The sequence below is a fragment of the Drosophila tropicalis genome, unplaced genomic scaffold (assembly GCF_018151085.1).
Source record: "Drosophila tropicalis isolate 14030-0801.00 unplaced genomic scaffold, ASM1815108v1 contig_878, whole genome shotgun sequence".
Classification (NCBI taxonomy): domain Eukaryota; kingdom Metazoa; phylum Arthropoda; class Insecta; order Diptera; family Drosophilidae; genus Drosophila; species Drosophila tropicalis.
In genome coordinates this window covers 12,796,700-13,029,761 of record NW_027173374.1, presented here as the reverse complement: position 1 = coordinate 13,029,761, position 233,062 = coordinate 12,796,700, and the positions used below count along the sequence as shown (strand labels likewise).

The window sequence follows — 233,062 nt, the reverse complement described above, 5'->3', positions numbered from 1 at the left end:
TCGATGGTCCTGATCCTGGAGGCTCCAAAAAAGCGTGTCCTGGTGGTATCGAACAATGTCCTGCCGAGATATGGCCTAGAGAAAATTATCCCTTTTCGGTTTTTTAGCTTTAGAATCCACAAATCCTGGCGCAGGACGAAAGGTCATGGTTTCCTAGAAAGTCCTTGATGATCTTTATCGATTGGCATCATCATCATCCTTTCGTTTATCCCACAGTGGTGTAAAATCAAAGCTCAATTGGTAAATCATAGTTAGCTTAAAATAGTTGACAGATATTGACAAATACAGATATTATCAAGAGACCCTGCTATACATAACAGTTTCCAATCGACAATCGGTAAAGACCCAATGCAATACATCTTTGGCCCAGATTGTTCCAATTTTCTCCTTACCACAAGGATATAATTTGAAATTTGAAATCAACTGCAATTGTAATTAAATCTGGCTCTTGATTCATTTGAATTAGGTATTCTATGCACATAGAAGATATAAGAAATCCCCAATTGATACTTGCATCCGGCAGTAGGTTCAGTTGCCTTCCCTCGTCATGGATCTATACAAGTTGTCATTTATATTGGTTATTCTTGGGGTTGGATTGGTACAGTTAATATTGCATTTCACAGCCGCAAAAAATCTGTTAAATGGAGGACAGTAATCAGAAGTAAAAGCTTATTACAACACGCAGGTAGTTAAAAGTGCTTTCTTCTCTTACCAAAGACCAGGTCATCAGAATCTGTGACGCATATCCGTTGGGCATGAAACTGTTATCAACAATTAATTAAATAAGATGCAGATCATTAGGACACGATTTGTGGGGCGTTTCCGGTTCCGCATTTGGGTTTAACCGAAACGCCACCACACATTAAGTGTGATATGCTACTGAACTGAAAACCAAAGCAGACATGAACGACTCGTGGACATCCTATTCCGGGTACCATACATACATATGTACATACATATATGGGAGGCAATCAGCAGACACACTCACGCACACACACATCCATAGACAGACTCATACAAAGATACTTATTGCCGTTGGGCCGTTCTGTTTGTATTGTTGTTGGCCACTGGCTGTGATTTGTTGGCATCGTTACTGTTGTCGCTCTCAGCAAACTGTGCATAAATCGTTGCTCACCTACATTATGTTTGGCATTGCGCTGCGATAAATCTGTAATGACCAGAAGAGACCCAACGCCGACAACGACACCAACACCAGTAGCAACATCAACTCTGACCTCGACCGACAGACAGTGTGCCACAAGGTGTGTGTGTGAGACCCACATGCACGAACACTTTGGTTCAAGTTAATTTGCCTGTGTTTAAATGTGCGTAATTATTGTTTATCTACAATATGACGATATACATGAGTGCACTGCACATTATCTAGCGCAGACAAGTATTTGTTGGCCATTTATTTGTTGGTTTTTCTAAATTTTGCACTTTGAAAATGAAAAATTCGAATGCGAAATGTTTTTCACACTGTAATTGCAATTGCTTAACCAAAAAATTATAAGTATGTATGTGACTGAAGTCTGAAATCGTTTTCGTTGGGGACATAAACATACTTCAAAAATTAAGATGTAAAGCTCAATTTAAAGACAATTTACAACAATACAAACCCTTTCAATTAACTATGATTTGCAGATTTGTGCGTTTTAGGATTGCCTCAAACACTGATAAGAATTAAACGGGTTATCATGAATAGAATGAAGCCCGATACACTTGGAATGCATTTACTGAATTTTTTGTATTTTCAATTATCTCAACCATTGATAACAAATAATGAATAGGAGTTCAGCACCGCAAACTAAAACACCATCTTCATTCGTTGAATTCAAAATATGAACTGATTTTATTCACAAAAGTATGGAGTTTATATAGGGAATCTTAGGCTCTAGAAGATAACAATTGTTCTTAAAATATCTTATTCTAATGAGACTCAAATCCCACGTTATCGGGGGTTGAAAATTATTATTATCTTGGGCACGGCTTCGGCCACATGACCTCCTGCCGTTGTGATTTTTGGGTTAGTTTAGAACTACAAGTGTTTTTCCACAATGTGTGTGGCTGATTGTAATTCTAGTCATATGCTAGATTACTTGTTTGTGACAAAGTACAGTTTTATTATAATTTCTTTAGTGCATCTGATTTGGTGAAGCCGCTTCAGATGAACACGATGTTTATTCTTAAACAAATAAACTGGTTTTGTTCAACAAGAAGAAGTTCATTAGGCATCAGTTTTTGTTGATTTTCAGACAAGTTAGAGAACTATTTAAATTTGTTTGTTAAATTGCGTTTAAAACTATTGTTTTAACAGAACATTTTACCTTTTAGCTACTTTTATGTTGAGTTTTCCACGATAATGAAATCATCTTCATAATTTTGATTAAACTGAACAATTTTTCAATTTTCACAAGTTAATATAGTTATACCTAATCATTTAAGGAAGTTGACCCTCTTCCCGTATTATTTTTACGCTCAACAATCATCATCAACATTAAATAACTTTATTGCAATAGTTGGGAAGGAATATTAAAAAGAAAAAAATAACATTAAAAATTGTTAACTTTAATAAACTGTTTTCTTTTTTAAGTAAAGCAAATTATATTTACGACTGCCCACAAAAATTGTGCAGACTTTGGAAAAAGGAGAAATTGACAGCTGCCGCGGTTGCCGCTTGCCATCATCGTTCAGAGTGAATGTGCAGCACAGATACCAGTTGAAGTCATCTCTTGAGTGTGTGTGTGAGTCTGTGTGTGTGTGGCATCATTAAGTACGCCATTTTGGATACTTAAAACTTTGCGACATTTTGCGAATGGCTGAGAGCCCAAACCGAGCCCAGCGAAACTGAGCAGCGTGGCAACGTAATTTTTAATAGTTTTGCAATTAAATCGTAAAATTTAACAACTTTTGCGCACTTCTTAACGAAATTGCAAGAAAACGATGACGTAGACAACGACGACAACTACGGACATAACTGACACTGATGCATTTCCGTTTAACGTAACAACAAGAAGGCGTGGCGTCTCGCTATGGTCGTAGCTAATAGCAATTGGTCGAAAACTAAGTTTTCAAAAACTCGATTTACTGAATCATTTCATCTCATCTGAAAAAGAGTAGAAATTTTAGTTTTTTTTGTTCATTATTACTTAAAGGGGACTTGGACTCGACTACGTCCATGACAATTGCACAGTAACTGAAACTGTCTGACTCTTAATGAGAAAATTTCAACTTCTTCATTTTGAAAAAAGTTTACCGATTTTCTGTTGCTGTCTGTTTTTTGGTGTTGCTGGCAACTTTCTCTTTAGCTGTCTTTTCCTATCTTTATGTATTGCAGTTTTTTTTTTTATGAGTCGACAGCAGATTATTTTTATTATGCATTTGCTCAATGAAAAGTGTGAAGAGAAATCCTAAAAAAAAAAGAATACACAACACAAGAAACAATTTACAACGAAATGACTTTATTTTGAATCGGACTTGCAGTTCAGATTGGCCAAGTTTTGTTGCAACTTAAGTTAAATAGATAGATATAAAGAAAACAGCAAATAAATATTTTCTCTGCAAGTGGAATTAAATACTTACATTTCTAGAATTTGCAGTCCAAGAGGATATTAAACCCAAGCGGTTTGTTAAGGCTTATTGTAAAATGAAAATAAATAGTAATAATTTGAAAAAAAAAAACACATTTCCTTCTGTTTGTTTAGAAAAAGAAAGAAAAATTACGAGGAAACGGGCACTTAAGAGTAGTTAATCTTTGTTATAATTACCTGAGTAAGTACTAGTCTAAGAATCATTGCAAAATGCCACTAAAATGGGCAATGGTTGGCATCTATATTGTTCCTACAGATACAGATTGAGCAAGATTCTAAAAGTTTAGAATAATTTTGTTTGGATTGCCGCCTCACTTAGCAGTAAATTCTCATTAATGTCATGACATTTAACGCCTTGAAGAAGGGCAAAAAAGGAGCATGCAAAAAAAAATTTGATAGTAAAAATCAGATTTAAGCAGCTAATGTGAAATGGTTTTTCCCGTAATAGCTGCTAGCTTACATATGTGTGGATTTGAGTGTCTAACTAAATGTGGTGCTAATGATGATAGTCCGCCAAGAAAAAAACCCAAAAACAAAATAAAACAAAACAGAAAAAGGGCAAAAAGGGAAAAATTGTATTTGAAATTCAAATAAGCGTGACAAGTCAACAGGAGGGGTGGCCCAGACTTGTGTGTGTGTATGAGGTTTGTGGCTCTGTTGGGTTAATTTGAAAACGTGAGATAAGAAAATTCAATTTTTATCCACCTCCATTTCTCCCATCTCTCTCTTCTTCACCTCATTGTTTTGGGGAAGCCAGAGTATTGTAGTTCAAGCAGAACTCTAGGGGAGAGAGAGAGAGAGAGAAAGAAGTCAAATGTTTTTTGAGTTTTTACTTTGTTTTGTCGCTTTTTTCTTTAGATTTGGCTTCCTTTTGGCAATCAGCATCAGGCAAAACACAAATTCCCTTATGGCCTGAGCTGGTGTCGTCGACATGGGCTTCAAATGATGTTGCTTTTGTAATTTTGCATTTGGCTGTTCTTTTTTTCCTTTTTTGTCCGCCGTTTTCCCTGAGAGCGTTAGAAGAAAAAAAGGTCTCCAAACAGAAGTCACTGTGGATTGTGGTGCGGGGGTCGAGCAGCTGCCACAGCAGCGCATTAAATGCTTAAGCACACATTATTATTCAATCAGATATGAAGTTTTATTTATTTTCTTTTTATTTTTTTTTTGCAAGTCTGTTTATGCTTCCTGTTGTATGTACCGAATGTGTACCGTATGTGGATTCTTGTGCGTTGTTTTTTCGTGTGGCTCCTAATGACATTCAAATTGTTTCCATTTCCGCCCAATTTCAATTTGAGCACGTTAAATAAATTAATGGAACTGTGAGTATCTTTCTTGGTTAAAGAAATTCCCCTGTTAGTTGGTTTCCAACATTAGACGGATAATGTCCATGGTTTAAAATTGAAAACATATTTTTTTAAACGAATACATAACAAAACAGTTTAATACGATAAACAAGGCACACTCCCGGCGGATTATATAATCATATATATCTGGTAAGAAACAATTCCCACGACATTGAGTTTATTATTAAAATATTTCCAAAATGAAACTAAGCAAATTAATAGTTCTTACCACCATTTTGGTGGTCGTGACCCTTCAAGGTGTCCTCTTGATTGTTTATGTAACAACAAAACCAACTCCTGTAACTCCTCTATATATAACTTTTTTCATAAAACTCCTCCACAAGGTCAGTAGAAACGCTCCTACAAACTCTTCATCTACTAAACCGAATATAAAAACCAACACGGTAATTAGAAACTTTAGAGATATACAAACATTAGATACACAAGGACTTTTTTTTAAAGAAGGGGACCTCAATGACAAAAGATGTAAATCAGGTAGCTCGTAATATAACTGATTGGTGTTAAGCTTAAAGCTTATCTAATTAATATGTTCCTTTTGCAAGGGTATAAAAAGAATGTAGTTGTAGATGTACTTTCATAGGTTGCCATAGAGAATTGTGCTCTGAGCCCGCCAAAAACGAATAAGGTTCTAGAAAAAGTACGGAGATTAAAATATCCCGCTTGATTATAGTCTCTGTGGCAAGTTAATACAAATTAGTAACCCAATTGCAAAATCACACGACAATTATTTCGTAGTTTTGCACCATAGATTTCCATTAGATATAATTCCCGGTGTGGCAAATGCAATGCAATTGTAATTTGGCTTGGTTTGCTGTTTCATAACTTTACCCCCAGAAAACAAATGTTGTCTGTGGCAATTGGCAACACTTGCAACAAATTATTCGACAGTAGTAGGGGAGAGAGCTAGAAAGAGACCATAAAATAGGGTCAAAAAAAAACGAGGGAAATACAATCATTGGAAATTTGGAAAATGGGAAGTCTTCTGGTTCACTTTATGGCTTAGCCCGCTTGCATTTTAATAATTAATAACAATTTAGCATGCACTTAATTTTAATTATTACTCAATTAGGTCAGCGCCATTACAATTTAAGCACCCAGCGAGCGTTGAGATAATTAAACAATTTTCCAGCACTGTTCTTTTACTTCTCACCCATACTACGACGGGCGCTTTTCCGTTTCGGGAACGGCGGCCGCGACGATGGCGGCAAAGACATCATTAGGGACGCTTTGTGTGGAAATTTGATTTCATAACATTTTGTCAGTGTTTCGCCTCGATTTGCGCGTGTTTACGATGTACATAAATTTTACGACCAAGTTGAAGTTATAAATAGTTGACGAAGTGTCGCAAAGGCCCCTCGACCTTCTTCTGGCCACCTCGTTCACCAGCTTCTCCCCCACTGAAGTACTGGATGAAGTGATGATGGCATCACCACCATCAGTATTCGCATCCGCAAAAGTGTGGAATCTCAAATGAATAATGAGTTTGCTTTTCGTTTCGGCGGTTTTTTTTGAAAATGTATTCGAAATAATAAAGATGTTGAATTTGTAAAGATAGTCAGCTACGAGTTTCCTTTAAGCTTTTAAAGTAGACAAAAACTAGACCAATTTTAAATGAATTTGTATATTTCCTAACATTAGGCGTACTTTCTTTAACATATTTGAGTTTCCTGATCGGTTAGGTTAGGTTATGATCAGATAAAGACTTTACACATTTGGTTAAGAATGAATTTGCCTCATGCCCCCTTTAATTTTAATTGGCCATTGCTTAGACTTGGAAAATAAAAAAGATATCTTGCCGTTTTAAAGAATGAAATTGTAGACACGTTTTTGTATAAATTATTGTCAATGGGAGTGCATCAAATGTCGCATAAAGTGTGCCAGATGGAGGCAAAACAAAAAACAGAAAGCGAGGAAGAAACAAAGAAATTCAAATGGAGAGAAAAAGACTCAAAACACGTTATTTATCGTTAAAGCAACAGAACAAGGGATAAAGCAGGGACACTGACCGGAATGACGACTATAGACGTGACTGGGTGGAGATGTATGTCCATACATACAAATGTACGGGGCGTATGCGCAATGCGATATGCAACAAATTGCTAAACAAATCAAATTTATTGCAAAGATTTGCAAGCAGCAATAGCAACAGCAACAGCAACAGCAACAACAACTACAACTGCAGTAACAAAAGTCAGTACGCATGTAAAACGTCACTGAGATAGCAAAAATTAATATGAGTCGCCATTTTTGTTTGTTTGCTGTTGCTATAGCTGGCAGCTCGGGGCTAACATCGCGTTTCGCTATCAGCATTTGTATAACTTCATTTTGTTTGTTTGTTTGCCTCTTGTTGGGCCTCTGTACTAGCCGAATGTCGGTCCTCTTTACTTTTTGTTATACTATGTATATTTTTACGCAGACCCCCTCCCCTTCCCTCATCCACACACACCCACATTCACCCACTGAAAGAGAGAGAAAGAGAGGGAGAGAGAAAGGCACAGGCTGCATAACAACATGGCGGTTTGGTCAGAACGGAAATCCGAGTCCGAGCTGTGTGTTGCGTTCCGTTAAATTTATGCCAGTCTGCTGACTCGGTAGCATTGCGATGCTTTCTCTTTTCTGTGCCTCAATCGTTGACGCTTCTCCCTCTCAGTGCTGACAATGGACAGTAGGAAATCGGGCTTAAAAGGATCAAAAAATATACTAAACTTGTTCAACGGTTAACTTCCTACAGATCTCTATGAAATATACTCAATTTTTTTTGGTCAAAGTAAAAATCTCTACAAACTTCTTTCATGATCTTTAACTCATTTTGGCCAATAGGAAACGTGTTTATTTAGAATTTTTATAATGTTTTGTTTACTGGTCAAGAATTTTGCTGATGATATTCCACTGTTGGGCATTCTTTGCCATTGGTTGTTGTTGTTATGTTATCGTTTGTGTTGTGGCAGTTGTTGATTTTTATTTTTGCAATTAGGAAGTTGTTTTTATTATTATTTTTCATTTTTCTCTTCTTTTGGTTCTTTGCAGTTAAACAAACTAAATTTACTCACACACACTCACACAAAGGGGCTTACGCCCAAAAAATAAAAGAAACATAGAAACGCCACGCCCCATTTCCAACCAAGCAGACACTTATTCATCAGCCGGAAGTTTACTGTAGTTGTTGTTGAGCAGACTTGTTAGTTGTTCGTGGGTGTTTGCCGCTCATGCAAATTGCATAAGTAACTGCAAATAAAAAATGCCAAGAAGAAAAACGAAAATGAAAAAAATAAAGGGTAGAAGAAAAAAGTACAGGGAAAAGAGTTTTTCCTTTTTTGCCTGAATTTATATTTAACTGTATTATAAGGCAAACAGCAAGCCAAGAAGCCAACGGAATCGGAAGTTATAGTTATGCCGCTTTTGAAATAATTTTATACCAAACATAAAATAAAATAAAATTTTTGCAACCTAAAAAAGAAGCCGACATAACTATATCCTTTTCTCCATCAAAGTATATTCCAACTTATATGCATATCTGTTAAATTCTTAGTACCTTAAACTAGCTTATTAAAAACTCTACTCGATTGCCTTCAGGTGAAATAGAATTTGTTTTCCTTTTTATTCTAGTTGAGGGTCATATACGTAATCTTTATTTCAATAATTGCAGGGTATAAATATGAAGAGAAACAGTGAAATAACAACAAAAGTTTATTTAAAACTTTTTGCGGTTAAGCTGAGTTACTTGGCAGCTACTTTTTGTTGCTACTGCTAACTCGTTTAGTTCTTGTTGGAGGTCATAAAAAATTATACAAGCTTTGACTTTGGCTATGCCATTAATGCCAAGAACTTCTTCTTAGTGGTGGTGCTGTTGATAGGAAGGTACGAGGCCGAGCATTGCATCTTCTTAATCAGGCTAGAGAGAAGATTAACTAACTTTTTATACAGCTGCTTAAATTTTTGAACAATCTGGCAAAGGTCGAAGTCTTCCCGCCCCTGCTCGTCGTTACCTTATCGATGCCCACGTAGCCAAAGTTCTTGGCATCATAAAAATTTTCAATTTCAAAAGGCAACCAAGAGATGCAGCAGGTCATATCGATGGCAAGCCGGCCAGGCAGACCACCATGAACCAGAACCATTGGAGCCATACACAGAGGAAGGAACCATGGGAACTACCTTTCAACGGCAGCCAATAAAAGTGTCAGAGGATGCCAGTGACAAAGCTTTTGCCTGCTTTGTATTTATGATGAGCCAACGCCAACGCCAACGCCACTCTTAGACCTAGGGCCAGTGCCAATCTCCTGCGGGTCAAATAGGGTGTGTGAACGTCTCTCTCTCTCTTTGTGTGTGTGTGTGTGTGTGTGTGTATCCTGCAGGTCTGCTAACACAGTTTGATGCCAGCAATTCGAAATTGGAACCAGAGCATGGTTTTCAAATTGATGGAATTCCAATAAATTCTCCTGGTTTTTTGCTAGCACTTTGTTCAACCTTTTGCGCTGCCTCTTGCCCTTTTTTTTCTCTTTTCACCATAAACTTATTCCTATGCCCTTGTGGTGGTATCATGTGGAAAGGGTATTTAATTTTTTTCTGTGATTTGAAGCTGCGCCTGGCCTGGCCATTCCGTTGATTTCAAATGGCATATAAATTATGGCTTAATTTAATTTGAGGTTCTTTTGCAGCTTGGCATCGAATAGTGGCATACAAAAGTCTCTCCTTTTATTTTCAGTTCGTTCTCTAATGTATGTATGGTTAAGCAGACTTACATATAAATACACATATGTATATTTACCATTTTGATTATGGATATGAATTATACATATATATATATATTCATTTGTTTCAAATTGCAACAGTTAGATAATGCTTGATTCATTATGCCATGTCATTTCATTCAGTTTTCTTTTACTTCCATACTTTCATTAAGCCTCAAATTAAATTGAAAATGAAAATTAACTATTGAACTATAAATTTTATTAAATTTTAAATCAAAATTTTACGAATCTATAAATTTTAAAATGATAATTTTTCATCGAGTACTTGCAGTCCAATACATTTTAGAAATTTACATAATGTGAATAGAATTTAGCTTCTATGCCAAAACTTTGTTCAACAACCAAGAAAAAAGAATGATAAGTCCGAATGTTAATTCATTGAGATTTCCTCCACGACTGTAAAAAAGTGAACATTAATATAATACAAGGAAAATGAAAATAGTCAATGAAATTCGGTTTTCCAATAGACTATCTTATAGACCCAAGGAGAGAGATAGACTTAAGCTACTTAGTCTGATTGATAAATCTTGTACAGGTTGAAAGAGCTTACCATGAACTAAAACAAAGAAAAGGCATTGCAATTAGTCGCATTTTAACGTAATCATACCGATTTGAGCTTACTTAAGTGGTCTTGGAACATTTTCTATAAACTGTCCTTTAACATTGCCTGGTGGTAGATACCGTGCCACAACATAAGTGACTTTTTTGTTTGGACTAAAGTCGAAGACGCAAATAATTGAATTTTTGTAGATGCAAATGCAGTTTCTAACTTACTTCCATTTGTAGCCCACGCCCACACGCGTCGTTGCCTTCCAAATAACAGCCGTAAAGTGTCCAGTTTTCTTTGAAAATTTCCCTTTTGCAAAATCGTAAAACTCGATTTCATCATACCACTTCTGCACACAAAGTTCGGGGTCATTTCTGTAACACAAATTTTCACCGAATTCCCCTTTCATAGCTTCAGCGGAGTGTTCAAATTTTTCAGTTGTGGCCAATTCCTGCAAACCAAATGTTAATACACATGTTTTACTGATATATCGCAACGATTTCTACCTCAGCATAAGCCTGACAACCTTTGGATAGCTCAACGTCCTCATTTAAATCCGGGACACCGTGCAACTGCCGCAAACGATTGTGTTCGCTCACCAACTGCTCATTGAGGTCAGCATTGATTTTGGTAATCTTTTGCGAAGAAAGTAACACACGGCTAAGCAAAAGATGTGATAATACCTTAAACTATACTTACCGCTGATATTAATATAAAACTTGTGAATATCAAGAAATACATTTTTATTTTTTCTTTAGTCTTGGTTGGAGAACTGAATCTGTAAAAAGTTAATTTAGAACTAAACCTTAAAAGTAAAAATGTGATAACTGAATTGTCAAGGGGGAACAAAATTTCTTAGCCAACTGGGCTTAGAAATTTAAATTTCAATGGCAATTTGCAAAACTCATCAAGTACTTGCAGTCCAAAACATTTTAGAAATTTATATAATGTGACTAGAATTTACCTTCTGCGGCTATGCCTAAAATTTGTTCAACAACCAAGAAAATAGAATGATAAGTCCGAATGTTAATTCATTGAGATTTCCGCCACGACTGTAAAAAAGTGAAAATAAATAGAATATAACAGAAATAGTCAATGAAATTCGATTTTCTAATAGACTATCTTATCGACCCATAGTATAACTACTTAGTCTGGTTGATAAATCTTGTACAGGTTGAAAGAGCTTACCATGAACTAAAACAAAGAGAAGGCATTGCAATTAGTCGCATTTTAACGTAATCATACCGATTTGAGCTTACTTAAGTGGTCTTGGAACATTTTCTATAAACTGTCCTTTAACATTGCCTGGTGGTAGATAGCGTGCCACAATATATGTCGTTTTACTGGTTTGACTAAAGTTGAAAGAATGTGAACACGCAAATAATTGTATTTTTGTAGATGCAAGTGCATTTTCTAACTCACTTCGTTTTGTAGCCCACGCCCACACGCGTAGTTGCCTTCCAAACAAGAGCCGTAAAGTGTCCAGTATCCTTTGAAAATTTCCCTTCTGCAAAATCGTACAACTTGATTTCATCATACCAAAGCTGCACACAATTTTTGGGGTCATTACGCATGGCACACAAATTTTCACCGAATTCTCCTTTCATAGCTCCAGCGGAGTGTCCAAATTTTTCAGTTGTGGCCAATTCCTGAAAACCAAATGTTAATACACATGTTTTGCCGATATATCGCAACGATTTCTACCTCAGCATAAGCCTGACAACCCTTGGATAGCTCATCGTCCGGTTTTAAATCCGGTACACCGTGCAACTTCCGCAAACGATTGTGTTCGCTCACCAAATGCTCATTGAGGTCAGCATTGATTTTGGTAATCTTTTGCGAAGAAAGTAACACACGGCTAAGCAAAAGATGTGATAATACCTTAAATTAATCTTACCGCTGATATTAATATAAAACTTGTGATAATCAAGAAATACATTATTTTTTCTTTAGTCTTGGTTGGAGAACTGAATCTGTAAAAAGTTAATTTAGAACTAAATCCTAAAAGTAAATGTGATAATTGAATGAATTGTCAATGGGAGAAGAAAATTTATTAGCCAACTGGACTTAGAAATTTAAATTTCAATGGCAACTTGGCAAAACTCGGAAACTCTGAAATTGATAAAAAATTTAAAACACTTTTTTAACTTGTTTCATTTAATGCAATTGCCCAACTCCAACAACAATAATGGTTTATAGAAATAAATTCGAGCGTTCCATTTTTTAGTCTTGATTGTAATAATTTTCTTCAACAGCTGCCATGTACATAAATGGAGTCTTTAATGCATACATATATGACATTAGGGTCCTTAAATACTCATCGCGTTGACAGATTACCATAGCAAAAAAGAGGGATGGGATATGGGTAGAAAAAAGGCAAGTTTGCCTCATGACACCGTCAAAATGTGTGCAATTATTTTGTGCGAGTGCCCGCAGGAAAAACAAAGGATAATGCGATGCATTCGCTCAGATCGTTGGCAACAGCAGGATAACTCTATTAGAGACGCACCCACTCACCACAGTGGGTGGCCTTCCGTCGCTGTCAGATATTAAATTTTTTTTGCCCCACTGCTGCCAATAAAAGTTGAGCGGGAATGACATCCCCCACCACATATCCCCTCGACGATGGTCTACTGTTGTGACATCTACCATCTGTGTGTTCAAGTGTGTGTGTGTGTGTATGTGTGTGTGTGTGTCGAACGATGAGTTGTTGCCACAACGCATGTGGCTGATGCTTTGGGCCATCATTGTTGACAACAATATCAGGGACATGGAGACACTGGAACAGCCATAGCCACATCCACAGCGGCAACTGCAGCACAAGTAACTTTGTCCCCTACATCTGGCTTTGGTTTTTGGTTGTAAAATGTCAATTTGGGCTTGTGACGAAGATTTATTGTGCGACTGTGTGTCAGTCAGCTTTGATAGGCCCGTTTAAATCTACCCAATATTCCCAACTATATATGTATAAACATACACATATGTATGTATGTATGTATGTACATGTGTTGCCCGACTATCAATTTTCGGCAATATCATCAACGGATATTATTCTATGCATGTCTATATTAGCTTAGCTTAGATGCAGTTAACATAAGCGAAATGGAAGAAAGACTTAGTTAAGCACAAAATCCTTTCACATATAACTTTGAAACTAGTTGAAATCTTAACATAGTTCCTGCACTTAAGATACCAAGACCAAGATTTTTATTGGGACTAACGAATATACATATAGCGTCTAGAAAGAGGTACAAGTTGTGATCGACAGACGAGCCCTATTTCTGTTCCCTATAATTTGGATCCAATTGTTCTTTTTTGAAGTTGACTCAATTAATTTTAATGAAATTTTCAACTGTGAAATTTTAGCAGAATTTTTTTTTATTCTGAATTTTGTTTGTTTGTCCGTCTTTGATTTAGTCCTTTTTGTTCTTGGACAATGGAGCAATGGGCAGAAAGCCTCTTGCCTACCTGGGTGCAATTGGTGGGCCGTAAAGCCGAGGCTTAGTTAACCAGCCAGTTCAGCGGTGGTTTGAGGGAACGCCGCCAGATGGCAACCCTGACCGACATTCGATGAATTGACCAAAACGCAGTTTGTTAGTTTTGTGTGCAGCAGAGCATTTCATTTGCCCAGTCGGCCGTTTCCCTACATACTCTCAGCCGCTCTTTTGCTTCTCCTCTATACTCCTTTGTGTTTTTACCAGATTCCTGGGATGACCAATGTCTATTTTTCACCTGGTTTGAAGTTTGCGTTCGCATTTGTTTGCGTATTATTGCCTCACGGTACAAGAGGGAGTGGGCACGGAGTGTTGTTTTACAAAATGTGTGTGTGTGTGTGTGTGTGTGTGTGTGGGTTGGCGCCCAGGTGTGCTGGAACATTGTGCTGACAATTGTGATTTTAACATTGAACTGGGTGTGAGAAGGTCGAATGGAAAAGGTTTTAATTAGATTTTACTTCATTTTCTCATGTCATTCAATGTTCAATGCGATGGCTCTTTTCTCTTTCCTATGTTGAAAACACCGCCAAACCAAACTAAACCAAACCAACACATTCATTTGCTATGTGGTTTAGCTTTCAAAACGAAATTGCATGAATGGGATTTAACTATGTATGTGTATAAGGCTTATCTGTAAATGCATTACCTGTTTGACGTGTCGAATGAGTGATATTAGTGGACTTCTTCTTATAGCCAGTTGCTCGATGTAGTTTTAAGTTTATAAAAACACAAAACAGACAATATAAACTATTCATTTAATTCATGATTTACATGATTCATAATAAACTTTTTTTTAGACATCCTAAAGTTATAGCTTAATTAGAAAAAAGTAATCATTAAGAGTTTTATTTCAGTTTTTGCCTTCTTTTTAAATCAGAGTCTTAGTTGCTTTAGATTGCCTTTTTTCTTTTTTCATTAATTAACATTAAGCTGCAACAGTGTTTGCCATTTCCTGCTCTTCTTTTTGCCATCAGTTAAGTATTTTAAAATTCGCATTAAGTTTTTCTACTTGTTTGTCTTTGGCATTAAGTTCTATTATGAAGATGAATGGTTGTTATTGTTGTTGTTGGAACTGCAACTGGGTCTGGGACTTTGGTTTTAGCCTTGTTCTGTCTCTATCTCCAGTGTGTTTGCATTGCATGCCTTTTTCCCTACGTGTGTGGGTATGGCTTTGTGTGTGTGTGTGTGTTGTTTATGTTGGTTAGTTACTTCTGGGTTAAGTGCTGCTTAAGCGCTTTTGTAAATGTCACCCATGGTAAATCGCATACATTGGCCCCTCAGGAAACCTTAAGTAACGAAAAATATACCTTAGTAAATGCCGTTATTAATAATCAAAAATGAAAAGTTTTAAATACTAAACCAAGTTGATACTAAACACATTAATTTACGTATTTCCTTGAATTTTATTTCAAAACTCATTTCATTTCTTAGTTGAATTTATATTTTGAGCGTTAATACTTGAATAAGACATGAATAAGCCAATTGTTCCAATTGATACAAATTTAAGTAACTATTTGCTAACATACAAATCTCTGCCAACATTGAAATGGGCTTCTGGGGAATCTAAATCTGAATTTTATAATCTTCCGCAATGTAGGGCTAAAGGCTTACCCATTTGTAAGCCAGAAACCGAAGAGAAAGCAGATGCGAAAGTGATATCCACATATTTTGAGTTGCCTCGTGTAAAGAAGGCAAAACTGTTCCAATGTCCTCACTCAGATTCCAGAGAATTAATTGAAGAAATAAGCGAAGAGTCAAAAACTCCTGACACTATCGATGAAGATCTACAAATTGATGATATTCAAAATGAAGTGAATAGCATGAAGTTAAAAGTCTCAGAATTAAATCATTTGTTGGGTCTAAGCATACCCGAATGCCCCAATATAGACCCCTGTTTAGATGTGGATACCGAATTGAACAAGCATTTAATCAGTCCCGAGATCCTTAATTTGCAGCGCAATAATCGAAAACTCCAACAGCAAATAAGTCAACTACAGCTTTGCCGCAGGGCATCCGATCTTAGCATGAATAATCTAACAGAAAGGATCACTGCTGATCGGGCAGCAGCTGACAATTTGAAGAAGCGACTTGGTGAATTGGATTCGTTTAAGCGTACTTTGGAGCACGAACAAGCCTTGTGTGGCCAACGCTATCGCTACATGGAAAAGGACAAGTATGATGGCTCTGCCCTTCATCCACTTTTTGAGAGTGCCAAAGTTAACATCAAGCGTGTGATTTCAAAGCTAGTACCCACCAGAGAATATGAGAAGCAAAAAGTTCAGGAAATTAAAAGGATTCAATATTTGAATGATCAATGTAGAAAATTGTTTGACTACATGTTGGAATCCTTTGAAAAATTGGATGCGAAAATCGGTTTAGGTTCGCGTATGCAGTCACCTGAACTAACCACATACTTGTATCGCAATGAAAAGAATTTTGCTGTACCACGAAATACGAAACAAAGTTAGAAAGAGAGGAGGACATTGATAGAAAAGTAACAACAAAAAAATCTGTACAAAAATTATTCAATTTGTCATGGCGACCTTTCGATTTAAAGTTCATTTGCATGTATTTCGGAATCGCCTTGATTATGCCGTACGTTCCTGTAGCGACGTCCTCTGGCCAAGCTGCTATTCACATCCACGTGGCAGCAGCTGCTCCAAATGAGGTCAATTTCGGTTGTCCCGCAAAAAGACGAAAGAGCATACAACAGAAAAACAAAGTTGAACACATTTTTTCATCTGGTTGGCCATTTAAAACAAGGCGAATAAAAAAAAATGAAATTCATCCTTAATTTTTTTATAAAAATGTAAGGTAATGTAAAATGTAAGTTCCCTAAAGGAACTTGGCCTCATAGAATGTTGTCTACTTTCATTTTTGGGCATTAGTTACCTAAGTAGAGTATTTCGAACTTCTTTAGTATGAAGAAAATATCCATTTCCTCTCTCTTAGGTGTTTCCATGTGCTTGGCTATTTGTTTGTTCGGTGTTTTTTGTGTGCGATTCTTTGGTCCTACAACGAAATGTATTTAGCATAAAAATTTACGATAATGACAACAACAACAGCAGTAGCATCAGACAGACAGATATAAACAGGCGGACGATTGGGCGGACGGTCAAGAGCATCAAATTTCGCATAAGCAAATAGACGAACAAACATTAGACGCCCCGACCGCCAATAACAGGAAAATTGGGAGGAGTTTCTGTGTCTAGTTGTTGTTGTGGACAGACGGCGGCTAAAATGACTTTATTGTAGGTTCTAGTAGCCCACCTTATGCTCCTTCTCCTGTTGGTAGGTCCTTTTTTGGCATACTCGTGTACTTCTATGTATTTGATAGTCCAATGTCATTGCCCGACTAACGCAAAAAGTTAAATTAATATTTTTCGCATTGACAAAAGTTTTGTGTGTGGATTTGCCTTAATATTTCGTATATTTCTCTCTCTCTCTCTCTCTCTCTCTCTCTTTTTTTTGTTGATGGCATTTGAAATTGACGAATTTTGCGGTTTAACCGCCAACGTCAAAGTCAACTGTTGTCACTTTTCATATTTCATGTTGGGGATTTTTAAGGCAGATTAGCAAAGTTTTATGCAGTCATTTATTTAAACTTTTTTTTCCCCGACTGAAAAAAAAGGAAGCGAGTGGGTGGTGGGGTTTGCAGCTAAGAAATTGTGCGATATAAAATGGAAATGTATTTAAAATTAAGAGTTCATTGGCTGGGGATAAACCCTCAGACAATGAACTTTACTTAACTGTGTGTGAGTTTCGATTATGTGAATGTGAACGAAATATTGAAATACATAAGTGAGTAAAATATGTAAGTATATTTGCCTTCTTTGTGGCCACTTTGAGGTAAACCTCTTGTATGGCATCTGCAGTGCAGCACTTCGCTTTGGCAATTCCATATTGGGTAGAGTTCAGGCTCTGATATATTCTGCAGTTGGCTTACGCGACAAGCCCTTACCCAGCAAATGCGTCTATAAATTATTCATTTCGTTTGAGATGTTTGATGTGCATCCAAGTAGGATGATGTCCTTACACACACACACACTCACTCACTAGCACACATTGCCAATCGGTTTGTTGCAGCTCCTTTCTTTTTTTTTTTTTTTTTGTAACTTTTTTCTCGTTTTTCTTGTTTGTTTCATTCTGTCTGCGGGCATTTTTACCCGCATTTCATAGAATTCATTCATTTTTTAGCATTACTGCCTGTTGTTGGTAAGGTGGTGGCGGTGGTGTTTGCCACAGCTTTGCATAAATAAGATAAACACAAGGATACAAGCATGTGGCTGGCAAGGATGTATGCTGCTAACCCTGTTCTAAAAGGCTGCCACCTCTTCACTTTACCTGGGTTCGTTTTTTCCTCCTCCTGGTTACTGTGATTTATTTTGCACTCCAATGTTTGCCAAAGTAAAATTGATTGAAGCGTTTGCCGGCGTTTCAATTGATTTTCACTACAGTCAGTTTCCTTCACATCCCATAGAACTACCGCTTCTACTTCCACTTTCTGCTCTAGAGTTTTTACAACCATCTTGGTTGGTCTTCCACTTTCTTTCTCTCATGCCCAGCGATGCATTTGAAGTGCTTGTCTTGTTTACAGTGGTTAAATTAACTTTGGTCAATTTGGTTTTTGCCGAGGGCTAGCTTCCGGACAAACTGGCACTACATTGCGATAAGTTTCGCTTTTCAGACTCCAATGTAAACTAAGGGACATTTCAAATTGACAATGGATCTGCTCTTTGTGGCCATTGAATTTGCTTAGACTGGGCCAGACTTGTCCATTGTCTGCAAATAATTGCATAACATGAAGCAATTGTTAACAAGAATTGCATCTCCTTCGAGTGTCTATTGAAGGCGACAGACAAGAAAACCAAAGTAGAAGTTCTACTTAGGTTCTATCAGTAATTTTTAGTTTTGTCTCAACTGTGATTTTCTATACTTACTTCTCTTGTGATGGCTAAAAGGTCCTACCTTAAATCCTTTTGCGCCTTCAGAGATCCAGTCTCCTCGAAACTTCTGCTCTTTCTTCTTTTGAGGGAAAATAATCTAGACCCGATGATTTCAAGTTTTATTTGAAAACTGAAGGAATCAAATTTCATTTGCCAAATAGATAAATCAAGATGCCAGCCTAATTTCACGTTTGAAAACTATAAGCTATGAACTGCATCTATATATATATATGTACATCACTTTTTAATTGCCTCTCAATTTCTAGTTAATTGCTCAACATCAGATTGCTAAACGATTTTCTCGCTTAAAAGCATTTGCTGTCAGTGGCAAAAATAGCAACAATTCATCACTTGTCGTTTTTCATAGTATTGCTTTATAGCATAAGTGTACATAGTTGAGTACAAATGTATAGGTGGGTGTCTGTGTGTGTGTGTGTGTCAGTGATTTTATTAACTGACGCTGATGGTGATTGAGGCACACACATCAGGGCCATCAACACCTGCAACCCAACCGCCAGCAAACTGCAGCCAAATAAATCTTAAGCTGTCATGTGCAGAGACTACGGAATACAGAATACGTAAGGGCAATACAAACAGAAAGCAGAGGAGCAGGGAATAAGATGGAAAGCAAACAAATTGCTGAAAGAAAAACAAAAACAACAAAAAAATAATAATAATTATGCAGAATCTACTGTGACGGATAAAAATAAAAACACGCAACGCAGGACAGTAAAATATATGCCATTTATTTTTATGAATGGGCATTTATCATAATTAAAAATTCAGTTCAAAAAGACCGGCAAAAGGGCAAGCGAGAGAGTGAGAAAAAGTGTGATGATGAGGATACCGACGGACCGACGACAACAACAACAGCAACGACTACGACGTCGACGACGACGACGACGAGGGAGACAGCAACTTGCCGACGACGTTGTGTTTCTGACCTAAGACACACGTCAGGCTAAGGATAGTAAGTAGTACAAAGCATACAAATGGCCAAAACGAGTGCGTCATTTTGAAGTGGCCCATACAAACAGCTGTTGAGTCAGTTGGGACAACTTTGGGACAAGTGCAAAGTAAGGCATTGGAATACTCTCTCTCTCTCTTTATCTCTCTCTCTTTAATATCCATTTCTGTGTATTGGTGAAGCTGGCGCAAGGCGCATGTCTCATCAATTAAACCCGAAACCAACACCCAAAAAGCCTTTACTCTCTTTCGTTGCCCTCAAATGTATGCTATAAAATGTGTTCTCTCGTTTTAGCAAACGTGCTGCGAACCTTCGGCTCACGACTTCTCCACTTCTTGTAAGGTCTCGTACTCAAACACTTCGCATGCCGTTGTCGTTGGCTTCAGTTGTGTGCCACGGTAAGCTGCTCTATAATTTTGTATCTGTTCCATTACCGTAAACTCCGGCTTTTTGCTTTCCGCCGTGTTTTTGTCCGTGTTGTGTCGTGCCGTCGTTCGCCGTGTGTCACTTCAGCTCGATTAAATCGGTGATTAAGTTGCTGCCGCTAATCGCATCAGTCAAGTGAAATTTGAAAGCGAAAAAAGGCAAAAATAAATATTGAAAATCTTAATCATAAGTGTCACCAAAAATTATGTATAATTGAATTTACGTTAACAGCAACAGCAAGAACAACAACAACAACTTCTGCGTTGTCTGTTAAAAGGCGCATCCTTGTTTCTGTGTCCTTTCTGTGTCTCTTTGTGTATGTGTGAGTGCGTGTGTTTGTATACGTATGCGTGTAAGCGTATGTAATCCAAGCAAATCTGTCACGTGTTGTGGATATCTTTGTTTGGCCTACCCAAAACTCTCCGACGATGGGAATTTATTGAAAAGGACGACGGCTATAAAAGAAAAAAAAAAACAGAACAGGACAAGGTGAGTCCCCCTGTCCTTGCTACGGCTTGACATATGCGACAAAGATAAAAGGCAGTGGAAAAGTTTCACGATCACGTGGAAAATTAAAATGGTTAAGCAGATTATATGAACGATGGAAACGTGTCAATACGAATTTGAATTCACAAAAATTCTTAATTGAATAAAGTAGATTTCATGGAAGCTTCAGGTATTTTCTCTAAAATGGATTAGCTAGTAATGGAAGTGAGTTTTGATAGAACTGAGGATAGCATGAGATTCGGTGAAGAATTGTTTCTCTTGTTGTACTAAGTATACAAGTCTTGCTAACGAAATTTGGTAACAAAGGATTCTGTCTATATATTTATTTTGTTGGTTCGAAAGTTCAAAGGTGTTGCCAAGTGTTATCTTTAGTTGTAAGAATTTTTGAATATGAATCAAAACTTGTTTGCTTCGTGATTCAGTTAACGTTCTATATAAAGAGTTTAGTCTTCCCGTTGTAATATAATTGTTATTTTGAAAATATAATAAGAATAAAGTTAAACGTAGCAATGATTTTTTAATCTCTTTCTTTTTAATTGATATTCAATTTGTTTAACTTCAATGCGGAAACACAATTAAAATCGTTAAAAATCAATTAAATATAATTTCGGAATGTTGTCATGTATTAAAATATATGTTAAATAATTTTTATAATTATAGCCAACCTAATTTATAAACAATTAACTCTTTTCGTTTGCCTATATAAGTCTTTCAGTTTAATAAAGTTTTAACAACTTGTTGAATAAATGTAAATCAAATGCGTTTTGCTCTTGTGTCCCGACATCATGTTGTCAATTCAATTTATATTTGGCCTCTTCGTAGTTTTATTGGTTACCGATATGGCCCCACAAAGTGTAAAGTATTTGGAAAATATTGAGGAAAATAAATATAAATTTTAACATTTTTTGTTCAGGAATCGGTCATATTTAAACTAACAAATGCTGTATGTGAAAGCTACAACAAGTCAAGAGTTGTGATACACACTTGTCGCCTGAAGGCAATTAAACGGAACAAGGTAATATTCAATTTCAATGGAACGATTTTATATCCTGTGAACGATATACGAATTCATTTGCAAGTGTTCAAAAGAGCCAATGGATACAAGCCATGGCTCTTCAATATTGAGGTGGATGCCTGTCGTTTCTATAGACAAGCTTACAATCCAGTTGCCATATTATTTTTCAATTTGACCCGAGAGTTTTCCAATTTTAATCATACATGTCCCTATGTGGTGAGTTTTAGTGGTAATATTTCTGTGATAATACTTTACCTCGATTTGTGTTTCTTTGTGAACAGGGTCCGATTTATATAAAGGGCTTTTATCCCAGAGCTGAAGTTTTACGTCTACCATATCCAACTGGTGATTATTTGTTAGCCTCTCGTTGGTATTACGATAGAAAATTGCAACTTGACGCAAATGTTAGCTATACATTTGTTGAGAATCTTTTGGATCAATAGGGGATGATGAGTTCCAATATAATCTATATAATAAATGGGAAGTTAAATTAGGATGGGAATTGGTTGAAAATTCCATCAAAAAGATTTTGCAAAAGTCTCTATTCATTAATGTAAAATTTATAATACTGCTTGTCACATTTCTATTCAAATCGGTAAATCGAGTTTATAGTTTTATTCCTACTAATAATTTCCAACCACATGCCTTAGCAGTGATTGAAGGAGTTGGCCTCAATGTAATTTTAAGAATTTTCGGTTATGTGCCTTTCTTTGCATTTCTGTGCAATTCATGACTGGTATAAACTGGTGTAAATTGCCATGACACCATTTATGGTAGAATATTGTCTGGGGCACAGTTGATTGAATCAAAGCCAAGAAACATTCCACATTTTGTGGTCAGATAGTTAAATATTACAATAGAGCGACTCACACATACACAGACACTGACACGTCCCATTATCGATTGAAATTTTATACAACTGCCAACCAAGCGAATCATATACAATACAATGCAATACAATACAGTCGATTCACTGTATTCCCATGATGTTGATGGTCACCGGCTAACAGCGAAGAGCGTCAACCGCAAAGGACAACGCGACGCCAGCAGAAAGGAGCACAAAATCCACAACCAGCGAAAAAAAGACAAAAAAAAAAGAAACGAAAACCGAAAGAAAATCGAGAATATTTTTCCAGCGTGTCAACTCGATTTTGCATTGGCCAACTCGTCGCGACACAGAAACGACAACTAAATTATTAATGCACAATGAACTTGAAGCGCCGCTCTGCCGTGGTTCTCTACGGCTTTGTCCGGTTTACTACGGACTGCTTCGTCCGGTTCGGTTCGGTTTGGTTTGGCCAGAACCAAGAACCAACCAGAAAACATGAACATGAACAATTTAAATGCAATGACAAATTACATTAACTTGTATAAAGCAAGAACAAATAAAATATAATATGAGGGCAAATTGCGTATGATACTTGCTACGTTTGTCCTTATGGAAGATAATATAGCTCTTTTAGATATCCTCTATTTTTTGCCCTTTTTCCTTGAGGTTTTTGTTTATGTTCGTAAATGTCAATTCTATAAAGTATCAAATGCTAGATGAAAGTATAAGCTCATAGGGCGATCATTTATATAGGATCGAAGAGAGGGTCCATGTAAGTCGGTGTTGCCGTCTGTCTCTCTCTTTGGTATCTGTTTCTTGTTATTTTTGTCATTTCATTTTGCATTTTAAATCACCATTTTAGTGTACTTTCTTCTTGTTTGTGGAGTGTATAATTTTGATATGCATTAAAAACTTTTCAACTTTTTTTTGTTTTGTTCTTCCTTCGTTTCATTCGCTTTGTTTCGTTTCGTTACGGTTTTTGCTTCATGGGAATTTTACCTTTTGAAGTTGTGTGATAAAAATGCGTAATGATTTTTTCATTGCTGTTAAATAAACAATTCGGTTAAAAGTTTTGCCATGCCTCGTTTGCAGAGAGAAAGAGAGTCACCTGTTTCGGTTTAAATTTTAGCGGCCAGTCAGGCTTTACTTAACGGCAAAACGTTTTATTTTTTACTCCCCCCGGGGGCAAAATTGGAATGGAAAAAAATGAAATTCTTTCAGTTTTTCTGGCCTGATGCCTCTTTGCAAGAATATAATGAAATTCTGCTCTGCATATGTTAAATATTTAAATTAAGGTTAATTTGTTTGTCTACAAATAGATTGTTAAGAAAATTGATTATTTCATTTGATTCGTTTCCATCGATTGGATTCAAAGGAAAATTGTCTGCATTTACCTTTGAATGATAGATTGAAGGATGGATGGATGAACACAAAGATATCCAACCAAGAACACTGACCAGTTTGAATTCAGTGGTAATAATTTGGCTATCATGAACATCAACATTCAAAGCAAATGCCTTTTGGGTGTAATATTTCGATTAATTTAGAATACAACAGATTCTTGCTCTTGATGTAATGGCGTAGAAAAATATAGAATAACTAGGTGATACAATCATTTACATTTTCTGAAAATTATGTCAAGGAATTGCATTTTCTTCTCTTAAATCACAAATTTCGTCTCTTGGCTAACAAATTCCATGAAATATGATATCAAATCATATTATTCATCATTTGCCCGGTGCAGACTTGTCTTGTACTTCATCTTGTCAGACAGTTGTCCTCTATTTATCTTCCCCTTCGTTCCCCGCTGCACCTCTTGCTCTTTTCTGTCACTTCCGTCGTTCAGTTGCCCGGCCAGAGTGCAGACACAGAGAAGACAAAAAAAAAAAAAAAAACTAAGAACTAAGAGGGAAAATGGGAAAAGTAAACTGCAAGCTGAAAATTCAGAATAATGAGGAAACTAACGAGCCAAGACTTTTCTCCATTGTTTACTGGTGCAAAAATTGCGCGATTATTAATTTTCTATGCCATTTTGTAGAGCTTGCTGGCTGGGTCTCCTTTTTTTGTTTCGTTTTTTGTTTGTTGCTCCTTTTCGTTGTTCGTTTTGGTTTTCCTTTTTTTTGTATTCCCCCGTTTCTCTTTTTTGTCGAGGCGCCTGGCGGCAACATTTTTTAATATTTTTGCAATATTTGCCACGTTTTCTTCATGGCCCAGAACTGAGCGTGCAAGTAATGGCAATGAGTACACAGATGAGCAGAGCAAGAGGTGGGGAAGAACAAGTTGGAGGCACAACACCAGGCAGCAGGCAAAAGAGTTGCCGCAGCCAGTTGCCAGTTGTGAAGTTTTTTCTGCGTTGGCTTGGCTCTTGGTTGGAGTTCATTGCTTGCCATTCCTTGCTTTTGCTTCTACCCTTCACTTTACTTCAGTTTGCCATTTCTTTTCTTTACTTTGCCCCTCCACATGGGTGTGTGTGTGGTATATGCCCTTCTCTCATCACTTTAACTGACACATTTTCGTGTTGTATTCGCAGCTTTGGTTCTTTTTTCCAGCCAGAGTTTTGCTTGTTTTATTCATTGGCCAATAAATGCTCGCGCCTTGAATGCTAATGAAAAGAAAATTCACGGGTATTACCAATTTTACTTTTCTTTTTCGCTTCTTTACTTTTTCTCGTTGCTTGTTTTATCAGTATTTGTTTCGTTTACTTTATTAAAATGAGAAGTTTGTCCTAAGTAGACAGAACTAAGTGGAGATTATGCTGAGCATTATATTAAACATTTTTAAATTATATACAACTAAAAAAAAACGAAGAGATGAGTTCAGTAACTCATTCAAAACTTACTCGAAAGCAGAAATGAACTTTGAATATTAAGTCTTCTAAAACTAATAATAATAACTATAAAAAGGAATATCTTAAATAATTATATTTATAATAAAAATACAATAATTATATTTATAATAAAAATACAATTTAATTTAGTTTTGTTCATTTTGAATATTTTCTGTACATCTTTACAGGTAAGCCAAATTGATGTGGATGTCCTTGAACAAACGGTTAAACCCTTTGCCTCTGACTCTTTTGATTTCTACCCTTTCTCTCTCACTCTCCCTTATTCAGTTAGTCATTCAACTGACACATGAGCAAATACATTTTTAATTTAAAATAAACATTGTATATTAAATTACAAAAACACCAAAAAAAATCAAAAATAACAAAAGAAAACACACACACACATAATAAACATGTAGTGAGTGAGAGATTGAAGGAGCAAAAAAAAAAAAAAAAGTGAAATATGGAAAATGTAGAAAGGGTTTTTGCCACTCGACAGGCAATATCCGTTGTGAAGGACACAAAATGCAAAAATGGCAACAAATCCAATTAGTTAATATGAATATTTGATGAAATCACTTCCGTTTCAAATGCGCAACAAAAAAGTTGAGCCTCAATTTCAGTCCCCCCTCTCGCTCAGCCATCCACAGCAGGAGTCCCTCAAACTGCATGATGATGATGATGATGACGATGATGATTTGTAGTTCTTGTGCCGAGCCATTGGACTGTGTGGAAAGTTTTTTTTTTGTGTACCAACTGGGGAAAAAATTAAAAGTTTAATGCATACAAATTTTTTTTTTTTGTATTTTTTGATTGCTGCAAGTCATCGGCCTGTATAATGAAGAAGGGTGCCAAGGAGGGGGAGGCAGCAGACAAGGGACAAGCTTAAATTTTATTTAAATTTTGTATTTTTTTTTGCTCTCTTTTTGCACAATAACCACAATTTGCCACAACTTTTTTGTGTGAGTGTCTCTGTCTGTGTGTGTGTGTGTGTGTGTGTGTCTGTTTGTGTGGGTGCGGCACTTTGTCAGTGTGAAATGTCAGAATGTTTGAGAAATATTTAAATATTTTATTTGTCAGCAACAATTTCAGCAACAGCGAACACAAGCACACACACACACACACATACAAACTAGCTAACTAACTAGCCCTTGGCATATACCATGCGGCGTATACGTAATTTATATATATATAAATTTCATTTTTTTGCTGCAAACACCTTTAAGTGTTGCTTTTTTTTTACACCATTTTATTTTTTAGGTTTTTCCTTTGGTTTTTCACGTTGTGTTCTTGAATTTTTAATTCTTTCTGCTTGTTTTTGTTTGTGTGTATGTGTGTGTGTGTGTGTGTGTGTGGATGTGTGGATGTGTGTTTTGTTGTGTTGTTTAACTTTTTTGCAAAATGGCTTCTTGTTATTTGCGTTCACTTTTAGCCAACTCGCATGCCAGGCCAATGGTATACAATTTTAACGAGTTGCGGTTTTTGTTTGCCATTTTCTTGTTGGCCTTTGCTTTTGCTTATTGCCTTGCTCTGCATTGTGTTTTCCTTTGTTTTTTTTTTTTGCTTTTTTTGGTTGTGGCAAAAATGTCACGCATTGTTTAATATTAATTTCATTTTCAATATGCTCTGACACCGCCAGCACCACACAAATGAAAACGATATGTGAAAGACGAAATAAAATGTGCAAACAAATGGTCTTTAAAACTTTTACCTCTCTCTGTAGGAGTCAAGTTTGTCTGCGTTTTAACATGTCCATTAGATTTTTAACTAATATGAATAAAAAATAAAAATATATCTGATGCAGAATTCAATTTGTTCAATTCCAAATCGAATACAAATAGGATCTCAAAAAAATTAATAAACGAATTGAAAGTAATCTATGTACATATAGTCTAACGAAATATAAATTAACATGACAAATTTGTTTTATGTTTTATATTAAATGTTAATGTCTGTTGAACAATATGATTTCAGTTTTTCCATGTGTTTCTGTTTAAGCCAAATGTCGTTAGAATGGACCGCTAAATTCGTTGAATTCATAATTCAATTTTCCACATTAATGAAACTAATTGAGGCTGAAGGTTTGCCACTGCTCGAAACTCATAAAATTTATTGCCTGCCACCTGCCACATAAAGTCTGCCTGCTGCCCTTCTCCTCTTAACACTGCCTCGGCAAAGGGCGTAAAAAGTTGCGTAACTGTTAACATATTCAGCCGTCGAACAAACTGAAATTAGTTAAGCTCATTAAAAATTAAACTGAAAAGGAAAGAAAAACTATTTTAATTAAATAGCTAACAACAAATGATGACAGCAAAAAATACAACAAAAAAAAAAGAACTTTTAAAAATATTATGAAAACTTTGACATAAAAACAAAACTTTAAACCAAATGAAATGAGAAAATCGAATGAGGGGGAAAAAAACCCGAAAACCCAGAAAGTTGTTGCCAAACAAAGAGAGGGCGAAAAGGAACAAGCAAAGAAAAGTGGCTCACACACAGACACACCCAGATAAATGTGACCCATAAAGAATTCTGCACATTTATTCCACAAAAATTTGCAAATTTTTATCATTTGTTAGATAAGAAGAAGCAGAAGAGTCGCGGCAGACCTCTTTGTAGCTTTCTCTCGGTAGCCAAACAATAAATCACCATTAAACAAATTATGTACTCAACTCAACAATTTTAAATGTCTTTTGCTGGCCATTGTATCGAGTATACATATATATACATATATATATGTGTGTGGAAACAAGTAGATCTGTGCAGTTACTCAACTCAAAAGAATACGAGCGGCAACAATGTAAAAGTACGAAGAAAAAGTGAAAAAGACTATGAGATGACTGACTGACTGACTGGTCCAAACAGAAAGGGGGAAAATGCAGAATGGAGAAAATGGAGAATGCGAAAAATACTGTGTGAACAGGAAAACTAATGGATGAGTATATATAAAGTCGAGAAGAAAATGGAAAAATCTGTCCAATTTTAAATCAATAAAAACAGAAAATTTATCAAAGTAAACATCTTATAACTACACAAATGTAACTCAGGGTCTTACTGAAAGTAAACTTTGTAAGCAAAGAACAAATGTTTTTCAGTCTTGGCTCCACAATTTGATACACAGTGAGTGTTTGCTCCACTGTGAATGAGAAAGAGAGAGAGAGACGTAATGCTACGTCAGCCATTATCATTATTACTTGCAACGGCGGTTATCAGCAACGTTTCTCATTGACACGTTTCTCGGGCACTCTTTCGCATCATTCTAGACACTCTGCCCGCACTTGTCGTCGGCTGCCTTAGTCTCAGTAATGGGGGAAAGTGGGCCTAAAAGTAGGTACCTATACCTTGACAAGGTGTAAACATTTATGAGGGGTTTCTGTGTTGTTCTGTGTCTTGTTTTATTTCCTTTCTGAGAGTTGTTGTTGTTGGGCTTGTTTTTTTCTTTCTTGTTTTTTGCCGACGTTGCAAGCGACACAAATTTATTTCTAAACATTTACGGCTCAGCTTGTGTTATGTTTTGTTTGTTGTGTGTGTCACGGCGCCACACGCCACATGCCACATTTAGTGCCCACAAATTTGAGCATCTCCCTGGGCAACGGGGAGTCGAGAGTTTCAAATATTTCTTCTACATTCTGCTGCTGGCTGCTGGCATTTGGATAGTTTTCGGGTAGTGGGGAGAATACAGAGGGGAGTAACCGCATTCTTTAGCAACCACAAATTTTCATGTAGTTATTTTTCTTTCGTCTGTGTTTTTTTTTTTACTTCCTCACTCTCTCCCTCTTCTCGTCTGTCATACTCCCTATATACATATCTGTCGTTTTACGTGCGTTGTTTTATTTTTACAACTTCCTTGAAACAAGTGAAAAAGTGCCAAAAAGCAACAACAGCAAAAGCAAAAGCGGAGACGGAGACTGTTAAAGTGTTCCAATTTTTCTTGTCCACATCTGCATATGTAGTATTCGTTTTTTTTCTTCTGGTGTGTATATCTTTTCCCTCTATTAAATATCTTCTTTCTCTCAGTGTTTGTTTGTCTCCTATGTTCGGGCTCTGCTACTGACTCGCTTCGTTGGAATACATTTGCCTTCTATTTTTTTGTCCTTTTTTTTCTTTTTTGGAGTGCGTTGTCTTCTTCCTTTTCCGCTTTTGCCTTTGGCGCAAATTACAACGCATAATTTTCACATTACGTCAGCGCATTTAGTTGTATATGTGAGCCTGAGTGTGTTGGTGTCTATATATATATGTGAATCCTGCGTATCCTGGCATTTGCCTTGTGACTTTGGTTAATGTTTCGAGTGCGATATGGAAATCAATATTCCTAATGGCTGTCATGCTCTCTTTACATATATGTACATATATTTATTTGTAGCTTTGTACTTATGTAGAAGTACAAGCCACGCCCTCATTGCCTTTTGGCCCTCAGTGTTTATCTGTGAAAAGAAAATTCGCACATTTGAATTGCATAAATATGTCAACTTGGTTAATATTTAATCAACATGAAATATTCATGCGCATCGGAAATTAATTGAATCGATCGACGACTCATTGAGCATGGCAAATGTAAAACCAATTTAATAAGATAAATGTCATAAGATAGCTGGGGAATTCATTAAGAGGCTTGGCATTTCATTTGATGATAATATTGGTTAATAACAATTTTCATTGCATACTTTTGTGAGTTTTATAAATAATAATTGTTTGCCTAAGAGCAAAGACAAGTAGACATACATACATACGCGACCGGAAATGAACATCGACTTTCTTTTTACTTAACTATTAACTAAAACTTTTTATATAAAATAAATCATAAACTGCATCAACGAATATATCAAATATTCACTTTGGTTGAGTGTGTATTCAATGCACATTTGAAATGATTTGTTGTCCAATGAGATCAGAATAGGTGAAACCTAGTAAAATTTTCTTAAATATTTAAATGGCTATATCTTCCCCTGTTAAGTTAACGTAAATTTGTTCATTTCCAAGCTCAAAGGTTAGTCCCCCTATTAAACCAACTCAAATAGCAATAACTGGGTCATACATATCTAAATCGACTTTTGTGGGTTAGTTTATCTCGAGTAGTAAAATGCTTATATTCACATCACAAACAAAAGTCCTTGAAACGCTTTTGTGTTCACTCATATGCCCAGCATGTTTGTTAATAAAGCGAAATCCATTTCCAAAATGAAGTCAATTCCCTTTTAAGAATGACTAAACGACGGAACAGCAACAAGGCAAGAAGTCAAAACAGCAGCGGAAAAGGGAGCCGAAAAGTAAACTGCATAAAAAAAACAAGGAAAAAACCCAAAGAGAGCGAAAGCATCGCGGTAATTTGAACCTTTTTCCATTTGAGTGATTTTTTTCCTACGTCTGGCCCATATTGACAGAGAAATGGAGTAAGGGATAAGTAGATGGGGGCAGAGTAAATGGGGGCGGGGTCAGCTCAAAACAGAAATCAAATATCAAAGTGAAAACTTTCTATACATATACATGTGTGTGTGTGTGTGTGCTTGGTGGCCCTGGCAAAGCATTGAACGCACGACTAATCCTGCCTAGCAACAGGTTGCCAAGTTGCCTTCCTCATTGCTTTTCCTCTCTTATTTTGACAACTGAATGAAACCCAACGAAATGTTGGACAAATTAGGAAGCCGGATACTTTGGGTAAGTCCGAAATCAAACTGAATGGGCGGTGAAATGTCATGGCCAAAATCCGGCTAAAGTTTTCCAGCCAAAAAACGTCAAATTGTTAAAATAAAAAGATTTAAACAAAAATTTAAACATTGCAACTTAACAATGTCGATTGAAATAAGCTACTTTTTATCCAACTTCTTGTCTCTCTGTTGATTTGGGAATTGACTTTTAGTTAAAGTTGTCCGCCACCCCCATCAGCCCCTCCAGAGAATGTAATCTTTCATCTTAACAGAGATTTCTTCTTTTCTCTATTGTTCTTGGCAACGTTCTTTTCCTGCTTTTTCGTTGCTTTCCACCTGCTTTTCCTTTTTTGTTTTGTTTTCATTCTTCTTCCAGCGCTCGTCGGCAATTACAGAACAAAAAGTCAAGTCCAAACGAATCCCATCGAATCGTTTTCCCGGCCAACATGAAGAGCGGAACACGCAAACCAACAACAAGACACATCAGAACAAAAATTTATCGCTTCTGGATTTATTTTTCAAGAGATTTTCGACATTTCATCTGCTGTGCTCTCGGGACGCGTTGCGACGTGAACGTAAGGCGAGATAAGTTCAAACTTATTGCTTCTCATTCCGGAAACGACGATTTAAAATGCTTACTTGGTGCTGTGGGGGTGAAGGGGAATGCCAATAGAGAAATTGATAAGAAAGGTGTGGGATTTGAATCAATATTGAGACTTAAATTACTATATTAGAGAAGACTTAATTAAGGTTAGCCTATTTGTATTTACAACTAGGCGCTAAGGCTCTAAGGGGGCTCTTCAATATTTCTTTAAAAGTGTTTAAAACTTATGTATCAGATTTAGATTTGTTACTCATGGTTATAAAGTTCGGCTTTGTTTTACACAAGTTATTGATTTAGAATGTTAATCGAATCAAAAATTGTTCCTGTTTTTTACAGTTATGAATGTGTTTGAAATATGAAATTCATTACCTAAGGACAATTTTAATTCATTTTATGCGCATATATAGCTATATATTTTTTTGTTTTGGGTGTTTATTCATTTTATTATATGACCCACTTCAATTGAGTGTTTTGCAAATATTCGCCACGTTTATTATTAACTTTACCAGCATACGCAATTTCTGAAAGCCAAAAATAGACGAAGAGAAACTTAACATACAGGGGCGAAAAAAATAAAAAACCAGGAGCAATGAAATTAAATACGAGTACAGGGCAAACCCTGCTGAATAAATGCCAAATAAAAGCGTGAAAAATGAAACCCTCTAACACTCACACTCCACTCACATACAACCTATAGAAATAAAAGCCCTAAATGGGCCTTCAACACCGCAGCGGAGGGGGAACCGGATGGAGCCCAGATAAACCGAGTCTGAATTGAGAAGGAGCGAGAGGATGAGGAAAGGCCAAGGGTAGCTGGCGGGAGTCGTTTATTTGCATTTGCAGACCGACAACCAACCAAACAAACAACATGAAGAAGAAAATGAAATCGGCGCTCCGGCAAATTCATAAAATAAAGGATTTCCTAATTGCCAATTTGCATGCAGCCGCGTCTAATTTTTGCCCATTCGCTGGATACATAAACTTCATTTCTGGAGAACTCCGTTTATTTTTTCACTCCGGGCTATTTGAGTTTTCTAGTTAACTTCATGAAGATTATGGATAAAACATATTTTTTTAACTAGAAGACTTTGCCACGAATTATGCTTATTCGGAATATAAAATTAAACAAATTTATTGGAAAGACAAAGAACTGATATTTTTAGAAATTGTCGTTTCCGAAGTTATCTCTGTCAAAATGAGAATTGATTTTGTTGAAAATCATTGTGCATACATGTCAGAAAACTAATTAGGGTATGTAATCCTTCTATCTCTGTGGAAGGATAATATGATTTTCCTTTTGTTTATTTATGAATTTGTTTATTCAGTAAGCTGGTTTTGCTTCGCTTTCCCCTTAGTCATTGCCATCGCGATTGCCATCTAAGCCCAAACCCTGCAGCAGCGTTCCACGCAAATCTTATTTACTCATTCCTGACCCGATATCCGCCATGTTGGCTCGTCAACGGACATTCCATGGTTTTGTTTTGCAACGTTTCTTTCTTCTTTTTTTTTTTTTAATTTGCCCAATTCTGGTCATGATATGGGTGGGAGTATTTGTCGGTGAGAGAGGGCGTGTAGCTCTGTCAGCGATATGTATGTATGGCATATTTGCCTCTCTTCGTATGTTATTTATGCAAATGTCAAATATTTTGATATGCCGCTGCCATGTGAATAAAAGCAAACGGAAGTACATTATAAAGTTGCCCCACTAGCCACTCCCGCTCCATTCAGTGGTAGCCACTCAAACCAGCCCACTACGCAAACACCCCCCAAAACAACACACACCAATCCATCGTCCATACCTCCCCATGCATCCATCTATTCCCGCTGCCACTTACAAAACCAGCAACCAGCAACTAGAGTAATTATGGCATTTTTGGCATTCCACCTCGTCCTGTTTCGATGAGGTCCTGTCCCGGGTTCATGGCGGCCTGGAGCAGGAGTTTCACTAGCATTTTGTTACCAGTAACATGAGGCTGCCAACATCAGCCGTCTCCTCTCCTCCAGCGTTGTTTCTTTAGGTTTGTTTTGTGGGTGAGGCGGACACGCAAAGTAAATTTTTGAAATTATTGGCACGTTAGCCAAATTACTTCGCGGAAAGAATTTTTTAATTTCATCAACCACAGAGAGAGCGAAACAACGAGGAAAGCAACTCAAACTGTAGGACTGTGGACTTGTTGAATTTCTGTGGAAATTAGAAATACGCAAGTGAAATTTACAAATAATTGAAGTCACAAGAGGCGTGAGTTAGTGGAAACTTATTTTTTTCCAATTAAATTGCTAATTGGGTCGCTCAACTGGAAAGTCAATTAGCCAACTCGACAAAAATGAAGCCAAAGATCAATGAGAGGAAAATTCAAACAAATCATAAAATAATCAATTCTAATTAATGAATAAAGTTCATTATTAAATTATGCTTAAAACTTCAACTATTTGAGCAAAATAATTATCAGAATTCAATTAACAAAAGACGAAATTCAAATTTTCAAAGAAATCTAAATTAATTGATTGATTTATTTTTTTTAGTTACTAAAAAGGATTACTCCATATATTGCCTATGGGAAAGACAATAAGTTTACGCATTTTTCGAAATGTAATTGTCTCGTAATGATATCCTCTGAAAACTTTCACCATATTTTCATCAGTGATAAAGGCCGTCTTAATGGGATCTAAATCGGCATCGTAGCAATTGATAAGAAATATCTGAACAGTTGCTATGCGAGCCACAATCTCGTAGGCACTAGCTAAGTTTTCATTCCATATGCAAACCGATGAAAATTTCACAGACTCTTTCAAGTACACCTCGGTGGCCTCTTTGGGTGTGCGAAAGGTGTGTAGGGTTATGACACCAGTGGGTCCTGCTCCCAAAAAGTTATGAGAAAAGTCACACACCAGAATGGGGGTCACCAAGTTGGGTGTGTCTTTCATTGCATTGCCTACAATTTTTGTGGCTTTTAATGCTTTTATTTTCTCCATACTACGCAAAAAGATGGGATGATTGGCAATTGGAGCTGGCATCTCCTGAAAGCGATCGGACAAGCGGTCTATAAACTCATTCAGCACGCATTCCTGTATCAGGAGAGTGGCCACTGCATTCTCAGCAAATGGATCATGCAAAGATTGTACTATATAGTGAACAGCACAATTGATATCGCCGCCATCGAAAAGAATCATCAATCTTGGTGAGTTCCACAAATATATAATATCTTCTTCATCGGCAACATCTCCAATGTTAGCAGCAGATTTAGTTGATTTCCCAGCTTTTGCCAAGCCCATGCCTTTTGGCTTATGCTTATGCTTTAGCAAGGGCAAACTAACCCGTTCGTTGCGTGTACATTTTAACTTGTGAACCATTTCATATTTGATCAAGGGCAGTGCCAGTTGAGGATATCTGGGTATTGCCATGGCCATCTCCAACTCGGCGGGCGAGAGATTATCAGCTGAAAGGCTCATGGTGCTTAACGAAAATCTCTCAGAAAATTTTCAAAGAATTATGAACAACTAAACATATATATTCACTTATCAAAAAATGTAACTACTATGATTACTTTTCAATCTACTTTGAAAAGATCAAAGAGAAGTTATTCTTGGAACATTTGTATGTACGTAAAGAAAGCTAATATTATCTTGGATAACTTATCTTTCCATTTCGGAAGCATTTGGTTTTTTTCGAGCCACACATCAATACACACTTGATTGGCCCAGTTGACCTTGTCTTCCATTTCTAACCTTACCATAAGTGAGATTTACAGTTGATTTAACCATTTAAGCATGTCTAATGCACAATAAACGTTTTGTGGCAAACTTTTCCAGCTAATACACTCAGGCCGAGTGGGTTTCGTGCTTCGTTTTTCGTTCTCCTTTTTTTGGTTCTTTTTGCTTTTCAACCCAACCTTTTGTTCTGAGCAATCTGGGCAGAAAGCTGTGGGCATTCGTTGCTAACTATTTAAGATAGAAATCATGTGCAGTCATTAGATTGTTTTTCGATTGACGTGACATGATAATGAATGATTTTCTCATTCCTATTCCGTTGCCCTTGTCAAGCCTTCCTCCTCTTACTTTGTTTTGCTTTCTGGGTGGCTTTTTCCCTGCTTTTCGCTTTTCCGTTTCTCGAACTTTTCGTGTTGCCTACTTCTTGGCATAAAGTGGAGGAGGAAAGAAGGCGGAGAAAGACCTCTTGAGCTGTGTAACATGTAATTTGTGTTGGTTGTGTAAAGTGTTGACTATTTTTATTGATGGCGGTAGTGTCGTGGTTGGGTGGGTGGGGCTGTGGTCGCCAATAACGCAAAGGGGGTGGAGTGTTTCGAGAAGGTGTTTGTTGATTTGTTTATGGCCAACTGTAATGACCAATGAAGTGCCTTTTACCTGCCAAACCGAAATTAACACACAAATTGCAATTAAAATGCGCACGATATTTAGAAATCAACATGAACCATTTCGACTTTTATTTCTGCTGCTTGTTTCAATTACGGCTTTGGCATACTTTTCAAATAGCTGGCTAATCCGGAATGGGTAATTACAGTTGGCCCGACCAGAAAGGACTCTCGTTCGCCCTTTTATGACTATGCAAATATTGTAAGCTCTTCCTTTCTCTCTCTCTGTTTCGTTCTTACATTTTATTTGATGTTGAATGACGTCTGCTCTTGATGTGTGTGTGTGTGTGTGTGTATGCGTGGGAGTATGTATGTGTTTGTGACAAGCTGTCAATGACTGGAAAAGGTGTCGCAAGCAATGTCAGAACTTTCAAATGTGTCATATGAAGTGCTATTTATAGCCATAAATACTTATGTTCGTTAGGTGTTTATTTAAGAGATTAAATATAAATTGTATTTAAGATTAAAGCATTTTATTCATGATGTCAAAACACACTTAACTCTTGCCTAAAATAAAATCAATTTACAAATGGCAAGCATATACTTTATTAATCGATAAAAACTCATTAAAATGTCAGTGGTCTATAAGTTGAAATTATGCAAACGAAATACGGCTAAACTTCAACCGCTCGAGTTAAGCATTCAACAATCAATCTTCATATTCATGGGTCAATTATATTGTTATTCCTAAAAATTTGTATATCTAAAAAACAATTTTCATCCTCTGGCCGCATGAAAAATTGAATTAATTGCAGCGATTTCGATAAAAGGCTGAAATTTTCCATTTCATTGCATAACTAAGTGAGTGGAATATTTTCAAAATTTGAGCTTTCAATATCCTTTATTTAAACGAAATAAACTGACTATAAAATTATGTAAATGAATATAATTTATATATAGAAATCTGACAAACAATTAACGCAGGTTCTGAAATATCAAAATCGTGTTAGATTAAATCACCATTTGAGAAATTTCCCCAGATACTCACTAGCTATTGGTTCAATAAATCCTCAACAAATATGAAACTTACATTAATATCAGCGACTACTTTCTTATTATAGAACCATCTGGTGGTTAATATATAATCGCCAGTTGGAAACGGAAGACGTAGTACCTCTGGTCTGGGATAGAATCCACGAATGAACATTGGGCCCTAAGAAACACCCAAAAATTTACATAAACTAAAGCAAAATATGCTCTTAGCAAACTTACTACATACGGACATGAATGATTGAGGTTAGTAAATTCCTGAATCAGATCAAAAAATAGTTTAGCCATCGGATTGTAAGAGTGACGCATATATTGACAGAAATCCAATTCGGTTTTCAAAAGCCATGGCTTGTATCCATTGGCCTTTTTCAGCACTTGCATATGCAGTCTAATATCGTTAACTGGATGAAGTACTATCGTAGACACATTCAATATGGCTCGATTGCGTTTGATCGCCTTTAGTCGGCATGTGGGTATAATAACAGCGGATTTGTTATAACTTTCGCACACAGCATTTGTTAGTTTAAACACAATCGCTTCCTAAAACAAATGATTACATATATAGTGAGATATAAGGTAAATAAATGTAGAGCTTTTTACATTAGGCAGAATTAGAATTATAAATGTGGCGCAAAGGGCTGTGATCCCCAAGACGAAAACTTCACTTGACCGCATGATGATTGACTGTTCCACTACTGAAATTTATTAACAACGTAGCTTGACATGAAGAATTTATTAGTATATGCAATTTCTTGTCAAATATCAAAATGCAATCTACCGGAAAATGAGAACCCACTCATTATACATCGAAAATTAATATAAAATTGAGTTTGTAATGATTGGGCGTTGGACTGAAACCAACTGATGATCCCCTCTTTATACCATGTACTCATGTTCGAAGATTACGGACGAGATAGATCTACCAAAATTGGTGGCTATATAAACTTAAATGGTGGGCAAACAGATCATGTTCTAATCTTTTATCTATCGGTACAAAAAGTATCAAAAAATTGTCGAGTTATAAGAGAAACTTGTTTATATTGTCGGTTAAAATTTTATAATTTGTTTACAGATTTCTTACAAACAGACTTTGAAATTTCAAAAATCTTTTCAGATACTCGTAAGCTATTGGTTTAATAAATCTTCAACAAATACGAAACTTACATTAATATCAGCAACTATTTTTTTATAGTAATACCATCTGGTGGTTAATATATAATCGCCAGTTGGAAATGGAAGACGAAGTAACTCTGGTCTGGGATAGAATCCCCGAATGAACACTGGGCCCTAAGAAGTCAAACATTGTCATTAACTAAAATTAATGTTTCTATTCAGAATACTTACCACATAGGGACATGAATGATTTAAATTAGTAAATTCCTGAATCATATCAAAGAATATTTTAGCCATCGGGTTGTTAGAGTGGCGCATATATTGACAGAGATCCAGTTCAGTTTTTAAAAGCCATGGCTTGTATCCATTGGCTTTTTTCAGCACTTGCAAGTGCAGTTTAATATCGCTTACAGGATGGAGTATATTTGTAGACACATTTAAGATAGCTCGATTGCGTTTGATCGCCTTTAATCGGCATATGGGTATAACAATCGCTGATTCGTTATAACTTTCGCACACAGCATTTGTTAGTTTAAACACAATAGCTTCCTAAAAAATGATTGCAAAGAAACTGAAATCTTTTGCATTTATTTGTAGTTTATTCACCTTACATTAAGTGGAATAAGAATTAAAAATTTTGCGAAAAGGATTGTGAGTCCAACGATGAAAACCTTTCTCGACCGCATGATGATTGACTGTTTCAGTACTGAAATTCACTAACATGTTTGACTTGGTTTAACCAATTTTCGTGGCATTTTTGTCCAACACCAAAGTGCAACCTACCGGAAAATGAGAACCGACTCATGATAGATTGAAAATTGAGTTAAAAATGATTGTTGAACGAAATCAAATTTTTTTTATGTTCATTTAATAGCATATACTATTTTGACTTAACTTTTAAATAATTACAGTACAAGTTATTATCAAAAACGTTTTGCCACAGAGAAGACAGAACGTGGAAAAGTTTATATGATTCCTAAATCTTTTCCCTACTCGATGGTTTAAATTTCGTTCAACTTGTGGAATACTAACATATCGCACAACTGGTGAGACCTTTTTCTATCTGTGTTTCGGTAATTAAAACATATATAAAATTAGCAAAGGAAAAAAACTCATTCCATGTTACACAAAAAAGAAATTAAATGTATCACGTCTAACATATTATAAGGACATTTCCATTTCCCACAGACAAAGACAGACACACACACACACACACACACACACACACACACACACGTGCTTGACAGAAAACTAAAGTGGAAATTGGCAGAAAACATGTTTCAGTCTCGTCTCACTTGCTACGACTTCCAAGAAGACTTCCCTCCCAAGTTTTTCGTACCCTTCATCTCCTTTTGTTTTCAGGCGTTTTCCCTGCGTCCTCGACGACTTTACGTCTCAAACAGCGGCGCTTTGTTTTGCCTTAATTAATACGCGTTTACATGTTGCCGACTTACGCACGCTTTTCATGTGCCACACATACACAGACATTCACTCACACACATACAAAGACAACCTTCCGATTAACATAGCCCTCCACGTTTCAGGCCCTTGTCTTTGTACCAGGCCAAGAAGCGGTTGACACGCAAATGCAATTTGTGTGCTAAGGTAATTTTTTGTATCCTATGAGAAAGGCAACTCATGGGTGTCTACCCTAATTCTCTCTTCATACACGCCCACGCCCCCGATTCAGGTTGCTGCTCACAAACAAATGACTGAAATTAATATTTAAATAGCCGCCAGTTTATACCCTTCATAGAGTCTAAACGGGTATATTGAGTACCCCAAAAGGCTTTTGTCCTACTTTTTGTTGTTGAATATTTATGAAATCGGTTCAAATCGATCAAGAACAGAACATACAATAGGATAAATCAAGATATTTTGTTTGTCTCTTATTTTTAATTAGCCCTAAAAACACAGACGCATCGTCTTCTAGATCCGTCCCTGGATTTTTGAACCCTATTACTATAGAGTAACTCTAAAGTCGTTGTGCAAATGGTTTCTCTTTCGTTTATGAAACTATAATTAATGTGAGTCACACACAGGGCACATAAATACACTCGCTACACTGGAGTTCGTAATAAATGAAAATAACAAATTTTAATCATCACTTAAACCGAAAGATCAACGTTAATTAGGTATACAAAGTGAATGTTTGGAAGCACAAATAAAAAAAACACATTAAAAGACAATTTTTATGAAATATTTATTATCAACTAGGTCATTCTCAGTATTGATTGAGAATTGTCAATTTTAAACGTTGAGCCAAAATAATTATGATTCCTATGCGTATCTGGCATATGCCAGATGCCGTTGGCGACATTTGATAAAATCAACATTTAAAATTTAATTAAACACGAATTGATTTTGTCGCTATTTTAGCTCCCGGGCGGTTGCACATGTAATCAATTAATATTTTATTCACTGAACACACAGAACGAAATGGCAAAGAAACAAATACTCGCAATCAGATGCTAAATATTGGAGAACTCTATGAAAATGATACAAAGTGTATTCATATCAAGGAAATGGGCTTCAAAAACGGAAATGTACCACATTAATCTCGTTTATTTATTTATTGGCCTGATTTTACAGTCGTAATATAAAGATCCATTTAGAGCTGGGCAAGTGGAATGCTCTGCAATAGATGAGAATTAATTAATTTAAGGGTCATTCTCCTCTGCTTACTTCCATTATGGCAAGAGTGAGAATGAGAGAATTAAAATCATTCTTATGTTTATATATTACCTACATATTATTTTTATTAATTTTATTATTATTTTTATGCACATAGTGCCCTGCAGTGTTATTTCTTGTAATTATGTAACAACAAATTGAGTTGCAAGCATAAGCAAATGAAAATCATAAAAAAAAGCCCCCACCCAAAAGCCAAGGCTATAATAACGCGAACAGCAGCCGCATTCAACCGGGACAATAACGACAACAATAAATTAAATTATTGTACAAGCAAAATATAATGAGGTCGTAATTTTCAGTTTTTGTTTTTGCTTCGTTTTATCGAAATGCAAAATAAATCCATATGTCAATTGGTTGTGCGCGTAAATTCATATTAAATTAAAAGAATGAAAACCCAACAAATTCATTGCAATCAGAAATTGCATCAACAAATTGGCACAATCGGGATAGTAGGAGGATATATGTTTGTAAATATATATAAAAGAATCTAGAAATGAATTCTCTGCAACGAAAATTAATTCTTTGGTATCCATTAAACTTAAATGATATTAATTATGGCCCGAGACTATTTTATTTCATGGAAACAGAATTTCTTAATAAATTTTTGCAGATTTAAACTTATAAGCACAGCATTCTTGCATACTGAGTTATTATATTGTATAATATAAACACACAGGTCGGTCCTCCACATCAAAGGAGAGAAATTTGCCTTTTCATTAATGCCATTTATAGACAAAATCGGTTCGATGATTCCTAATAAGCTTATTGCATAGACAAAAGAAAAAAAGGGGGAAAGAAAACTCAAAAAACGACACAAACAATAAATAAATGAGGGAAATTCTAAGAAAATTGTCTGACATCTTATGGTTAAATATTAAAGGTATAAAATATTCATTGAATGCAAATGAATAGCCATCCCCCAGGCTCTAAAAGAAAAGGTAATGCAAATATTTTTGCATGGATTTATGCAAATTGCTTACTAAGATGTAAACATGTTAGAGGATTTTGTAAATTTAATCATATGCGCAAGCAAATTGAAATGCCAACGAATTTGGATATTTTAATCAAGCTCTTTTGGCGTTTATTTTCATTTCATTTTTCCTTCTTTCTTTTTTTGTGTGTGTGTTATCTTTGCAGGTAATTCCTGGAAATACAGATTCATGTGGCATGCGGGCATGAGACTTTTTTTTGCGATAGGGCTTCAATATTGCGTGATTTTCAGTTAAGAGAAGATTAAGTACGGAATGTGCGTGTCGACATGCCATAGCCACGGATACGAGTAGTTGTGGAAATGCATCATTAACGTGACTAATTAGTTAAGGGTAAAAAGTTAAAACAAATGAACTGGAAAGCGAAATCAATGCCATGCACAGGTGCCAGGCAAGTCAGACTTAATAATGGGCCAACCAAGCAACCAACCAACCAACCAACCAAGCGGAGGCAATCCGAGGAGGAGTGCATTAAGCAGTGAAGCATTTGAAAATTAGCGTGTGCCAACAGCACTCGAGTGCATCGTTAAGCCACACTCTCCCTTTCTCACTGGCTTCTCTCTCACTCTATTTATCTTTCACTACTCTCCATTATGGCTATCCTTTTACTCTCTTCTCATTCTCATTCACTTCATTCCGCCAAAGCTTGTTTTGGTCCTTTTGCTCGAGTTGGCTTGGAGCTACAGCAAAAGCCAAAAGGGGCACTTAATGTATTTATGCGGCTCGTGCTGCCCGTTAAGTGCAGCTCACGATTTCTCGTAAAAAGGACATAGCTGCTGTTGCTGCTATGTATGAACTTTTTCCCAGTGGCATACGTGGCGTATGCGCAATAAAATGCATTTCAATAGATTATTATAACGCGTCCGCATTCCTCATAACTTTAAAACATCACCCATCGATTTGGCTTATAAAATTTATGATGTGGGAATTGCAGTCTTTACAAATCTGGAATTTAAAATAAAACTCTGACCATAAGCATCATTAGATCTTTCCTCAATATTTACGCAGATATTCATAGAAAATGCTATATCTTCAAGTTGCTCAATCAAGGGATTGAAACTTTTGATATCTAGTGCACATAATAATCTTAAGCTTTAAGAAAAATACACTTTTGATTCCAATTTCGATCTATTGTCAACCACTGTGCATGAAACATCTTGGCACGAGGCGCATTCGCTGCTGTTCTTGTTGTGGTTCTTGTTGTTGTTATCGTTGTTGTTACAGCAGCACTCAGCGGTTACCCTGTGCGTTTATTATGCCATTCACAGTTTAATAATGATAATAACGTCAGGATATTAAAGTTTTCCTGACAGCCAGCTAGCAGTCAGCCTCCCATTGCCAACTTGGCCATCCTCTAAGGGATCCGCTCATGTCTCTGTCCTGCCCCTTTCTCGTTTCCGGCTGCATTCCAGACGACGAGGCATTAAAACTATAATCAGTTTGTGTAATAAAGTAAATTGTGTACGTAATGCGTGCCGATGATTATGGTGGTATGTCTTTTATTTATTTATTTTCTTATGCGCTACTTTTTATTATTACGGCTTAAAGTTGCTTAGCAGCCAGTTAACGCCCCGGGCCCACAGGCGTCAGACAGACGTAGGATGTCGAATGGTGAAAATGGGAGGTGGGCGTGCGCCAGCACAATAAAGCTCGTTGCCAATATTAATAAAAGTTTGGCCAAAACTTAATTAAATTTGCTTTTTAATGTGCAGCCATGCATGGGCAAAAGGCGCGAAATGTAATAAATTGACCATACCACGGCAAGTCGGCTACATATAATGTTCATATACGAGTATATATATATACAGCTGTGTAAAATCTTCTTGCTTTTCTGCTATGGCAAAGAAAATCGTAGAGCGAAGGAAGAGATAGAGAGCTAAAGAAGTCATAAAATGGTATTTTTTGGCACTTTAATTTTTCAATTTTAAGGTTTGATTTAGGTTATTTTTTAGAGGATTTCTCTAATGAAAATGTTTTTTTTCGCATTTATCGTAATTGCAATTAGAAGTTTTAATCTATTCAATAAGTTTTTGTATTCTCAAGTAATTTGGCAATTTTAATGCTTCACCTGTCAGACAACATTTTGCTTTTGATGTTATTCACTTTACAAAGACTTTCCTCATCATCATCATCGTCAGCATTATCATTATGATACTGGCTTTCGGCTTTCGTCCTTAATAAAGCACATAAAATAGCATTAGAGTGCCAACAAAGTCGCCATTATGAGTTCTTTTGTGGCATTTAGTTGGCCCCGAGTCGTTCTTCCCCCCAACACATACACTGTGCCATGGTCTTTGTGAGGCGTGTCAATATTTAATGGAGCCCTAAGCTCAGTTCTCGCGATTGTTCACCGCCGTGTCCTGGGGCAAGGACCACTTCTTCTATTTAGTGGAAAATGTTGGCCGCATACACCGATATACACACACACAGAGGGTGTGCCCAATTAAAGTTCCACCAAGTTCAATTTAGAATTTAGAAACACTTAGTCCTGAGTCCACACTCTTCCCTTGGGCAAACAATCGAAGCAATCAAGTGAAATCATAGCCTTTGAAACGCATGCTACGGACTTTGTGGGTATTAAAGACTTAGCGATTGGTTTTCGGGCCGAAATGGAAAATGAAAACATGGTAAGAGTTAGGGCTCTATAAACTGTATTGGAAGCAAGATGTGGAAACTTAAATTGAAAACTAAGAAACCAAAACACCAACTGTAAATGTTGTCATTTTAGCCATTTTTGTTGTGTGTTGCCTCACATGAATTACAAGTTGAAATGGCCAACAACAATGTCAATAACACAAAACAGTTTGACAGGCAGTCGCACACAAAAAGGAGGACAAAGCCAGCCAAGCGACAAAATTATGTAAAAAGTCAACAATCAAGGGTGTGAGTCGGGCCTGGCAGTGGCTGGGGAAATGACTGTAAGGTCCGACCAGGCGAGTACGAAAAATTGTCTGAAAATGGAGGCAAAATGAAAGCGAAGCAAGCGAAAAGCACATCATGACCTCTCGAGGCCACTGGCAAAGTTGAAGGCGAAAACAAAAGGAAAACAAAGAGACACACAGGGTAACACTGAACAAATGAACATGCTAAGCAGACAACAAACAAACAATGGGAAAGGGAAAGTGAAAAATAGTTACAGAAAGTGAAAGTGGAATTGGCATAGTCGTAACTGAAAAAATTTAGTTGAAAACTAACTAAAACTAGCTTCATTTTTCAAATTCATGCATTCCAATCAACGAAACGGCACTATATAGAGTATTATATGTCATATAATCCATTTTCAATTATGTATAGTAAATGGCAACTTAAACTTTTAAATAAATGGTTTCTAAAGCTGTGAAAAAAACCTCAATCGAAGTCAAATTCATTAGAGCGCAATTTATTATTAAAGTGCTGTAACAACGGCACGACACCAAGGACTGGCTTTGAGCTGGGGAAATTGAGGTAAATTATGTGAAATGACTTCAAGTGTCGCGTCATGAGTAAGTTAGGCATTAAATTATGAATACATTAGAAGCAGCCGGCAAATGCCGAACATCTGTGATAACAAGGTAAAGTAGATGGTTGAGGTGAAGGTGGACCAGATGCTGGTGGTGAGGAGAGAGAGAGAAAGAGATAGGATGATGAGCCAATATCTGCCAGTCATCTGCAAAGACAACGGCAAATGAAACTCAGACAAGAAGGAAAAACAGGGACAGAATTATATGCCTGGGAGCCTACTGTCTTCTGTCTCCTGTTTAGATCCCTGAAATTGTTAACAAGCGAAACGAATGACTAAACAGCAGCAGGCCCTCAACCTCAACCTCAACCCCTCAACCCAAAGCAACACACGTACCCAGTGCCTCCCGTTATCCTGCCCAGATAAGTAGGCTAGAGAACATAACAAAGCCAAGGGCTGAAGGCAGAGACATGTATGCATGAGTCCCAGCTGACTTGGATGGCTGGTATGGCATGTGGATGTGAATGTTGATGTAGATGAGTCTCAGTTTCAGCTGTGTGGGTTAAGCTCCTATCGGAGTGAACTTAAATTTTTTTGCTAGCTTTAATTCATTATGTATGCTTAATGTTAACAATTTAGCAGCTATTGGTTTATCTTAATGAAGCTGTCTGGCCCCCCCAAAAATCCCAGAAGCAGAGCCAGCAACCTAAATACACAGCCCATAGCCATACACACTCACACATACTGACACAGTTGAGCGACCTTTCCGGCCTTGTCTTTAACTTTTATTACGCCTACAACCTAATCCGCTTGGCGTCGCTTTGCTACATCTTTCCCAACGCTTTGCTACCATCATCTCCTCTTCAGCTCGTCATCCACATCTAAACATAGTTACACTTAACCGCTCAGCGCGGTTAAGCTTTTGTCTCTGTGTGTTTGCCCTTTTGTCTTTTGCATTTTTCAACTTGCCTTAAATATTAAAGTGCTTTTGGAACCCCATCGCCACCCCATACTAACCCCACTCAGCGGCGTTGTGTTCCCCCTTTGTGGTTATGATAGTCCCTGGACCGCCAAAAGTGTTGACACTCGTGGGAAAATGTTTTAATAATTTGTGTAAAGAGTTGACAGCTTGGCTTCCCCCGCCTTCCACACAAAAAAAGAGCAAAAATGAAAAAAAGGAGATAGGAAAAAACAAAAATTGGCACACGTGTGAAAAGCTGGAACTTTTATTTTCTATATAAGAAAACGTGTGATTCAAAGGCGTAGCCAAAAGGTGATAAAAATTTATTAAATTACTGATATTTAAAACTCTATAGACTACACAGAAAGTCACATTGGCTTACTTAACCCTTAGCTGTCCTTTACATCAAGTGACCCTTTTGTTTGCGTTTGATGATTTGGCCGTACCTCCCCATTGGATAATATTCTGACTACGCCCTTATACAGTTGAGTATGGGAATGCATATGATGATGACATTGGCTTGACAAGGGCTAAACAGCAAACGACATCGAGTAGAGTTGTTGGCTTCTATCATGAAATATTCAAAAATATATATGACTACGCAACACAAAACCAACCAACGCACTGGCAAAATCGAAAATGTGAAAAGGGACCAGAGCTGAAAACCAAAATTGACATTGAATGTCATTTGGGATTTGTTTTGGCCTTTTCGGTCAATTGATTTGTCTCTATGCCTATTTGCATTTTCTGTATGACTGTAGAAGGTCAAAGCTATGGTAAATATTTCATTAAAAGTAACAAAACAATTTCATTTCGAGACCAAATGGCCCCAAAGCCAACTAAAAATAAATAATTGATCTATCAGTTAAGATATTGATTAATTTCAATAGCTTTACTATTTTCCTCTATTCGTTGTCGTTCACAAATGTTGTTTAAAGACTTCCCAAGCAAATGGTCTGAAAAATGTAAGTACTTAATACTATCTACTGTTTGGAAATTTTGCAACGTGTTCTGTGTGTGTATGTACACTGGTTGGTTAATGGTCGCCCACTTGGCAGGTGACACGTGTCGTTTTGGGTAACAAGTGGTCAAAGACAAGCAACACAGTCACTCGAATGAACCCCAAAAGCAAATCTCTGCCAATTGACTTGCCCTGACTTCAACGCTGACGTAAACAGAAATCTCTCTCCACAAAAAGAGACGAAACCAGACTGAAGTGCATATTGCCTTTCTCTTCTGCCTCCCCCCTCTAGCCAAAAACTTGCCAATCAGTTTAAACCTGGTACTCTTTCATGTGATTCGATTTAGTCACTACTCTTTTCTTGCTTTCGTCATATATCCCCTGATTCAGGTATATTGCGGAATCGATGTCATCTTAACATGCAAAAGGTTGGATTATTGTACTTTTAATCTTTTAACCTACTCAGTTGATGTTAAAATATTATACCAAAGCAAAAATTAATATTTTCACTTAACTACAGGGCATTAATCTGTTGGTTTTCTCTTGCTTTAGTTGCTCAAGTAAAATGTTATAAATCACATCTACCCACATCTACAGTCTCCTGCCATAAACTTTGATCTGTTAATAAATTGCCTACACTTAATCATGTCAGAATGCGAATAAAAACTTTGCCAAGCCAATATATGCACCTTTTCGAGTAGGAGAAATATCTTTAATATTTAGATATGAGCCAGGTCGAGAAGGCAAATAAGTTATCACTTAAGCAAACAAAACGGGTGAAAAGAATTTGGTGCATGGACTTCCAGATAGCTATGTGGAATGAGATCAAATTAACCAATCGAGAAGCTGGTAGAGCAATTTCCATTTGCCTATCTCTTGGGGCATGAGGAAAAACAGGGACAGCAAAATCCCTAATGCAATTAAAACGTAGGAAAGCCACTTTATGTGTCTCTCACTCGCAATCTGTGTTTATGTGACTGTGTGTGCGTGTGTGTGTGCTATGGTAAAATTGCTATAGAACTAGTGAAAATTTTCGCTCTAATGTAGTGCAGGGTGTTAGCAAGGGGTTGGACGGAAGCGTATTAGTTAAATGCATACTAATTGAGAATGACTCTGTGCGTGTGTGTGTGTGTGTGTGTAGCTATAAGTAAACTAATCAATGCAAAGTGCATTTATTTTTGGTCAACATTTTTCGTGTATTACTTTACACATCGTCCAGTGTGTGCTTATACAGCTTGGATATGTGTGAATTTGTGTGTGTGCGTGTGCGTTTGCTTTAGCACAGATGCAACTTAAGCTCTATTTACCAGGCAAATAGCAAACATGAGATGGAGGAGGAGGGGCAAGCTCTGTGTGTGCTGATGCTGCAAATTTTCGCATTAATAAATCTTTTGTTTGCTAATAAATTGTGAAACAGCTAACGATTCTATTCTATAATTTCAAACATCTATGTATTTATGCATGCTGTTTATATAAGCTTTTGCCAAAATACGGTCTCCGGTCTATATAGTTCATTTCTCTTCCTGTTTCCGTTCCATTATGCAAGCTATAGATAATTTAAATTTAAGTATTAAAACACACAACACTGTGGCCAAAAGAACATGTTTTCCGTTGAATCACATGCCAACAAAAGCAGCTTTCACAAGAAGTCCATAAAAGCAAATGTTGTTCTGTCTTGACTCCCTGCTGACGGCATCTGTAGGCAGAAATACAGGGACGGATTTTCATATTGTGACTTTTTAACTTTTAAAGTTGAAAGCAAAGTTGCTTTTATCGTTGATGAAATTGCTTGAAGAATACTTTGAGGATTACACATAGTCGTAGTTAATCCGCTCCTGGAAAAAGTACACTAACAAATAAGAAAGAATAAAGTCGACTATAAAAATCACAGGTTTATATTTGGTGTGTTTTTTCTTAGTTATTTTTCTTTTGGAATTTCTTGTGCCCAGTTGCTGTAAATGGTTGTACTGGGCCATAGCTTCCTGCTGCTGTGCTGTTCATCAGCGTTCAAAGTTGTTTGGCCCTTTTTAAGGAGCAATTGACTGACCGTTGCCTACACAAAGCTGAGGCCTGGTCAGGACAGAAAAACAAGAAGCAGCAGCAGCAGAACCAGCAACTTGGCAATATTTCGGACCAAAAAGGAAGAAAAAATGGTAAACGAAGACTTCCTTCCGATAACTTGAAATGAAGTTTGGCAGTTTGTGTCCGTTGCATAAGGCAAGATATGGGAAGCACTAAGCCAAAGTTCGTTCAAGTTGCCCTCATTTGGGTGTTGTGCATCGATGTAAGTCCTGCGTTTAATAGCCGAATTTTTGTATCAAAATTAAAGTCCCCGAAAGCAATTGAAGTTTATTTGATGAAATATCTCACACACAACAACCAAAATACATTTAATACACAATCTCAAGAACCTTTTCTAGGTGAAAGTGAAAGAGTATTTGCTGAAAGCTCAAGCTTTTAAAAGCAACAGTAAAACTATTCAACCTGATGACAGAACAGGCACAACAAAAGGCGAGATGGAGACAACTATTTTTGTGACTAGACAGCCAGCAAGCTTGGTAACGGAAAGAATCACGTATAAAGAGCATGGTCACCCCATCCATATAGAATATGTATGTGTGGAATATGTGGTAGATGTTTTTATGGATGTTAAGATAAACATCTCAGACCCTGGGGTTGAGGCTCCAGAAGAAGCTAGGAGGCATTAAAACATCTCCTCCCAAAATGGGGAATAGAGTTTGCTCCCTCATAAAAATTTGTTGTTCCAAATCTGCTTAGTAGCAACAACAACAACAACAACAAGGAGTGAAGTTAGAAAAGGATGTAAGGGGTATATGGAATGCTTTTAATAGCAAACTCTGCCTCTTTCTCTCTCTCTCCCTTTCGCTCTGTAATCTGTTGTGTAATGTCTTTAGTTGTGTCAACTTCGTTGTGTGTTGGGTAGGGTGTCAGGTCGGAGCCAATGTTCCGCTCTAGCATAAAAACTGATTCTGAGTGAGTGCGAAAAAAGGAAAAAAACGCCAACAACAAAGCCCAACTAAACTTGTCTATGAAGCTAGAGTCCCATATATACACACACACACCCACACACAAAAGCCACCCACAGACAAGTTAAAGTTTTGAAACAACATTTAGATAAATTTCCCCAGAGAGTTAAGCAGCAGGGTAGAAGAAAAGTGAGAGCTATAACAGGCCTTAGGAAATGATGTAGTTTGCTAGAGAAATAACAGCAACTTGGCCAATTCAAGTAGAACAATTCAGTTGTTATATAGCAGTTAGTACTTTAAATTGTCGAAATAAAACGAATGAAAACTCTTAAATTGGCAATTTAATTAGTATTTACATAATAAGGCCGAAATAAAATGAAGATAATCAGCAAAAAAAAAAAAAACATTGCCTACTTATTGGGGCGATGTCTTTAATGTGTATGAGGGTCGATTGAAATTTCACTGACACAATTTGAATAGAAACTCAGATGAGTTTAGTATAATTGACCTACCTATCTTTCGGTTTGGGATGGTTTTAATTATGGTTTATTGCTATTTTATTTTCTCTTAGAACAGTTTTAGGTAATTTTCGGCTTTAATTTTCATAGTTTTTGTTAAAGAACTTGATTCGATTTTCCCCTTTTTTCATTGGGCCAAAAACTATTGCCTTCATATTTTTGTTAGTTAGATTTACGAGGTAATTTCTCATAGACATTTTGTATGTCGCCAGCAGCTGGCGCCGCCAAGTGGCACACAACTGACGCGCTCTTTGAGAAGGACGAGGACACATGAGAGAAAAAAAAAAGACAAACAGAAATTTATCTTCATAATTTTCCACACGTTACTTGCAACTCATCTGCATAAGCACACTCACACACACACACAGGCTCACACACTCTTGCAACGCGCTGGAAAATGTCAACGAAAGTGAAAAGCGGAGGCAGTAATGCTAAGAGCCGCACTCCCTCATCCAAATGTAGGCCACTGTAGGCAGAATGTTGACTTTAATGTTGCCTGTCGCTTAAAATTTATGCAGCTGACGTTCAGGCTACTGGGAGTCAGCCATAGAGTCTGAGGGTCCGCTGTATTTCCCGCAGCTGCCAGAAAATTTTAAGAGCACAAAATGCAAAAATGCCTGAAATGAAAATGGCTGAATGCCTGCTTGCCTGCATCCTGTTGCCTGATGAAGGGTCGAGGATTTTGTTACTTTTTCTTTTCGACTAACAGTTTTTTGCCATAGCTTCTTGTCTATGGCATATGTAAGCTCCTCCCAGTTCAAAAGATTTATGCGGGTCACCTACTCGGTTCCCTATACACACATATACAGACTTAGAATGTTCATGTGTTGTATTCACTATATATAATGCTCACACAAGCGAATCGTAATTAAAAAGTTTGTCTAAACAATTTCTCTAATTAAATATTTTCACATTGAATTGTTTTTGGGAAAACGAAAACAGTTTTTGCTATTTCATGTGAATATTAATGTCCTGACAGTCTCTTGCTTACTCTCCTCGCACACTTCCTTTTTCTATTTCGTTTTTTGGTTTTTGGGTAAACTTTGCCACAAATGTTACTCAATTCGGTTCGGTATTTGTTTCCTTTTCTCGCACGTGTTTGGTTTTGGGGTTACGCCATTAAAACAAAACCCCTTCAAGCGCCCTTTAACCAACTCCCAACAACCCCTTACCCTAATGGCTTAATGACGAAACCACGAAGTACATAGTTGAACGACCAAATTGAGCAGCACTTACTTATTCCAAGCGAATGAAGTCGAACACATTTTAGGTTCGGCTTCCGGCAGAAGTTTTTAAATATGGCTAAATCGAAAGCAAAACACGTTGATAAGGAGGAAGTGTTATGAACAATGGAAAGCATTTAAATTCGACATATTTAAGAAAGTTTCTATCATTTCCTTTTTACTCCTTTGTTTATGCCATTTGAAGTAAATTTCTTAATTAATTTAAGACCGAAATTTGAGAAAGTTTGCTTACATTTCAAATTAATATTTTATTGATGACTAAATTGCTCAAATTGTTGCAGACAAATCAATTTAAAATAAACGCTCGAGCAAAGCTTGATAGTTAAGTCCCTAAACAACAACATGTAAGCAATTACAACTTAAAGTGTTATCGATTGTAAATAATTGTAATACATTGATCTTTAGCCATATATCAATTTACTTTAATCAAAAACCATTGGAGTCAACTAAGGCAAAACTCTTAATCGAAAGCGATTGTAACCCTTTTTGCGCATAAATTAATTAAATTCCCATGGCATTTCCCAATGATTAGTTTTGGCCCTATTGAATACAAATTGTATTGTAACAAGGATTGTTGTTGTTTTACTATTGGCATATGGCCCCCAGCCAATGGAAAAGCAATACCAATACCACCAAATCTTCGAGACCAAAGTAAGCCCACAAAATGGCTTAACTTGAGATAATTAATTGAGAGCAAAACTAAACACGGAATTGAACACAGAGCCAAAAGCAATTATCTAACATACGAATAGCAAAGCACATGTGTCCATTGCAAGAGTAAATCTTTTGGCATTTAGCAGTATGAAAATAAATCGATTCCCTATTAACAGTGAACATTAAAAATCCTGATTGCCGTTTTTGTTTCATTTCAGATAAATAAACGAGAGCAGAAAGCAAAGACAAATCGTTTGGGAGAGGCAACCAATTCGAATACGGCGAATGGCCAGAGTCAAAGCCAGAGACGGACCATGGAAAATGTTATAAATAACATCTAGCACAACGAAAGAGTAAACCAATTCACATTAAATGCCACAGACAAGCTAAATAAACAAATGCATTTGTCAAACCAAATGGCAATAGAACTCAACTCAACTCGACAAAACGAAAATATGCAAAAACAACAGAAACTCGACATAAAACCAAAACTGAATATATGAAAACTTTGTGCAATAAAATTGGCCATAAAAAATATATCTCATATACGAATCGACTTCCCGCATTCTTCTTGGCCACTCCCCATTTTTGTTTAAGCCAAACTGTCAGTGTGAAAGTGAAAATTGTTTACACCGCATAAAGTAAAAACGTACAAGAGATACAAGAGAAAAACATTTAACCATATCTTTTGCCATCTCAGCAGGAATACGGAGAAAACAAAAAACAAAACTTTGCTTCCATGTATTAAATGCTTCTGAATGTTATATCTATATCTCAGCTGGCGGATTGCACCCGCATTTCAGCATCGGTTTCATTGAGTAAAAGTGCCGATTTGCACATTATTTCTACGTAAGTGAACACTTTTACGAAACGAGGGATAAAGCAATGCGCCTGTGAGAGAAACGCTTGAAAATGCGAATATTCAAATTGGGCCTAAGGCCCGCACAAAATTGCCCACAAATGACACAATTGCTTATTGGAGGCATTGTCTACATGATATTTGGTAAGTGAATTGCAAAATGTAGCCAAGAAATTGTAGTTTGGAGTGCATATGTGTTTGTCCGTTCAGATTGAAATTAAGACAAGTAAAAAAGATTTCTTTATTAAATAAAATGTCATAAAGATTTATTCCTCTTGCTCAAAACCAAATAACTTTTGAACGAAATTTTCATAAATCAACAGCTTGAATACTAAAGTTGTTGTCTTTTTCTTAAATTACTATTGCTTTCTGTCAACGATCATTCAATAATATAAAAATCAAGTGAAAGAATTTAAAGTCTAGCTATTTCCATGTTATGTCCCTCTCGCAGATTATTTGCCTTGGCCAAAGTGTCAATTGAACCATTATCAATATTGTCGTTAAATTTGAATAACGATGGATAGTTAGTTGCTTTTGCTTGTTCAATACAATTATTCTGACTGCAGAGGGCAACCATCGATTTGACAGTAGTTGTTAATGCAATTGGCGCCTCATTTTGGTCTCGTTGGACCACTTGGCAAATGTCGTTGTCAATGCTAGACGAAGCAGAGCGATGATAAATTGAATTTTAACCATGAAAAATGTTTGGCCTAGAGTGTGAACTGTTTTGACATTGAGTGCAGGTTGAATACACAAGTGGTTATATGGGGTGAGGATATGCGAAACAAATTGTATGTACATATGTGCGTGTGGGTGTGTATGTGTGTTAACAAAACCACTTTATGGAGATGTTTTATTACATGGTTTTTTCTCTCGTTTTATTTTGAAGAGCAATTAACTTAATAATTGTTGTTGTTGAACTGACGCAACGCTAACAATCAGGAATTGTGTAAATTGTGCATCTGGGCTGACATGGCGTATGAGTAGAATTCAGGGAGAGAATGCCAGAGAGAGAGAGAGAAAGGAAAACATCTGTTTCAGACCAGGCTCTCATTCATATATTTTTCATGCATCCGTTGCCAGACGATTGCAATTGAGCCAAAGGCTGAAGTGCAAATGTCTCGCGCACTTTAACCATGCACCGTGAACCACTTGATCAACTCACATTCAATGCCATAATAAATTGACATTGGTATGCAAGGTGAAAAGATTTCAATTACGGAGATTTGTAAGTTCTCAGAATATGCTTAGCTTAGTTTTAATTGGCAAACAATAATCCAGCTTTAAAACTGAAAGCATCTCGGTTTGAAAAAAGTCTCAACTAATTGCTTCATAGTGCACTTCAACTAAGCTTATTAGGAAATAAACCGCTTCAGCAACCTCAATGAAAAACCTCAAAAGTAAATCCTCTAGAGAAACCAACAAGTGCATCAAAGGGACAAAAGGGCAAAAAAAAAAAGAAGAAATTGAGCAACAGCAATGGCAACTTGAAATGCCAATTGGTAAAATTCAAAATGCATTTTGTGCTAGCTCACAAAATCAATTCAATGGCTCAACAAGATTTAAGTTGATAGCCAACGTGAAAAGGACAAACGGACTGACATCGAGGGAAACCGAACGTAGAGCGAGTGGACGAGGTATTGAAGAGCCGGAGGGAATGGAGTTGCATTTTATGTATAATTTATTGATACACTCTGCTTTGCCATAAAAATTGATGGCAAAAACACATTTACACACAGAGCGACTCGCTGTCGGCACGGGAATTCGGTTGGTTGGTTGGGTAGGTAAGTGGGTTTTGGAACCGGATTGGATGAGAAGGAGGCGGAGGAGGTGGCAGCCATAATTTTTCATTTCATTGTTTTGTTTCGTGGAAAAGAGCGTAAGCGAACGCCAAGGATAAACCAAATACAGTAACAGAAACAGCGACAGCAGCAACAACAACTATAACAATTTGTTCTTTTCTAGTGAAAATTCGTAAAAATGGTTGACGGAACTGGAAGCTGGCAAAAAATTTTCTTTTTCTCTGGTATTTTTATTTTATTCTTTTTGCTGCTTTGTCTGATATTTATTTTCAGTGGGAAAATGTGAAACCAACAGCATGGCAGAGAAAAAGCACAGTAAGAACTGCAATAAAACCAAACAGACGGAAATGAAAGCAGAAAAATAATGTCCCCAGCCAAACAGTGAACGAGAAAGCAAAAGAAATATAAAACGATTAAGCTAAGCATCGAGTTTCGTATACCCTGTAACTATCTAAATAACTGTAGCTTTCATTTCGATCAATTTTTAGGGCTTATGCTTAAATGATTGATCAGTTTGACAACATAATTAAGTCGATTGTCTGCGATTTTCTTACTTTCTTGAACTAAGTCTTATGACTAAAAAGGGAAAAGAATACATCCAGGCTAGATATTTGCCTTAAATTAACACCTCTTTAGTACCTAGATATAGGGTAAGCCCTGAATTCAAAATATTTCTAAAGAAACGAAGGAGATCTGGTAGAAACCAAAGAAGAACATAACTAAAAACAAAGGCTCAGTAGCGCTATGTTGATTTTATTTTTATTACCATAATTTATATGCTGCGAGATGTTAGTCGACTGCCAAAATACGTATACGTAATTTTTCGTTTAGCAGCTGTACGAGCAAAATTTCTTCACAAAATGCACACTTTATAGTACTTAAGTGGCAGTTGCCAGCATTTCTTCGATGATAACCGACCATCGTCTCTTTACTCATCGCTCCCTCTCATGCATATAATTTTCATTCATTGGATTTATTGCAAATCAAAAGAGAAAACACGAAAACAGACAGACTATGAGGCAAAAATTATACCATTGCAGCAAATCATTTTTAAATGCTTACAAATTTCCAACAATTTATTTTTCGCTTCACAAATAAATTACGGCTAAAAAGGAAAAGTTATGAAAAATGAGAGAAAGAGCAAAAATGAAAGCAAAAACTGAGAAAATAAATCAATCTTACACTCTCACAAACAGAGGCGGCAAAAAAAAAAAACAAGACTTAAGAAAAGTCGGCCATAAGGAAAAATCAATAGAATTTAAGAAATATTATGCCATACATACATACATATGTATGTATTTGTATGTATGTATGTATGTATGTATATGGTAGGGTATGGCCTCGCCACCATAAAAACTCTGTAGAATTCTTAATGGCCAACCAACTAGCATCCAAACATAAATAATACTTCTATTTGTTGTTGTTTTTTGTTTTTTTTGTTTTCTGTGTCTTGCTTACTTCTTAACTTTCTCTTTTCTTTAGCCATTTGCTTGGTCTTAAAGTGTTTTTTTTTTTCTAGCGGATTTTGCTTTTCCTTTCGCTTGCCATAACTTTGTTCGTTTTGCTTTTCCATTGCCTGATCATTTACAATTCAACATTTTGCCAGAGCTCATGAATTATGTTTTCATGTTTGCTTTTTTCACTTTTTCTCAATTTTTTGTTGTGTTATGTTTGGCTTCTCGAGCTTTTTTTAGTGGCTGCGACAGGCCAAAAGAGGAAAAGGGAAGCCCAAAAAATACGCTAATAGCTTCTTATAACTGCAATGAGGCAAAAATTCTATGGAAAATATTATGGTACATTCCTCGAAAGAGAACAAAGCCATTTAGCAACTGAAGAGTATTTCAGACCCACTTGAATAATGCACAGGGAGTAAGTCATCATTATTTGTACATAGAAATTATATTAATATTAGCAGCAACATTCAATTGTAAAATCTTTAAACAATTTTGGTTTTGATCCAGCTATAAAAGATTAACACCTTAATAGCTTTTTTGTGTATAAGAATCTGGGTTTGAACTCAATTTTGACTAGCTGACTAACTTCATTTTGTTAAGTGTGAGACTCAATTTTTGACCCTTCTCTGAATACAAACAAAAAAAGGGAAGGAAGAGAAACATTAATCTTTTATTTACAATAAGCTTGGCCTTAAATCATTTCTTTCCCAGCTTCCCAGCGGAAACAAAGAAAGAAAATATATCTATATTGTGGAAAGCAAAGAAAAAATCAATACCTTCTATATCAATATTAATGGAGCTGCAATTTTATATCCATCACACACACACACAAAACACACATACAGATAAACACACCTAGAACGAGAGAGTCGAGTGTATGAAAAAGTGTTGACAGCTGCTTTTATTCACCTGTCAGGCACACAAGCCGCTAAACTGTTGATAAGCAGCCCTAGCACATGTGAGTTTATCTATCTTCACCCCCTACCAATCATCTCCTCTCGTCTCGTTAGCCATCCTGTTATCCTAGCTGACAGGCTTGGCCATAAAAATCCATCAGAATCATTTATCAATAAGTTTTCTCTGGACATAGCAGTAACCTGAACAAGTTAAAAAACAAAAGATAAGGCAATGTAAAACAGAACATGAGCAAAATGTATGGAAATATCAAATAATAAAGTGTAGAAGAGAGGGCTGTAGAGAAAAAAAATATGTCAAATGTCCTTGTCCTCGTACTCTACGATTATAAGAAGAGAGAGGAACATGAAACGAGAGTTTGTCAAGTCTCTTGGTGGCCATGAAGATTGCCATCTCGCCTCCTGTCAGACACCATAAATGTCACAAAGTTCGTGCGATGATAAATGACATCAAGCATCGCCACCGTTGCCATTGCCACTGCCACTGCCACTCGGCAATGGATTAATTTTCGGCAATTGAGTAAGAGCATCAACTGAACAGAACAATAGCCCAGGCATTCGAATAAAAGTTGGCCAAAATGAAGGCCAAGTCATATCACACATAAAATGGTCACTGTGGAAATAAATATCAGTGAAATATTGGAAACTGGCGTCTTGATCTTTAATGAATTCAATTATATCCAAACACAACTTTTCAGTTAGGACAGAAAGAAATTCCAAAAGTAAAAAGGAAATATTTGAAGATAAAGTATTAACTTTAAAATGGCGTTCAATATTTTTAATTAATTTTTATCTATCATCGCGTTCGCGTTCGTCACCTGCAGGTATCGCATTTTTTTTTTTTTAACTTATAGTATAGATAAAGTGAAAATGTAATTCAATTTGAATATTCCACCTCTATAGGAACTTCCTGGTTGTCATGGTCAAGGGTCAAGGGGTTGAGGTGAATCGGATTGGGGCGTGTGTCGACTGCAACTGACAGTTCAATTCCATTTCTCTTTCTCTCTCACTCTCTCTTCAACTTATTTGCTGTCGCTTCCTACACTTTTGTTTACATCGCTTGGGTCCTGGGACCGTTTTCGGATTCGATCGCCTTTTTGCAAGTCAAATGAGTGCCAAATGGCCACGCCCACAACCAAGGCACAACTCAGCACAATCAGACAGATAGACACTCACACCCAGACACCAAGTGTCTGGACTTTGGGCACACAGCAGCTCGGTGCAGAAGCAAGCACGACGCATCCAAGCTATGCTTCAACTGCGGTAGCAAGGATCACGCTTCAAAGCAGTGTGACCAGAAGGCAGCGTGCATACTTTGCACACGACATAAGCGGAGCAATACGGCGCACAACACGCTCAGCAGAGCTTGCCCGTTGTTTGTAGAGGCTGGCAGTAATAGGAAGGATTAAGTTTCTACAGCTTAATCTAAACCACTGCAGGTCGGCACAGGACCTCTTAAAACAAACTGTGCGGGACCTGAAAGTAGATTTCTCAATCTTGTGCGAGCCATATTCCCATATACAGGACCACAGCTGGACGCAAAACCACCGTTATGGCGCGGCAATTTGGAGCAACAGCAGGACATATCTGGAGAATCAGCACAGCGCGGACGGATATGTAAGGGCGAGGTACAATGGAGTATATGTCTACAGCTGCTACATAGCACCGAGCAAACACATCGACGAATTCTGCAGCATACTGGATGGATTAGTGGAGGACGCCAGAACCCACACGCCAACCATCATAGCCGGCGACTTCAATGCATGGGCAACGGAATGGGGTAGCCAGAGGACCACTAGAAGGGGCAGGGCCCTGCTGGACGCTTTTGCCACACTCAACATCAGTCTGCTCAACGTAGGCAACACTCACACCTACAATAAGGCTGGCAGAGGCTCCGTGATCGACCTCACGTTTGCTAGCCCCTGCCTAGCCCGCAGCGCGCAGTGGGCAGTTTCGGATATCTACACGCACAGCGACCACTTCGCCATTGTGTGCTCTATCAAGAGTTGTCCACCTGCACACACACCAACGACGTTCTACAGCTGGGCCCCAAGCACGCTGAGCGAAGAAGCGTTATTCACCATGATGACCCAAGTGACAAGGAGCAGCAGCGCGGACGCGGACACCCAGGCCAACCACATGGGCGACATTCTTCGTAGAGCATGTGATGCAGCCATGATACGCAAACGGCATGGACTCAACAAATGTAAGCCAGTACATTGGTGGAATGCCAGGATTGCGGATGCCAGGAGGCAATGTCATCAGGCCAGACGACGACAGCAACGTGCCCGCAGAATGCCCACGTTTCCGGAGCTGCTTGCAGACTACAAACGGAAAAGAGCCAACCTGAATATGGAGATCAAGAGAAGTAAAGCGGACTGCTGGAAGAAGCTGTGCGCAGATGCAGATGCGCAGCCACATGGGACTGCCTATAAACTAGTTATGGGCAAACTCGCCAGGCGCATAATGCCAACGGATCCAACCAAGTTGGGTCACATTGTAGCAACGCTATTCCCTTCAAGGCCGACGAGGAACTTAGCAGCGAGCGGAACACCATGTGCACCGATATTCACAGATGTTGGTGAAGTCGTGGAAGCAGGGAAGAGGATAAACGTACATAAGGCCCCGGGCCCGGACGGGGTCCCGGCTCTTGTAATCAAACTGCTAGTTTGCAAACACGCGTCGACGTTTGTGGAACTTTTCAACACATGCATGCTGCAACGGGAGTTCCCTACGAGGTGGAAGCTACAAAGGTTGGTCCTACTTCCCAAAGGTGATAAAACAGATGACCCATCTGCATACAGACCCCTGTGTATGCTTGATGTGATTGGGAAACTTTTTGAGCGCATCATTTGCAACAGACTGGAGAAGGAACTGGAGCAACGTCATGGACTGTCGGACTGGCAGTTCGGATTCAGGAGGAAACGCAGCACTATCAACGCCATCAGTTCGGTGGTAGAGATAGCCGCTAAAGCCATCGAAGGGCAACGCTGGAAAGGCGGCAACAAAAAATACTGCCTTATATCAACGTTGGATGTACGGAATGCTTTTAATTCGGCCAGCTGGGACTCCATTATCGCGTCCCTAGAGCGATTAAACATATCTGAGTACATAATTAACCTGATATGCAGCTATTTCCGGGATCGGGTGCTACTCTACGACACAGCAGCTGGTCCACGGAAACACACCATCACAGGTGGAGTACCCCAAGGATCAGTGATCGGGCCAACATTGTGGAATGTTATGTACGACACTGTCCTGCGATTGGACATGCCAACTGACACTCGCATAGTGGGATTCGCGGACGACATCGCCATCGTCACTGTGGCCAAGGATATACAGCAAGCGGAAGAAAACACCAATGCAGCAGTGTTCAGGATTCTGGAATGGATGGAGGCAAACTCACTATCCATAGCCGCACACAAAACCGAGGCCGTGCTCATAAGCAGCAGGAAAAAAGTGGAAACAGCCAGGATCGAAGTCGCCGGATGCTCAATAACATCAAAGCCTGCCATTAAATATCTTGGAGTCATGATGGACCATAGGCTAACATTCAAAGCCCACCTGCAGTATACCGCAGATAAAGCTGCGAAGGCCACGTCAGCTATAACTCGCCTCATGGCTAACGTCGGCGGCCCCAAGCAACGGAGCAGATGGCTCATCTCGACAGTGGTAAGGTCCATCATCCTATATGCCGCCGCCATATGGGCACCAGCGATGTCATCCCCCACCTACAGCCGGGACTGCAGATCGTCGTACCGAACATGCGCGCTCAGGACCATATGCGCGTTTAGGACAGTCTCCGAAGATGCCGCCTTGGTGCTGTCTGATATGGCCCCACTAGACCTCTTGGCTAACGAGGCTAGAAATAGAGATCCGCCGCCAGTTAGAAGAGAGACGACTCTGACTAACTGGCAACGCAGATGGCGTGACTCAAACCATGGGAGCTGGACAAGGCGCCTTCTCCCCGACATTCGGCCATGGCTTAATCGCAAACATGGTCAGACTGACTTCTATCTGACACAGTTACTGACGGGACATGGATGCTTTAAATCCTACTTGCATAGGTTTAAACATGAGACGGATCCCTTTTGCACACACTGTGCGGGGAATATAGAAGACGCAGAACACGTCCTGTTTGTCTGTCCTAGATATTCTGCTGAACGGGAAGAGCTAAGCCTAGGCATTGGGAGGCCATTTATAGTCAACGACTTTATGGATATCCTACTTAGCTCGCAAAACAATTGGCTAGCTGTTAGCCACATGGCAGCAGTCATCATGCAATCCTTGCGTCGCGCTGAACGCCAGCGTAACCAAAACTTCAGTTCTAGGTAAACTCTAGACGAGGCATACGTGCCATCTCCCCCTCGTGAAGTAGTACTTCAGCGTTGGTTCCGCGAGAGGGATACGGAGCATAGGGTAGGTTTTAGTGCGGTGCGGTGACCACTAACCAAGGTCGATACCAAGTCCCACACCTCGGCTTTCAATGCTTTCCCCCCTATTTATAAAAAAAAAAAAAAAAAAAAAAAAACACTCACACCCACATGCACACACAAACACACACAAACACACAATGACACACAGCCAAGTGCAAGCTCTCAAACAATATCTGATAAGCTGCATCTCATACATTTGCATACTTCCGGCAATTTATTTTTGTGCGAACCAAACGAATCGAGACAAATGCAATAAGCGTAAAACACAAGAGGAACAGGAAAACGAAAAACGAAACAAAACGAATGACATAAAAAAAGTTGTTAAAAATTGTTAAACAAAGTATACAAAAGAGAAGTTCGCACTTACTAATACCCTAAAGTTTTCATCATTAGGTAACAAAAAAGTAATACTTCAAAACAACTTATTCTTAACTCTGCTTTTAAGAGACAATTTCTAGAATTCCTTAAGAAAAGTTCAACAAAAATCTTGATTTTGTTCAAATCATTAACAGATTCATTCTAATATCAATAAGTTTTAAATAGAGTATTGACAAAAACAAAGAGCATGGGAAATAGAGATAAAAACCGTAAGAGTTCACTTAGCTATGCAGCTGCTCAATTCAGGATACTACGCCGGATTTCGAATCATCGTCGCAGAGAGTAAAGGCTAGTGGTGGCTTTGTGCATACAAATTACACTGCCGCATTGTTCCCGCTTACAACTTTGGCATCATCCTGAATCCACTCTGGCCCCCTCTTGGCATCTGGCAGCTCCCCCACAGATGCCCCGAGTTGTGCGCGTTGTTTATTTAGGTGCCTCGTTGCTAGTTGCCAGTTGTTTGCCATTTGCTCTATGCGTCTTTTGCATTGGCTTTACATGCGCATTTCAAAAATATTGTTAGCCATAAATTTGGCAACAAATAGAACACAGGACACACAGTGAAAAGAAAAAACCATGGCAAAACAGAAAACAAAAAAAATGAATGGCTAACAAGTAGTGGTATTTGTACTCACAAATTTCAGGCATTTGTATTTTGAACTCGTGAGTGCATTAGGGGGGCGGGGAAGGAGAATGTGACAGAACTTTGTTCATATAGCGCAGCGGGTTAAAAGTTGTTTCCTTATGGCCAAAGTCAAAATGCTTGTTCTTGAGCCATTATAGTGAAAGGGTTATAGGAGATGGAGGATATGACTTGGCTTACCAAGCAGGTAATTTTAGTTCCAAAATTATGGTCAAAAATTTGTATAGGAATTACAAAGTTGGATGGATTAGATAGTGTTGGATCAGGGAAAAACCCAGTAAATCCAAGTTTTTAAGTAGATACAATCACCCACTTAACTATAGTCGATTAGGAACTGAGAGTTGAACTATTTTGATGTCAACTCACAAATATCAATACTAATGTTGTAAATTAAAGAAACAAACACGAACCTACATACACATAATTATACACTTAATTAAATATATAAAAAAAAAAAAATTGCACGCCAGCAAATTAAAAGAATCATCGAAGATGCCCGACATACGATTGGCCATTGAAGGTGCGTTTGGTCTATGAGAGTCAAATGAAACTAAAATTAGTGCCCTATATCCCATTAGATTTCTCAAATGTGCGAACCACACAGATTGGTTGTGTCTTGGGTGTCTTGACCGAAGCCATAACCCGTGTTAAAATTTCTCTTATATTACCCCGACTCTTGGAAGATCGAGACAAATTGGCAAATGTTCTTACTGGTACCAAATATGAGAGAGCTATTACTTTGGTCGAAGATTTCTTTCGACGTTGGGAGTATATAGTGAGGGAGGAACGGCCTCCCTTGATGGATCATGGTTGCATACAAATTATCGATTACTTTCAAAGGAATTCGGAAATGTATCAGCTCTTTCCACGATTCATGAACAATTTGAAACCCGATGAGAAGAAGCTACTGGCTGCCTTTGAAATGCTTTACGAGCTGGCCAAGGAGCGTTTGCATCGCACCTCAAAGGAAGCCATAGCTCAGGAGCGCAAACTTCATGTCATGTATTTGGAGAACGAGGTCGTTAAGCATAGCATTGCCGATCTTAAGAAGAAGATATATGTGCAAAAGATTCAGTTACGTTGGAAAATGGCAGCCAAAGAAGTATATCTGCAGAAATGTGAATCCGATTTGGCCAACAAACGGCGACAAAACAGTGAGCAAATGCAAAGTGAAATGTGAGATATAGAATAAAATGCCACATTTGCTGGTAGATCAGTTTACTAACTTCCCTATGTCTTTTCCCAAGTGAGAAATGTACTCGGGCCCTGCGTGTCAATCAAAAGGCCAGTTTGGAGAAGCAAGCCGAACTTGAAGAACAACTGAACAGACTGAAACTCCAAGATCAGAGTATTAATAAGCAGAATATGATCCAGGAGAAAGAAGCACGTGCTGAGAAGTAAGTCGGCAGGCATAACTATTTCTAAGAAGAATTATGACTATTTTATTTAATTAGAAACAAACTTTTGCTGCAACTACAAGATATCATTAAGAAATATGACCATGGCATTCGTGATAAAATGGTCGAGAATATGGAATTGAATGAACAATTCAGTGAGGCCAAAAAGGCTTTGGATGACTTCATGGTTGGCTTTCGCAAAGTGGAGCAAGTCTACAAGGATATTGTGGTTAAGCGTGAGGATGCCGAACGTCGTGCTCATCAACAGCGGGTTATTAAGTTCATGATGAATCGGGCAGCTCATAAGATTCAAAAATACTGGAAGAAATGGCGTCGTGATCAACGAAAGAAAAACAAACGATTACGCAAACAAAAATAGTGAAATGAAAGCTTTATGGTTTAATTCCGATCAATAAATCAAAATTATCAAAGTAAATAATTAAAATTCTAATCATTCCCGAAGGAATTCAAACCTAGCTTATTTAAACCGATCGAACTTAACTTTTATTTAGTACTTGGTATTAAGTCCCTAACGTAGTTTTCCATCTTTGAGTTACATAAAAATATGAGCTGAATATTCCTGAAGGCCATGATGAATCTTTATTTGTATAAACCACTCACACTAATGAAAATTTTTGCGATTTTATTTGTGTCGATTTGGATTTAAGGTTAAATGATGTCCTACAAAAAATAAAAAAAAAGATGGCAACCAAAAAAAACAAACGTATCTGTCCTTGTCCCAACCTGGTAACAATGTCAATTGACTGATGCAAATCCTAGAATTGTTTTTAATTTTTTTTTTGTCCTTTTTTATTCCCCGGTTGCAATCAAACCGAGATCCGAGACTAGAGAGACCCGAGAACCAGAGTCGGGTCACCATGAATAGAAATAGAAATAGGAAAACCAATACAAAATGAAAATCTGCCATGAAATAAAAACGAGGGAAACACACACACACACACACCCCGGCTTCACAATAAAATGAAAACGTAGATCCCGCGATAAAGCAAAATGTCCGCTCACTGGTTGGGTAAGTGTAAAAGCCGTGCACAAGCCGAACTGAGGAGTCCCCGAAAGAAGTCAAACTGAACGCCCACATATACGACTATACGTTCTGATAAAATTAGCAATTCGAAACCATTTGGTGTGCTGTTGTGTGTGTGTGTGCGTGTGTTGTGTGGGTGGATGGTTCATATTAGCAGCAGATATATTCATGTCGAATGTTTCAGCCTCTCCACCTCTTCTCGTTCCATCTTCACCCATTCACCATGCCATCACCATTTTTGCTGTCATCCTGCAAATGCTCTGCGGTCGTGGTGCGCGGCCTGAGCGCGTGTCGAAGCATCTCAGTTGGAAAATGGGTGACAATTCATGACAGAGAGCATTGCGCGTAATTTGCATAGATGGTTGGTTGGTTGGTTGGCTGGTTGGTTGGACGTTAGGTTACAGCGACTCACACCGACACCCTCAATATCATTTTCTACACTTATACTGCTATGCCCTTCTTTTTTTTCGCCACACGAAATTCCCACTGGTGAATTTTGCTGCCAGTTTTTGGCTTTGACTTGGCACTGCACTTAACCTCCTCCCACCCACACACCAACACACCCACACACCAACACACACATACCCATCCCACACACAAAGTGTCACACATTTTCATTCGAACAGAAATTCCGTTTTCTATGCATTTTCAGTCATTTGCATTTTAAATGCAAATGATGTCCCCAGAAGGAAAAGTGGGCACGGCAGGGAAGTGGGAGGCTGAAGCGGATAGCTCAGTAGTTACCCAAATTCCGGTTTAGGTTTCCGCTGCTAGATTAAAAGTGAAATTAGTTTTTCTTCTAATAAGCCAATCAGCCTTGTTGCATCAGCTGCGCCGCAGCACACGAAAACCAACTGAAATTTAACAACAGAATGAAAAGAACCAAGTGACTAGAAAAAATGGCTGGTTTGGTTTGGACCTCTTGAAGGGAACTGTCGCAGGAGAGGATTGTAATTTCTAGAGACTTTGGCTTAGTTATGCTAGAGCTTGCTTAGAAATTTAAATGTAAAAATGTTCAAGTCCGGTCCTGACGTTAAGGAATGTTTTGAAAAATGCCAAGGTACCACGAGCCAAACTCCAACATTGTGTCCTTGCTATCCATGTCATGCCCGTCGCATACCAGAGTGCGGCGTATGCTTAAGCACTCACTTGGCATACCCACTGACAAAGAAACAAACAAACAAATACAGCGCAGTCCAACCAGCCAACAAACAGGCAAACCAAACAAGCCAACATATCTTGGGCTTCGGTATTTTCCATCTCATTTTCCTCGCCAACAATGGCAAATACTTGCGGCTGCTGGCTTCACATTTACGGCAAGGCAAAGTGAGACAAAAGGAGAAAAGGCTAGAAAAATATGCTATGAATGGTTGAATCGCCGGATATGGCTGCCATAGCTAGCTGTTAGCTGTTAGGTAAATGTGATGGCAACCCGCGGAGCGTAATACAAACCTCTGGCCAAAAAAAAAAAAAAAAAAAAAAACACACACACAAACAAAAAGAAGAAGAGAACCCTCCCAGTCAGACGGCGTTCCCATTTTCTATGGCTTGTGGCGGAAGAAAACTCAAACAACACCATTCGATTCGTGAGTGCAGGAAATGCTTTATGAGAGTCTGGCTTCCATGTTTCCTCAGTTTTCAGTTTTCTCTGGTGCTCTCTATGCACCAGGCAAATTGAAATCTCACAAAGGCGGCAGCCTAAATATGGAAAGTTTTTCTTTTTTCCTCAACTGAATGCAGCAGCAGCCCATTTCCCCCCTGACTATATCTCTCTATCTCTCGCGCTTTCTATGCCTGTCTCCGTCTCGGTAGCCCTTTTTCTTACCCTCTAACTACTCATAATTTATGCTAACGGCAATTTAAACTTCAGCTGTTATTTATTAAAGCCAAAAGCAAAGTTCCAGCCAAAAGAAAGAGGCGGAGTTCTAGGTTGGTCACTGTAAGCCGCGTTTTAAATTCAATGTGTCGCATAGTGGGAGAAAATTGTCAATTTCTACCTTTAGAACGTAAGAATTTGATTGAATTTTTATTTATGGAGATTGAACCAACATTTATAATGTCTCATCATCAAATAGATTTATATCTATTTCACTATATAAATATTTGAGTATTCAATCCAACACAAGAGGAAAAGAATAGAAAGAGTTTTAAATGAGAGTATTGAGAAAACAAACACCTAGTTTAAATTTATAAATTATAAGCTCATAAATTTTGAATATGTTAAATTAAGAATCTTCTGGAGAGGCTTAATAATGATTTTTATTTATTTTTCTTTTTCCCTTTTAACTTTGCATTTAAAAAATATTTGAGTATAAAAGCAACACTTAAAATTTTATGAGAAGGCATAAATGTAATTTTTTAACCCAAATTTCTTAACTTCCGGCCACTGTTTTGAGGTTGGAGCCCCGCTCACTAGGACACAGACACAGACTGTTGCCAAAAAGTGACCCAAATTTACAACCAGCAGCCAAGTAGAGGCTGGAACAGCACGGGGAAGAGTCGCTCCTTTTTGTGGTGTGTGCTTTATTCTTGTTTGTTTGCTGAGTGTCAGAAGGGAGTGGAGAAAAGTAGAGTATTGGGCTGGCAGGGCGAGAGGATTGCACAGTGCCATCAAATTGTTGCCAGGGGCGGGTTACGATGATGGCGACAACAGCAGACTCAAACCTAGGTGGAGTGTTTTTTTTTTCTTTCTGGTTGCCGGGTTGCTGGAAGGGATCTCTTCTGGCACGTTTCGGGGTTTGATGTCGCCCTGCAGTCGAGTTAAGTGTTTTATATTTTCGTTTAGCAGCTGGAAAGTTGCATCCTTTGCATCTTTTCGGTCCTGGCCTGCCCTGGCCTGGACGAAACGATGTTGCTGCAGCCCATCCCACACTCATCTACATCAACAAACTGCTGTTGCTGCCAGCCGGCGGCATTGGCGTTGTTTTTATGCAAAAGTTAAAAGGCAGTTTTGTTGCACCAACCCAAACCCTGCCATACCAATCCAAATACAAATAGAAAGAGACTGTCAGAGAGCGAGAGAGAGAGAGAGAGAGAGAGAGACAGAGAACGATAGAATGTCTGCCGCTTCTCTTCTCAAAGCGTGTTTAAAGCACTTTCAGCTGAGATTCAGGGGTTTCATTGGTAAATTGGACAGATTGAGGTAAAGTGATATTAATGTCAACTCCTGTACCTGTCCCTGTCCCAGTCCCAGTCCTTTTCCTCCACGAAAACACAAACATGACACATCAACGAAAAACTCCGTGTGCTGGTTGTGTGACCAACTTTTACCTTTTTTGCCGAAAAATTAAACTTTTATTTAAACATTTCATTTGCGTCATATTCAATTAAACAAAATAAAAGCTCACACGACAATTTAAAAGTTGTATTCTCGCAATCAGAAAAATTTAGAACTATTTTAAAAACGACTTTTGAATAAAGCAAAGCCTGTCATTTGGTATTTGACTTTCCTTGACCTTTTGGTTAATACTCCAAAACTCTAGTTCAGCAGAATTCAGCTAGGAAACGAAGCATTCGAATCAGAAACGAGTTGTGGAAAAAGACAAAGGGCGCAAAGATTACGATCTACAGACTGGAAATCTAGTTAAAATGTCTTAAATAAAACTAAATTCACTGAGTTATTTTAAAAATATTGATTTGATATCATTTTAAGCGAACTAATTGTAAAATATCTATTATGTTGATGATGTGAGATCCTGACTGTCCTTTGAAATTGTTGGTATTCACTTTTGTCACCTAAAATTCAATTTATATTGCAAAAGCATTTTTCTGATTATATTAAAAGTTTTTGCAACAACTTTTTATCAGCTTTTGTTGCTGCCGCAATTAGAAATTTAAATGAAGACGTCGAAGCTGACCGCTGAAATGAATATTTCTCTCACTTTAATTATGGATACAAAGGATTGCATAGTTGTTTATACACACTATATATGATAATGGGTCGTCTAATGTACTTTAGCAGTTGTTGCCTTGTTTGCTGAAAGAAAATTAAAAAACAAAAAAATGCATATATGTATGTATCTGCATTTATGTCACTTGCATAATTTGCGACAGAGAAAAACAATTACGTTTATTATTCAGGCGAAACGTGTTTAGGATGCGCAACATTTTTGCACATGCATTTGGCCATTTATTATAACATACTTTTTCTGGTTGTTCGTGGAACTTTTTACTGCTCCTGTGAAGATGCTGGGCTGAGAGGGTAAAAGGGTATGGAGGACATCATTAGATGTTGGTGTTATAAAAAATATAAACTGCGCGCAAATGAAATTTCACCTGCTATCAACAAATTGCGCTACTTTGCAGGTTAACTGCAGCGGAACAGACAGGGCGAGACGACAACAACAACAACACCAACAAAAACAGCAACAACAACTCCAACAACTTCAGTTGATGTGCATGACTGGCAACAAAGCGATAGTCCCCAACACTCCTTTTCTTCCCCTCAATGTTCCTGTGACCCTTCTATCCTTCATCTCTCTTCTGTCCCCTGTAGTTGATTGCTGACTGCTGCTGCTGTCGGTAGGGAAGGCCGTTAAAAGCACTGAGGTTACGACGTGTTGGAATTTTTATGCGTTTTAAAGTATTTTCGAGCTGTGTCTGAGTTTGGATTCTTCTCTTGGCCCGTAAAACTGTATTAAGCGTAGATGAAACTAAGTTATGCAACATGGCATAGAGTTACGAAGCTTAGGCAACAACTATGGTTCACTACACACACACGCCACAGCTACATCAACACCCACACACACACACAACTCAGACATCCGCACTACACTATAAAAACACTAAGCAAACACTGCGGCACGTAGTGTCAGGCCAAGAGTACGTGTGTCCATGAAAGAAGTCTCATAATGATGTGGTTGAGTCATGTGTGTGTGTGTGTGTGTGTGTTGGTGGGCGAAAAGGACACCACCGTCATTTTATGTTCGTGGAGCTAAGCTCAAAAATATGCCAACTTGTTTGCTTAAAAGGCATAAAACATAAAAAATACCTTGCCTGGTCTTTTATTTTCTTTTTACATTTTATACTCTGACATTATCACCTCATAAAATCCTTTTTCTTTGTATACAACTAATGATGGGTTATCATATGATATGGATTGCAGAAATATGTCTGTTTTTAGTAAGCCAAAAATGTGAGTGGCACAATTAATTTTGGCTGAAAAAAATTCCCCAAAAGACGGTTGAGTAATTTACTTTAATGATTTAGTTTGGATGACCCTAAAAGGACTCTCCAGGCAGCTTCTCATACCATTTGAAAATATTAACATAAACAGACGATTAATTCACACAAATTATATAAATAATTTAGGTGCCTTTGGGTCATAGCTTCTTAATAGAATTTAATCAGTTATTGGTTAAAAGGTTTTTGGCAAAATGAATTAATTTTCATGTACTCATCCCTAAAATATTGCAATTTATTTTCAACCTCGAAATGTCAAACCAAATAAGTGCAACTGAAATGACCGCAAAAAGCATTTTCTTTGCCAACTTTTTGCATTTCGTTTACAATTTGTGGTTTAAAGGCTGACAGTTTTAGTTTTTACACGTAATTCGCTTTGCATAATTGATATAGAAAATTACAATAACAACTAATTTGAAATACAAATTTTAGAATGAAATTGTTAATACCCTCACAAACTTTGTGCCAAAAGTTGCTAATACATTTCCATTTTATCTAACATTAAGATAAGGGACTCCTATGATTATATACTGATCTGAGTCCTCTTCACAATCAAGTTCAGTTGTAACTGGCCAAACAGTTGATCAGAATGCATATACCCTTCTATATTTTGAATGGAATGTGTGGATCGTGAAACGAGTGCGCTTGATAGACACGTTGACGAGCGACCACAGACTATTAGGGTTTATTAAACGCGTTCTAATGTCAGTGTGGTCGAATGTTGTTGCTGTTGATGTTTCTGCTAGCTCCCTTCGCCCCTGTCCTGACCTCCATAGTCATCAGTTTTTTTCTTTCCTTTTTATTTTTCCGTAAATATTTATTTATTTATGCATTTAAATAAGTGCATCCTCGCAGCCTCCCTGTCCTTTTTCCATCATGTTCTAGAGTCTAAATTGGAAAATGTTTATGGTATTGATAAAAATGGGACAACAAAAAAATTGAAAGAGAAATGCAAATGCAAACTTTGGTCGCTTTTGTTTATTTACGACCATAATTAAAAGCTGAAATTGGTCATAAAATGATATTTTGTATCAAATATTTATTGACAACTTCAATTTCAATAAATTGCACAGAGGATTTGTGTATCTTTTAGTTTCTTTCCTATCAGTATTACGCACAACTGATTTTTCGAAATTATTGTGTCAGTTTTGAAAACAAATTTAGATATCTAATTAAATCAATATAGAGTAGCTCATACTCTAAAGTTTTAATGAAATTGTTGAAGTTCTTCTAAGGCATAAGGCAAGGAAGTTTATATTCCCTTCGATAAAAATTTGAAATTTAAGGTGAGCCAATTAAGAAGTAGATTATTGTAAGAAACTTTGCTATACTCAACGAAAGTTTAAGGATGTTGCTGCTGCTCCTGGCAGAATGTTAATGAAACATTTTGTGTATATGATGTCTTTTTAGCTCTGGCAAAGTTGGTCATTTAAAAAAAGTTATATGAATTATCAAAACATGAAGAAGAAGAAGAAGACGACAAGACGTTGGCTTTGTGTGTTTGTGTGTGTGTATGTGTGTCTAACGAAGAATTAATTAAAATATCAGTTTCAGCTGCAGCAAACAACTTGACAAGAACTACATAAATGATAATTACAAGTAAAAACCTCAGAGTTTCACTTTTACAGAAATAACCGGAAGTTATTTACATTCTTGACGGCGGCTGCTAAAACAACTTTCCAGTATACTTTAATTAAACATGTTACAAGGCATAAAGTTAAAATAAACTCATGTTATATGCTGCAATGACATTTAGCCAAAATAAATAACTTTGACATGCAAAAGCAGCAGGAACAACATCAGAGATACCAGCACTTTCCCCTCAAAGAAAACTGTTTGAAAAAAGAAAGCTTGAGGCTTAAAATTTTTGCCTTTGCATGGCTATGTCTTGCCTCGCTTAGAACTAGGGCAATGTGAACTTAATTAGGGTTAATTAATGCTAAAAAAAAAACACATACTACGAAGCAGAATAGGGAGATGGAGCTAAAGCTGTCTTTCTCTCTCTCTCTCCATCTCTCTCTTTGTCTCCTCACAGGAAATGAGTTTCCAAAAGGCCGGAAGGCAGCAATTATGTGAGTTGCTTTGTGTTCTTCTACCTTCCAACCAAATGTGTAGGTTATCTTAATTGCTTTGGGAATCGAAATTTTCACATTTTTACGATAAATACCAAAAGCAGGCAAACACATTCAAAAAAAAAAAAAAAAAAAAAACAAGTGGCAACTTTATGAGCCTGTAAATTGAACCTAAATGAATTTTTACAGCCTTCAAACTTCAATTTGCATAAAAAAAAGAAACAAACATGAAAAAACCTTCTCTGACAAATCCAATTTTATCCAAAGGGCGTCACGCCCCTTTTTCTGATGCGTGTCAATGTGTGGGTGTGTGTTTGTAGTTCAACACTCAATTTCAATCTAAGGGCAACAGCAACAAAGAGCAAATTCTTTTACGTACTGCATACTTTGAGGCGCATCCCAAAGAAATTGGCTTTAGGTGAAAGAGATATGTAAATATTGAAGTTGTAACTCAGTTTAGTTTGAGGTTCAGATGAAGTGCAACAAATCGATACTTTCTTGAAAGAAATTTTCTGCTAAGAGATTTAGTTTTGTATTCAATGGCAAGTTGTTTGTACATTTGTTTCTTGTGTTCTTTTAAAACGCCAAAGGATTTCATCTTTTAAAAACTGTAGAAGTTTGCATTGAATGTTTTTTATACTTTTTCAACCGGGAACATTAATCGGATCGTCAGTTTTTCTTTTCTTGTAGGGTTTTTTTTTTTCGATTTTCTCCAACGGGCTATAACGAATTTATGATGAAGTTCGTGCATCCTCCCCTTACACACACTGACTTGCTGTTCCATCAGGATCAAGATCATCACTTGCATTTCGATCCGCATGGGGGTCCACAGGGGCTGCAGCATGGGGAACAACATGGGGCGCAGCATGGTGCACAACATGGGGTACAGCAAGGACTGCAGCAAGGGCCGCAAGGATTGCAGCAAGGAGCACAGCATGGAGAACAGCATGGTGAGCAGCATGGGCTGCAACACTTACCCGCCGGCGGACAGCATGATTGTGGGCAGCACGATGGTGGGCAGCAGGGTGAGCAACATTTTCCACATGGCGAGCAGCCGGGTCCGCAGCAGGGATTGTAACATGGCGAACAGCAGGGCGCACAACATGGCCCACAGCAAGGACCACAACACGGTGAGCAACAAGATCCACAGCAGTCGCCACACGGTGGACAGCAAGGGCCGCAGCATGGTCCACAAGGGGAACAGCATGGCCCACAAGGGGAACAACAGGGCGAGCAGCAGGGCGAACAGCAAGATGAACAGCAGGGGCTGCACATTTTCGATTCGTAAACTGAAAGACAAATAGAAAGCAAAGTGATGAGTATCCTGAAGAATACCTAGTATCCTGCATACCAACTTACTTGGAGCCCGTCAGAGAAATCTTTTTGAGTGTTATGAAAAGATTTTGTTAAAGTGTTGTGTGTTTGTGTAGAAGGTTGCCAACGAAATATGTTTCATTTTTGATTAGAAAATATTTTGATGTAAACACAAAAGGCAATCGGAGCCAATGCCTTAGAATTAGAAAACATAGAGAGGATCTAAAGCGTCTTTGCCAACTTCTTCATAAAAGACTATATCTAATATAAAACATTAATTCAAATAAAGTCGACGCTTGCAAAAATTGTAATCTTTTGTTTAAGCAGAATTGATATAAAGCTATTATTTATCTTTGGGTAAAACATTCCCTTCGCTTTCATTGATTTGGTTTTATTCAATTTAGCTAGATAACGAAAATTAAACAACTTTCTTTTGCTCTGATTTTCGACGTCTCTCTACATCTTTTCACATGAACTATGGTGTTTTTTTTTCTCTCTTCTATATGTAAACGTTAATCAACCGCTTCGTGTGCAAACGCAAACTAAGCAAATTTCTGTAGCAATCTGCTTCATTTCTATCAGCAAGAATAGAAAACTCTCCGCCAAACAAACGCAGAATATACCAACGAACGAAAAAAAAGAGGAAAAGAATGTAGCAAAAAAGGGGGAAATTTGCCTCGTAGCCTTGAGGCTATATAAGTATCTACTGTATGTATGTATGAGGAGTAGACCAAATCATGGCTTGCTTTGACAAATCACGCACTGCTTGCCGCCCAACTCTCTGCCCTCGAACTGTCGTCATCGTCGTGACTGACAATTGAACGGCTTTGATCTTTTCAGCACTCTACGACACAAAAATTTTGCGTGTCGATTGCCAACGGCCTTTGTATTGGGAGGTGTCAAGCGGTGTAGGCCGAGATAGAAGTGAAGGCGGTACGGGCGGATGGAGTGCCATAGCCAGCCACTCGTGCGTGTATTTGTCAGTGGAGGCGGACATTGGCAGCAGGAAAGTCTGCCTGGCACTGGCATTGAATGCATGAAACCTTTTGTCAATTACGTTGACGCCGCCGTCGTTTCCACTTCCAATTTTCCCCACCTCCCCCGGTTTTTCCTTTTTTTTATTGCTGGTGCTGCTGTTGCTGCTGCCGCCTGACTCTGTCAGTAACAGAAGAGAACTCGAAAAAAAAAAAATAGGCATAGATGAAATGATTGCTGATTCCAGGCTATGCATGTCACCAACGTTCCATACGGATTCCACCGTCTCCATTGAGTTCTGTTGCAAAACGAAAAGCTTGTACCAATTAAATTGACGTACAACTTGTCAAACTCGAAATCATTTTACGCTACAATCGTCGTTTTAATTGGAACACACACACACACACATTCAACAGACGTACGCTAACAAAAACACACAACCCCATCTCACAGACAATTTCAGCAGGATTCCATTGTCCATTGTTGATTGTAACTTTTTCTCCCTTTACCTATGCATAAATTGTTAGAAATTGTCATTGTTTGCCACATTTTCGAATGTACTTTTCAGTGTCGAATTATTAATTTTTTTTTGTTCACCAAACTTGTCATGAAAAAATCGAACAAAATGTTTGAAAATATCTATCTGTTTTCTAAGTTGCGTTTCCAACCCAATAGATATTTGGGTCAGGGTAAAAACCACAGATCACATGTATAACTAAAATATCTAAGCGACTTTCTTCCCTCTTATCAAATCTATCAAAATTGAAACTGTCAGAAACAGCAACAATTATATGGGGAAAAAAAAAAAAAAAAACGCTAAGAAAAGAAACGAAAATGCAACCAATTTATACCCATTCCAATTCCTCCGCCAATTCACATTCTTGTCATTTTCATTTCTTCTACTCACGCATTACTGAAATTAATTTATACGGTTAAAGTGGTTTTTGCCTTGGCACAAGCCAAAAATGAAGATAGTCGGCAGAAAAATCAATTCAATGCGCACAGTGGCCTTGAAATGTTAGTTTTAGTTTTCCCTCTATATAGTTTATCTATTTAGCGAGGAAAAGTCCAAATAAACTTGAGGGTTGGGGCTTATTTAAGGCAGGTTTTCTTAATTCTTAAAATAAACTTAAAATAAGTTGAATTGTTTTCTGAATCAGATTTCAGTTTGAAATATTGTAAGTGCTTCTGTGAGACCAAGGTACGGTGATTCGTTTGTACGTTTTAGTGGAAATTGCCAGTTAATTGGCAATTCAGCAAATACCGAATGCGTTCTGGGCGGACCTTCTGCCCCTGATAATGATTATGATAACGATAATGATGATGGTTAGAAGGTTGATGAGGGCGATGTGAATGATGAGTGTTTGTATTGCCAACTCATCGACATCGACATCGACATTGGGGGGGCAAGCAACAATCAATTTTAATGAACGCCATTCATTAAAAAAAAAAAACTTTCTTGTCAGTACAAAAATCAGAAGCCACTTAAATGGTGTTTGATTAATTTGAAACCGAAAAACTGACAAATAATCATTTTATGGAGGGTGTTATTTTCTTTTAAATAAAAATCTTGAACAATGACATTTCAGTTGCCAGACCTTATTTGACTTATGGCCAGATGATGCTGAGCATTGAACTTGAGTTGATGATTTCCCAGGGGTTGGATTATTTCTTCTAAACTGTTAAATTTTTGTGTCTGTGAATCTGAATTTGAATCTAGCTTTAATGGCCTAAATCAACATACATACATATATGCACTCACTCCTAAGCCACGTACGTGACGTGTGATGGGCGGAGTTGAATATCGTACAGTAGCCCAAAAAAAGAAACGAAAAATTGTCATTTCGATTAACAACAAAACCACTTTTCTCTCTTTCCCCACTTTCTGCTTGCGGCCCAATTCAATTTCAGCATCGCATTCAGCAGCGTCAGGAGCAACATCAGCCAGTTTCGATGAGAGCGGCGACACATCATCATTATCATCTCTGTCATCATCGTCATCGTTAGAATCGTCGTCCACCGCATTTGCTGCCATTGCCAGCTCCAGTCTGACTCAAGTGTCTTCATTGCTGCCCGAGGTGGCCGCCCTGTCGGCAACAGCAACTATGGTGGAGCCATATCTGGATGGCTATGCCACATCCAATGTGACTACACAAATTGGAACACATGCGTATCTGCCCTGTCGGGTGAGTAGCAACAATATACAATATATATATGTACATATATATAGCAAAATATCCATTGCGTGTTTAGCTTGGGTTTGCGTGTGTTTTATTTCTAATTATTATTTCCCGTTCCTCCTTTTGGGTTCTTCTTTTCTTTTTATTTCGTTTTGTTGGTCTTCCTTAATAGAAAACACATTAAATTTTATTGCGTAAATATTTGTTGGTATCGGTCAAGTTGCTCAAAGGTGTGTGTGTGTGTGTGTGTGTGTGCGGTTATGGCTGGTTGTGTGTGCCTTTCTTCTTTTAACCACCACTCCCTCGGTCTATTTGTACAGGTGTTTAGTGGCTGGCACTTGCCTCTCTCTCCTTTTTTTGATCACATGCTGAAAATTTGCTTACTAACAAGTTGTAAATATTTCATAAATTTTGTATTTAACGAAAATCCGAAAATTCAATTTCAACAAATTAATTTTATGTCGAACCCTACGTGGCTCTCAACTAATAACATAAACATAACGATAATGACAAACGGAAATGATTAAATGCAAGTCCATTTGCAAAACGTTTTTAATAATTTTATTAAATATTCAAATAAAAATCGGCTTTGTTTTTATCCAAATAGAATTGTTTTGAATCATTTGATTAGTTTTAGTCGCAGCAGCTTAAAAATTCGCATTGAATAAGCAATAATTATTGTGCAAATTTTAGAAAAAACTAAGCTGTTCTTTAAATATTATTTTAAATTCGAAAATCTAGTAAATTATCTATCTATTTTTAAGCATTCGAGAATGGCAGCTAATTATAACATCCTTGCGAAATGGCTAAACGAATTCCTTTTCATATTGAAACATTAATTTTAAATAACATTCTTCTTTGCCCAAACCCAAACCCAAAGTCAAACTCAAAGTTAAAAATGTAATTCAAATTCCTGTCAAGGAAGATGTAAAAAAAGACAAAACCGACATTAAGAGAAAAAGAACAAAGAATAAATAAAACCAAACTGGCTATTAATCCTGGGTCCAAAAAGTCAACTCGAAAGGAAGGCAGCTGGGAAATATTTAATGCATGCTTGTTGTAATTTTCCAGCAGAACAATGTTAATTTCTCGTTGTCATGGTCAATTAAGTGCTTTTCACACAAAAACTTCAACGCATATCCTAGACAGGGGCAGGGGCAGGGGCTGCAAAGGCGGAAAGGACAAAAGTATAAAAAGCTCTCTCGCATCTCAATTTTCGTCAATTACTCGTTCGCTTTACACTTTATGTCTGCTCGGTGTCTCTCCCTCTGTTTATCTCTATCTGTATGACCACGCCCACCATCATCATCCTTGTGCCTGGTTTGCTCTTTGTTCAAATGCTGCATTAAGTGCCACAGTTGAGTGACTTTTCTGTTGGACGACTCCCTTTTACTTTTCAAATTGGCCTGACTTGTCCGAGGCCATGTTCAGCTCCATCTACCGTCTGACGACGACAACAACAGGTGAAGATGGACGGACTGTTAGGGATTCTCGAATCTGGCCTATTTGAAATATACGAAGGAGCAGCACCAGCAGCAGCAGTAGCTTATTTGTAATTGTTGAAGTTGTTACTTTTGTCCTGCACTCCGTCCGAACAATGCCAAAGAAATCTAAAGTGGAGCCTTCTGTGTAAATGCTCCAATAAATTCTACCAACTAAATTGAATTGTTTTTTTTTTTTTTTTTGCTTTGCTTGTCTTCAAAGAACATTGTTTAAATTTAAACAATTTTGGGTAGAGACCAGCCACTTTTGACAACTAACTAGAGTAGAATAAGCTATGTTGTTTTATGTCTTCGTTCTACAGAGGAACATATTTGGAATATGAATCTTTAAAGTGAAAAGGAATTTCAATGCTGACAGTTGGCATCCTTTCATTTGCAGCCTCGTTCATGTGATTCCATATGGCATAATGATTATTTGGCAGTTTCATTCACTGACATCGCTTTTGAGCTGTGCATGTTGTTGTTTCACTCTAAATGGCATTAGCATTAGTTCAAGGCAGAGTTGTCGGCGTCGTTGTAGTCGTCTCTACGCTCCATTAACAAACATCGACAATCCTCAAGTGATTTAGCTCAACAAGTGAAAGGAGAGTGTGTGCCTTGCTCTCTCTGCCTCTTGCATTCCGATTCGGCAACCCAAGTTCTGCCCGCAAATGAGCCAAAAGTAAATTAGTGCACTCCCAAATGCAGTGCCTCCTTTCAATTCGCTTCCCGCTTCATCAAATGGCCACAGAAACTACATTGAAATGTAATTAAATACCAAAATGAACATGCAACTCAGTAGAGTAGAGTATAGTAAAGAGAACAGAAGGCAGTGGGCGGAAATGGGAGGTTGCAGATAAAGTCAGACATCCGCATGTTTCAGATATTATCGAAATGTGTCGTAGTTAGTAAATCTAAAATGCATTTACACACACACACACATAGAAAGAGAGAACAGGCGATAGTTGGGCGTGGGTGCATTTCAAGTGGGGTTAGTAGCAAATGCCCTGACTCAATTTACATTGAAATTATTTTGTCTATTCAACACTTTGGTTTTGATTTTACCATAGACATAGGACATACCATGGAACAGATGCTAGATCCATTTTAATGCTGTAGACATGTCAACGATACGGGCCGGACTCCCAGGCCTCCCCGCATCGATGCCCTTAATTTGGTTGTAATGCTTGTATCTAATGAGGGCCAAACCAAATGCATATGTCGGATTTAATTGGGTTTAGGTATACATACCTACACATAGTATATAAATGTTAAAAGGCATATTTAGCATTTAACTCGTCCAATGGTACAGCTTAAAAATCACTCCCGATGACGTTTAATTTTATGAGTGTTACGAACGGAATTAAATTCAAAGTAATTTAAATTTATGATGACTTTGTGCACGCATTTGCTTATAGAAACTGTCTGACACTATAATATGGCCAGTCCTACCAGAGTGAGCTGAAAGAAATAGACGATCTGGCAGTCCGACCAGACTGACGAACCACGAAAAAAGGGTAGCAACGATTACATTTTTTTAAAGCCACACTCTTTGGAATTTGAAGCCCAAAGCCTACATTTGTAGAAGTTGGGCACACTAACTTAAAATGAGTGTCAACATTTACATTTCTACCGACATATTTGTCAAAGTAGGCTATTGGATTGAATGCCAGCTCTGCATGTGTTTCCAGGGAAAAGGATTGGCCAATAAAAACTTAAAAAGGCAAGTTTCATTCAGGTAGTTGTTTAATTGAAGTTACATGTAGTTTCTGAGGTCATAAATGTCTCCTTCTTTGAGTTACAAATATCAGACCTTTTTTTAAAACCGTATTCAAAAATTCATAAACATGTTTGCTTTATTTCCTTTTAACTACATTAAGATCAAATTTCTTTTAATTAAATTAATTAATCAAAAGAGGACAAATTGATACTGTTGTGTTGGATTTTAAAAATATTGTGAAAATTGTAAAAATTGTTATTACACATATGTAAATTTATTTCTTTTGCACTCACAGGTAAAGCAACTTGGCAACAAATCTGTATCCTGGATACGTCTACGTGATGGCCATATATTAACTGTCGACAGGTAAGCTACTGAAAACCAACGAGGTTTAATTTGAAATTCAATTTCAAAGGAAATATTTACATGTATCACAAATCAAGTGTTTACTTTGAGGCAATTTACTATTTAACATTAACCATCATTGTTGTATTATTAGAATGAATACTGTCTCTCTGTATTCATTGAATTCATTTGTGTGGCTGCGGGGCAAAATGTGTTTGGCAACTTGAATGGCAAATGCCAATGAATGCCAAAATATGCTCTATTGTGAAGCAGTTGATTATTTGCCGTAATTGTCACTAGAAGTGTTATGACTGTCCAGTCATTTAATATTAATTAGTTACACATATGTGTAAGAAGTAAAATAGATATTGATTGTATCAAATTTCAATTGAGTGAAGTAGAAGCAAATACGATTTGTGACAAAGTGAATTAAGTGCACAAACTTTCCATATATCCTTTGAATTATTTTTCTTCTTTTTTCAATTTCACTCTTTGAGTTCTGTAGCCCTCAATGAATCCACTTTTTCTTGAGTAGCTGTGGATGTCCTTTTTATACTGCCCAGAAGTACATATGTATATGGATATGTGGATGTATAAAAGTTTGTTTGTGTATGTGTGACAGGCGAAGCGGAAACACAAGTGTGTGCAATTTCATTGCACAAAAATCCAGAGCAAAAGCTTCACTTCACTTCAAACTGTCTGCTTGTCCGTGTATCTGACTGTCTATCTGTCGCTCTCTCTGTCCGAGTGTCTGTAGTTTTTCCTGCAGCAAACATTTCCAGCTTATTACATTGATAGAAAAGTAAAACCAATGAACCTTTCACATTAGATAAGGACACGCTTCAGTGTGTGCGTTTGGATGAATGGCCAGGCAGGAATGAATGAATGAATGACTGGCAGGGCAAACAGAGTGAGAGAACATTTTCCGACCATCAGAGACAGAAGGAAAACCATTGAAATTTAGTTGAGATAGTGTCCTTACTGATTGCTTCCTGCAGTGCAACTTCAAGAGTCCTGACTCATTCAAGGCAGACTTCCGCTGGACCGCAAGTCCACCCCAAGGCTTGCACCTTGCATCATTCCTGCCCATTTATCTAAAAAGTTTTCCTTTAGCCTCTAAGAAAACCTCCAACTGTTTGTCCAGCCTCCCTTCCTTGACATATCAGGCATAATGGCAATAGATTTTGCAACAAGACCAACAAGAACAAGAAAATAAAAAGGAGAAAAAACTTTTAGCCACTCACTGCGAGTCACAGTTTAAGACACTGGGGCAAGAAATTGTGTATTGTCGGTATAATAGCGCAAATGATGTGTTTACACTATCATATAAATGTCACGTGCAAGGCGATCTTTTGTTTGTCCTCAGGAAACACTCGCACACACACATACACTCGTGTAAACACATATGGCAGCTTTTGAAATTTATAGCCCCAACACAATAGATTATTTCTGTTTACTCTGGGTGGCTGGTTGGCTGGCTGGCTGGATGTCTGGCTACTGAAGAGTACAAGGATACAATAATACTCCTGAATGTCCAGGGACAGGGTAATTACATCTGCCCAAGAGCAGCTCCTGTTATCTCTTATCTTTCGCACCTTGCAATTTATTTCCTCTCAACAAACAGAAATTTACCATGCAACACACACACACAAACGAGTTGCATTTAATGGATTTTCAAAATGAGAATCACCAAACAGGAGGAAAAACGAAAGAATCCTGCAGTAACTCCTGAGTGCAATCCAATTGAATTAAGTTCTTCTGTTTAAAAACTAAGGCAGAAAATACATCAAAATGAATAAAAGAAATCTATATTATCCCATAAAGAAATTCATTATGTCGATATTCCTTTTTCCCACGCTATATTTTGTATCTTTATCAAAGCGCCGTTGGATAAATAGCTTTTTATATCAATCGATGACCAGGTCATGACTTTCATAAAAGGTCATAGTAATTTATTATAAATTTTTAATCAGACATAAGCTTTAGGTTCCTGTTAACAAGTTTCATTAAATTGTACTCTATGAAAGTAGTTACCATATAACCAAGTGAATACATTGTGAATTCCCTTTACTGGCATAAAATTCGAAAAATTATAAACCGTTTCCACTTGCACACATTTATTGGATGATATTTATCCCTTTATTAACACGTTTTTGTATCTGTCTGTTTGCTATGTATGTATGTGTAGCGTATAGAAACGAATAATCTGCCAAACTTTTTTATTAGGCCCGTATAGAATTTCTGGTTTGGTGTTTCTGTTGTTACTCCCGTAGAGAAACCAATAAATTGCAGACCAAAAAGTTATGCGGCATCGGGGGTCACTTCCGAGGCACTTGAGTCGAGTGAAAGAAAACCACACAAAAGAGAATCCATTTCGAGAAAGAAAAAAAGAGTGGGAGAACAAGTGGGTAAGGGAAATCTAGAGAAAGGAGCCGAATAGAGTAGAGTAAAAATATGGCAAATAATGTTTAGAGCAAGAGGAAAGGGAAAGGAAAGTCACCGCTACTTGGGAAAACTTTAAAACGAAATGAAAATTATAAAGTAACTACAAAATCTTGATAAGAAATACAGCGACAAGAAATCGTCCTGGGTGGGTGAGGAGAGTTGTAGATTGGACCAACAAAAAAAGCAAAAGCAAAAGATGGAAAAGCACTGGTTGGAGGGGTTGTGTGGCGGGATGTAATGGAGGAGGCGAGGCCAAAAGGAAATGGCAAAAGTCATAAAATGTCGAGTTTTACGAGTGCAAAACGCAAGGGTCTAATCTGGGTTTAGTATCAAAACTTGTTAGTGCAGGGCAGAAACCGAATAGGGTGATCCAAGAAATGAGAAAAAGAGTGTGCAGTAGGGGTATGTCCCATAATAAGCAGTGTCAACGCATGTGTGTGGGGGTGTGGCTTGTTGGCTCGTTGCACATTTTCAACGGGAAAAGACGGAAACATTTTTGCACTTTAGGCAAAGTGCAGGGAACAATTTCAGTTTCGTATACAACGCAAGAAAGGGATGAGAGAGAGAGAGACTCCCAAAGGAGGGGACTAAAAAATATTGCAACAATGACATTAAATGCAACTTATTTTAGTGCCTCACCCCCCATGCACCTCTGCCCCAACATTTGCATACGTCTTCCTCTCCTACATACACACACAAACACATCGAGTAGTTGCCACAATGTTGCCCTTTCGACTTCTCTGGGAAAGTCAGAGAGAGAGTGAGAGAGAGAGAGAGAGAGGGAGAGAGAAGCTGTTTAAATGCCGCAACTAAATAACTTTGAGTGTCTTTTGAGTGGCCATTAGCAGTAGAAACTTGGCGACTAAGTGAGGCCTGTTTAGCTGTCGCATTGCCAGTTGCCCTTCCACACTAACTTCTTACGGCCCGGGGAAAACTTTAATTTCAATTTCAAGTTTTAACTACATTTCAGTTTGACCATTTGCACTTCATTGAAGTGAAATAAACTAATGGTAAATAATCAAATTTATGAGAAAATAAGTTTAGGCACTTTGATAAAAAGCAGCAAAAAAGTATGGAGAAGAGTTTTTCATTAAAAGAAGGAAATTTATTGAAAAGATTTGGATTTTAATTGAAACTTCGTCTTCTTATCTATTTCAGAGCTGTCTTCATAGCCGATCAACGTTTTTTGGCCATCAAGCAACCAGATAAATATTGGACACTGCAAATAAAATATGTGCAGGCTCGAGATGCCGGCGCCTATGAGTGTCAAGTGTCGACAGAGCCAAAAGTTAGCGCTCGAGTACAGCTTCATGTTGTGGGTAAGTGTCAGGGCCATAACCATGAACCATGAACATGAAAATGGAAATGAATATTCCAAATCCTAGCCACATGCAATTAGATGGCCAAAATTTTGGGAAAGGTCAAGTGATTTCTCCATGGACATATGCAAAAACTTTGCCCCACTTTGCTGGCCTTCCAAAGCCCAACCAGACTGAGCAAATGACACAGTTCAGTAGAAGAAGAAAAAGGAGGCAGGAGGCATGATAAGGGCTAGAGAGGAAATTGAGTTTTTGTGGGGTTGAGATCTTTGCTGCATTTGAAATTACTCAGTAAATTGCATTCAAATTGCGGCTAGTTGCATTTGCCCAATGCCGAAAAATTTCACCACAAAGAAATTTCTTTGCTCGGTCAAGTTTTTTAACGAGAAAACTTTTCTCTCTGCACACACACACACACACACTCACACACTTGTCGACTCGGGGGTGTTGAAAAAAGTTAATTAAATTTTATGTTTGCACATACACAAAGACGGAAGAACAGAGACAGAATTATTTTAAAGAGAGAGCAGCTGACCAATGAGAAAGGCAAGTTCCAACGTAATTGATGTAAAATACTTTAAATTTAACAGGATGCATGTGTAAGGGTGTGTGCGTGTGTGTTTATTAAATAACAACTAACCCAAACTTACTACACCCTCCTCCCACAGGAAACTATAGATAGCTATAATTTGCCACAGAACTCTATAGATTTTCATGGAGAACATTTGAAATCAATGCAAACATTTTTGATTCTAAGGAATTTTGTTTATTTGCCGAGATTTCTATTTTTACACTTGACACATTTTTCATGGAGAATGAAAAATCCTTTTGACTCTGCAAGTTATTTATGTTTGTTTTATAAAGCAATTTAGCAAATTACAACAAAACATCTGTATACCATGTAGGAGTGAAATTTAAGTAACATTTGTAGTTAAATAAAAGGCTTCAGGAAAGAGTACATATTTAAAAGTTAAGATATAGAAGCGAATCCTGTAAAGTCACCAATTTAGATGTAGTGAGCTTAAACATTTTATTTACTATAAATAAAATCTTGATAAATAAGGTGCTAACTTACAGTACTAAAGTAAATTAGGGTTCAATACTTTGCGAAATTTGCGATCTTTTAGACAATCTTCAATCAAGGGCTATAAAAACGTAGTACATCTCTTAACTAACTTAAAATGCTGACTTCTCCATGGAGGCACATTTTAAGGTCATCTCATTGTCACCCAAAATAACAAGAACCGAGAGAAAAGAGTAAAAGTAAATTTACATTTGGAGCAACAAATTGAATTTTCTGTTTTATGCAACAAACACTTTGGTTTTATGGAGAGAACGAGAAAATGGAAAATGTGTAGATACCACATGCTGGCTTAAATCTATAAAAGGCTAAATGCCAAAAACCAAAAGAGAAAGAAAAGCCAAACCAATGGAAGAAGATGGAACCCAAAAAAAAAAAAAATCAAAAAAAGGATGGGGTAAATGAATGTGGCAAGAAAAAGAGGCCAAATGGATGGACCAAAAAGAAGAGGGCCAAGAGGGCAATAGACTGGATAATGGCGTTTGCCAAAAGTGATTTTCGCATTTCCGGTTGAGCTAATTTGTATGCTAAACACTAGTCCAAGCGTATGTGTGAGTGTGTGAGAAAGACAAAATGAAAGGAATCAGGCCACTCCATGGGTGGTACCCAACAGGTATCTGAAAATTTTGTATGCTTCGCCACATTTGCGTTAATCTAACGACATGTTTAAGCATAAAAGATTTCTATTCATGCCTTCCTCTCTATGTCTATGGATGGAAGATATGAGCATTCGAAACGAAGACGTAGTGAAAGAAAAAATAGATAGATTTTCCACAATGCTTTTCAGCCAGCTAGCCATCTAGCCAGCAGGCAGTCAGTCAGACAGTCAGCGGTTCAGGAGATTTCCCATTATTTGCAGTCATTTGGCAATGTTCGACCGTTCTGTTCAAGTCTTCAAACCATTCACTCCATTCTTCGACGTAGAATTTTTGGTTTGGTATGGATTTTGGTTTTGCTTGGTTTTTTTTTGTTCTTTTCTGTGCGTTTTTGACTCCCCCTTCATATAACCATTATCGGCAGCACCTAGAGACAGAGCCGCCTCGTCTTATATCCTTACTATTTAGGATGTTTCTTTCTTTCTCTCTCTGTCTTACGTTATTTATCTTTCTTTCTCTGTCGAATCTGGTTGGTTGGCCATGTAATTTGTATTTATTGCATCGTTTTGTCTGTGCCAACGAGTAGAACTCCCTTTGCATGTTCCGATTCATTCAATGAAAGGACCGACCAATGGGTTTTATGTTGAGGCAGAGGCTAAGGAATAGGCCGAAGCTTTAGCCTGAAATGTATTTGATTTCTGAGCCGTTGGCCATTTTGCTTATTTTTTTGCTGCTTTTCGTTGTAATAGGCTCGTAGTTTTCGGTCAATTTGTTTAGCATTATGGGCATGTGGGTGTGGATGCCGGGACGAGCACTATTTGTTGCCTTTTAGTTTGGGCACAAATCAGTCAGTTGACTGCAAGTTTACACAGTAGTAAACAGAGAGATAAGGGTATTTTTGTGTATTTGGTTTGGTTTAAAATTAATATTTCTCGATTACAACGAAAGATATGTAAATTTAGGTTTAGATTTTACATTTCATTGAATTTTAACCCCGAAAAATTCAATCTGTACCCATCGTACGGCTCTCACACACATGGCCCCGCAAATGACATGAATATATATATTTTTTTTCTGCCTCATTGAATGACAAACTAGATTTGGTTTTATGAGATTTGCTTTCTGTTCATCTCGTTTGCTTTCAGTTTTTTTTCTTCTTCATTTTCCTCCTTTTTCCTTTTTTTGTGTCTGCTTATTTAATTTGCTGCTAATCTTGTAGGGCCAAAGCCAATTTTTTCTTTTGGCTTTGCTCTCTCGGCTTCTCTGTTACTCTTTATCTGGCCATCAAAAGTGACAATTTCCCTGTGATGTTGGCACTTTCTCCTTCCCTCCCTCTCTCTTGCCCTTGCCATTCTTCACGGCACCTTTGCCAGCCAGCTTTTGCTTCATTTTGTTAAACTTAACTAATTTCCCTAAAAGCATTTCGCCATAAACTCAATTAATTTAAGTTGCTGCAATTCGCTTGTCACTACTATCCCCAGTTTTCGTTTCAATTTTCTTTTCTCGCTTTTATCGAAATATATGAGATTTTAGCATTTTACTTTCTTTTCTTTTCTTTTTTTTTTTTTTTTGGGTAGAAATTAGCTAAAAGTGTGGTTAACTTGGTTCAAAGTTTGTTGGTTTATATCTTTCTCTTTTTCTGTGGTTGGGTTTTCCTTTTGTGGATTTTGGTTTTGGTTTTCCCATGTTAACGATAGCTCAAGCTTAAGTTAATTGACCATTGAGTGTGTATTTTATTTCAATTAATTAGTATGAAAAGTTTTTATCAATTCTTTAATCTTTTTTTTCATATTTTTCATGAAAAACCAAACCTTGGATCAATTTTTCATCACAACACAAGTTTTCGAGATTTTATCTATGAAACTTGTAATCTTTGTGAAAAAAAAGGACTAAACGTCATTGCCATCAAATCTTCTCTGTAGCATATAAAATTAGTTTTGGTCAATAATTACTATGAATCAGAAAAACGTTTTATGATTTTTAAGTCTTCTACCTTCTTCTGCTTTATCCATACTTTGTTTGCTTGTTTTCTTTTATATTTGTCTTGAATATTTAATTTTGCTATTATGCTTAAGTTTTTGCAAGTTGGCAAAACACTTTTCAACATTTTTCCGTTAGTTAAGAAGAAGCCCCCAAAGCTATGCTATATGTATGGACTCCCACGTATAGCGAGCTGCTGTCGGGAATTGCTAGATAAAACTATGTGCAACAATTTTCATTTCATGTAGTTCACTAAAATAAAATTACTCACTGCTGCTGCCAATACTCGCTGGAATAGTTAGTTTGTCTGCGGGGTGGGCGAAGAACGTTTGCTGCTAATAACATTGCATTTGCCTTTTTTTAGCTCCCGTTTCTGCTCCACCTTTTGGTCCTTCAGTCAAGCAGCTAGGAAACTAACATGCACAACATGACGATTTTGACAAGCTGACACAGTTTGGGTGTCAAATCTAAAAAGTGAGGCGCGTGTTTGGAAAAGCATGTGCCACACACACACACACACACACATACGCACAGTCACACAGATACATACTAACGTTTCGTAGTAGATATTCTGGGAGCACTCATTTCACACACATATTTTTGTGTAACAGCAGTGAAAACTCGGGCGTATACGTGATTTTGTCAAATTTCAAAGCTCACGTCCCTAACGTCCAAAAACCAAATGAAGACGCCTCGCCGCCTCAATGGGTGGTGTTTAAATGGGTGGTGCTGTAGTGGAATGGGTTTCTATGTATTTTTTATTTTTTCGGCCGAAACCTCCCGCCCTGTCGCTCCATCGCACCATCGCTTCATCGCTGGCTGGCTCTCTTCTTTTTAGTTTTGTTATGCATGTGCGTGCGCCGTAGATGCAAAAGGCAGAGAGAGATGAAGGAGATGTAGTGGAGCGGAGCGTTGGGTGGTGGTCGGCAAAACTTCAGTAAGTGAAAAATTGAAAAGCGGATTTACAGAGAGCACGCCAAAAAAAGGTGCCCAGATTTACGTGTGCTACGTGACTGTCAAGCTGTTAATTCAATAGATTAGCCTTGAATGACACAATTTTCCCTTCATCAACATTCGTCCTCCTCGGTGTTTGGCAAGATTCTCACTGTTTTTTTGCCACTTCTCTTTTTATTTCATCTTGCAGTTCCCCGCACTGAGATTTTGGGCGAACCAGATCGTTACGTGAAGGCTGGCAGCAATGTGGTGCTACGTTGTATTGTTCGTGGTGCTCTCGAACCACCCACATTCATAATGTGGTATCATGGGGCCGAGCAATTGGCCGCCGACTCACGACGCCATCGCACGCAATTGGATCCGAATTTGCCAGAGGCCAATGGCGAGGGTCAGAGCACGGTGAGTGGTTCTCTCTCTCTTTCTCTCTTTTCAGTTTTCGTTTTTTTTTGCTTTCGTTTTCCCCTGATGATTTTAATTTAATTATAGTCAATTTGAAAATGACTCTCTAGCTTGTCACGTGAAATTATCATGCATATTTTGTTGCCATAAAAGTTTTATCCTCTCTGTTTCATCTAATTGGCCAGGCGGTGGCAATAACTTTCGTGACACGAAATTAGTTCGCCTGGCTCTGGCTCATGGCAAATATTTGCAAGACGTGTTCAACGAGCAGAAACCGAAACAGAAGATGAAAAAAAAAAAAAAAATATAATTCAAAAGTTGGTGTCGTGTTCGCTCTCTCTGGCCAGTTGTATTTATCTTTGCGGAAAAGTTTCTTCTCTGTTTTTTTGTTGGTTTTGTTTTCCTTCTTTTTTGGCTTGCTGCATACTTACGTGTGACTTTTTCTTCATTTTACTCTCGCTCATTCCCCCGTGACAACTGCAGATTGGCTCATTAATCATTGAGTCGGCCAAGAAGCGGGACACTGGCAATTACACATGTAGCCCGTCAAATAGTCCCAGTGCAACAGTAACGCTCAACATAATAAATGGTAAGTCTGACATAACCATCCAAAAAATATACATATAAATATTGGATAGCCAAACTACTTACTCATTGGGTACTCACATTAATATATAAAAAACATTATGTATACAGAGAAAATTCTTAACCTTTCGTCTTGATAACATTGTCACTCATATTTTGTATAAATATATTTGACTATCTCTTTCCCTCTATCAAGGTGAATCATCGGCATCGGCGGTCACTTCGTCGGCACCCACAACCCGGGCATACACTCTCTGCATCATGGCTCTATTACTCAGTGTCATTATTATCGGCGGTGGACATCGAACATGACATGTTCCAGCCAAATCAGGCTAAAAATTAGGAATTATTTAAAAAGAAAGCAAATGCATTCAAAACCAAAGAGATTGAAAGTTAAAGTGAAACTCTGCCAACATAAAATGATTAAAATTACAAAGAAAGAATTAACAAAATAATCGTATGCATGTTGTAAGCAAAATGATTTTACCTTATAAACAAAAGCAGAGAGATAAAAAATACAACAAAACCAAACAAAACTTTAAGAATTTTCAAAAGTAAAAAAGACATAAAATCGAAGTAAATGTAAGTTCTATAAGCTCTAAGCGACTTTAGTTGTAAAAGTTTTAGGCGATAAGCGGATCAAAAATGAATTCTAATCTGATTTTAGTTGGTTTGCTCTCTTTCTGTCTCACTCACTCATTCAATTTTATGTACATGTATTTGGTATCTGTCTATCTCAATATTTTTTTGGTATTTGTTCTTTTTTCTTCTGCATAAATGCATAAACGTTAATATTTATGTAGCATAAAATGCAAATTGCAACCGATATTCTGTGAACTTGCACTTCAATCTCAAACTTCCGCCCCAGCCTCTCCCCACTGACCCCCTGGCAGCAAACAGCACTGAAAAATAAAACAAATGGAATGTTGGACAAACTCACAATACAATCGAATGCAAAAATATTTGTTTGTCCTTTTGTTGTTAAGGCTATAGAGCAGGCACCACTTCAATGGGCAGTGGGGGGAGGGTGTGACATTTTGATGATTTTTTCAATTAGAAATATGCATATTTGTCTTCGAATAGAACACAATGAAAAGCTTCTTGTTTTTCAATATGTTCAGAGTGCTTCAAAAGGTGAAAAAACTTAAATGCAAAAAGCAAATGAAATTCCAATGCAGTCCTTTGAGAAATTTTGAATTATAAAATGAAATTTTAAAGGTATTTCTGGCACAACAACAAAGGCAATTCAATATTTCATTAGGAACTGCATTTGTACTTCAAAATATATCAGAAAGAGACGTCTTAGCGCTTTGTGAAAAAAAATACTATGGTTTCGATTTAAATTACGATTGTATTCTCTGGGTTTCTATATACACAAATGCATATGATGGACCGTCCCAATTGTAGTTTACGTTTTCCTTTCTTTTTTTTTTTTGTTTTTCCTGCTCTTTCAAACTAGATGTCAAGGCAAATCAACTATGAACTTTAGAACAAAAACTCACATCATACAGCAGCAAAATAAAAACATAGAAAAATGTTTACGAAAAACCAATTTGTGAAATTCTATTTTATGTGCTCTGTGCCGGTGCCATTTACATAACCACAAGGAAAAAAAGAATATATATATAAATAAAAAGAGAGGAAATAACGAAAAAAAATCCAATTTCAATACATACATACAATTTAATTGATAGCCGATAGTGAAATTTATTATATTAAGTGGACTCGGACTCGAACTCGCATATTGTATATATAGATGGTGTAACTCTATTGCGAGAACTGTTCAGTACACAGCAAACATGTAAATTAATTCAACATAATAGTATAATACAACATACATGCACACATATATTTATAAATATATGTCTGGTCTGTATGGAAACAATAGCAAAAAACATAACCCCCAATACATACATACATATATACATGAATATAGTAATAAAGAAAATGTAACGCCGATGAGTATTCCAAATACTAATGAATTGCATTTAAATGATACCGCAAAAAGAAATCAAATAAATATTATGCCTCTACTCACATCAATACATATATACTTATACATATACATACATGCATACATATATATATATATATATTCTTTATGTAGGAGATGGAGAAGATAAAAATAAAAAAATAAACCCACACCCACAAAACTCATCGCCAAAATACATAAAAAAAAAGAAAACACTGCATATTTATTTAATTAATTAATGTCCAATTTAAATTACACACACATCACATAAACCTGTAACTGAAACAATATAAACTACTTTTAGTTTAATGTTAAAACAAAAAAGAAAAAAACATAATAAATCCATTTATATCGAAATATATATAATTACATATATATATAGCAAGCAAATTCTATAAGATTTTTCGCGAGAATTAATTGAAATAACAAGCGAATGTGAGCGGATCTATTTCGAAAATGGGGCAAACGACAACAAAATCCTTAATTGCAATTAAAACTGACCTCGAAGTAATCAAAAAAGTGTTAATTATCGACAGGGGTAGGCGTCGGGAGGAAGAGATAACTACTTTCACAGTCATTTCATGCACTAATTGTCATTTTCAGGAGGAGAGTCTTTACAATTTCAGAAGTTATAGATCAACAGATCTGACACTTAACCCCTTTAGTTAATTGATCAGTTAAATTTCCTTTTTATTGGCTGTGACCCCTCTAAAGACGCCTCTGACGACAGACCTAAAAGCCATGTGGACAGTTGTATTAATTTTTTTTCGGGGGTCGCTTCCAACCGCAACCGACTCTGTGCGAGCAAACACTTTAGCCAATTGATGAGGGAAGGATGTGGAAAGTTGTGGTCATCATGAGGGAATTTTATGTATTGAGAGGCGTGGAAATTAACACTTCGTCTGTCCACATTCACATTTGAAATGCTTTGTGGTTATTGCTGGCGATGTTGCGGTTAACCGCCTTTGAGAGGTCTCCACCATCCACTCAGTCAAACAGCTTAACTTTTTGCCCTTTTTCCCGCCCCTCTCCCCACAATCTCCATTCATTAATTAAACCACTTTTCATCCTTCTACCGTTGCACATTCAAAACCCCTAAAACCAACCAAAGAAAACAAAAGAACAAAAAAATGGCAAATGATTTAGCTATAAGAAAACTATAAATCGAAATCAAAATACAATTTTAAGAACTTAAGTGTTTTTCATCGAAAGTTTAGTAAAGAAAATGGTTGCAAAATACGATACGAATCAGCCAAAACTAATTGTAAATAAGAAACCCAATACTTATTAACGTTTTAAACAGGCAAAACAAAGAATAAGATAAAGGTAAATTACACAAAAATGAGCAAAAGAAATATAGCGAAATTATTGTTAAGTACCAACTAATTAAATATAAAAAGTACTTACATACATATGTAAACGAAACTAAAAACAACACAAAACAGAAAACTATGAGAAACTTTAACTGAGAAAATTTATTGCATTAAATAAATAAATAATAAATTGAATAAACTCTACAAGATGTCTAATTAAATGATGAAATGAAAAAGAAAGTTTCAAAGGATATGCCAAAGGCTTGACAATTTATTTTATGCCTTTGCCTCTCTTTGAAAGAAACTTAACTCAAACGACACGCCGAATGACCGAACAAGCCAAGAATCCATGAAAAGATATTCTTGTCGGCCATAAAATCGCTTTTGGCCAACGGAATATATGCAGCCAGAAATCCCTTTCACAACTGCAGCGACAAAAAACCCAAGTTTCGCCTCCACAAATTGTAAGGATCTTTTGCCTACTATTCTTAGCATTAGCCCTCCCTTTCCTCCATCAGATGCTTGAGGCACAATTCCTTGCTTTCACCTTGTGTGTGCCACACACACAAACACTCTCTCACCTGCACATGAAACCTCTTGCAAAGCATCTCCTCACTTTCATTCCTAAGGCTGGGGGACATTGCACTCGGAAGTTGAGATTCAGTTCTCATTTTTTGCTTCTTTTGATTCCTTTTTCATAAAATGGCAATAATGAAATCAAAATGTGAATGCACTTTGCATTTCCTTCTTTAGTTTGACCCACAAAATTCCCCACAGAATGCCAGGGAGTCAGAGCCCAGGACTTCCTCTTCCTTTTTGAATATGCGCACTCATTAGTTTCTCATTTGGTGAATTATGCGGCTGCTGTGTGGCAGATTTGCATTTCGCAATTTCAAAGACCACAATGCTACCACTTTGTCCTTTGATTCTAAAAGTGAGCCTCATAGAGAAGGAATTTTAAATGGGTTTTTGAGGCAATTCCAAGCATTGTTTCATGATTAAAAAAACGTCGACTTTTGCTCTTGAATTGGGGCATTAAAATGTTTTTCATCAACTGATTAGTATAGTAATAATACTGAATAGCTGTCCTACTTAGTTTAGGTGACTAAGATTCTTCAGAATACGATCAAAGTGCTAAACAGATTCGAGGAGCTTTAATTTCGATTATATAAAAGGAAGACACTAGGATAAAGGTCTCAAAGATATCAGTACATGTTACGCTTAGAAATGTAAGGACCAACACGTTCAATAAAATCTTTGTAAGCCTTTTGAAATAAACCGAAATCCAATTTAATTGAAAACAACTTTTGCACGTGGCTGGCCAGATGGATGGTCGGCGGGTTCTGCTGTCATCGACCACAAAACACTGCGGAAAAACGAAAGCAATGTCCTTATAAAGGCTCACCAGTTGAAGTGCATTTTGTCCTTCTTCTCTCTTTCTCCGTCACTTGAAATGAACTCATTTTGCTTGCAAGAAATTACAAAATACTGTCACGTCGTATGTGCTTGCTTTTTAGAATATTACGCAAAAAGCCAAAGGAAAACTCCATGAACAACAAAGACACAACAAAACGATGTTACGAGAAGAGGAAAATAAAACTATTTCCAAAGCGAAATGCATATCAAGTTCCTAAGCATAAATTTAGGTCAAAAAGTTTAATTTAAACGAGTGTTGCTGCTCTTGGCTTTTTGTCTACAAAATACAAATAAATTAGTTGCACTTACATACAAATATGTATATCTAAAAAGAAAGGAAATGGTGTAAAGTGAATTGAGGGGGTGGATAGAAAGCGAGGTGGTGTAAACTGAAGATAGGAAATTTACTAATTTCAAACTTTTGCACGCATTAACCTCGAAAATCTGCGCACGAGCAAATGCTGATTTGTTGTATAAGGCATCTCTGGCGAAGTGGCTGAGGGGTTAAGAGGAAAGACACTTGGAGACACTTGGAATTGCAATCCGCATTCCCCAGGAATGCTGATGACGATGAAGAGGAAGAATAAAAGACACTCCCACACACCCAGTCACACACAGAGACACACATTGACTCGTCTTATATATATAGTTGTGCATATAATTTAGGTCACGAACTGGGACAGCAACGGGCTAAGGATAAGGCTAAGCCCTGGCATATATTCGGCGACTAGAAAGACCTTTCTATGCCCCTCCACGCACCCCACATGAGAGTCATGTTAAACTATTGTCAAGTTGTAACCTCGATATGCAGCGATGTAAGATTAGACCCCCCTCATTTTGCTTGGGAGACGGGGCCACTTGGTATACAGTTGCCGCTGGGCAAAACAAAAATAAGTAGCAAATGCCATCTGAGCCATTCCGAAGGAGTGGAATTCTGCAGGGGCGTCCTTTAGAGACCGTGGGAAAGTAGAAGTAGGTGAAATCATGCAGCTAGCGTTGACAGTGATGAGCCTGGACTCCAGACTCGGGAGTGCATAAGCAACAATTCAAATTGCTACGAAAGACGAAACAAAGTGTGGACAAGCCATGACAAATTATAACCGCAAGTATTTACCCATTTAACCATTTCTTTATACAGAATAGATGTTAACATTCCTGTTAACCTATAGTAAAGAAAAGTCCATTTCAATTGAAACCATTTTTTTCTATAGTAAGAATTTTCTTCTAGGAACTTGCAGTTCTCGACCATTGTATGCGGATAACGAGGTTGGGGTTGCTAAAATATGAATAACGGAAAGTCGGCCACTTCGCGGGAATCCCTCTTGTAAGTAAGCCTTTTGTGTGGGACACGCCCACCTACCAAGAGAAGCATTTGCATGCCATCGTACATGGTGTGTTATATATTTGTCATGTCAGGTCCGCATGCCAGTTGTTGGTCGGCATGTCGTGTACAAGTTCAAAATCATGTCTGCTTGGTTAACTTTTGGGGCCAGCCATTTAGTCATTCATTCGCTTCTTCATTCATTCATTCATTCTTACCCTCTTTCGTTCTCAAAATGAATCAAATGTTTCCTTAAAATTGTATGCAAGTCGATGCAGTAAGATAATTCACATTTAAATCCAAGTTCTAAAAATGTTTTCCATTTCTCTCTCACTTAATTTAAAATCGAGTTTAACAATTTTTCTCTAACTCGCAGTACATGCAACAAATAGCCCTAAATAAACTACTGACCTGTAACAGAACCAAAAAAAGGAAGACAAAAAACAAGCAAATAAATAAACCAACTCAACTTTTCTCTGGGCAAATAAAAAGTTAAAAATAAACTACGCCCCAAACTACCTATAACACTCAACTTGTAATGAAGTTTCCAATATACAAATCAATAAGGACCAAACAAGTTGATGCAGGCGGCATAGGATGTGCAAGGCAAGGCAGGATGTAGTCCTTGCAAACTGCAGACTACTTGCATGGCCCACCATGGCAGAAAAGAAACTTTTTTAGACACTTTACTCTGACTAAGCAGACTCCGACCTAGACCACGGCCAAGACCCAGAGTCAGAGCCAGACAAAATGACACGGAGAACTGAAGGTAGCAACAAGGGCATTATAGTTGCATCGAAGCCGATTCCCACCATCAGCCAAGAAAAAGTTAATGATGTCACTTCCATTTCACGAAGGGATGCTCCAACACATATAAACATCACACCTACATACACATGAACAAGGCCACATAGAGATAGGACTTTGATTGGGCGCCAAAGTTTTTCAACTAAAACCGCAGCCACTTGATATAGAAACGTGTAAGAAATATGTGGGTAAGGCCATTAAATTATTATAAGGACTTGCATTGGAAATGAGGAGCTAGTTTATGGAGTTGTTTATTACCAATTAGCAATTAAAACTGGAAGGTGAACTAATTCTTAAATACTGTTAGCATTTAACTAAATTATTTTTAAAAATCATATCTTTGAGACTTTGAAGAGAATGTTTTTTGCCAGAAAATTCCAACATTCCAACCAGTGTATAAATACAAGCCATGAAATATAAACCATTTTTATAAATTTAAACAGAGTTTGCAGGTCTGTCATCTGTGCAAATTCTAGGATAGTGCAAACTCCTGAATGGGTGGTTAGTTTGATATCAAATTGCTTTGTTGATACGGCCAATTTTAACATTTAATTTGGGTCTCGGAAAGCAAATCAAACCATACGCAGGACATGTCCAAGGGACATAGGGTATGAAGGATGCAGAGCGGAGAGTGAAGAGAGTGGCTATGGCTATGCCGATGCCACAAGTGCAGTTAACGATTCGAAAGCTAGTCCGGCTAGAAAACCATTGGATAAGCCATTAACTACAGCCTCTGGTTATGTTTTATGACAGACCGAACACATTGGACCCGAAAAGTAAAAAAAAAAAACGTTAAAAAGTTTTTCTTGTTGTCCTCTCTCTTTTTTTGGTTTCTCTTTTTGTTGGTGTTGTATTTTTTATGTTGAGACCTTGCATGATATTTGACTGTTAAAATTGTTGTAATGTTTAATGGCCTTTAATTAAATTTTATTGAATTATTTTTTACTCGAAATTGCTTTGCGTGCCTGCAATTAGGAGGAGTCCTTGCTGCGTTGTGCTTGGGCTGCCTGGCCACTTGCCAAGTTATCAGAAAAACATTAATGCGACAATTACGACATTTTTAATTGTTTTCTTTGTCGTATTTGCTATACATTGCTTGTGCCATTGTCCTGTCATCTGCCCTATCCCTGGCAATGTCCTTGCTGATGGCGAATGGGTAATTAAAAACATGTTTTATGAAGAAGTCCTTAGCACTGGGGGAATAAAAACTAAACGAAACTTATAAATTGCTAAAACAAATTGTCATTGCCAAGCAATGAGAAACCTTAACTGAAATGTTAAATTTTAACACTTAACGGGATATCTATCTATATAACGCATTCAATATGTATATATGGCTTTTCCCATGGTTGCCTGGGTCAATTATTAGTTCTTGCTTATGCGAAACGTGGGGAAAAAATCTAATTGCCTTCAAGGCAAAATATGAAAAAGGAGAATGAAAAACGTGTGGAAATGCTGTAGAAGTTGGTGGAAATTTCATTAAATTTTCATTTCTAATTTTCCAAATGGATTAACGCTAAAAGATGCAGAAATCTTTCATCATAATTAGCGCGCCACGCGGTGCTGGCCATGTACCGGGATACGGAGTGGTGGGAAGGGATGGGGGGATTGGGGATGCTCTACAGAGCTATAGTTGTCCACTCCCCACACATATATACACACATACACACACACTTACAAAAGCTCACATAGGGAAGGGTATCCCGTTTCGCATCGTGTCCTCTTTTTGCGCGCCTCATTTTCATTTGGGACTCTTTTTTTCTGTTCTGCTTTTCCTGCTCACGCTTTCGTTTCTTTTTTTTTACTTTTCTACTTTGAGTCTCTTCTAGCCCCCCTCGACCTTCGCCTCTTCCATCGTATGGCCTTGGGCTTGTTTGACTAACTCATTTTTCAACCATTTGCACTTCGTCCTCGATTCCTCGGTCCTGTGATGATGGCCTTTCCTTTTAATTATGTCAATAGATGAAATGCTCTTTAATAAGCATAACTTAAAAGAAATATTTAAATTATCTCAATAATAAGATATCTAAAATCAATCATTGTAGTTAAACAAGATCATTGTATATAGAAGAAAACAACTATTAAACTAATAAATGAGGCTGCAATGATATTGACAACAAAACAAACAATGGTAAAAGTTGTAATATTGAACTATAGAATATTGATGATGGAATCTATGTATATGTAAATATGTTTAAGTTTAAGATTATTTTTCTTATAATTCAGTCAAAGATTTTTGTTGAAAGAGTCTTTTTAATAACATTTCAGGCCAAAAGATATTAAAGTAAATCTTTTTCATTTCTTGACAAACGTCAAATCGAAATTATTTTCATTATTTATTACAAAAAGACTTTTAAACTGTATTAGCAATGATGAATGGCAACATGTTGACATATCAAAGTTTATGGAATATAAAAATGCATTAAATGTTCAACAAAAAAATATGCAAAATTTAATGAAATAATGTAAATTTTTGTTTCATAAGACAGGACCGGAAATATGCAACAGCTCCCACAACAATCAGAGCCCAAATATTCGACCCGAAAATTTATGAAATTTCCTTTGAATTGCGTACAAGTTCAGGGCACAAGAAAGTTCTGCATCAATGGCCGAAAAGGGATTAAAGTTTGCCACCGAAAAAGGGTGCCAACCGGAAGCAGGACAAAATGGTGACACCGGACATGAAATAATTTCAATTTTTGCCCATTTCCTACTTGAACGGAGGAGTCCAAAACGACTGCCATGAAGATGGCAACGGCAACGACCTGGGAGTCCAAGAAAAGGGCAAAACTGAATTTTAAAATTCATTTTTTTTGTTTTTTTTGTTTTTTTGTTTAACAAACTTTTTTTGCCAACTTTACTGCAGCAGTGAAAAGCCGCAAAATGCTTGAAAGCCAAAGTCTCAGAGTATGCTTGCCACGGGGAACATGGTTAAAATAAAAAAGTGAGCGAGTGGGGAATTGAAAGAATGAGGCGTCATTGCTTTACACTTTTCGTTCATTCATTTAATTTAACCCCCGTTACCATTTTCATACCCTTTCTGCAAGGGGTATATTCCTTTTTTATAGAGTGAACTCAAATCTATGACATTTTAAAGGGATTCGAAATTCAAGGGAAACCTTCATTCGAGCCGCATTTTCTTATCTTGAGTGGCTAAAGTGTGGTAGTTGGGTTGGACCCATCCCTTAGCAGATGGCACTTGGGCATTTAACGTTGCGCTAATGCCTCCAGCCACCAACGCCCAGATGCGGTGTAAATGGGGCGTGGCTGTGCAACCAAGGCGACAGTTGGCGGCCGTTTCCTAATTACAAATCAGTGGCCAGCAAAAAGAAAAGAACTGAAACAGAGAGAAAAAAGAAAAAGAAAACGAGAAAACAAGTTGAAAACGTAAAAGAAGAAGCTGTGAGAAGAAATATCATCCTAGCTGTAAAATTACATTCTTTGGCTATATATATATTTTGTCTGCTATTTTGTTGTTGCCCCTCTTTTCTGGCCTGGTTCTGGGTCAACAATTATGCAAAATACTGTTATTTTAGAGCCCGGCCGCGTCGCATTTAGCTGTCCTTTTTTCGGTTCTGTTTTCCTTTTTTTTTTGAGCGCATCCGTTTTATAATTAGTTCGCTAAAAAGAGGCAAAGAAAAACTGTGAAGAAAGTACAAGAAGAACGCGAAGAAGAGCAGAGAAAATTGTGGGTAAAACAGCTTTTAAATGCGATTTAAAGATTTAATTGCTTGAAATTTTGTTAAGTGCGTTGCCCGATTATTGCTGTTCTCCCAGCACCCAGCGATTCCCTCAACGCGACTTCACATCCCCTCGCCCTGTGTCGCCCATTATTGCCATTCATTGTTAGTAACCCAAAACCCCAGAGGCTTGCCACTTGAGTTTGAGTAATGTAATTGTTTTTAGCTTAGGATTAGCGGACGCTTGCGAAATTAGCCCAATGTGGGGGAAACAACATATTGGCCACATCTCCGATTGCAGATGAAGATGGAAAGAGGCAGGAGAAAGGTCGTTGGGGTTGGGCTGATCGAACGGAAATAACATGACAGAGAACGGGTTATTGGAGCAGTTAATTCATCACAGAAAGTGATTGGCGAACCAAAATCGTATTATTGTAAGCTATCCTTAGGCTATTTGTATCATCTATGCCAAGGGGAATTTCTACTTTAAATTCATCAATCCAAAATATTTACTTTATTAACTGTTGCCACCCTTTCATCTGCCAGTTACATACATTTTGACTTTTCTAATAGACCCATCAACGTATTGCTTACTTTTTGATTAATGACTATCTTTATGGTCCAACCACACAATTCTATGAAACTCGCATTGGTTGAGCTCTATCGGAGTTGAACAGACCGAAATGAACAATTATTCTCCACCAAATACCAACACAATTATACTATATTTACCATCCTATACAATCTTTAACCATAATAAACATATTTCAATCTTAATGAAAATAGTTTCACTTTGGCTTTTCCTTCAATAAACAACATTTCCCTGGCTGTTTCAGATGATGGGTAGGGGATGAGTGCAGTTAATGTAATTACCGCTACATTATTCTTCTACGAAGGACACTCACACATTATATATATACACACACACACACACACACTCATACAAACTGACTCCCAAAGGAGTCGGGCATTACTGACAGACACCTCCCAGGCTCCCAGGCTCCCAGACTCTTACCAATTGGCCAGATGGACTTATCAGACCAAAATGCGTTGAGCGGGTGAATGATGAGAGAGAGAGAGAAAGAGAGAGAGTGGGGAGCACATCATTTCCTCTTGGTTATAAATGTGCGTCCATGTCCTTGGGCAGAACTCTTACGTATTCTCATTAAAATTGACCAGCCATTATTACAGGAACGTGCCATCTTCGACTGTGGGTGCGTAATATATTCGTCCTGGTTTATTCCCCTAACTAGTTCCATTCCCACCTTTTCTTCCACGCCATTCAACTCCTTTGTTGATCCTTTATGCTTTAACTATTTATATTGTTCCTTCTCGTCGTCACTTTATTTATTTAGCATTTTCAACAGTTTTATGAACTGCAAGCGAATTTCTCTTCAACTTATCTTTCATTCGTTTGTGCCATTAATTTTTATGACCAACAATAGACAGAGAGACCGAGAGAAAAGAACAAAGAAGGCGAGACATAGAAGACAGGGAAAACAATAATATTTGTAGTTGCTAAATGAAATTGCAGCTGTTTGGAGAAAAGAAAAACTAAAAGAAAATGGAAAATTAAGTTTCGTAATTGCGATAGGAAATGAGAAATGCGTTTGCAATTAGTTCGTGTTTTGCTTGTATATAAAAAAATAAAATGAATAGCTCAAAAGTTCTCGGGAAAAAGACCAACAAATTTAATTCATATATGTGAAGCGGTTGTTTTTTATAAACTTTAAACTTAAAATGGGTTGCTGTTGATGTTATAACTAACTCGGCTTTAACAAGCAGGAAGCTAGAATCGATTGTTCCGACCGCAAAGTTAGAATTCTACGATACTCTATGATAATTTTAGCTTATTTGTAGTTGGTTAAACGTAAATTTTTCTTTTTGCCTTTTCGTTTGGAATGTGAAATTTGCGCTTAATGTGCAGACGATACGTTTCCTTCCTTCCGGCCTGCAACATCTGCACACTTTATGTATTGTTTTAACAAAATATATATTTTGCCTCAATCGTCGTTGTCCGTGTAGTTGTAGTCATACTGCTCCCGTCTGCCCCCATCTAGCAGAGGACACATAGTGGTAGTATTTATCCATCACTGACAATGTCAAATATATTACCCATGATGAATGACTCTGCGGATTTGATGAATGTGTTTTGTGGCTTTTTCGCCACCAAGAGTTCGTTCAGTCGTTGGTTCGTTTCCGCATTCAGGCTAAACGGGAACGCAAAAAAACGAAAGGAAGACCCACAACAAAAATGCTATTGAAACTGCAAATGATTTATAAAAATTCGAACGGCAGACACGTCAGTTTTGATGTAGGCCCCCCTCAATTGGAGTACTTTTTACCAAATCAAATCATATGCCATCTATGCCGGGGGGGCATGGAAGTGAAGTTATTTGAGTTGCTTTTTCTGTATAGATATATATGTATATACACATGTACATATATAAATATTGGTATTTGTTAAAATATTGTACACATAAGTGAATAAATTTACAGATATGTGAAGCAGGGACAGGCCAATGGCAATGAATCTGTCAAAAAGTTCAACTCTGTATTCTTGTTCAAATAAAGCAACATAATACCCAGCTATAAATTATGATATAGGTATAAGAATTTACATCAAAAAAACATACCGATTGTATAAAATTCTTTAATATTTATTATACAACTTTTCACTTCATTGTCTACTTTTAGCATAAAGGCGTTTATAAGTCTAATGATTTGTTTCTAGTCCTTACGTTAGCTAAAGTTTATCTGATAGAATTCTCTCTAAAATTTGCAGGTAGGTATATGAAGGAAAAAGAAAAACATCATCTATATAAATACGGGCCAAAAATCAAGTCTTAAATTAAAAAGAAGGCTTTAAATGATGTCGATACTAGCTACTTGACTTGTCGTCTTTGGGTTTAGTGGTGAAACCATTTTTAAGTCGTATTAATATTGGTATTAGGCTTTTAATATGATTAACAAACACACAATCTGTGTGTATAGCTTGTCTTTGTGTAGGTATATAAAGAAGCATTTGTTTATTTGTCTATCAAAGTGCTTTTATGGATTGCAAATTTATAGTTTTGTTTGTTTTGATTACGTTTTGGGGCGATTTTTACGAGTTTTTTGGTTCTTACCCATTTATACATCCAATCATTTTAGTAGGATCGTTCGCTTGTTTTGCTCTATTTTTCGGAATCAATGGAAATTTTATCAACTTTCACTTGCAATTGACAGCAAAATATTGTGTTTGTCGTTTTACTTTTTGCTCCAATTGTTTTTTATACAAATTTCAACATATTTTTACTGTTACCTTGGTCACATACAAAAAAAAAATTATACAAAAAAAAGAAACAAACCTGTGCATGGGAATGAATTTAAATTAGTTTGCTGTCGTCAATTTAAATGCATATCAAAATAAAAATTTAAGATATCTATTCCAGTAGTTAGAGAACTTTTAACATACTTTCCGGTGGAAATATTTTACACATATGGAAATATTTTATACATATACGAAAAAAACTAGATTCCAAATTAGTTTTTTTTTATTAGATAACTACTAAGCTGAATTCAAACTTATCTTGAATAAATCTTCTTAGTTTTAAGGCTTTAAAGCTATCTTTTGCCACTGTGTAAGCTTGATCGCCAAGGACGATGCCCTAAAGTAGACTTGCGATTGCTTATTTATTACCAAACTTGAATGCTCTGCTTTCAAATAGAGTATATAGAATCTATTTTTTACATTTTGAATAGACAAATATTTGGGTGGTTCTGCACACACATTCAGTTTAAATATGTAAATGTCTATATAAATATTTACATTTATTTAGTTTATGGCAGGGCTATAGAATTTTCCACCGATCCCATCACCATACTTTTGGCCATGCCCATGGCTCTGCATCAGTGCACCGTACCGAAATTTTTATGTTAGCCATAAGCCGAACTAAAGTGAATGGTTCTTTATGCGTTGGTGGCCTAAATTACATTTTTTTGTTGTCAATATTTACCAGTAAATGGTGGGCAAACAATCATTTTGGTTTTTGTTTTGTTGGCTCACTTCTTTACAGTGAATAATTGGCCAAGCAAATTGATACTAATCGAATGCGATTAAAGTATTGACACTAATTGAAAATATGACACAAAGCAAGCACACAAATAAACAACAATATATTCCCGCCATTGCAGCAGCAACTGATAAGGAATGAAATATGATTGAAATTAAAATCAACGAAATTTTAAAGCCACGAGACTTGAATTTATATGCCACAGCGACGTTGAAAGCGAAAACGGCAAGGAGGCAAGAAAGAAACCAAGAAAACGGGGGAAAAAACGAGGCAGAAACAGAAAAAAACTGGGCAGTGAGAAAATCTAGCGAGATTTATAAGAAGTGAAATTAATGTGGCAGCGAGCGAAGAAATGGAAATGGAAAGGAAGAATAGAAAATGCCACTGATTGTTGTGGAGAGTGGAAGTGGAGTGGAGGGAATGGGTGGGGGCTGGGTGTTTTTGGATATTAAGGGAACTGGCAAGTCTAGGGACTCAGGCCTGAGGCCTGTCGGCGGAGGCTTACCCTCCCAAATGCGAATCGAATTTATTTTATTTAGAGCTGCGCTTCGTCCTTGTCTGCCTTGTTCTCGTCCACATGCTGGCACTGCCGCTCGTGGTCCTCGATGTCGCTGGAAAAAGGGAAACTTTTCGCGCTTAGTTGCCTTCTAAAAGCGCAAAAACACTTTGCCCACTTTCAGGATTTCTTTATATCCCACGCTTTCTTGCGCTTTCTTTTTTTTTTTCTCCAAAGCATTTGAAGTTATTTCAAAAGTTTCTTTTCCTGTGTCGCCAAAAATGTAGAGAGCAAAATAAAAACAAAAATGATATGGCAACTTATCGCATTGTGTGCAAAAAAATTACGGAAATTGAAATGAATTACAGCACGTGGCTGAAGACAGAGTATATTGGTCACTAGGCAACTCGTCATAGATAACAATTGGGTCAACATAATAATACAAAACTATTACTGCAAAACCTAAGATATCTTTCATCAAAATTGATAGGAAAGAGATGAGATTTGTTTAAGTGTTGACTAAACTCGTCGTAGACGATCATAGCAAAATGCTCATCAATTCTATTTGTCTGTTAGTTTCTAAGGAAGACAAGAACTCAACAAGTCCCATTGATAAATATTGACAAATCAATTGAGATACTTAAATAATTTAGCCTAAGACTCAACTGAAGGCTTTGTATAGGTAAACAAGCTACTTATTATTTTGACGCTTTTTGATAAACTTATTCAAATTTATATCGCTTTTATAAATATAATTGCTTGTCTAGGATTAAGTTAAGCTAAATTTGTCTTTAACTGATTATTTGATGTGGCAAGCTAAGCTTAATAATAATTTTCTTGGAATATATAAATACACAAAATTGAATGGTGACACGCAATTAGCATGTAATCCAATAATTGTGTCTCAATAGCTAATATTTTATTAAGGCACGTACACTGCTTATATTTTTGCTCCAGTCTCTGTGCCTTCGCAAGTCAGAATATGTTGTTCTTTGTCATTCTATCTCTCGCTAATTGCAGTTACATATGTCTCTTAATCGGACCCAAATCAAACTCAACCCTCGATTCGAAAACCCTCAATAAATTACTAAACTACCTCAACTATTAGGCTAAAATGTGTGCTTGTGGTTTTGGTGACCGTAATTATAAGTTAAGCTGCTATTAATTATGGCGCCTAATAGAGAGGCGAGGCTGGTTCTGCTCCATCTCTATATATATGTATATGTAGGTATATACGCCCAATCGCCCTTTTCCCATTTTCCATACTCTTAACATATGCCAAAAACCTCACAGTCACAATGAGTTCCCATTCTCATACTCTCTTCTTGCTCTTGTTTCTCTCATCGACAAAATTTGTACGCTTCAGCAACAAAATCTAACATCAGCAACAGCAGCAGCAACAACAACAGACTAATCTGTCTGACGGGTGAAACTCGACCTTAACGAACCCCTAATTAATTTGCCAATGGCGGAAGTTTTGAATCACATTTGCATGTCAGTGTGTGTGCGTGTTTTATAAACATGTGAGTGCGTTTGTTTGTATGTGTGTCTTCATGTGTGATTAGAGGTCGAGAACTTTTCTACTAATTAGCAAATAAATAGTATATTCGAATGCTTTGTTGATTGAGCAGCGAAGATTTTATTAAATTATTTTTGGTGCTTCTTAATTCATCATGATTGTTGGCTACACTTGCAGATTATAACTAACTTTAATAAAAGACACAACAATATCAGAAAGACAGAAGGACAACCTTTTCTTTGAGTATTCTATGCGATTTACTTAGGTTTAGTTGGGTTGGAGTTACTTTAGTGACCTTTATCCTTATAGCTAAGATTAGCTCATGAAATGACATTAGCAAGTAATCAAACATATATAAACTTCCCTTCCTACGGACGAAAATCCAGGAAAATAGAGAAGCGATGCATTGGGTAGGGAGTACGGTACAGAATGAAACAGAAAGCCGTGCATAAATCAATTTGAAATGAAACGAACACTTCGTGTACTTTGTCTGCTTGTCGCTGATGCTTATTTCGCTACTTTGGCATCCTTCTGCATCGCCACCCTAGCCATCCGTCCGCCGACCAACTGTGCCGCCCCATCTCGTTGACTTTGGAACAACCAATGTTACAATGGAGATAGTGTGTATTCCCCCCAGTAGCATAGCTCTACATAAATTTTTCGTGGAAATCTGCATAAAATCAGCGCTAACAAGCAGTCGTTTCACTGTAAAACAGCCAACATCTTTTGCCTCTGCCGACTACATAAGAATTTTCCTTTCGTCCGCTTGACTGACTTTCCGACTTGAGAGACTAGATGATTGCGGGGAGAGGAGGCTAAATAAGGGCGAAGGCCAAAATTGCTACATGGGGAGGCAACGAATACAACGTCTCAATATTGCAATCCTGTCAGAAAGTGGCAGCCATGAAACAAAAATGAAATTGACTGAAAGTTCAAGAAAACTGTCATATGCAGCATATATGTATGTACGTATGTATGTAGTGGTGTGTACATTCATTTCACTGATTTTCTGATATGCAAAGTGGCAAAAGATTAAAATAAAAGTTTTTCAAACTGCAATCAACATAAAATGGCAAACTTATGAATGACTTGAGTGTAATTGAAAGATTGAGAAACTGAAATATTTTTCATGCTGCATATGAAATGCCATTTGATAATAAGTTATCGTAACTAAAGGTTAGCAGAGAGGACTAAGCCACGCAAGAAATTTAACTTCATTTATTTTATTGGATTGTATTTTGTCATCCGTTAAGTGACTACAAAGCGACGACTGACATTTCTAGGAGAAGACTTACTTCTCTCTTAATGGGTCTTAGCTATTTCGCGAGAGTAGCTATGTTTAATGGGAATAATTATGCTGCCCAGCGGCAGATGGATCGATCGATGGGAAAGAGAAAGTCGACTTTCTTCTGCCGCCAGAATGTCTACAAAGTTGGCTATAAACACTTTAGCAATATTCTTCAATCAAACGAAATAAATGAAATACATGGCTGACATGGCGTATACGTAATGATATCAAGCCCTAAACAATGTGAAAGATAATTTCCAAAGTATTTTGTTATCTCTATCGATAAGTCAATATTTTGGCATATGCTTCGTACTTCCGCTTGCCTTTCCTGCATCAATTTAACAACCATGACTAATAAACAATCAACTTAATCGTAGCGTTTTATATGATAACCCCAAGAAAAACAAAAATGTCTTTCAAATAAACTGACGTGGTAAGTGAGAAACGGTCGGAAGTGGCATACAAAGTGTTTCGCATTATTTGCATTTAAGTAATTGCTTTGCGGCTGAAAAGTTATAAACATTTTTACGAATGTTTTGTGGGGCATATCAAAAAGAGGAAAAAGTACACGAAAAAGGGTGCAGACAGGTGGTGTTAGCCCACCCACGAGTAACGCCGTTCTGCATAATGGTGGCTTTGTGGAATGATTTATGCCTGGTGGAACATACGCGGCGTATACTTATTTTATGATTTTGTGGAGAGAATGAAGTCAGGACTTCACCGAGCTATGTGTTTGTGTCTGCGTCTGTCGGCTCACATATTTCTTAATCAGAGTCAGAAGGAAGAGAATTTGGTGTGTAGACAATGCTGTGGGATATATATGTGAGTTTTATGGGGTTTGTTAACAGCAGCGGCGGCGGCAGCCATGTCTATGGCTTTTATAAACATAAATTCTTGTTGCTCTTTTCGTTTTTATCTCGTCAAGCCGCTAGCTTTGACGTATTAGCAATTTGTCATGCGAAATTAAACAGAAAGAGAAGCCATAGTGGCAGCAGCTGGCAAAGCATAAAAATCAATGCCCAAGGAACTAATTACTCCCCAAACAAACTCGAGTCACAGATGCTGATTACTTGATGCTTACCACAGATGAGACCCTTCCTGACTGCACTTGCTGAATGGACATATATATAAAAAGAGATGCGAGCACCCACCCACACATACACATGTATGTATGTACATATATACTGATGAGGTCCCTGGTGTGGAGCAGCATCTGTGCCAGTGCAGCAGTTTTTCTTCTTTCCACACTTTCAACTCACTTTGATCATTTTTCATTTGCTTCCATCGTGACACATGAGCTCTACCATAGCTGACATTGTTGGACTATGTGTGTGCGATATTTTTATTAAGAAATATATCAAATGCACAAACACAAACTGAAAAATGGTAGTCGGGTGGGAGATGACCAACGGGCACTTTATTATTTCTATTGTTTAAGTTATTTATGTACGTTTGTTGTTAATAAAGCATATATGTATACAAATATATATCACATAGAAGCAAAAAGGGTGGCAGATACAAAAAGAGTGGGGTGCAGAGGCATTCGACTTTTGTTAGAAGTTTGTTAAAAGACATAATAGAACACATTTAAAGAATTTCCAATAGACATTGGGAAATTCTTTTGAGTTTAACTATTACTTACCACCTCAATGACTGCTTTAAGATATATTTTCAGTAAAATTGAGAACATGTTTATTTAAAGTTCATAATTTCACATACGAGATGCTAAGAATAATCTTGGCTATACAATTTGTCAGTACCTTTAGCTTTGGCAGTTAAATATATATTTGCCATTCATTTGACTCGACAAAATCTCTTGCTAATTTATTCATCTAAAGGGCTAGCTACGTTTCATAGGCCAAACCTTAAGCCGAAAGTCAAGTTAACTGGCCTTTTTTACCATGAGCCAAGAAAGAATTGTTCACTCATTCACTGAAAATTTGTTACAAAAAACAAGAAACAAAAAAAAAAATTTACATAATCGCGTGAAGCTTATTTGTGAAAATAAAAGAAAGCGGCAAAACAAAATGTCAGAAATTACACATGACGATGACGGCAAGGATGTCCTGGGCAAAAAGGTCAACGAAGGATCCCCGTGTAAGTGTGTGTGCTAAGCCATGAGCCTTAACAGGTTAAAAGCATTTTGAATAATTTGCATTTAACATGCGCGACATGAAAACCAAATAAACAAACGCCTTTTGGGGTCCCCCCTGATTTCTGGTCCTCTGGCCCTGCCGCCCATAACAAGTGAGTGGCAATTTGTCAACCTGCCTAACTGGGCCCTGCAAAACACTCCACTTGAATTGTCCGTTGATTTGTTGCAGTCGTTTTTCGTCCAGCGATTTGTTGATATGTCTGATGTGCGAGTGGAAGGCATAAAAACGCACATTTCCTGTGCCCCAAACTGTGTTTCAAAGGACGAACTCAAAATGAATGGTAGCTGGCTGCTGGCTGATGGTGCGTATACGTAATCTCTAGTTGAGACAAACTCTAATAACTTTCCCTTTTGCATTAGTTATGTATGAGTTATGGATTTTGGTTTATTGAACTAACTGAATACACCAGACGAGTCACATAAAATCTAAATTAACATAATATAGCTGCAAACAGGACTAGTGACTTTTTTGTTTTTTCTTTGGGCAAAGGCAAACAAAAACAAATTGTAAAACTTTATCCCAAGTAGAACTAGCTAAGAAAATGTATTGTTAGGCCACAGCTGAAAGTCAATAAAGTGAGTGAAAGTTTTTGGCATCATATAAAGAATTATAGTCAGTAAAGATAAATAGGAAAGGGAGCCCACATGTGAAATCCAAATCACACCATGAATTTTGCATACACTTTGAAAATCTTAATCATATTAAAATCGTGAACTACCAACACACTTATATACAGATTTCAATACTCTTTTAAATTAGAAAAACTGAAAAATATCACATATGTAAGACTGTAATGTTCTCTTGCACATTGGCCAGGCAATATACCCAAAGGGAAAGTATAAAATTGATGAATATTAATGTCATATCCTACAAGCATACATAAACAAGGGCATGTAATACGTACGGGCCATACATGCATACAATATCAATAAACCTAAAGGTTTCTGGCTCAGTTTTATTTTATGATTTATTGTGTTTGGTCAGCGAACGTGGCCGTAGCTGAAAATAATGTAATGTATATACATACATACGTATGTATGTATATATATACTTCTATACAAATATATCGATATATAAACGAGACTTCCACCTATGACTTCATCATCATCTTTGGCAGCATCGTCATCATCATCATAATGGTGCACACAACTCCATGGTCCATTAAATCTTTTGGCGACACATTCAATGAGCCCCATAACGTGCGCCCTAATACCTTTTGCCCTTTGCCCGAGTATCCCGTTTCTGTCCACGCTAATATCCTTTTGTTTATAAATGTTCTAATGGAGGGCAAATTATTAGTTTTTTTTTCGGTGCTATGTCTGCTTGCTGCTCAAGTGATAAATTGATTGGAAGAACCCACACAGACACACACTTACACTCTCCCACACATATCGGTTGCTGGCCCCCGAACCAACTCTACTCGGGCTGTCAACCCTTGGCATGTTGCGTGGCTATTTAGCCAATTTATGGTTAAGGTTAAGCAGCATCACGACAAGCGGTCAAAGGATAATAGTCATACTGTTCCGGCTCTGCACATCTCAACTCCCCAATGGAGGTGGACAAGGGTATACATACATTGTGTCTATGTCTGTGGCTTCTGGCTTGCGGCTGCCTGGCTATTCTGGCACTCATGTATGTATATACATACATACATATACATATCCATGGTACATACTCCTCCTGATACTCCTGATACTAACTTCAAGCAACGCCTTTGCCTTTGACCCAGCAGTACCATGCCCAGTCGAAAATTGTTTGTACGAGATCAAATTGCTTGGATGCGGGCCATTCTCCCATGTTTACTAGCATATTATGTTCTATTTTATGTACCTCCCATCCCTTAACACAAACACACACAAGTACAGTGCACTGCAAGAAATTTTCAGGACATTAGACAACCCTAATATATTACGAATACACATATTATATATTCTCGTCTCTCTCTCTCTCCCTCGTTCACTGTTTATCTCCCACTTTGAATTATAATAAATGTCATTGTACGGTTTTTACTTTTGCCTCAACATTGAAAATTAATTTATGATGTGAAACTTTTCCAGAGACTTTGTGTAGGGATATATTCTTTTCATAAATTATGAGCAACTAGACTGCGGTGGCAACAGGGAAATCTATCATAAAATGTAAGTATATAAAACAAAAACTCATAACATACATAAAATAAATCCAGTTATGCTGTTAATTAATATTTTGCCACAGTTTGCATATGATGCAGTGATTTAAGACTAAAAAGCATATAAAAGATGCAGTCACAGTACTATTATAAAATCCAAATCAGGCAACATAAATATCCTAGCAATCCCTTAAATAAAATTTATGGAATGCTCTTATTAAAACTTTGAGAATTTACGCTTCTTAAGATACAAAACTTTCATTTTTGATTTGACTTCTTAGTCTTTCCACAAGTTTTATTAATCTTTGAGACTAATCGGTTATTAGTTCTTAGATAGAATCTGAAATTTCTAAAATATGATAAATAGAACTGCAATACATTTTCCGTTTATAAAACATTCAAATAAATATAGTATATAAAGCTTTTGAAAAACACCCGCATCAAATAACATGAAACAAAAATACCAAAAAAATATAAAAAATACATAAAGAAAGAACAAAAAATATATTTACCATGTCAAGGATAACTTTCACTTTCATATTTTGAAATGTATATAAGTAAATATTTCAATGGAGCCTGTCACAATTTTTAATTTCCCTGTCAAAAACAGGCAACTACAAATACTAACAAGCATTCTCCTCTGGTTGCATTGCTGCTGTGGCCCCGCTCCTGTTCCTGCTCCTGCCCCTGCTGATTACAGCTTTCATATTTCTGGGCTCTGCTGATTATAGTTATAATATGCCTCATTAAAAATAATAATAAACTGTCAGGGGCGAAATATGAAGGCGAAATATTTGTAAAATTTTCAACTTTAATTGTGCAATAAGCGAAAAAGGAGGAGAAGAGGCAGGAGGATTTCAGGGGGATGAGCAGCATGCAGCAGGCATGGCAAAGTAAACTTTCATCTCACGTTTCATTTTTGTTTGTGTTTTTGTGTGTGTTGTTTGTTGTTTTCAAACTAAACATTTTGGCAAGAGGAAAGGCTATAAAGGTGCGGAGAATGGATTGTGGCTTACTGGTGGGTGGGCCGAGTATGTAAAAAGCGAGTCTATTCGCTTTGTAATTGTATCCTTGAAATGCATATCTGCCCATTTTTCATAAAAAGCATTGCAGCATTTTCTCTATTTTATAAATATAATATATGCATATATATATTTAAACATTATGCAGTGTGTCTATGTGTATGTGTGTGTGTGTGTGTGTGTGTGTGTTGAAACCAAATGCGGTTTTCAAATTTCTTCTTTTTCCATCTTTTTATGGCATTTTGCATGCAAACCGTTTCGTAGGAGAGCAGAAGACAAAGGGGAGAACCGCAGATGTAGTAGGTGTTGGTGTTTATGGCAGCAGAAAAGGCCATAAAATGAACAAAAACATATTCTCGTGTTTGTGTTTCACCAATGTCACCTCACGCCCACTCCCCGCTCTCACTCCTTCACTGACTGTGTCCCACTCTAAGTGCATGAATGCGAGTGAATGAAATGGTTGCAAGCTAAACGGACATTTTTAAAGCGAAGAAAACAGATAAAATGCCTCAGAACGATTTAGAGATGGCCATGCATCGTGATCAAGTCATTGGAAAATAAATAAAATTACCAAACTAAATCTGATAATCACTTCAATCTCTGTTTAATCGTTTCTTTTCATTGGCCAAACGAAACAGATTCCTGTGGATTGGCACTCGGGTTATTGGAAATGAAAATATTTTTGTTTAATTTAAATATTAAAAACCAACTCACAAAAGTTGTAAACGTATTCATTTAACACGATAGCTGATTCCTTTGGTCTTGATTCGATTGAATTCACAAAATGTTGATTCTATTTGTGAAAATTGCTTTTTGATTCTGAAGATTGCCAGGATTTAGCAGGATCTGAATGCAATAATTCATTTATTACATCTCTGGCATGAACTTTTACTATGTGCCAGGATACCTCGACTACCTCATGCCCGGGCTAAAGCATTCTGGCCTTGTTTTTGGTTTTTACATTTTCGAAAGCATTGAAATTGAAGCTGGTAAATGTTTTGGACCCAAAGCCTCGTACACACACTTGTCTTGGTCTTGTCGCAAGCATACACGCACACACACACGGACCAAGGGAGGGGGCCAAGTAGAGGGGGAAACAAAGCATTTTGGACGAATGCGGTCCACTTGGTTAGAGAGCTAAGAGAGAGAGAGAGGGTGTGAGAGAGAGAGAGAGCGAGGGGACATGGTACACAACAAGGTGACGTTGCTTGGCTTGGCAGATGTGGCTTGGCTGCCGCTGATGTGGCTGCTGTACATTTGTTTGCAGCTGAAATTAAAATGTTTACACAATCCGAATGCCAACGACAACGACATCTCTGCATTCATGTGAGTTGTCCTTCAGTTAAAAGGATAACAGGAGATTTCTGTGTGGACTGCTACAGCCGCTCCCACTGTTGGTGACAGGTTACAAAGGTGTCGACTGACTCTCTCATGGTAAGAAAAAAATTGCTTATACTTTACTTTGAGTGTATGGCATAATTAGTGGCAGAATCCAACATAGTTGTTAAAAATATTGCTCAAGAAAACCTCTTTATCTATGCAATCGATCATAAAATCTTCTTATTCAAGTAATTTTTCATAAAAGAATATGTAGAAAACATTTCATAAGTTAATCTTCTTTCCATTTGCCTTTCCATTTGCCTCCAGCAACCGCTTATTTATGCGCTTTGCGTAATCTGTAAGCACTTGCCGCTGAAGCCGGTTCGAGCCGCAAGTGAAATCTCCGGCAGGCCGCAACTTAACACCGTTTTAATCTGCCATTTGGCACCGCTTGGATTTGCCCCCACAACATCATCTCAGCACTTCCTCTGACTCGAGATGGCACTACTACTTCAACTTCCACTTCGATTCCCTCTCGCTCCACCTCCGCCCATCCACTTGAGTCAAGGTGCGGCTGGGAAAATAACATTATTGCAGGCAACTTCTTAGCGGCAGTTTGTTGGCTAAAGTGCAGCTGAATATTTTATGAACTTGGCAAGTACTTCGTCTTTACTTCAAACTGCTGCTAGCTGTTCCCTGGACATACACCGTCTCCCGCTGGAGGGGATAACAGACCAGAAAAAGGTAACTGAAGGCCGAGAAGGGGAGACACAGAGATCCAGATGAGAAAAGATTGAAAACCAAACAGGAAAGAACCTACCACCAACTAGTAACGACAGTTCAGATTTCACTTCAGATTTGTCGCACAGAATACCTTATTTCCCCTAAATAAATAACTCCTACTGATGGCTAGCCAGTACATCCAAATGGTAATAATTGCCTCGAAGACGAAAAAAAGAGACCAATAAATATGGCACAATAGAGAGCAAAAAATGCTAATACCCACCTCTATATATTTATGTGTTTTTTTTCCCATTGTACATTTAAATTCCACAAATAGAAACTACTTGCAATTCCAAATTGAACATACAATGCCCCAAGGGAGGAGGATAGAGTCAACATAATGCTGCGATTTAAATATGACCAACTGAATATTTGAATAAAAGAAATATGCAAGGACATTCTGCAACTGCATTTACATTGTGACACAAGTTGTTGCTCAACTGTTTTGCATTTAGATAAGTCGAAGAAAATCATAAGAAAAGCAGTTTACATTTTGTTACTTACCTCACAACAATAACAACAGCAAAAAAAGGTAAACAAAATACCAGAAAATAAAACTAAAAATCTGACAAAGGTATTTGAAAATATCTACACGCTTTTTGCCTTCAAATCATCTCCGTGTACATTTTATTCAAGTCGACTTCTATTTTTAGGAAGGATGGAAAGGAAATTTTGTTGATACTACCAATTAAATGCAATATTTTTCGCTTTCATATTGAAAAATCTATAAATACTTTCGCTAAGCTTTATTTATTTATATTTTTTTTGCTGAAATTCAATAAATATTTTCTTTACTAGTTTCATCATCAGGTGAATAACCTGCCCACATCTAGCCACATGAACACCCACACCCACACACACACTCTCACACTCTCACACATATTTTATTTGATTTCGGCCAGTTATTTTCTGACTGGTTTTTTGCTCGTTTTGTTTCTTCTCATTTTTGGTGATTTATCTGAAGGAATTTTACTTTTGGGACCTCCAACCCGAGGCTGATGTTGGCTTATTTGTCTTTCTGTTGCTCTTTGCTGCTTTTTCCTTCTTCGTTGTGGTCTTATTGAATTTGCTTTTATTGCTGGTTATTGTTCAGTAGAAATAAGTTGTGTGACTAGTAAGTATTTTTCTTCTTCTTAACCATTGGGTCGTTGGTTGGTTGGTTGGATGGTTTGTATGTATGTATGTCTGTCTGTCTGGGTGTTCGATGGCCCCTTAGTACATTATCTCCTAAATAATTTATGTTTTGTATACATTTTAATTTAATTTATTTGCACAAGTCGGAATATGTGCGTTGTACGGGTCAGCAAACAAATACAAAGAAGGCATATAATGTAATATATTATATGTATGTGTGTGCGTTTGTGTGAGAGCAAAAGCCAATATTGATTGAGTAGCCGCACTGTTGACTCGCTTTAGCAAATACAAATACTTACATACATACCTAAAGATCTCATCATATAAATTCTTCTCATGCTGCGTTTTCTTTTATGAAAATTACCGATTTGCACGTGGCCCCACATTGAAATTCCTATTGATTCAGCTTTTCCTTCTTTAATCCCTCTTTCAGAATATAATCAATGTCTTTGTTGTGTCTGTTGTGTCTTTTGATGTATGTAGATTGGAAACGAATGCAAATTGAAGAACAACTTGAAGTTTCTGCACATGCGAAAAGGCTTAATGAGATGAGTTTTGTCAAGTGGCGTGTGTAATTTGACAGCGCAATCGGAGAAGGGATGTTGCTGCTGCTCTTGCTGCTTGACTGGCGTCTAATGTCTGAAGGAAAGGAACAATAAAAGGGGCCCATTATCAACGAGGACCTAGCAATGCGACAAGGAAAATGACAATGACAACGACAACAGCTAGGATAGCTACTGACACAAAAGCGCAACTGGATTAGCATCTGTTACGACCATGGATACAGCAAAAGAGAGGGCTGTGTGTCTAAAGTATATTTATAGAAGACGCATACGATAGCAGAACCAATTACAGAGTTACTTCTGATGAATAAGAAAGGATTATGTGAAACGATTTAATTACAATGTAACTATATTTATTTCTCAATGTAATCAATCTCAAATACATGTGTAATTTATGCCCATAATCCAAATCAAAGTTGAAAAATGGAATAACCCTATATATATAATAATCAAATTTCGGTCCAAATGTAAAAAAGTTGTCTTGTATCAATAATTTTTTAAAGGACTTCAAAGATTTAATATATTAAAGAACCTGACAAATGTCATATTTGTACCACTTGAAGAATATGTGGATTTATACAAGACTGTGGTGCAATTGTATAATGGCTTCCCACACACACACACACACACACACACACATGGATATGTTCCCTTACAACTATATTTCTTTATAGCAACTCATGGCTTTTCTTTCTTTCCAATGTAGTGACACACACATTGTTCTAGCAAGTCCGGTGTGGGCAAAAGGATATGTTGTTCAAGATGGTGTAGATTATATATGTACATACATACATACATATATGTACAAAGGCACATAACGTTACTACCCTATACATATATACATAAATCTCTTCCGTTTCATGTTTTTCAGCAAATGGAATTTTGATGTATGTTTTGTTTTACTATTTATTTACTACAGAAACAAAAACACACACACATATCTAAATATATATGTGTATATGTCCTCCCGGTGCTTTCAACATTGTTCACGCCACCGGGTGAACAGCAGTGAGCGGCGAAGAGCAGTGAGCGGTGAGGAGTGAGGAGGGTTTTTTGATCCTCGGCGTCTACGGTCACACCAGGAGGAGTGACTTGATTTTTTCCAATGGGCACCGCCATCACTAAGAATCGAGCCTTTCACCCGAACACCCGTTCTCTTGCATTTTTTTACGATTTGTTAATCACTTTCAACCCGAACCATTTCCGTGTGTGCCGGTTTACCTGTGAATATTATATAAATAATAAAACCTACATTTAGTTAACCGAAGTTTCTCGTGCGTTTTAATTCACCACTCGCTCACCACAAACTGAAGAAATTGGCACCCGCCAACTCCTTGTATTTCATTTGGATCCTTCCGCCCCCCACGAACATTGGTCCTTCGAGCCGGATATCCTTCCGCTCCTCCAGCTTGCATCGGCGGAATTCCTGATAAGTACAAAATTTCATTATTCATTTCATTTACATACTACTAAAAGTGTGAGGTTTTCCCGCTTCTCCATAGCGACCTACACACTTTTACATATTGTATGTACATACCTGACCTGTTCCAAGGTTTCATGGTAGTTCCTAATCCTTAGCGTGATTGTCCAACGTTCTCATTTTACATTCCACGATTATCCATTTTCATTTATGTTTTTTTTTCCTCGCACTTGTCCAAATCCACCTTTTTTACATATGCATTCACATGTACATGTAATTTCCACAGCTGTTTGCCAAATCCGCGTAAAAGTTTAAAAACAAAAAAAAAAAAATTATTAAAGTGTTATAAAAAATAGGGAAAAATAAAAATCAAAGTGTTCACCGCGTTTTCTTATGTGTTGGAATAATAATCTTTAATGCCAAACTTATTTCCACACGCGCGTATCTACGTACATACATACATCGTCACCTGTTGATGTACGCGCATATGTACATACATATCCATATACATACAATCCCTTCGCACATTTACCACGACACAAAAGGCAAAAAAAATATTCTTTTTTTAAATAGCACTTCACGTATGCACCGCGATTTCTTGCGCGTTCGAATTAGGTGCGAAATTAATTTCCTCACGCGCGTCTTTGGATACCGGTGCACTTGCTTACATACGTACATACATACATATGTATATGCTTACATAGTCATACATTGCACATACATATGTACATATCCACAACGCATAATACATTTCGGTGTCGCGCATTGATTTAACACAACCCCACATCCAATTAAATTACAATTACTTACGTTTTTTTTGTTGTTGTGAACAACGCGTGTGCATACATATCTATACTCACCTGTGTACTTATGCATGTACGTACACACATAGATCAAAGCATCTGTCCATATGCATTGATCGGTTGTTTTATTTGCGCACAACACTCGCTTGTTTTTCCGCACAACACTTGTTCTTGGTTTTTCCGCACAACCACAAAAAAAAAAATATTCACATACATAATTAAACAACAAAATCAAAAACCAAATATATAAACAGCGGCCGACAGCTGTTTTCGGAGTAGTGGTGACACGTGAGTCGAGTCGTGATATCGATAGGCGGCTCAAGCGCGCCAAATTTAAATCACATTATTTCCGATTCTCTTTTTTCGCCTAATTATATATCCGCCCATATTTATAAAACAATACATATATATTTTTCCAGCATTATCGTGCCCACATTTATATATCCGTCCATATTTATAAATCATTTATATAATTTTTCCGGCCAACTTTTTGCGCTCACATATATATATCCGTCCATATTTATAAATTATATATATAATTTTTTCGGCCAGTATTTTGCGCTCATATATATATCCGCCCATATTTATAAATAAATACATATATATTTTTTCCAGCACTATCGGGCCCATATTTATATATCCGTCCATATTTATAAATTATATATATAATTTTTTCGGCCAGTATTTTGCGCTCATATATATATCCGCCCATATTTATAAATAAACACATATAAATTTTTTCCAGCACTATCGGGCCCATATTTATATATCCGTTCATATTTAAAAACTATATATATATTTTTTCCGGCCAGTATTTTGCGCTCAATATATATCCGCCCATATTTATAAATAAACACATATAAATTTTTTCCAGCACTATCGGGCCCATATTTATATATCCGTTCAGCTTTAAAAACTATATATATATTTTTTCCGGCCAGCCTTTTGCGCTCATATATATATCCGCCCATATTTCTAAATAAATACATATATATATATTTTTTCCAGCACTATCGGGCCCATATTTATATCTCCGTCCATATTTATAAATTATATATACAATTTTTTCCGGCCATTATTCTGCGCACACATATATATCCAGATCCAGATTTATATAAAAACGTATTTTCCTTTTATCCTATACATCTTTGTTTATATATTTCATCCGTGTTTTGTTTTATACGTACTCCCATCGGTAATTTTCAATCCGCATTCGTGCGTTCGTATATTATTCCGCATCTATCCCCATTAAAGAGGCTTCGTTTCCGAGCCACACGCGAGAAAATTCTCCCGCAATCCTGCGGTGCACAGTGAGGAAGTTCTTGCGTCCCCATACAGTCCACTTCTCACTTCCAAAACAAAAAAAAGGGACGCGCACAAACGCGGTGTTCGTCGGTAAGCTCGTCCCCTGAGTATGTCCACGGAGCCGTCCAAGACTGCGCCGAAGTCCAACAGTCTTTCGTCTCCCTCTGCAACTCCGGAGAAGGTTCGGCCTCCGACAACTCCGGTGACCGTGAAGCGTACGGATATTTCGCGCAAGTTCTCGTCAGTTCGCAGCCGCAGCGAATCCCCAAGGTCCCGTCCGTCTTCGTCCAGCTTACCTGAGGGTCGCAGATTCTCGGTTAAAGACTCGAGGGAACACCAAGGTCGTTCCAAGCTTTCAACTCAGACCCAGATTCCGCACGTTGTTGTGACGCACTGTTCTGACGCTCCCGTCACCCGATCCGTATCACAACAGCGTAGAGAACACTCCAGAATGTCCCTTTCCGATTTCGTTATAGCGTGCGACGCATTGACTCTGTTTGAAGCTCGCGAGAGTGAAGCTCTAACTTCTGAAGTGCCCTTGTTTTCCATTAAAATGCACTTAGAGCAGCTCAAATCCCTTTGGTCAACTGTCGAGATGGAATACTCCCGTTGTCACAAGGCCTTGACAATCCAAGCCGACGAGGAAAGCTTGGCAAACATAAGCCACATCAAGGCGAAGCACGAATCCGCTTACGCGGCATATGTGCGATGCGGGACGTTGTTCGGAGAACGCATCGAACAGCTCTCGGTACAGATGACGACTCTTAGGCGTCAGCCAACCGCTCCGTCGGGGCCACCGGGGCATAGAGTTCCTCCGTGTGAGGTAGAGACATTTGATGGCGACAGCCTAGCATGGCCCACATTCCGCGATTTGTTCGCCGCCATTTATATCGCCAATCCGTATTTGTCACAAGTGGAGAAGCTCTATCACTTGAACGCCAAGACGCGAGGGGAAGCGAGAACCATCGTGGCTAAGTCCCCCCTGACGAATGAGGGTTTCCAGGCCGCGTGGGAGAACCTCACCGCACGGTACGAAAACAGCCGTCTGCTGGTCATGACTCAAGCCAGACAACTCCTTCAGATTCCCGCGGTGGCACAAGAGTCGGGCAAATCCTTGCGAGAGCTGCAGACCGCGTTTCAAGGGTGTCTTACCGCACTTGAGCGTTCGGGTGTTAGTACTGAGAATTGGGATGTCCTACTTATCGCCATCTGCACTAGTAAATTGCCGAAGGCCACAATCCTCCTGTGGGAGCAATCAGTGCCCAATAAGACTGTCGTCTCAACGTGGTCCGATTTGAACCAATTTCTTACCGATCGGTATCGGGTCCTGGATGCCACCGACGAACATAAGTCGGCCCCAAGTGTCCAAGCCATCCCCATTGGCCCCCGCAAATCCTCTGCAACGATGAAAGTCCAAGCGTTTCCAGCGAAAGCTCAGCTCAAATCGGCGTCTTGCAAGCTGTGCCATCGGGAAAATCACCCAATACGGCTCTGCCCTAGTTTCCTTGATATGCCTGTTCAGAGGCGGCTGGAAACCATTAGACAGCAGGGACTTTGTCTGAACTGTTTTGCCCGCGGTCATCAAGTGAAGGGCTGCTCCAGTGCGCATAATTGCCATACCTGCAAGGAACGTCATCATACGCTGTTGCATCCTAGTGATGTGTCCGTGCCCTCGCCATCCGCTGCGCAAGTCCCACCATCCAGCGTCACAGAGCGCCCGTCCGCGAGCGACCAGCTCACAAATGCTCAAAGTTATTTTGCATCTACCCCAGGCAGAGGCCTTTTAGGCACTGCGATTGTCACTCTGCACCATCGTGGTGTGGATCATCATATTCGGGCGTTGATCGACTCGGGAGCCGATTCAACTTTTCTCTCCGAACGCGTCTTCAGCATGGTCCAGCCCCCCTTCTACCCAGTAGACGCCGCGGTTACTGGCATGGGCCAGAGTGATGGAGGCTGCGCCGACAAGGTGTGTCTGCTAATGCTGTCTCCCCCGTGTGACAGATTGAACAAGATTGAGGTCTCCGCCCTGGTCGTATCCAAATTGTCAGGGGCCATTCCAACAGCTCCATTCCTTAATACGGTTCCGACGCAGTGCCTCGATCGCCCCCTGGCTGACCCGTACTACAACAAGCCCGCGCCTATTGACATGATCATCGGTGTAGACCTGTTTCCCCACATCCTCGGAGAACGGATCAAAAAGGATATTGGTGATTTTGTCGGGCTAGAAACCATCTTTGGATGGGTTCTGTGTGGGGCTATCACTCCTGACCCCCCGGTGTCTAGATCCGTTTTCGCGGCACAGACGCGAGTTAGTCCCGAAGCAAAGCTTGATGTACTCCTCACCAAGTTTTGGGAGGTGGAAGACCTTCCCGCAAAGCCGGAAAAGGAGGATGACGCATTCTGCGAGCGGAACTTCCAGGAGACCACCCAAAGGGGAAAGGACGGCCGATATGTTGTGTCCCTACCGTTCAAAGGTCCGAATAGCGTTGACTTGGGCCACTCAAGACCGATCGCGCTGGCTCAATTCCTGCGGAATGAGGCACGCCTTCTCAAGGATCCGGTTCTAAAAACGCAGTACGATGCCATTATTCAAGAATATGAGGAATTGGGTCATATGATTCGGGTGACGCCGCCTCAAGATGGGAAAAACTTCTATCTCCCCCATCATGCGGTGTTTAAGCCCGATAGCACCACCACTAAGGTACGCGTGGTATTTAACGCGTCGAGCCCCTCCACACAAGGCGTCAGCCTCAACGATGTCTTGCACACCGGTCCTACTCTTCAGGCCGACCTCACGCTTCAGGTACTGAAATGGCGGTTCTTTCAATTCGTTTTCAATGCCGACATAACGCAGATGTATCGACAAATCCGAGTCGATCCCAGGCATACCCCCTTTCAGCGGATCCTCTACCGAGACCGCTGCGGCAATATTCAGGATTACGAGTTACAAACTGTCACGTTTGGGGTTAACTGCGCGCCATTCTTGGCGATCCGAGTCCTTTTACAACTGGCACAAGACGTGCAAACGATGTATCCTCAGGCGAGCGAAATCCTTCGGAACTACATGTATGTTGATGATGTCCTTGCCGGCGCTCACACTGAAGCCGACGCTCGTCTCGCCATACGAGAGCTTCAAGCGGTCCTCCAATCTGCGGGATTCCCGCTTCGGAAGTGGACTTCCAATAAGAAGGAAGTACTTCAAGCCATTCCGAGAGAGCACCTGCTGCGAGAGGACTTTCTCGAGCTGGAAGACGCGAGCACCGCAAAAACCTTGGGTATTCGATGGCAAGCTGCTGAGGACGTCTTCTTCTTCACCACAGCGGACCCCCCTTGAAGGAGTCGATCTCCAAGAGGCAGGTTCTGTCTCATATCGCTAAGCTCTTCGACCCCGCTGGGTGGCTAGCCCCATTTGTCATCCGAGCGAAGATATTCATGCAGCAAATCTGGCTTACCGAACTGGGCTGGGATGATGCTCTGCCGCCTCTCCTGCTGCAGCAATGGCATGAATTCCTGCAGGATTACCCAGGCCTCAGTCGACTCCGCATTCCCCGTTGGCTAAACACCAGCGATAAGCTCTCGTGGGAGCTTCATGGCTTCTGTGACGCGTCACAGAAAGCGTATGGAGCGGCCCTATATGTGCGGGTTCGGTACGGCAATCAAGTAGACGTCCATTTATTAACGGCTAAGACCCGTGTAGCTCCAGTCAAAACAGTCTCGCTGCCTCGGCTAGAGTTGTGCGGAGCGGTTCTGCTAGCCGATCTCTGGGCGTCGATCGTTCCTGAACTTCCAATCCGACCTGCAACCTCCCAGTTTTGGACCGACTCTACCATCGTGTTGGCTTGGCTCAATAAACCTCCGTGCAGTTGGTCCACCTTCGTGGCCAATCGCGTATCCAGGATCTCCGAAAGCACTAGTGGCCAAAGCTGGTCACATGTGCGCTCCGAGGACAACCCCGCGGATCTGGCGAGCCGTGGAGTCTCCGCGGCCGAGCTATCGGCCAGCAGCCTCTGGTGGCATGGGCCGGACTGGCTCCAGAGAGCCCCCGAGTATTGGCCAACTCCCCATAACGAACTCCCAGACACCCAGCTGGAGCAACGGGTCCAGTGCCACACCACCGCGACCACGCTACTCGAGGACGTCAGCGAACGGTTCTCGAATTATGGTAGGGCTCTACGAGTCATCGCGTACATCCTACGCTTCGCCACCAAGAGGATTTCGACGCCTTCCACGGTTCGCCTCACCAATGACGAACTTCTTTCCGCCGAGCGCGCCTTGATTCGGACCTCTCAGCGGCGGGAATACCTCGCGGAGATACGGGCCCTGGGCGAAGGGCGACCCCTGCCATCATCCAGCACTCTACTCAATCTGAACCCATTTCTCGACCAGCATGGGTTACTCCGCTCCTGCGGACGACTCCGGGCCGCTGAGTCCCTCCGATATGATGAACGTCACCCTATTCTCCTCCCATATAGTACTCATTTCACTCGCCTGCTTGTCGCATTCGCCCACCGCATCACGTTGCATGGCGGCAATCAACTGATGGTGCGGTATTTGCGCACCAAATTCTGGATCCCACGGATAAAGAACATGGTAAAGTCCCACATCAAGGGGTGCAAGGTCTGCATCGTTCATCGTCGACGACTACAGACCCAGATGATGGGTGATCTCCCTCGAGAACGCATCACGTATTCCAGGCCCTTCACCCACACGGGCATTGATTTCGCAGGGCCGTTCGAGATCAAAAATTACACCGGGCGTGCGTGTCTCATAACTAAGGGTTATGTCTGCGTCTTTGTGTGTTTCAGCACGAAGGCAATCCATCTCGAGGCTACCTCCGACCTCACCACTGAAAGATTTCTGGCAGCCTTCTCTCGGTTTGTCGCACGGAGACAATGTCCACAGCGCATTTACTCCGACAACGGCAAAACCTTCGTAGGGGGCCTCAAAGGCGCTCGAAAAAGATTTCCTGAACGCCACCAAGCTTGAAATAATGAAGGCATTCCCCCAGCACATCCTATCCTGGCAGTTCATTCCGCCAAGCGCGCCCCACATGGGAGGACTGTGGGAAGCAGGGGTCAAAAGTTTTAAGACCCTGTTTTACAAGTCCTCGTCCACTGTCAAATACACCTTCGAGGAACTTTCCACTCTCCTGTGTAGGATCGAAGCGTGCCTAAACTCCAGGCCAATCTCTCCCATGAGTGAGGACCCAGAGGATCTACTGGCCCTAAGCCCGGGACATTTCCTGATTGGAGGACCACTCTTAGCCATTGCGGAACCGGAAATTCTGGTCGAGCCTATGTCGCTGATCAACCGATGGCAGCGACTAAAGGCAATCCAGCAGGCTTTCTGCCGCCGCTGGAAGAGTGAGTACCTCAAGGAGCTTCACAAACGGAACAAGTGGAAATCACCGACTCGCAGCATCCAGACCGGCGACCTCGTGATCGTGTCCGAAGATCATCTCCCCTCCAACGAGTGGCGCTTAGGGCGAATTGAGCGCACTCTGCCCGGGGCTGACGGCCTCGTCCGAGTGGCTGATGTCACCACCGCGCGTGGGTCTATCCGAAGACCCGTAGCGAAGCTCATTCTGTTGCAAGACAGCAGGAGTCCTGAGTCTAAAACCTTATCGTGACTCCTAATCCCTCTATGTTTCCTCCGAATGTCCTCGTCTCCGTGCATGTTTCTCGTTCCCGTGCATAGACTAATCCACTCCCCCATACGTAATTTCTTTCGTTACAGTTCATTCAGCTCGCCCTTTCATAGCGACATGGCCCCCACGCGTCTGCCGCACCACCGCAGCAAACGAGCTCCACAGGGCACGAACGTGTACCGATGCCGGGTCTGTCGGGGGGTTCATGCACTCCGGCAGTGTCAGCGCTTCCTAAACCTCCGAGGGGAAAAGCGGCTTCGGGCGGTGCTCATCAATAAATATTGTCCCAATTGCTTGGCCCACGAGCATTCATCCGACGCGTGTCGGACTCGCCATGGTTGCCGACGATGCGGGCAAAGGCACCATACCCTGCTCCACATGGCCGACCAACCGCCGAGACGACGTGCCTCCGCCCGGCGTCGCAGCCGATCACCCCCCTCCAGTCGTGCTGCACCCCCGCTACAACCCCGTTCCCGATCATCGTCCGACCGCTCCGCTTCCCCAGAAGGCGCACCCGAGATTTCGTTATCCTCCCTGCTCCACGCCAGGACGACGACTGTCCTGCCCACCGCAGTCCTACGGTTGGGCAATGGCTCGAAATCCTTCGAGACCCGCGTCCTTCTTGATGCGTGTGCGGCTGAGAGCCGCATCAATCTCTCCTTTGCCCGGTCCCTGGGGTTAGCTGTGACCACGGTCGGGGTCGACCAAGCCTGTACGGCCGTCCTCGAGTCGAGGTCCGACAAGACGTTCCGACGGAACGTTATATTCCGGGTCGAAGAGGACTTGCTCATCCGCACTCCCATCCGGGAAGTGGCGGCGCCGGTCCGAGAGAAGTTCGCAACCCTGATCCTGGCCGACCCCTACTTCTATCGGCCGGCGTCGGTATCCGTGGTGCTCGGGGCAGACCTCTATCCTGAGGTCATCCAACCAGGCTGTGTGCCCGGTCATAGCGGTACTCCCGCAGCCCAGAGCACCGTGTTCGGATGGGTCGTCTCCGGCTCCTGTGGGATCTAGGCGCTCCAGGACGTTGCCGTCCCCCATCCTTTATATGTCCAGGGTGACAATTGCAACATGTTGCAAGGGGGGCGGTATGTTCACGCCACCGGGTGAACAGCAGTGAGCGGCGAAGAGCAGTGAGCGGTGAGGAGTGAGGAGGGTTTTTTGATCCTCGGCGTCTACGGTCACACCAGGAGGAGTGACTTGATTTTTTCCAATGGGCACCGCCATCACTAAGAATCGAGCCTTTCACCCGAACACCCGTTCTCTTGCATTTTTTTACGATTTGTTAATCACTTTCAACCCGAACCATTTCCGTGTGTGCCGGTTTACCTGTGAATATTATATAAATAATAAAACCTACATTTAGTTAACCGAAGTTTCTCGTGCGTTTTAATTCACCACTCGCTCACCACAAACTGAAGAAATTGGCACCCGCCAACTCCTTGTATTTCATTTGGATCCTTCCGCCCCCCCACGAACAAAAGTTAATAGTCGAAAGAGAGGCATTTGAGAGTAAGATTGGGAGAAAGTTGATGGAAACGTAAGGGGGCAGCAGTGTAAGATTGAATAGGAGTGGCAGTACGAGTTGGGATCATATTTTGCACTCCGGAATTGTAATTTCCATATGTACATGCACATAAAGTCGCTCGTTATATAGGAACCAAGGAGATGACAGGAACACATATGCTAGAGCAAAATTCTGTATTTGCTCATCCAAAACAAAACTACCAAACGTCACTGACAACTGTCCCATCTCCACCCCCTTGCATTCCCTTTTCTATGACCATCTCTCTTTCTTACTCACTCTCTCTGTTACTGACACTGCGTCGTCTAGTTTATGACTCTGCAAATTCTCATAAACTTGTGGATTGTGTATGTATATGGCTCTATATATGAAGATGTGTGTGTGTGTGTGTGTGTGTGTGTGTGTGGTGGGTGTGTAGAGCAAGCGAAGTTTCTGTTACATTCCGTCCGGCTAGCTCCATTGTAACCTTAAGTCAGTTTCCATGTAAACAATCCACAGTGCGGGTAGTGCTAAGTGCCTTCAGATTGCCCAACTACTGAATGGCAAATGGTGAATATATTCAATGGTTTGTAAACAGATTGAATACCCTCGTGCCCTCTCTATTTATCCCTTACCACCATCTTCCCTATGGCAATTAGTGATTGGTGTCACTTGCAAGTTCGCAAAACAAATAATCTACATACGACACACCCAAACATCAAACAATTCTCCATTCTATATAACCGTTATGCAAATTGCTTTCCATCTGAGTATCGGTTACCAGTTGAAGGCCCTGTACACTAATTGGCCAGGAGCTTGGAGTTAGCACTCCTAGCCACAGCGTTTATTATACTAATTACTCTAACTAACTTAGTTTTAAAATGTAATTTTCTTGTCAAAATTATTGATTAAAAATGACGAGCTTCAATTACAACTTGTCAATGCAACTCCTCGGTGGTAATGCACTTCCTCTTTTAGCTCAATTCCCTTAATTAAAGCACAAACATATTTTTAAGTTTGTAATGGAAAAACTCCCAAATGAATTCTAATGGATTTTCTTACAACTAATCGCATTTCATGTGGCATCTTCTTTATGGGTTTGACTCGGTTTTACTACAGCTATAAATTGAAATTCTACATGAATTTATATGCATTGTAGCTCCCTATACACATTACTTTATTGGCCCCATTTCAATTCAATTTTGATTGGCAAATAAACAGAAAATGTTATGAGATCACAAATTGATTTCTCATGCTCGGATAATAATGATGATGATGATGACAATAATGATAGGATGATGCATCTGGCAATCGGCGACAATGAGCAGAGACAAAGAAAACACAAACACGCACACACTCATACACATACACGATGTAGTAAAAATTGAAAATCGTGGCAATCTGGCAAGTTGGTACTTTTATTTTTGGCTAAGATGCAATAAATTTTGTTATTTCGAAAATGAAATTGATTGGCAGATAGCCAGTGGCCAGTGGCGAGTGGCCAATGACCAACCAGTGGCTAACATGCTTAAATAAACTGAACTGAATGAATGTGCGTAAAGTAACAGAAAGCAATTGAAATGGTCTCCCTTTGGTGTAATTTTACCGAGTTACACCTGAAAATTAAATTTGTTTCCCCGTATACACATACAGTGCATACATAGATACATATATATCCGGGAGGCGTTTTGTGTGTCATGCATTTTTACACCTTAATTTGCGGCTAATTTGCATATTGTATATTTTCGCTTGTTGCGCAATTTCAGTTGCAACCACTTCCTTCCTCTTACAGCCTTGCACCATCTCGTTCCCTGTCGTTGATTGCACCCATTGCAGGCATCCTTTCAAAGTACCCAACCACTCGCCTGCCAGACTGGCTGACGGCCTGCCTCTTCTATTTGCGGTTTCGTTCACTCCAACGCTCTGCTGGCTCTTTGACCAGGCTCTCTGAAACAAACGAGTGTGAAATTTAAAATGTTGCAAAAAAAATATGGGACTTGTGAAATGTAGTAACTCTTTCCTCACTTGTTAGAAAATTGTTAAATTACCCTTCGAGGCTTTCCTTTAAAAGGAATTCTAAGAATTTAGATTGTTACATTTTGAGTTGATAATAAAATTTAAAATCAGTCGAGTCAAATTGGATTCTTTATAAAGGTAAATACAAATTGTTAATAACCAACTGGAATTATATAAGAAAAATAGAAAGGTTTACTATTCCATCTCAGAACAACTTTTTTATCCCACTTCATTTATATATTCTACGAATGCAAATCTGCCACATTTTCATCAAGAAACCCACAAATATAAGCGAACAATTCATACGTTAAAAAAACTTTCAGTTAATTAGTTTGTGCACCTTTTCACAACAGTTAGTTAGGAATTTCAATATAACTCAAAAATCGTACATTTCTTGGTTGGGGAAAAAACAAAAAAAGCCACTAACAAACAGTCAAGCGAAGTAAGCAAAACGAAAGTTTTCTCCGGCGAATCTATAATGCGACTAACAATATTCTGGATAATTTTGTACTGTCTATTTTTGACTTTTGAACTTGGATCGGCACGTGGCCGTTGTTGGCTGTGTATCATGGGTCGATGTTTCTGTTACATCTCAGTTATGAAGGGAAACCTAGATTGTAAGCATTAAGTAAAAAGTGATAACTATTAAACACTAACAAAAATTCATGTGGTTATAAATATAAAAATGAAATCTTGTAAACTTAACATTTGAAATATCATTTACATGATCAAACCAAACAAACTTGTCTTATTGCATTCCGAAAGACATCCGATGTTTAAATTGTCTTGGTAATTTCAATTGTTCCTGTTACCTAATAACAATATATAAACAATTATTTGATTTTTATATTTTTCAAATATATGTATGCATAATTTTTGACGATTTTCTGAATGAAATTTTAACAAGAATTACTATCTTAATTTATAGTTTACAGAATTATCAATTAATTAATAATTTAAATGCTACAGTTGAATTGAAATATCGTATATACAAAGAAAATTTCATCAAGTTCTGGAATTGAAATTGAGTATTGTTTGATTTTAGAAATAACAATTTTTTGTTTCAACTAGTTTGGTTTGCTTTTGCGGTGGTGGGATTCTAGGATGATTTATGCTTTTGTACTTATCCTCTCTACGATTTTTCTCTTGGACGGCTCGAATGAATGAAAAAGTTTTAAAACATGTGGATTTGACATTCCTTACCATTGCGACTTTCAATACGAATATGTATAAATTTTCAGGGATAAACTTATGACATGTGATCAGGTATATGCAATATAGTTCTTTGGACGGCAGCTAATAATTCTCCCTACCACACGCTCGTGTTCTTTGAAAAGGTGAAACTTTCTAAAGGCAGCCATTGCCCCAACAACCGCACCAGGGAATCTTGCCACCGGTATGCGAGCTTATTGATATTTTTCTACGATTCGAGCGCATACTGAAACTGGTTGAGGACTCGCGAGAGGAGGCAAAACTATTTGAATTGCGATCGGATAACGAGGTAACTGTCTCATGATTACTATCCTGATGGGAATGATGGCTATGATGTGGATTCTGACTAATGAGTAAACTGCTGCCATGGCCATGATGGCTGTGGCTGTGATGATGATGATGATGTCCTCCACTCCCATTACCACCACCACCACCACCACTGCTGGCATTACTAATGCGATGCACATTGTGGACGGTCCCTTCGGAGTGGCGCCGGGAACATTTTGTGCGGCTAACAGTGGCCGTCATGGGTACTGGATCGCTGCTCTCCTTCCGATGATGATGATGCTGCTGCTGATGATGTGTGGTACTAGGCGGAGCTGAGGCTGAAGCTGTCAATTCCGGATGCGGATTCCCAACAGATGTTGCCGCTCCTGCCCCTAGTGTATTTGGTGGAGTGGCATTGCTGTTGGTGCGCCGACGCGAGGAATGTGGTGAATTTGGTGTACTATGGCTAATTTGTTTAAAGGCCTTGATGTTCGGATGTGTGAGAAGAGCAGAGCTGAGATCCACACAACTGGCTGTGACAGTGGGTGCAGTGGTCACGGGTGGTGCCACGGATTGGTCCTCGCCGCAGACAATGGAAACCCGTCGATTTTTACGCTTGGCTGCCTCGGTCGCCTAAATGGAGCATAAGGTTAAGTAATCTCGCCTTATTTTCTTTTCTAACCTAAGAACTTACTTCGGCATCGAGCTCTCCAGCATCCGCCTCCTTTGCTGTAAGGTCCACATCGAGGGATCGCGTCTGCGTCTGTGATGGTGATGAGCGGAAAATGGCTCTCTTTGCCGCCGCCGAGGCCAGAGATTTGTACAAGTGACTTTTATTGGGCGACAGACCCACTGTGGCATTGGCTGCTGCTGATGTAGGTGGTGGCGGCGGCGGTTCAGTTGGCATGGCTGGTCGACGGGCAGGTGGCAATGGTGGCGGAGGCTTTGCTGGTACATTTGGTTTAATAGCAATGGGTGGGCGTTGACTTGGCGACATAAGCTGCTGCTGGCTACCTGCCGCTTGATTGAGCTGATCGAATCCCAGGTAAGTGCACTTATCCGGAAACGGTGCCATGGGATCCGGTATATGTGGCGCCGGACTGTCTGTGTGCTCCCGCTCTAGCGATCGTGTGCGCCGCATAAGTTTGGTGGTTTCAGCTGTTGATGTTGCCGAAGCCGTGGTGGTGGTGGTGCTGCTGCTGCTGTTAGTTGTGGTCGGTGAAATGGTGGGATTTGTGCCGTCTCCATATTGCAAATACAAGTTCATTTCGGACCGATAGGGTTTCTTCATCTTATCCGTGTCTTTATTAGGATCGGGAGATATGAGATTATCGCGCGATTTGCTTTTCTCCAATTGAATGGCCAGTATATCCTCCGATATGGTTTCAATATCGTTTAGTATAGATTCAAGGTTAATAGACTCCGTCTACACAAAATGTCACATAAAATTAGTTGAAATAATCTTTTGATAATTTCAATAATAAAGCAGAGGCGTAAGCTAAGCCAGGTTCTAATTTGGATCTAGCTTCCAATAAAGCAATAGACAAATGTAACAAATATCGACCACCTAAACATTGAAACATTCATTTCTACATCTAGTTTTCTATATCTTTACAACATATGAAGTTTTATAAGATTTTTTAAAAACCAAAAAGTAGAAGTACATATATGCAACTATGAAAATTTTCATTTAGAAATGAATATATAAGCCAGTAAAAGAATAATATCAAACGAAACCAGAAATCGGCACCAGAAATCTGCCAGAAATAATATGTAATCCGCCCAATTTACGGTCACTATTCATATTTGAGTCATTGCTTGGCAAAATGAATCAATCATTAGGCACCAAGAACGACTCATAATATAAGCAATGTCCTAGTTTGGGACACATCAAATACTGAAAATTTTCTAAAATTAAGTATGAGTCGAATCGGTGGATGGATCTACCACATTGACTAACGATAATGAGGGGATGATCTGTTCGAAAATTCCCTCTCACCTGAGACCCATTGTCCAAGTCGCTAGCCTTGGATGTTTGCCTGCATCCACGAGCACCAGCCCCCCCTTTGGGACTCGCGATTCTTGCCGTTGGCTTGCTGGTCATTCGCAGGGGGTGACGTGGTGGTCTTTGTTGTATTGGTGGTAGCTGTCATCAATGGCTTGGTCAAGGCCGTGGATGAGGTGCAGGTGCTATGGCAACGTTTTTGTGCGGTTGCATAGATGGGCTCCAAATGAGAGCGGGGCGGAGGCAAAGGTGTTGCTGGCGCTGACGCGGAAGCGGACGATGGCGAATAGCCAGCGGCAGCAAGGGCAGCTGTATAGATGTCAACAACGCTGCCGGGATAGGCTCTAGCCTCAGCAGCACCGCCAACGAGACCCAGGCCGACGGCAGCGGCCGCCACATTGATCACCGCCCGATGGAGGGCGCATTGCGAGGGAGGATTGGAATGGTTTTGGTTCGGTTCTTGCCGTTGGCATAGACGCTGGCGGTGCTGATGGGCATGCGAAGAGTGCGCGAGTTGGCAATGCGAAGAACGGTGACGCGGACTTACTTGGTTTTGTCTCTGATAGGGCGAGGCCAGGGCATTGTTCACAAATATGTCCGGCGGGTTAGCACGCAATGGCGGAGGCGGAGAGCCCGGCGGCAGGGCATCGTTTGACTCTTGTCCCTGGTGACCCTCTTGCCCCTGATTGGCCAATTTGGTGTTCAGCTTGAGGCGAGGCTTGATGGGGGCAAAAAGTGCTTCGGACTGTTGAGCGCTTGTTGCGTTGCATTTGTTGTAATGGCCACAGTTTCGATATCCCCGCCAGGCCCCGAACTGGGCAGTGGAAGAGCATTTAAAGCTATTTTGGGCATGGCCTGGTGTGTTGAGGTTGGCACAAATGTGGTCATTGGACCCGCAACCGAACCCGGCGGTGGAGGTGGCGGTGAACGAGATGGCGATGACGTATTTGAGTATTTGCGTTGTGTGAATGGCGACTGAAGGTTATAGTCCCAGCCATTAGTGTGGCGCATCGTTTTGCCCGTTGTGGTGCTGGAGTTGGTCCCCAGTTCGGGAGTCGGTGTTAAAACCGCTGCAGAAGACGTAATAATGATTAGAAATGGTATGGTCATTTTGTGTCCTTGCTTCATATTCACCTGAACACGGCCCACTGCTCATATGCTGATGCAGGATATTCTCAAAGTATGACAAAGGCGGCACCATGGCCTGCAGATCGTTCAATTGATTTGCCACCAACTCAATGGGAGTGAGCGGTGTCAAGGGACCCATTAAACTGGGCAGTGTGCTTTGTGAGCCATTTAGATCAGGTGTGCAGATCATTAGATGCTGATCCTGTTGTTGGGCCAGTTGAAATTCTGGATTACTCAGGGTCTCCTCGGACACCACCGACAGATGATCGTAATGTTTGACTGGGGCCTGAGTTTCATCTGCTTTCAGAATGCTTGGCACCTCTGGAGGCAGTGGTGGCTTTATTGGCATACAGGAGCCACCTTCCTGACAGCATTCATCGCTGCAATTGCCATCGTCGGCTCCGCGACACGTATCACATGAGTCAGAGTCCTGTAAGGACAAACGGAGAAATATAAAACTTTAGAACAAAAATTTGATTATGTTTGCACTCACATCACTGTTAACATCACAACCTCCGCTGCCCCGACCACCGCCACTGCAACGTCGGGCATGACAGCTGCCACTACCCCCACTTCCTCTGCATCCACCGCCACCAAAGTCATGCTCATTTAGCTTGGCTTTGAATCGCTTGTTGAGACGATCGCACTCATCGCGCAGGGTCCAGATCTCTCGACGTAGTTGCTCATTTTCGCGACGCAGACGTTTAATATCCGATTGGCCTAGAAAATAGAAAGCAATTGTCGATGAAACAGTTTATTGGAAATAAGTATATAAAACTTTAGCCAGAAACTGCCAGAGCCTCTCTTATTGTTAGACATTGCTTCAGATTTCTTTTAAAAAGACAAGCAAATTATATTTATTAAATGTTCAAGGTCCCCTAATAAAAATGTCTGGCTAAAATATTATTATTATTTTATTTTGACTTGAATTCTGATTCATAATCTTAAGAGCTTATGAATGAATCTAAGAATCGTCAGCGCTGTCAGACCTTTGGTCACCTCAAATCTCATTGTTTACATTCGCTTATCTTGTGTTTTGGCAATGAAAACGTTTCTTCTTTCAAACATATAGAATTATATACATATACACACATATAAGTTCTTGTTCTATACATATACATATCTATTTGTGTATATCTAAGAGTGAATTTTATATTTTTTATCTCTTGCCACCTTCTAATGTATTTTTAATTGGTTCCTTTTGGTTGTTTCTACCACAAACATTTATTTAACGATTATGGCTTCTAATAATGTTTAAACAAATGATTTTCCTTATGGGTTTTTCGGGTAAGTTAATTACGAAATGTGTATTTACCTCTTTCGACTTCGGCATTTATGTTAATGGTACGCAACCTGAGCTCTTCATTTTCGTATATCATGCCACGTGATGACTTTCTGTCCAATCTGTAAGGCCAATTAAAAGTATTAAAGAAATGTCCAAATTCAAATTTGTCATCAAAATGTTTGTTTGCCTTTCACATGTCAGTGGTTGCCAGGGTGAACGGCGACCCATTAACATTTTTTCAATAAATCAATTAGCTATCAAATAGATCCTTTCACTGGAACAGAAAACTCTTCTAAACTTTGTGGATCATTCCTCAGTGAATGCTGTAAGTCAACTGAATCCAACATTGGAACATTTTCTTTATGATATTTTGACCAATTGTTGTTAGCACCACAGGCCGTAGCAGACTTTTCAACACTCGCTGAATATAAATAATAATAAAAAAAAAAAAAAACAGAAAAAAACCAAAAAAAAGGCGACGTAGAAAAAATAAATATAAATATTTCACTGATTTTTATGCTTTTGGAAAGATTCCGATTGAGAGGAAAAAATAATCATGAAGGTACAAAACACAAATTCGACGAAGGCAAAGCAATAAATTACAAAAGATATTGCTCAGGCCGTTCCACTCGTTTCATATCAATCAAAAATGTAAGCGGAATGAACTTAAGTTCTTTACCACATCCATTCAGAATTCGATAAAAAAATTCTAAGCATTACCATTTCTGTGATCTTCATTGTAAACATGTAATGGAAAATATATAAATTTACTTACTACATACAATTTCCTATCAAATGTATTCTGTTAAGAGTATTCCCTTTTCATCTATAGGAGTGAAAATGTTTGCACGAATTTAAATCGCTTCATTATTTTTTGTCTAATCAAATTGGGCCAATTAAAAGATATACTCAAATCCCAAATGATCCATAAAATAGCAAACGCTTGACATGCGAAATTTTTCCACAACTTACTTGGGATCTATTCAATATTTGTTCTGTTGACACTGCCTTAGCTGCCGCTGCTGCTGCTATCCAGTCTGAGAATTTTTGACAAACTGCCACACGATCTGTTTTGTCTTAAACTCTTAAAATTTGTTGTCTCGACTCTAAGAATGCATATACATAGATACATAGATTTTTTATAAATATTTTCGATTCGTCTGGCATATTTTTTGGCCCGGTGTCTCTTGCTGCTTTCGGTTTTTGTATGGAATGCCTAAATCTGCAAAGCATTGCCCCAACATTTGTATACATTTTTGACACCAGAGTGTCGCTGAATGGGGGGGCGTCCGACCACGCTTAACACAACAAGTCAACCTGTCATTATTCCAATTTTATGGCACATTCACAGAAAGTTCAAGTATTTGAACAAAATCAAGAGAACTGGAGCTTTTTTCACTCTTTTTCCGGTCTCTTAAAAGTTGTAAGTTTTCAGATGTCTAATTTGTAGCATACTTTTTGACGCAAGAGTAAAAATTTTCAAGGATTACTCATTTAAATATTTAAATATCATTAAAATATATTAAATCCGATCTTCATGTCAGTTCATATTTCGAATATATTTACATTTAAATTCATATCTAATTTCTATTTGTTTTTCTTTCTTTAATCTCCTTAAACAGACATCTTCCATTTATATAATTTGCTAACTTAAGGTTAATAAACAAAATAAATATCGATATCCGCATTACAGTGAAGTTGTGACCTCAAATCTTCAAACAGAACGTTTCAGATCAGTCAAAAAGGTAATAGGTGGAATTTAAACCACCATAAAACTAATTAGATTGCTGGATACCTAAACAGATTGATATTTGGGAGCTAAGACTATTGGAACTATAAAGTTGTTAGCCAATTGGTAAGAGTTACAGTTATAATTAGGAGGTCATTGAACTTTAAAAGACTTCCTCTTAATTTTGGTGACTTAAACAAACGATGAAATGTTACCGCTCTGATGCAGCCCTAGTTTTTAGTATTCTATTTTCGATGTTCTCAATATACACAAAAATCAGCGTCAGCACGTTTTCTGCTGTCGGACATAAACACAAACACATGTGTGTCTATATGTATGTAGCTCAAAGAAAAAAACCGAATCGATAATTATATGATCGATAGGAGAAACAAAGAAAATGGAGGAAAATGCTAGGTTTTGGCAGTTTTATTTTAATGATGTCGAGAGATTCGCACGGTTCAACTCAGAGTGGGAGGGGAAACTTGTGCGTTCAGAGTTTCGATTTGGTTGAAAAGTCGTGTAAACATTTGCCAATAAAAATAAAATTACAATGTAAAAATCAACGTCAAATCGACTACAATGAATGTACACAACTCGCTGTATGATAAACAATAATAATTAAACTATTTTTAGAATCACTTTTTGAGTTGCGTTGTTTATTTAACGATCACTAAAGTGTATGGATATTTGAAATTTTAATGACTTTTCATATTTATCGATAGCAAGACCCCAATGAGAAGCAAATGTCCGTGGCCAAAAATACATAAGTGACTGAGGGAATTGGTCGAAACTTTGGGAAAAACCTAACAAACAATTACAATCAGAGACAAAAACAACAATTTATTATTTCGCTTACTTGGCGGACTTTTCGGAACGTTTGTTGCTCTTGCGACTTCTTTCATATTGAGTTCGTGTTTGTTTTGCACCTTTCATTTAGTTCGTTTTTCAATTATGTATTTTCAAAACACTTTGATTTTTTTTATTTATATATCCAAAAGCATCATTTTAATGACATTTTTGTATATATATAAATTTCACAATATGATTTTTTCTTTTGTTTTAATTTTCTATATGGTTTATCTCTTTTTTTTTTATGACGAACAATGCGACAATTTTGAAAAATTAGCTAACATATGAATATTTCACCGCAACAACGTCTACCGCACGATTCGACTATAAGGCGAAAACTGACAGTTGGGCGAGATCAGTTTTGGCTAAAAAAAAAAAATCAAACGACTAGAACAACAACAGTTCAAAACGAACGCCAACGACTGGCATTGAATGCCATCGCCAAGAGCAACAAGCTTTGTCTATGACGATGACGATGGCCCGCCACTGGCCACTGGCCACTGCCCCACTGGCTCACTGGGTTCAGTTCAATTTTTATTAAAAGAAAGAAAGAAACAAAAAAGAAAATGTTTCATAAAGCAAAACGCGGCAGCAGCCAAAATTTTTGAAGGGGCCACTACAGACACACAAAATAACAACAAATCATCTACTCGTCCCGTTCTCAATGAAATCTACGCCACGCTGTGTTAAGAATTTCGTTTATAGGATTAACAACAGCAGCGACGACCGCTCAGCAAACAAATCGTATAAAAGAGAGTTGGCCAACTTGATTTCATTTAAATACCAAAATACTCTGCTATTTCAATAGAAAGAGACAGTGAACATCTAGAGGAAAAGTGTCTTCCTTTCATTGCTTTTGTAATTAAACATTAAATCAAATGAAATCACTGTTCATTATCCTTTTAATATATACTCCAAATCATGATCAATTTCCTGAATTTGTTAAAAAGTAAGAAAATAACTTGTTTATGCCATTAAATTTAAATGAAGTCAAGTAAAAGAATAAAACTTTGATACTCTATGTTTGTATAGACTCTTTCGCGAGTATAGGGCATATTATAAAAGAGATTTAGCATTGGAAAAAAACATTCTTTTTTTGACGTAGTCAGCGTATCACAAACAAAACAAAAAAAAAAGCTTTGCCTTTTTGCTAGCACGATTGTTAAGGAGTGGGTTGGGGTATACCATGTGAATAAGATTAAATAAAAACTCAAAACGAAAATGACTATTCGAATGCGAAAAGGAAATTCTTTGGTTGTTTTTTTAATAAACCAATTAACTTTTTTGACAGATATTTATATTATAAATTAATTCAAAGTGCTTACACTATTAATTATACAGTTAATTATGCAAAATTTTTATTTTTTGTTGATGTATTGACTTTATTTACTTGCTTAAATATTTATTTGTTTAATGCACTTTCTTTTTTTATTTTGGTTTGTCGGCTTACATAGAAAATTAATTAAACTTAATCAAGGTTTTAATCGCATTCAATGATTGGTCTAGTTGATATTCGTTACCAAACAACCAAAGGGCAAAAACAAAAAAAGCAAAGGCAACATTGCTACAGCAAAATTTAATTTGTTTTAACAATAAACATCGGAAGATATTGTTAACCGCAGTTTCAATTAAATTAACATTCAAGCTACTCTGATAACAAATTCAATCAGATTATTTGCTGTAAATTCAAATTCTTAAAAAAAAAAACTCCAAAAATCATTTTCCAACATTTTTGGCCACGACTTTGGTTTACCTATTAGATAAGTTAGCAGACCCAGAATGCAGAGAGAATGTACTATCTTGCTAATAAGTATCTATATATAGTATCTTGTTTCAAACTTAATCAACTTGAGGGGCCCAAAGAATGAAGTTTTTCCAATTGGGTTTTGGGGCTTAATTGAATTGAGGTTCAAGGTTGTATTGTTAATCTCAATGGCACTTTCCTCGCACCAGAAGTTTTAACAAACTATTTCAAAAAGTGAATACGCTCTCTTAACTGCTGGGTATGGCGTGAAAATATATATATTATATGTATTTGAAATGTGTCATGGCACTGGCAATGGCCGTCTACATATTTATATATATAAAATATATATTAAATAGAAGCTTTTTAGCACCTTCATTTTGGACACACATATGTATATGTATATGCAAAATAGAATTATATTCTTCTTGGCCAGCCTATTGTGTGTTGCTATAAATATTACAACTTGTTAGCTTGGTTGTTTTGCCTTTGAAATGTAAAGTTCATGGGTTGGCTATTCGCTATAATAAATAATAAAGCAATTCTTAATATGAATAATGTGTGAATGTGTTTTGTTGGAATTTCATATTATTTAGCAGCCAATTAAAAATTAGCCAAAGGTTATGCCAACCAATTAATATTAAGCAGAGCGTTAAAATATGTCTGTGGAAGAGAAGATAGTGTGATTTTTTTTCTTTCCTGTCTTCTGGTGCCAACTCGTGCCAATTTCTCTCTGTTGTTGGCTATCAAAGCTAATCGCCGCTGTCATTCTATGGAACAGCATCTATTGTTTATTTTGACATAAATTTGACGTGGACAGTTTAATCTTTGGCGATGATATTTTGAATTTTTTCAACGAAAAGGATTTCTCATATGTTATTTCAACTGAGCACTAGAAAATTTGCAGGCAATTTCTCTGGATAACGATTGCCAAAATGCCAGACGATAAAGAGCAAAACGAGTTCATCAAAATATTACATTGGGATCAGATCATTCCAGAAAACCATTTATATCATGAATCTTGCAATATAAACAGCGCCATCTGTTGGTGATTATAAAGGCAACCTTTTCGAAAAGAAAATATTGAAAATACTTGAGTTCTTAAAGCTCTCAACACAAACAATGAATCCAAAAGTGAAAGCTTTTTCAGATCAAAACAGCAAAGATCAGTTCCTTATATTTGATATAAGAGAAAACGAAAGTTTCTCCGCTTAATTTATAGCTTAAAATTATATTAAATGTACACATAACTATAATCATATAAATATATCTTAAATTGGTTTACGATTCTATAAAGTTACCTGCTATTTAGCTTATAGTGTGCATGACGTCTTCGTTCTCGTAGCATAGTCGTGCATTAGTTTTCCGCATGTGAAAGAAAAACCAACAAAACAAAAAACAAAAGACACAATAAAAACACAAAAAAAAATCATACACACACACACACATATGAACCAATACAAATGTAAATAAAATAAGAAAAACGGAAAACCAAAAAAGTTGTAAAAAACAAAACAAATCAGAGAAAACAACAAAAAGGAAAATGAGAGAATTGGAAAATTATTTTGTTGTCTTTAACATTTTGTTTTTGCTTTTCTTTTCATCAATTTACATTTTCTCAAAGTTTTCGTTTCTTATTTCATTTTTTTTGTGTTTTGTTTACAAATAATTTGACGAGCGTGTTTATTTAGACAAAACCAAAGTGTGTAAGCGCATTGCATTCCATCGCATTGTCTGGGGCAAACTGTAGGGAAGGGTATTCACATGACTGCATTTTATTGGAAGGATAATGCCTAGTTTAAAATCTTGATGTTCAATGACACATTATTCAAGCAACAAAACCACTTTTTACGACGCCATCTGTCTGGATTCCGCTGGTTGTTAAACCATGCGCCGTCAGCGCCCAGATGTATGCTATACACGCACTACCTTCAGCGCTCCTCCCCCAGCCACACCCACGACAATAGGCCAGACTGAGGTCCTAAGATTGCTACACAGAAGCGGAGTTCAATGTGACAGCAGAGTGACAGGGGTTGACTGACTAATGGCAGACTTAAATCATGATCCTCATCGATCAGTCGTTTGATCGAAGCATGAAACATTTGTACAGACTTGAGTCTAGAATACTTATTGTACTCTTTATAAAAGCACATTCAAGAGTCTAAATCTAGTTAGATGAATCCCTCACATTTCCTTGATCCGCTCCTGCTAGTAAGTATGTATTTTATTCAAAAGGGTAAAAGCTTTATCTGGCAAAGGCAATTGATTTATCGATTAAGTTGTCAAGTACACATTGTCATCCTTCATTAATATTTACATGTGTTACAATTCAACGTTGTCGTTCCATCAATGGGGACCATCCCCATGGTTTGCCCTCCTACCACCCCTTTCCCGACAGACTTCTTTTCTTAACACTCTTCGTGTGTGTGTGAGTGAGTGTGTCTTTATATACGCGTGTGTGATTGTAGCATTGAAAAATAAGTTTGCAAGAATTTGTCTTTCTTTTCTTTTTTTATTGAAAAGGATTTTCTTATTCATGATTATGTAACTGGCTCATGCACACACTTTTATACTTATACACACTCACACACACACACACACACACACACACATAAAAATATCTAGGTAAAACATGTATGCATAATCAAACATGCCAACTTTTGTTGTTGTTGTTTGTGTTAATTTATTGCCAAAAATTCTTTTCTAAAGTTTATTGTAAAAGATCTTTTATGAGAAAATTTTCTGTTTATATTCTTTCAAACATATTTGGAGTCCTTACTCTTACAATAAATATCGTAACCGTAGAAGTCTTACTGTTAGATTGATATGCAAATATAATTATAAAATGGAATCATTATCTGGAGGATCAGACCATAAAGAAAACATATGTTAAAGGATTTCTCATTTCACTAAAGGATAAGATATTTAATTGCTTTCTGAATTCTTGAAGATGTGGAAAAATTTACTGCGTTATTTCATAAATCAATTTTAATAGATGCAGCATAGAAATTTAAAGTATTTTTAAATTTCTATGGCCCATACACATTTCATTCCCGCAAAGAAAGACAAAGAACATTTTTGAATTTTTTGTTATAAACAAATCATATTAAAAATTCCCTTGTTTTTTAATAATTCGTATAATTATAAATAAACTTACTCAGAATCGTAATAAGAACTCATAAATATTTACAAAATAAGCGAATTTTTAATGAATCGACTGTGATAACTGACAGTGAACAATTAACACGGTCCCCACATAAAGAAGATGGTTTAATTCGTTGGTGGGCAGAAACACTTGCACGACAAACCACAATATTTATTTTTAATGAGTGGCTTGTTTTAACAAAAATATATTATATTCATATATCTCAACAGTGTGGATGAATGCACTGGATGATACTCCTCTCCACGACACGGCACAGAAATCGAGGAGACAGACGAGTGTGAGGTCGACGGATCAGTTACGGGTACGTTGTGGCCCGGCAGGCACGCGACTGGGAACTGCAACCACTTCGCCTTAGTTTTTGAGTTGTATTCTGCGTTTTCGTGTTAAATATTTGCGTACACACAAATTTATTTGTTGCTTTTTTGTTTTGGTTTTTTGGTTGTTCGTTTTTCGTGTATTTGAATGTGTGTTAAGCACAGCCAGCAGTGGGCCAAAAGGGAGCAGAAACCAGCAGCTGGTAGCAGGGCATACACTATACCAGCCAGACAGAGCTAAGTTACGGCCGTGCCAATAAACTGCCAAAATGTGCGTGAGCTACATACAGTCTAGGCCACAAATTTTCCACAACAAAGAGAATATTATTCAGTTATTAAATCGCAGCTAGTTTTATGGAGAAATATGGATAATGAAGTGTGCGAAGTGCCACAGAAATGAAATTGCCCTCATTATGCATTGAGTAAATGTTATTTCAAAAGATATCTTGAAGAATTTTGAAGCAATATTAAAATATATGTAAATATACATATATCCCACATATACATGATCATAGTTTTATGGACCGCATTGTATCTATGACTAGACAACTCTCAAAAATATCGAGAGAACAAAAAAAACTTGGAGAGAACATGACAACATGCGTGAGCTAAAGGCAACAAATAAACCGAAAACAAATCTGGGGTGGGTGGAGAGGTAGAGAGAAAACAGAGAATGCACAACCAACTCAAACTCGAACAAATAAGCAAAACGCAGCAAAGTTTTCTGTTTTACGTCTATTTTCTTCCTCCGGAATATTCCCCCGTTTCCGTCCGTCTACCCAATGGCCAACTATACGGCCATCCGCCTATTGCCCATCGCCTGTTGCAGTTTATGATTCTATTATGGGGGCCAGGCCTCGTCTGGCCGACTAGTCAGTCAGTTGTAATAATGTTTTTTTCTTCCCTTCTTTTTTTTTGGCTACCACTGGCCAAATTTATGTGAAAAAAATCTTTTCATAAACAGTCATAATGTAAAAGTTTTCCCTTTCTTCTTTTCGTTTGTTTTTCTTTATTAGTTCTTTGACGTGACTGCAAAGCAGACTGCAGCAGTTAAAGTTCACATTTAATGGCCAACATATGACTTTTATGTGTCATTTTGTTTTGGGACACACTTCTAGAAGAAGGTGTGGCAAAGGGTGAAAGAAAGAGAAAGTCTTTTCTTAGAAACGGCCATTAATTTGATTGTTGGACTAGCTTATAGATTAAAAATAAATAAATACTCCAAATGTGAGCTAATAAAATTTGTTTTCATATCGGCTTTATGTGGAAATGGAAATTCAACAGAGGAATTTACGCTGCATATTCATACCCTATCTGTTGGATACTATAAAATGTATCAAATGTTTGGGTTGCTCCAGAAAAACAAGTTCTTTAATATTTAGACTTCAATTCATGAAATTTAACTTAGAATTGCTTTAGATGGAAATTCCGTAAAAGAAAAGGGTATAAAGACTTCGTTGCGCAGCAGTTGCTTTTCGTTTTTTTCACATTTCAATTAACATAAAAATATTTGAAATAATTCGTCCATAATAAAAATGAAACAAAGTGAGAAATTTCCACACTTTTCATTTAATTTATTTTAATGCATTTAGAAATTCCCACTAAATTAGATAGTTTTTCCACAATTTAGACTAGCAATTTAGTGGGTCAACTGAGCGAAGGTGAGTGAAGTGAACCAAATGTTCTATTTAAAGCCGTCGCAGCAAGTTTGAGTCAGTTGTAACAAAATACATGGTAAACAATAAAATTAAAATTAAAATTGCCATATGCCAGCAATTTGACCAAATGAGATTTATACGGCAAGAACAAACATTTTTTTCTGCTTTATTGTTGTAAATTATTTCCAAAATACAAACAATGCGTCACAAATACACACACACACACACACGCACATAAGAAAGCATTCCGGCTGGGCTAATTGAAGTAAGGCAATTTTTGCAAATGATCTACAAAACGATCAAGGTAACGGAAGCGAAACCAATTTAATTATCCAACAAAAAGATTTAACAATCTATAGCGGAATCGTTAAAACAATAACAAGCAACCAACAGGAAAATGGCTAAAATTTTCCTCCATTTTACTCAGTTGTGTTGTTGTTGTTGTTATTGCTTTCGAATACTGTTCGCTAAAGTCTGTTCGATTCAGTTCAGTGAGCTTCTCTCAGTGAATAATATCAAAATAATTTCAAACGTTTTTGCCCCCCATTTGTCTGATTTTAATTTCATACGCTGCTAATTGCATTGAATGAGAAATTATGAATATGTTTTTAATCATAATTGAATATGTTCCAGGAGCGGTGAGCGAAGGCTGGTCAATGGTCTTCATAATGAAAAGAAAAGGATCTGAAGGGAAACTACAACTTAATTTACAGAGAAGTAACTAGTATGTGTTTCTAATATATTTATAATGCTTTTCTAATATGCAAATATATCATACAATTCTTTTGGTTAGTGGCCCAAACAGGTACTAGTCCGGACCTGACTTCAAATAGTGTGTTGTCCAATTAAATGTTGTGGTTTTATTTTGTTTTATGTTTGGGTTTTTTTTCGTTTTTTTTTGTCCGGGGACTGGGGTTCCCATAAATACAATCAATTTTCTTTTCTGAAGCGAAAGACAAATTGTCTTGGTTTTTTGGGTTTTATGGAATTGAAAACAATTTTGGCATTTGCCTGATTATTAAACATAATAAATTTATTGAAAAATTGCCTCGTTGAGCAGGAAAAATCCATTTAAAGAATCAACACACAAGAGGCAAAACAATTTCAAGTACATTTTATGCAAATAATTGAAATTACGAAATGCTTTTAAATGAAAAAGAAAATCAAATGTATTTGAACATTTTTGCATTTAAAGTTGTAGACGAAATGCAATGGAAATGCAAGTGGTATGCCTTTGCGCTTACAAATATTCTGTAGAAGTTAGAAAAAACTAAATAAACACGCTCGTTTTAGTCACGCTAACTAAATTGAACCCGAAGACCAGTCAGCCGCAAGAGTAACTTGCTTTTGCATGGATTCCAGGGTTAATTTACATACATACATCTGTATGTGTGCATTGGGGCGGATCTTAATTGCAGGTTGAAAGTAATTGAAAGTTATCTCGGAAATGACAAATAAGAGCCGCCCCAATGCATACATATACTCACACAGCGTTTGATAGTATAAAGGATGTTTGCATCACCTGAATGCAACCTACTTGTTTTTGTCGGTGATGAGCTTTGCGTTGATTTCCTCGGATGGCCTCCGTCACTGTTGTCGTCACCGTTGCCACTGCCGCTGGGGCGTCCGCTAATTAAATTGTCATCCAAAGAAATGCCGTCGAGCCAATGCATGACATTATTTTACACCAGATTTATCCATAACCCAAAAAATATATCCAAAAAATTGATTATATGCCATCACCTGGTTTGACACTTCATTTTCTCGACGCTTTTGAGTCAGCAACAAGTATGATGAAATGATTTTGCCCTTTCAACATTTAGTTGCTGTTGTTGGCTTTGTTTTGTTGTAATTTTCTTTATCTTTCTTCACTACACGACTGGCGACATTAAACAAAAAACAAAAAAACGAAAGAAAAACAAAAGCATACGCCGTGTGTGACGCAATTAGCACAATGCACTTTTAACACCAGTTGGCTTAGTTAGAGATGTGTGCGTGACTTGCGATTAATCACTAGAGATTGATACACAAACGGGTTATTGATCACATAGTAAGTCGTCAGGGATTTAATTTACCCAAAATGGTAGGAAATTTCTATTTTAAGGGTCATTGTAACCCATTGACTTTGAATTTTGTGTAAAATATATTTTTAATTCAAATAACTTTATATGTAATCACTTGGTAAAGATATATGTATGTAGCTGCAATCACTTTGGTTGGCTCGCCCTTTGCAAGGATTCCGACTGATTCATTTCACTTTATGCACTTTATATTGATCGAAGGTTATAAGTTTTCACATTTGCTTGACTTTGACACTTTTTGGTGATAAACTGAAAATGAAAATGAACAAATTTACACTCGCATTTCAATAATTCCAATTGATTTGCTTCTATTTTCTGTTGTTTCTCAACATATTTGTTTTTGTTGTCGACGCCTTACGCTTCTGAATGAGACTGAAAGCGGACGCTGACACTGCCCGTTAGCTGTTAGCTGTTGTTAGCCGTTGTCCGTTGCCCCATTGCCCGCCCGTTCAGGGGGCATTTTCCAATCGTTTCGCACATTATTTTGTTTCCATTGTGTGTTCGATATTTGTGTTTTCTTGTACTTTTTTCCCTCTGTGCATACAATTATATACATACATATGTCTGCACATATGTGTAGGTACATGTGTATTGCCTCAATTTATTGTAGGTACTCTTTCCGTGTGGTGTGTGTTTGTTGTTAGTCTGCATATGTGTGTGTGTGTGTGTGTGTGTGCGATGGTATAGGTATGTTTATTTTATACTAGACAGAACGAACTGTCTGATTAGACTTTCTTATACTAGGTGGCAATAGTACTGTTGTGTTTCATTTCATTTCATTTGCTGGATCTGGTCAATTTCCCTAATAGACTGAAACATAAACACACACATTAACACCCCCACACTCACACAAACTTACGCATATCGACGTAATACCTGAACAATACGTAATTGATATGTGTGTGAGCTCATCAATTGTTTGCCCTTCGTCTTAACATTTGTTTTCTCTATTCTATTCTCTTGATTATTAACAAATTAAATAATTTATTTGGTTTATTTATAGTTAATACACGCTTGCAACAATTTAATTTTAATAAAGTCATCTACCCAGAGATCATAAATCATTAAAATTGAAGAACTTAAATGAACAACATTCCTCTGGTCTATCTCCCAACCCCCCACCACATCGTTTCAAACGCCTTTGCAGTTAAAAATCTGTCAAATAAATATTTCGGCAATTTCCCAACTGTCAAGTCTAATTATATACCAACTTATATATCACTTTGGTGCTTCCAGTTGTTTCCCATTGGGCTCTATTGTTCGAAGACTCTTTAATATCTTCATTGGCATTTCCTCAAAACGAAATTGTTTATTTATTTGAGAAGCGTGTGTAATTAATTTGAAGAAAAAACACCTGATTAAACAATTTCAATGGAATATATATTATCCGATTTGCAAGTAAATGGCAATAGATCTATGGTTTGTTGATCTCATCCGAGATATTCTTACTTCTAAGAATAACAATTGGTTGTTTGTTGCAAATAATTGCAAGATCTCTTATCGTGCCGTTCGCCAAATTGGTTTTTCTATATATTTCACACCACTGTGGCACTTTAATGGCCAATAACTTGTCAATAAATCAGTCACTCTGCCACCCGGCAATTTTGTTTTAAGTTTCTTTGACCAGATCGGTAACTTAAAACCAAATGTTAATAAAAATGTATACTTAAAATAGGCTAAAAGCATTTTGAAAATAATTTCGTTTCAGAATTAAGATTTTTAATTATTTGAAAGCAATTGATTTATGGCAAAACACAGAACACTACACACACACATGGAAACATAGACGTTGATTAGTGGAATGCATTTTTAGTATATATTGAGTTTATATATAGTAAGATTTAGCTTGGTATGCCATCGGCGTCAATTCTATGGATTGCACTTTTCGACTAGATGATGGGAAGTTGGATGTATGGATAGGGGGGAGGGAAGGGAAAGTTGAAAATTGATTAACGTCGCTACATACAAAATATTTATTTTGGCTAACTTTGCTTATTTACATTTCAATCAGAAAACAATTTCACTTCCGCGTCGTCTCCGAACCGTTTCGTTCTGATCGCGCCACCACGCGGCGTATGAGTAATATATGGAAATATGTTTATGGGTGGAGAGAGTTATTTTTTCGGAACGCGTCCGTTGCCAATGAAAGACCGACTTATTCTGTAGTATACGCTGCATTTACATTGAACTGACTGTTTGCTGCTGCTGCTGCAACAAATACAACAACAACAACAACAGCTGTCTTCCAGGCAGTTGCCACTGTCTTTGCACCCCTTCCCCTTCTTACCATATCTCTTTCTACTCTTCTATTCGCTCCTCCTCTGCCTTATATACGTATATGTGTGTGTGTGTTTGTGTGGGTGTGGGTGTGCGTAGGCTGTTGTAAGTGCCACCAGACAGAGAGGGGTAGAGACTAGGGGACAATTCTCTTGCCTTCTTGCCTCTTGCATGTTGGAAAATTAAAAGAATCAAAGGCAACGGCAGAGAGCAAAATTAAGTATTTAGTTGTATACTATCCGTATCCGTAGTATCTATGTAGACATACATTCTGGCTTGCATTTTTTAGTTTAGCGACTGAAGCCGGGTGACGAGGCATGCAGCGGGGGTAGGCAGACAATGAATGCGAGAGAACGCCCAGCTCCATGTGGCTAAAGGTTGACTTTGTATTAGGGTGGCACGGCACAGTCATTTATCGAGCTTAAGAAGGTAAAATCTTCTGTTTGTAATGAAATAAGGTAAAGCTTCATCGAAATTTGATTAATCTAATTGATAAGATGCTTACGAAATATTTATTTCTATTGCCATCAATTTATTGCCTGCGATTTCTACATGAATTGGTGCATATGTCGTGGAATAAGGTTCACTCTACTTCCAATATGTTAACCAAGTAAGCGTCTCAGACTCTAGAGCATGTGTGTGTGTGTGTGTGTGTGTGTGCGTGTGTATGTGTGTGCTTATGTCAAAGCTGTTTGGAAAAAAATAAAATAAAATGTGTAAGAGTCTCATTCGCTATAGCGAGATAAAATGCATTGTTTCAGGCATCAAGAAAATAAGGAAAATACTTTTCCCACAGCGACAAAAAACAAAAAGGAAATAATAAGAAATATTAAAGGGTGGCAAATGATGTAACGGAAATTGCTGTTAGGGTTATCAAACCATTAAAACGAAATCTATGTGAAATCTTGTAATAGATAAGATTAACTAATTAAAGCCGAAAAGTCAAAATATTGGATTGGTTGGCGGCTTAAAATTATCATTAAAATATATGATATAGTGTATATCTACACTCTAATACCAAGAATTGGGTGGCAACTCTGGTTGCTAATTTGTCTCCTTGGCCTCCTTTTTGTTGTAAAGAAAACTTATATTGCCGTTTGTGCAATTAGCTTAATGCAAATCAGTCTGTATGCATCTTATTTTGAGCCAAGAATGACAACTTATAACAACACACACACAAACAAACAGCAAGTGAGAAAACACGGCCAGGGGAATAGATAGATTGGAAGTGAAATAAATTCTTAAATGCGAATGCTTTAAAAGTGTCGACAGCTGGCTAAGAAGAACGAAAATAGGAATTAAACTGCATTTATTTAAATTTCTTGTTGATATCAACGAGGAGCAAACACACACAATACCCACACAAAGGCATATAAAACTAAGATACAGAAACACACAAACATTGCCGACTACAAACAACGATGCGAACAACGACGTCAACGCCCACTTGCAATTTATTTATTGTTGTAACCTTTGACGCTGGAATGGGCATCGTTTTCTTACGCCACGTGGATTATTTATGATATTACGTATACGCAGCGTGTGCACTCAAAGCACACAAATAAAGAAAATGCAATTGAATTTTCCACAACGCTCTTTGTCCTTTTCGAAAGGACATTTTTCATGCAACTTTAATTTGAAATGTTTTCCAAAATTTTTGTATTATTGTTTCTAGTACTACACACAGAAATTTACTAATACAAAAGTTGGCCGAAAACAATTTTCGCCCCCGCCCCCAACGTATCGATGGAACCAATGAAATATAAGTTTCTCTTACCTGTTGGTGCTTTGAAAATGTAATAAAAATGAAAGGCAACAAGTGCACTCATTGATACACCCCTTACCCTTTGTGGAGCACCATCACTCCTACATGCATCCTGCTCCTGCGTGCTTCAAGCCCCTTAAAGGTAAAGAAATACAAAATAAAAGTTGGCAAATTACCTTTGCGTTTTGATATCAAGTGAATTGAAAGGGTTGAATAGGAGCCACTTGGCACAGTTTTGATTATTTTTGATTAGTTGGCATTAAGCATAATGGAAAAGTGCAGGAAATTGAAACGAATATATGTATATTTGTATATATTCCTGCATTCTTAACATAATTGAAATATTATTGTACTAAGGTATATTATTAGTATTTTAGAAGCATGACTAACAAAAACTCAACAGACTAAGTATTTAAAGTGTCGGTTATTTCCTTATTCTAAATCAGTTACCGAAATCGGCTTTAAAACAGCAATCATCAATGTTTTAGCTTCCCTCTTGTTCGTTGCAAGATAAGAAAGGATGAAAAAAAGAATGAAACTACTGAGAAACAGTCATACAAATAAGAGATGGAAGATCAAGAAACGCTGAGCAAAGATATAGCGTTAAAACTGCAAAAGTCACTCAGGATTGCTTTTACAAAATTTCTAAAATTTAACCTTAAGAAACTGTTCACTTTGTTTGATTTAACCTGCCTATGTATCTTATTTTACCTTCTATTCAATGACTTCTTTAGCCCATCAGTGCAAGTCAGAAATATACCGTACCCAATAACTTTAAAGCCCAATTAATCATTAATTGTTATAGCCATTTAAATTTAACGCATCATTAACATTGACAGACAAAACAACAGAACGCAAACCGAAAAACGTATCAAGCAGCAAGAGGCGGGAGAAAAGCTCCACCACCCACCAGGAAATTATGGTAAACAAAAGCTTTTTGGGCAAAGCTTTTAAAAATAGGCAAAAGAGAAATTAAGAGAGAGATTGTGTTGAAATAAATTTCATTGTTGGTGAAACAATTTTTCGGAATTTGCTCTTTTGTATTTAACAAATTGTTGCCTTCTCTTGGGCGTAAGTTTTTCAAATGTGCGATGTGATTTTTGAAGGGAAATTTAATTAAATAAGCAGCCCAAAATAGAAAAGGCGTTTGGCGAATCAATATTAAATTTTAAAATTGATATGAAATAAATGCCAGAAGGTCAGGGTCAGCAGAAAGATGTCAAAAGGAGGATGTGCCTTAAATTTATAGCATACTTTTTGGGGCTCACATGTGTGAAGGGATACAATATATGAAAGATTCTTTTAATTTGAAATTAGTTTAGTTTCACTTTCACTTGCACATGCTACGACTGCTGGAGACTCGCTGAGTAGTTTCTGAGTTGAGAGCGGGGATTGTGTATGGGGGATACATTTGCCAGTTGTAGCTGACAAGTGTCTTGAATAATTTATGACCTGAACCCATTTTGAGAATCCATCCAAGCAGCTGCTATCTGGCATTAATTTTAATTTCTTAAGGGACCCCTCTCGACCAAACAATCTTCGACAACAATTTTTCTTTACAATTTTGCTTGCAAAAATGAATTGACAATGTTGTGTGAGTAACATTATTATTATTATTATTTTTATTGTTATTATAAGTGTCTGTCGTGAGACTTGTTCATTGTATTTTTTCTCTAAACCCTCCTTCTGTTTGGGGTGCGCATTCGTGCGTGCATTTTCTGCTCCCTTCTAGTGTTTTCTCCTTTTATTTAAGAATCAATTGATTCACCACTTGTCGGTGGCTTATTGTTTGCGAATTGAAAATGAAATTTAAGTGTTAGCAAAGAGGGAGAAGTGAAATCCAAACAAAAAGCATCGGAACCAACAAGTGGCAAATGACAATCGAATCTGGAAATCAAAGAAACATATCGAAATACAAGTGGGGAGAAATAAGAACAAAATTTCATACATTTTTGGATATTCTCCTTAAAACGCCAGTTTCAGTTCTCATGGCCAATTATCCTTAAGTCTAAGTCTTAAATATCAATGCTAGAACTGAACTTAATCATGGCCAATTATCATCCTAATCCATACACTTCAAAGAAGAATTATTGTTATCCCAAATGAGTTCAAGCGAAAATAAAACGCTGAGAACTTTTTCTCAATATATAAACGAATGATTAATATTAATTTATTTAAGCCAAGCTCTTGCCTATATAGTAATGTGCTCTAGAGAGCCCGTGCATAGTTTTTTCTCGCAGTGTACGATCAACCACACAGAGTGAATAGCAGCAACATCATCAGTGTTAAATGTTGGCAAGGATTCATTTTTCTTGCTTCATTCTCTAGCGTGTTTTTTGCTTCCCTCTTACCCTTTGTTTTCATTTCATTAAGGCAAGGAGATTGTCAGAAAGTGCTACTAATTGCAATCAGGATAACTTCAACTTGTTGCTTCAGTAAAAGGATTGACGAGTTGACTGGCCAAATGAAGGGCTCATTTCATTAAGTGCATGTTTGGGTTCGGGTGGCTTTCGTTGTTCTTTTCTGTTTTGCCAACGTATAAATCGATAAATTAATTGCTATTAAGCTAAGGAAAAATGGCTTAAACGGTTGAAGGAGCATATTTACTGAAGCTGAAATATAAAATAAAAACCATAGGTAAAACAAAGTCAAAGATGTACGTTTTTTTTTTTTATTTATTTATTTTTGTGTATTCATGTATGTATGTACATACATTTTCTCTAGCCTTTAGGCTCAACAAATACAAACATCAACAAGCATGCCAAGGGCCTTTTTTATTACCTTTGTCAAATGCACAAATAGCCCACAATCCATTCACCCGTCCCTTTTCCAGAGCCTCGCATTCCCCATTCCTTTGACATTTACACACCAAACAGCAAACCTCCCAATCGACCCCCTTCCAAACAATCCGCAATCCCCTCTCAACAGACCAATTTCAACGACAAAACACAACAAACGGCTCAGGCAAATTTACACATTTTCGTAGACCAAGGCAGCAAAAAGGGTTGCTAACAAAAAAGATATTCAAATATCCAAAAAGGTATACGATAAAATATTATATCGTAATAAAAAACATCCACAAGAGAACTGTCAGGCCTGAGGAATGGAGTGTTGGCGAGTGGAAAGGACCGAATGTGCCGAAATGAGGGGGTTGGCGATGTTGGCAACAAACGATGTTATCTGGCGATTTCGTGATACCTTTCTTCTTACATACATATGTATGTATCCACTTGTCTTTGTGTGTATGCATGTGTCTTCTTATTGTCTAGCCAGTGGAATATGTATTTCAGATTTATTACAGATTTATGCACGGCTTTTGCTTTTATCACAAAAACTGTAGATTAAACATATATCTGTATCCGATCTAGGTGTTTGCTCATTTCCTTAACAAGGTTTTTAAATTCCTATTAAATACAATATTACTGACTTTCAAAATCTATTATTTCTCAAAAACTAAGAAAAGAATCGTAAACTGTTTTCATTTTGTAGATTCAAGTTGCTTTTTTCCATTGCATGTTGTCTATTTATTTTTATATAATCTATATCTATGCTCAATTGACCAAAATACATAACAACAATATTTGTCATTAGCAATTGGTCATCATTCGCGTCATCATCCGATTCTTTGTTTCATTATTCTTTATTCTTCATCTCACTTTGAGCCAAAAGTAAATGTGACGTGTTTTTTCTTCGTTTTGGGTTTGCTCTATTTGCTTTTGTTTTCAACTAATGGTAATCCCACTGTCCAAATATATGTATAAGCAAAATATATACATAGATATTTATATATATTTGTAGCAAGAAATGAATGGACTGTCAGCAACTGGCAATGTAGAAAATTTGTATTTCCGTTTTGTGTTTTTTTTTTTTTTTTTTTTTTTTCCATCGAAATTTTATTATTTTTCTTTTCTGTTAAAATATTTTAAAAAATATAAAATTGCATACAAAAAATATTTTCGCATTCTTGACTTTAATTTATATTTGTATATTGAGTTTGGGTTTATTGTTTATTTAATATTTAGTCACCGAAAAGCTTCTTGCCGAGATCCATCATCCTGTGGTTGCGGCAAACACGCAAAGCATCGGCTTTCTTAAGAACGGCCACCACATCGGCATTGACATCGACCAGTTGGGAGAGGAAATCCTCGTACGCTGACTTTACATTGGGTGGCAAAGTACCGATTTTCACTTTCTTGAGGGTCTTGACAATGCCCTCTGCCCAGCCAGACTCCAGAGCGAATTCCGAGAGCCAAGGTACTAGGGGGAGGACACCGCACATTGTCTGCATGCCAAGGAACCACAGCTCAGACAAGTCGGACCAATAGCCTTTGTAGGCAATGGACACCACCAAAGCAGTGGGATCGTTGCTCTCATCAATGTTGTAGGCATCCCAGAGGAAACGGATGGTGGCCTGAATGTAACGGCAAATGGAGAAATCATTTTGCTTAACCTTCTTCGATTGCTGTTTGAGAAGAAGAAGACCCAGGACTGCCAAATTGCCATGAATCACCAGGTTATCGGGAGTGTCCTTCAATTCGGGAAGGTTTTCCACAACAAATTTGAGAAGATTGGCGAACAGAGGAGAATCCTCGGCACGCTTGGGCTCCAGCACGGTGAAATTCATAAGAATGTTGCATAGGGACACAATGGCACCACGAGCTTCCTTCATTTCGGCCTGTTGCTCTGGGGTGGGCACTGGATCGGGCTCATTCATACGCTTCAAACGCTCCGCCCTTGGAATTGGTGGACGTTTCCAGTGGGCAATAGAGAAATACAGCTCCAACGACTCCAACAAGACCTCATCTTGTTTGTGCGTAAAAAGCACGCGACGTGCCTCCTCCTCAACAGCAAAGTGACACAGAGCGGGCAGCATAATCCGTAGAACGTCAATTGGCTGCTCGCCATCCTTGGGACCCGAACGCCAAGTTTTCAGATCATGGAAGCTCTCATTTGCTATCTTGAGCATGAAGGGCAACAGTTTATAGATGGCCGGACGCATGGCTGTGGTTTCCTGCTGCAGCCAGGCGGACAGTATCCTGACAATTGCGAAAATGAAATTCTTATCCCTGGGATTGCTGCTCTCTCGAATTTTGTCCTGGCTTACACGATTCAGAACATTCAAAACCTGGTTGAAGGCTCCCTTCAGAGCTGTGTAGGTTGTTTGTTTCTCTTTGGGCTCCAGATCGAGCTGATCAGTGGCCATATACTCGATGCACTGCTCTAAGATGACAAAGCAGCAGGTCAGCAGGTCCGCCTGCTTAAAAGTGGTTTCCAATTTCTTCTCATCCATCTGCATGCGCACCTCAATGGCAGCCAGTTGGAGAAGCATCAGGAAGAACTGTTTCTGCTCATCCATGAAAGCCCACTGAATGCCCAAGACCTGCAAGGTGGTGGCTATCAAATGCAGAGCTGGGTCACGCTGCTTAGGTCCGATTTTGGCCTTTAAAATGTCACCGCAGCCTTTGAATAGGGATTCTGGCCAAATTTGACCCTCCAGAGAGTTAAGAACAATTTCCTTTTTGCATGTTATCAGTATGTCGGACAAAATCTTGCACAATTCGTATTTTCTATCCGTATGATCGGTTTCCATATCCAATGCGATGCGTTGAATCAAAGCATGGAAAGCTGTGGGATCTTCTGGCCATGAGACTATGCCAAATTTATTCACCAAAAGTACAATCAGATGAAGAGCCTCGTCTGTTTGGAAACTCTGGGCCGAATAGATCTGAGACATCTTTGGTATGGCACCAGTGGCCAAAAGAGCTTGCTGTCCCGGCTCATAGCTGGCAATGCTCTTTAAGCAACTATACGCCTCGCTCACCACTATCAAATTATCCTCATAGTCCTCATCGTCGGCCTGTTCAACAATCTCCAACAGCGTGGGGATGGCATCAATGATATCCTTGTGAGTGGCCAATTCTTCCTCTTGGCAGAAGCAGGTCAAAATGGACAGGGCCACACTCTTGTACACCAAGGGCGGACAATCGCTTGGCAAATCTTTGGATACAAGCAACTTCTTTAGAAAGGGAAATCCAATCGCCTCGAACAGCAGCTTCTTGCCGGCCTTGTCACAATCCTTGCCCTTCACCAGCTTCGTGACCATGAACAATGCAGCAAATTTTTTCCGTATCGCTGCGCGTGCCCTTCAACAGAGTGGCGCACTTGCGCACGGGTTCGGGAACATCCGCCATTGCAGTGGATTCAGACAAGCGGGCAGAACAAGCGAGATCAGAACCGAAATAAAAATCACAATCGAATGAGTATGTATCAGCCTATCTATAAATAAAGTTTCACACTTTCACTTGGCTACAGTTTTTAGTATTCCCGTTGGCGTTTGGCCGGCACGGTATATCTGATTTGCTTGCGGTTTTTTCTTTCTCGATGGGGCCTCCTCGCTCGACAACGCGCTCTCTTGCACTGATCGTTCCATCTGGCGTTCCGTTTTCTCACAGACAATTCTCGATTTTCCAAAGACCACCATCACCACCACCACCACGATGAAAAAGCAAAATAAAATAGACGCTTGCAGCTGTTGCCGTATGGGAGATTTTGAAAAACACAATCCTACACATATTTTATTTATAAACATTTGGAAATACTCTTTGAAATGAATGAGGTATATTGAAAATGATTTTAATAATGAAGCAAAAGACATAAGAAGTTTAAGTCCAAAGCTTAGGTCTGCTCTTTTCTTGTCTTTTTAGGTAAATAATAATAGTCTTTACAATTATGGCTTAAAACTTTAAGTAAGAACTTGACAAACCGTATGTTTTACTTTTTAAAGAGTATTGTGTGTTAGTTAACAAGTAATTTGTTGATTTGTAAACGCTTTTTTGAAACATTCTGAATTCGGGCGAATGATGGCATCACTTCAGAGCTACTAGATGCACTTCTCTTGCTCTCTTCCTGTCACATTGACTTTCGCTCTCGCCCTTCTCTCAGTATCTTCATCATCATTGTGTACATCATGTACATCAGTTTTGTTTTTTCTGTTTGCTCTCAACTTTTCCATATTGACAATGCTCAGAGAGTGGCCATTTGTGTATAATTAGAACATGATTTTTCGTTTTTCTAACATTTTTCTCTACATGTGTTTACGTTGAAGTCGACTGTGAGGAAAATGCCAGTGCCGGCTGCATTTGTTCCAGAACTTGTTCCATCTATAGGTGTTGCATCCTCTATTTGTAGACTTTTCGCTCTCTATATGTATATACATACGTATATGTATACCTTCATAAGTATATGTGCATATGAAATATGTGAGAGGGTATACATCTATATTTATAAACGAAACAAGCCGCAGCAAAGTCCACATATATATGTATATATTATATACAAATATAAAAATTTTAACTGAGCACAAGAGTATTTATGTATATATGCCTCTGTATCTGAAATATATTTGTAAAACTCATTTGCATTTTTAATACAAATATGCTTTTTGCTTTCAGTAAATTGCAGCGGGGTCAACGAATGCATTGTACATAATTTGTGCTTTGCACATTCTATCAATATCAATGGATATTGCTGTAAAATTACATTTTGCACTTTACATAAACAATTTCATTTGATTTGCATAGCAAATTGCAAGCAAACTTTCGATCTCTGTTCGTTTTTGATAAAGAATTGATTTCAGAGTACTTATATTTTAGTATTCTATTATTTATATTGCCAGCTGTTTCTGCAAATGTCCAAACAAGACACAAGTTTTGAAAACAATTAATTTTGGTTCTCTTTTTGTTTTTGGCATCCAAATATAAATGTTGAATATTCATTTAATGAGCCATGCAATTTGTCACATTCTGAAAATTTAACCACAAAAAAAAAAATTGCGTCTAAATGAAATTAAAAATCCAATTAGCATTATTAATGTCTTTGAATAGGTGAAGAATGGAAGCTTCTATGTATATGTAACGTCTGGATCAATCTCAATCTAGATCATTATTTACTGTTCTTTGCCTGATGTATAAAAAGAAATACTTATGTCTTTAAGTTTCATTTTAAATTACAATGAAATACTCAACACGTGGCTTTGTTCCTTGTTGTTCCTATGCTAAGTCCTAGGTATAAAGATTTATCACAAAAATTTCGAATTTCATTTGAATGTTTGACCAGAGCCTAAAAATTAACATAATTTAATTTGGTCTATATTTCGTATGCAAATTTTGTCGTTGGCATAAAAATATTTATATGTATACGTTACCATTCCGTTTTCACTGCCATTGGAATAATGTATGAAATTCGCGTATTATGCACCCGTACTTTGAACCAACTATAACAATTTGGCAGCTCGGTGTGTGTGTTTGTTTGCTGGTTATTGTTTGTGTTTGTTATTATGTACAATATATTCAATACGTTGGCTATGGGATACCTGTCTATATGGGATGCTGATGCCTGGTTCTGGCCGCGTGGTCATGGTGCTTCGTTGTGGTCATTTGACCGTATGTAGTAGTAGCCTAATTGTGTTGTTAGCATTTACAATAATTGGGTTATAACAAAATTGATTAATTTTTACAACCCCTCCCTCCCTCCACCCGCCCCTTTATTATGTTCTATGCAAATCCTTTTCCAATTTGCTTCTCCAATTATAATGGAAATATGCTGGATAATATTGAAACCTGAGGCTTGTTCTATTAAATATTGGAAATATTTAACTGCAACTAACACAGTGAATAGAAAATATATAGAAAAGTAAGAAAAGTAAATCTAGTAAGTAAAGAAGCGAAATTGAAACAAGTCGTTTGACACTTGATTTTCTTTTCTCAAGTGACATAAGTTAAAAACATAAGAAGAAGAGGAAAAAGAAAATATCACATGAAAAAATCTTATCACTAATCATGAGAGAGTCAGGCCAACAAGGATTTGCTGATGCAGGGGTAACATTGAGGCTGACCTCCATTTTGTAGTGGGGGGGCAACCCAGTTAAAGTTGGTCGTCGTCTGGCACTCTTGTGCTTCCGATTCCTTTTCCGTTTCCGATTTAACGCCCCGCCTTCAACATTCTATTGTGTATTGTGTGAACTTTCTGTTGTTGTTCTTGTTGCCTGGTTTGGGGTTCGGTTTTGGAAATATTTTGACAAATGATTTTGTTTAGATTTTCCATTTCATCGATTGTCAGTGTTGACCTCATCGTTGGCCGGAGTTAACAATGGCCAGTGACTTTCAAAGAGCATGATGATAATAAAGCGATAATCATCATCAGCCATTGATTTACCCAGATTTACTCGTATTGAAATGAATATTGAATGCTTTTAGCTTCCACCAAGTTGATGAAAAACTTTTCTTCGGCTTGGCATTCAATTTGCCGTGCTTTTTTCTCAATTTGTTGGGCATATTTTTATTTTGGTTAAGAATTGAAAATTTTAATGTTTAATTGGTCTTAATTTCGTGTTAATCCTGTTTCATAGTCAATTCCGACTAGAATATTAGGAGATGTAGATAATATTTATACTGCTGACGTCATTTTATGTGACTAAACAAAGCATTTTGTCTGCTCCCAAGGCTCAGGTTTGCTTCAGCTTTCAAATCAACTCTGGCAAATACATATTCATCCACGTGCCACAGCCGTTGACTGTTCAACAGTTGTTTGTGTTCATTCTGCTTTTGGTTGTCGATTGTTTGGCCTCTCAACGAGGTGGCACGTGTCAAATTAAATGCAAAGCGAACTCAAAACCATTGCCCGAAAATCAAAAGCGAAAAGGAAATTAAATTTCAAAGGGCAGTAACACGGAAAACATTCATATTTCTTTGAACTCAGCTTAGTTCCTGAAAAACGTTGACACAAACTTGCAAGAAATATTGTCTATGGACATAGCGCAACATTTTAGTCTTTTACTGTGTTATATACTTTGAGTTACTTATGCGGGGGAATGTTTTTTTGAACATATTTAATAATCAATTACAATTCACATCACTTTTTATTAAACTAATCTGAGCATAAGTCTTTATTTTAACTTAATCTGTTAAAAATGATCAAGATGAACTTGAAGACTTTAAATTGCTGTCGCAAGACACGGGAAATCAATCCACAGCTGTGGGGCCAGTGGACGCATGAAAAGAGACGGCCAACAATGAGAATCGGACCCTGAATCTGTGTGGCCATGGCCAATATATATGTAGGACTACAGCCAACCAATACGAGCCTCAATCAATTAAACGATACAATGCATACATATACAAGTTTATACATATATACCAACAACAACAAAAACAACAAGCGAGCATCAAATATTTGTGGGTCTGGGCCAAAGTTAAGATGTGGAAAATTCCCCGGAAAAGCTGCCGACCCATTAAAAGTAAACGCTGTGGAAAATGAACGAACATGATGGCATTGAACATGATTGTGTTTTGCAATAAAGACAAACAAATGAAATAATTTCCAAGCCAAACAATAAGACATAAATTTATATATATATATATATATGTATGTATGTTTGTATGTATATATAAATGGGAACGGAAGGATGCGAACCAGGAAGGCATAGACAACAACAAGAGAGGGTCCCAAAAAATTACGCATACGCACAGTTGTGCGGCCATAATTCATGACACACGGCGCTGGGCTCTCTGGCAAGCCCGATGAAGACATCGGGCAAATTAAATTGGTTTAAGCTGGCATCAGCCTGTGGACCCAACTTTGACCCATTGCCCAGGCACGCAGAATAGGCGGGTGCAGAGGTTGGTAAGTGGGCTGAGATAGGCTGAGGAGCCAGGCAGGGACTAAGCAAACAACAAGTCCTCGTCCTGGCCAAATTACGTAAATTTTTGAGGCTCAGCAATAACAGGATTCCTTCGTTCCTCCATTCTTCACCCCCCCAAAACTGAGGAGCATAGTTCCTCCTCTCATCGTTGCCTCTTGTTTGGGCCCTGCCTTCTCAGATATAAATCATTTAAATTAACAACTTTTGGTTTATTAACAGAATTTATTGGCAGCCGCTTTGTGCGGCATCAGCTCCTGTTGAGGTGCGAGCCACAAGGCAGGGACACGTTTTATTTACCACCGCTCCACCATTCCGCATAGCCATCCCATACGCAGGTCGCAGACGGTCGCTTGGTCGCCGTTTGGCTCGATGATTTGTTATTTGTTAGTGAAATGATAATAGCAACAAATGAGCTTTTATTGTTCCAACACTGTTGAGGGCCTTAAAGCCGACCAACTTCTCCGTCGTTGTCGTCGTCGTCGTCGTCGTCTCATCGTCATTGGGTTTACGATTCGATATAAATTCATGAAGGATAAGCCATTCAAAATGTGGGATTTGCATAATTTGCCTGTTGTCTCTCTAAGAACAATGCCTACACAATTACAAAACTTGTTCAGCCCACTGCTGCCACGCCTTTGGAACAAAAAAGAATATTTTCATTCAGCGAACTGAATGTGAAAGGCGCTAAAGCATAAATTGTTCTATTTCGGTCTTGGCAAATATTTGCTGGGGCAATGGTAAAGCCAGACAACCCAAGATTAGATAAAAGATTACAATTAACCACAGTGCAGAGTATTAGTTAAAAGTTAACCTAATAAAATTTGTCTCATAAAAAACGAAAATCAAATATTTGAAATAAAGAAGGTTATGTAAATAGTGTTCAATCGAATTTAACGTATAAACTTTGGCTAAGATCAAAACATGGTAAAAAGTAGTTTACGAAAAGAATGCCAAAATGGTGCCAATTCAATTGAAACAAAGGAAAGATTTCACATTTAAATTTAATCAAAAGGTTTCTATAGCCAATTAAGGGGCCTCATAACAACAAAAAGAAAGGACCTGTCAATTTGATTCAGGGATGTGCAATATTTGAGTTTGCTTATGCAAATAACAATCCAGAGCGAGGTAACCAAATACACGCGAAAGTATGCGTATGTGTGTGTATTTTGCCGAGAATTATGCAATAAATATTGCGGGTAAAAAGCCACTTGGCGAGTATATAAAACAAAAATAAAATTGCAAACAGGCAAAAAGTAAACCAATTTACACAGAATAAGGCACAGACAAAAAAAGGTTCTATACCCATCCAACAAAATTACATGATGTGAATACGGTTATTTTCTTTAGGCTTATATTGTATTGCCACCCTCTCCTGGGTGGGTAGGTACAAAATTTCCATTGGCCGCACTGAGGTTTCCTTTTGATTGCTGAATTTAAAGCCGAAAATTCTTCGCACGCTATTTGACATATATGTGAACTGATTCTCAGAGATTGGATTACCACGTAAGGATATGTACACACACGCAATTTTGGAATGAAAATCTATACTGAATCGAAAGAGTTGCTTTTGGTCCTTTTAAACTGATTACAAGCCAATGCTTCTGGAGGCTATCAATGAACCAAACTTATTGCTTCAACCTTGACCTGGTCCATGTTCTTTAAGTATCTCAGGGATATTCGTGACTCATCAGAAGATGATGACGCCGCCGCAGACGCAGCCGCTAGCAAACGCCACCTTTTTGTCTGTTCACTTCACAAATCAGTAAATTTACGAGCTGAATTGCAAATTCGGCTCTTGCCAAATCTTTGAGAGTTTGCATATGAAACAGCAATTTTTATATTCTTAGATATATCTGTATATTGTACAATGTACGTACATTTGTATGTATAAAATATGGAAGGTTAAGAGCTGAACCTGCAAAGATTGCCATTTGGCTAACTTTTGTCGTTGACTTTCGCTTTCATACATACTTTCCCCTGCCATAACCGACAATGTGTGGAACTTAGAGCAAGACTCATTCAGTTTTCAATGTCAAGTTGCCAACTGAGAAGTGTCATTCAACCATTCACGCAAACAGAGCTGACTCTGATTATCAGCCAAGTTTTTTTTTGCATAATTCATAATTTTTTTATAAAGCAAGAGGAAATGCAAAGCACTAACAACGCAACAGCCACTACATAGAATAAGTGAACACTACTTTGTGACTCTACTTGTCAAATGGCAGCTGTAAACTTATGTTTTATATTCATTTATGCCAAAAGCATAAGGCAACAGCTTGAAGCAGGCGGCACAAGAAAACCGGATGGATCAAAACATGTAATAAGTTTCCACTCACATCGGATAGAAGTTTGACAAATCGCAGATACTCGTACTTGAATGTTGCAATATGGATACAAGGATTATGTATGAATCTAGTTTACATAACGTTCCATGTCAGAAGTTAAATAAACTTTATTAAATAAGCAAAAAAGATATTCCTTAAAGTTTTTCACAATCCTGTTGGCTAAAGATTTTAGTTTAAAATAGTAACAGTATTTAAAGGATTATGCCTAGCAAATACATTCCTAAAAGCCATTCAATAGGAGCTTAAGTGCTAATTTTGAAATATATATGAACTTAGTTCTTTTGTATAAAAATATTTTATGATAATAAAATCAAACTTAATGTAAGACATCTATTTAACTAAAGGATTTTCCATTAGACCATTTTCTATTAGGACCAATTAATATGCTTTTGGCTGTAACTTTAAATATTGTGCCACTTTTAGTAAACAACAGAACCTTGTTAACTTTTTAGCAGATTGTTTTCAAGGACTTTTAGTACAAAAAAAGCTTCACGTCTCTACCTAAAGTTCACTGCTTGTTAAGCTCATAGCCAAAAGTATTATTCTATAAGAATCTAATTCCGCAACCAGAAAAGTTGTTCAAGAACTTTGCCATAAAATATTGTTTGTATATGGCAAATAAAACTTTAGAGCTTTTAAGATTTTAACTAAATAGTAAGAATCCTTGACAAAAATTGTATATTACAACGGTTACGGACCAAACCAAATTCAAATACAACAAGTGAATCCTAGAAGTTTTTTTTTCTTTAAATATTTAATGCATGTCACGCAGATTAAGGCAAGCCAAGTAAAAAATTTTAAGTCTTAAATCCCTATTTATTTTTGTTAAAATTTGCCAAACAGTTTAGGAGATCAAATTCCGATAAAAAGAAGTCTGAGAATAACAGAATTTTTGAGAAATCTTAAGAAATGTATAAATAGTATATTAAAACTCGTCTGTTAATGCTAATCATAAAGATATAGCCCTACCTTATAGAATTTGCAAAGCTTCCTTCTGCGTGTTCTGAACACTTTTCAACAAATTTGTTTTTGTTTAAATAGCAGAACTAAATTCCACATCCATTCTAAAACAGATTCTTAGCTACCACTTTCAAGGGTAGTTATAAATAAATAAAAATTAAAAGACGCAGCCCTACCGATAAGAATAATGGTCTTTGGTAAGCGTCTCAGATGTCTGCGGCAAATATAAGTACCTTTATGAATTATTTAACCAACAAGGATGAAGATTTTCCGGCAATTGCTGTCATGGCCTCCATTGCCCATCCACTTCTTTGGTTGTCTCTCACCTTTTCCTTTCTCCCCTAGGATACACTTGGCCATATGCAGTCGATAAATTGAAACGGTAAACGATGGTGAAACAGGCACCGACTGAACTGATAAATAAAAGTGCAATAAAGAAATGGCAGACATAAACAACAACGGCAAGAACAAAGCAGAAGAGAATACCAACAGCCCTCGAAAGCGAAGGCGAGGAGAGCGTACAAAAATGCACTGCAGACATTAAGGCGAATCCCACTTAATAATCAACAGCATATTGTCGATGCCAAGAGGAGTTCCTTCATCCTCTCCATCTCCTTCGATGAGGTAAGGACAGGGGCGGGATGAAAAAAAGACCGTTACGTTGTTAATTCTTGCAACGTTCGACGTTTCAATCTGCTGCTACTAGCTAAATGCTTAATGTTGATTGCTCCTTCACATGTGTCTCTCGTTTTTATCCGTTGTTCCATCTCCTCCCGATGATTACGGCGCCTTGTTATAAAATGGACTAACAAGTCCCGAAGAACCGTGTTATGACCTCTGTCTCTACAGGACCCCATGGCCAGTTAATGAAAACAAGCTGGCTGTGACGAAATTAAGCCAAAAACTTATTTCCCTTTTTCCATACTGCAGGCTTCAGGGATACTAGAGTTAATGTTGCCAAATTTGCATTTCATGCGGCTCTGCGTCGTCGTCGTCGCCATCACCATTCGTTGCCGTCGTCGTCATCATCATAGTCACGGCCATATTGTCAAGTCACGTACCCAATTTTCAGCAGCGAAAAGTCAATACACTCCACACAGGCGTCGCGTCGGTAAAAAAAAGGAAAATATCAAAAAAGAAAATAGGAAAACACCAAAGGGAGCAGCACTTTGGTTGCCAGGGAACATCTTGGTCTTCAATACTCACAATGAAAATGCCACTGGATAGTTGATAAATATAAAAACGTCCATGGGAAGAAAAACTAAAGCAATTCTTCACTCAAGTTAATGAAATCATTTGATATGTTGCTTTTTCCGTTTAACATTTTATTAATTAATATTATGCAACTGTCGATTTTCAATTAAATTTACAGGTTTAAGTTATTATTCCAAAGAAAAAGAACTCCAATTAGTATGAAATTCAAGTTAACTGTTGCGTCTCCAAAGGATCATTAATTTTTTGTGTTCTTCGAAACTCTAGACTCAAATAATTTCTACTAAAAGATGAAAGTGATTGCAATTTTATTGAGCATTTATTGCAGATATCCATTTATATACGTGAAAATGGATATAAAAACATTAATTAAACCGTAATATGAATCCAGACAAAATATCTTTTTTTCGTTTAAATTTAGCTTTGCTTGCGAGTATCAAACTAAATTTATATGACTACATACACATACTTATATAATTGTGTTCACCACTTTACTAATTAAATGAGAGTAGACCATTGCAATGCACACCTTAAGCCTGTTTATAAGTACCTCACACTCACACTCACACTCACAGACAAATAGACTGTCCATGAATAGCAGTGACAAGCAATACAAGGACGAAGCCTTCGGCTCAGCTTTAGTTCATGAAGTGGGCAGATCTATTCCACTCTGTTTTTAACTTGCCCCTGGCTATTGCTACTGCCATTCGTAGGTCCGTTAATCGCATTCATTTTGAAGCGTATTTTGTGCCAAGAAGAAGTCCTTGTGTCAACACAATCCAAAGTCAGTTTCAAATTAAAAGGCCATGTAATATGCGAGACAGTCAACTGGCTACTTGACTTGTGACTTTCTCCTGGGTAGGCTGTTTGTTGCTTGCTTAGCCCCTCTACTATTTGGCATCTGTCAATTCGACCCACAAGCAGAAGCTTGCCTTCTTCATGGTCTTCTTCGGGTATCGCCAAAGGCCTCTTTATCTCCCTCCCGCTCAGTTGGGCAAATTGCCATGCCCTGACGTCAGCAACATTTGGAGTTTTTTCCCTCTTTTTTTTTTTTACAAAATTGAAAGTAATTAAAAAAGTTCCATACGTTAGGTGGTAGAATTTCTTCTTGAGTAAAAATACCATGTAATTGAAAAAGGGCTAAGAACATGCCAAGTCAATGTAAACAAGGCTAGGCCAAAAACTTTGAAGGCGTTTAAAAAAAAATTGAAAAAGAAATTAGCAGCTAAGTTACAGATTTCCATATTTTAGTTAAATGTGGTTAACATTTTACTCCCATTTCAATTTAATTTTAGTTTACTTCAAAGGCAAACGTGATTGGGAGATATATATATCGTTCTATGGATAGGCAACGATAGTTAGTTTTAATCTTTATTCCTTTCATTTTGAACATTTAAAAAACTGGGTTTATTATTCAGGTGCTTGCGAATCGGTTAACATATCACGAGACTTGGGAACAGACATGCGCAGTTGAACAACCGACCCCTGAGGAGTATTTGCCGCCGCCTTAGTGGAGCAAGCAACAGTTTGCCTTTAAAAACCAAAACATGCCAAGAGCCAGAAATATGGGAAAAAGCAATGGAATACGCCCGAATAGAAATGAAAGTAAAAGCCATGAGACATGAAATGAACCAAACCACGTTGGGTTACATCATCCACATCCGGACAGCGACTGCCGGAGAGAAGGATTGAAAGAAGCCAATTGAAGTTCGATGATTTCATGTGGTTTTCTGTGACCAATCGAAGATGTCGCCCACTTTGAGTCGGCAATAATTTGTTTGCTCAATAAAAGTGCCTTTAATTTTTTGCTGAATATTTGCTTTAAGGAAAAAGAATTTAAATGTAAATTGTCTCCTTCTAATGTCGCAGCGATAAGATAAAAACCGTCACGAAAAGGTTAAAACAAAGAAACTTTTGCTGAAATAAAAATTCTTCCACCATGCCACATTGAAAAGTTCTGTTGCACTTTTGTATAAATTTCTTGGGTTTTTTTTCTTTGGTTTTGGCTCCTGTGGCCGCTAAAGTTTTTATTTGGTTCTGTTCTTTCATCCTTTTTTTTGTGCTTCTTGCTTGGTTTGTGACTTTTTGTCGTTTTGTGGCATCAGAGAATCCTTCACCCTTCAACTCGATGAGGTTTAAAAACTTTTGCACTCCTCATATACATACATGGAGAGCGAGAGAGAGAGAGAGACAGAGGAACATGTGTAAATTCTGAGGAGTCGCCGCCGCTGCCACTGCCGCTGGGCAAACTTTGTGTCTGTCTGGCAGTCTATGTCGAGGTCTGAGGTGCCGACCTAACTCAACCTCGGTCCCTGTCTCTGTCTGTCTGTCAAAGTTTTTAATGTTTGCCTGCCTAATTTGCTGTGAAAGCTGATTTTGCACATCATCAAAAAGACTGTTGAACCTGATGAAACTCTATCCATTGTGATTTGTGTGTGTGTGTGTGCGAAACTCTTAGTTATTAACTATGATTTAATAGTTTAATTATTAACCATGACCTGACCCATTAGCAGCTTAAGCTTTACCTAATAGGTGATTGATTCGGAATATTAACGACAGTTCTATTAATTAAATTGGCATTTTGTATTCGTTACTTAACTGCCATTAACTGGCAGATAAATGTAATTCAAAGTGAAATTTAAATCGACATTCAATCAAATTCCACATTAATATCTGATTTACGATTTGAATTGCAATTTGTGAGCCGTTGAATTATTTATAACAAGGTTTGTTTAAAAATCATCATCGAATTAGTGAACTCTTGTTTATTTCTGTTTATGCTCGGCTTTAACTGACCTCAGCAGCATGAGGATCATTAATAAATAACGAAGCAACCAGAAGGCAAAGATTATTATTAATATTTTCCATACACTTGGCGCATTTTGTTTGAGTTCGTGAATACTGGAGTCGGGGAGTGAGTGAGTCTCAGCTCTCTTCACTAACAATGGCAACTGTTGGGGCATAAAGCATAAAAATAAATCAAGACCAAGGGAATAAAAATCAAGCCTCAACATGCAGGTCACATCCTTGTCAGGCAACCGACGGGGACACGGGGCAGAAAGGACGACGTACCACATCACACATGCGAGGGAGTCCAGTTTAAGGCCAGTTGGAGTACAAGCCTGAGACCGAGTTAAACAAAGAGCCATCTGGGCTACGAGTTTATGGTTGAACTAAAAATCCGGAAAGAAGAATGCATGGAGGAATAGACCGTTGGACGAGGGAAAAGACGGTTGCAGGCTCGCTTAGTCCTGAACCATACAAACAATGCCATTGAGGGCCTTGCCCAGCTTAATGAGTATAAGCCACAAAATCAACGAGTTAAATCGTGTAAAGAATAAAGCTGCAAGTATTCAATGCTGTCAATACAGAGAGAGAAATAGAGATTATTCTTATCAAGTTATCAAAATAATATATAAAAATAACTTTTGCAATCATTTGTGATTTTCTGTGATATACATTGTAGTAAGAACAAGGCAATCTACATTTTAGATATCTTTATAGTGCAAAACTTGCACCTTTTTTCTCTTAGTGTACCTGAGCTGCTCCCACAGCTGATTCTCTCCCATTACTCGCTTTGTTTCACATTCACTTGCTGCACATTTATCAAATTCTAATATGCTGTTCTTGGTGGCTCTGCCGCTTGCTTCCCACAAACCAAACCGCCAGCTGTCGACCCTAAATGTACGTTCATTCCACTAGCTATTGGCCTGGTTATAAATGTTGCCGCCCAAAAGCATGCGTAGGTCTTTGCTTCATCATCAGCTTCTGCTTCCTTAGCTGGCCACAGAGCGTTCACTTGAAACTTTAAGTTTTATTCATTAAATTGATTTGGAATGTGAATAAGCATAGAAACTATGTGTGTCAATTACACAATCAACAAAATGAATTATTAAATTCCATGCAAATATTCAGCACTTATGCTTGATAGAAATCTATGTTAATTGAAATATGCAACAAACGAGCTTAAATACTCTTTGTGAGTTTGTGAATATCTCAGTGTGCTGGACCGAACATTCAAAGCATTGTAACTAACAATATGTTTGTTTCGAAATTAATTGACGTGAACTCAGTATTGCCTCAAATGGTGATTAGAATTTGAGTAAAAAGATATGTCTGAAGAGCGGTTTAAACTGATGACAACTCATGACTGTTTGCGACTGAAGCGCGAGTTGGATATACATGAGGATGAAGATGAGGACTTTCGACTTAGATCTATGTTCTTTGCTCTCATCGTAGTATTTGTTTTTTTTATAATAGGCTTGGGCATCTGGTTAATCTCCAGCAGCTGCATTATGCAGAAAGCTCCCAGAAAAAGACGTAGAAGGAGAAAATTAGGAGGAGAGGAAATTCAATCTTATAGTACGGAAATACATCAAAATGGAAGATGTGGACGCGGGCATCTCTTCGGTTGTAGACCCTACTCTTATCCCAGGTACAAAGCGGGAGCATCAAATAAAATCTTTGGCAACTTAAATATACCCTCCAAGCTATGGAAGACCTATCAAATAGGAGTGCCATTGCAAAACTTAAATTTACCAGCAATAAAATCTAACGAATCTAGCAATGAAACTTCCTCCCCTAAGGAAGATCAGTCGCCGGAAAGTAACAATACTTCCAATGGTTCCAGTGCCAGCCCAACATCCTCAATTTTAGATAATGAAAACACTAAGAAACCTGGCCATGGAATTCAATGGGCCAATTGGCTGAAGTGCAATCAGAGCAATAACTGAAAATGTGAACTAATTGCATACTAAATAAATAACATTCCTGAAGCATGTAAAGCGAATTCGTTTCATTTAAAAGGAAGGGAATAAAAGATAGGTCAATCACGCACAAGTCAGTTTCCAATTATATATGTGCATTTAATCCCTTACCAAAAAGAAGGAAAAAGAGATACTTTGCATCATTCTATTGCCTGGAAGCTAGTCAATAAAATATTGGTATCTGATTGACTCCACAAGAGTAGAAACAAAAGCATCAAAAATTGAGCAAAAATGAATAGAAGAGTTCAGCCAAAAATAAAGACTACAAATTCAAAATCTGTCGTAGCTGTGCTCAATCGTGGAGAAGATTTATGAAATGTGTTTCGACCCATTTTATTTTTGTTTTTTCCTTCAAATTTTCATTTTCCTTTCTTCTTTTTTTTGTGAATTTTTTTCTTTCACTGTTTTGGAAGCGGTTTTATACAGTTTTTTACGCTTTCTTTGTGAGCCAACAAACAGTCAAACAACTGCAGCGGGCAACACAAAAACAAATAAATATTCTCCATGGGACTCACACTGGTCTAAAGTGCTTTGAACAATTGCCACAAAAGTAAATACAAAATTAAGTAGCTGAAATATACTTTCAACTCATAAATAGAAAAATCGAATTATTATATTTTTTGGCAAGCATTTAATTCTTACATTAACCACTAGAACTTCACCACTGTTTCTTCATATTAAAAATTGCCATTTGCTAAAGCTGTAGCTGTGGCTATATGTATAGCTGAAAGGGTCACCGAAGCCCTCGACTCGGATTCCAATTTCTGAATCACATACATACAAACGAGTATCTCGTCTGCCCTTGGCTCCTGCCTGGCATCGGATCAACATTTGCCTATAAATAGTCGACTCCTCACACTCGTTTTGGGCCTTAATCGCTGACGATACGGGAAAATGTATATGATATTTGTTTTCGTGTTACGTTTTCGGTTTTATTTCAATTGTTGTTTACCGGTTTTGAATTCATGCAATTGCCCGTAAAAAAAAGAAATCAATTGCATTTAATTTGAAATTGAAACAAAATTTGTTAGGCAAAACTACGTTTTTATATATTTATGTTATGTCTAAATGATTGCTCAAATTATGGCCAGCAGAAAGAAATTTATGAGATATTTTTTGTAAAACAAATTTATTTTAGTGGCTTCGACATGCCGCGACGGCGATACACAAACCATGCAATCCGGTGTCCCAGTGTCCCGATCTCCTGGTCTCCCGCTATCCCGGTGTCCCGGCTGAGGCACTTAAATCACAACGAAATTGAAAACTTTTGCTGGTTTGTTTGTTGGTTTGTTTGTTTGCACTTTTAATTCATTGGCCGCTGCAGCTGCCGCCGCAGTTGGTCCCTTGTTGCCGCCTGACTTTGATTTATTTGTTGCGGCGTTTCCGATACGACCGATGGCCGATGCCCGATGCCCGAAATGGAATTAAAAGTTTTAACAGTTTTAACAGTTGCTTTAAAATGAAAATTATTGCAATTGACAAATTGATTTTCTTTTATTGTCAATTACTGACACAAAGCCCTTTCCATATTTTGACAGCATGTCATCGTAAATCAAAAACCACAAATGCAAATTGCAAATAAAACGATTTTACTGATACATATGGAAAGCATAATTTTCGATAACTGGCTTGATCAAAAAAAAAAAAATCACCCGGCTTAGTTTCATCTCTTGGAGGGTTCTCAGCTCGCTGATTGTCGTTGCTCGTATTGGAATCGTTAGATCTTACGACCTGCAATCGACTTCCGATTTCCGGGCGCTCTGGATTCAGCGGCATTAGATCTAAAGTGGTTCTGTTCCTTCGAGATCGTCTTGGCATTGGCTGACGATCTGTGTTATTTGTATTTTGATCCGCAGCAGGTTTTCTGTCGACATCCTCGTTCGGCTCAGAAGGATCGACATCTGGAACATCGATCCTAAAGCTAATCTTTCGCTGTGGATTTGGGTTAGAAAAATTGCTTGTTATAAATGTTATTGGCCTATCGTCAATGCCGCTGTCGTTGCCGTCATCTGGCTTATTGGAGTTGCCGCTCGATTTTACTTCGAATGGTGTCATCATGTCCATTGGGATCGGATATATAATATGGCACTGGCGCTCTGATGCTATCAAAGTGAGAATTTGCAAATGTCTCAACTGAAAATTACCAAATTACATAAACACTTCACGAAAATGGCATTTAACAGCTTGCCTGCAATGTAATTTTATTCTCAGCCATGACATCAGAGGCATCCTTAAGTGCCTGCGACGCCTTCAGCTCACCCTCAGCCGAAATAATCTTGGCTCGTGCCTCTCTATGAGCTTCAGCCTCACTGGCCAAGGATCTCTGCAAGCTTTCTGGCAGACGAATATCCTTTCTGGAACAAATTCAGATATTGGTATTTTCATGATATATTTAAAACGAACCCACAATTCAACCCTTTCCACTCTCACTCCCCATCTCTCAGTTATGCCATCCACTACATAGCCAATCTCTCGCGACAGAGCTTCCCTAGAGGTGAGCAATTGAATCAGAGACTTGGATCCCACTATAGTTCTAAGAGTCGTCTGGGCTATCATCATGGTGGCCTCATACACGTTGGCCACTTGGATGACGGCATCCATCGGACTGTAGATGCAGTAGTAGAGCACGGCATCCACGCGAATCGTCACCGAATCCTTGGTAAGGATATCCTGGGATGGTACCACTTCACAAATGGTTCGCATATCCACATTTATCCAAGAATCGATGCAGGGAAGAACCCAGGAAATGCCAGGACCTAGTATACCCTTTCTGCAATGCATTTAGAAGACGTTTAGAAATTCGAGTCAAACAGAATATATGGGCCACCTGACTCGTCCCAGACGAAAGACCACCAATCGCTCATGTTCCTTCACCACCGCAATACACAAGAAGAAAGCAATGGGGAAAAATATTATGGCCAGAGCTATGGAACCAATGTACAATATTTTCTCAAAAATCGTGTCTTCTTCGTCTTCAGCTAAAGAAAAATATCTTTTATATACCCTTTTGACTATCTCCTTCATCTGATGATGATTCTTACTGGTTTTTATATTTTTGAGTTTACGAAAGTAGTAAAGTAGCGGAGTCCCTCTCCCTGAACGTGGGGGTTCCTCCTGGTTGGGGGATATATCTTTTATGCCATCATCCTTGGAACCTAAAGGAGGTTGACCGCTTTCTGTCGCCTTTATGAGCTTAGAATCTTTCTCTTCTTCTCTTCTCATAACTTGAAATTTTAAAGAGAATCTTTAATTTAGAGAAATGATTTTTGAAAACATTTGCGGAGAAAATGATGTATCAACTACCAAATTCAGACAGCTAAAGTTCACACACCCTGAACTTTAGTCTTGATATGTTGCTTTCTGGTAATAATAAAAGTATTTGTGATTCGAGTGTCATTATAAAAGGCGACATCAGTGAATAATTAAAAGAAGGTGTTGGGGAAATTTTTCAAGAGGTATACAAAAAAATTTAATCATTTGCATGGTGGATATTGTTTTAACTTTAGAAGTAACTGAAAACTTGGAAAATTTTTTCGCAATTGCGTTTTCACAATATCGCCAAATGAGAAACTTTTTTTTACTAAAAAAAATATTACCAAATAAATGCAAAATGGTCAAAAATTGCCCGAGTGGCCTGGGCCCAGTCACAAAAAGAATAATATAATATAATATACTATAGAGAAGAGTGGGGGAAAATAAAGGGGAAACAAAACTTTATCACAGCTGACAAAAGTTCAGAGGCAAAGAACTAAAACTTTTGTTTTCTCGCCTCCATTTGGATTTTTTTATAGAGCGACAAACAAATGGCAACTGGCCAGTGAACTAAAGGCACGGGCCATCCAGAGTCGAGCAGATGGGAGAGTGGAAGGATGGATTGGAAGGCTGGGGCATAATAACTTCGAAATGACTTTTGTTGCTTCCTTTTGTGATGCACTGTGTGGCAGTAGTCAGTCGGCAAGCAGTTGGGAACTTTTTACTCCGTGACCACATGTGCTGGCCGAACTGGAATGATAATAAAAAACAAACAAAATAGAAAAATGAAAGAAAAAAACTTTTTCTTCTCTCACAGACCGAGATTCATGCCATCGTCGAGATGCCATCATAAAGTAATTTATGTGATTTGGCTCCATCCTTTTTCCTCTTCTCTTCCTCTGTTGCTCTCACTCTCTATCTTTCCTATAGCAACAAAATTTTTATCTGATTGCAAATGTGCAGCAGAATCTGCCACTGTGGTAGCATATGGTCTCGGGGTCTTGGTCCCTAGATCTTTGGCTTCTTCCTTGTCCACAGCCTTGTGACAGCCAATTATCCTGGCGCGTCACATGTCGAGCATATAGAAAATTAGTCTATTATATTCCTGCACTGTTGATGGCTGGGTGGTGGGGATAAAGTTATTAGTCCCCAAGGATGGACCAAAACACGAAGAGAGCAAATGAATGTCCGTTGCTGGCAGACTAATCTGTCATTGTCCACTGTATTCAGAGTGCTTGTAATGGGACAGAAGCAGAGTATACCATTATTTTGTGTGGCATCGTACGAGTAATAATTGAGAATAATTGACAAGTGCATCGAAAGTCAGGAAAAAGGGGGAAACCTGTTGATTGCCATGCGAGTGATTGGTGTAGAGAAGGATTATTAAAAATAAAACTGAGAAGAGGATTTTGGAATGAAGATATCATTTTCATATGAATGAATGAATTTTGTAAAAAGTTGGCTTTGACTTGTACTGACACATTTGTATTTTTAACTCCATGGAGATGATGAAATTATGTTTAGTTTTTGAGTAGATTTTAAGAGCAGTATACAGAATACAAAACTTATACATATAAAAGAAAAAACTTTTTATCAAAATTTAAAGTTTTATAGAAATCAACCAATGGCAGCCGCGACTAAAGGTTCAAACCCAAAAAGAAACTCTGAAGACATTTTTTCTGATTTCCGCAAATCGCATGATGTGGCCTTATGGTATCGACAGCTTTCAATGAGTCAAGTTGATGCCTTGTCGGGCCTTATTAATGCTCTGCGAGATGATGGGGAACAGGGCAGCACATACAGGGTGCACGCTTGTCTCACCAAATTGGGTATCAATCCATTGATTAACCGAACGTGGCTCAAGAAGTTAATTGTCATGAGCCGCGGCAGCGATTTGGCTTTTTTATATTTCCTCTGGGAAGGTTTCTATAAGTGCAATCGCACTGAATACACGTATAACGAACAGGTCTTGATGTCCAGCGTGATGCATTTGGATCTGCATATGACATTGCATGAGCTCGATCGCATACTGCCGCCAGGACATCTAAGTCTTGAAAATCAGGAACGATTGGACAAAAAGAAGGGACTTAAAGAAGGAACGACGGAAACACGGCCGCCTCTCAAGCGGCTTGGTATCAAAACGAATATTTCGCCCTATTTCTGGAGACATCCCAGACCAAAGCAAATTCGGACATCCAAGAACAGCAAAAAAAGCGATTATACAGTTAACTTTTCTTTTTGGCCTGCTGGTGACCAGCCCAAGTATAAGTTCAATTCTGCAAATCGCTGGTTTGCCTCCTACACGCTCAGTCCAATGAAGGGTGAGATTTATCATATGGTCAGAGTCATTTTGCAGGACTGGCCCAAGAGCTGCAGCATCCATCAAATAAAAGACTCTGAGAAAAAAATGCTTTGTAGTACTCATCGAGAAGCTGTGAAGCAGGAGCAATTGATCAGGGATGAGCTGATTGTCAAGGCCCACCACAAATTTCTCGAATTGATTGACGTCAACGCCAGGGCAAATAGGGAACGAAAGAAACGAATTATCGATCAATTGAATAAGGATGTCGAGGAATACACTCAACGTTGGGAGAAACTGAAAGTAATGCAATATACCGAAACTATGCTGGTAAAGGATTGTAAACTTTGTGAGTACTCCATAGTGAAGACAGAGGCACAGGACAGTAAATTTAAGTGCCTTATTGGGATGGACGATTTTGATCCGATTGCCCACCTAAAGAATAAAGCAACATCCCTTGTGAGTGAGATTAGAGATGTCGAAGTACAAAGTAGATGTAAAGGTGGCCAAGAGGAAAGATGTGACCATTTGTCACACGATGACGATGCATCCAAACCTGACTGCCCAGTACTTCTGCTTCGCTCTGTGAAGAAGCCTTCGTGTACAAAATTAAGACCTCGGTGTACAAAATTCAGCAAATCATTGGAACCTGTCGATCAAGCAACTCAACTTTCGACATCCAACAGATACTTTAGATCGCAGCAATTACATCAGCCGTATGTGTTCCATTATCACGAAACTTTTCATCAGTGTTGCGCACCCCTGGAACCCATTCAAGTTATACATCGCCAGGCGTTGAATTCTCTTAAGGCTTTATCAGAACCAGAGCTATCATCCAAAGAAGTCGGTTGCACTTGCAGGGAACCAACTGAATGCACTCGTGCCAATGTCGTCGAGGCGATTGTACAATGTGCCGAGGCCATGTGGCAAAAATCCATAAATACCTTCGATAAAGCTTGCACCATTTCATTGAAGCAAGGCACCTTCTATAAAAAAGATATTAACGATGTCAAACTAACATATAATCGTACCTACTATGATGCAAACGATGAAAATTTAATGGAAACAATGCTGCGCGATGGCATGTCCATACTGCGACAAGATCCCCGCTTTGTCTTTGCCAGTTTTCCTGATTCACACAAGAACATAATGCTGCGAGAGTGGATAAAACGACGCTATGGCAAAACCTATTCGCAGGAAGAAATTGAGGCCACCATGAAATATGCCAAACTTGCCTTCAGGGCGGTCATCGAACTGCAGCGGGCACCGCCACCTCTGAACTTAAAGAAATACCAGAACGCAAATTTGAACTATGCCAATCGTGGCAAAATAGATAAAATGGCCAACAAGTTGAAGACTTCATATAATCGTGCTCTCAATGAGAAACTAATGCATCACACTGCCTTCTGCTGGTCCTTCATGGGAGCCCAGTTTTCAAAGGGGGGCGACGGCACTAGCAACTTTTACGCCTACTTGCCGGCTAGGAACGATGATGTATTGCGAGTACGACCCTGGAACGGCTGTAAGCGAAATATGATTGATGCTCGTCGAGAAAGAGCAAAGCGAGATGCACATTAAAAATCCCGAATTTATTAAATTTTTAAATTTAATATGATGAATTATAATTATTTGTCATTGTTTGGATTTCTACAAAATATTCATGCAAATAAAGTGTCAGTTCGTGTAAAAGGTTCTAAAAACGAGCATCTTGTTATACATACATCTTAAAGGTTGGTAGACAAATTACCTCAAAGTTAAATTCGTTTTAGTCAGCGTCGAGTGATGCTTTGCTTTGAGTCGCTGAAGTAAGTAATTGAGATTAGTTCAGTTATTTGCATAAACAAATGAAACTATGAACTATTCATATACATATATATTGGCATAAAAGTCAAATTTAATTAATGAAGCAGCATACAAATGCTCTTGTTATGGGTGTTAGATGGTAATGGAGTCTCCTTCTTTTGGGGTGGGCACAAAAATTCATTGAAATTATCAAGCGTGAAATGAGCAGCTGTCACTGGAGCACAAAGGAAACATGGACAGAGACAGTGAGCATGGTAGATGGCAGACGAAAGACGGTATACACAGGACATGAACATGGTCACGAATGCACGCAAGACAGACATGGACACGGCAGACAGATACACAGACGAAGTAAGAAGCAGAGATAGAGCAAAAGAAAGAGAAAGAGAAGAAGGCGAGTGGCAATTTGAAATTTCATTAAATTTCTCTTCTTTTTCGCTTATTGTTCGCAGTTGACAACAAAGAGTCAAGGCATGGAAATCTGAACAACTGACTTGAGATATCGACAAATGTCAGAGACAAAATTGAATACAGGACAACGGCATTGGCCGAAAGGCTCTGGCTAAAGATTGGCCAACTCAATAGACATTGTGGTAGTAAAAGTTTCTAATAAATTAAATTATGTCCGCAAAATTCTTACCAATTTAAGGCATGGTCCAAACAGTCCAAGCATGACGCAAATATATTAATGTTGAATAAGTGAAGCTTTTAATCTTTCAAGTCACAGAAACTGAGTGCTGGGAGCTGAGCATCATCCAGGACATGGCCCATTCCACATAAATTTTAGAGACATCCGATAAAATTCTAGTCCGGAAACAGAACGAGCAACAGGAGCATTTGAGCAATAAAATCCCATTTTTTCCGTAAGGATTTGCTGTCCGCTTACACAAAATGCATGAGACGACTCCTTGCCGCAGGAGCAGGGTGGCAAAGTGTGGCATTGGATTTTGTTTTTTTCTGGTTCAAGTAAAAAGAATACGTAAATTTGCCAAGTGGGTGCAAAAAAAGTGAAAATGTGTTGGCATTAACGATTGCCAGCTTAACTCTCACTCTCTTCAGATAAAATGGCGATTGTGAATGGAGGATAAAGATAAGGCAGGGACAAAAGGACTCACGCCATTCCACAAAAACAAAAAAACAAATTCAGGTGACTGGCAGAGACTTTGTTGTGTTAGGAAGTTTACTTTAATTCCTTCAAGAATGACTCGTCCTTTGTTTGATCGACAACGAGTATCAAGCAAGTGCTTTATATTGTCCTTAACACTTAAGAGCAATTCGTTGTCAGATTTACAGAAACAAACTGCAGGATTAGTAATGAAAAGGCTCTTAGGGACATTTTATTTCAGTAATGCATTTTGCATTAACTAAAATGCAGCAACCGAAACTCGCCCTAAGAAACTGTTTTGTAAGCATTAAAGCAACACAAACGCCGATTTAATCTTCAAAAAACGTTTCCCATAATGACGAAATTGAGAGATTAAACCTGCTAACACAAAAAGTTTGATTTCTTTAAAAACAGAAAACGAAAAGTATATGGAATAGAACAAACTTGAGATGTAGACTAAAAGTCCCATGTTAAACATACGGCGACACATGTTTTTAACATGTTTGTTTTTCCATTCTTGTCGCAAAGTTTTTTCTTTCTTTTGGGTTTGACTTACTTAATTTATGCTCGACATACGGTCTTGATATACATAAACATAAGCCGAAACAGGACTCGAAATGGAGCGCTCGAGTCATATAAATGTCTTGCTAATGATTCCACGCACACATACACCACCAACACACAAACACTTGCACATTAACACACAGTCTCTGGCACACAATTGTTTAAATTCCATGAACTTGTCGCTTCAATTGATAGATAAATCCTTTAATGGTTTTTAGTAATTCTTCGTTGGGTGTAAGTGTTAGCTGAGTGTGTCCTTTTTGGGGCTACAATTTATGGAACAGAGTACAAGAGGGCAGACAGACATAAAACGATACATAGATGTAGACATGCAACAGAAGAAGAAGAACAACAGCAACTACCACTAACGAGGTCATTTAGCTGAGTTTTTTATTTCTTTTGGTTTTTCTTTTGGTTGTTGTTGTTGTTGTCTTGGCCTACAGATGATGCTCAAGCGTTTTGGCCCCATTCATATCCTGTCTTCCAACTCATTCATTCATTCGGTTGAGGTTCGGTCTTGGTTATGTGTTTTCTGTTTTCGGTTTTTCGGTTTCTGCGGCGAGTGCATTCAAAGTGCATTATCCAGCTGGCCCCAGCCGCACTCTGACCCGGTTGTTCTGACATTCCATCCCATCCCAACCCATCTCATCTCCTTTTCCATATGCCTGGCAGTCCACTCTAGCTCAGGCACATGGCCAACTAACTTCATTTGGCGTACGCGTGATTTTCGTTTTCATTAGCACTTGTAGGCCACTTCTACACTGGCATGGACATCCTCTTTATTCTCCTCTCACTCGGCCCTCATATTCTCGATGTTGTGGCATTGCATATTAAGCTGCGGTCCCATTATGAGCTTGGCCATAAGCATACCAAATGGGCATGTGCTGGATATTAGATAGACATACATATGTACAAGCTAGTACGTGTTAGGTAAACTGATAGGACTTCAATTTAAAAACTATATAGACACTTCGGTGTATCGAAAAGGTTTCCAAGTAGTTAAAGAGTCAATCAAATTTGTTTGATTTCATCTCTGGTGGCAGTTTGTCTAATGGTCTCCAAATCGTTTTTAATTCATTTCCTCTTTTTTGTCACGGTAAATGGAAAAATTGCTTACTTCCCAGACAAATAGGGAAATGCGAAAACAGCGCTAGTGCTCATAAATTTCCGTTTTCGTCTTCCTGCAGCTGCTCAAACTAAAACTGAAAACTAAAAACTCAAAGAGCCTTAGAGCTGCAGCAAGGCCAAGCCGCAATCAACTTAGAAGTGGCATCCTATGCTATATGTACTTACTTTACCCCATAAGCCAGCCACTTCTTTAAGATTTCCAGTGGCAAAAGGAAAAAAAAGAAACGAGAAACCAAGCATAAAACGAAAGGAAAGTATGTAGTATTTTTTCGCATGACTGCTTTAGCGTCGACGTGTCAAAAATCTGACAGGAAAAAATGAACTTCGTTCACACAGAGTTTCCGATTTCAACACTCACTTTGTGACTCCTGGCAAAATGTTTGGCTCTGGACGTGACACAATGTCGGCTCTGCATAGAGATGGGCCTGAGAGAAGAACAAAATAATATCCTCAATATTATATTGTATAATTAGATGAGAGAGAGAGGCTGAAGGACGGCGAGCTCAATTAAAACGAACGTGGCTCGATGAGCACCGAAAATTGGGTTAAAACGTGCGGAGGAAAATATGGAAACCGCTTGAAATTGTTTCTATTTCAATTTGTACTTTTTGCCTGGTTCGGTTTCGGTGGGCGCAACGGCTGGCGGGCAAGCGGAAGTGTGACATTTTTCGGTTATATTGAAATTTATGTTTCCGACTACCAGAAATCCGCACATTTACACAACTTTTGGGGCGAAAAGTTTTTGCTTTTCATGCCAACAATTTTCGACACACATCCGCGCCTGTGGTGACCGCCGACCACCCAATCACCCAACCACCAAAAGCCAACGGCAATGCGGCAGGAAATTGGTTTATTTTATTCCCATCGACAGTTTTTGATTGTTTTAGGGGGAGTCTCAAATTAACATGCAACGTGTTTTGCTTCATATTGCAATTAAAACATTAGTTTTTTTTCTTCAAAATTAATTAAATGTGCCAAATGCTTCTCATTTTCTGTATAATTCAACTCTTTCTCTCTTTCGTTAGCCCGATTTCTATGTGAATACTTTCAAAACATCTAGAAATATGTAATATTTTTTATTACAAAACTTTCTCCAAAATTAATAGTTATGAATAACGAACAAAGGCAAAGCGAAGAGCAACCTGGCAACCAAGATGTCACTCCAGATACAAAAGACGCTGCCTACGCAGATTCATCTCCACCACCAACAGCAGCTGCAGGAGGCAAGACGCCAGCTGAACGGCCATTTCCTCAAGAACAACAACCTGATCCCAACCAACAACCTAAAAGATTTATAAAAACCAGTGAGAATTCTCAATTGTTAGGACATTGAAGTAGTCCATAGAGTCCTTAAATGAAGGAGTTTGTTTTTTTTAGCTGAAGACGAAGAAGACACGATTTTTGAGAAAATATTGTACATTGGTTCCATAGCTCTGGCAATAATATTTTTCCCCATTGCTTTCTTCTTGTGTATTGCGGTGGTGAAGGAACATGAGCGATTGGTGGTCTTTCGTCTGGGACGAGTCAGGTGGCCCATATATTCTGTTTGACTCGAATTTCTAAACGTCTTCTAAATGCATTGCAGAAAGGGTATACTAGGTCCTGGCATTTCCTGGGTTCTTCCCTGCATCGATTCTTGGATAAATGTGGATATGCGAACCATTTGTGAAGTGGTACCATCCCAGGATATCCTTACCAAGGATTCGGTGACGATTCGCGTGGATGCCGTGCTCTACTACTGCATCTACAGTCCGATGGATGCCGTCATCCAAGTGGCCAACGTGTATGAGGCCACCATGATGATAGCCCAGACGACTCTTAGAACTATAGTGGGATCCAAGAGTCTGATTCAATTGCTCACCTCTAGGGAAGCTCTGTCGCGAGAGATTGGCTATGTAGTGGATGGCATAACTGCGAGATGGGGAGTGAGAGTGGAAAGGGTTGAATTGTGGGTTCGTTTTAAATATATAATGAAAATACCAATATCTGAATTTGTTCCAGAAAGGATATTCGTCTGCCAGAAAGCTTGCAGAGATCCCTCGCCAGCGAGGCTGAAGCTCATAGAGAGGCACGAGCCAAGATTATTTCGGCTGAGGGTGAGCTGAAGGCGTCGCAGGCACTTAAGGATGCCTCTGATGTCATGGCTGAGAATAAAATTACATTGCAGGCAAGTTTATGAACGTTTTATTTAGGATTTTTATATTTCTTACTTTATTTTTTCTAGTTGAGGCATTTGCAAATTCTAACATCGATAGCCTCAGAGCGTCAATGTCATATTATCTACCCATTCCCCATGGAAATGATGACGCCTTTCGAGAAATCTGGAAAAGGTAAGAGTGGTGCCGGTGGTGGAGGAGGAGGCGGTGGTGCTGGTAATAACAACAACAACGGGTATCCATCATTTTTGCCATTCTTTGGCGCCAAAGAGGAGTCACCACTACCTCCACCAGCTACGTTACCGCCACCCACATCAGGACCAGCAGCGTCACCCAACAGTCAAGACGAAAATAGGAAGCCACCAAACATGGACTCTCAGATGGATCCATTAACAAAGGCCACTAATACAAGTACTAAAATATAGTTTATTTACACCACGCCAAAGTGAAATTCTAGCCAATTTTCATCATTTCCGGTCATGAAGTTTTACTTTGGCAGGAAATAATTAGACAAGAAAAAGCTGATAAATATACTTTTTCATATAGAATTTTCTCTCCTGGCCATCCAGATCTATAAGGAATTCATGAAATCTTAAAGAAATCTTGTGTGCCTTGAAATGAGTCCAAATTCCAGAAAGGTGTGGCGAAAAGCCCCAGAGTTATTTGTAATGTAGTAATTATTGATTAGTGTTTTTGTCAATTTCATTATTAATAAATGGAAAACCAACAAAATATTTTCATTGCGGCTAAGACTTAAGAAAGGAAATTGAATTCTGTGTCTCTGCGTGTAAAATTTGCCAAATTAGCAGTCATCCTAGAACTCTGGCTAATTGACACTAATTTCATTTTAACCTCTGTCACAGGTAACTATAGACATGAAACCACAAAAATGAGCAACTAACTAACTATCTTAATCAAGTCAAAGTTGTACGAAAATTTTTAAACTCTTCACATAGACTGGTACATACATACATACATACTTACATCGAGTAAGTTCGTGTCGTGCAACTAAAATTGAGTTTTAACATTGTATATTTGTAAAAGGTTTTTGCCTTTTTCTAAGGCAAATTTATTATTTCATTTTCACACATGGCAAGGAGGGAATAGGCAATGGTGAAAAGCGTGCGTGAGCCACTCCTTCACTCATAAACAAGGCGTTAATGCACTTCAAATGCGAATGTGGGTGGTGTGTGCATCGTAAATTAGCTGCATGTAAAACTTTCCAACTAATGTGCGAGGAACTCTAGGTAAAAGAAATCACCAAGGAGACAACAGACAAAAGTTTAGCAAACGTTTTCTCGAAACCACTTAAAGGACACGGATAAGAATGATAAGAATTACATTACAAGACTGATTGATGACATCCATTCGACTATGCTGAATAGTCAGCCCTAACAGACGAAAGAAATATCAGCTATGATTAACGATTTGATACCAGAATTATCTACAATTGGCTATTTAACATATGTATACATACACATGGTTATAATATACGCTTTTTGTCTAATGCAAGTGAAAGAACAAAATTTTCCACCAAAATCAATTGAAAGTGATAATAAAAAAAGAAAAGGCAAAAAAAAAAAAAATGGTTTTAGGTCAATCGATGCGTAGCTGTTAATATAATCGTTGTGACATTTTCCGGTTTTTTTTTTTTTTTTACATATTCAAGCATGAAAAATGCGAAATATATTTTGTCTGGTGTGTTTCCGTTTCCGGTTGTTTGCTGCTTTACAGCACAGCTTCTCTGTTTGTGTTGTGGGCGAGCGTGCGTAATTTCGGATGCGTGCTTATTCCCCATTGCGTTTTTCGGGAGAGCGCCTACACACAGCCAAACGCATAGACACGGGTACATCTATAGGTGCAATTACATGGCAACCAACCGAGTACCTAGAGAAGCCTCTGCTTCCCAGACACACCGCTCCCTGAAGCTTTGTTTACGTGTTTATCTAGCTGCCTGGTTGAGCATATGTATGTATATATGGTGGGAACGTGGTGTTTGTGTGTGTGGCTGATGAGAGATGCTTTTGGGTGTTGAAGTCGGCAGATGCTGTTTGTGTAGTACCACCATTCCAACTTTCCAGCTGTCTCTCTGGCTAAAATCCTAGCCAGCTTGCCAGTGGCAGGCAGCGATGCATATTCAAATTTGATTTATGCAAATGGTACATGGTAAAGTCGCCGCTCCACCTCCATTCTCAGTTTGGATTGGAGCACAGAGGTCCCCTTTGAAGCCAATGTTTACTGAAATTCAATTCATCCAAAAGTGGCCAGCTATTCCAGAATACATAGTCAAATCCTTCATCTTCGTTTGGTTTGGTTGGGCGGAGAGTGGGTTTTTTTAATTCTCGTTCAAACAAACTTATGGGACTTAGCATGATGATGTAAAGACAGTGGCGGAACTTCCCGATAGGGAAGAAGAACTGAAAGACCAGTTTTCGCATAAAAATGTCCGAAAAAGATAAACTATGATTAGCATTTCTTATAAATTTATAGTGAAATGAAGCCCCCTTTCATGTTAGATGGATATTGGACTCCGCTACTGTTTAGGGATGTGAGCGGGGTATCTGCTCTTGGTGCACTTGACATTTGGTCATTTTCAGTTGGCAGTTGGATTCCCTCTCCAATCATCCTCTGGTTGACACATGTGCCACCCGTGACCGTAAATGTTCTGCCATCTGTTAACCCAGAGGTTCCAGCTGTCACTCAATCTCTGCCCCGTCTCTTACTTTCTCTTTCCTCTGTCCTGTATCTCGCTCTCCAGTTTCGTTTGGCATTGGTTGAAGGATTTTCTCCTTTTATTTTTTTTTGTTTTCTGCCTTTTTTTTTGCTTTTTGCTTGCTGTTTGCCATTTGACCTCAGCACGATTTTATTTTGGAGCGATTTTTATTGACTCAACTTGGCATTCTTTTTCATCTTTGCGTTAACCTTACTCTGCATTCGATTTCATGTTTGTCATTGTCAATCTCATTTATCGACATCCGCTTAATGTCCAGCAATTTGAATGGAAACTGTGGTATTGCGCAAGTGGAACTCTCATCGCTTTGGTCTGGGTTTGTTTCGTTTTTTGTGTGGTTCAACTCGATTCGCCTGTTTGCTGATTCGTTGAAGGTCGCCGCAAGTACTGAACGGATACTGGTTCGATTTTTCACAATTTTTCCATTTTTTCTTTTCCAAAGCAATTATTTTGAAAATCACATCCTCTGTTAGTGTGTCGGATTTGTCTACATTCTAGAATCTGATGGGGACAATTTAAATTGAGAGAGATTTGCCGAAACGAATCTGGATTGGGCTTACAAGGAGAAGATTAAATGACAACTCATTTAGCTAGGAATGTAATCGAGCATTTAATAATCACTGGATAATCGCCTGGAACTAAAGTCTATCCCATGTTTGAAAAATCTTTTAAAATTTTGGGTATATAATTGGGTTTAATTCTTGGCGAAACTCTAGAGATGGAATTTACATGAATTTAAGTTTATAAACTAAAGACTTGGCCCGTTCTTGTTAATTCATGTATATGGACCTCAAAATGTTATTTTTCGATAAACAAAATGGGCTGCCATTTTTATATAAACAAGTTCGTGCAAACTTTATATACGTAAGTTTTAAAATAACCCTTGAGTCTATTGTTCTTTTATTGGCATTTTACCATAGCAAGCAAAGTGAGTCGTTTTATGTACTTTGCCAACCAGCAGAAGGAAGGACAACAAACGTTGTCATCTAAACATGCTGTAAAACGGCTTGGTAATTGAACCACCTGCATTGTTTGGCAACCTTTCTACAGGATGAGGCTGAGTCTATGGCTGAGGATGCACATTCCAAGCCACACCCAAACAAGACAAACCAAGTCACAATTGTCTAGGCAAACAATGGTCACGAGAAATCAGCAGCAACCTGAGGATAACTTTCAAGTGGAACCATACAGACAGAGGGACCATTAAGTGGAGAAACCTGAGAATATGTTGTACAGGGCTGATAGGCCGGAAAGATGGGGACAGAGATGGGATGACTACGATGATGATGATGCTGATGGTGGAGGATGGCAATTGCCAGAGCTGTGTTATTAACTAGAGAAGACATTTATGCGGGCCACACACAAAGGTAAAGGTGCTTGGAATTCGTTTCGTATATAAGAATAACTGTTTGGCATAAATTAGCTCTAGGGCTGGGCTCAGACCGCATTGTGTCAAATGCAGAGCCAAGGACATAAGGACTCCCCATTGAAAGACCAAGAAGTGCCAAAAGAAAAAACATGTGTCAACTGTAACAATAACAACAACAGCAACAGGGAAATGGTAAGAAAATGAGGAAACCAGATACAGAAATAACTTACAAACACTCAAACCAAAAGTTTTCTTGTTTTTTTTTTTTTTTTTTTTTTTTTGGCCAAATGCAAATTGTGTGCCTGAAAGTTGGCAGTCATAACTAACTCGAACTCAGAAGGCCTCACTCCCGGAGTCCTGAAGTCCTGAGAGTTACAGTAACTAAAATTGTTTGCCAACAACAGCAACAAAACTCTTCAACTAGCTGCTTTTGCTGTTTCTTAATGAAAGGCACGCACAACCAGCCCACAACACTTCACCGTACCACACTCCTCCACACCACCCAGCACCGCAGAGCAACCACAGAAAACCCCATTAACCACCCAGCCATAGAGTTACCCACGCGAAGATCCTTAGCATGTTATGTAATCTCAAAAAGATGTTGGCATCCTGTGCGACAGTTGTTGAAACTACATGAACTACTAAAGTATTATTATTTTTTCTCTCCTCATTTCTGTTTCATCTTAAATAATTTCTGCCTTTGGTTTTTCTTCACTTGCCTCAATTTCATTAACTAAGTGGCCATAGCAATTAAGTTCGGTGCAGTTTTGGAATAATATAAATTAATTAGAATATGCTAATGAGTAGAACCTGCCACTTTACTCCTACGTAACCACAGCAACTCCCTCCCTTTTTCTTCTCTCTATATGTATATAGTCGCCTGCGACGGCCCATCGAAAGCCGAGTTAATTTACTTGAATAAATTAACGCAAAGCGGAGCGGAGACAAAATGCAAGCGAAGCGTGCAAATGATTTCAACTTTTCTCCCAAATGAGACAAACGTCTTAGAACAGCTGCCAAACGGAGCTTCAACTTTGTCCTTCATTCCTAGGGGTTTATATTCTAATGTCTCAACAAATATTTGTCTACTTCCAAGTTTGGAAGCCAGGCCATTGGCATACAAATGATCTATTTTTGCTCTGTCTATGAAAATTTTTTTTTGATTTGATGCAAGTTTTTGAAGCTGCTTTTCAGTTGTTGATGGAAATGGAGATAGTATTTTGAAAAGAAACATCTTTAATATTCGTTATCGAATAGCGTAAGTTAAAGGCCTTAAGTAACAAACTTTTCATGGAATGGCAGAACCAAAATTAAAAATTTAGATCCCTCATTTAAAATTTAAGAATTTACATAGTCAATTTAGTTTTGATTTTCTTTTTGTTGTCTTTATAAAGTATTTCATACTAAACTGAACTCAATCGCGAATTTTCTATTCTTCTATTTGGCCAAGTGCATTGGCTAACACTGTTTGCTCAATATAATTTTTAACAATTCTCAGACATTGTTTGTGCACTTTAACTTACAATCGAATGCTCATCTAATGGCATCATTTCTTTATCGAAATCCCTGATACAGATAAAGTCATTGAAAGTCAACGACGATTCTTTCCATACAAACTTTGTTGGGCCACAAAAGAAAAATTCTAATTTGGTACTACGATGCCACTCTCATTTCCACTGCCTCCTCCATGCTCTAACAATTTGCCTCACTATCTTCCAATTCCCAGTCTCCTTTGGTTGTCTGGATTCTGTTCGATTCGGTTCTGTCTGCTCAACTGTCTGGAAGAGTGCACAGTGGCAATGCTCCACTCACATTTGGCATTGGCACAAAAAGAAAAAAAAAACAACAAACCAAAAAAAGGTGGCACAATTCCCATTGCCCATTCTACTTTTATAGCCAGCATTAAACCAATTTCGGCAGGCAGACGAATTCATTTTGTCAGCAAGCAGAATTATCGCCTTTTTCATTCATTTTCCTCTTTTTTTTTTTTTGGTATTGATTGGCCAAGGAAATTGAAATCGGCAGCAATTTTACCGCACAAAATACAATTTGGGATTGCAGACAGCTTTAAAATGCAATAAATGAGACGAAATTGCTAAGAATATTAACTGTTTGGCTAATTGCCTTTGTAATTTCTGCTGTTCCTTTGCCAAAAGTATTAGGAAAGTCGTATCTTAAGGAAGGGAAGGAAAGCTTGAATAGATTTCATGCCTAAATATTAATAGTTAGTTACATTTCTTTGTTCAAAATTTAATTGAAGTTTATCGACTGGATTCCCCTATTGCTGTTTCCTTCTTTCAATGTACTTCAACAATCAATTTACTATGGCTATAAATGAATGTATTTGCCTACTTATCTCGTGTTACCAATTAAGCGCAGATAAATGATTTGGAATTTATTTGTTTGTCATCTGAAAGATAAGAGAGTCAATGAACCATACCGTAATCTGATTCATCAAATATTTATCTTTCAATAACTCAAGAACTATCTTCATCTCACTCCAACTCACTTTTTCCATGACAACGGCCTCGTCTTTCACTCATCGTTTTTCCCCATCAAATGCAATTGTCTGTGCTGCCTGTCGAGGCACAATTATCACAATTAAATTGTTATTTCCACATGAGCGCACCAATAGAAGCCGCCTGGCCAACAGAAATTTTGAATTTTGGCCACAACGCGTTCAATTGATTTAAAATAGAAAGCAACATAGTCATGGTCAATAAGAAACGACGATTAAATTTCAATTGTTTCGTTTTTATTTCACAAATATTTTCACTATGCCCTTGTACGCAATTTCGAAAAGAAAAATAATATATATACCATATATGGATAAGATAAAAGATCAAAAATACATAACAAAAGAGACAACTTGGCCTACTTTCATTCATCATTATCGGACAGGAGGTCTGACAAACTTAGATCCGAAGAACGTTTCTCCAGTTCATCTCCATTCTGACCCCGATTGGGCAAAACACTGGGCAGAGCATACGTCTTGACACATACAATGACTTGTTCATGAAAGAAATGCTCAGAGCGTTTCATCATTGCGGCGGCACGGCAGTTTAATGGGTCGTTGGGATTCGGGTTTCGCAATAATTGTGGCAGAAACGTATCAAATATGTTAACTAGATCATAGCTAGGCGACCAGGCCTGCTTAAATACATTCATGCATACTAGACCGGTAGTGAAGTCAATATTTGGATGCAATATCTTGGTGACGAAACGCACACGTGGAGCCTTCAAGGGATAGTCCTGTGGCATGACCACACTCACATTCCAAACGCCGCCCGAATAGGCAGTACCCATCGGTCCCTCAAACAATACATTCAAATTAATCATATCATCATCAACTGTGGTACGGTGACCCGAGGCCATTAGACGATTTACATCGCGATGCAAACGACGACCGACCAGGGGCGATGTTGTGTTCACAACGATTCCATTACTGCCGGCCATGGTTGGTCTCTTTCGTCGTTCAATGGAACTCCACGTACAAGGAAGGAACTACTGGGATTTTGACTGCACTCGTCTGTTAAACAGCGGTACCATCAACAGTATGCATCTAAACAGGAAAACAAAAAGGAAGAACAGCCATAGTTAACTCGAATTCGCCATCAACTTAAATGCCAACTTACACATGAATTAAAACCAAAATTTTTGTTGTTTTTACATCGAATTTTTTAAACAATTATGATGAAAAATTAGAAAGCAATTGCCTCCTTGAACCCAAGTGACATAAAAATGAAAGCAAAGCATTGACACCAAATTTTGGCTTGAAGCCAAAATAAATAAATTCCATTAATTGTTTGTTGGCCAGTGCCAAATGTTTGTAATTGCCTCTAACGATGGTGACCTAATCGCAGCCTTTAGGGTCAAAAGGGAAATGTCGAAATCACAAGAAAATTATTAGACTGACGTATTTTTTTCAAAGAGGAAAGCAAACTAATTGAATACTTAAATTGTTTAAAAGTGTAAACAGTTTTTCAATCAAATGTTTTGTGTTTTAGCTTTCTAAAATCTACAATGGCGATCTGATCCATGTTCAGCTTCTTAAGTTTATTATTACATGTTAAATATTAGCTAATTGATTGATCCTTTTGTATCTTGTTTGGCAACTGAAATACACATGTAAGTACTTAACTGATTGTTGCCAATGGAGTGAATATTTTGCCGTAACTTCAATGGACAAGTGCATTAAAGTTAAATGGACTTGGGCTAAATGCTGCAAATTGCTGCCATAACAAACAGAAACAAATACAGATACGAGCACAGATACATTTGTATCTGCATTTGCCACAATGGCAACAATGGAAAACAATGGCTAAATAACGACTAGAAAATTGTAAAAAATGTTGCCTTCGCATGAACAAAATCCTTGCCCCAAAGCTTTTATATTTCCCATTTTTAGTTTTGTGCGTCTCCACTCTTTCCCAACATATTTCTCGTGTTCTCTTTATCCCTACTTTAACTCCAATGTCTCCTCCCTCCCGTTTCATCCCTTTTATTTGCTGTCCCACTCCATCTCTGTCTGGGTGTGGAATGCGCCGCATTGTTGCAGTTTTCACAGTTGAGTGCGTGCATTGTTTTTGCTGTCAGCGTGAGCGGCGCGTCGACAATGAATAATTAGAATTCACTGAAGGTCTACATAGTAGTAGTCGTGTCCTTTTCCCTGCACGGACGTCCCTTAGCTTTGGCGACATTTAGTTGTGTGCAGCAAATAAACATAATGAAAAGCTCCAAGCTAACTTTAGATATGCCCAAATTTCAATCCTCTACGCTTTTTGCCTAGTCATGCTTGAAAATAGTCGATGTTCACCCAAATATTGATTACACTTCAAAGGGGTTACTGTTTTTTGCGTAACTTCTTAACCAGTTTAACAGATTATCTTTCTTTCAGAAAAGAAATAACAAAGCAGTTGTTGACAATTAGTTTTATTACCTGGTTTATAAAGTAAGTATGAAGGAAATTTATTTGATATAACTTATCCTTAAGATTAAATAGGTTCCACATTCGGAGAACCAAAAAGAGAGGAGTTGGAAGTTAACATTCCGAAGGATATCAATATTTCCTAAATTTTATCTTCCCATTGCATTTGGCATCATAAAATTTCTATATTATCCTCTATATTGAATCCTTTATTTGCACATTATGTTAAGTATATTTTAAAATTCATGAAATCAAATGGAATGAATGAATTTTTAAGGAACATTGGCCATAAAATGGAATTTCCTCGAATTGACTCTGGTCATTGAAAATTGATTATAAGGAATGAATTTCATTTTGTGTTTTTTTTTTGTGGCAAATTCCTTTGACATGGAACTTTCCAATATAATTGCGTTTAATGTGATTTTCAAGTGCATAAATAAAATCTGTAATAGATGCCATTAAGAACATTTTATCTTGCCATTAAAACAATATGGAAGCGGCTGACTCTCGACTATTATAGCCAGGAAAATACGATTATCGCGTAAAATTAACGTGAAATTAATGCAAACTACGCGGCCTCACTGCCTCCTGCGTACGGAGACTCAGTTTCACTAGACACAATGCCACGAAAGGGAAACCCGCGATTAAAGACGAAGAGGCTGAGGCCAAGTCTGGGACCAGACGACGACATTAAGTTAGAAATAATCTCAACACGGGCGTTAATTTTCTTAGCTGAATTGTTCTCTTGCCAGCCAAGGAGTCTCTGTGTGTGTAATAAACTCATAATGAAGTTGTATCTTCGCCTTTGCCTATGGCTAAAAGCCGCATCGACCACGTCAAAGGCTTCGTTTTCGCCACGCCAGTGGAAGAAGCGTGGCCAACATTTACCCCAAAGAGGAACAGAAACACAACAAAGCAAACCAAAGAAAAAAAAAAAACTGAAATGGAAAAATTTTCACCATGAAAACAATGGCTTTTGGCCAAGGAGAGAGCAAACATTGTTGACGGATGCAAAACTAAACAATGGTCATGTAGCAAAAACAATGCCCGGCGACAAAAGGCAGACATAAAGAGGATAGCTAAAAACCAGCTCCAACATCATGAGAGCCAGGCAAAGAGCCCACAAAACCGCAGCCAGGTCCACGGGTCAGTACCAGCCGCAGGCACAATTCCTTTTCGCATCTCTCTTCAGCTTACTTTACCCGCACAAAACGATTTCAAGTCGCAGGTGTTGCTGAAATTTGAAAATTTCAACACTGGTTTAATCAATCTCCGAGAAGTGTGCAAAATTGGTCCTTAAAATTGTGGTAATAAAGCAAAAATTAGCCACAAAAACGTATATTTTTTATAGACTTTTTAAATCTTTTTTTGTAGTAATTTTAAGTTTTCTTGTTGTCGATTCTCTCAGGGTTAAAAGCTGATAGAAGGACATACATATTTCATTGCAGCAGCTTTAGTTTCTCCCAGGATTCGACTCTAATATGCCCTGAATCAATATCTATACGCATGTAGAAAATCCTTTTCATTTTTTTTTTAGCCTTTTCGGTGACTCTTTTCGCATTTTGGTCACGCTTGGTAAATCTTGAAACAATGAAAAATATTCAATAAAAATGCAATATAAGTTATACATATACGAATGCTTTGGCAAAAATGTCAAGAAAGAAAGAGGAAAGAAAAAAAACAAAAACAAAAAACCGAAGCTGGTTAGAGTAAAGTGTTTCTTTGAGGCAAGAAAATGCTGGGGCCCATACGCGACATATTTATGACATTTTAAATGAAAGCACGTGTTTCGCAAGGCAAACGACAAAAGCCGATACTAACGCCTTAAAAACCTTACCGCCACGCCCACACCTGGGCAGAGAAAAAGAAAAAGAAGCTAAAACGAGACCATAAAATGGCATGCGAGAGCAATAAAAACTAGAACAACAGCTACTATAAGGGCCGAAGGACTCTCTTGGCTAGGACTAAGTCTAAGGCGGTTGGAGTACAGGTGAAAGGCAGATGGTAAGCATTATTTTCAAAGTACATTGAGCTTGAAAATGACTTTGTAAATGGCGCTCGACAAATATTTTATTACCCGGGCAACAGAGCTAGCTGAATTTTTACATCGTATCCAACGCGGAAAGCGTTTGAAGTGCCTTCACCTTTTTTATTTTGGCATTTTAAGCAAATTATTAATATGTTAAAGACAAGCAGAAGGGAAAAAGCGAGTGGCAAAAACTCAAATCAAGCTCGTTTTGTAAAACATTTATTTATCAAATTATGGTGTCTAAGCAATTGCTTAATTACTGACTAAAACCAAACGATTAGATCGCATTAAACTCTAAGATAGAGAAACTTCATGCCGCCTTTCATGGCTCAGGCAAATAGCTACATTATATGTATATGAATTCGACTTGACTAGAAGCATATTAAATAAAGAGATGGAAAATCCAACTGCATGGTCTGAAGACGTGCGAATTGCATACGATTATGCCAAGGCAGCCATAAACCGATTAGTTGCCATGAATATTTATGGGCCATAGAGCGAGATGTGCCAATGGCATCTGCAGTAAGTCGAATGGCAAATGCAACAAGCTGGCAAACGAGCATCGTTTCTTCTACTTACTCCACTTATGCTTCTGATAATTGTATCAACAATTTAAGTCTTAAAGTATGCATAAGAATTTATTTTTTATAAAATAATAATAGGTGCACTCTTCTTCTTAAAGTGCTGCCCATAAAATCCATTGAATTCCGCATTCTTTAGCCACTCATGAAACTCAGCTTTATATATGACCACTCTTTTGAGAAAAACGTAAACAATACACAGTTACACTCTGTTTTTGACACTCTTTTGTTTACTTACCTAGAATATATCCCACAAAGAGTTTCAACCGATATCCACAAAGGTTACTGTTGTGATTGCACTTGTGCAACAATTCTGTTCGAAATGTATGTGTGCATATTGTAAAACAATAAACAACTTTTAATACAGATACAAATAAAATATTTGTATTTAAACTACCATTTATCGATGGATTGCATTTTGTTTCAGTTGCTTACATACGTTGCTCGGCGGCTTTCTCTTTGGGGATGAAAATCATCATCAAACATACAAAAATGATAAATGGGACAAGTTTGACGTTATACAAAGATGGATACAACCACTCTACAGCCATTTAAAGCACTCTATGTTTGTGGTCAGTACTTTTAGATGGCATAAATATTTGTTAACTTGGCCCATTCATCACTGGCAATTGCCAACTGACCTTCAACTGGCAGATACAGATACATACAAAAAGATTGAATTGGCTTCTCTTCGCTGATTTATGCTTTGAATGGACTTAATCGATTTTAATCGTCGCCATATACCGTTCAAGTGAGCGCTCAATGAAGTGCTCAATAAAACACACGCGAGTGCTGCTGGCTAGCCACGCCTATCGCATCCTGCACGCCTTTCGCCCACCATTTCATGGGTCTTCTTCTTTTTTGGCACGCGCATAAAAGCGGAAGGAAGTCTCTAAAGGCGCGGCTAGAAGTGTTTTGTGTGTGTTTGTATGGCTTTGTGTGTATGTGTGTGTGTATATGTATTGTTTCAGTTGATTTGTTCATCGATAAATCTCTTTATCGCCATAATCGTTAAATCGTTCATTCGTCACGGACTTTGATTGCTCCCACCGAGGCAATGAAGCCATCGTCTGAACATTCAGCAGTGGAATCAAAAGATTTCTGAAATTTCAGAAAATGCGAGTTGAACTAAAGGACAACTAATTACCAAGGTGGAATATCATGAAACTCCTAAAAAGATTCAAAGAGAAAAGGGTCAACTTCTGAGTACGACTTGGTTGGCATTCTGGCCTGAATTGAGGATTTTAATAACAATTTTCCTTATAAGAATGTATAGGTTTTTCCTTCCTTAAAAGTAGTCTCTATAATATTTTTCCCATATTCGGCATTAGCATTTTGAATCTAACCCACGGCAAATATTCCACTGTACTTCATTTCTACTCTCAGTGCAGACGTCTGCTCCACTTCCATCTGGCTTTAGCAGTGTTGTTTGTGTTATAGCTGAACGCACACAATGTGCTCAATGGATTGTTAGATGTAGTCGCAGTTAGAGCCAGTTGGATACGTATGGCGCGAGGGTCTGGACTGGGAGAATATTTTCCTACCTCCAGCCAGAATTGCCATGTGCATTTGACTGTAAGCCTGACGAATTTTCTACAAGCAAACAATTTAATAACTGATTAAACGCAGCTCTAAAGTAAGCAATTTATAGAGCTTGCATGAGCTTCGGTGTTACACCTGTCAAATGGGATTATAATAACTGTTGCACTTGTTAGCTGGTCTCTTCATGTTAAGGCCTAAAATACGTTAGAGTAAACCAACTAAACACACATTTTGCCACATTTTCACGCACTCGTAGCTATTCGTTACAGGGAGGGGAAACTTTGCGCAATTTATATTCAAACTTTTGGCCCTGGGAAAAGCACACATACATATGTACGTAAGTATGTAGCTCTGGGCATGCTAGTGTATAGCCAGAGGCATGTTTTTCCTCCAAAATTCGAAAATGCAGGCAGCAATTTTCGAGCAGAGCAGAGCAGAGCATCAGCGTCAACAGCATTGTAAACAAATTTCCATTTGGCGTGGCAGAAACTGAACTAAAATTAAAAAAAAAAAACAAAAACAACAACAGCAAAATGAGAAAAGAATCACACAAAAACTTTTCTGCCTCTGTCTGTAATGTGTAACAAAATTTCTGATTTATTGTAAAAGTTTGCACATTTTCTGTTCAAATAGTTGAATGTGATATGTCTGCTTATATGAGTGTGTGTGTGTCTGTCTGTGTGTGTGGCTGTGATGACGGACGACTGTCATAGTTTTTGAGTGCGGATCTGAAATACAGTAAGATTATTTAAAATGTGTAGGCCGGAAAAGTGCAGGAAGAAAAGGTGGCTTAAAGTTCTCTAGGCGTATGAAATGCAATTAGAGCGGCAAAAAGTTTCATATTTAGTTTGAAAATATGACAAGACGAAACTGAAAGTGCCAGCAATTAAGTGAAGTAGGCTAAAAATATATAAATTATTTAGGTTCACTTTAATTTTACTAATACTTTACGATTGAGAATCACAGAACTTCAACATTTTTACTTTCCTTAACAATTTGTATAGAAAGAAAACGAATTGTTCAAAAGTAGAAGGATTTCGTATTGACTGTAAAAGAGATTTGGCTATAAATGCATAGCATTCTAAAGTCCTGATTGATCCTGTTTGAGAGATTTAGTAAGATTTCTTTGTTTCCTTTCTTATGTCAATGCAGTTTGTATTCAATTGTTTGTCGATTTGAAACTTAAAGTTTGTTTTCTTTCACATGTTCAACATTTGTGCACATTCAATTTAAATCAAATTACACAACCAGCCATGTTTCTATATATGTATATGTAGTCACACCATTCCTCAACAACTCTGGTTCCAGGGCTTTGTTAGACATTCTAATTAGAAATTTGATTTCGCCTTTAACCGAAACGAAGGCAAACATGTCGAACTTCTGTTTGGCGGTTTTGTTACCAGCTTCCGCGGTTTGCTTACATTATTACGCAAGCGCAAAAGTTTTTTTGTGCGGCATTGTTTGTGAAACGAATTGGTATCCTGATTGCCAACTTTTGATTCCTGTCTGCTGTCATTATCCCCCAGTGAGTGGATGGCACCATTGTTTGAGAGAATTAATTTCTGATAGGAGTGCAGTTGTCGCTTGTCGCTCGAGTGCGGCCTTGTAATTATATAACGGAGCCACGGACAAGGTGTTGGCCCAAGACTTTACTTTTGACTCTATTCTTATCTTTTGAATAGCTTTTGTTTGGCAGTATACGAGAATTATGCGTTCCACCTCGCTTAGCAGGCTTTGCCAGTGAAAGATTAATGTGGCTTTAAATTTAAAGAGCGGCATTTGGCAAATTTATGTAATTGTCTACGTATTTCGTAATTCCCCTAACTTGATTTAATTAGCCTAACAAGATTCTGGTTCTGTTCCGTTCACGTCTCATGCACAATGAGGATTAGCACGTGTTGCCCTTTTTTTGTTTTTGAGAAAGAAAGTTAATTAATTTATCATTGTTTTTGCCTTTTCTATGACATGATACATCTGTCCACACCGAAACGAATTCATTTATTTCTCAACCATTCTCTCTCGTTCGCGCTCGCTGAGGCTAAGGCTTTTGTTTCATTAATAATGCAGCTCAGATAAACAAACAAAACAAACAAAACAAACAGACAACAGAACTATGAGCAATTCTTTGCATTAAATGACTAAAATTGATAAATAACATCAACAGCTTGACTCAAAATGTACTTCACTCTCGGAAAATCAATATCCATATGGTGGACTAAGAGGAGATGGGACGTATACAAAGGCACAACATGAAGAGATATCAGACATTTGAATTACCTCCAGCTATTTGTTTCAATTTGTCAATCAAGATGACACAAAAGCCAACGGAAATTGAAATTAAAAACCTTGGTTTTTGCTTTTCGTCTTTTCTATTTCTTTTATGAAGAATAATCCTGACAAACATCTGATGTGACTTAGTCTGCGATTTAATGATATTGAAAACCAAAAAAAAATCAAGGAATGGAAAAAAACATGATGGAAGTCAAAGTTCTTCTATTACTCGTACGATTAATCATCAGTGACTACGACAGATTGAGATGGATATTTACGTATAGAGCAGGAAATCTGCATCTAACTTAGTTACAAATGTATGTAATTATGCTGCTACCTACAAAATCATCAACACACATGTCTACAAAAAGAAAGTCAAGTACCTCAAATCAAATTCGTGTTTAGAGCATAAAATCTTAGACAAGCATTTATCACTTTTATGGCATAATACAAATGTGTCATCGATTGGCCATCGATTTTCATTCTTTCAAAGGCGATGCCAACACGTCTATCAAGGCTGTCAAAGCGTTTATCACTTGCCAACATTATCTGATTAGATGTATTGGCCTTGTCGAGTGTTTCATCACTATACTTAACACATACACACACCCACACACACACACACCCCCACACACACACACACACACACACATCCCAGACGCAAGCTCGAATAATTTATGCATAATGCCGAGAGCATAAGAGCATCTAGAGCACAATGGATGGGCCGACAATTCAGTTATTTGCCTTGTCAGTGATGGAAAGCCACATTTTTCAGAGGAAAAGTTAACAAAAGATCCCCATAAATTGCTCATTTGTTGGCTGAGAAATCCAAAACTGAAAGCCAGAGAATTCCTTCCCCGCCATTGAAGATACATATTTAGTTTACATTTTTTTCCAGCCATTCAACTCTTTTTCGAGTGCATTTTCTTTTGACTTTTTTTTTTCCTTTTCGTTGTTTCTCTCTCTAGTTGGAAAAATATTTGCACATAGCCTTTTTACTCGCCGGAATGTGGTGGAATGTGTTAAAAGCGCCTTTAGGTAGAAATAATTGCGATTACATTTGCTGTTCTTTCGCTTGAAAGCGGCCCAAGGGCTAGAGTCCTTTGCCAGCTTGGTGGAGTTAGAAATGGAGGATGTTGGGAGGATGGGGATAGTCTTCTATTTGCTGGGAGCTGCTGCCACCTGTCGTAAGCAGATACGAACTGAAGTTGCTTTGTGATGCCTTTCAGGTCTGTCAGGTTTTTCTCGCCAGTTTGCGTGCATCAAGCGATTTTTTGTTTCACATCCTTTATTCCTATGTGCGTCAGTGTGAAATTGGATATGCCAAAGTTTAGTCACCCCTGAGACTAAAGTTCTTTGAGAAATGTTTAAATCATATATATGTATATATAACTTTTTGCATGCCACATAATCTATTTATGGATTTAATTAACCCGCTATTAGGGTTAAATAAATTGAACACGTGTTGATTGTTAGCTTCCATCTTTAACATCATATTAATTAAATAATAAATATATTACTAAGTACAACAAAAGCATTTTCAATTATGGAAATCAATTGCCAAATGACATTAACAATTAAACTCAAAAAGTCAAGCTTATATAATTGCAATCGAAACATACTGCACATTTGTATGTAACTGTGTACATATGTATGTAAGTATATTTATATTTTTTGTTTTAATCAAATGAGAAATTGATTACACAGTCGACTAATTAGGTTTGACATCTGTTAAATTTTTATTAAAAAACAAAAAAAAGAAATGAACAACGACAATGGAGAATATCGATTCCCATATACTCTCATTAACTAGTTCCATGATATCGTGTCAATTTTATTTTCTCATAGAATTATACTTCCATTTTGGTAAGGGTATACGCTTTGATATATCAAAGCCTGATATACAAATATGCATGGAGTTCTGACATTTTGAGTAAGCATTAAAAACATCCTGCTAGCAATAAAGGCAGGAAAAGAGCTCCAACTATGGTCATATTCTGTCTCTGATGCTCGTTCTGGTCTAACAGTTATTCCTGTTTTAGTTCCTGCATTTGTCTAGCAGAGGAAGAATCATAATTTTCCGACGTCGAGCTAAAGAAAACTTTTATTTTGTTGCTATAGCCACAATGTCATATATTCCTCTATGTATTTGAGATGCAACTGGATATTTTTTGCATATCTTAAGAATATCCCTTTACCCCCCTCCTTGCACACTGTTGGCTGCGGCAGGACTATTTATTTCTAACAATAACAAGTGTCTGTGGGAGACATTATCCAGCAGCGATAGAGAGAGAGAGTAGGACCCAAGGCGGCGGGGCGGACTGCTAGACAATTTGGAAAAAAGAAAAGTAATAATAGTTTTCCCCCCATTGTGCAACAAAGTCATAAAGTTTACTTTGACCATGAGAAAGTTATTCTTACTGCTTGAATTTAAATATTAAACAAGGCACATGGAAAGATACTCGGAATGTCATTTCTATATAAAAATAATAAAAATGCGATATTAAACCTTGATTTTGGACTCTTTGATTTAGACCTGCATTTTCATTAGTGAGAAATTTGTTGCAAGTTTATCGAAAGTACTCACTTGTCAAGTGGATAACCAGTTGGTTGGTTTATCCCCCCAGCGAATAGTTAAAGCAACTCCTGGGCTTTATTCCAATTGAAAGCAATCACAAGTCGAATACATTGAGTGAAATAGATTTCTGTGCAATCATGCAAAAGTAATACGCTCTGTTGATATTTAAACTGTTCTAAAAAATTGATTCAACCAACAGGGAGATAGAAGGGATAGAACAAAATAGAATGGATTCATATGACAATGGAATACTAGAACAAAAATCAATCAGTTGATGAAATGCTTTTATAAATATTACACAAATAAATGATACCCACTGAAGTAGATGACAATGCGGTATGCGAGTATTAGGGGAGTGGGATAGTAGGACGAGTGGTTGGCAAACTAATACATCTACTTTATGTAGATTAAAATAACTTTGCTTCGGCTTTAGTGTGAATGTGTGTCAATTTGCAATTTAAAAGAGATTGAGAGTCACGTGCAACGGAAAATAATACAAAAAGTTTTAATTGGTTTTCCATTTGCCAATTATCTAGTTTATATAGGATCTAATTTCCTAATTGTATTCGAGAAATATTAACAATGCCGTTGCACAATGCTTGTTGAGTTTTCAAATTAATTAAGCATTATGAGCGCTTGATATTATATTACGAGAGAGATTGATTTATTAGGGAGAGTATAATGTATAGAAAATGTATCAAATTCAAGTTTCAGCCAAAACGGGGAGACGACGGCTTTAATTTTGTTTAACTGACATCAAATCCCATTCCGAGACATCAAAGGAATCTTTATTAAGTATGCCCATATGTTGAAGTATTTTTGGTTCATCATAATTAATATGTTCACTGAGGCAGCTTGTGGTGCAGCTGTATACAGACTTGAGCGTATGTTGATGACGTTTATCCCTATATTCAACGTTAATTTAGATATCAAAGCCGCATCATCATGTTGATTTAATGACAGACTGCCAATTACTAAATGTCAAATGCAAGTGAAACCGCACGCAATTTAAGGTTATTATAATTTCTTACATGTGTAATTTTTCTAATTTATTTATAGAATAAGGAATTGAACTACTTGAAAACTACTTCTTATACTTTCTTTTTTCCACCTCCAGCTTTCTTATCTTCGCCCTTATCCTGGAAGTATTTGCATAGAAAATCAGAGGTAAACGATTTGGGACGTTCGATGGGTGCGCCCAAGGCTCTAGCCCATATGGTTTGTGCCATTACGCCCAAGACACGAGACACACCGAAAAGAACAGTGTAGTATTGCATCTCCTTCAAGCCAAAGTGCTGCAACAGGACACCGGAATGTGCGTCCACATTTGGATACGGATTGGCCACCTTGCCCAGTTTCTTCAATATCTCGGGAATCAGTTTCCACAGTCGGGTGACCAGTTTGACCTTTTTGTCATCTTTGCAATGCTTCATCGCAAAGTCGTTCTGCAACTCGAAACGTGGATCAGTCTGACGGAGTACTGCATGCCCGTAGCCAGGGACCACCTTTCCACTTTTCAGAGTCTCGTTGACATAAGTAATTATCTCGTCGTCTTTGGGATCATCGCCAATTTCCTCAATCATTGCTTCCAACCAGATCAATACCTCCTGATTGGCCAGACCATGCAAAGGTCCTGCCAAACCTGCCATGCCTGCCGTGAATGATAGATAAGGACTACTCAAAGCTGATCCCACCAACTGGGTGGCATGAGCCGAGACATTGCCACTTTCGTGATCGGCGTGCAGGACAAAGTAGAGTCGCATCAAGTCAACAAAGTTCTTGTCCTTGTAGCCACACATGCGACAAAAGTTTTCGGACCAATCCTCTTTTTGATTTAACTCTCGAGATCCAGCACCATCCTTAAATGCATTACAATAGATGATTGCAGCAACTACGGGCATAAAGGCACATAGATCCATTGCGTCCTCATAAATGTATTCCCAATACTTTGTTTTTTTCACACCCTTTCTGTAGGCCTTAACGAATTTGCTTTCCGCGTCCAAACAGGAACTGGCAGCACACAGCTGGGCCATGGGATGGATTCGTTGATCCATGGAATCCAAAAGGCGCTGGCAATACCGCGGAACATTGCCCCGCTTGTTCCATTCTTTGGTCAATCCCTCGGCTTGACCTTTGCTTGGCATTTTACCGGTTGTTAGCAGCCAAAAGGCTCCCTCTGGGGTTCCCTCCTTGCTGCCCTCCTGGACGCGTGGCAAATCCTTCACCACATCCTTGAGCGTCATGCCCCGGTAAAATATACCTTTATTGGGGTCCACATACGATGTGTCGCATATAAGCAACAGCAATCCCCGCATGCCTCCCATCACATTAGAAAGTTTAATGTCGCCAAGCTTTTTATCGCCATGGAGACACTTAAGGCCCAGCATCTTTTCCCGCTCCTTGGGAACCTGTTTGGCCAAAACCTCCTTCAGATTAGCTCCATCGGAATACCTTCTAAGAGACACCGTGCAGCGGAGCTGATGTGCAGCCTATGGAAAAGACGAAAAATATTGCAATACCTTTGAAGGATCCGCCGAATAACTAACCTTCCATTGGCCAATGGCCAATCTCGTCAATTGAGTGCCTCGCTGAGACATCAAGGATTTCGTCATTGTAAGAAAAGATAGGAATTTTAGCCGGAAAGTGTTAAAAATAAATTTTTACAATATGTACTCTCCAAACAGTCTACGACAAACTACTGACAGATTCTGTCTTGTTGTTTAGAATAGTAAAATGACATTTATCTCTTGGGAGGAGTTGATGGAGAAAATGAAATACTATCAAATTGTTCTAATTTTAGATTTTGCAATAGAGTAGAGGCCAATTAAGGTCAGTATTTTTAGACCCTCTTGTGTCTGTCTCCCTCTCTCCCTTTATTGGTGACTTTGTTTTCTTTTTTGGCCCTATGGCAGGAATTGCAATGACACCTAGAGCAAGCTCAGCGCTATGTCAACAAAAGCCATCCAATATCAACTAAACCATGACTCCTTGACAGAGACATCTATTTAACACACACACGCAGCTACTTACACACATCAACACACACACTACCTTGGGGGAAGAACTTTCATTAGTCGAAACGTCAAAGTTGTGATGGGGCCCACTGAGCACTCACGTACTGCTTGCCAGCAACAAATAGGGCAAAAAGCACGCTCACCTATCGATTGGCTTTCCACTGACAACAACGAAAAAAAAAAACATCCAAAATAAAGTTAGTTGACATTTTTTGGCCAAAAAAATGTGTTCCACATAGAGATAGAGTTGTTGAAAAGTATTGTAATTGCATTTGCATGTGACATACAATTTCCAGTTTTCGAACAAAACTTTATTCTGCAAAATCCCAAAGCTAAAAGCATATTAAATTTACTTTCAATACGGGTGAACTATTTCAATGCAAAGAATCTGGTTTTAACGGTCCCAAACTGAAATAATTTTATGATTAGTTAGAGAAATTCAGGAAAGATCCTACTGAGGTGTCATCATCGAATAGAAAATTGTGTCATTTCTTTTTGTAATGATCTAAGGAGAAACCCTTTTGAAAAAGCGTACTAAGAAGATGTCCTTTGTGTAAAAAAGTTGGTAAAATGATTTAAAAGTTTCCCAACTTTTTTTTTCTCCTGGTGGCCTTCTTGAACCTCGCATAAAGAAAAGCGGAAAACTTGTTGCAAAACCTTGTTTTCGATTTTTTTCCTTCCAACATGCAACTACAGGAAAATCAGCATGGAGAATGGAAAAATACAGGAAGGACGGACAGCTGCTTAAGTGCGAAACTCGATTTGAAATACAAGGGCGACACGCAGAACAAAAAAGAAAAAAAATTAATATACATTTAAATAAACTTCTAATGAGCCAAACTGGTTTGAAAAGAGAGCGTTCTGAAACAGATTTTTCCATCAGCTTCGAATTACTAAGCTGTAGATGGCTCATATTTTTGTGTGTAGAAAATCTAGTTAAACCCACTTAAACATTTGAATGGTTGGGAATTAGTGATCAAGAGATGAATAAATGTCTGCATGAGTGCCACTTTAATGGCACCGAGAGACTGCACTTACAAGTATTTGGACTAATTGACTGTTAATTAATTAAAACTAAAATGGCAGGTCATCATAAAAAGGAAAAGAAGAGTGAAGGGTGGGGAACGGCAACTGAATAGTCTGTCAATGTGCATTGCGGCTGATACTTGTTGACTTTGAATGGGCCATTTGCAGAGCTTTCATTTTCCTTTTGAGAGCTGAAATTTATTTGATTTTTTCTTTATGTAAAATATGTTTTAATTAAAAGCAAAGTTTCTGGTTTATTATTTTTTTTCCTTTTTTGTATCTGCCCCAAAATCAGAACTGCAAACAAACAAACATAAAATTTGTGCAGCACAGTGAAATACCAGATACAAAAACAAAGCGCATGGAAAAACTCGGATGGAAAATGCCAATTCCCCCACCCTGGACTCCCAACACTTTACCCTGATATACTGATGAAAAATTTGGTAAAATTCCCCATTGGTTTCTGAGTACAAATAGATATTTAATTTTGTTTTTTTTTTCTTTCGTGTTATGCCTTTTGGTGTGTGTGTGTGTGTGTGTGTGTTGGGAAACTCTCATGGAAAGTTGTCGCAACTGTGTCTCCCCTCTCTTCTGCTTTGCCCCTGCCCCTGCCCCAGCTGTTGAATACACAATTGACCCAAATTTGGCAAGTGAAAACAAACATGAATTAATTTTTGCTTTCCTGCAAAAGCAACAAAAAAAGAAATTCACAAATCCTGTTTTTGCCTGGTGTGAACTATGTCCGTTTTGGCAGGCAATTGACAGAAACATTAGGATGAAGATTCAATTTTGTAAATAGAATTCCCATTTCTACTCTTCGATCAAAATATTTGTTTACTTTGGTCAAACGTTTTGAAATGTTCGATCTGCATAATTAGATGCCTTCAGACAAACTATAATGCTTTTTGTGGTATCTAAACCTTTAATGTTCTTCACTTTGGTTTGGCTTAAGTCGTTTAGATGCAAAATTCTTTATTGAGATTCCCCAAACTCTTTTATTGAAAGAGTATATGCAAATCGGTTTGAATGCAAAAGTTGGTTTTAAATATTTGAGCTAGCAAACAAATTATGCAATGGTCTACTGCATGGACATGACAGACAAAATATGTAAATATTTATCAATACTTTGAATTAATTTGTTGGAAAAAAAATGAAAACTTTCCTTTATTTCTAATGATGAGAAAGAATTTAAAGCTATTGATACTTAATATTTATGCCAAACTAATTAAATTAAGCACACTTTCAAAGTATACTTTTGATCAATATCCAAAAACGACTGTATATAATTTCTTTCTCTTCTATGTGCTTAATTTAAAATTCCATGTAATTTGCAACTAATATTAATAGCCTTGAGTCATCAACTCGAGGTTAGTTAAAAAAATTAAGATAAAAGAGCGAAAAATGAGGGGAAATAAAGTTGCAATATGTTGGCACAGTGGTTGGGAAAACATTTTAATAAAATGCATTTACCATTTTCCACATAGTTATTTTATTGTTAAGGGAAATCACAAACTTTTTTATTGCAATTGTGCCTGAGTGCGCGTGTTAAGGTTGTGGAAGGACTCGGATGGGGGCTAGGGGGTCTATTTGTGTTATTTGGGGGCCGAGAATGGTCGGTTTTTCCCCCGACATAATTTGAAATTGTTTTGGTGGAAAATGCAACGGCACGCTTTGGCCTTGGTCGAATGGTTGTGCAGTGGCTGGGTGGGGGGTCTAGTTGAAATGGACAGACACAAACACACAAACTCATACACTTAAGCACGCACATTCACTCACAAACCCCTACACATACATACATATACGCACACACATATACACTAAGGGAGAGATAAAGAGACACAAAGTTTCCACATCCGCATCAGCCATGTTCGTCCATGTGGCTGGCTGTCCACCGCCTTTTTCCAGACCAAAAACAAAACAATAGACAATTTTTATACTTCATGTTTTTAGTTGTAGGGGGCGAGTGTGTGTGCTTTTGTGTGTGCTCGTATAAAATGTTCGCACATATGCCAACTTGCCTTCAACCGTTCGCTGCATTATTAAAATAAAAGTAATGTGAATGTCTGACTGTTTTTTTTTTTTTTTTTATCTTTCCCCTTGTTGATGCAGATTTTAGATTAAAAAAAATCGTTGCAAATATTTTACCAAATTTTTTTTAAAGTACTTAAACGAAAATATTTGTAATTTAAAGGCTGTAGATTCCGATTCCGCTTTTCGATGTGAAAAAAAAAACATAAACTGAAAGCGTTTTCAATTTCTTATCTCTGGTTTTTCATTGTTCATTTTGTCAGCCAATTAGTTAAAAGTGGGAAACAACATATCGAATCATTGCAATGAGTGCTCACGCAGACATGGCCTCACACATACACACCCACGCTTACACTTACATAGATACAGACTCACGTAACAGACACATTACATGGACGTGGCCAGAAAGGAAAACTTATTGACCATAATTTTCTTATCCCGATCATTATTAATTTAGAATTTTTTAACTTCTTTGATTTTGAAAGGATCATTGAAGTTAGTTTGTTTATTCAACTGTCAATCCGAAAGATATCAGTTGGAGCTTTCTAAATGTGCCCACCTCAGAAGCCTAATCCCATTCCATTTCCGACTACAACCATGTGGATTTCCACTTAAAGTGCGAATTCGTTTTAACTAGTCGCTGGCATTTCGCTTCTATGTCAACGCAATCAAACCAAACGCACTTTACGCTTTACGCTTTCTCCTCACCGCCTCCTTTTGCCCACTCATTCGCATTCATTGAAAATGTCAAAGAGAGAAGTGTCACAAGAAAAAGCTGGAAGGAGTTGGAGGGCATCAACAGTGCTTACCAACTGCAAAGTGAAATGGATGAGCGTTGCAATTAAAGGCAAACAAAAAACGTAATTCGAATGAAATGCAAATCGTGCGAAGGGGAGGCGGTGGGGTGACGACCATGGGAGCTTGGCTTGTGATTGTAACCACTGTAACCTTATTTTTATCACTAACAACCGATTCTCGCGAAACCACATTCACACTCACAACACAATCCCCTCTATTCCTCTATCGACTAATCCGCAATCCCTTTTGTGTCGCGGACCTTGTTTACGCATTCTCTTAACCTTTTCGTGTTGGTGTCGGTAAATCAGGATTAAAGCTTTGGAATTAACGGTAAATATAATTACTTCACCCGACCAGCGGCACAAAGGCAAAGTCTTTGTTGATGACTTTGTACTGGGGCTCACTTCGGGCATCTTTAAAAGGGTTCAGGCATGGCATAGTATAGGGGAAGACATGAGAGGACTTTTCATATTTGGGCCTGTTTGTGCCCAATTAAGTAAAATGTTTTTTGCCCCTCACTCTCTCTCTTTCTCTTGTCATCATCATAACTGTAAAATTAATATAAATATTTCGAGAGCGGCTACTCGTTATTACCCGAATTGAAGTGTCGTGTGCCCAAAAAATTAATTGCCCTCTTTGTGGCGGAAATGCCTTTTCTCAGTTTTGGTTATTAGGCTTTGAATGTGAATTTTGGCAAGAAAATTTGCTGATCATATAATATCCAGACTTATTATGGGAATATTTCTTGAGTTAAAGCCTCAAAATGTCCTTAAAGAAAAGAAAAAAGTTGTAAAGTTGTTCACTTGATTTTATGTTAGGGTATTTGAAAATTTGACATTCGGCTAAGGCAGAGATTTCCTTTGCCTTTTCGTAACAAATTACTGGACTAATTCATTACAAAGTTTTACAGAATTCTTTCTCCACTGTTCTGACTTGTTCACGCCTCATTAGTTGACATTAAGATTATGCATTTTGATGAGTTCTCTTTCTTATTTTTTGGTCAAATTTAACACACGACTAGCCAACCTGACTGGCCTCAAAGTTTATAATTAAATCAGTTACAACCAAATTACTTAGCCAGTTCAGACTCGTCCTTTTTGCTTTCCTTTCTTTTTTTTGTCTCGGTTCTTTTCGGGTTTTAAGGCGAATACTTGACTTCTTTCTGTTGTAAAAAGTTGAACATGCTGCAATGAAATGTCAAGTCGTTGAAAGTAAATAGTCTACTTAATGTCGCCCAGGATAACCACTCCACTTCCTTATTCTGCTGCGGCACAAGAAAAGCGAGAGACAACGATAAGACAGACCGAGAGAAAGTGATGTAGAAGAAACGAAAAAAAAATTTGATGCCATTTATTTTAATTTGTGAGTCAAAATGTCGAGATTTAAAGTGAGCAATGAGTGAGCCACAGGCAGTCGAATATCCAGCCAGGCGAACAGGCATCCCAGCCAGACGGTCGGGCGTACAAAAAAGGATGTGACCGTGACGTAATAGTTTAGGTATATTTGAACTTTCTTTTCGTTCATTCCATCAGTCCATTAAGCTGATGATTTTTATATATACACATGCCCGAAGCAATGAAGAAAGGTTCGAGCAATTTAATCGTCCAAGTTATAGAAAAGTTTTCAAAAATAAAATTAGCTAATTGATGATTGCTCGAAATATATGTACATACATATGTATTTGTATTTGTATTTATGTCTGTTTGTAGACATAGACAACTTGATAGACTTATTGTTAGTTATTTATCGAACTTTTTTTATTAACCCCTGCTAGATGCCATAAATTTATATATATATATATTCCATAAATTGCTCTCTTGTGTATTCTAGCAACATTATTTGTGGCCATAAAATTATATTGATGCATTTACTTTTTCTCTTGTTTCACAGGAAAATTCCCACACTATCCGACCAAGTTGCAGTGCTATGATATTTATTTCATAGTTTTAGGTGGAATATCAGCTTTAAATATGAAAAGATTTCCAGTTTACAGCATACTGACTAATTTAAGAAAACTCTTGACTTAAACGTGAATGTCTGCATAGACAAACTCTTGTTGTGGAGTGTCAAGAATATTTCTGAAAAGGGTTTAAATTTCCAATCCTTTTGACTTATTGGTATAACAAATTCCTAGTAAAATTTGTTTGTTCTTAGCTTTTGTCTCCGCTTTTTTTATTTTATTTGTATTTATAATCTTTATTTTATTTTTGGTTTGCCCTTTTGATACCTAGATCAATACAAAAAAATATACAATTTCATTTGGCAACAGCAATTGTAAATACTTGGAAGCCTTTCAATCAATTTACCTGGACACCATGGCCATTATTCTCATCATCATCATCGCCATCTTGTTCATAATGATCATTAGTGTATTCTACTCCTGCATGCTGAATGAAGTCAGTGCTTCCTGTTTCCTGTCAGGCAATATGCTTGTGTATACATGTGTGTGTGTGTGTGTGTGGGGGTGATTTGAGGTTGTGTGTGTAAAAGAAAACCACTTCCGTTTTGTAAAAATTCCTAATACTCAATTTGCTCTACACAGAAATGTTATTTTAAAATAGAAAGCTTAAGGAGCACATAATGACCGAGTATCTAGCATACATTCATATATATATCTATGTATATGTATGGTGGGTTAACTGCTCGGCACTTGGCCACATTTCCTTTTAGAAAACAAAAAATATGTGAAAGTAAAAGAAAAGGGAAACTCACTTCACTTGTGGTTGGTAGGATAAAAGCAACGTTTAGCAAAAACTCTAGACCAAATGATGCTTGAATGTATATTTTCCTTTTGATTTTGTTGAAAATTCATTCATTCGTTTTACTCCAACCATTCATTCGCGCTCGCCATTCAGTTGCCATAAATTTTCTGCCATTTTCTGTCGTTTGAGACACTCGAGTGCTTGCCTACTTACCGGCTTAATTACTCATTATGCTCACGTTTATCTGCCACTTAATTATTTATTCAATATACCTGCAAACACACGGCCGGGAGACGGCACACTCGGAAGTTTGCAAGCCTGTGGAGGAGCAGCAGAAGCAGAAAGAACTTAAAAATGTATCCAGGCATTGAATGAATAATTGAGAGTGCAGTTGATATCCGTACCCTCAATTCAGTTCAGATGCTGCACTCGAAACGCCGACATTTAAACAATTTACCATATAATAATGGTAATAATTGTACAACCGTTGCCCCCCGGAGTGGCAATTTCAGAATTGATTTCCAGTCATTTTTATCGTTCACTGCACTTGAATTTTTATGTACATATACATATACATATGCACTTACTACGAATAATAAACCATACATAAAAGAGTTAAAATGCAGGCCCTTAAAAATATTTACCTGGCGAAAATATAAAATGATGAAAGAAGAAACACAAAAACGATATTCGCTGTCGGCTATGGCACCTTTTCTTTGCTTTATTAAATTGTTTAATTTCCCGTTTTTTAATTATTTTAAGAAATTCGTAATGCAAAGATTTTTACCACTGAATTTAATTATAAAATTGTAAAATGAACTTTCATTTCATTATCAGAGGTCTGATGACTTATCTTGCAGCAAGAGTTTGCAAAGTAACCACTTATAGACTAATTTTGTCTTCTGATTGAATACCAGTCAAAGAGTTTCTATTGGGCCTAGTCAAATTCATGATTTTAATATTTAGTATTGATTTGTTTGAACTGCTTTGCGGTTTTAGTCTCGAATCAATAATTTTTATTTGAATTCTTTGCAGCCAGTTATGTCTGTTAGACATGAAAAATGTTTAATAAATTATATTGATTTTCGTTCGTGCGTCTCTCTGGTGGCTCCACCTCTCCTTCAACCCCACTTCCGTCAATCTGTCAAATAAAACGCATTGTGAACAATCTTCTTTTATGTATGCATATTTACAACAAAATATATCCGCATGTCAAGAGGAAGGATATGAAAGCGGCTCTCTGCCAAACTACAAGGATTTGACGAGAAAAAATCTGAAGTAAAATTGTGAAAAGCAATCATATTGCACAAAATTGAATATATTGACATGGCGACTAAAGTATGTTTCCTCTATATACATACATACATGTAGGAAATAAGTACATATATCTATTATTCTCTTCGTCATGATGATGACGAGATGACACTTTATTTGTTTTCATTTGGGTTTCGATACTTTACATTTAAAATTTGTGGCCTTTTACTTTTTATTTTAAATGCTAAAATTAACAGCTGCAAGTGTTCTCTTACCCTTGTTTCCGGGTTTTATACTGGCAACATTTGTTTTATTCGAATACTCTTAAAAAATTGATTGTACATCGATTCACTCAATCGATTTGCTAACTTTCCATCTGGCTTATGCCTTTTCAGGTTTAATTTTGTTATGAACATTATGAATTAATCGATGGCAGAGTGGCTAATAAGCGGTTTGATGTTTGCTCGTTGTTTCTGTTGACTTCTCGATTCATGAGCTGCTTTAATAGCTTTCAGCTGCCAGTTGGCAATTCTCAGTTTTGCAGTTCTTAGTTCAATGGAAGCTAAAACTGTGGACTGGGTCCAAATGTGACATAAAGTATATTTTGATTATTTTTGTGAGCCAAAAGTTGAACATTTTTGGGCCTTGCCAGGCATTTGCATTTTAAATATATTTTTTTACAGCTCGCTCACCATTATGCCGAGGAGACGGAGTTGAAGTTGAAAGGAATCTGAGTTGACGGGGGGGTGCTGCCACATGGAATTGAGTGAAATACCGCACAAATGGCGTGTAAACACAACAAAGAGGTAATAACAATGGCTCTTTCGATGGATGCCTGCTGTGAGTATTGCAGGAGCTTAAGCAGAGAGCCGTTTGGAATTCCTGAAGCTTGAGGGGAGTATCCCCACACACAAAAAACACCGCCACTCACATCCATTCCGGGGCGCCCCTTTCAGCACCTCTGGCCTTTGGCAACCCGCACTTTGTAAACATTTTTATTTGTTTCTTTGTAAGCTGTGTCAATACACAATAAATTGAACTGTGCAAGAATTTATGTTGGCACTTTGTGAGAATGCCACATTCCGCGGCCCTAGCCCGGCCCCATTCCAAATTGCATCCCATCGCCTACTTACAAAGATATACACCCCCTTCTAGTCACCCTCGTTCATCTCTAGGGACTTAAAAGTTCAATAATATTTATTTGTTACTTGCTCTTTTGACAAAATCCATGCACACAGACACATATCCGCACATAAGATTAGCCCTTAGTCCTTAGGCCCGTTTATCACGCCACGCATATTGGGTCACAGATACATACATACAAACATATAATGGTGTTACGTAGTTTTATTGTCACACACACACACATACACGCTGGCAGGCAGACACAAGAAGCTGCGGTTTCCTTTGTGAGAGAAAGAAAGCTGTAAATTAAAGCTGAGAATAGCTAAGGACATGCCATTTTCTAGAGCAATGCTAACTTAATTTACTGACTCTGAAATGCCAAAGTGGTCAGCAGTCTGATTTATGTCCTCAATTACTTTTCATCTATTTCGATATAGTAAGATGTCCGTGAAATATTTCAGGAAATGCTTCAGCAAGGTGTGAAGCCATTTACATAAATATAACAAAAAGCAGAAGTTGAATAGATAAAAGGAACAATCCTTAATAACTTCGATTTCAAGTCCGAAAAAGGAGAATAGAAAGTGGTCATCATTATTTATTATGTCTGAAGTGTCCCATTCATGATTGCTGGATCACTGTATGAAATATATGTTTCTCTTAACCATATATAAAATTTAACTCAATTCGATGCTCTGTTCTTCATTTTAACTTTTACCTGCTTTGCTTTTCTAGCCAAGAGTAGAATGCCCATTAATTTGGCAGCCACTGAGTATTTTTAAAATACACATGTTTTTGTTAGCCATCTACAAATAGCCAACAAGCAATAAACAAATAAATTACAAAATCCTCTGTTAGCCTTACTTAGTATATTGGTTAAAATGTTGAGTCCAATCGAGTGCGCAGGCGCAGACAAACAGCCGGCATAAGCCGAAACGGTAGTGAGACAGGGGAGAATCAGGAGTGGTAAGGCTACATACCCCGCCGGAACGGAATGTTAACAGGAATGAAATGGCAACAGGACATTCAGGCAGGAGTAACAGCAGGAACATTTTGAAAAACAAACGCCGACAGAGGCGAACAGGAGTCAAACGAAATGTTAAACCAGGGGGCAGCTTCCTTGACTGGCAAGTTGCAAGCAATTTAGTTGATAATTTGCATCCTTTGCGCGCGGACGTGACTTGGAAGTGAACCGCGTATTAGAAAACAATAAAAACTCGCCGACAGTCGACAATTTGCCACTTTGTTGGGCAAGAATACGGAATATATATTCAAATTGCAGAGCAGAAAAAGCCACAACAAAAAAGTACAGTGAATCCACTTGAGTGTCCTTTGTTTTTGTGCTGAGTCACTTGTAGTCGAGTTGAGTGTCTTTTGCCTAAAAATTACTTTTGAAGTTTGTTTGTTTTCGCAAAGAACGAGAGCCCAGAACAAGAAAGCAGCAAAGAGAAACCCACCAATGAAGAGGATATTCAAGTAAGCGGAAACGGCCGCCATAAAAAAGGGATTATTGTGTAAAGTAAACCAACAAATACAACAACAACAACAACAACAGAGCACTGTGAAATTATTTGTTCTAAAAAATATTCTCAAGTAAGGGATTAAGGCCATGATACTATATAAATGCAACTGAAGTGTAAATTTTCTTTCTGCACGTGTTAAATACAAAAAAATAGAAGAGCAAACAACACAAAAATAAAATAACAAAAAATAAAATGTTGTAAATTTAATCATCTTCTTCAATGGGACTTGCCATATGGTCATAATATTCAAGTTGGAACATAAACTTTTCAAATAGTTAACACCCTAATAAAAGCCATTATAAAAGTAAGTCACCAAAAACTTGTTCAACACTATAAAGAATTAAATAAATGGTTTAAGTTTTAAGAACTTTCCTTAGCGGGGCCATTATTCATTGAGCATATTGCATGTACTTGGTCCTGCAATCTCATGAATAGAAGACTCAAACTTTTGCAAATGTGTAAATTTTAGAAATTTATTGAATTTTGAATTTCGGAAATATAGTTGCCAAAAATTAAAGATGCAAATAGATTCATGGTTAGTTTATTAAAGCAAATGTTAAATTTAAAATCCATTCCTAGGCGTTGGTTTAGATCGATTGAATATGGTTGGTTGAAAAAGTGAGATGAGATTTCGATTATAATCGAAATAATTATTTATTTCAATGTTTGGCATACTTCATGGATAATGGAGTTGGCAATAAAGAGTTTTAAGAAATCAGCAAGAGGAACAGTGAAAAGGTCTAAGGTCTCATTTTATGGACACACAAAAAGATAAGTTTGCTTTTAGTTTTCGAGTTTCAAACAAGTTTTCCGTAGAAAGCGCCAATAAATTCAAACGAAAATAAAAATAATTTTAGCTAAAACATTAACAATAACTGCAAGAATAAAAACTTATGGCAATAAAATCAAAGTATAAGTCGGGGCATATAAAATACCAAAATACATAAAAGCAAAGTGCAATTGCTGAAGAGCAAGAGATTCGCCCATCCTGCCAACTCATACCCCAGTGTATTAATTCAATAAACCTATTTATCTCAGACTACGTCTCTGACTCTGTGGAGAATGCGACAAAGTTTATGCCAGCCAGGACGACGACGACGATGCCTGCGTCGCACTGCAATCAGCCAAGGAGCCAAAGTCGATGCCGCCGCAAACGAGTCCCAAATGGAGGTTGGGCGGGCAATGAGCATACAAAAGGCTCTGTAAGTGTCATTGCAGCCAGGAACTGGGCCACTGGGACTGGGATTGGGACCAGCAGCACAACTGAAAGCAGAACAAGCAAGGCGTATACTAGCAGGAAGGCAAGGACGACACGAAAAACGGTGACGATGGTGACAACTCCAAAGATGACAGCAGCAGCATCAGCAGTAGAGGAGCCAAAAGCAGAAGGAGCATCTGCCGCCCTTGGCCAACAAAGTCGCCAATTTTTACGCACATCGAGAAAAACATCTTGGCTGCTGCTGTCGTATCTTTGCCTCCGTAAGCGCCACCATCTCGGCATCTCCATCTACTGCATCATCCTGATGGCAACTGTCGGCTTTGGGACGCGTAAGTACAGCTCGGGGCTTTTGCCGCCTTTCATACATTTTTGATTTAATTTAACGCATTCTCGTGTCGTACACACTGGCGATCCCCCAGACATAAGAGGACATGTCTTCCATATGTCCGTTAGTACTTTGTCCTGGCTGCAAAATTATTATTTAACCCCCATGTGCTTGAGAGCCTTGTGAAGGCAATTGCCTTGCGGGCCCATTTGACTTATCCACAATTAACTACCAGACGAGTTAATTGAATAACCTAAGCAATCGACTCTTTGTTTCTTGCCATTTATACACTGCTTCGTCTAGATAAAAGTTGTAATATTTTGACATTTCTCAAACATTTGATGACAAGCTATAAATCAAATTTACTTTCTTGTTATATTGTCTGAAAAAACTAAATATGGCAAGACATAAATGTAATTTTAAGTGGTAAGGGTATACGTCTGTCGTTATACAAGAGTCCGAAAACTCAAACAGTTTTACCAGTTGTTAATTGTTTTGTTTAGGCAGTTATATCTTCCGCTCAATAAGTTTCTGCCCTTTAACTTTTATTGTTGATGTACTGTGGTACGGAAATGCTAAATAAGTTTGAAATGTTCTGTCATGAAAGTCAACTTTAAACCTGAGCATTATTTCGAATCAGCAAAATCAGAATCTTAAACTCTTAAAGCAAATTGAAACACACCTGAAAAACGTTTCCGCCCACTGTGCCTGATTTTTGCCTTCTGTGGGGCAGTCAAGCGAAAGTCTGGCCAATTAGCTTTTATTTGATTTAGTTCTCGGAAATCCAAGTTTAGCGTTAAATTAATTCAATTATATACAGAAGAGGCTTTGCATTGGCTGGAAATTTATTGCTTCAGGACCGGCATACCCTGGAAAAATGAATGTTTCATTATGTCCTTGGCTATGATGCGTTCCGATGGTTGATAGCACAACATTCGATTAAGTAAATCGACAGCAGAAGCATTTAAATTCTTGTCCAGGTCCTTACGTACGAACATGGTCAGCTTATTGATGGGATATATTGGAAAAGAGCTCGAATAGTTTGGCAATTGAGTGATGCCCTTCCAATTTTCCTCATTGGGTGTACCCAATATTTTGAATATGCATATCAATTGATCGATTTCCGACTCGCCGGGAAACAACGTCTTCATCGTCAACATCTCAAAGAATATGCAGCCGATTGACCAAATATCCACAGGGCAGCAATATTGTTGACTGCCCAAGAGTAGTTCCGGGGCCCGGTACCAGAGAGTGATCACTTCCGGCGAATAGGAGCGAACGGGCAAGTCAAAAGCACGACTCAGGCCAAAGTCGCCCACTTTAATCCGTGTGTATGTGCTATCGATTAACAAGTTCTGCGGCTTCAGATCCCGATGCAGGATACGACGACGATGACAAAAATAAATAGCGTCCGTAACTTGATAAAGAAAACTCTGTATCGAATTGGCATGCATTTTCTCTCCCTTCGAATGTACGATTTCAAAATGTCTGTACAAGTCCATGGACAGATATTCGAAAATCAACTGAACCTCCTTCTCCATCATGACGACATCCTGAAGTTCCACAATATTCGGGTGCTTGAGTTCTTTTAGAAGGGCAATCTCTCTAATCACCGCAGATGGTATGCCCTCGTTGTCATGATGAAAACGAATCTTCTTGATTGCCACCAGGCAACGGGTGTCGGGATTGACTGCCCGATAGACCACCCCATAGCTTCCTTCTCCAAGCTTCTCGCGTCTTATTAAATTCTCCATACTTTCGACTTGATTTTCTACTGAAGCGAATGAGTCAATTGCTTTGGCAGTTCTATCAACGATTGCTATAGTCACAGTACGGAATGTAAAAGTGAAAAATATTCCAACAAATCACAATATTTTACAAGTCACTAAAACAAGTATGAAACTTATTAATGATCAGACTAAAAGGCTCTTACAACCCTAACAAAACTTATCCCAACTTTGTTATGGCAACAATAAATTGCAAACTATTGAAAAATCCCATAGCTGAAAAAGGGAAGAGGTGGGGCAAAACTAAAATTAACGAAATTGAAAACTTGCCAAAAATGTTTTAATAAACACATAATTCCACAAACTCTTTGCGGCGTATTCGGTGTTTCTGTGGTAGGCGGGCAGGAGCCAATTCCCTTTTCATGCAACTTTTAGAGCAGCTCGTTATGCCAAAACATTAACAAAAAGTACCAAAATACATGCATAAATAGAAAAATGCACTAAAACATTGACCGAAAATTAAGGACCAAAGTTTCGCCTAGTTAGGATATTGTTTAAAAATATTTTCAAAATTCGTGCACACTTTTTTTATGTTTTGTTTCATTTCTGTGTTGCTTTTTTTTGTGGTTGCTAATTTTTTGGAAAAAAAAGTTTCGAATCAAAACACGTCCCTAGGTTGACTTGCCACGTCGGGGCCAATTTCCAACGTCAACATGTTCAGGGTGTTTGCCTCGCCTGTCTGGCCGCTGTAGTCGCAAAAAGCTCTTCCTGCTCTGCTCTGGGGCGTTGTCCAAAAGTGTTTGGGCTTACCTTCATAAATTATAAATGGGTTTTGCGGAAAGATAGCAACAACAAGTTTACGTGAGGTACACATACATCACACACACACACACACACAGACACTAGCACCACACTTACCTCACACACATGTCGGTTGACCTCTGACACTAAAGTTGAAGTTGCTTGCCTTCTGCCTGTTGACGACAACGACAAGTGGCAGAGGCCGAGTCTGAGAGCATGAGGGTTTAGGATGGGCAACGACAAGACCAAAAATATAATGTAAACTGTAACGTAAAGCCAAAGTTATGTCGTACACTGAACCAAAGCAGCAACCAGAATCAGCAACCCACAAACATGGTATCCATAGTTACATAGGTCATGGTTCTAGATTTTTACTAGTATTTCCTTTCAAGGATTTCACCTTTAAGAGTAAATCAAAGGAATACAAAAGAAACTACGTGACAAGAAGTTGGCTAATTTAAATCCAGAACTTCTTTCCAATCTTTCCAATCTAATTGAATTCTAATTAGACCATTCATTATTAAATCTTGAAATCTTCCCGCTATATTTGGGATATATCTATTTGATGTGAGTGTGCATACTGCATTTCATTTAAATCGATCAGAACTATCAAGAGATAGCTATTTGTTCCTCCGACTATTATGATTTTCCCCATTGTGCACGCATAACTAGTTTCACGTATGCCGACCCAACAATTTCCTGTACGTTAGCACACATTCCTGACCCTGGCGCTTTGCTGCTGTTTTGGCTGGCAAAATAAGAGCTTAAATTATTCAGACGGTCAGGTCAGGGGTTATGGTGTTTCTCAGATGCCGATGCTGATGCCGCTGTTGATGCTGATGCTGATGACGTCGCTCAAGGCAATCAAAGACGATGCCACAACAAGTGTGGACTTGTTGGCTGGGGAAGCTTCCCGAAGGGTGTGTATTTGTTGTCTGTGGCACTTATGTCCTTCACTTTGTTGTTACAATGCTGACAAAGTGCAGTCTTTGTTGCCCATTGTCCTGGCCCGTCCTCTTGTCGAAGTGTGAAAACCTAGGGAAAAAGCAGAAAAAAAAGAAAGAGTGCTCTCCCTTGTGTGCGGCCTAAAATAACTAACTAACCAAATGCCAAGGGGGTTGCTACGATGAAGTCTAGGAACATCGGAATGCCAGGCCAGAACGTTGAAAGTCTATGAAATATTTCCATGGCGCAGGGCCCAGTCCGATGAAAAATGTTTTGTTTTCCGACTTATTTATGGCATAAGCAGCATTAGCGACAGCGAAAATAGCCCGTGGCGGGTCCACTCTAAGGTTCAGTGTCACTTGTCTGGCTTGGCCTGGGGTTGAGTCAATATTTGGTTTTTGGGAGCAATAAAAAGGCAGCGGCAAGATAAAAACGAAAGCAATTGCGGAAAGGCAAACCAAAAGCAGATATTGTAATGTCCTTTTCGAGATATTGCATAATTATTTCACTTGATTTATATGCCAAAGTCGCAAGAGATTCTAAAGGCAGATTGTGCAAGACGTATTTAATAAACTCATGAAAAAATACAAATAAAAATTCAAGAAAAAATGCAAAATATGCAAAAGCGACATCAGAAATATTCTGTAGGCCAAATTAGAGCCAGATTCAATTGAGAATCTGGCGTTTACAATTGAAATTCCACGGCAATGAAGCACAATATGACATGAACAGAAAGAAAATTGGCATGGCGTGTCATCCTTTGAAGGATCAGAAGGAAATCTGCTATATTTGTCTCTTTTCGTATATTAAATATTTATGAGTTTTTCAGCTGTTCTACATAAAATTTAACGAACAATAAAGTAAATAAAGGTACTAAAGCTGGGGATTTAAATTGATATAGACGTTTATATTATTGGCAATTTAGTGAAATGTTTTCAAAAAAGCAAAGTGCCAAAAGTTTCATTTCCTACAAACTTAACACGAATTAGGAAAAGCAAATAATAAGTTATCTAATTTCCAACTACCAAAAGCTTTTGTGTCCGCAATTCCTCACATTTTAATTGCTAAAGTATATTTTAAAAAGGATAGAATATCTCTACGGGATCTCAGCCAGAAGCATTCTGTTCGAAACTTTTATATTTTTGTTTTCCAAATTAAACAAACTAAAGTGCTTTTGTTTTTGTTGTTGTTGAAATAGTTAACGTTGAAGTATTGTTATCCAATTCCAAGCCTTTTGGTGAGTTTTTCTTTCTTTTAAAACCACATCAGAAAAAAAAAAAAAAAAATTAAGAAGCAAGCAGATAGAGAGACAACAGTGCGTATACGCAACGCAACGCAAGGCAAGGACTGGGCTGCTTTTTCTTTTTGCTCCAATTTCAATTTACTGAAACTGAAGCCGAAAGCGAGAACTTCTTTTTTGGCACACCCACTTTGACTCATACACACACACACAGGCAGACGCCTACACATGCATATACAGACATTCAGAGACACACTTTCACATATACAACACTTAACAACACTGCCGAACACGCTGCCATAAAAATAAATTGAAGTACACACAAAGAGACGGGTGAGGAGTGGGGGGGGGGGGTCTAAGTGGTGGTACGGGGTCGGCAAAGTGTGTGGAGAGGATGGTTATTCACGATTAAAGCGAGTTTTTGGCGTATATATGCCAAATATATATATAATTCTCAGACAAAGTGACACACAACATATGTTTCAGTTTCAATGACTACAGGAAAATTGTTTGCCTGAGCAATTTTCACTAAACACAACATTTTCCAATTCCCCCCGTAGTAGCTTCCCTTGCCAGACCTTTCCCAGAAATTTTCCAACACCCACGCAAACAAGAATCCTATCTCTGCCTAGTGCCTCTCGCCCCGCACCTCTCACCCCTCATCATGCTAATGTCGATTTAATGCGTAGACAACAATTTTCCTTGCTTATTTTTTTTTCTCTTGCTATTTACTTGGCATATATGTAGATACAAATTCTATAAGATTTTATAGGCTGCTCTTTGAATTTGCTTGTTGTTTATTTATTTATATGATTCCAGTTAAATAAAAATAGGAGAAGAAATAAATAGGTGGCTTTTGTTCGTGGTAATTGTTTATTGATCGATTTCGCATACAAATATGCAGATTCAACAACAAAAAAAACCGAAATATTTATGGGAATTTCATGCACTTGTGATACAAAAATGTCATCACAATGCATAAATAATTCGGGTAGAGAATAATTTATGGTTACCACACACACACACACAGAGAGAGACACACACAAAAAGGTTAGAGGTGACATAATTGCATCAATTGAATGCCATTCGTATATTTATTCAGATGAGATTCTCTTGCCAAAAAGAAACCGAATTCGTTTGAAAATCTTTGATGATGCAGAAAAGCGATTAAAGAAATATTCTTGTTTTCACCTCTGAGTGTTAAGTTGTTGCCATTAAGTTGTTTATATAATAAAAAGCAAAATAGAATGGAACAACAAAGATGCTGACATAGGCTGATCAGGATTTACTTCAATTACAAGCCATTCCTACCTTAATTTTATGAACTTTTCAACCAAAATTTTTGAGGTGGCTTAGATACCTAAGCATTATAATTCATATATTGTTCGGCCACAAATCAAAGCAAAACAAGCAGATGAGAGAGAGAGAGAGTGGGAAGGAGGGTAAACGAAGGACTCATTTATTGTGCCAACAAGAAAAACGAAAGAATATAAAAAAAAAAGGTTTTCCAATCTTCGCCCAAACCCAAGTTCAATGTGCTGCTGTCTTCAGCTGGTTACTAACCTTGGCGGACTTAAGCCAAAAGGAGATTTCAATGTTTCGATAAGAAAATAAGAAAATCTAAAAGGTGGAATGAGGAGAAGGAGAATTTGCATTTTTAAATTATTTCATTTCACGTGCTTGTCAGGCCATGATTTAGGTACAGAAATCTTCTACCTTGCGCAACATTTTGAATCTTGAATCTACGTGTTTTACCTTGCACACATAAAGCTGCCCCCCCAAAAAGAAAAAAGACTGAAAACCGCATAAATTTTCCCAACGAAATGATTTTTGGACGAATGGGCCGAAAGAACGAATGCGTGTGATTCGGGTGTAATGATAAGAGCTTTGCAAAAAAGCAAAAAAGGTGAAATTTTTGTGTAAAAATGCAAATTGAAAAAGGCTTGCTCAAACCGATGAAATAGTAAACTTTAACCCCAAAAAGAAATATACTCTGATTGCAGTTTTTCTGTACGGGACTGCCAAGATTACAATCTCTCTTCTATTCACAAAGGAAAGTAAGTCCGATGGGGCTTAACAGCAAAACCAGAAGCACTAAGAGCAGTAGGATCAGCAGGAACAGTGGGAGGCAGCGAAGGACTTGTGTGTTTCAATTAAAATCGATTATACAGAAATTGGTTTGATTTCACTCGAACGAAAAAAAAATGAAACGAACGAAAGAAAAACAATTTCTTTTTTTTTTCTGGTTGCCTCTGGTCATTTTTGTGGTACATTGAGCACATTTGTAATTTGCAAACAGAAACAGAATGAAAAACTATTTGGATTTTCTTTTGCGTATGTCGTCGGTGTGTGTGTGTGTGAGTGTACATAAGCCGATTAATTTCCTTGGATTCTTACGTTCTGGTTGTGGGCCTTCGCGTTGATAGCTTTCGGACATGAAGTGTGATCTTACCATTTATTACACTTGATGACAAAAACCGAGCAAAACAAGCTAAAAGCAATAGCAAAATAACAAAAACACAAGCCTTGCGCTCCTGCGCCCCCTGCTGGCCGTGTCCTGTCCAGAAAGGATATGTAAACGAAACGTGCAATAACACCTAAATTGTTTTAGCTTTGCGGCAAAAGTTTCAGTTGAATTGCTCTCGCCCGTTGGCATGGTAAGTGGCCCCCAACCTACCAGAAACATGGCCATCAAGTTGATGTCGGTGTCGGTCGGAGTCTGTAAAACGCCTACACAGCAATAGCAGCACGGCACCCACCAGTAGGAGGGTTATCTTTATACATATATTTTAAGCTAGGATGAACTAAACTGCTCAAAGGCAAGCTGTCTCCTCTTGTTTGTGAAACGAGAACTGAATAGTAATGTCTACAAATTAGGCTAAAATTACTCAAATTGGTCCGATTCAGCGGGAACTGTCTATTGGTAAAATCTATTTATTTATGCGAATGTGTTAGTGTGCTGCTGTATGTATGTAGATTTTATATCCAAATTGCTTTTCAGACTAAAACTATAAATTACAAATGTGTAGGTAGCTTCTTTCCCTATTTGCCTGACTTGATCATCAGCAGTTTCAATGTCATCAGTGACGTCAGTAAAAACATAGCAAATCCCAAGAAAATCATTCGGAAATCATTTTAAATATATTGCCAGTAAAAGTATTTCATGATTTTTACTTCCTTGTGAAATGTCACAGTTGGTGTGACCAGATTTCAAAATCTTGAAAAAAAAAAATACTAAAATTTCCAATAGAAATATTGCGGAACCCCTTTCAAAAGGGATTTCCAATTACAGTAATATAAACTGTGATATATGTTTGTGTTGTTAAATGCCGCAAAATATTGCACAAAAAAAAGAAGAAACTTACAAATTTTTTAATTGTCTTCATGTACTTACTCAGAATTTTCTCATTCTCTGTAGATAGAGAATCCGCCAATCGAATCAATGAATATACATACATAAATGCAACACCTGATCAATGGTCGATTTAGAAGTTCTTCTAGAAAAAAATAGAAGAACTTTTCACATTATTTTATTTAATGGCAGTAGCTTTCTTTATAAAATCCAGAAGAAATATTTATTTTAAAATAATTCTAAAAGCTTATGTTTTTATGTTGTTAATGTTTGCTAACTTACCCACTAAGATCAGACAACATCAGATGAATTCGCATCACGCCACTGAAATTCGCGACAACGACAACCGAACGGCACAATTCACTCACACAAACTGACGCTCGCCCCCACAGTTGTCGCTTCTTTTTTAGGCGCAGCGCAAGCGAAAACGGGAGAAAGTGCAAGCAATGCACTCCCCATGAACTCTCCCTCTCTTTCTAGCACTCACAGTCTCATCTACTTAGGCGCTCACTCACTTATACTATTGCTAGCTCTCTCTGCCTCTTCTACTTAAGCGCAGCTTTGTATAAGAATCGCTCTCACTTATCTATGCTCTCATCGTTCTGCTTCCTCTTTCCCGCTCACTCGCTCATACTATTGCTAGCTCTCCCTGGCTCTTCTACTTAAGCGCAGCTTTGTATAAGAATCGCTCTCACTTATCTATCATCTCATCGTGCTGATTCCTCTTTTCCTTTAACTTTGTCATTCTTTTTCAATCGTTTACTGCTTGCCGAACTCCACTCTCTCCCTCTTTAGATTTTAAACGCACTGCTCTATCTTTATATTTTTGTATATCTTTTTTATTACTTGTAACTTTACACTTTTTTAACTTCGCTAGAGTCTAAAAAATATGGGCCACCTGTTTGCCATATAACATATTTATTTTCTTCTCTGTGCAAAGCAAATATGATCATCTGACCTTTTGGTCGACTAAAATTTTAGTCTCTTAACAGTTTCACATTTTTACATGTGTTAATTAAAGAAGCTTTTAGTACTTAACATTGGAGACGACCATCGCTCTCTCTCCCTCTTTTTCTCTCTTGCTGATAATCAGGATAATGATGATGATGACGATGACGATGTACTTCATTGCCTCCTGACACGGTAAAGGTCAAACACATAATCTTCACATCATCTTCTAGTCGAGCCTAGCTCTTTGCGCCTCTACATCATTAGCGGAGAAGTATCAAGATGCGAGGCATCAAAACTTTTACCAAAAATGAGGCATAACAACTTTTTCTACGTACCTAAGTACATACATATCTTTGTGGTCGCATGTAATTATAAAAAATATGCGTCTGTAATTTTTGCGCCGCCGAGGGCCACAAAAAGCAAAATAAAACCAAAAAAAACGAAAAAAAACAGAAAAAGTAATTACATATCCAATAAAAAATCCTGACTCTTGGCAGTAAGGACACAGAAAATGGCGACGACGGCGGTCATAATTAAAAATCCAACAACATGAGGAGTCTGGGTTAGATGCTAAGAGAGAGGAGCAGGAGGGGCCACTTGACTCGTGGCCATTTGAATCTGAAGCTGATGTTTACGGGCCGCAACATGCAAAAGTCGAGTCCGGGATATACATACATACCACACACACACGAGAGAAGGAGTCAGAAAGAAAGAGGGAGAAGGAGAGAGATAGAAATACAAACACAAACATAAAAGCAAAAACTTTTCATTGGGGACTACTTGGGGATTATGGCCGCCTGGAGTACACATAAAACACGCGCAAGGAGATTCAGATTGCTCAAGGCTCTGCAGTTGATAGTTAGTTCTTGTGCGTGTGTGTGTATATGTGAGGCTATGCTATGTTGACAGTCCATTCCAGCTTCTCCTTGCCCAGTGCGGTGGCTTGTGGCTTGCGGATAACTTAGTTAATGAGGCTCCTTTGGGCAATCTTAATAAGCCATTTTAACATTTTAAGTGTTGCCTCCTTCTAATATCGTGTACACCAATTCACCAGAAAATTAAAACCAATTAAACTTTAGCTAAACTAGATTCGACTTAGCTAGAAGATTTCTCGCACCCCCAAGAATATATTAGCTCAAATAGAAAGCATTAAGTTAATAGATGAAAAATATCAATTTAATCGGTATAAACGGTTAATCTTTTCATCTTTCAAAACGTTTTGCAATAAGTTTTCAAAGTTTTAATTGCCGACACATTCAGATAGTATTCAAATTTGAATATTCAAAGGTCAAGAGTCATCGACTTTTGAATAAATTTTGAAGTTATCGCAAAGTTTTGAGGTCAATAAACAAGAATCCTGTTTATTATTCATTGAAAATGCCAATGACATTTCAAATGGAACTATTTTATTTGCTGTAAACTAGAGGGAAATGATGCCACTTTAATATTGACTTTAGTTTGAAAACATCATAATCCTGTTCTTGTTCTTGCCACAAAATAAACTCATTTCGTTGACGTATCAGGGAAAAAATGTGAAAATGTCTGAAGAGACTTTCCACTTATATGTACGAGGGAAATCAGTGCAACTTGTTCAACTAACATTTTTGACATTGTCGTCTTGCCGTCATCAATTTGCTGCGGCTTTGGCTAAAACTTTTTTCACTTGGCTGACTCTCCAGTTCACGCCCCCATCATTTCTGTGGGCGTGTGTCTGTCTGTGTGTGCTTGTGTGTGTGTGTGCCTCAGCTTGAGGCATGCTACATGTTCTTTTTAAGTGTTGTGGCAGAAACTTTTCCGGAAATGTCTGTGTGTTTGTGTGCTCAGCTAATCATTGGCAAAACGAAAATGATGAAAAAGGAAAATATATCAATTTCTATTCTTTTTTTTGTAGTTTTGCCTCAAGCGATTTGCTAGAAAAGTTTGTACGAATAATTTGAAATATTTTCATTTTATTTATTTAAGTAAACAATAAAATATCAAGTTGATTGTTGCAAAAACATTAGATCATAAGCCAATTTGCTTACACACATTCTACATAAATTTACTGCACAATTTTTGTTCACTTCTTTGCTGCAATTAAACACAATTAAATACAGCTCAAGTCTTTGCTTAATATAACAAGTCAAAGCAACATTTTTGCCTTTAAGGCAAACACTCTGAAATAACAACTTTTGCATGGAAATGAAAACTCGTTGCCTGCCAAAGGAAAAGGCAAAAGAAGAGGAAAAAACTTTTTTTTTTTTTGTGTTTCTCCCTTCAGACCAACAGCAGTGACATTAAGCGGCAAATTTTTATGATTTTAATTAGCATAAAAGCGTAATTGAAAATTAACTGAAACAAAAATATATAAATGCACAAAGGGGGGAGCCGGAAAAGGTAAGGGAGCAGAATCAACATACATATACATGTTGATGGAAATTTTCGACACACACATTCTAAAAGGTAGACAATTTCAATGTTACTTTGAATCCAAACAAAAAAAAATTTTAATAATCTCTCTGTATTTATTTAGGACGTCAAAGGGATTACATGGGATACTTTATTAACTGTTTGTAATCAGCCAATGAAATTAAAATCAATTATATTTTATCATTATCAATGTTTGAGTTAACCCCTAAAAGCAATAATAAGCTCAAGGGTTCAGCCAAATGACCATCATAGAAGGCAATCAAGTAAATCTTAATGAATTTTATTGTTGCCAATGATAAACGATTATTTCTTAAAATGTTTTACCAAAAATACAAATTTTAAATAAGCATTAAAGTAAATTTAAAGCTTCCCCCATTTATTTTCATATAATATGTAATATTTTTTTAAAAAATGTTTTCATTTCATAAGCTAAAACTACATCAAGTACTTTTTTGTCCTTTTTTTTGTATTATATGTTTACTTAACTTATCATACAACACACAGGACTTGTCACCTGCAGCAGCAGCAGCACAATCAGCTCCACCTCTTCAGCTGGCACAAACAACGCAGAGCTTACAACAGCCAGCAGATCCATTTTACCAGATAGGCCAATGACAACACAAAACGATCTAATTACGACAGCCAGCAACTTGGCGACAGCAACAACAGAGGCAGCGACAGTGACAGGAACAGGAATAGGCTCAAGTTCAGGCTTGGGTGCGGGACCAGAGAGTTTGCCCCTAGCCCAGGGCATGTCATCAGGAACAACAACAGCAGCAACAAGAATACTCACACTGATGAGAAGGACGCGAACTAAGTCTGCGCAAATTGGGCTAACTACAGCAACCACAGAAAAACAAACAAACGGTGAAACAGGCGAAATGGAAGGAGGAGAAGAAGAAGATGGAGAAGTAGCGATGCTCATATCAACAATTTATCCCACGGAAACGGATGCCCACAACTCCATTGAAATGGCTACAACCGCAGCAGCAACATCAGCCACGCACGAGGAGACGACACACACAACGCAGTTGCCACCGCAGGAAATGAAGGAGGGGTCGATGGATGCCACGGATGGAGAGAGTGAGTTGGCTGTGCTACCTCATCCGGTTGATGGTGCTGATTCATTGACCAAGGGCTTCTCCATACCCACATTTTTGCCACCGTTTCCCGTTTTTGCGGCAGCGGATTTGCCAGCTTACCGCGCCCGAGCTGCCGCCGAGGCAGAAGCTGCAGCCGCTGCCGCTGCCGCTGCCGCTGCTGCAGCAGCTGCAGAAACATCCTCGGTTGTAGCCTACACCACGACAATGTCACCGGCGGAGCTGCGCCGGAAAATGTTTAATGAGCAACATTCGTACTTGGTCTCACGGAATGGCCAGCGGAGAAATCTGACAATGCCCGTGCTAAACCTTACCGCTCAGATGGGAAATCACGCTTATATGCCATGTCAGGTGAGTGAGAGAGTTATAATCCAAGGTCCAGCCCCACCTCACACATGACACCTGCTCGTAACGACTCTTGACTCGTTCCCCAAAATCCCAGCCCACCGCATTGCGTCATGAGATCCCTTTTTCAACTCCTGCGTACTCTACCGATAAATCCTCAGCTTCGCTTTTGACAAGTGATGTAAGCACTGCATCACAGCCTTTAAATCCAATCGGCTTAATTTTAATTGGTCGCATGCAATATTCATAGGTGCCATCTATAATTGTGTCTGTAAGATTGGTCATCCAAACGAAATCCATGACTAGCTTTGGCTTTAGCTGTTGCCAAGATGATTTAATTTAAAAGTGGGTTTGACGAATTTAATATTATCAAAGCAAAGATAGAAAGTGGCATCGTCCTTTTTATTGGCTTATGATGAGAAATTGTAAGAAATAGTTATTAACTATTCATCTATGAATCAAGACGACCTTGAAAAGGAAAAGCTTTTTAATTTTAGAAATTGAAGATATGCCTTTAAAAATAGAAATCGTTTCAAAACAAATTGTTTTATTTGTTTAACATCCTTTCAGTTGTGGGTTACCATATTAATATACAGCAAATCTGATCCCAGCCAAAGCCTGTCTACTGAGCCAGAAACAAAATGGTAATGAAAATGCCAAGTTTCCACCCTCGGTCCCCCATCCAACTTCCTGTACTCTCAGTCTCTTAGTTGCCTTGGGCTTTCATCTGCAGATTGGACCAAAGAAAAAACGAAAAAAATCCGTTGCTTATGGTTACCTTTTTCCTTTATTTTTTTATACATTATGTTTGGTAGAGGCTCCAGAAAACTTTCAGCACAGATCAGCATAATTTCATTTGCATATCAACAATTCATTTTGTTTACGCTTATTTTTATGACGTAAACAGTCACAGAAAATAAGGGGGATGAGGAAAGGGACGAGTTGGATATGGATATAGAACCGACCAGCTAGTTGAGGCTGAGTCTCAGCCTCCGGTATTTGCCGGTTACATTCATACAATTTATATTTTATAGAGCTTGGCTATTCTATCTACAAGATACAAAACAACAACAACAACACCTAAAGAAATGCATGCAAATGTGATGTCTGTTGTATGAATGTATGTATGCAAATGTCTCTGTCCCAGTCTATGAGTGTGTGGGTGTGTTTGTATACATAGAATATGTAAATGGTAGTTTTATCTCTGGTCTGCTGAAATTAAAAAGAAATTCTAAGAAAGAATCTACTGAAATGTCGGTTACTTGGCCAAGTATTTGCGGCTGTGTGTGTGCGTGTGTGTTTGTGAGTCTTCTTACCAGGTTTTTTTTCACTCTTTAACTAAGCTTAGCGTTGGCATATTTAAAGTAAATCATAAAGCGAACCATTCGAAAATTGCTTGAATGCGAAAGGAACTAATTCAGTTGAGTGCCTTCTCCAACTAACTTTAAGTCGTACATATTAGTGGAATATTTTTAATTTAAGTCAATTTTTATCTGTTTATACTAAAAGTAATTATAATTTCAATCCTTTAGATACATCGGCTCTCGGATAAGCCCGTCTCATGGGTTCGCATGCGGGATAATCACATCATAAGTGTGGATGAATCCACTTTTATAGCAGATGAGAGATTCCAATCTATATTCCAAGAGGATCACGATTATACCTGGTCACTGCAAATCAAGTATGTGCAGCCTCAAGATGAGGGCTGGTATGAATGCCAAATGGCCACAGAGCCCAAACTGAGTGCCAAAGTTCATTTGGAAATAGTCAGTGAGTACATATTCATTTGCATCTAGTAAACTCAGCAACTCATTGAGTTCTCTTCCAACAGCCCCTAAGACTGAGCTTATTGGCGACCGAAGTCGCTTCGTCAAGGCCGGCAGCAAAGTGGCCTTGCACTGCATTGTAAGAGGCACTCTAGATCCGCCTAAATATATCATATGGTTTCGTGGCCAAAAGAAAATCAGCGAAAGTGATGAACGAACTGGTTGGTACACACAAATCGATCGAAATATATTTGGCACTGTGGGCGATAATCAAAATACGGTGAGTTAATGATAGGAAGGAGAGGACTGGATTAGTTGAGTAAATATCAACATTAATTACAGATCGGTTCATTAATCATACCGCTCGTGCGTAAAGAGGACTCCGGCAATTATACGTGCCAGCCATCAAACAGTATCTCTGTCTCGGTTGACCTGCACGTCCTCAGCGGTGAGTTGGCCTATAAGGCTCTCTAGCTTTTGTTTTTATGCCTGTGTCAATGTTTATTCCCGAACTGTGAATGCGTGTGAATTATTTTGTCAACTGAAGTTGAATGATTCGGCCAACTACATAGATACATAGATAATCATTAATGGCATTTGTTTTTACGGTCATTTCGACAACAGGTGAATATTCCGCATCGGCTATCATGTCCAGGGCTTCGTTGTGTCGGCATCTTAGGAGCACGTCCCAACTGCTGTTAGTGCTATTGCTGACCCTCAGGCTGATGCCAGAGCTCCTGGGAATGGGCCAAGAAGGATTGCCATTGGCCAAGACGTGACTTGTGACTCCGCGTGACTCGCTTATTGAATTGACCCCTGGGATGGGAAAGGCGTCCGTCCAGGACGTCATCGGGACGACGGACTTCAATTATTTCTAAGCTTCGTTTGCAGTTACATCACTTAGGTTAGAGATTAATTAAACAAGTCGGAACGGCTGGCTGGGGCAGGCAAAATTGTATATAACTGGTGATCTAAATTTTTCCTTCTCTCTAATTAAGTTTGGGTATGTGTTGTAAATTTCTTTGGAACTTAATTATATTTTACAGTTAGATATACATACGTACATACATAGATAAATGCAGAAAACATCGTCTCTATATTTAAAGTTGTGAACGAAATCAATAATTAGATTATTGCCAACAGAAAAACATAAGGAAAAATAAAATAGTAAAACAGATACTGAAACATTCAACTTATAAATCAAACCCATTGAAAATAAAAGTAAATACATACATAGATGATGATGTGAATATAATAACTCTTTGCCATATTTCTGTGTTTGATTCAATCAATTGGCAATTGAATATGGAATTGCAAAATTAAATTACTGGGAATGCGAATGACTGAAACTTTATATTTGTCTAAATCGAAATAAAGAGGAATGCGCTTTCATTCATTTCAATTTGAAATAATCAAAATTGCTGTTAAAGAGATAATAAATATGGAAATATTTAATTATCAATTGGCGAATCATAAAAGAGATTTCATCAGATTTCATTCATTGAGATTTGTTTGACAAAACTAAACTGAAATAATTAATTGTCAATTGGGCCACCATGTGAAATGTTTCAGCAATTAGTTTTGATGGAGTTGGTAAGTTTATTATTCGCTTATTTGGCCAAATCGACTGTTGGCTCGAATATCAAATAAAACTATTCAGAGATCTGACCGAAATAAAGAACTTATCATAACTTCTGGCAATTCAATTGGTATCAAAATATTGCGATAATAATCAAATCTTTGCAACCAAATATGTCAATTGCTAACTGCTTATGGTGCCAATCATTTGGGAAAACAGAAAAACGTTTGGAAAAAAAACTATTAGTTAAACTATCTGTATTTATATGTACATATGTGCAGGTTTGTATATCTATATATTTATAAAAAATGGAAATATTTTTCTCCCACTTTATTTTAGCTTTTAAAGTTTATCATATTTGTTTATTTGTACATTTTATGCGCT

At 38.1% G+C, this 233,062-nt stretch overlaps 17 protein-coding genes and 4 long non-coding RNA genes across 26 annotated transcripts; 7 read left to right on the top strand and 14 right to left on the bottom strand.

The window, feature by feature from the left end:
- Positions 1-8,669: 8,669 nt before the first annotated feature.
- On the bottom strand, positions 8,670-10,216 carry LOC137585391 (uncharacterized). The gene is made up of 3 exons (XR_011033555.1): positions 9,720-10,216; positions 8,941-9,664; positions 8,670-8,846 (listed from the first exon to the last, which is right to left on the bottom strand). It is a non-coding gene; the product is annotated as an uncharacterized lncRNA (long non-coding RNA).
- A 103-nt stretch (positions 10,217-10,319) lies between these two features.
- On the bottom strand, positions 10,320-11,293 carry LOC137583896 (Golgi-associated plant pathogenesis-related protein 1-like). Its single transcript, XM_068299080.1, has 5 exons — positions 11,214-11,293; positions 10,949-11,027; positions 10,756-10,884; positions 10,477-10,700; positions 10,320-10,416 (listed from the first exon to the last, which is right to left on the bottom strand). Exons 2-5 carry the CDS (start codon positions 10,988-10,990, stop codon positions 10,320-10,322), a joined length of 492 nt encoding a protein of 163 aa, XP_068155181.1. The 5' UTR covers positions 10,991-11,027; positions 11,214-11,293.
- Positions 11,294-11,489: 196 nt separating this feature from the next.
- On the bottom strand, positions 11,490-12,273 carry LOC137585148 (Golgi-associated plant pathogenesis-related protein 1). Its single transcript, XM_068300808.1, has 4 exons — positions 12,147-12,273; positions 11,954-12,082; positions 11,672-11,898; positions 11,490-11,601 (listed from the first exon to the last, which is right to left on the bottom strand). The coding sequence occupies exons 1-4, from the start codon at positions 12,186-12,188 to the stop codon at positions 11,505-11,507; spliced, it is 495 nt and encodes a 164-aa protein (XP_068156909.1). The 5' UTR covers positions 12,189-12,273; the 3' UTR covers positions 11,490-11,504.
- Positions 12,274-15,119: 2,846 nt separating this feature from the next.
- LOC137585235 (uncharacterized) lies at positions 15,120-16,514 on the top strand. Its single transcript, XM_068300935.1, has one exon. It carries the CDS (start codon positions 15,213-15,215, stop codon positions 16,209-16,211), a length of 999 nt encoding a protein of 332 aa, XP_068157036.1. The 5' UTR covers positions 15,120-15,212; the 3' UTR covers positions 16,212-16,514.
- A 3,613-nt stretch (positions 16,515-20,127) lies between these two features.
- Positions 20,128-93,476, top strand: dpr11 (defective proboscis extension response 11). Of its 2 annotated transcripts, none has more exons than XM_068301218.1 (8): positions 20,128-20,571; positions 52,648-53,432; positions 76,811-77,085; positions 80,576-80,646; positions 84,229-84,389; positions 89,191-89,399; positions 89,883-89,988; positions 90,181-93,476. In XM_068301218.1, exons 2-8 carry the CDS (start codon positions 53,342-53,344, stop codon positions 90,294-90,296), a joined length of 1,029 nt encoding a protein of 342 aa, XP_068157319.1. In that variant the 5' UTR covers positions 20,128-20,571; positions 52,648-53,341; the 3' UTR covers positions 90,297-93,476. The 2 variants fall into 2 exon arrangements, with proteins under 2 accessions (XP_068157319.1, XP_068157320.1); XM_068301219.1 differs by lacking the exon at positions 20,128-20,571 and adding an exon at positions 42,028-42,056.
- LOC137585385 (uncharacterized) lies at positions 34,029-35,029 on the bottom strand. Its single transcript, XM_068301143.1, has one exon. It carries the CDS (start codon positions 34,957-34,959, stop codon positions 34,036-34,038), a length of 924 nt encoding a protein of 307 aa, XP_068157244.1. The 5' UTR covers positions 34,960-35,029; the 3' UTR covers positions 34,029-34,035.
- On the top strand, positions 63,290-64,728 carry LOC137585239 (dynein regulatory complex protein 10). The gene is made up of 4 exons (XM_068300939.1): positions 63,290-63,435; positions 63,494-64,091; positions 64,163-64,312; positions 64,370-64,728. The coding sequence occupies exons 1-4, from the start codon at positions 63,408-63,410 to the stop codon at positions 64,689-64,691; spliced, it is 1,098 nt and encodes a 365-aa protein (XP_068157040.1). The 5' UTR covers positions 63,290-63,407; the 3' UTR covers positions 64,692-64,728.
- LOC137585449 (uncharacterized) lies at positions 73,119-79,949 on the bottom strand. Of its 2 annotated transcripts, none has more exons than XR_011033569.1 (2): positions 73,970-74,191; positions 73,119-73,899 (listed from the first exon to the last, which is right to left on the bottom strand). XR_011033569.1 is itself a non-coding variant. In XM_068301220.1 (2 exons), exons 1-2 carry the CDS (start codon positions 79,817-79,819, stop codon positions 73,584-73,586), a joined length of 324 nt encoding a protein of 107 aa, XP_068157321.1. In that variant the 5' UTR covers positions 79,820-79,949; the 3' UTR covers positions 73,119-73,583. The 2 variants fall into 2 exon arrangements, 1 of the variants encoding a protein (XP_068157321.1); XM_068301220.1 differs by lacking the exon at positions 73,970-74,191 and adding an exon at positions 79,812-79,949.
- A 24,361-nt stretch (positions 93,477-117,837) lies between the features above and the next one.
- On the bottom strand, positions 117,838-118,690 carry LOC137585753 (uncharacterized). The gene is made up of 3 exons (XR_011033634.1): positions 118,495-118,690; positions 118,259-118,383; positions 117,838-118,178 (listed from the first exon to the last, which is right to left on the bottom strand). It is a non-coding gene; the product is annotated as an uncharacterized lncRNA (long non-coding RNA).
- An 11,940-nt stretch (positions 118,691-130,630) lies between these two features.
- On the bottom strand, positions 130,631-147,426 carry LOC137584558 (uncharacterized). The gene is given in 9 exon segments (XM_068300005.1): positions 130,631-131,767; positions 131,829-132,560; positions 133,687-133,874; positions 133,877-134,209; positions 134,274-134,697; positions 134,761-134,987; positions 135,583-135,671; positions 141,176-141,212; positions 146,550-147,426. Coding segments are annotated over 9 exon segments (2,931 nt in total). The 5' UTR covers positions 146,686-147,426; the 3' UTR covers positions 130,631-131,002.
- Positions 147,427-155,088: 7,662 nt separating this feature from the next.
- Positions 155,089-157,550, bottom strand: Neurochondrin (neurochondrin). Its single transcript, XM_068299834.1, is given in 2 exon segments — positions 155,089-157,256; positions 157,258-157,550. Coding segments are annotated over 2 exon segments (2,172 nt in total). The 5' UTR covers positions 157,327-157,550; the 3' UTR covers positions 155,089-155,153.
- A 12,913-nt stretch (positions 157,551-170,463) lies between these two features.
- Positions 170,464-171,084, top strand: LOC137583894 (uncharacterized). Its single transcript, XM_068299079.1, has one exon. The coding sequence runs from the start codon at positions 170,464-170,466 to the stop codon at positions 171,082-171,084; it is 621 nt and encodes a 206-aa protein (XP_068155180.1).
- A 1,162-nt stretch (positions 171,085-172,246) lies between these two features.
- On the bottom strand, positions 172,247-174,376 carry LOC137583893 (stomatin-like protein 3). The gene is made up of 6 exons (XM_068299078.1): positions 174,159-174,376; positions 173,945-174,095; positions 173,525-173,887; positions 173,306-173,471; positions 172,711-173,250; positions 172,247-172,357 (listed from the first exon to the last, which is right to left on the bottom strand). The coding sequence occupies exons 1-6, from the start codon at positions 174,337-174,339 to the stop codon at positions 172,247-172,249; spliced, it is 1,512 nt and encodes a 503-aa protein (XP_068155179.1). The 5' UTR covers positions 174,340-174,376.
- A 1,127-nt stretch (positions 174,377-175,503) lies between these two features.
- Positions 175,504-224,892, bottom strand: LOC137584561 (uncharacterized). The gene is made up of 3 exons (XR_011033487.1): positions 224,811-224,892; positions 224,571-224,673; positions 175,504-175,603 (listed from the first exon to the last, which is right to left on the bottom strand). It is a non-coding gene; the product is annotated as an uncharacterized lncRNA (long non-coding RNA).
- Positions 175,895-178,368, top strand: ssp5 (short spindle 5). The gene has a single exon (XM_068300325.1). The coding sequence runs from the start codon at positions 175,994-175,996 to the stop codon at positions 178,244-178,246; it is 2,253 nt and encodes a 750-aa protein (XP_068156426.1). The 5' UTR covers positions 175,895-175,993; the 3' UTR covers positions 178,247-178,368.
- On the top strand, positions 182,280-184,156 carry LOC137585014 (stomatin-like protein 3). Of its 3 annotated transcripts, none has more exons than XM_068300642.1 (6): positions 182,280-182,572; positions 182,646-182,796; positions 182,854-183,216; positions 183,270-183,435; positions 183,493-183,835; positions 183,994-184,156. In XM_068300642.1, exons 1-6 carry the CDS (start codon positions 182,377-182,379, stop codon positions 183,999-184,001), a joined length of 1,227 nt encoding a protein of 408 aa, XP_068156743.1. In that variant the 5' UTR covers positions 182,280-182,376; the 3' UTR covers positions 184,002-184,156. The 3 variants fall into 3 exon arrangements, with proteins under 3 accessions (XP_068156743.1, XP_068156742.1, XP_068156744.1); XM_068300641.1 differs by having other exon boundaries at positions 183,971-184,156; XM_068300643.1 differs by having other exon boundaries at positions 182,431-182,588; positions 183,971-184,156.
- LOC137583823 (uncharacterized) lies at positions 189,905-190,205 on the bottom strand. Of its 2 annotated transcripts, none has more exons than XR_011033446.1 (2): positions 190,034-190,205; positions 189,905-189,970 (listed from the first exon to the last, which is right to left on the bottom strand). It is a non-coding gene; the product is annotated as an uncharacterized lncRNA (long non-coding RNA). The 2 variants fall into 2 exon arrangements; XR_011033445.1 differs by having other exon boundaries at positions 189,905-189,934.
- On the bottom strand, positions 190,263-191,244 carry LOC137585261 (uncharacterized). The gene is made up of 2 exons (XM_068300968.1): positions 191,160-191,244; positions 190,263-191,086 (listed from the first exon to the last, which is right to left on the bottom strand). Exon 2 carries the CDS (start codon positions 190,978-190,980, stop codon positions 190,405-190,407), a length of 576 nt encoding a protein of 191 aa, XP_068157069.1. The 5' UTR covers positions 190,981-191,086; positions 191,160-191,244; the 3' UTR covers positions 190,263-190,404.
- Positions 202,460-204,169, bottom strand: LOC137584821 (probable citrate synthase, mitochondrial). The gene is made up of 2 exons (XM_068300388.1): positions 203,999-204,169; positions 202,460-203,941 (listed from the first exon to the last, which is right to left on the bottom strand). Exons 1-2 carry the CDS (start codon positions 204,062-204,064, stop codon positions 202,544-202,546), a joined length of 1,464 nt encoding a protein of 487 aa, XP_068156489.1. The 5' UTR covers positions 204,065-204,169; the 3' UTR covers positions 202,460-202,543.
- dpr17 (defective proboscis extension response 17) lies at positions 214,574-232,357 on the top strand. The gene is given in 8 exon segments (XM_068300006.1): positions 214,574-215,223; positions 215,958-216,090; positions 216,092-216,467; positions 228,393-229,339; positions 230,866-231,103; positions 231,165-231,379; positions 231,442-231,547; positions 231,724-232,357. Coding segments are annotated over 7 exon segments (2,067 nt in total). The 5' UTR covers positions 214,574-215,223; positions 215,958-216,060; the 3' UTR covers positions 231,879-232,357.
- LOC137584560 (cyclin-dependent kinase 1-like) lies at positions 217,263-218,230 on the bottom strand. The gene has a single exon (XM_068300007.1). The coding sequence runs from the start codon at positions 218,215-218,217 to the stop codon at positions 217,309-217,311; it is 909 nt and encodes a 302-aa protein (XP_068156108.1). The 5' UTR covers positions 218,218-218,230; the 3' UTR covers positions 217,263-217,308.
- Positions 232,358-233,062: the final 705 nt, after the last annotated feature.

Bases quoted from the DNA above. Each gene is read 5' to 3' on its own strand.
- dpr11 (XM_068301218.1), top strand. From the start codon at position 53,342: ATGCGAATATTCAAATTGGGCCTAAGGCCCGCACAAAATTGCCCACAA. The intron at 80,647-84,228 runs GTAAGCTACTGA...TATCTATTTCAG, and splicing joins CATATATTAACTGTCGACAG to AGCTGTCTTCATAGCCGATC. The intron at 89,400-89,882 runs GTGAGTGGTTCT...TGACAACTGCAG, and splicing joins ATGGCGAGGGTCAGAGCACG to ATTGGCTCATTAATCATTGA.
- ssp5 (XM_068300325.1), top strand. From the start codon at position 175,994: ATGGCAGCCGCGACTAAAGGTTCAAACCCAAAAAGAAACTCTGAAGAC.
- LOC137585148 (XM_068300808.1), bottom strand. From the start codon at position 12,188: ATGTATTTCTTGATTATCACAAGTTTTATATTAATATCAGCG. The intron at 11,899-11,953 runs GTAGAAATCGTT...TTTGGTTTTCAG, and splicing joins GTTGTCAGGCTTATGCTGAG to GAATTGGCCACAACTGAAAA. The intron at 11,602-11,671 runs GTGAGTTAGAAA...TTTCAACTTTAG, and splicing joins GGCGTGGGCTACAAAACGAA to TCAAACCAGTAAAACGACAT.
- LOC137585385 (XM_068301143.1), bottom strand. From the start codon at position 34,959: ATGAGCCTTTCAGCTGATAATCTCTCGCCCGCCGAGTTGGAGATGGCC.
- LOC137583894 (XM_068299079.1), top strand. From the start codon at position 170,464: ATGTCTGAAGAGCGGTTTAAACTGATGACAACTCATGACTGTTTGCGA.
- LOC137583893 (XM_068299078.1), bottom strand. From the start codon at position 174,339: ATGAGAAGAGAAGAAGAGAAAGATTCTAAGCTCATAAAGGCGACAGAA. The intron at 173,888-173,944 runs GTGGCCCATATA...AATGCATTGCAG, and splicing joins TTTCGTCTGGGACGAGTCAG to AAAGGGTATACTAGGTCCTG. The intron at 172,358-172,710 runs GTAAAATCGTTT...TTGTGATTTAAG, and splicing joins TATGCTTTCCATATGTATCA to TGCCTCAGCCGGGACACCGG.
- LOC137585261 (XM_068300968.1), bottom strand. From the start codon at position 190,980: ATGGCCGGCAGTAATGGAATCGTTGTGAACACAACATCGCCCCTGGTC.
- LOC137585235 (XM_068300935.1), top strand. From the start codon at position 15,213: ATGAATAAGCCAATTGTTCCAATTGATACAAATTTAAGTAACTATTTG.
- LOC137584821 (XM_068300388.1), bottom strand. From the start codon at position 204,064: ATGACGAAATCCTTGATGTCTCAGCGAGGCACTCAATTGACGAGATTG. The intron at 203,942-203,998 runs GTTAGTTATTCG...TCTTTTCCATAG, and splicing joins TGGCCATTGGCCAATGGAAG to GCTGCACATCAGCTCCGCTG.
- LOC137585239 (XM_068300939.1), top strand. From the start codon at position 63,408: ATGCCCGACATACGATTGGCCATTGAAG. The intron at 63,436-63,493 runs GTGCGTTTGGTC...ATATCCCATTAG, and splicing joins CATACGATTGGCCATTGAAG to ATTTCTCAAATGTGCGAACC. The intron at 64,313-64,369 runs GTAAGTCGGCAG...TTATTTAATTAG, and splicing joins AAAGAAGCACGTGCTGAGAA to AAACAAACTTTTGCTGCAAC.
- LOC137583896 (XM_068299080.1), bottom strand. From the start codon at position 10,990: ATGTATTTCTTGATATTCACAAGTTTTATATTAATATCAGCG. The intron at 10,701-10,755 runs GTAGAAATCGTT...TTTGGTTTGCAG, and splicing joins GTTGTCAGGCTTATGCTGAG to GAATTGGCCACAACTGAAAA. The intron at 10,417-10,476 runs GTAAGTTAGAAA...CTTCGACTTTAG, and splicing joins GGCGTGGGCTACAAATGGAA to TCCAAACAAAAAAGTCACTT.
- LOC137585014 (XM_068300641.1), top strand. From the start codon at position 182,377: ATGAATAACGAACAAAGGCAAAGCGAAGAGCAACCTGGCAACCAAGAT. The intron at 183,217-183,269 runs GTGGGTTCGTTT...AATTTGTTCCAG, and splicing joins AGAGTGGAAAGGGTTGAATT to AAAGGATATTCGTCTGCCAG. The intron at 183,436-183,492 runs GCAAGTTTATGA...TATTTTTTCTAG, and splicing joins AGAATAAAATTACATTGCAG to TTGAGGCATTTGCAAATTCT.
- LOC137584560 (XM_068300007.1), bottom strand. From the start codon at position 218,217: ATGGAGAATTTAATAAGACGCGAGAAGCTTGGAGAAGGAAGCTATGGG.